Source organism: Marmota flaviventris, chromosome 13, assembly GCF_047511675.1.
Source record: "Marmota flaviventris isolate mMarFla1 chromosome 13, mMarFla1.hap1, whole genome shotgun sequence".
NCBI classification, from domain to species: Eukaryota; Metazoa; Chordata; class Mammalia; order Rodentia; family Sciuridae; genus Marmota; species Marmota flaviventris.
The window spans coordinates 80,973,643-81,235,386 of NC_092510.1; the positions used below are offsets into that span (position 1 = coordinate 80,973,643).

Consider the following 261,744-nt stretch of genomic DNA (forward strand, 5'->3'; position numbering starts at 1 on the left):
TTACCCTTCCAGTTCTGTGGACTCGGTCCAGATAAGGAAATGGAGGCCTGACAAGGAGGGGAAGTACTTTTCCAACACACTTCACAGGAGACACCCCTCATCAAGGACCTTGTGTCCACTATGGAGGAAAGAACTTGCACACTGCAGGTGACTGAGAAGGCGAGGAAAACGTTGAACAGGTCGCTGAGAAGCAAAGTAGAACTGGGGCCGCGAAAATGAATAGAACAGGACGCACAATATCAGACACAAAAGGAATTGTTTATAAGCACTATTCGGCAGGGTTCAAGTCGGCTTCAGAGACTTGTCAGGTGCTCCCCGAGTGAGGAATGTGGAGAAGACCAGGCAGAAAGGAGGTCAGGCCTCTTGGGAAGAATAACAGTACTACTGTTTATCGCCCCTTAATCTTGTGCCAGACACTGCTAAACCCTCTCCATTCATCGTTTTACTTAATCCTCATGACAGCCTGGTTCCATAGACATTCTTATCCCCATTGTACAGAGGAGGAAACTGAAGCTTAGAGAGCTTAAGAGACTAGCTGCAGATTCCATGGTTAATGCGGGTGCTTTTCCCAAGCTCCAGAGCTGTTGCCGGAGCACAGTTGGCATGATTGGCAAGCAAGTGAAGGTTATGAGAGGACTGGACTAGGCAGTGTTTCCAGCAAAAGGGACTGAGAAAGAGGGAGGGAGGGACTGAGGGAGGGACAGACGTTTATTGAAGATGATGCGCTGTCTTAAGTGATTTCATGGGTGATATTTTCATTAATCCTGACTCCAGTTCTTTCAGGTACTTCTATTTATCCCCTTTAACTTAGGTGGATTTTGAAGCTGAAAGAAGTAATATCTTTTCCTAAGGTCTCAGCTGCTGAGTGTCAGGTACTCTCGCTTGTTGCCTGGCATTCCCTTTAAGACACGATGGGGACTCCCTTGTGGCAGTGTATTCTTAGAGGACATATGTTATTGGTCCTCAGATACCCACTCTGTTCCCCTCCCCCTGCAACTAAATTTAATAGAATACCACCACCAAGTTCAGAAGTAGACTGGTTCTTCTCAGTGGTTTCTCAGAATAGCTCATTTCCTACTATATAGCCCAGGAGTGGTAAGGTAGACTAAATAATGGATGCCCAAAGATGTGCACATCCCAAGCCCTGGAACCTGTGAATGTGTCACTCTATGTGGCAAAAGGGAATTTGCTGATGTGATTTAGTTAAGGAGGTTGAGGTGGGGAGATTAATCTGGTATTGACCGAGTGTAGTCACAAGCAACCTTAGAAGAGGAAGGAAGAGGGGTCAGAGTCAGAAAAAGTGCCAGGACCAAGGCAGCAGAAATCAGAGTAACGGTTTCAGGAGCCAAGGGAATAGCCTCTCAAAAAGCTGTAAAAGAATGAAGAATGAAGCATCCCCTAGAGATTCTAAAAGGAATGCAGCCTGGATTTTAGCCCTTAAGATCTACCTAAGTCAGGCACAATGGTTCGTGCCTGTAACCCCAGCTACTCCAAAAAGCTGAGGCAGGAGGATCAAAAGTTGGAGGCCAGCCTCCGCAACTTAACAAGATCCTGTCTCAAAATAATTTCTAAAAAAAGTAAAAGGGCTGGGTGTATAGTGTACTGGTAGAGCGCCACTGGGTTCAAGCCCCAGTACCAACAAAAACAAACAAATCTATCCTTCTGAATTGTAAGATAATATAGTCATGTTGTTTTTAAGCCACTGGGTTTGTGGTAATGTATTCTAGCCACAACAGGAATCGAATCCAAGTGATATTAAATAGTATTAGTTTGGAGCATTACAAACTAATTCAAAGCCCTCCACCCTCCATGGAGGTGAGAGCTCTCATGGTGCCCCCCCCCCCCCCAGCAAGCATCATTCGGCTGGCTTTATAATTATACGTGGCCTTTCTCTCCTGCTGCATGGACTCTAAGCTGCATAGGGACTTTTTATTCTTCCCCACGTGTCCTCACCCAATACCTAGCCTGCTATTTGGCAAGTATTAGGGGGTCCATCCAATATTTGTTGAATGAATGCAGAATCTCACTTCATGCCAGGTACGGTAGTGCCTGCCTTGTAATCCCAGTGGCTCGGAAGGCGGAGGCAGGAGGCTTGTGAGTTCAAAGCCAGCCTCAGCAACTTAGCGAGGCCCTAAGTAATTTAACAAGACCCTATCTCTAAATAAGATTTTTTAAAAAGGTCTGAGAATGTGGCTCAGTGGTTAAGTGCCCCTGGGTTCCATCTCTGGTACCAAAAAATAATAAAAAAGAAAGAATCTCAGCTGGAGCTGGAGCTCAGTGGCAGAGCACTTGCCTAGCATGTGTGAGGCACTGGGTTCGATCCTTAGCACCACATAAAAATAAACAAATAAAACAAAGGCATTCTGTCCATCTACAACTACAAAAAAATTTTTTAAAATCTCATTTCATCTTCATAATGGCTCTGTGAAGTATGCCTTCTAGAAAGGCAATAGCAATACACTGAAGATCGGAGGGGAGCCCAGACTCCCGTACTCTTGGCTCCTGACTCCAGATTCTGTGTGCTCCTGACAAGACCATGTCTCGGTGAATCTCATCCCATACCCATCATAATAGTGATTTAACACTATTCTCCATTATTCAGAGCAGAAACAAGGCTTAGGTGTTCCTTTAATGAAAATTCACATCACTGAAATTCTTTAAAAAAAAAAAAAAAACATTTACAGTACTGGGGATGGAGCCCAGGGGCCCTCTGCCACTGAGTACATCCCCAAGGTCTCACATATGCCAAGCAAGTACTCCACCACTGAGCCACATCCCCAGCCCTTTTAAATTTGTATTTTGACATAGGATCTTGCTAAATTGCCCGGGCTGGCCCCAAACTGCAGTCCTTTTTCTTAACTTCCCAGGTAACTGGGATTATGGGTGTACACCACCACAACCGGCTTCACATCACCAGTTTCAACCTCACGTTTCAACATTTGATGAGCATGCTTACATCTAAATTGTGGTCAATTAGGGCTTTTTCTTAATCTTGGTCTTTCTTCAAAAGTCCCTAACCCTGTTACCTGAAGTCTAAAACCAGCCCTTTGAAGACTTTTTTTTTTTTTAATATTTATGTTTTAGTTGTAGTTGGACATAATGCCTTTATTTATTTTCATGTGGTGCTGAGGATCGAACCCAGGGCCTCGAATGTACTAGGGGAGCGCTCTATTGCTGAGCCACAACCCAGCCCCACCCTTCGAAGATTTTATTGTCTTTTCTTGCACCTCCTTTATGGCTAATGTGAATTGGCCAGAGCTGCACATGTATCCTATTTATTAATGCGGTGCTCCTTTGATGGGCCTTTTGTCCTTAAGCTATGACTCAGAGCCTGTAGCGCTTTGGTCTGAATGTTTGTCCCACCAAAATTCATAGGTTGAAATTCTAACCCCCAGGGATTAGGAGGTAGGGCTTTTGGAAAGAGGGTCTTTTGGAGGTGATTAGATTATATGGATGCTGCCCTCATGAATAAGATTAATGCCCATAAAGAGACCCCAGAGACTCCCTCACCCCTTCAGCCATGCAAGGACATAGTGAGAAGCCGCCATCTCTGAGCCAGTCAACAGGCCCTCGCCGAACACCTAATCTGTTGGTACCTTGATCCTGGTCTTCCCAGACTCCCGGACTAGACGGTTTATAAACTTCCCAGTTCATAGTATTTTTTATAGCAGTCTGAATGTACTAGGACACCAGGATTTCTCCTGCCTGTCTCTCTAGAACCATCTTTATATGTGTGTATGTGTCAATGGACCTTTATTTTATTTATTTATTTGCGGTGCTGAGAATCAAACCCAATGCCTCACACATGCTAAGCCAGCGCCCTACCACTGAGCCCCAGCCCCAGCCCCTAGAACCATCTTCACCGACGGTTTAGGAAACAGTCTCCACTAACTTCCATCCTTTCCTGGATCATAAACAGAAGCTTGGCCTCCTTCATTTCATAGGCATTACATCAAATTTGATCTTGAGAATCACCTTCTTGCCTTTCCCTCATTGAAGCTCAGCTGCCACTTCTGTGCCCACTTCTTCTGTTCCTGAGACCTTTCCAGCGACAGCCCATCAGGCATCTTGTACCAGTAAGAAAACTTAGAGAGCTTCCTATGCACTCCCTCCCTCCAGAGTAGTTTCGCAAGTTAATTAACAGGCTTAGTCCTGTCTCTGAGGAACTCCTTTTCGGAAATGTGCCGTTTATCTCCATCCTTTGTTTTTCCTGATTCATTTTTGAGACTCTGCAAAGTTGTGCCCTCATTTCACTGGACTCCTTTATTCCCCACAGACCACAATTATGCTGTAATGTATGTTCCAATTTACTCCCTCGTAATTTTATACTTTCCATAACATTTTTGTGAGATCTTACTATGTGCCACAAAGCTTTGTCCCTTTAATACATGTCAACTTAACCTTTCCACCATCAATTTGCCATAATAGCTATGGTTAACTTAAGACCACATAGTGGGCAGCGATGGTTTCCGCCAGGCTAGCCTCTGCTCTTCTTGTTTGGGTTACTTTGCGGAACAATTTTACCCCCAACTCAAAGACCCAGTGGTCTTAATGAAGCTGGTGGCAGGGAGACAGCAGAGTGGGCAGGCACTGCCTTCTGCCTCAAGTGTGGACACATGATCATTCATGACCAATCAGAGGGCTGTGTTTCCCAGAGACCTGTTACTGGCTCAGAAATGGGCAATAACCCATGCCAGACTAGTGAGGGTTAGCCTTGAAACTCAGACTACAATTATTTGGAAGAGGCTATTTCTTTCCATCAGAATTGATGAGCCATTACTGTGTAGCCCCCACTTTAACATCATATGAAAAAAGCCTGAGGCTGACACCCACACAAAGAGAAGCAGAGTCTAGGTAATGGACACAGATTTTTTTTATGACAATTTGATTTTAGCTACCTGGATCCAGCCATGCCTGAAGCAAGACTTATCTCCTGAAATACACAATTTGAAGAAAGAGAAGGTGATGGGTAGAATTAGATGTTTGCCAGTACAATTTAAAAGGAGACAAATTAAGGAGTATAATTTAAGGAGAGAATTAGGATTAGAATAAAAGTTTTCCAAGTTATAAATCTTTGGGGAAGCACATGTGTCTCTGATAAGGTAACCCCAATACCAAGATGCACAGAGAAAGTGAGAGAGGCACATTTATTAAAGTGCCTGCCTACTCTGCTGTCTCCCTGCCTCCATCTCCATGTTGGCCATGCTAAGCTCCTTTTTACTGGACATCCCTAATGAGCTGAACATCCCTAATGAGCTGATTTGTCCCTTACTCTCTGAACCAACTGCTTACCTTTTGTTCTTCTTAACAGTGGACTATAATTCAGTGCTGTCCAATAGAACCTTCTGCAACAAAGGAAGCATTTTATATCTGCTTTATTCAGGATGGTGGCCACTACCCACCTGTGATTACTGACCACTTAAAAGGTGGCTAGTAGGACCAAGGAACTAAATATTTAACTTGATTTCATTTAAATGTAAATGTAATGGTCCCACGTAAACGGTGGCCACCATATTGGACAATGCAGGACTCCACCTCACTCCAGTCCATTAACGACAGCTGGGCTCATCTCCCTTGAACCTGCTCCATTCCCTTTGGGAGAGTCTGGCACTAGCTGGTGAACCCTTTTGCTGTGTCCCAGATTGCTGACATTAACCTTCCCACGCTTGGCCAAGTCACAAGATGACAGATCCTCTTTTTTGCCATCAAATAAAAAAAAAATCCAGTTGCTGACAATCCCTGGTATGTTTCCTTTCCCACTTGGGCCCAGTAGAACAGCTCCTTCAAACAAGGGTGACAAAAAGAAGATGGCCATCCTGCCATCAGCAAGGTGGTGACCCCAGCCTACACCATTGACATTCACAAGCCCAACTATAAAGTGGGTTTCAAGAAGAGTTCCCCTCCGGTGCTCAAAGAGACCCATAAATTCACCATGAGGGGGATTGGGACTCCAGATGTGTTCAATGATACCAGGCTCAACAAAGCTGCCTGGACCAAAGGAATAAGGAATGTCCCCTATTATAGCCATGCACAATTGTCCAGAAAAATCAATGAAGATGAAGAGTGTCCAAACAAGCTCTATGGTTTGGTAACTTACCACCCTGTTACCCATAGTCGATGTCAATGAGAAATTACTGCTGGTTGTCAAAGTTATAAAACCACAAAAATAAATAAATAAAGCACCCAGCAGCCACCAAGTTGGTCAAAACCAAGGTAAATCACTCTTTCAGGGAAAGCCCTGGGCAAGTGGGCTGCTGGTGTGTTTGGGGAATCCTGTCACAACTCAGAGCTTACCAAGGAAGCAGCGCTCCTAAGTGGGATCCCATGACTCATCTGCACTAACATCACCCAACCAAGGAGCAGGGATCACAGACACAAAACACCCTCCCTTCTCCTCCAACAGTCAGCTTCAAGTCCTGGCTCAAGCCAAGGAAGGAGAGAATTTAAAGAAAGAGAAGGTGTTGGGTAGAATCAGACACATGTCAGCAAAGCATTAAAAGGATCGAGGTCTAGGAGGGGACCAGGGGGGCTGGAGCTAGTGACTCAGTGTTGCATTTGGCACTGTGGCAGAAGCCTTGAAAGGACCACATGGCTCAAGAGAAAATAGAGGCAACCAGGGAGACTGTAGATCCCGACCGCTCATTTTAAAATTTCAGCATCCCGGGGATGAGAAACATGAGACCTCTGCTGATCTCTAGTCCCAGGGTTCACTTCTCTCGTCTGTGAAATGGGCGAGTACCCCTCACCTCAAAGTTTTGTCAGGTCTTTCTGTATATGACAAAACAGATAACTGGTGCAAAAAAAAAAAAAAAATTAAGTCTTTATAAACTGCAAAATCCTATACAAATGTAAGGCTGGAAGGAGTGAATACAGCTCAAAGGGACTCCAGGACCAGGCAGAGTTTGGGGCATAATTTTATTTTCATGCTGAGCAGCCTCATCAGTATTAGGAGAGGGACAGCTGAAGGGACCAGCGAGTTTCCAAGGGTGCTTGGGGAAGGGGGCGGATGGTTTTCTGAGGCTGTAGCAAAGACAGGACCAGGCACTGCTTTTCATTCCCAAAGGAAGAAATAAAAAGGACACCTTTTTCTGTCACGCAGAGATTTCTCATTTATTAAGTGCTGTCACAGACAGTTCCACATTGAACTGCTCTTCCTGAGGGGCGGCTGTCCCCGTGTTTACTGAGGAAATGGGGGCTCAGAGCAGCAGTGGGCGTGGCCCAGGCCTCAAAGCTGGGAGCTGCGGCAGGGCTGGGATTGAAACCTGGGTCCCACAGCTATTTGGCTGGTCTCCTTCCCTCCCTTGTTCCCTCTCCAAACTGAAACCCGGCTCTCCCCGCGGCCACACCTGGCTCCCACCCGCACTGACTCACTGGGGGTGGGGGCTGCTCTGTGCTCCCCAGAGCCAGCCTCTGCCCTGGTAAGGTGCCACCCTCTCCTCCCACCCCCCTTGCTGTGAAACTCCCTCCCTTCATCTCCCTGTCCCCCAACCTTTTCCTCCCTTTCAATTAAGCTGTGAGAAATAAAGGCAGGCGATACTAAGAGGCACTGCAGAACAGCCCTGCCCTGCCCTGCCACTCCCCAGGCTGCTCTTGGGATTCCCAAGGGACACAGCCACAACAGGCACTAGCAACCAGATACAGGCTGGGTTATTTTGCAGGGCCTGCTTAGTGCACAGGACTCTGATAAGGCCACACTTGTAACCTGGGCTCTTGTCCCCTACCGGAGGCCTCATTTGCTAAGTGCTTCTGGGTGTGGGTGTGGGGAACAGAGGGCCACATTCTTGTGTGTCTTTTGTTGTTGTTGTTGTTAACACTCAGTGACCCCACTCACAAGTCAACTTGGCCTCGCCCTCGTGCTGGAATCTGACCAATCAGATCAGTGTATTTCCTCCTCTTAAGACTGAGGTGGGCAGGAGGAGAATTTCCTGGAGTGGGAGGAGGGCACAGCCTTTTTCTACCAACAGCTGAAGCTAGTCTTCCCCCACCCCCACCCTCTCTCTCATCCTGCAACATCCATTGCCTGTCCCCTACTTTTCACAGTCATTTCTTGAGCCCCTGGACTGCTGCATCCGCGCCCCCCGCCCAGGGCAGCCTCTCCCCTCTAATCCATCCCTTACCCAGCACCCAGAGCAACCCTTCTGAAGGAAAATGGTCAAGTCATTCTGTTTACAGTTGTGCAGCAGGGCTGGTGACAGAGTTGTAGGCACCTGGAAGGGGACCCTGGGCTGTTTCTGTTGCCTGTATGGACAAATGCCACATAAAGATATTTGGCCAGCCTCTGTTTGCTGGAGAGTGAACCTATTTTAAACCAGAGCTCACACTCACTCTTGCAGGATGACCTGTCTCTCAGAGGCCTTCTCAGCCTGGCCTTGCTGCTGTAGACGGGCTCTGTCCCTTCACCTCCATCCTCAATTCAAAATACTGTGCTTCTTCAGTCACCCTAAGATGTCTTCTTTACATGTGAGTCTGTCTCCCCTCAAACACATTTTCCCATCTTCCCACCTGCGAACTCTTATTCAACCTTTGGGACCCTCTGACGGGCCTCCTCTGGGAAGCGCCTTCTGGGCTTCTGTGCCCTTATAGCATCTTATGCACCTGCATGTCCTCCGCCATGTAGACAGGCCAGTCCCTCCGTGCTAAGAGGTATCAGAGCTTAGCCAACGTGGAGGATGGCACCAAGGCTTGTAATGGAGAAGAAATGGAGCAGAATTGCGGGGGGATGAGGAACTGCATCCCATGTGGTGTGGGATGCATAGGTTATGGGGAGCAAGGGGGCAGGTGTCAGGTGATGCCCGTCCCCCTCCCTCCCAGATCACCACCTCCTTGAAGGTGGAAGGAAGCACATGGTATTTACCTCTTTATCTTCTGCCTCATGCAGGCCTGGTACAGGGAATTCCTTCAGAACTGGGCAGGCCTGAACCTGCTAGGAGAGCAGTATCAGTGAGTCCAGCCAGGAGGGACTGGGAGGGCAAAGGCAGAATCAGGCTGGTCCTGGTGAGGAGGGTGTTGTGTTCAAGAACTTTCACTGCAAGTAGCCTCAGTTGTTGGGCACCTGTCCCTAGCCTGCTCCCTACCTCCCACCACCCTCCTCTAGAGGTGGTCAATGCCCAGGGGGTACTAGAAAGGCTGGGGCTGGAACTGCTTTGGGGACTTAATTCTGCCATGACCACCATCCCCTGACCTTAATTAAGTGACTTCTCCTTGGGCCCTCATGTCCTGGTAGAGCTCCCTTCCCCCCACCTCCTTACACACACAGGCATGCACATGTACACACTCACACACACACATGCAGGGGGGCTGGCCCACGGATCCGTCCATTCAGTGGCCACGGTCACTTAGTGAGAGTATCAGACAGTCTGATCCAGTAGCATCATTAGGAGATGGTGTTTGAATCCTGACAGTGCCACTCACTGGCTGTGTGACCTTGGGCACCGAATCTGAGTCCTCACGCCTTAGTTTCTCATGTGTTATCGGGGCATAATAATAGTGTTGACCTCACAGGTCTGATGTGGGGAGGAAACGATGCGAGGCATGTCAGCTATGTCTAGTAAGCGTCCAATAAATGTGGATTGTTATTGTAGGCATTACTGGTCAGGTTATTATCGATAATTTTATATCCATTTAAAAAAATAGAGACCTTCTAGGTCAGAGCCTGACTGACCTGGCAGGGGGCCCAGGGGAGGACAGGGGCCCCTGCTGAGGCAGGACAAGTGAGGTCAGCAGTTCAGAGTCTTATGTCTGGGGATTGGCGAGGACCTTGCAGGGCCTGGGAGAGGAGAGAAGAGGGTGGGGGAGGGAATTGGAGAAGAAATACAGCTGAGGGCGGTGGGGGGGGGGGGTAGTGGGGAGCTCACACAAGCAGAAGCTGTGGCCAGGGAGCCAGCTCCCAGGGAACAGAAAGCCTACAAACCGGTCGGGGCAGTCCTTGAGCCAGGCTGTGCTGGCTGGTTTGGGCCAGGTCCAGAGGGAGCAGCCTGGCTTTGAATGGCTGCCTCTGGATGCTGCCCCTGGGTACTGCCCAAGGCCTTTCCCTACCTGAGAGGTGCGGTCTGGGTCTCCTTGGGCCTGTCTATGGCAGCCCCTCTGAGTCTGGAAGAGAGAGAAAGAGTGCTTTAGGGAAAACTGGGGCGCACACGCTACCACAAAAATGCCCTACCACTTGAGTCCATCAGAGCCATTGGAAACCCTGCTCCAACAAGAGTGCCAAGATCATTCAATGTGTAAAGGACAGTCTTGTCTTTCCTTCTGCCCCCCCCCCCGTTATTTCCTCTCACCTTTTAAAAAAATACTATACTGCTATTTTTAATTTTTTATTGGTGCATTATAATTAATATATACTAGTGAGATTCATTGTGACATTGGTACATGCACATGACATAATTTGGTCAATTTCACTCAAGACAGTCTTTGCAATAAGTGGTACAGGGAAAACTGAATATCCACATACAAAAGAATGAAGCTGAACCCTTACCTCAAACCATATCCAAAAATTAAATTCAATATGAACTGGGCAAGGTGGGGCGTGCCTATAATCCCAGCAACTCAGGAGGCTGAGGCAGGATAGTGAGTTGGAGGTCAGACTGGGCAACACAACTGAGTGAGATCCCGTCTCAAAATAAGAAATAAAAAGGGCTGGAGATTTAGTTCAGTGCCACAGTGGGTTCAATTCCTTGTGCAAAAACAGAAAGGAAAAAAAAGAAGTCTAACTTTGTTTAATCCTCTTGCTTCATCTTTATGTGACCACTGAACACTTTGGCCATGTAACCAAAGTGTCATGGTTAACTGAGGAGCACCTGTGCCAGTAATCACTGTGAGCAAAACACCCCAGCAAACAGTACACCAGAGGTTCAACTAAATGGAAAAGGGTTGCTTTTCTGACTGGTGGGGTTTTAGGATGTTGCCCCTAGAGGTGTTGAGAGCTCTGCTGTGGTTTTGAAAATAAGGGGGATAATAGATTTAATATAGCAGAAAGGGGTGTCTGGAAGATATTACTTTTGGGAAATTCATGAAGAAGACATGCAGAGTAAACACACCAATGGGAAATAGTTCACTAGTAATCTTAACTAACAATCAAAGTGAATGCAAATTAAAGCAGTCTTGAGGTGCTGACATGTACTTAAAAGGAAAAAAGGAAAAAGAAAAATATACATAGAGAGAGATGGGATGGTACTCCCTTAAAAAAAAAAAAAAAAAAAAGTCACCCAGGGCCTCATGCATGCTAGACAAGTGCTCTACCACTGAGTCATATCCCTTTCCCAAATGGTATTCCCAAGGCTGGCAATACCATTGTGGGGAAGCTGACATTTTCAATTTGTCAATTACACTAAGTTTATAAAACTGATTGGAAAGTAATATATAACAAGAAGCACAAAGATTATTATCTCCTTGACCTAGGAACCCTACTACTAGCAATCTATCCTAAAGAAATATTATGTAGAAAGCTAACAATAAAGTACCACCCCAAATAGAAAAATGCTGGCTGTATCCTGTGTTAAAGCAGCACACGAAGTGAAGGAGAATGTCCTGTCCTGTTGGAGGTGACAAAGTGCATGTGGAGTTAAAACAAGGTAAGTATCAGGTGTTTGGCTTTATCACATTTGTGCAAAACCACTATCTTGCTCACAGCTCCCATCTAAGCGTTTTCTTTTTTTCTGTACTGGAAATCGAACCCAGGAATGCTCTACCACTGAGCTACATCCCCAGGCCTTTTTATTTTTTTGAGACAGGTCTCACTAAGTTGCTGAGGCTTGCCTTGAATTGGAATCCTCCTGCCTCAGCATCCCAAGTTGCTGGAATTACAGATGTGTGCCACTGCACTTGGCTCTAAATTGTTATCCTTGATTTTTCCCTCTTTATCGCTCAACTACTATTTCCAATGTCAGATTCTCTCTGCTTCTAATTTAGAATCCAGAGGAGAGGAATACAGCTGGGGAAGAAGGTTCTTTTGTGCCAGGTCATAGGTCACTGTCCACCCCATGAAATTGGCCACTCTGGTCCAACCAACTCCAGGTGGCTGAGCAAAGCAGTACAGAAGCAGTCCCCTATGCCTTCTTGACTCTCAAACTCAGAGGGTCCTATGCACAGGACAGGTTGCCCATTGCAAAGGCAACTACGAAAACATCCTATAGATCTCTTTGGGGAAAAGCAGATGATGTGATTCCAAATTTCCAATTGATAGGAAACCAGGCTGGATCTTTCGCTCGTTTATAATAGCAAACTCAGTGAACACAGTTGCCTTTACTGTGCCAAGTATTCTGACCGAAATAAATATCCCCTGGCCACTTAATAAACAACCACTGAGACAATCAGCAAACAAAACCCCCAGTGGCCTGGACTTTGGCCTCCACAATCATCAGAACGTTGCCTTCACCCCTGTCAGGAATTTAAGTAGCACTTTCCCAAATTATTTCAGCAAATTAGCAGTTTGGAATATCACACTCAGCTTTTGGTGATCCTTGCCAACCTCATCCTGCTCAGAGAAAGTCATATGTAGTCTTTCCAAAGCAGAGTGTGAAGTTTCTCCTCGCTGAGGTTGGCCAGTGCCATGGGGTTTAATCGGGGAGAGGCCCTGGCTGTGGACCTGCCAGACAGGAGGAGAAGCCCGAATGACCAGGGACTCAAGAAAAAGGTGCAACCAGCAACAGGTGAAGGTGTCTCCCCTTCCTCAGCATCCCAAACCCAGCAGACTTCTCCCTGTGCTAGTGCAACAGCCAGTAGCCACCTGCAGCTATTGTTTAATTATTTTTAAATATTTTTTTAGTTATACATGGACACAATATCTTTATTTTGTTTATTTATTTTTATGTGGTGCTGAGGATAGAACCCAGGTCTCTCACATGCAAGGTGAGCACTCTACCACTGAGCCACAACCCCAGCCCCCTATTGTTTAATTTAAATGAAACAAAATTTTAAAATTCAGTTCCTGGGTTCCACTAGCAGCATGCAAATGGCCGGTCGCCATAGGTGGTGAGTATGGTGGCACACGCTTATCATCCCAGTGACTTGGAGGTGGGAGGGTTGAAAGTTCAAGGCCAGCTTGGGCAATTTAGTGAGACCCTGTCTCAAAATTAAAATAAAATAAGACTGAAATGTAGCTCATTCAAGGCTGGGTTCAATCCCCGGTACTTAAAAAAAAAAAAAAAAAAAAAAAGAAGTCACCTGTGTCTGTCTGGTGCTATGGCATGAGACAAGGTGCTACGGTGGAGACCAGTTCCAACACTGCAGACAGTTTCACTGGCCAGAGCTCTGCAGTCAGCCATATTCTCTTCCTGCCCACCCACCCCCGATCTTACACACTGTGCCCCCTGTAGGCACAGATGTCATAAAGCCGATTTGCACGTCTCTGGATGGTTTAGCATCTGTGCTTGGAGATCTAAAGATACCCAAACTGTGTAATGAAGGTCCTCTGAGGACCTCTAAAACCCCCACTCGGAGGTTTCTTAGAGAGAGAACTCTCACTCTGCAGAGAGGGGCTTCGTCGGTCCCCCCTTTTCTAGCAGAGTAGCAGATCGTGTTCATTTGCATGAGGTGGCTGTGTCTGTGCCCCCCGTGAGGGAGAGAAGCTTTGGAAGGGGAAATAATTTCAGGATTCATATGCCCTTCAGGTTTGGGGAAAACATCAAAGGCTGCAGCTTAAAAATAAGCCAAACCAACCCTGCCCCTGCCCCCTCCACCAGGCCAACTGGCAGTACCAGGAGAGGGGTCACTCCCTGGGAGACTTTCGGGAAGGATCATAATAAACACGGCCATCAGCAAAAGCTTCAGGAGTAGGGCTTCACCCAGCAGAGCTGAGCCCTCAGCCTCGATTCTGTTGTGCAGAAGATGACAGGGACATGCCATGGGGTCCTGAGGTCCCACTTTCAGCTGTACTCCCTTTATTCTCACCTCAGTTCTGCAGGCACAGCTGTTCATCTGCAGAGGACAGTGGGCACTGGCCTGGTGGATGCTGGAAGCCCCCCGCACCCCCAGCACAACATCTCCAAACAGAGCTGCCCCCCCCCCACCTTCTGCATTCCCAGCCTGCTTCCCCAGCTTGCGTGAACCTCCGCATGTGCTAAGCAGTGCCCTAGGAATCGTCTGGAGCAATCTGGCCAGTCCCATTGCAAAACACACTGATGATATCCACCCAGGTTTCCCATCTTTTGAAAGGTTTGATTTTTTTCCAAGAGAAGCCTTAATAGATTAATTAGATCTTTGCCTCTTGGGGATTTGGCAAATAAACAATGTTGCATTTATAGTCACCTTCTATATAAAGGACCAGTGTTTCACCATCAAAATGAGCCACCCTGGGTTTAACATAAGGGACATGGTGGAGGTAAAATAAAGTCGTGTGTTGTGTGTGTGTGTGTGGGGGGGTGGTGAGGATGGGTGTGGAGGTGAATTTAGGGCATCACTAATCCCCAGGCCCTTTGGATAAAATTTGGCAGAGAACAAATTGAAACATGTTTATGCTTTTCTCAATGGGATCAGCTCCTGATGTTTAGGGAGAATGCTACCCTCCAGGATGAGATTCAGAACCCAGTGGATCTTGTTTCTGAGAGTTTATGGACCTCATTAGAATTTGAATAAGTTGAAAGTTTTGTAATATTTGTTTTTGAGATCTTGACGTTTCTAGAATATTTTATTTAATAGTAATTTTCTCAAGGATCTGTGTCTTAGGACAAAGTAGGATATCAAACTATCACAAGAACTTCTCTGTGGTTTTTAAAAATTGTTTAAACACAATACCTTTATTTTATTTATTTATGTGATGCTGAGGATCGAACCCAGTGACTCATGCATGTAAGGCAAGCACTCTACCACTGAGCCACAGCCCTTGCCCCTTCTCTGTGATTTGAAAATATATTTTCTTGGTTTTGAAATAAATTTATTTTTCTGGTGGTTTAAAAAGGATGGATAAGATAGATTTTAAAAAATTACCAGCAGCTTAAACAGTTCCAGCATACATATGAGTTAAATATTCCTTGACTCTGAATGGTAACTAAGTGATTACCAATTTTAAAATTTCCCAGAGATTTAAAAGGCTTTTCTAAAGAGGAGGAAGTCATAGCATCCAAAGAGCATTTTTCTCTCTGATCCTGAAGCAACGTGAGACTGCCTGAAGCCCACTTCCATTCGGCCCTCCACAGACCTTGGGGTTCATTCTTCACTGTCCTCTCAGGGTCCCCGGAATGGCTGCTGTGCCTACACTGTGGTCCTATCTAGAATTCTCTTTCCTTAGACCTTGAGAGAAGTCCTGGGTTCCTGCTCACCACTGTCCTTTACTCTGTTACTTCTTCCATGCCTGTGACTCTTTGTGGATTCTATTCCCTCTACCTGCTCTGCTTGTGCTTTACCCAGCTCCATTTTCTAATGTACACATACTCCTACTGACTGTTTAAAAATGCAGAAAGTAAATTAAAAGCACAGAGTTGATACGTGGCAGCAAATTTGAGATATTGCTTAGCAGAGTGAACCAGTTCTGCTGGTTCCAACTTATCAGAAAAGTCTGGCTTCTCTGAGCACCAGAGTGCTGAGCTGGGATCCATGAGCTCCCCCTTCCCCTTCCCTGATTCTTAAAAGAGCATAGTCAGCTTTCCAGGTAGGATTCCTGAGCTCAGACCATGGACCTCTGCAGACAACTCTCAGGGTCCCCGGAGTGGCTGCTGTGCCTACCCTGTGGTCCTATCTAGAATTCTCTTTCCCTAGGCCTTCAGAGAAGGCCTGGGTTCCTGCTCACCCTAAGGCTGCCTCTTGCTGGGAGAGGCACTTCAGAAGGGGTGTTGGCCTTCCTGGTTGGCATAAGAGCTATTTCTTTAGCTGCAGTTAACTGTGTGAAGGCCTGTGGCCATGTTGGCTCAGCCCAGTGAATCTGTACAGCATTGAAGCTGAATCCAGGGCCTTATGCATGCGAGGCAAGCACTCTACCAACTGAGCTATATCCCCAGCCCTCTGTAGCTGCATTTTTAAGGAGAGACATTGATTAGCCTGAAGGAGAGAAGAATCCTTACTAAGAACCTACACCATAGGCATCTGTGATTTTTTTTTGTGCAACTTAAATGATCTTACTCTTTCCTCCAGGCCTGCCTGTTACATCTGCAGGGTCAACGTGAGGTTCACATACATACACCCCAATTTTTTAAGGTAAAAAGCAAGCGAACAAGCTGTTAAATAAATTATGTGCTAGTCTCCTAACCTAAAAGTATCTTTATAATGACCTGGAAGGCCAAGTTTGAATTTGTAGAATTCTAAGACCCACCTGTGTTCCGTGCTAAACGGGGCGAGGCAGGGAGAGCTGTGACTTCTCTTCTCAGTCCTGAGTCTGTCTTGAACCAACACAAGGACTTGCCTGTGGGTAAGCAGGATGTCCTTGCTCTATCACCTCCATCCCCATCATCCCCTCCCCAGAAGCCTCTCCTGACCTCCTTCAGGGCCTAGGGTGGGCAGTGTAGTCCATCTTCAAGAGGACAGACCTGGAGACCAGCCCTTGCAGACCCCAGAAGTGGGCTCAGGCCCAACTAGGGGATTTCAGGGTCTTGGTCATTGTATGTGGCCTAGAAAGGGAAGTGATTGTTCTAAGAGGCAGATCTCTTTCACCACAGGCCCCTGACCCAGGAGGGGTGAGTATAGGCAGAGGAACAGCAGGACAAGAGGCCACCAAAGCAAGGTCCCCGCTTGTCTCAGAAAATTGCTGCTTTGATTTTATCTCCTGCACAAATGAGCTATTCAAATACAGTTGCCAGGAGAGGCCGATCTCCTGGGAAGATGAAGCTAGGCGGGAAAGGCAAAGTCCTTGTCTGAGGGGAACAGCTGGTGCCATCTTAATCCATGAGCAATGCATGGTAGGCACAGCAGCGCTCCAGGGCCTCGGGCTACTCGCTGAGTTCACAGACTGAAAACGAAAGGCTGAGAGGCCAAAAGTGTGGTAACCGGGCTGGAGTTGTGGCTCAGTGGTACAGTGTTTGCCTGGCATGCGTGAGACCCTGGGTTCGATCCTCAGTGCCGCATATAAATAAATACATAAAATAAAAGATCCATCGACAACTAAAAAAAATTAAAAAAAAAAAAGTGTGGTAACTATGCACAGCCAGAAAGTGACGCAGCTGGGCTGTGAAGTCACAGCTCTCCCACCCAAGGTCCCTGCTTTTCCTGTAGCCTGCACTGGTCCCTAAGAAACCATAGAGGAGGTGCCTGAGATTGAATGGAAAAGAGGGTGCAGAAAATCGAGGGCCGATAGTTGAAATTCTGAGATTTGATGAGTCTTAGCTTTCCTGCCTGCAATGCAAACCAAACCTGCCTCTAAATGTTAGCACCCAGGAAAGCCCCTGAGCCTCTGCTACCCTCTGGTCCCTGAAGGCTGTGCTCCTGTTCTTAAGATGCAGAATTCTCCACTTGCGTGCATAACTGACCAGCCCCCCCCCCCCCAGTCTTTTCACCTGTCTTTAAGTTTTTGCCTTGACCTTTCCTCTCATTTTTCCAGGACATTCCTCCTGTTCAGGGAAAAAGGGAGTCCTTAGGTTTGCCAGTCAATGAAATTTTCCTTGGGCCAGAATAACTCCCGGAGCACAAGTGGTACAAGGGGGAAAAAAAAAAAAGATTCTCATTAAATTTAAGTATTGAAATTATAACTTATTTATAGATCTCTAACTGGTTTTGCAAATGAGGGTCAGAAGGCTTTTTTATATGCAAGATTTAAGGAAATAAAACATCAAAGTACAGACTGGAAATATGGCCATTAAATTTATATGGCTCTCAATGCATCAAACCTTGGCCACCTTTCATTCTCCTTTAAAGGCTAGTGGTTCTCAACCTTGGCTACCTGGTGGAGCCCTGGAGGCTTGTAAGTGATTGATTAGGGCATGGTTTTCTTTTCTTTTCTTTCTTTTTTTTTTTTAACTCCCCAAATGATTTTATGCACAATTAAGACTGAGAGCCAGTTGGGCATGGTGGCACATGTCTGTGATCCCAGCAACCTAGGAGACTGAGGCAGGAGGATGGCAAATTTGAGGACAGCCAGGGTAATTTAGCAAGAGAGAGAGAGAGAGAGAGAATATTAAAAAGGCTGGAAATATAGATCAGTGGTAAAGGGCTCCTGTGTTCAATCCCCAGTACCAGAAAAAAAACAAAAACAAACAACAACAACAAAAAAAAAATTTTTTTTTTTAAGGAAAAGTTTTACCTTAACCCTACCTGGGATTTTTTTTTTTTTTAACGTATTTGAATGCATAGGTCTGCTGTAGTCTGGATCTTTATTTATTTATGTATTTTTGAGCTCACCTAGGCTAATCTCAAACTCCTGCATACAAGCCATCCTCCTGCCTCAGCCTCCTGGTAGCTGGGATGATAGGCCTGTGCCACTGTGCCCAGCTCTGTCATTTGGATCATAAATGTCCCCCCCAAGGTCCGGGTGTCAAAGGCTTAGTCCGCAGTGTGGCACTACTGGGAACTGATGGAAATTTTAAGAGGTGGGGACAGGTGCGAGACCTCCTGGTCACGGGGGAATGACCTTGAAGGGGACAGTGAGACCCCAGCTCCTTTGTCCTGCTCTCTTTCACGTCCCAGTGATGATGTGCTCTGGCCACAGTATGCCACCACAGGCCCAAAGCCATGGGGCCCAGCAAACCATTAGCCAAAATAAGCCTTTTCTCCTCATAAGTGGGCTACCTCAGGTATTTGTTACACTGATGGAGAAATGGACTAACACGGGGTCCTTGGGCCTATCAAAACCCAGTTTTTCTAGAGATTATCATTTTTGTAAACCATGAAAACCCCCTGCTTTCCTAGGCTTTCCCATACAGTCGACCCTCTTCCTACGCTTCTGGTTTTGAGGGGAACAGAGGATGCCATCTTCATCCTCGGGGTGTGGGGTGGACATGCTGTGCTCCACGTTCCAAGTCACTTTCTGAGGGCTCCCCCTCTTCTCAGCCTCCCTCAGCACTCCTAGCTGCAGTGAACCCGGGCTCTGGGAGGCTCTCCCTGTCAGAATCTTCTGTAGGAACCATCTTAAAACAAGTGGGAGGGGAGGCACAGAGGAGGGCTCCAGGCTCAGGAGCATAGGCCCTGCCTCACCCCTGTTCCTCAGTACTGAGCTGCTGCTGGTCATGTGCTTGCCACCCACTCCTTTGCTGGTGACCCTGGGCCTTGGTTGAGGACAATTCCCCACTTCAGTCTCTCAAGCAGCTACAGAGAACTTGCACAACGAGTTCCACGAGGTCTGGCCTGGGGCTCTGGGAACACACTGCACTGGGGATGGTGGTTCCCTGGGGCTGGGGTGGGACCTTTTTTCAGTGTCTTCTCGCATGGACTTTCTTCATCAGCTGAGCGTGGCCTTGGCGGTCACCCCACTGGTCGTCCACACATCTAAAGATTCATGACCGCACTTGTCATCAGCCAAAACAACAAACTGAGCTCTGCTCCCGACCCCAGATGGACCCAGGCCTGGGAAGAGAATGCCCACATTGTATTATTATGAGCTCAGGCAGAGCTTTCCCAGTGGCAAAAGGGAAACCCTCAAATGCCTTTAATATTTCTGCCGGTCCTGGCAGGTTCTTCTCATTCTTCACCAGGGCACAGAAAACTATTGTTTCAGAGAACTCTCTAGCTCCCTCTAGTGTGTGCAGTATTCTGGGCATCACTGGAGAGTCGTAAACTCTGAAGGACTTCTAGAAATCATCAAAAATCTAGACTAAGACTTAGGAATTATGATCACGGTAGCAAAAATATTTGACAGTCAAAAAGTTACCTAAATAGAGGAATGGAAAGATAATCATGTATATGATGGTATACAATTTTGAATCTCAATGTTTAGGATTTTTAATGACATGAGGAATTGTTCATGGTACAATTGTGTTAATAAAATTGTATGTGCATGGAGATGTGAGTGGTATAAACCAATGTATATCAGCTGTGAAGAATAATAAGGAACTTGTTAGCAGGAAATGCTCCCAAATGCTAGCTCTCTGTCGGTCCAGGTAGAGGTGATTTTAATTGTCTTCTTTAGTCTATAACTGAAAGATCCATACTAAGCACATAGAAAAATGTAATGAAGATGTAGAATTTATAATCTGGAAGAAGTTACTAGTCAAGTTCTCAACAGGAAACAGGTGGCACACTCAATTCAGAACATTTGAGGAAGGTTCGTGGGCAGATTGATTATAAAGTATGGGTGTGGGAGGAACCCCGGGGGTGGCTGTAGAGCCTTTGGTTTGGCACCAACAGAGCTGTCACCAAACTGAGATTATTAAAGAGGCAAGGAAGGAGTTAACTGAACCTAGAAGGAGCAAGAGTTGTGCTGAAGGGGTCACACTGAGAGGAGCGGTGACCTTCAGTTGGGGAAAGAGCCAACCAAATACAACCTGGCAGAATTACTGACCTGCCTCCTCTGATCTGCTGGGGATCCCCACTAGGCCAAGCCAGCGGCAAGCCAGGGGCAGGGAGACCACGATGCATTGCACACAGGTCTGCACGGAAAGGCTCAGAGCTGGGTGCAAAGGGGTGGATAGATGGGTGGGGGAGGGGTGGCAGAGGGAGAATCTTCAGAGTGATGTTTCTAAAGAATTTATTCAGCTTGCAGAATTTATGGAGTCAAAGTTGGCATGGGTCTTAGGGAATTTCTAGTGCAACTGTATCTCCCCTTTGAAATACATCTGTATCAAGCCCTGGAAGATGGCTGTTTGAGTTTTGCAGGGGTACCTTTAGGCAAGGAGAGCCCCCCTGCTCCTGGAAAACCCCGACTCTTTGAACAGACATGATTACCAGGGAGTTGCGTGTAAAGATGCAGAGTGGTATAATGGAACGGGCAGAGAGAGAACACCTGGGTTCACTCTCTGCCACGTGGACCATTTACTTATGTTGGTCTATTTTCTCACGTGTGAAGCGAGAATAATGAGACAGATCATCTGACAGATTTGTTGCGACAATTAGAAGACACGTTGTAGGGGAAGAAACTTGGCACAGAGTTGGCACTTGGGAAGCACTCTGGAAGTTGCTGCTGAACTCTGTCTCCTGGAAACTTCTATCGGCCGGTCCTATGGGACCCAGAACACGTCCTCCATCCTCCTCAAGATGGTCCTTCGTCTGTTTGAAGGTAACAGAGCTACTCCCCCCGGGTGATCTGTGCCTCAGACAAAGCATTTATATTTCCTTTGGTGATGTTTTTCAGACATTTTATCGACTCCAAAGCACCTGGGTTCGAATCCTGAGTCAACAATGAACCCGTGATGTGACCTTTAGCAAGTTCCTAACTCCTCTGAGCCCCTTTTCTTTATCTGTGAAATGGAAATGGCATCTGCTACCTTGACACTTCTTTATCAGGAGTAAGAAAGGATACAGTAGACAAAAATTCAGCCCTGTCCCTCTGACAACAGCGAAGCACAATTGATACCAATTACTCCTGGCTTTGTAGTTAATTCAGACATTCATGCGCTTGTCACAAAATTCCGTTTCCCCTCCTGCACTGGCTCTGACTTCTCAAGCCTCATTGTGGGATTTTGAGACTTCCCCGGCTCAATTTCCCCTTTGTGAATTTCTGAGAAATTGTTTAATAAGAATGTTGAAATTTTTGAAAAGACAGATGTTCCTCTGTCCCCAGGGAGGCTTCTGATTGTGTTGTTTCCAGAGTTTCATGACCAGAGCAACAGCAGCAGTCAACGTTTAAAGCAGTCTTTCTCCTCTGCTGTGCATAAATTCTTGGGCCCTTTCCCAGAAGTGACTTTCCAGAATAATTGTCCTAGAAAGCTACACACAGACTGCCTGTCTGCCGAACTGCCACCCGTAGGGGTTAATTCACAGTTGCTATCAATTACTCACAATGGTGATGTGCAAAACTCCCTCTGCTTAGACTTAGAAGATGCTGGGTTCAAGTCCCAGCTCTAGAAATGTCTATACTCCTTGGATTCCTAGCAAGTGTTTACAGGAGGTGTTGAAATATCAGGCAAAATGATTCATTGTCAAGTCATTCCTTCAACACACATTTAATGAGCACACTTCATGTTCCAGGCCCTGTAGGGGCTGGGGCTGGAATTACAAGATGAATACCTGCTACTAACCTCAAACACATCAGAACCTAATGAGAGAAAAAGTAACGTACCTATAATTTAATGGGTGTAATAGTTAGTGTCATTAAGGGTGGATGCTGCAATAAGCAACCCTCCCGCCAAGTCTCAGCAGCTTCTTATAAGAAAGGTTTATTTATTTTTTTCATGAAAAAATCCAGTTGAAGTTAGGAAGCCCTCTTCCTTCTTATAGCAACATGGCAGAGAACACACTGTTGTCTCTGTCGGGTAGAGTTGAAGGAGATACAGAGGCTCCTAACTGCTTGGCCCAAAGTAGCACCCATCACTTCCAATCATAACCCTTTGCCTAGAACTCGATCACAGAGTTGGCTGCAAGTTAACTGGCAGAGACTGGGAAGCAGAGGGAAGCTCATGGGTACTTGGCAAGCACCGTCTCTGCCTCTGTGGGTGAAGCTCTGATACCAGGGAGCAAAGACTGTGGTAATTATGACTCTTGACTGGAGCAACACAAGCCACTTGAGTTAGCATAAACAAAAACAGGAAATTTATTATAAAGAATTTAAAGGTTTTGGGATCTTTAGAGCTGCAGTGTAGCTCAGTGATGGAGCACTTGCTTTGCATGCACGAGGTCCTGGGTTCCATCACCAACACTGGGGAAAGAGTGTCCTTTCTGGCTAGAGCTTACGGTGATGTGGCAGGAACTGTAACCAGAAGTTGACTACCTAATAGTTTCCCTTGTTCTTGGCTAACAGATCCTTGACTTTCTTTGAGGCATCCGCTGTACCCTCTCTAAAGTGATCATCACAAGGTGACCTAGGACCATAATGACCACCCTGTCCCTTGTTCTCTTAGGCTTTCTTGAAGCTAGTGATGGTCGTGTGACTTTTTCTGGCCAATGAAAACTAAAGCAGAAAGCAGCTGGAGGGTGCTTCTGGGAAATCTTTTGCTGTCCTGATAAAAAGGAAGAGATGGTTGGGGTCCTTGCTTCCATAATGACACCCACGAAAAGGAGCAGCAGCCTACTTGCTGCATGAACTGCACCCAGAATATGCCCAAGGACAAGGCCTGTCAGAAGTTAGACCTTGGATACAAGGGAGAGGCCGTGGCCATCAGGGGCATTTCCTAACAGAGTGTCTTGTTGTTTTTTGACTATCTTAAGATCATGAAGATTTTTCTTCTGAATTCTTCTAAAAGATTTATAGTTTTAGCTATTGTGTTTAGGCCTATGAATATTTTTGAGAAAAATTTTTTGTGTATGTTTGATATGTGGCCCAAGGTTCATCTTTTTCCAGATAGATATTCAGTTGTTCCAGTACCATTTTTGAAAAGTCTCTTCTTCCTGTGTTAGCCAGTTTTCTGTGATTGTAATAAAATACTTGAGATAATTAACTTTAAAAGGGAAAAAGGTTAATTTTGGGTCACGGTTTTGGTGGTTCCGGCCCATGGTTGGCTGGCTCCATTGCTTGAGTCTGTGGAGAGGCAGTGAATTATGGTAGGAGCCTGTGGTGGAGGAAGCCATCACCTCAGGGCAGACAAGAGGCAGAGAGGGAGGGGAAGAGACTGAGTCCTACTATCCCCTTGGAGGGCATGTGCACAATGACCTACAACCTCCCACTAGGCTCCACCTCTTGGCACCAAGCTGGGGTCTAGCCTGTAACACAAGTGCCTTTGGGGATATCCTAGATTCAACCTCTAGCACTTTCCCACTTGAAATATCTGGGTATCATGTCAAAATCAACTGACCATGTAAGAATGGTTTCCTCATGAAATCTCTCCTTTGTTGTATTGATTTTGTTTTCTTCTGTAAATTTTTGAGTTCACCTTCATGTCAATCCCTCACTGATTCGATGACAGTAGCATTAAAATGTATTATAAATGGAACTGATTCTTAAATTTCATATTCCTATTGTTCATGTTGGCATGTTGACATGTAATTGATTTTTGTACATTAACCTTAATTACCTTAATTTTCTGGATTCATTTACTTATATACTCAAAAATATCTATTCCTTAGGACTTTCTGTGTATGCTGTCCTAATATCATTAGATGTATAAAAATAGAGCTCATTTTACTTCTTCCTTGCATTCTGATTGTTTTTTTTTTTTTGTTGTTGTTGTTGCTGTTTCTTGTCTTCTTGCATTGGCTACAATCTCTAGTACAATGCTGAAGTTAATGCAAGGGCAGAGAAACGTGCTGCCTTCTTAATCACAGGGGGAGCACTGAGCTTCTCCCCTTTGAGGATGATGGAAACTGCAGTTGCATTTTTTCAAATGATGAGGGGAAGCCAGGTGTGGTGGTGTTGCTGATGTGTATTTCTATTTCACTGATTCCTGCTCTTCAATTTATGTCTTCTTTCTACTTACTCTGGGTTTTATTTGTTCTTTTTCTAGGGCTCAAGGTGGAAACTTGGGTAATTGATTATAGATTTTAAAACATAATCCAAGTATTTAAGACCTACCATTTTTCTTCTGAATACTGCTTTACTTCTATACTACAAGGGTGGCATTTTCATTATCACTCTGCTCAAAATATTTTCTGACTCCCTGTGATTTCCTCATGGACCTGTGAATTATTGAGAAGAGTTATGTTTACTTTCCAAGTACCTGTAGGTTTCCCTGCTATTGTTATGAATTTATTGTTGAATTCCACAGTAGTTAGAGAACATATGCATCTGAGGTCGATCATTTGATGTTTATTGAGGCACATGGCCTGCCTTGATGAGCATCCCATTTGCACTTGAAAAGGATGGGTTTTCTGTTGTTGAGCGTCAAGTTCTACAAACATCAATATTCATTTAGGTCAAGTAGTTGCTAGTGTTCAGATCTGTCTATGCCAATTATTTATTCTGTGTTTATATCAGTTGCTGAGAGGAGCATATACATATTTATTATATCTTCCTCATGAATCAATCTTTCTTATCATTATTTTTATTTATTTTTTAGTTCTAGTTGAACACAATATATTTAATTAATCAATTTATTTATATGTGGTGCTGAGGATCAAACCCAGTGCCTCACACTTGCTAAGCCAGCGCTTTACCACTGAGCCACACCCCAGGCTTGCCTTATTTTTTTGATGGTTGCTCTAGAGATAAAAATACACATCTTTAACTTTTGACCATTCACTTCACCTATAGTTAATGAGTTACCGTAAAGATAGAAGACCCACATCCTTTACATTGTCATTATCTGTGTTATCTACATTATATGTGTCATATGTATGTGTTATGTAGAGAACACATAGATATATGTGCTATAAACCCCCAAATAATGTTATAATTTTAATTTAAATTATCATAATATTTTAAAGAAATGAAGAGAACAAGATGAAAGATCTCTCGTATTTCCCAAATGTTTATCATTTCCTGTATTCTTCACTCTTCCTGAGGATTTGAGTTTCATCCTTCATTTCAGTCTAAACTTCCCTTAGCATTTCCTACGATGCAGGTCTGCTAGGGAGGATATCTGTAGTTGTCTTTTAAAATATAGAAAAGTCTTATTTCACCCTTCTTCGTGACTGTTTTTTGCTGACTCTAGAATTCAGGACTGATGGATTGGGGTTTTGTTTTTCCTTCAGCACTTTAAAATTGCCCTTCCACTTGATCTGGCCTCCATAGTTTCTGGTGAGAAGTCTGCCATTCGTCAATGGCAATGCCCCCTGTGCCATCTTGGTTATCCTTCTACTTGTGCTAAGATGTACTCTTTTAGCCAGGCACAGTGTCTCATGCCTGTAATCTCAGCGGCTCAGGGGCTGAGGCAGGAGGATCGTAAGTTCAAAGTCAGCCTCAGCAACTTAGTGAGGACCAAAACAACTTATTGAGACCCTGTCTCAAAATAAAATGTAAAAAAGGCCTGGGGATGTGGCTCAGTGGTTGAGCACCCCAGGGTTCGATCCCTGGTACCAAAAAAAAAAAAAAATGTACTCCTTTACTTAAGCCTTTTGACTTTATAATGTGGTCTAGTATGGACTCTTTCTTGATGTTTATTCTGTTCAATTTTTGTTGAGAATCTTGAATTTGTAAGCTTTCAGGTTTTCTCTCTTTCCTTCCTTCCTTCCTTCCTCCTTCCTCCCTTCCTTCTCCCTTCCCTTCCCCTACCCTCCCCTCCCCTCCCCTTCCCTTCCCAGGGCTTCTCACATTCTGGACAAGTCCTACCTCTGAGCTACATTTTTAACAAACTTTAGCAAAATTCCAGCCACTCTTTACTCAAATTTCTTTTTTGGCTCCATTTTCTTTCCCTCCTCTCCTTCTGGGAATCTGATTTCAAATTTTTATTCAAATATGTTGATATTGTAATCACCTATATGTATAGACATCACTGGTTGATATCTGACTGCTTCTTTGGTTTCTGGTTTTTTTTTTTACTTTTCTCTCTCCAGCCCTCCCTCCCTCCCTTCCTTCCTTCCTTTCTTCCTTCCTTCCTCTTGCCCTTCTGGGGACCAAACCCAGGGCCTCATGCATACTAGGCAGGTGCTTTATCACTGAGCTACACCCCCAGCCCCGATGAGCCCAGCTTTCATGACCTCTGGCCACCCTGATACCATCTTAAAACTTCTTCTTAACTTTAACTCCCTCCCTCTCTGAGTATTTTTGTGTGAATCCTGTATAAGAGAGCATCTGATAGGCTCAGCAAGTCAAGCCACCTCCAAGGTCATCAGCAACCTTCAGACTGTCTTCCTTTAGGTCAGGAGTAGGGAGTGGGGAAGAGGTTCAAGGCCCCAGGGCTCCCCCATCAGCTGGGAGGGCAGTGGGGTGGAGGTGTTGTGAGGAGTCCGGCATATGTCAAAGGACAGCCTCCGAGTGGATGAAGCCAGGGGAGGGGAAAGGGAGAATCAGCAGACCACAGACCCTGTCAGGCCAAAAGCAGGGCGGGCTGCTGCCCCTGTGATCTCAGTGAGGGAGAAACCCAGTTTGAGTTGGAATTATGGGGCTCAAGGAGGCAGAGGGGTGAGTGGGGATGTGTGGAACAAAGGCACGTGGGGTGACCCTGCCTGGCTTCAAGGGGACTGGAACTCTAGATGTCAGAGGAGGACCAGGGGAAGGAAGAGCAGAGGGCGAGGGCAGACTTCAGGAGAGAAGGCGCCACCGGCAGCCAGGTGCCATCTGGAAGAAATGCCAGGTAACCACCCTCAGCCTGCGGTGGGGTGGGGCCACCCAGACCGCCAGCCAGGACTTTGTCACTGCAGCTCTTTAAATTTCATGACAAATAAAATATTCTGTCTCTCAGTCATACCACATTTCAAGTGCCCAGTGGCCACAGGTGGCTAGTGGCTGCCATCTTGGGATGGGTGGGGACCACCAAAGCTGGGTGGTTGGGTCTGGGGATTTCTTATCCCAGGCTTGCAGGGAGATGAAAACAAGTTGTTCACCTTTAAAAAAAAAAATTGGATCAGAAAAATTCACGTCTTTACTCTCGGCCACGTTCAGATGAGGTGTCTGAGTCCATAAAACCTGTGTGGTATGGGGATTCCAAGTGAGAAACAGAAGCTGATAAAACTTAGGGGACCTGAGAGTCCCTGGAACCACATGGCAGGGACACTTGCTCATAAAAATCCCAGGCAGATGCTTTTGCAATAAATTTACAAACCCCCATGAGGAAATAAACCCCACACAGTCAGCGGGGCAATGAATTGATTTTATATCCCAAGAACTAAGGATCAGAAAGCAATTTGAGAGTCTGAAATAAGCAGGCTTAGCACTTTTGAAGAGATAAAGGAAGGCACAGATACTTCAAGCTTTCAGGCAAGAGCAGAAACGTATGAGAAAAGAAAAGCAAGAAAATCATCGAGATGGAAATTATAGGAAAGACATCTTACCGTCATGGAAATAAAGGGAGTCCAAGAATCAGAGATGGGAGGAGACGCTGGGCACGGCCTTTAAAGGCCATGGGGATGATTCACAATGGCTCGCTTGTTCGGAGAACCAGGCACCATGTCAGGCATTTCAGCTATATTAACTCACGGAATCTCTCAGCAATTCTCGGAAGTGGGGGAGACCGTTCCATATTGAGGGACAGACCGATGGCCCTGTGGCGTGGCCGGCCTCGGGACAGTCAGGGAATAACAACATCGGCCAGTATTGTTACTATTCTTAGGCGTAACCACAGCACTTCCCGGGGGTCGTGGCCTGAGCTCCTGACACAAGCCCTCACTGGCAGGTGTCACCGCCTCCAGATTGCAGAGGAGAAGACCAGACTTACACCCCTTAGTTCTCCAGGGTTTACGCGGTCACCCAGCAGTTCAGACGGGTTCAAATTAAGAAAGTGAATTCACAGTTCAGGCTCTTAACAATGACGCTAAGAACCAGCGGCCGTTCGTTTTGGCTTTAATTTCAGGCATTCTGTGCTGCCGAGTAGGTAATTCAGCTACTGAGGCAAAGGTACCAAAGGGAGATGGCAAAAGTTCTCTCTCTCCCGCTCTGCCTCCCCAGGGGCAACCGGAGTTCCCAGGGTCACGTGGAACCTCCCAGAATCACGTGCACCTATGGAAGCAGCATGCACAGGTGTAGTCATGTCCCTCTGCTGACACAGATGGTCTTGTTTTTACCCCTTTTTTACACACTTGGAGGCTTTCTCTACATTTTGTTCTCTATCTGCTTTCTTTTTGTATCGGGGACTGAACTCAGGGGCACTTAACCACTGAGCCACATCCTCAGCCCTTTTTTTGTACTTTATTAGAGACAGGGTCTCACTGAGTTGCTGAGCATCTTGCTTTTGCTGAGGCTGGCCCTGAACTCAAGATCCTCCTGCCTCAGCCTCCCAAGCTGCTGTGATTGGAGGCCTGAGCCACCCTGCCTGGCCTGGCTGTTTTCATTTAACATTCTTGTCCTGGGAGGCATTCTATGGTAATAAATTACACTAACAACAATGACAACAATAATAATATGGGATATTTACCATTAGGACATAATAATAATAGTAAAAGGTTCCCACATTCCTTTGCCCTATTCCGCCACTCCTTTACCAACGCTGAGTTTTACAGGAAATTCGGCAAAAGGTGACGTCTACTGTGTTCTTTTTTTTTTTTTTAATTGAGAGGGGACTTGTTATATTGCCCAGGCCGGCCTCAAACTCTGGCTTAAGTAGTCCTCCTGCCTGAGCCTCCTGAGCAGCTCGGGTTACAAGTGGGACCCGCCATTGCAGCAGGCTCTACTTCTCTTCCTCTGATTATATATATATCACAGTTATTATAAGAAAATGGAAAACGGCAACATTTAAAAAAATAAAATAAAACCTCCCCTGTCATCACACAATCGTGGTCTAATGTTGACTTCCATTTGAAGCTTTTCCCCACTCAAATGTTTTCCATAAAATTGCCATTAAACGTGCTTCAGAACATGACTTTAAACTTTTGCCAAGTGGAAGCTAAAAGTGGCATCTCAACCTGTCATGTTTGTTGCAAATATTTTTCTCAGTTTCTTGATGACCTCTCTTACTGTGTTTGCGGTGTGGTGAGTTTTCACGTGATCAGATTTAGGAATCGTGTTCTCTCTCACCAGCGGCCCCTGCCATAAAGATAGGAATGTTTCTAAAAAATGTCAAAAAGGAAGATCATCTGTGTGAGGGAAGGAGCGCTGGCCAATCTTCATCAGGCATTTCCTGGCACCTTCTTGTGTGTGTGTGTGTGTGCGTGCGCAGGTGTCAGGGGCACAGAGAAGGAACATGCATGATCCTCTCTAGGAGGGAGCCAAGGTGAGCACAAGCCAGTGGAGGGGGCCCAGGAGGACACAGGACTCCAGCTGGGGAGGGGGCAGGCCAGGAAGGCTCCCTGGAGGAGAGGGCCTTTGGGCGGGATCTGGGCATCTGGGAAGCCGTGGGTATGTGGATAGGGGGCAGGAAGGCCGAGCTGAAGCATCCTGAGGATGAAGCGGTCACGCTCCTCGCAGGTGGGGGACAGGAGGATAATGTGGGTGTACTGGCCAAAAGGCTCATCCTCACCAGTGACGGGCAAGTGCAGGCTTCTCTGTGTCGCGAAAGCAGAGCGTGTTAGGAGATCCTCTTCCTCGGGAGAGGCGGGATCCCAAATGACGTTTCCGCTGAATCCACCCCATATTCACAGCATTTGGAGAACACTCTTCCACCAAGTGGAAACAGAGCAGAGGGTCTTCTATCCCATAAGACCCCTCCTTGAGGACATACAGTGTTAATTCAAATAACACGAAGCAGGACCCGGGCCGCTCTGGCAAGGCTGGAGGAGCCTCCGGACACTCCTCGGGGCCCCAGGCCCTGGGGCCGGTGTGTCCCGGGTTTTGGCCAGTGGGGGCTCGCGGTAGGGCTGGCTGAAACGTCGGGGCCCTCTGGGGCTCAGTCCACCCGGAAGAGCCTTCCTTTCTCTGGGGAGTGATCCTCGCTGCGTCTCCAGTCCCGCCACCAGGTTCCGACCCACCCCTGGGCCACCGCCATGGGCCCGAGGTGGGAGCATGGAACCTGAGCTGCAGCATGTGGCCGATCGAATGTCCCACGGAGCAGCGCTGAGTTGGAAGACAGGGAACGCTCTCCCTCCTGTCTGGCTTGGGAGTCTTGAGGAAGAGCCATCTATGAGGCCATTTGGGAGACACCAAAGACAGTGAGGTCTGGGAGAAGCCGTCGAGCTTCCTGAAGGCTGCTGTCCCTCAGGCATGGCCCTAGGCTCAGATGCCCAGGGCCCAGGAGTCCTTTTTGGCTCAAGCTAGCCTGAGTTGGGTTGTCACTTGCAGCCCAAAGAATCCTGTCTGCCGTCAGGAGGAGCTTTGACCCTCGGGGTCACTTCACTGCCGAGGCTGAGCCTTCACTGTGGCATGTGCATGTCTTAGTAGCAACGTTCCAGCCCTCTACGATTATTTATTAGCGATACAACTTCATTACGGGAACTTGGGCTACACCAGTGAACACAAAGGGCAGGAAATCCCCCCTTAACCCCATCCCTGCAGACAGTCATTACCACATTGGCGTTCTCCCGCCCTCCTCGTCTGTCATCTTCCCTTAATTCTATCTTCTCTCCATCTGAGCAATAATACATACTACCCTACTCGTTAAGCAAAATGGATGGTATGATTTTCCGTATAACTCAATCTTCATGACAACCGTATGAGGTAGATATTATTACTATCCTAGATGAGAAAACAGAAGTTCAGGAAAGCTCAGAAATGTTGGAGAAAAAACAGGCTCAGAAAAGTTAAGTAACGTACCTGAGGAGGCACAGCTGTTTTAGTGGTGAGAAGTTGAGATTTGTGTCTACACTATTTGGCTTCAGCATCTATATTCTTGGCTACTAAATTATACTAGTTGGAATCACATAGTAACACCATACTATAGGTTGAGTTTCTTTTTTTTTTTTTTTAGAGAGAATTTTTTTAATATTTATTTTTTAGTTTTCGGCGGACACAACATCTTTGTTTGTATGTGGTGCTGAGGATCGAACCCGGGCCGCATGCATGCCAGGCGAGCGCGCTACCGCTTGAGCCACATCCCCAGCCTGGTTGAGTTTCTTATCAAAATATTATGGATACTTTCTTTTATTTTGTTTGTTTGTTTTGGTGCCAGGGATTGAACCCAGAGGTGCTTAACCACTGAGCCACATCCCCAGACCTTTTTATATTTTATTTTTATTTTGAGACAGGGTCTCACTAAGTTGCTCAGGGCCTTGCTAAGGTGCTGAGGCTAGCCTTGAACTTGTGATCCTCCTGCCTCAGCCTCCTGAGTTGCTGGATTTACAGCGGTGCACCACCGCGCCTGGCCTAGTACAGATGTTTTCTGCATAAGGACATCAACAGTCCCCACATCAGCTTTCAGAGCCTCAAAGCATCCTGTAACAGAAATGTGCTGAACTTCGTTGAACTTGACCTGGACCAATGAGCATGGACTTGATCTCAAATTTTTCACTATTATAAAAATACCCTGCTACAAAAATCATATGAAAAACCCTCTTACTATCATAAAACGGAACCCTTAAGTTATTCCCTTAGGTCAGATTCCCCCAGGTGAAGTACTAGGTTCCCATTTCAGCTTTGACACCTGCAAATCCCCTGCCACTCAGCAACGTGAACTCCACCTGCTGTGGACCGAGGACGCTTTTATGGATTTTCCCCCAATTAAAAAAAAAATTAAGATTGAATTCACATAAAGTTCAGTGTCTCTAGGTGTGTTGGCCAGTGTTTCTTCCTGGACCCGCAGCCTTGTTCCACGTTACCACCACTATCCAGAACATTTTCAAAGAGACTCCAGAGCCACTGGCAGTCATGCCCATTCCCCCTCCAAGCCCCTGGCAACCACTGACCACTTCCTGCCTCTGTGGATTTGGACAACCCATATATGGCGTCACGTGGCCTTTTGTGACTGGCTTCTTTCATCCTGGTTTCAAGGTTCATCCGTGCCTTAGCACATGATCACACTTCTCTCTTTTTTCAGGGCCAAATAATGTTCCACTGTACAGATAGACACATTTGGCTTATGTGCTCAGCAGATAATGGACATGTGGGTCGTTTCTACTTTTGATCTCTTGTGAAAAAGCTTGCTGTGGAGATCTTTTTGAGTTCTTGATGATGGGAAAGGAAAGAAAAGGCAAGAGTTTTTCCAGAAGCAGATGAGGCAGGTTTGAAAAAAAGAGACCAACATTACTGGGGAAATCTTCCCTGAGGCCAGTGTGCTGCAGGAGGGAAAGAGAAATGCACGAGGCGGAGGCAGGTGTGTGTGCGGGGGGTGGGGTATGACCAGGTCTTGGTCCCTGTGCACTCCTGTGCTTCTGGACACACAACTCCACAAGGAAAAGCCGAATCCTGTAAGCTCTCTGAAACTGACAACAGTTTGTTGATCACGGCTACAAGGAGCGGCCCGCTGCAGGACCACGACCTCAGCATTTATTTTACGATGTTTTTCTCTGGGCTTTTCTTGCTGTTTCCCTTTCAGGTCACCAGGTTGTCCTAGAGGTTTATAAATACCATGCACTTCCTCTAGCAACTGACTGGCTGGCCCTGGTCATTACCCGGCTTCTTCTCCTTGACATCCCTCCCCAGTTCTCCGGTAGGTCTCTTGCTGCAATCCAGACGCTGCACCTGGTCCCAGTGAAATCCAGAGCCAAGGAGTCCCTCACTGGAGCCCCGGGGGCCGAGGTCAGTGTGATCTCACGCCAGGGACAGCAGCCAGCTGTGGGCAGAGCCCATCACCCGGGTAGCTGGGCTGTATTTTCTCCCACTGTGTTATGCGTGTTTAGCGTAGTTTATCTCATGTCCCTTCCCTCCTTCAGTGTTTTTGGGTACGCGGGTAGTTGTCACCTACAATTTAGTACATGGAGTACAAGAAAAAGAGACAGGGTCCTGGCCCCAAAGGAAAGGAACAGAGTGGGACTTGCCCTGCTGTCAATGACAAGTTCTGGTTGGCTCCTTTTGGGGGGAGATTTCCTGCCCCACCAGGCAGGAGCACCGGCAGGTATCAGAAGCGTGATATTACATAGCAAGGCCTGGGCTCTAGGGGACTTCTTTTTGGTCACCCAGCTTCTCCATTTGGAGACCCCTCTGCCGTGGGAGGCAGACAAGACCTCCTTCTTGCATCTCCCATGTGGCCGAAATGCCACCTGCCAGGCTTCTGGGTCCCTTGCAGCAGGTGTATGTGCCCTGCCCACAGTAAGCGTCTGCCCCCCACTCTGACCAGATCTCAGAGAGGCCAGGACACAGGGGCTGAGTCAGTTCATTTTAGTAGGGTGTCAGCTGCAGGGTCAGCTCCATTATGTCCCTGGCAGTGGACTCTGGTGGCATCAGCAGCTCACACGGCACTCAGTGCTTAGGGGTAGCGGCAGTGGGGTGTTGGGGACGGGTCTGTATTGGGTCTCTGACGTGCCTGACCCATCCTCGCAGAGGTGCTCCCATCTTGTGTGAGGGGGAGAGGGCAGAGGGGAGAGTGCCTCCCCGCCTGGCTTCCATGGAGGGGATGTGAGTTACAGCCTCCAAGGTCCCCGATTTCTTTTCTGCAAAAAGATGGTGGCCTTGCTTACGGGGCCGCCTTGGGTGCTCACAACCCAGATGCGTCTGCACCAATAGTTCATGCCCCGACAGAGCTGCCCCAGACTCCCGAGACAGGGCACACGTTCCCTGACATTAGACTTCAGGCCCCAGGAACAATGTCGCCATCTTCCCCACACCCGGTCTCCTGCTTCATGGCACCCACAGCCAACTGGGTGCCCAACCTAGGAACTGGCCCTTGCCCCACTCCTCCCTGTGTGCACTGTCAGCGACATCGTCACTTGTTAAAGGTGCCCAGGCCGCGCCCACTGACCTGCAGGCTCAGCGCAGTCCTCTCTCCCTGGAGCTTTGACACCGGTCGGTCCTGACAGGTCCTACCTGGCTCTGCCTCTGGTCTGGACAGTCCTGCTGGAAGCCTTTGGGTAGCCTCGGGGGAACCCTGGAGCCTTCCTGACCTCAAGAGAAACCCGGAGGCTCCAGATCCAATCAGACAAGGAGGCAAGAATACTCAGGGATGAAGACAGACCCGTGTGGGACTGGGCAGGAGGGAGCAGGGCTCTGGGCTTCCCATTCCACCGTCTTTTTTTTTTTTTTTTGTACGAGGGACTGAACCTGAGGTGGGGGCGGGTGCTTAACCACCAAGTCACATCCCCAGTCCTTTTTTAAAATTTTGAGACAGGGTCTTGCCAAGTTGCTCAGGGCCTTGCAAAGCTGCAAACTTGAGATCCTCCTGCCTCAGCCTCCCATCCTGGGGATTACAGGTGTGTGCCACTTGTGCCCAGCTGCCCTCATTCCATTCCTGTCTAAATGATCCGGGTACTAACAGGTGGGTGCCGACCTGTCAGTGGCTGTCAGTGCACACTCTTCAACGCAGAACCGAAGCGTTCTTGCTCCAGTGACAGAATGGCATGTTCCTGTGTGCTGGGTCTTGAGCACGGCAACCTTTCATGCCAGCCCTTCAGGACATCCAAGTCAGGGGACATGCAGGGGAGGTGCTAACTGCACCTTCATAACTTCCCCTACTTCAATACAACTCCTGAATTTTGGCTGTCTAGAGTGCCATCCAGAGTAAAGCCTACACCTCCTAACCTCTCTTACAATTAGCTGAGCCCATATAAGTTCTGCAGGTAAATCATGGTGGTAAATGAAACCTTGAGGAAATATCCTTAAAGGGAAGGGAAGGAATATTTTTTTTTTTCTTATCCTGGCCAGAATGTGAATGTGATGACTAGAGCCAAAGCAGCCATTTTGGACTACGAGGTGGATGTTATATATTGGGGCCAGTGCACCAACCCAGTTGCTGGCTTGGGTACCCAGCAATTGTGAGCCACTATACTACATCTGGACTGCTGGTGTTCACATGGCAGGTAAATAAACTACTTTGTTCCAGCCACCTTTATTTTTTGGATACAGAATCTGATACTTGGAAACAGGATACTATAAATAACATCTCAAATGTGGCAATGGCTCAGTGGAATTGGAAGGCCATCTTTTTTACATAATGGCTACAGGTTAGATGAAATTGTCACGTGTGTTATCTTAAAAGATGGATCACACACTGAGACCATAGCAATAGAAAAAGTAGGGGGCAAGTTCAAAAGTGTGACTGTTGCTCTTTGTTTTCTCAAGGTCCTATAAAGTTGAGTTGGAAGCTGGGTGCAGGGGTGCACACCTGTAATCCCCAGCAACTTGGGAGCCTGAGACAGGAGGATGGCAAGTTTGAGGCCAGCCTCTGAAACTTGGCAAGACCCTCCATAAATGGGACCCTGTCTCAAAATAAAATAAAAATAAAAAGGACTGGGGATGCAGCTTGATGGTAAAGCACCCTTGGTGAGGGGGGGGGGGGGTAAAAGCTAGCCAGATTATCAGCAGAGATGGAAGGGAATCCTGCTTTGCCCAGGAGACTGAATTTGTAGCCAGCACTGAAAAGTTGATTAAAGTCTTCAAGTGTTGAAAACACCAACTGCTCTTGTCTTCCAAACTACAGCTATTAGGAACAGTGCCTTTAGCCAGGGTTGATGGCACAGGTCTGTAATACCAGTGACTTGGGAGGTTGAGGTAGGAGGATCTCAAGTTCAAGGCCAGCCTCAGCTACAGCAACTGAGTGAGACTCTGTTTCAAACAGAAAGGGCTGGAGATGTAGCTCAGTGGTAGAGCACTTGTCTAGCGTGTGCGAGGCCCTGGGTTTGACCCCCAGTACCAGGGGTGGTGGCGGGGGTGGGGAGGGAAGGGTGGCCTTGACTTGGGAACGAGCCAGGCTGGGCAGCAGCAGACTTCTCGGCCAGGATGTGTGAAGCAGGCAGCTGCAACGGTCAGATGGCAGGTACCGCCCACACTCCTAAGCTGGCAGTACTTAGGGTGTCTTCGCTTCCTGTGCAGGGGGGGAGGGGGGTCCTCTAACCACACTTCTGTTGCACATGGCTTCCTGGAGTGAGAACCATTCCCCCGCAGGCGGGGCCCGGTGAGTAAGTTCTGATCAATGGGATGTACAGCAGGTGACGGCGGCTGGGTGGCCACCTTGGACCTTGAGCAGCACTCTGGAAGGAACCTGGGACCGTGCTGATCATGGAGCCACCCTGGCAGCCCTGTGCAATGTAGGGTACACTTGGACTTGGTGTAAGCTACTGTTGTCACAAGAGAGGAACCTAATTCTGATCTAGAATTTGTCACCCAAGGTAAGGGCAGAGACAGGCACTGTGTGTGGGAGGTCATTTTCCTAACCAGGGAGGACAAGACAGGCTGAGAGCACCCTCTGCCCAAAGAGTGACAATAGGGGGCAACAAACAAACAAGTTCTGCAGGTCAGTCATGGAAGCATTTGCAGAAATCAGACAAAGAATAAAGATGTCAACAGTCACGTTGCTGCATAGCTCGAACGCTTTTATATTGATCAAACAGCTTTCAGTAGAGTCGTCGCTGACAGTACAGGTCAGTATGAAAAACATTCCCAACTTACAGAAAAAAAAATATTGCTGATCCATTAAGATGCTTTTCAAAACAACATGGCTTAACATGATCCTTTGGTTGCTCTGAACAGCACGGGAGCCACCAAGATGGCAGGAGAGCCGGGCATCTGGCTCCCGGGTTTGGTTCCCCAGGCTGAGGCCACAGATGCTTTGCCAGTGAAGCTGAGGCTGCTCTCGGCCTAGGATGACAGGCGAGAACCAGAGGGCGGCAACCCCCATCTCTACATCCGACAGTGCCAGGGTCTGAGGGACAACCTCGTGGGGACAAGTCACAGAAGTGGGACACACGTGTCTCTGGTAGCTACACATTTTGGTTAAAGAACAATTTCACTCCTCTGGAAGATCAGACTCTCAGGACGGCAAATCTTGAGCCCACCGTCCCCTTCTAACTCAAAGGAAACCGAGGGCCACTGTGCTCTGCCTGCGTCCAGGTCTGGACGGAGCCTGCGTCTCCCGATCCTCCCCCATGGCTGCTGCCTCTTCGCCACGAAGAGACCTGTTGCTTTCCCCAGATGATCACTTCTGAGGAAGACAAAAAAAGCCCAACCAGCAACAGAGGAGCAATAGCTTCTGCGCTGACCTAGAAGCGCATTTCAGTACGAAGCTAGGGGCTGGCGCAAGTTGGTATGGAGCCATCCTGACGTCCTACCTGCAACCAAAGTGATGTGGGTCTTTTCCTCTGGAGAGTCAAACCACCAAGTGCAGGTTCTAGAGCGACACCGATGAAGTTAGTAAATCAGGCACATCAGTGGGTCTAATTAGGCTTTCCGGAAAGCTCCAGAACATAGGAAATAAATGTCTTCTCCATTCTCATCTAGTCAAATTTCCCAGGCCAAATATTTACCCTGATTCCCATGCTGCTTTTAGGAGGAAAATAAGGCCTCTTAAGAATAACTGCCGACGGGCGGAAGGGGGTAGGCTGGGAGCTCGAGCTGTGGATTTTACTTTGCCGTCTCTGCAGGCTGCACTTGCATGTGCTGCTTCTTTAGATCATTTTCTTGTCTTTAGATCATTTTCTTCAAAGTAGTTCATGAATTTTGTTCCTGGCAACGGTGCCGGTCTGAGCTGCGCGCCTGCACGGTGGCCGAGAAAGGCTGGCTGCAACCTCCGGCTAGATTTCTAGAAATGTAGGGACCCAGGGTGGCAGCGTTTCTGCACTCAGATTCAATGCTTGGTTTAAAAAAAAACAACGGAACACAAATCTCGGAAGGTGTTTAGGCTTCTCCAGGATGTTTGCGCACAGGGCGATGTTCCGTTTTATCCGGCGGCAACGGTGTGCTAAATATCCCGGTGGCATTGAAATGTACCCTGCGTGCCCTCCTTCTTTTTCCGTGTTTTTCTCAGAGAATTTTTCAGCGTCCAGATTGAATAGGTCGTTCCTTTGTAGTCTTGCTTTGTCCTTTTGGAAGAACTTTTTTTTTTTTTTTTCCTTATAGAAAGCCACTGGGTTCCACTTGCTGGAGGTGTTTTGGGCTCATCACAGAGAAGGACACTTTTCCAAGTAACTCTTCCATCTCGGTGTCCGTTTACATTGCAACCAATGAAAATCCACACGGATGGCAGGAGCTCATTCAAGGCTCACGTTCAATCTGCAGTCCTGGGTACTGTCTCTCATTTCACAGATGAGAAAAACAGGGGAGCTAGAAGCACAGCTCCTAAGTGCCTAGACTGAGAGCGGGTCAGAGAGGGCTGAGTGGCAACAGAGCCAGGCTCCCGCCCTCAGCTCCACTTGCCGGGAGCGTCTTGTTCCACAGCACAGGGTTAGGGTGCTGACGCCACCTCCTCCCACCCATGCCAGACAGCAGTAAAATATGCATGGGGAAGAGACAGGAAGCATGCAAGATAAAAGAATCTTTAGAAACCTGGTCCCCGATGGACAGGTCCCTATCCATCATGCAACCAGGTGAACAATTCCATTGGTCCAGGGTTTCCTGATATCAAAACGGCCTCATCTCTGTGGGCTACAACAGGAAAGCATCCTTTTTCTATAAACACCGTTAAGAAACTGGCTTAGCTTCCTCTTTTGGATACACAACAACTGCTATTTAAAAATACCACATTAAAATGTTTATGTAATTTATTTTCCTTAAATAGTAACTTGCTACAGTCCTGTCACAAATTAAAAAAAAAAAAAAATTGAACACAGTATTCACAGAGGCAGAATTCTTTAGGACAATCAAAATCATGGGGTACTTAGAATAAATTAACATCAAATTGGGTTTATATTCAGATAGTCTGATCCTCTCCTCTGAAATGAAACGGAGACCGCTGTAACTGAGGGTGAATGCACACGTTTGTTCTTCGGTACAGAGACTCATTCTTTATATAAACTCAACGGTAATTTGAATCGAGTCAGGAATCCTGAGCAACCTCCACGGGGCGCACGTGCAGGCACACACGCCAACAGGGGCTCCTGGCAAGCAGGGTTTCCCGTGGTCACTTACTAGCAGGTCTTTTCTTAGAAGGGCCAAAGAATATTTCGATGCTATGATCCTGTCCCCCTCGGGGGAACATGTCTCTTCAAGTGTAAGAGCTCGGAGTAGCAGCAGTCCATGTACGAGATTCAGTAGTCAGGGGTCCCGGTCCTGGTGTCCGTGAATCCAGGATGAGGCAAGCAGAGGTGACACACACCTGCTTCTAACGCTAAGATGCGGGATCACGCCGAGCGTGGAGTTCTCAGTCTCGGTTGGAAATTCTCCTGCACGTAGGTTACTAATCTGGTTCAGGCACTGGATATGAACCTGAAGGGGGATGATGGAGGGGCAGGGGAGGGGTGCTTTGCAGATCGCAGATCGCAAGGGGCATGGAGCTGAGACAAAGGCAGGGCGCTGCTTGTCCTTCAGCCTGAATGGCCACCACCCGGTGTGTGGGACGTTCACCAGGGCTTCCTTGGCACCGGGGTGGGACTGTGCATTGCTCTAGCCCTGCCTGGATGCACAGGAGCTCAGCCCTCGAGTCCTACCCAGATCAACACACAGAACACCATGCAGCCTTGAAGAACCATGCTGTCCAGCTTCTGGGGAGGTCAGGAGCACGGCTGCCAGCCCCTCTTGTATGCACAAGGGTGGCCAACAGTGGGGTGGTGATGTCTGGGGAGGAAGGTCCAAACTGGGATCCCTTGTTATTTCTCTCTGGGCCTAAAGGAAGCCACAGTTGCATGCATATCTACACCGGTTCCTGTGTACAGGATCCCTTTCCTATAAAATTTAAAGTGCCTGGGTTCAAATGTGCTCATTCCTTCCCCACAGCTGGCGGTTCCTCTCCCCGCCTCTGGAGGAAGGTGTGTCCTGCTCTCCTAGGGAAGATGCCCTCGGGAACGAGGGATGAACGATTCACAGTCGTCCTAACTGGGATCCAGCATCTGGACTAAGCCTTCTTCATATACGCGAAGAATCGCTTCACACACGAACTTGTACTGGCTCTGGAAAAGGAGAGAAGGGACGCTGTCAGGTCAGGAGCACCAGGAACCCCGTGTCACGCTGTGCAGGCAGGCTGACTCTCTGTGCTGTTCTTCACAGCTCCCTCGGCACCAACTCGGCAAAAGAGACACACCAGGGAGGTGTGCCACCTGATGAGGACAGCTGCCCCCAGAGGGGGAAGGGCAGAGGGTCCTCTGTGTGACAGAGGAGGCAGCAGTAGTCTGGGAAAGAACTAAGGTCCCTGCAGGGTGGCCACTCTGCAAAAGTACAACCCTCGATGAGGAGGGCCGTTCTGAGAAGTGTAGTCGGGGTCCCAGAGTCCTGTCCTAGAATCCCTGGGTGTGTGGAGGAGGGAGGTGCTCAGGTGAGCCAGGATCTGGTTGTGGGGCTCCCCGTGTGGGGCAAAGAGTCTGGATTTGTCTTGAGAAGGAAAGCTACTGAGGATGTTTTGCAGGATATGGTTATTACAGGTGCCCCTCGGTGTTCATGGGAGATGGGATACAGGAACCCCTGGCGTATTTGCATGAAATCTGCACACATCTTCCCATATACTTTGAATCATCTCTAGGTTCTTATAATGCTTAATGTAAAGCTACGTGAATAGCTGCTATACTGGACTGTTGAGGAGATAACGACAAGGAAAAAGGTCTGTGTGTGTCTGGCTGCAGGAGCAACTTTTCCTAATATTTCTGATCTGCAATCAGCTGAATCCTTGGCTGCAGAGCCCATGGAAACCAAGGGCCGACTGCGCTAGCAAAGACCTCGGGCGCATTTTAAAGAAGCAGAGAAGGAAAAAAACCAGAGCACTGAGATGGAGCATATCCAAGAAGGAAAGTCCCAAGAGGAAGGACTCTTTCTTCTTGACAGGCAATGAGGTCTTCTCCATCACAAAACAGGACAGAGAGTGGCCTTAAATACATGTCCACTTCTTTTCTCTTAGTCACATTTCCTGGGTACAAACTAATAAACCACAAGGGCTCACAATTGCGAGGGGACTCTCATAGCCGTCCAAGCTCCTGCCTTTGCCGACCCCCTCCTTCTCACTGCCTGGGGTTGTGCCTGAGGGGCCCTCCTCTAGGACTTTCCAAAGTCTGCTTTAGAAAGTCTGTTGATGACAGGGCACTGGAGAAACCAGCCAGAGGCTGTGGGTATGGAGGGCAGTACACCTGGGAGGACAGATGGCTGTGGGCTTTGGGACTGTGAACACCCCCACTCCCCAAGCTGTGGGTAAGGGCTCAGTTCCCTTGACCCTCCATCTCATGACCCATAAGGCCCTTCACCCAGGCCTGGCCCAGGGCAGCTGCTCAGGAAGTGCCGGCCACCATTAGGCTTTTTATTGCTGGTCTGTACTCACGGACGTCTGCACCATCATGGCGCGCTGCTCTCGCATTTTCCGGACAATATCCAGGGGGTAAACAGGCAAGTTTCTCTCAATTAAGCACATGGCTGTTTCCATAGTGACCAACACGCCAGTCCGACCTATTCCAGCACTGGGGAGGGAGAGGAGCAGAGACTCAAGATTTGCCCGAGGAACATTTCTGCACAGCCCAGCTACACCCTGATGCAGTGCCTGCGTTTACTCAGAAGGAGCCTGTTCGCTTGGGCACCAGGAACGCAAAGACACACTTAGGCGGGCTTCATGGCAGGGGCAAAGGCCATCTGAGGCTGGGCTCAGCTACTGGGGAGAAGCCCACTGCTGAGTGCAAAGTCCAATCCCTCTGCTATTTCCATCTGCTATGAAGGGCCCAGGGAGACACACTCAGGACAGACAGAGACGAGGGTAGGACTCTCCTCTTGGGCTCTGGGCTCCACGTACATGCTTATGATCTTTTTTTCCTGAAAATTCCAAATACTTTGAAACGGTGAAGAAAGAGAGCTTGGTGAGAACGCACAACGTGGTGGGCTTAGGGCGGTTTGGTGCCTGCCAATCTTCTCCAGGCCTTTCCCCAGGGGTATAATAAGGCAAAACAGCGGCAGTACCTGCAGTGAACTAAGATGGGCTCCCCGTCCACCCGCAGGGACCTCACGTAGGTCACAAACTCCAGAAAGTCCGAGGAGTCATCGGGCACACCATGGTCGGGCCATGCGACATACTGGAGATGTGTCACCGTGTGCTCTTCCCCAGTCTGTGGAACATGCGGTGGCCTCGGTGAATCAGTCCTGGTGGTGGGCCCCGTCCCCAACACCGTCCAGGGGCCCCTGGGCCCAGTGTTCCGACTCCTACTGTGCACAGCTCTGCTGTGGCCCCTGCCACGTTCCACATCCACCCACTCTCCCAAGACACCCATCCTCTTCTCAGCTGAGCCCCCTCCTGGAGGGTGGCCTTCCAACTCTTTAGCCTACAGTGATTTCTTCCATTAGCTCCAGCTGTGCTTGCAACAGGCCCACACAGCTGGAGACACACACACACACACACACACACACACACACACACACACACACACTTTATAGCCCTGGGGATCAAACCCAGGGCTCTGAGCATGCTAAACCCACCACTCTACCACTGAATGACACCCTCAGCCCCTTTATATGTATTTCTTTTACGGTGGCACAATGCATACGAAGTTTAGCATTTAACCCTTTTTAAATGTAAGGTCCAGGGGCAACAAGTTACACTTATTCACAATGTTGTGATACCATCACCACTATTTACATAAACTCTATACCCATTACACTATAACTCCCGATTGTTCTCTTTCCTTAAACTCCTGGCAACTATCATTTCCTTTCTATAAATCTGACTGTTCTAGGTATGTCACATAAATGGAATTTTCAGTTTCTGACCTTCTGTGACTGGTTTATTTCACTTAGCATAACATCCTTAAGGTTCATCTGAGTTGTATTATGTGTTGAAATCCCCCTCCTCTTAAAGGCTGAGTACTATTCCACTGTGCAGATAGACCCATTTTGTGTACTCATTCATTACTTGATGGACACAGGGCTGCTTCCCCTGCTCAGCTGTTGTAAAAGGTGCCACAGTGCACCCTGGTACTGGCTCTAGGACTGGGAGTCTTGCACTGACTAATAGCTCCATCAGGTGAAAACAGGGCAGACCTGAAGGTGTGGCCCCAGCAGGGACCACAGTGGCTGCTGGTTTGCCCCCTGCCCCTCCACCTGCCTGCAGACCGCTGCTTACCTCTGTGTTTGTGACCAGCATTTCTCGGGACACATAGGCGATGGTGCAGTCCTCTGTCTGACACTGGATATGAAAGATGCCATGGTCCATGACGTCAGGGGGATCGGGCCAGTACTGGTGACATTTGGTCTGTAAGAAACCGAGTGCAGGTTAGCTTCCTCTGTGGGGTGTGTGCGGGAACAGCCCACGGGAGACAGGCTGGCTGGGCAGGCGTCCCAGGGAGAGCTGGTGGGAGAAGAGGAGTCAGGCAAGGCCCATCTGCTGTGTGTGTTCTGGGATGGGGACACAGAGGAAGCTCCTTCCTCCTTTAGCAAGTGGGTGGGGGTCGGCAGGCCAGAGGCCAATCAGCCCAGGGACAGAGCCTGTAGGAAGAGGACAAGAGACTTCTCTTCTCCAAGGTTCATTTGTTGAAAATGATCAGACACGGACCTGGGCTTATGAGCAACCTCCACCCAACCGCCCACCCCTCTCAGGCCTACCAGGTCTTGCAGGCCCCTTCCCAGCTCCAAGAGCCCCTGTAACCTCAGCCCTCCACCCTTGACCTTGCCTGTTAGAGGGGAGCCCCAGGCACAGTGGTCAGAGCACAGAGAGAGCTCCTATGGTTTCACAAACCCTCTCATTTTCACATTTTCCACTTGAGGGCTGGAGACAGCATCAGCCTGAGGACCTGGAGGACGGTGACAGCTGGAGAGGGTGTGCAGGGAGCTCAAGGTGGGGTTGTCCCATGGCAGTCCCTGTTACTGCTGCTATGGGTCTGCATCAACCGAGTAAAGGGGGCTCAGAGATGCTCTAGAAATCCAGATTAAGGAATCTCCAAGCTGAAATGAAGACCCCTTTTCACGTGGGGAGCATCTCCTGGTCCTCAAATACTTCCGAGATAATTCTCTGTGGCACTGAGACTCCAGAGCAGACTTGGATCCTGGCTCAGGGCAGTGACTTGCCAAGGTCACAGAGTGTTGTGACCCTGTTCAGCACAATCCCCAGGACACCACAGTGTCTCTCAAAACACCCATGGCTTCCCCACAGACTGACCGATGCCCTAACCCCCCCCCCACAAACCCCGCAGTGTCTTCCATATGCCATTGATGCCGCCGCCTCTGGCTTCTAGGTCAGACGCTGGGCTAAGCTGCCCCTCCCAGTCCGGTTCCTGTCAGTCAAATTCTCACTCATTAAAAAAATATTTGCCTCCAAGCCTAGAGTCGCACTGACTTAAGTAAAAACTACATTTGTTTAGAGCAGAAAAGTGGTATGCTAATCCTGACGCAAGCAATTTGTCTGGAAACAGCTTTCCTGACCTTAGTTTCAAATATCACTGTGAATATCTGAAATTAAAATACACTGCTGTAAAGTTGCAGTTGAGAATTTACTTGGAAACAGTACATGTGGGTGTCTTGGTTAGGAACCGCTTTCCAACTTTCCTTAACCACAAAGGGCTGCTTGTGGGTAGAGAAGGGATTTAAGTCGCCCCCAAGGGCTCTGCATCTGCCTGCGTCCTCACCTGCACAGGAGGTGAGGCCCTGTGTTATAGTTCCCAAGGGTCCTGCCCGCAGGAAAACTGGGGGCAGATGCTCTTTGAAATAATCAACTTGTTCAAGGCAGAGCTACAAACACCTGAATTCCCAGAGGGTTTTTACAGTGCACCTGGCCAGGACTGGGTCTCTCTTTACTGCTGATCAAATTTAGATTTTGAGGTCCGTTTGGATGTATAATAAGCACTGGGGTGCAGTGGAAGATCAAGACGTTTGTGGAGATCCAGGGTTTCAATCCTGGTTAATACGCTATACTAAGCAACTGTGTCGTCCTGAGCAGGTTACTTAACTTCTTTGAGCCTTTCTATATGACTGTTGCTGGAGGGGATGCAGGGGATGCCCCAGGTTCCTATGAGGATGACCTGATATAAGCTCATTCATTCTCTGAGCCTCAGTTTACTCAGAGGTATTCACAGTTCTTTCTTTGGGGTTATTCTGAGGCCAAGATAAAATAATACTGTTAATAACATTAATAATCAATACTATCGTCTGAATGGTATGGGAGGGGGCTTTGCATGGATGTTATTTTATCTTGGCCTAGTGACAGCCGGAGGAAGGTACTATGAAGGCCTCTGTTTGCATGAGTAAACTGAAGCTCAGAGAGTCAATCAGTCAGGTCATCCACACAGGCACTGGGGCGAGGGAGTTTCACTCCAGGGCTATGAACTTGCTGTGGGATTAAACAGGTAACCCACACAAAGGGCTTGGAGGGACAATGGTCAGTGCAGCTGGTCGGCGGGCAATGGGGCTGCTGGAGACGAAGCCCCAGCTGGCTGCTGCCAGGATTCAGAGGCTCTTTCCTCTGGATTCAGAAGCTGAGCAGGGATCGCTTCTAGCCCCGAGTGAGGCTTTGAGAAGAGGGTTCAGGAAGGGAAAACTGGCCACTGAAATGATTTTGGAAAAGAAGTGCCTGTCTGGACCAGAGGGGACATGCTGAAGACTGTGTTCCTGGAGGGGGTGGAGCGTTATCTTAGGAAGATGGACGTGGGTTTGAGGGGAGAGGCATGGACCCAACTTTTATGATGAAGTTTGCTTTCTTGCTTAGTCAGTCAACACACATCCCTGCAGACGTGGTGATGAATGAGATGTGCTTGTCATTATCCTCAAGGTGCTCTCAAATCTGGCCATCAGAAGGTGTGAAGGAGAAAAGGCATAGAAAGAGGTAGGTCATGTGGGAGGTGATGTGGATGTCCTGGACAGGGGACAGGAGCTCAGTGCTGAAGGCCGAGGGTGTTCCCCAGTTGGGTGGGGCAGGCAGGGATCATCAGGGCAGAGGGCATGGGCTGCTCAAGGTAAAGAGGCCCCTGGTGTTGCCAGGGAACAGAAGACACCTGGATACGACCTCCCAGGAGGGACAAGCTGGTCTGGGGTGGGTGCTGGGGCGGCGGTGCTCTGAGCATCTGAGGGGCACCACGGGAAAACACAGGACCAGTGTGAACCAAGGCAAGGTCTGGCTGAAAGCTTGTCCCTGCCTGAGCTAGACTGCGGAAGACTTGGGACCAGCAGGAAGTCCCTGCTATTCCTGGGAGGGAGATGCAAAGGCTGACAGCAGGCAGGGGCCCTGGGGACACAGGACAGAGACTGGGGGTCATAAAGGTGGTCAGTGGTGGCAGCCCATGGTGAGTAGGTGTGGGAAGGGATGCACCAGATTCCTGCTTGGGTGACCAGTGCCAAGTGCCTGGGATGGGGGCCAGAGGGACGGGCCATGCGTGTGCCTGCACGTGTGCATTTGTAGGGTGGTGACTCTGGCACCATCTGTGACGACACTCAGGTAGGCATGTCTTGTCAGTGAGCAGAGGGGCTTGGGGTTCAGGGGGTGGCAGGAGTCAGTGCCCAGCTCCATTTGCTGAACCACCCGGCAGGCAGGACAAAACCTGACCGAGAGGTTCCCAGGCAGAATCCTCCTGTCCCTGTGCACATGTCACCAGGCACAGTGTGGTTAACGGATAACGAGCGCGTGGGAGCCCACAGAACTCTGTGCTGCTCCAAACCTCTTCCTGACACGTCACAGGATCCTCACGATAATCCCAGTCTCTACTGTTACTCGGATCAGCAGAACAACTTGCCTCTGGTGCAGGGAGATGAAGGCAATGAGATCCAGAGTCACTAGCCACGCAGAACACCCACGACAGGCTTCATGCAACTCATTCTGAACCCTCCAAACAACCCAGAAGACAGGCATTGCCACTCCTTTCTAGTGACAAGGAAACCGAGGCTTTGAGTCCTGTCCACGTGTACCCCATTAAATGATGGTTCCAGAAGCCAAATGCCTCCACTGAGCCCAAAGCCTGTGCCTTAAGTGACTGGCAAATGAGAAGAAAACTTATCCATATTATTCACACGTAGATGGAAAAACGGATCTCTCCCCCAAAGAAATGCCTTATGGAAGGAAAATGAGGAAAAGTGACTTCCAGATGAAAAGCAATACCTCAAGGGGGAAACCCGAGCCTCAAGGGACAGCACAACGAAAACCACTCTGCACGAAACGGAAGAAAGGAGAAATGAAAGCGAGCCACAGGTGAGAGTCGGCCTGACTCCCAGGAGTTGGAGGTCGTGGCTCTGCACCCCCAGAACGCAGAGGCAGCACGGGGGGCGTGGGGCCGCCAGCCAGCACACACCTGCCCGAGTCCTACTCTACTGAATGCACCGCAGGGGAGAAAAGAAGTAGGAGCTGATGGAAATCTCACCTTTTGGAAAAAAAGGGGCAAAGCTGCTCACCTGGAAGGACCAACTCCTGATGCAGAAGAACTGGGGGGTGTGACGAGGAGTCAGGGACAGTAGGACAAAGGGCTCGGGTCACCCAAGGGTTTTAACAGGAGAGGGGAAACACACCCTGGAGTTTGGAAAAACAGGTTTCTAACAACTGATCACCAAGAGAGTAAGTTCCCAGGCCAGAGGTGCTGAGGGAACGCCAGGCCTCACGGGAGACCGGGAAAGAGCCGGGAGCGGAATGGGTTCAGATGGCAGAAAGGGCTCAGAAACAAAGAAACGTGCAGGTCACAGAGACCTCAGATGAGCTCGGGTTCAGAGAGGCCACCCACAACAGAGAGCAGAGGAGGGCAGGAACAAGGAGCAGGAGGGGCAGGACCTGGCAGAGTGGACAGAGGAGGGTGAGGCTTCTCGGAGGGCACAAAGGGACTGGCAGAGAAGGGAAGGAAGGGGCTGCCATCCAGGGCAGATCACCTGTCACTGCCCGTTCCGCCTTTTCTCCAAGGAGAAGAATGGCTATCCAACTGGGAAGGGCACGGTGGACTTTCAAGGGGAAAGAGAATCCTGACTGGCAAGAGGCCGGGGACAGCACCAAGCTGCCCAACTGGATTCTGATGCAGACTCTACAGAGCTGCATTATGAACTAAAGACCTCACAAGACAGCAGAGGGGCACCAGGCCCTGAGAAAATTGGGAGGATCAGGCACCCAGCAGACAGGACAGGGGACCAAAGGCAGGCAGATACAGCACAAAATGACAAGGCAAAAGACTTGATGTCCACTAGCTGTGAAATATCAGAATGGCCCAGATTAGAGCCTGCCAAGCGCAGGACGCCTCCCACCTTATGAGACTGGGTGTGCGTCAGTCACACACAGCTACATGCGGAGACGTGCTTTCTCACACGGTATTTCTGATTCTGCCATAAAGACAGATACTCAATCCTTGTTGAAAACCACTTTAACATCACCTAATACTTTAATTCTATTTTTATAATAACCGAGAGAGCGCCTCAGATTCAGAGCTGAGGAAGGCAAGATTATTTAGAATTGGTGGTCTTCATATTTTTACACATACCTTTTATTTATGGCAAGTGATATAGACCAGCAGACTTCCCTTTAAGAAATATCTTTCAAAGGAAATTTATCAAAGTAGAAGAAAGTCAATTCGAAGAAAATGATAAATAATATCACAATATGGTCCTCATAATAGTCATTAATGTGGCACCAAAATTACTACTACTGCCAGCTAAGATTTATATAATATTTTCTGTGTGCCAAGCACTCTTACAAGAAGCTACTCATGTTAGCTTTCAATTCCTCCACAATCCTACAAGATTGTGGTTACTCCCATTTTACACAGTTATAAGCCACACAGGAAGTGCAGAGCGAGAATTTAAATTCAAAAAGTATGGTTTTAGGGCTTCCTTACCCACTACACGACAGAACCAGCAAGCTGTAGGCACTTTAGAGAAACCGAGGGGATGGTACTGTGAGCTGGCTGGAGTTACCCGTTTTCAAAAAGGGTCCAAGTAATTTCTTATTAAGAACAAAAACAGGAGAGGTGTTGAGCTTTTCCTTGGTGAGCCCTTATTTTTTCAGGGCCCCGGCTTGGGGTGCCCTTCTAACCCATGGCCAGACATCTGGCTTCGGACTTTGCCTTCTCACCCCCTCCGGGCGGTGGAGGTGATGGGCTGGGAGGGCCAGAGCCAGGCTGGATTGATCCTCGGACCTGGCTAAGCTTCCCAGGCCCTCCCGGTGGTCCAGGAATCGGGCCAGGGGTTGGGCTAGGTTCGGAGGTGTGGGGGATTCCCTCGTGCCCTCCGCCCTATGAGTGCTGTGGAAGGATGGCATACTGTGGACCTCAGGTTGGAAAGGGCCTGATCCCCCAACGGTGGCCTGGAGACCTCTCAACCTGAGATCGAGGTGGGAGCTGGGATGGAAGGCAACTCTGAGGAGGCCTCCCCCGAGCCTTGCATTGCTCACCCTGCTGTTGTGAAGGTGGAGAAGGAGAAGGTGGATCAAAACCATGAGGAGTCCCAAGATATCCAAGCTTTGCAGAAAGAACTCGAGGAATTTGCCAAGCTGCCGAAGCAGAAGAGGATCAACCTGGGATATACTCAGGCCGATGGGGCTCTCCCTGGGGGTTCTCTTTGGGAAGGTGTTCAGCCAAACGACCATCTGCCGCTTTGAGGCTCTGCAGCTCAGTTTCAAGAACATGTGCAAGCTGCGGCCCCTGCTGCAGAAGTGGGTGGAGGAAGCAGACAACAATGAGAACCTTCAGGAGATATGCAAAGCGGAGACCCTCCTGCAAGCCCGGAAGAGAAAGCGAACAAGTATGGAGAACCGATTGAGAGGCAACCTGGAGAACATGTTCCTGCAGTGCCCAAAACCCACACTGCAGCAGATCAGCCACATTGCTGAACAGCTAGGGCTTGAGAAGGACGTGGTCCGAGTGTGGTTCTGTAACCAGTGCTAGAAGGGCAAACGATCAAGCATTGATTATTCCCAACAAGAGGATTTTGAGGCTGCAGCTTCTCCTTTCTCAGGGGGACCTGTATCCTTTCCTCTGGCCCCAGGGCCCCTCAGGTTACGGAAGCCCTCACTTCACCACACTCTACTACCCGGTTCCTTTTCCTGAGGGGGGAAGCCTTTCCCTCTGTCTCTGTCACCATTCTGGGCTCTCCCATGCATTCAAACTGAGGTACCTGCCTCTCCCAGGTACTTTCCCCTTCCAGAGGAGCGAGAGAGAGAACCTGGAGTCCGGACCAGGGCTTTTGGGATTAAGTTCTTCATTCACTAAGGAATTGGAAGCTCAAAGGGTGGGGTGAGGAGTTGGGGAACTGGTTGGAGGGAAGGTGAAGTTCAATCATGCTCTTGATTTTAATCCCCACATCACTCATACTTTGTTCTTAAATAAAGAAGCCTGGGACACAGCAGATAGATAAAGACAACAACAACAAAAAGAACAAAAACACAACCAGTGTGACTCGACGTCATGTACACCCAGAAGAATGAGAAGTTATACCCCATTTATGTATGATGTGTCAACGTGCATTCTACTGCCATGTATAACTAATTAGAATAAATCTTAAAAAATTACAACTGAAACAAAAATAGATAAAAATGAAATTTCCAGACAAAAAGACGAAGTGACGCCACAGAGCTGGCACATAAATCAGTCAAGCCTCAGAGAGTCTCTCATGGTTACTGGGTAGAGGAGAAGCAAAAATGGGAGGGAACAAGAGCAGGGCTGTCAGGATTAACAACTGCTCCCCAAAGTGCGTTCTCAGTGCCTCTGAAGAACAGTATTCTAGAGGAAGTTTCCACTGTTTCTTGACTGTATGATTTTTCATCATTGACTTAGGGATGAGAGATTCTTACTAACTCTGTGATCAACAAGAGCTAAGAATCATAACTGATGCAAAGAAATAAGGATGCCCCCAAAAACCAGATCTGAGGGCTAAATACCCGACATTTGCTGGACACTTGAAACCTGCAGTTCTCTAAGCTAATAATATTGCATTGTCTTAGTTGTCACTAACCCTCCAAGGTGGGCATGATTATTATCTCCATCGTACATTTAGCAGAAGCCGAGGGTCTGAGAGGTTAAGTAACTTGCTCAAAAGGAACCTTGTTTTCATCCCAGTCTGGCTCTAGTGTGCTGGATAAAGGTTCCAAGAGCTAAGGGCCTAAGCGCTAAAGAGGAAAAAGAGGCTCAATGGCAATCGCAAGATAAAGTCCACATAATCTCTGCTGACCGTGGTTTAATGGAAGCCCAGGGTTATTTTCAGATATTGAAAAAGTTGATACAGAAAAGAAGAGGAACTTATTTTGTGTCTTCCATGTAGCAGAACCAAATGGGATGAAGGTTAAAAGAGATATCTTCATTGTGAGGGGGAATTTTTAAAAAGCAGAGCTGAACATCAACAGGATGGATCCTGGAAGTGTGCTAGTCGAGGTAGGGAGCAGTTTATCTAGGATCATATATGTAAAAGCCCTCTGCAATCCATGGGGCTCCGTGGAATTAGTAGAAATTCTTATTTTGTTTCAGGCGAGAAAGTAGACTTATCTCCTCAAGAATAGTAGCCTTATCAATTCCTAGGTATTCTCAATTTCAATGTGGATTATTTTGGCTTTCTGAACTACATTGGGGAGGGAATCAATGGGAGGAAGTGGCACAGAGATCACTCAAAGCAGGGGGTTCAAAAGTAATTTCTAGGGCTGGGGTTGTGGCTCAGCGGTAGAGAGCTCGCCTAGCATGTGCGAGGCCCTGGGTTTGATCCTCAGCACTACATACAAATAAAAAAGATATTATAAAAAAAAGTAATTTCTATTTGATTTTGGAATGTGTTTCTGAATATTTCATAAAGAAGACATCCAGATGTATCTACAAGTTAAGGAAGCATGATAGGAGTATCACTTATATACTGACTTCTGTTACAGGATCATGGAACTGTTTCTATGGAAAATGGTACAATAATATAATTTCTCCTATTCACAGCCACCATTTACCTGGTACACATTGCCCTTTCAAAATGAGCACTTGTCCCAGCCAACACAGGGGCTCTGAGAATATAGGGTAAGGCAAGAGGAACTGTCTTCTGGTTTGACATATTGAATCCATGCTGGGAGTGGGCAGGAGTGGGGCTGAGCTTCCCATTCTTGGGGGTGCCATTTGGTGGAACCAGAGAGATCTATGGGGCATGAAGGGGCTAGACCAGGAGGCCACTTCCAGCCCAAGATTTATGCTCCATACAACATGATGCGACACTGCACACATCTGAATTGGAAGCTGATCTACTTACCCGCCCTCGCTCTGTGAGAGTTGTCAACATGACAATTAGAGATAACTTCTGATCCCAGACGACTTGCCAAAATTGTGCACAGGTATGTGGCAGGGGTCCCTGAGTGGCAATGTACTTGTTCACAAGGTTAGCAGCAGGAATTTCCATCTAGCAAGAGATTGGTAAGGGATTACAATCTGTGACTTCCACAAGGTGGACAGGGTTCTGCATTTTAAACTCTTCTACTTGCGGATATCACATCAAACCATTATATCAATCCACAGTGAATAAGAAAAATCAAAGAAAGTTATTGCTAAAAATCCTTGAAAAAGATTTGATGATAACGCCACCATTAATATTTTTAAGATTAAAGTGGATGACACTCTGTTGGCAAAACCCAGAAATGTCCCTTCAACATGGAGTTTAAGTGACTTTCATTGCTTTCTACTAAATATAACTACTACCCATTATCTTCATTTTCAGCAGGACACACGGATCCTCACCAAGTTTTCCCATGAAGGAATTTCTATCAGAATTATTTCATTTAATTGTTTTTCAAATAGCTTTAATTAGGCTACCCTTTATGTGCCATGAAATTAAGAGCAGGAAATATTTATTTTTATTCAAAGCAGACAAGAGTTGGTGGCATGGATAATACAGGTTCATACCGCCAACTCATCACACTTTGCTTTCTGCATGACTTCCAACGATAATGTTATTAAGTCGGTCCATCTTTTTTTTTTTTTTAATTATTTTTTTAGTTGTAGATGGACACAATACCTTTATTTTATTTACTTATTTTTACGTGTTGCTGAGGATCGAACCCAGGGCTTCACACGTGCTAGGTGAACGTTCTACCACCGAGCCCCAGCCCCAGCCCAAGTTGGTCCATCTTGACCAACATTTTCCCATGCTGCTCCTCTTTCATTTTGTCCTCTGCGCTGAGTCTTCTCTATGCAATAACACTCAGAGCCCTCTGTGCTTTGGACTGGCAACTTCATTCATTCACTCTTAGGTTGGGAAGGTAAATGAAGGATCCCAATTCATGATTGGGTTAGTGCTTGGGCTCATGGCTTCCTTGACACTTGATAAAACAAAGAGACTGGATTCTGTGGGGTGGCCACCCATTTCTGATTCTCAGCTCTTAAGACATCAAGAATGTTGAAGTGAGGGCTTATGAATCCCATAGATGCTTTGGAATAAATAGGATCAATGATCAGACCAAATTTTATTAGGACAGTTCTATTTTTTTTAAATATTTATGTTTTAGTTGTAGGTGGACACAATATGTTTATTTCATTTTTTTTTTTAAATGTGGTTCTGAGGATCGAACCCAGTTCCTCACGTGTACTAGGCAAGCACTCTACCTCTGAGCCACAACCCCAGCTCCAGGACAGTTCTTGATCACTTCTATAACCTGAGACTTAGTCTGAAAAGTCATGTTTGTTTAGGTCAGGGTTTGGCAGATGATGGCTTGAGGGTCAAATCTGCTGGCCATAAGCTAAGAGTAGTTTTCAGCATTTTTAGATGGTAGCATCTTAAATGCAAAGACCAAATTCTGACTCTGTATAGAAAAAGTGTGCTGACAATGGATTTAGATGGAGAAACTGAAGTTCAGAGAGACCAAGTAAATTGCCCAAAATGCACTTTCGGAGTAAAAATGAATGCTTTCCTCAAAACATATGTACCTTTTCCTTTTCCTCTTTTGGGTCTTAGGTACAGAAGAGGTATTGTTTTTCTTATATTTAGGCAGGATGACACTAATAATGTGGGGAAAACCACATCAAGTAACAAACATACCACCAGCAAAACCAAATACCTAAGCAAGCAGCAAATACAGAGGTGTGTGGACAATGGAATTAGAAACACTGAAGGCCTCCTGCCCTTATCTCATTTTGCGGCTTTCCAAATTATTCAGTCTCTCTGAACCTTAGTTTTCTCCTCTGTAAAACTGAGACCCCTCTGCCTTCCCTCACATGGCTGCTGAGCTGAAATGAGGCCGTGAACAGGAGAGCACTGTCAACTGCCAAGCACCCCGCAGGCCACCCCCATCCTTGTTAGAGTGATGAACGCGCTGTATCTTACCACCCGGCTTCCTAACTTACATTCACATAACTTGCATTAATATAATCTTCATTTCCTTGCAATAATACCCGGGTGGTGTCATCTGTGGGAGAGAAAAATTTACCGATTATTCTGAGTGTTATTTTTATCATCCCAAGTAAATAAGAGTTCAGTTCCCAGCCCCATCTGCAGCTCTTGCCTCATTAGCATAAACACTATTCCCCAACTGTTCAGAGTCTGAAATGGCTGCAATAAAGACGGTGGTGTTTACAGACACACTGAAAATCGCTCCAGAATACCAGACAATCTGTTTTAAAAAGGGAAACATTATCTCAGTGTAGGGGGGGAAGGAGGCATTCATGCCGGATACTCACAAGGCAGCACATCTTTATATCGGTTTTTGTCCAAATTTTGAGGCAGCTTTGCAAATGTGATGGCCAAACCTGGCTTCTTTCGGTAGAGTTGCTAAATGACAAAGAGAGGCCAAAAAAGAAAAAAAAAAGAAAAAGAAAAAAAATCACTGTGAAAAGACAGCTAAGGAAAGTAGGATGTGAAAATATACTTTAACCATACATGGCTCCAAAATCTTAACATTTTAAAGTGATTATATGTTGTTAACATATTAAGGGAAAAAATCTTCCCAAAAAGAAATTCTACAGTTCTAGGAGAAACTGACTAAATCCTTTACTAATGTTTTACATTTGAGGATCTTTGGTGGGGGGAAGTCACAGGTGGGGATCTGAGTCACAGATAATGGGTCCTGATAACTTTTTTTTTTCCCCTTGGCAATTTGACACATGCTAAAAGCAAATAGTGGTGGTGGTGGGATGTATGTGTGTGGGGGAATTTTGACTCAAAATTAATAAAGATCACCTGAATTAGTTTTGAGCCCCATTTCCCTCCAACTCAATGAACCACATCTTTTGCTTAAGAGCCAGAGCGTGTCATTCATCATTTTAGAAGTTTATTTCCAAAGTAAAAACATTTGTCTGACATACAGTAACTCTGTTTAAAGCACTATTTCCTTATACATGCAATCACTACCAAAAATTTAAAATAAATTGTGTATCTACAAGCACATATCAAATAGGTTGATATAGTGCATGACATGATTTCCCCACAGCCCTCTGGGAGTTACTACAATTATTCTTATTTTGCAAGTGACAGTCAGAGGATAGATGCTTTGCCCAAGATAACAAATAAGAGGATGAACACATCTGTTGCCAATACTTATGTTTTCTTTTCTATACAGCAGTTTCCCCCACTTGAACAACTAAAGTTAAGCCCTTTGTTCTATGGAAACAATTTTTTCAATGTTGGAAGTGTTAATTTTTCTGTTTTTTTTTTTTTTAATTAAATTTGGGATATTCAGGCTGATTTAAAGAAAAAAAATCTTATCAGTAATTTCACAACTCTGAGATGACCTTTTCATTTATCTTCTCCAGATTATTGTTTTCTCCTCATATATGTACATGAACATATGAACATACCTAAGTATGCAATGTAAACATATACAATACATATATATATATATATATATATATATATATATATATATATTATATACTACATTTTTAAAGACAAAAAATATCGATATTTTTTCATACTATATTCAATGGAAACCAAGCATCTTAAACGAAGGCAGTAGGTATTTCTCAAAAAAGTTGCAAAGTCAAAGATTTACCTGATGTTCTATGAATCTCCAACAAGACAGGTCTTCCCAGAGTTTAATTTTGATCAGCTAAGTATTTCTCAGGCTAATTTAGACATGAAGGACCCAGCATCCTACTGGATGGGAGGGGGGAGTTCTGGAAACACTGCCCTAATTTTAAAGCCTGTCCCCTTATTTACTAGATAGTATCCATTTCTCCATGTCATTAGATATTCTCTATAAAGATGAAACTTAATAATCTAGTTTACTATGTTTATTTTTGCAAGCTGTATTGTTTAGCAAACTGGCTTCTCTCTTACTCTGCTTTGCTCTTATTAAACTACACAGAATTTATTAGAAGAGAATTAACATGGAGACCTGGGGTCATAAGAATAGCTATATTTTATATATTTACTGACTATTTTGAATTTCTGAATTCTACAAGAGCTTGGCTACTGATCTGATCACCTGTATGGTTTCAGTTCATAACAATCAAGTAGCTGCTGAACTACTCCTTAAACATCTGCAGGCTTTAAAGGACTCTGTGAGTTCATTCTAGAAATAAAGTCATGATTTATTGGAGGTTTTAGTTTGACTCTGGCAGAAGGAGGACATCTGAGTGGGTCAAATTTATCTAAGTGGCATTTTGGTTCTAACTGATTAAATGTATGAAGGGAAATCCAATTATGTGAATGCAACCAGTAAATCTAACCTGGAGGTAAAAAGATATATACCTTCTATGTAACAAAGATATACATGCAGTCACCTTGAGAAAGTCTGGCAGACAAACAGATCTAGTAAAATGCTTTAATTATATGATTTAAATGTATCTCAGTAGTAGGACTATAGAACACTAAAAATTTTAAAGATGTACTATGGCAGAGAAACATTTTAAAATGTGTATGCTCTGGGATTTATCCAACAAGAATTCATAAAGATTCATGTCAGAGAAGTTTACCTGCAGCAGAATATTTATTCATGGAAAACCAGAAAACGGTAACAACCCGAACATTCCCCAAGAAGGGGAAGTTCTGACTTAAATTATAGCACAGTCAGACCTTAAAATTCTGTACAAAAAATAAAAAGCTAAAAGTCCAGATTTGGAAGAACATCCCTTCATCTACTTTTAAATGAAAATTGTGTATTAAAAAAAAAAAACAACATACACGATGGTGATTCTAAACAGCAGCACATACAGAGTGTATACGGGGTGTATAACACACAATCCTGTGTGTGTGCACTTGTGTATGTGTGTGTACCATATATGAGCACGAACACAGGAACAGGTATGGATGGATGCACACCAAATTGTTATCTATAACTTACAACAAAGAAAAAACTGAATGGGATGGGAGTTGGGAGACTTTTTTACTTGGGCTATTTCTGAATGATGATAATGATTATTTTTTAAATTCATGACTGGAGTGAGGGCGAAAAAAAGAGAACAAATCTATTTATAAAATACAAAATTTTCCGGGAAAGCTGGGTGAGCAAATCAAAAGCCAAGACTTCTTTGGCTTTAGGAAGTCCAAAAAAGCCATCGTGTTTACATCTGCTCTGCAAAGGTTGGCGCTGAACAGGACTGACGCCATTCAGGGGAACAGGATTCAAGCGCATAGTCTCAGGAGTGTGAAAAGGTGGCTTTCAAGGTCCTTCTCTGCCCGTGGGCTGCTGGGTCAGCTGGGTGTACGAACTTGCTCTGAGACGGGGCTGATAAGAGTGGAGTGGGACGTGCTGGGAACACAGGCATGCCAGGGACGGAGCAGTGACTAAGGCGTTAGGACACTGGCCAGAATTTGAGACAAGACCCATAAAGTAACTATTCCCTGGAAAAAAACAGCATTTGTTTCCATTATTCCCAGGCTGCAGGTGTGTAAGGCAGACAAGATCTCCCAGTTGTAGATCCCCTAAATTCTGTCGTCTTAAAATGGGAGCAGCCAGGGGTTGGGAGGCAGGGTCATGGGGACAAGCACTTAAGAAATCACTTGGTTTTATGAATAATTTTTTTTTTGGTACCAAGGATTGAATCCAGGGGTGCTTTACACACTGAGTCACATCACCAGTCTTTTTATATTTTTGAGACAAGATCTCACTAAATTGCTTAGGCCCTGGCTAAATTGCTGAGGCTGGCCTCGAACTAGCGATCCTTTTGCCTCAGACTCCTGAGTCGCTGGGATTACAGGTGTGCACCACCATGCCCTGCTGAAAATATGAATTTTTATGACCTAAAATGCATGTTCTCACCTATCAGAGTGAAGTTCTAAGAAGCTCTGAAACTAAGGGTAAATTATGAAAATCTCGGGCCGAGAGGGGTTGCTAAGAAACAGCAGTATTTAAACTGTAATATCAGCATCTCCAGCTCTGGCCTCTGAAGACAAACAGCTGAGCAGAGGACCTGGTGCTGTCTGGCGCTACACCGCCAGACACTGGCGGGGTGGACCGGAAGGCCTGCTTTGGAGTTTAGACATCTCTGCTTTGCGTGCGGTTTCCCGGCAAGCAAAGGACACCTCCACCAACCCCAGAACAAAGCGGGCTTCTCGTTGGATTCTGGAAGGCTGAGAACTGGAGAAGGGGGAGGCAGGAGAACAAAGGGAGGGGGCCGAGGGGACCTCGGGCAAGGGGAGCGCAAGCAGCAAGAACAGTCCCTTCCATGCCCCACAAGAGCCAGAGCCAGCTTCAGCCATGACTGGGACTCCCAGTGACTGTCCCCTGAATCAACTACACCATTATCTCTGTGGGAAGCCTGCTTGTTCTGTTCACCGCCATGAGCCCCGAGGTCAGCACTGTGCCTGGCACACAGGAGATGCTGGGCAGTGGGAAGGGAGCATGGGATCTGTGGCTTTAAAGGGGGTGCAAACCACGTGAACGAAGCTGACAAGAGATGGCAGTTGTGGCTTTCTTGGACGTGGTGCTGTGGAACAGAGCTCAGGGCACTCACCTTTCACAAAGGCCCCAAGAGGTGTCTTCCTGGTGCCACTGGATGGACAAGCTAACAACTCACTACTCCCAGGGAGCCTGTCCACACTGGGGACATCCCCTTTCTTCATATCGACTCAGCCAGAGGTCTCATGGTCTCGAGGGCACCTGCAGCCTCTACCTACTGTCCAGGTGTGCTGCGCTGACATGGTTGTAGTTATTTGGGGATTTCATTATAGTTTGGGTATTAAATGTCCCCTGAAGGCTCCTATGCTAAAAGCTCCGTCGTTTTCTAGCACCAAAACCGCAAGTCAAACTAAACTATAAACCTTCCCTCCTTTTAGGTGGATTTTGTCATAGCAAAAATGGACACTTAACAGAGACCTTTGATAGTAGTGGTCTTTCAACGTCCAGTCCCAGATGTACGTTCTACTGTTGGCGTACTCCCGAGTACACTGGTGGCGTCTCCTTCACATACACACACAAACGGGGCAAGTCCTAGCACGTGACATGGATGCACAGGATGCACACAGGGTCGTTCAAGGGCCCCTGTGTGTATCTATCTATTCCAGACACACTAAATTGATACTTTTTTTAAAAAATGAGAAAAAAATGGCAAACCATTTTTTTTCTTTTTCTTTTCCTTTGTGTGTGTGTGTGTGTGGTGCTGGGGATTGAACCCAGGACCTTGTGCAGGCAAGGCAAACACTCTACCAACGGAGCTATGTCCCCAGGCCAGGAAAACCATTTAAAAAATATATTTGGTGGGGGGTACTGGATACTGAACCCAGCGTGTTTACCACTTCCTCAGCCCTTTTTATTTTGATAGAGACTCTCTCTAAGCTGCCCATGTAGGCCTCAAATTTGCCATCTTCCTGCCTTAGCCTCCTGAGTAGCTTACAAGTGTGCACCACCACACCTGGCTTTACGTGCACTCTGATGGGTGGGCTCTACTCTGGAAGGTACCATTGCCCTCATTAATTTTGACGTGTGTTGATTTAAACCTCTCACAGTTTTCAGCTATCTTTGCTCGTGAGTCACTTGTTTTGACACTAACGGGTAGTTCCTACAGTGGCAAGGTAGGTGCCAATTAAGGAAGCACGGGTCGGGAAAGAGAGGAATGGGTTTTGGTAAGGATGGACGATGCTGAAGTGGAGGGGTGAGGGTACACGAGTGGACAGGACACTGGGTGTCCTGTGGCCACTGCTCTAATCCGTCAATCTGGGGAGGAGGCATTCCCTTGCAGTACTCTTCATTTTCTATCAGAAGGAGTCTTCAAAGAGGTCTTAACTAAGAGTGGGCAAGGAGGCAGTTGCCCGTCACGTGGTCCCTGGATGGCATGAACACAGGGCTCTTTTGTTTGCTGGAAAGCTGGTTCTCAAACAATGGACAGCTGAGCATCAGCACTGAGTTTTTATCCATGAAGCCATAAACCAAACGCATAGCCTTGCCCTGGCTTCAACAGAACTCCGACTCGGGGCAGTGTGGGTGAAGCCACAAGCTACTCTTGGGAGGGAGGGAGGAAGGAAGCTGTGGCGAACGGGTACAGTCCTCAAGGAGGACAGCGTCCTGGATGTGCTGCCGACAAGGACCTGGCAAGAACCATCCTACAGAGAAGAAAACCCGATCTTGGCTGAACAAAATACAGCATTTGAGGCCAGTCACAAATGCTGCCCAACTGCCCAGTGTCACGATAGGGGACGGACAGCTCTGGAGGTTGGGTGGAGCTGGGACACGCCTGTCAGTGGTGAACTGCTGCCACCAGGGGACTAGAGCTGTTTGTTTGTAGGTAGGTAAGTGTTTGAGCCAGCGTCTCACTCTGCTGCCCAGGCTGGTCTCGAACTCTGGGATCCTCCTGCCACAACCTCTTCAGTGGCCGGGACAACAGGTATGCACCCCCATACCCAGGTGGATTTTTTTAACATAAATCATAATTCTGGCTCTATCTCTGACTAGGTATGTGACACCAGACAACCTCTTTGCCTCTCCCTCTCCTGATTCTGATCCTGGGCTTGTGGCTGAGTGGTAGAGTACGTACCAGCTCTCGCACCAAAAATAAAATAAATAAAAAATCCTAATAACTCTGGCTGTCACCTGTTTCACAGAACTGCTGTGAGTACTGGAACAACATATGTGAAATACATGTGGTAGATCCCAGAGTACTCCAGAATGTTGATTATTATTAAGTGTGATTTTGTTACAGCTGGGACCAAATGCTTTCTGGAACACATATGTAATTGTTTACTGAAAGCCATGGGAGGGACGAGGGAATTCCCTCAATTAAAAAAAAAAAAAAGAAGAAGAAGAAAGAAAGCTTCAGAGCAAGCTTCCAGGAAGCCAGTGCTCCAGGAGGGACTCTGTCTGCTGCCCCAGGCAGGTGCTTTGTATCACAGAGTGGGTGAGGAGAACACCTGCCCATGGACCCTGCCAGCGATCAGCCCCACTTCCTGCTTCTGGGCACAGAGCACATCAGTCAAGCTGCCTGTCTGCACATGGCACTGGAGGAAGAGTAATGGGGACATGGCCATGTTGTCTGGGCACAACAGGCAGGACTTGCAGGGTTCCAAGCTCAGAGCCCTATGACCACTTCTTGTGCAGACTGGGCATGCTCTTGGAGCCTCTCTTTGTTTACAAATAATAATAGCTGCTGTTACTTAAAAAAAATTTTAATTACAAAATATTTTTAGTTATAGTTGGACATAATACATTTATTTTATTTATTTATTTTTATGTGGTGTTGAGGACCGAACCCAGCGCCTGGCATGGGCTAGGCAAGCACTCTACCGCTGAGCCACATCCCCAGCCCCTGTGGTTACTTTTTATGGTGTCCTGATCATGCACCAAGCAATGAATTAAGTGTTTATCTCATCTACTTCTTCCAATTCAACTCACGAGACGACCTACCCATAGATGAGGACATAGAGGCCTCAGAGGTCAAGCGAAGGGAGTGAAGGGAGAAACCAGGATTCAAAGTGACTCTGGCTCTCTGTGACCTTCGCTAGCTCTGATGGTACCCTAGAAACAGCCTTCAACAGGCCAAAGCATCTTGTAATTTCCAACAGCTACAGAACAAGTTCTGGAGTTAAGTCAGAGCCTGGGCTTAAGTCAGGCTCTGCCTCTTACAGGCTGTCCTGTAAGGGGAGGTCACTTCCTTTATCTGAGACTCTGTCTCTTCTCTATATGATGGGGATAATGGCTGGATCCATACAGAGCTGTTCAGAGAATTATGTAAGCCGACACCTTCACAGCCTGTGGCACTGGGTAAGTACCCACTAAAGTGCTCACTTTTGTACTAGTTTCCTGTTTGATCTAGTGTCCCTTGAACCAAACTGCTCTAGCAGCTGCAGAGAACATCTGCATGTGATGCTCCAGTGACCCTAGGGCTCCTTGGGAGGCCAGGAGGGACGATGGCAGAGGCAGAGCTCCCACCACAGAGCAGATCTGCTTTTATCTGCTTGTATTTTGGAATTCTGCAAAAGAGGCTATGTAAAAAGAAGGATTTCCTACTTAATTTCTAGAAAATTTATAGAGGAAATGAAAAAACATGTGTCCACACTAAAATTTAACTCTCTTACGGATGTATACGTTTTCTGCTACTTTCTTCTCTCCATGAGTAGACTAGGATGGGCGGCAGGGGGCAAGGTCCTGATAGGTTTCCACCCTCTCCTCTCCACATCAGCTCGTGCATCAGAACCTCAGCTGACCTTGTTAAAGTACCAGTATCTGGTAGCTGTGGACAGAGCCCTAGTTTAACAAGCTCCCCAGGTGGCTCCCATACAGGTGGTCAGAGGTCACCCTTTGAGAAACACTTTTACAAAAAGATAGGGGGTGGCAAGGCCTTTTAAAACTTCTTTAAAAAGTTGATGAACACTCTTCAGGGTCCATCGAATGGACACGCCCATATGGGAAATACATCAAAGCAGAGGCTGGGCGTGGAGGAGGCCTTAGGAAGCCGGGACAGGGCCAGCCTCAGAGCTTTCCCCAGGCCCAGCCACGGCACCGCATCAGCCAGAACAGCTCTCCCTGGGTCCAGGGCCCTCCCTCGTCTGGGGCCAGCCAAGATTCCTGGTACCTCCTCATGCCACCCGACACTCTGTGGCCTTCAGCTGAGCAGGACCTCCTGAATTCCCTCCCCTTCTCACTTAGTCCCATCCATCCCTTATTAATCCCACATCTTACCCCAGGGACCACCTGGAACCTTCTCTTGCAGCTGCCCTGGTATGAACTATTTGTGTAATAAAATCTTACCCTACCTTGGTCTTCAGCTGTTTCTGACTCATGATACATATCGACCCCAAACACACCAAAATTAGATGGTGAGTTCGTTGCAGCCAGAAACCCCCTTCTTCCCTCGTTATGACCCAGATCTAGCGTTAGGCCCATGGGAAGTACCTGCCACTGGCTGAATGGGTGATCGACTCCATGGTGCCTCTTCCCTCCCCTCCTTCCCCAGTATTAAAACAAGAAGGATAAAACTGAGATCACCAGCAACTGGGTTGCGAGTTCTTCCTTCTTTTATCTACTTTGGAGAGTGTTTATGTTACTGTTCTCTTATCCAGATTTCATTTCCACAAGATAGGAACTCATTTTTTGTTTTATGTTACCTGTCAAGGTAGCTAATTAAAAGTTTAAAATTCCCTATTGAATTTTTAGGGATCAGTTTATCTTTGCCTTCTGGGCTATGGGTTTTGCTCTCTGCTGCTGCTCAACCTGTTTTGCTGTGGTGTATTTTTATGTTCTGTGCCTTGCACCACCGGGAGACAGACCTTCCTCTCAGAGCTGTGGCTTTGCGTCTTTGTTTGATATTCATGTTCCTCCTGCTTTCTTGAACCACTCTGCAGTCACATGCACGGGCCAAACCTCCTACTTTTGCTTCTGTGACTTTTTAATAAACGCCATCTGTGTGCCTGAATCCATCTGAGATGCTCGTCCTTAATTTATGAACCCAGACTCCGAGTGCTGTTGACCAGGCTCTGGTTTCTCGCTGGCCTATTTTGCGTTCCTTTGTGTTCCTTCTACTCTCTCAGTGCGTGAGCTAATCTGCTTTCTTTTACCTTTAAATAAATTTGGAAGATGGACGCACCCTAATTTCGATCCCTTAAGCAATGGACATCTTTGGTTTGGTAAAAGGCCTCGGTGGGTGCCTTTGTCGGCAGCCTCACTCCTGGCACCACGGATTGTGCCTCCTGGGGAAGATGGGGTCTGGCTTTGGTTTCTGTGGTTGAGATAGTGGGGTGAGGGAGAGGCTGTGTCCTCATGGGAAGACGCTAAGTGCTCGGATGCCCAGGGCGGCTGGGCCGGGGGTGAGAGAGCTGGCCCCACTGCCCCCTGCTTCCTTCCACTGTGGAGTCTGAGCTTTTGTGCTGGTAGTTAATCAGCTCAGAGTCCTTCCTCCCCAGTTGCTGACACGTCCCTCCAGGTCTACCGAATGCTATTAGAAGAGGGCGAGACTGAATTCAGCCATGGCTGAGGTCCTCATGGGCCTGCTGGACCTCATTGCTGTGCTGCTCCACCCCTAGGAGATGGCCCATGGCTGTGGCCTGTGGCAACTCTGCCGTTTGAGGTTTGTGAACCACAGTCATCTCGACCGCAGAACCGAGGGCTTGTGTCTTGCCTCGCCCGGAGCGGCTGAGTGGCAGCAGGGTGGCCTCGCAGGTGCGTGGCATGGCCTGGGCAGCGAGGGTCCGCCCTGGTGCCTCTTACCTCAAACTGGATCAGCACTGTCCCGCTTTCAAGGCCTTTTTTTAACAGTTCCATGGATCCTTCCAAAGTGTCCCCACCCTCCGGACACATGGGGAAAATGGTTTCTGGGAAAAGCTGGTTCAGTTCATCTTCAGATTTGATCTCGGTGAATGAGTGGACAGCTGGAAGAACAAAGACAGAAGGCGTCCGGCACTTTGCTACTGGTTTCCCCGCCAAGGAGGACCCTGCAGCAGCTGGGCACAGGTGTTCAAATGTCTTACCGAGTGGATCAGCACGTGGTGGTGACCACCTCCACCGAGACCCTGTTTCCAGGTGAATGACCCAGTATGTGTCACTCACATAAACAACATCTGATCTCTGGTTAGTTTTACACGACTGCGTTTAGTACTCGCGGGCTTTTTCCCCAAAGGTAAGGAAAGGAGGAAGAATGTTCTTAGGGCAGATTTTCTCATTTGTTCTCTGACCTTGTTATTTTCCCACCATCCCAGTACCTCTCCCTTCTTGGGTCCTTTTTCATTTATTTCCCTTAAATGTAATTTTCCCAGGCGCTGGGGTTGGGGGAGGGTCCCAAGTTCGTGCTCGACAGCCCAGTCTCTACGTGGGAAGCTCCCAAGGAACATCCTCTGTGCTTCAGTCCAGCTTCAAGATCCACATTCTCCTTTCACATCAAACTCAGCAGGGGAAGAAATACTTCTACTTTACCTGCCTGTATCTACTTTCTCTCCTTCTCCCAACCTGGAGACTTTGGGATCATTTCTGAATTTTCCCTTTTCACTCAGAAAGGTAAGTCACTCCCTCAAAAGCCTTCAGTGGCTCCCTACTGCCTTCAAGATCACAGGAAGGGGGAGGAAAACTAAACACTCGAGTTTCCCCACAAAGTGGAACTGAATCCTCACAATTCTGAATGTGCTGTTGTTCGTCCCGTTTCACAGACAAGGAAATGGGGCTCCTGGGACGGGGAGAATCATTAGGGTAGGGCACGGGAAATCGGTCCGTGTCTGTCTGACTCTATCGTGGACCACAGCTTGGCTCTTCTTGTACTATGTGATTTTGACCCTATCTACAGCTTCCTGTGCCAAAGTTGACTTATCACTTTTTCTTTAATATAAATACTGGGGATTGAACCCAGAGGCACTTTACCACTGTGCTATATCCCTAGCTCCTTTTACTGATTTTTGCGTCAGGGTCCTGCTACATCGCCCAGGCTGGCACGGAACTTGTGATCCTCTGGCCTCAGCCAGAGGAGCCGAGATTCTAGGGGAACATTATGTGCCTGGCTCAGTCCATATTTTTTTACTTAAATGCTTATGTTAGAAATAAGCTTAACATTACAATCACTGGAAATCCGGCAGCCCTTGCTCTTTGGCTCTGACGGTCTCTATTCACTGGTTTTCCTCACCTCAAGAGGCACCAGCCAGGGGCCAGTGGAAGAGGCCTCCTGTGCCCACGGGGGACGCCCAGGTCTGTGTGATGGAGGCTCCCCACTGATTCCTCAGACTCCCGTCATCATGTGGCCTTACCAGTCACGTGGCAGAGGGAAACTTCTTCACCTGGGATGTGGTTTCCCTGTTTTCTATTTGGGGTAACAACACCCATGTCACAGGGGAGTCGTGAGAGTGGAGGAGGAGGATACAATGGGAAGCCACTGACCCAGGGCGAGGTCCTCGTCTGGCATGACCCAGACACCAGCTACTGTCCTGTGGACCCCCACTGTGTGCCTGGCAGGCTGCAGGGGCATAGAAGGGATCAGAGGTCCCCTACGGCCTCCCAGGGAGGTGGGTTCATGCTGGCTCTGGGTTGGGAGTTCTGCTGGGAGCAAAGAGTGGCAGGTTGGAGCTGCCCAGCAGGCGTGAGCCAGGGTAGAGCCGCGTGGCTGGGGCTCTGAAGTCACACCTTCATCTACCACCAGTGTTGAAGGCTGTCGGGGGACTCACGAGTCTTGGCTTGTTATTCAGAACAACAATGGTAACTCCTTGGAGGCCCTCAAGAGATGACACTTGCCAGGCAGTGGGCAAGACCCTGTCTCTAAATACAATACAAAATAGGGCTTGGGGTGTGGCAGAGGGCCCCGAGTTCAATCCCTGGTACCACCCCAAAAAAGAGATGACACTCAATAGAGGACTTCCTTCAAACACCTTCCACAGCCCAGACAGCACCCAGTGTAAGTATCCTTAATCTTCACAAGCACCCTTGAGGAGGGCACTGTCAAGTCCTCAAGTCCCTCTAGGGGAACAGAAGTGCAGGCTGGGGCTGTAACTTGCTCAAGGTCCCTAAACCTCAACCAGGAGGTGGAGTCAGGAATCTCCGGGGACATTTGGCTCCACCCCTCTAGCCTCAGGGCCTGCCCAGCAGACCTGAGCAGGTACCAGTGAAATCCAAGGGATCCTTGGGGAAGGGGCTGAACACGTGACCCTCCACAGGACCAGGAAGATAAGAGACTGATGGGGGCTAAGCTGTGCCTGAGCTGGAGGAATCCAGGGCTCCAGCCTGGAGTAAAGTAGGTGTTGGGGCTGCCTCTCTTCAGAGCACCAGCCTGGAGGGGTCAGGCTCTGGGGAGGAAGATCTTCACCTTTTCCCAGTGAGAAACGAGACACTCTCATTGCTATGGGAAAATTCTCGATTTTCAGATGCTGGCTACACACCCCATGTTTTCCAACCACAGAATGGGCTGGACAGTGTCCCCGTGGCTCCCCCCCCCCAGCAGGCACTGTTACCTTTCCTCCTGATCACCAGGGCCAGCTCCCTCGAGTGGGACTCCCGGCTGGCTTTGATGAACATCACCACCTGGTCGTGGGTGTGCTCGGAGATGTCCCGGCCATTGATCAACACGATCTGATCCCCTTCGTTCAGCTTCGGAATGCAGGTGTCCGCCTGCATGGAGGAGAGCGAGCGTCCGTTACCATGACACCTCCCTCCAGGGGCCGCAGGCTCCCTGGTCCTGGACACCTGAGACTGCCACCACGTCATTGTTTTACCCACTGGTACGGGCACAGGGAGGTGGCTGTGGGATTTTAAAGAAGTGCTGCTCAGAGTGTGAGCTAGGAAGCAGTTCAGGATAAGGCCCGAGACGGCTTCACTCTGGAGGTGCTGTTAGAAAAGGAGCCGGCAGCTGGAAGTGAGGGCACAGCCGTGGCTTGTGAAGGGAAGGCCCTTGTCAGCACCACACCAGGGGCAGGAGCCGCTGCGGGGCGATGTGATGAGTTTAAGAGCACAGGAACCCCCAGAAACCATGAAGAGCAACACCAGGACAGCGACAGGCTTGGGGACAGACTGCTCAAGAGTTAGAACCCCCAGTGGGCCCCTTCTTAGAAGAGACTCTGATGTTCTACCACTTCAAAAAAGCAAACGATCAACAGGCAGCTTCAGAGCGTGACGGACCCCTGAGTCTACTTGTGGGCATCCGTCCAGTGTGCCTGTGTCTGAGCATCGTGTTGTGCTGCGTGCCCTCCGCATACACAAGCACAGCAACTAGAAAGAAAAAACGCCAGAGATGTGGAGGGCTGGGGTGGTGCTGGTGGGGAGACGGTGGGAAGGGGCTCAAGGTCTGTGATCCTGCTCAAAGCGAGCACAACGGCAGACTCTGCCTCAGTGTCCCCCCCTCCACAGTACTTCTCAAAATTGAATATGCACACAAATCACCCAAACGCGGACTCTGGTTCTTCAGGCCTGGGCTGGGGCCAGAGGCTCTGCTGTCTAACGAGGCCCCAGGTGACACGGGTGCCGAGCCTCCAGGGCCCACAGAGCAGCAGGGTTTTAGCAAACCCAAGTCCCGCTCCCTCCGTCTGCCTGGGGGGACTTACACCCCACTGCCGCAAAAAGAAATGGGACAGGCAGAGACCCGACAGGTGTTGGGGAAGCAAATGTGGAGCCCACACGGGGACACGTCTACTTACAGGTGACTCGGGGTTGATCCTTGAGACCACAAGAGGCATCTTCTGATCCACTCCGCCCTGTCAATGTGTCAACGTGAAACGACACTGAGTAGTTCACAGCGACAAACAGGTAGACACCAATAAAGCCAGTCTTCTGGCCCGTGGGGGCCTCAGACCTGGACCTGTGCTGCTCACAGCCTGTGGCACCCCTCTCAGAACTAGGGAACGCCCTGTTGGCTTCTCTGCGGAGGGGACATCAGAACTGTTCAGAGGAGTCCCAACACCCCCACTGGTGATGAGCTGAAGAGGGTACGAGCGCCCTGTCAGCAGCGCTGCGACCCCAGGAGGGCCCCGCAAGCGGCCAGAAACAGGAGCTCTCAGGGCGGGCAGGTGAGGCCTCAGGAAGGGTCATACGTTGTGTGGGCAGGGCCACTGGGTGCTGAGAAAGATGTGCACGAGGGCAGCTGGGGACGGCTGGCAAAGACCAGCTGCCCTCACCCTAGGGCAGGGGGTGGCGGCTGGTAGGTTGGTGGTTGGAGGGCCTGGGAGCCAACATTTCAGACTTCATGGGAAAGAGGCTCTGGAGCAACTGCTGAACTCTGTGCCACATCCCCAATCTGCAAAGGGACGGGCCAGGCTGTTCCCACCGTACTACAGGAACAGATGGGATCCAGCCTACGGGCCACCATGTGCAGACTGCTCCGAGGCGCCCAGAGGATGGGACAGGCCCTGCACCTTGGAGAGCTGTTTTCTCTTATCAGCTTTAGCAATGCTGTGGGATTCTCTTAATAAGCCCTTTGAGGGGGTAGATCTGCTTGCCAACCAAGTGCCTTCATCTCTCTGAGCTTTACTATCCATCTGTGAGGTAGATTTAAAAATACTGTCTTCACCGCTTATTTTAAGAGCTCAATAAGGTGATATAAATCTAGTGTGCAGCAAGTGTTGGGCACAGAGGAGGTAGCAACAGCCTCGGTCACATTAAAAACTCCCCATCTGGAGGGCTGAGCCAGTTTCCCTATGCAGCTTAGCTATGCAGCACATTTCTAATGGAAATTAAAATTCACCTCAAGTGGTTTCCTAGCATAAACCTACCAAATAAATACACATGACATACCTTAAGATTAAATCCAAATTTTCCATCTTCATCCGGTGTGATACGGACCAAGACTAAGTAGCTGTCACCATTATCATTCTAGAAAACATTGGAAAGTGATCATTTACATTATTGCCCTTCCAGTGGCCCGTTCACAAGGGTGGGTCACTTAGGCGTGGCGGGACCTGGGCTGGCTCACCTTGTCACAGTAGTATTGGCTGGCATCCTCAGTGGACCCTCCCTTGGTCACCCTGTTGTAGTCCTCTAAAAACTGCTGGTCGACCCCATCAGGTGAGCAGGAGCCTGGAGCATTTGAAGACGGAGACACAGAACTGGATGACTTCTGGGTCAGGCAGCTTTGTGCTGGATTGTTCTCGGATAGACTCCTTCATCGTGGGGAAGGAGGAGATATTTTAATAACTGGATTAATGTTATTAATGCAAACATCACCAACTTGTTTGGGGACCAATGTCATGGATCTCTGGAACCTTTGAGCTACAAAGGTCCACTGCAGGGGTCTGGCCCATGCAGAGTCCTCCGGCCACGCCTGCCCTGGTCTGGCCTACATACAGCACATTAAGTTTGGGGGCAGAGGGACAGGAGGGCAAGTTGGATGCATGAGCTACTAAACACTTGGTTTCCCTTCCATTTAGAAGGCTGCTGGGCAAAATGTGTCCAGCTACTTCGGTGATTTAACTTTTTTTTTTTTTTTGAGATGGGGTCTTGCTATGGTGTCCAGGCTGGCCTTGAACTCCTGGACTTGAGCAGTCCTCCTGCCTCGGCCTTCCAGGTGCTGGGATTACAAGTGTGCAGCACTGTGCCTGGCTCTAGGGTTAAGTATTGACCCAGACTCTGCCAGGCAAGGCCGTGCAAACGCACATGTCCCTGTATCCTCTGAAGGACACTCTCCTTCCATCTCATTCTTGCTCCATTGGATCCCGGGCCGCCCAAAGGAAGCGGGGTGGCGGCTGCATGTTGAGGACAACTAGCATTCCTAGTTTATATCTGACTTCCATGGGCTGCCCTCATGAGCTCCTGTCTTGTCTTTCTGTATTTAACGTGGGTTCTCCTGGACCTACAGCTCATTGTCCTATATGGCAGCCTCTGTCACACATGGTACTTATATTTAAATAACTTAAGATAAAAAGTCAGTTCCTCAGTTGTGCTGGCTACATTTCAAATACTCAATGGTGCCTTCCAAGCTGGAGGGCAGCCACAGAACTTTTCTCACATCACAGAGGTTCTGTTAGACAGTGCAGTCTTGGACAATGACAGATGGTTAGAACTGACCAGGCCTCTGTGGTCATCTGCTCCAACTCCACCTCACAGATGAAGACGCCAAGGTCCAGAGAGGCTGAGTAACTTACTTAGGGTCACACAGCTTTCCCCTCACACTCATTCTGATGGTCCTGAGTGTTCCCTTCTGCTTTGCACAATGCCAAGTCTGCTCTTTAGACTCCTGTTTCTAACCTCACAGGACCACAGATCAACCACCCCTGCCATCAGGCGATAGGACAGGACGCTCAGTGTCTGTATTGCCCACACCGGTCTGTGGACCTCACACAGGTGTCTCACAAGGCACGGGAGTATGGCTTCTCCCCCCATCCTACAGACTCTGCTGCACCCCAGTCTCACCCGGGGAGAGGTGAACGGAGAAGGCTGAAACACCAACGGCGAAGACGGCGGCCCCACCTTCACTAACCGTTTACTTCGAGGCCTTGTCCGGGGCTTTTCATTAATACCATCTTCTCTCTTTCCTCAAGTTCTGATTAGCATTTTCTTGTTTGTTTGCCGTGCTGGAGATGAAACCCAGCGCCTTGGGCCTGCCAGGCAAGTGCGTGCTTGCTCTAGCACTGAGCCATACCCCTGGCCCAAATCAGCTTACATTAAATAGAAAATCTGTACCTATTCACACAGAATAATTTGCAATCTCCATTTATTGAAGAAAATATTCAGCGACAGACCAATGCAGAAACAGCTCTATGGAGGGGAAAGATCTGGCTTGTGGTTTTCCTGCTGCTGGCAGGAAAAGGGTGTTGGGGCGGGAAGGCATTTCAGGAGAGGGTGTTGGGAGCTGAAGTTGTATGCTGGGTGTGTTTCCACACTGACAGTGAGACTCTGATTCACTTAAAAATAAGATTTCAAAATTTGCCCCCAACTAGGGCAACGTGGCTGTTTTCCTGGGTTTTTTGTTGATTTATGTTTTTGCAGTGCTGGGGGCTGAACCCAGGGTATCACCCAGCTGGGCAAGGCTCCACCCCAGCCACACCCCCCGCCTCTTTTACTGCTTACAAGAGCACCACCCGATGGCAGCAAGGGCAACTGCGGAAGCCAAAGGCGTAGGAGATGCTATTTCCAGTTCTAGCGATGCCCTTGAACCTTCAGTGGGAAGAAGCTGCTGATATCGTGCGCATACTTCAAATGTCTGCAGGAGTCCAGGGGGTGGGTGAGCCGCGGGAAGAGTGAAAGGCAGGCACACGAACAGAAAAACAGGGCCGAGGGGCTGGGATTGTGGCTCAGAGGTAGAGCGCTCGCCTAGTATGCGTGAGGCGCTGGCTTGAATCCTAAGCACCACATAAAAATAAAGATATTTTATCTGTCTATCTATAACTAAAAAAGTAAACATTAAAAATAGAAAAGAAGGGCCGATGAACAAGCAAACAGACTAATTTCAATTAAGTGGTATTAGTGAATATTATGGTTAATTGAAATTTTTTCTAAATTTGTGGGTTTTATTATATGAGATTTCAAAATATTTTTCTCTTGCCAATACAAAACTCAGTAGTCTAAAAGAGCTCACGGTGCTAAATAACACTAGTACCGCTACTACGACTAGTACTAGTGGACTTTCCAAATCCATCCCGTGCCCCAGCGCATTTTCCAATAGGGTTGGAGGTGACTTTAGATGGTAACTTATGTACACAGATGGCTTATTTTTGCCCTGACCAGCTGCATACAGAGGTTCCTGCAGGGTCCAATGACATTCTGCTTGGTATGCAAGACGGATGGACAGACAGAAAGTAATCAGACAGTGGCAGCTAGATAGAGCACTTGGGGCAAACACGCTTCCTCCCTCTCTGGGCAGGACGTGGGTGCCACTGAAAGGGACAGGGAGGGGAGATGCCCCGTGAAGCCGGATTCCAAGGAAGTTACTGTGACAGGAGCAGAGAAGGAGTAGGATGCGGGAGGCAAGAAGATGTGGGTGGGTGAAGCTCGTGACGGGGAGGAGGAGCAGAAGCCAAAGCCCTGAGGGAGGGGGACACCGAGGAGACTATCCCTCTCCTCCAGGAACCACAGTGGCCAGTATGGTCTGGACCATGCCCGTGACCCGGGGGGAAAGAGGGGCAGAGCCGGATTGCCAGATGTCTAAGAACTGTAAATACAACAGGCATCACAAACAAAGCCTTGGGAGAGGTCATTTCTCTGAAGATCAGAAATGAGAAATAGGAAGGCTTCCCACGAAAGGAAGACGGGGCACGATGCCCTCCTGCACCCGGTTCGAGGTTTGCGTTGGAGGTGGAAGAAACGAGACGAGAGACTGGATGAGGATGGTGAAAGAAAGACAGGGGCAGAGGAAGACCGACGTTTCTGGCAGGTACACAGGGGGCTTAGAGGCAAAGCCTCCCTCAGCCGGGCGCAGGGGAAGACGGAGAGCCCAGGTAAGGCGTGCGGTTCACGTATAAGTGGGCAAAACCCAGCAAAGGACAGGCAAGGTTCAGGGACGCGAACGCACTTCCCTGGCTGGTGCCCCAAGAAGACAGACGGACACAGGTCCTCTCATGCTCCTAGTTCTCAGGGGCTGACGTACACTCGGAGAGGGCAGGGGCCACAGGAACTGGGATTGCTTAACTTGGAGAACAGGAGCCAGAGCCCTCAGGTGGATCTGGAAAGATGCCACACCTGTGGCTCCAGGGGACTGAGGCAGGAACCTGTACACCAGGTCAACATCAAGGTGACATCCAGCAGTCCTGAAGGATAGTTGCCCTCGGTGTCCATGGGGGATTGGCTGTAACACCCACCAACGCAAACACCAAGTCTACAGCACTCCCGTCCCTTACATCAAATGGCACGGAATTTGCACATAACCGATGCACATCTTCTCATAGACCCTAAATCATCTCTAGTTAACCTGTAATACCAAATGCAACGCAGACGGCACGTAAACAGCTGTGACACTGTATTGTTGGTGGAATAACAAGAAGGAAAACAGTCGGGACATGTTTGGGTAGAGACGCAGCAACCCTCACAGGCCTAACTGCAGCAGTTGGACATGCAGGTAGTCAGCTGGGTCCATGGAGGCAGAACCTGTGGACAGAGTGGGCCTGCTGCCCCGGCTGCCCTGACACCCAAGTCCAGACAGAGGGTGCGGCCACACTGCAGGGGAGCTCCCCATCAACGGTGGGGGTCCTCAGGCCCTGGGGGCCTGGATGACAAGGCCAAGAGAATTACCCACTGTCAGTGCCACTGAAGGAGGAGATTCCCAAGGTCCCTCTCAATGCAGGGAGGCTCTGAAATAAAAAGTGACACCTGCCCCAGACCTGGCGGAAGAAGTCAGGCTCGGGGGAATAAGCAGAGACTTCTTTGTCTTTAAGCAGCAGTGCTCTCGGGAGGGGTATCTGTGTTGGTGACATGATGAAGTAAGAGCAAGAGGTCTTCTGAACACAGCCTCAACTTGCTCTGGGCCGAGTTTCCGGGGGCTTGGGCTCGGCAAGGCAGGTTTTCTGTTGGGTCTGGGTGGGGGGTGGGAGGTGGGGTCCCTTTCGCTATTATCGCCAGGAGGAAAGCTGACTTCTCTGTAGAATCTGTTCTTCCCCTGGAAGCGAGGAAAGGATCAAAAATGGCTGGTAGAGCCGTGGGGACAGCAGCCACGAATGGCCTGCTTGGGCCCAAAGCAAACTGCCAAGGCCTCAGAGCCCCAGAGTAAACTCTGTGCCACTGTAAATGCAGAACAGGTGGAGTGAGTCATGTGCGGGGACCATGCTCCACAGCCTGGGTGGAGAGCCAGAGCCCAACCACTCTTTTTCTCTCTTGCTTCTTTGTCTTTAAGCAAGTACAGAACATTACACTTCATGCTTCCTTTTCAAAGAAACCCTCCTCGCCGCCTGTGGTATTATTCATCTGATTTCTCTGACAGAATGCTTCTTTTTGCCTCTTAACACAAATGTGCTGTAGAAAACATGTCAAACCCTTCTTAAACATTTTGCAAATACTCAGTGAAGTAACCAACACAGCTCTTCTCACCAAGTACAGACCAGCCTGCCCTCCTTGCCTGGGGCAGCGGAGGGTCCCCTGGCTCTCAGGAAAGCTAGCGGCCTCTGGAGCCCCAGCAGAGAGGCTTCCGACAGCAGGAAGAAGTCCCCTGCCTAGCGGAGGTGAGGGCGCTGGTTTCCCCAGTTTCCGGGCCTCCTGCAACACGTCCACTCACACCCAGGGTCCTCGCCCCTGGCAAAACCCCGGCAGGAAGGCTGTCATTAAATCACCCTACTTTTAATATTTAGATGCAAAATAAAAAGTGTTCTTGGAAGAGACCTCGTACAGGGTCTCAGAGAGGCGTTTCAGAGAATCAGGGTGTACTGCGCAGGGGCGGGCAGGGCCAGAACTCACTGAAGTCAACAGGCCTGAGGAAGTGAGCTTTCATTTCATAAACTTAAATGTCAACAGCCCTTGTGGCTGGTGGCACCCCTGCTGGGCCGTGACGGAATGCAGACCAGTGGGAAAATCTGACGTAGGACATGCAGCTGTCTGGGCTTCCTGAACCCTGCGACAGTTCTCCAAAGCAGCAGAGCCCCATAGTGTGACCATGGAGGCTGATAAGGAGCCATAGCCCAGCTGGTGCCTGAAGGCAAAGCTCTGTCTGATGTGATTCCACATTTCCCCCTCCATGGTCAGCAGAGGATGCGTAGTGTGCTGCGGGACCCAGGATCTTGGAGCAGCCACAAGCCACTCTTGTGAAGAAGAGTGGCATCTCTCCTGCACAGGCCCACCCCACACAGTGAAGTGACAGAGGGAGCTGGGCCATAAGGCCCAGAGACGCCACCCCGGTTCCATAGCCAAGCAGCCAGGTGAGAGGTAGGAAGAGCTCCAATGGCAAGCCAGCAGCTAGTCCCCAACTTAAAGGTCACTTGTGTTTGAGAAGTGTCTTTTCCACTTGGAGACATTCTGGGAGTTCACTCCACATTCAATGAATAATAGAAAAAAGTTTCAGTCTAGAGTATGATCAATGGCACTTCCTGTGACAATTGGAGTGGGCTACATATGTGCCGTCCCACATGAGAGCCACTACCTACACGAGGCTTGACAGAGCATTTAAAACATGGCCTCTGTGACAGAGGCACTGAATGCTGACATTTTATCTTGAATGTCCATAGCTGGTGGCTACCCCAGTGGGCAGTGAAGGTCAGGGTGCTCTATGATCCCCCATTGGGGCTGCAAACCACAGCAGGAAGCTCTGACGCGGGGAGGGCACATGGGTTCCCGTGAGCCCTCAGGCAGTTCCCTACACCCGCTTCTCCTTCAGCCAAGCAGCAGAGGAGTCAAACTGGCTCTGGTCACGCACACCTGTCCTCCTGCCTGTACTTCTAGGTTTGCTTGTGGTTTGCAAAGCCACAAGGGTCACCAAAGGAACTCATACCCATTCTCTGCGGCTTCCACAATCATTTTAAGAAAGCATCATCAAGCTCAGGTCACAAGGAAATAATGACCATAAGGATTATTTATCCAGAGGCGTTAAGAATGAAGATAAGTGGAAGACCAGACCATGTTTGCTGTGGGTGGGGTAGAGGAGAGGCAGCATCCCCGCACGGGAGTGGGGAGGAGATCTGCAGTTCACCTGCGAGTGCCCAGGCGCCATCAGGATGTGCCTAGTGCCCTAAGCCTCCAGCTTCAGCGACAAGCATGGACAGATTAACACGGAGCCCGCTTGCTAACCCTCTGCTGTGAGGGGCAGGCACCGCCTTTCTGTATTTTGGTCATAGGCTGGGGCTTAAGAGAATGGACACCTAAAGACTAAAGTTCATTTCCTACCCAGTGCATTCTTTCCTGTCATACTTTAACCTAAAAAGTCATTTAATTTATGACCTCTGTCTTGTCTACTTCAAAAATGACTTAAGAGGGCTGAGGTGGTTGCTCAGTGGTAGAGCACTTGTCTAGTATGCGTGAGGCCCTGGGTTTGATCATCAACACCACATAAAAACAAAGTTATTGTACCCACCTACAACAAAAAATATTAACAAACAAACAGAAAATGACTTAAGAGAGCTTACCCTAAAAATGTACAGATAGATAGAATTGTATAAGAAAGGTAAGGAAGGAAGAGAAGGGGCTCCATCAAAAACCTGGGCTAAGGGAAGTGAATGCAAGTGAGCATAACACATAGCTCTGAGCTTCCTGGTAAGCAAGGCAAAAAGGGAACTAAGGGTTAGCCACATGTTACTGAATAACAAAGAATTCAAGCCAGTCTTGTAGAAGAGACATACGTTTCCTGGCCTTATCAATGAAGGGAATTTGTCACATTAAAAAAGAGTGGGAAATAGAGGGATTTAGAACAAACTGTCCTTGACAAAATTTGACAATCAGGGATGTTCTATCTAGCATGTTTTTTCCTTCTTACTATTAAACATGAAAAGAAAACAAAATCCCTCAGGGCGTACTCTTGTTCTAAGAAGGCTTTCAGCACTTTCCCAGTGATTCGCAATCACAGCGAAGCTCAAATAGTCTAAAGAAGCTGTAGTTCATACAGCCCTGGAGTCTTCCCCCGCAACATGAACAATTTAAAATGAGCTTTGCTCATGAACTAGAGGGGACTGCGAGAGACTGACGGGTACATGGAGAGTAGGTCTCGGTCACAGACGAAAAGCAGTGTGAGCACCGCACCCGGGCCCAGAGGTTGCCTCCCTGTGTAGACCGGCCGCTCTGATTTGTGTTCTCATCCTGGCAGAGAGCAGCCTCGGGAGCTGGCTGTGGGCACCAGCTCTAAAGGCCACTTGGACCTGAGCAAATTCCTCAATAGACAGCCAAGAAGCAGATACAGAAAGAGGAAAGGCCACAGGTTCTTACTCTCGGTGTGGGCTGCGGTTCTGAGAAACTTCGGAATCGCTGTCTTTGGGGGACAGGGAGCCCTTGTAGGTGTAAAACACGTCTTCAGTTTCCGTAATGTACGTCATCTCATTCGCCAAGTTATCAGCAGAGGAGTGGCGGGGCTTCCTGATTTCGTGCCGGAGCCGAGGACTTCGCCTGGGTGGGGAGAGGTTAAGTTCAAAGCGCTGAAAACAAATTCGACACAGAGAATTTGACCAGGCATCATGATGGGGATCGTGTGCTGGCCTTGCTAAGGAGGCCTGGGCTGATGCTGCTACCAAGTCAGAGCCAGGTAGCTTATTCCTGTTGACCTAGCGTCAAGACGTCATACTAGGTGCCAATCAAAATTTTTCGCACCAATTTGAACAACGTAAACAAAAATTTTAGGAGCCAAAGTGAATTTCTTGGCAAAACGCAAACCTTATTTCCTTTACATACATCCTTTTGTGTGAATTTCACTTGATCCCAGAAGGGAATGTTTGCTTTTCAAACTACATTCCTTATTAGCCACATGTGGGGAGATGGACGTCCAAGTGTTGCCTTGCTCTTGCAGCAGTAACCAAGTGACCTTGGGCAAGTCCCCTGTACCTGAGGGCCTTCCCTGCACTTACGGCTCCTAAGAATGAGCCAACTGAAGACACTTTCTCAGAATGCTGGGTCAGCACCTGGGCACCTGCAGCAGGTCATCCTGGGCATGCTCTCTTCCCTCACAGTGTTTCCATCTTCCCTCTCTCTGTTAGCTATTTCTCCTTGGGACTGTCTGGACCCCCATGACTTGCAATCTCCCCAAGTCCAGATAATCAATAGTGCTGTGTCCTGTGACTCTCTTAGGAGAGGGCCTATAATTAGCATCAAGAGCTCTAGGGCACGAGGGTGGCAATATCCAGCCCGGCTGTTCTGGATCCCACCCAGGGCTCTCTGGTTCCTGGCGCTGCTGCCAGAGAGAGTTCCAGATAAAGGAAGCTGCTACTTTATAGAGCATAAATGTATCCCTTTAGGATCCTGGAAGATCAAAACATTTTAAATCTTGGAAACCAAGAAGCAAGTCTATCCATCAGATCATGATTTCTGATACTGAAAATTATCTTCACTCTGCTCAGGGCATCTGGCGCCCGGCAGAGGGTCCTTTCCAGCAGGCCCTGCAGACAGCCTATCTCCCTGGCTCTGTCCCAGTTTCCCTTTGTCCTCGGAGATCCTGGCTCAGGGACTCACAGGCTCTCCTGTCTTAAAGCCACACTGTTAATTCCAAGTGGAGCTGGGGCAAGACTTCCCTGCCTGCTTCCCGTCTTGCTGATGCCTGGCCTCTCTGCAGACAGGCACAAAAATGGGCTGGTATCTTTGGGGTCATTATAATAATATAACAGTAACAGAAAAATTCTACCTGGCTCTTTTAAAATAAAGTCATATACAGCAAACTTAAGAAAATTGCTTATATGAATATAAAATGACTATTTGTGGTAATTTTCATGACCCTTACATAGAAGGAAAACTGAGGTCAGAGAGGTAAAAAAATGAACTTAATTAGCAGAAGAGCTAAGCTCTGCATTTGGGTCTTCCAGCTGCAAACCCAAATGGCCACGTCCTTCCTTTTTACCCCTTCGCTCCAGAGCTAGGGATGGAACCCAGAGCCCTGTGCACGTTGGCAAGGGCCCTTCCACCAGCCACACCCCCACCCGCTCACATCTCCCTCCTTTTTAGCTGCTGCACCCTTAAAAGTTAGCAGCCCCCCACCAAGGGTGTTTGCTGCTGTTGCTGAGGGTCACACAGCCTCACTTCACTTACATCACATATTTTTATCGACTATTTCCAAAGTTTATTTTGTGTGATATTAACAGGAAATGTAAGGCTAAATAAAGTTACTTGTGCTTCTTCACCACAGGACTTCTCAGAGCATTTAATATGCTAACGCACACCACAACTCTAAGAAGGCGTTTCCGCAGGTGACAGCTTCCAAATTTATTAAGACTGAATGTGTTTTTTAAAAAAACACAGTTGAATAGGAGGAGTAACTCCTAATGTTCTAGTATGGTAGGGTAACTGTGGTTGACAGCAACTGTATACTGCAAGGTGAGTAGGAGAGAGGATTTTGAATGTTCCCAACTCAAAGAAGTGATAAGTATTTGAGGTGATGGATATATCAATTACCCTGATCTGGTCATTACACACTGTACACCTGGGCCAGAACATCACACTGTACCCCATAAGATGTGCAGTTAATGTTAATTTAAACATTTAAAAAAATTTTAAAGAACATTTCAACATTATATACTATGGAAATGTTTAGCTAGGCTTGTAGACTTCAGGAAAACAGTTATCTCTACAACAGCCCAAAATGCACACAGAGACTCTGACTGCAGGCCATCTGTGTTTAGGAATTTATAGGCAGAGAGAGAGCGCGTGTCTGTTGGTGGGTGGCACAAAGGAGGACATACCAGTTGGGGGTGATAGGAGGGGACCGGGAAGGCAGGCTCTTGGTTTCTAGATGCTCCACTGATAAGGACCTCCGCATGGCAGGGTTCCACACCATTCCTCCAATCACCTTTTTGCAATATTGGCTATTTACAGACCTGAAAAATCAGACACAGGTTCACTTTCCCCACTGACACTGCCAGCAAGAAAAGAAAGCACAGCACTCGTGATGAGAATCAGAGTCTCCCCACACTCCTGCCCAGACGGACAGCTGCTCAACCCTAGGTGACACCAACCAGGTTCTCGGGAGCAGAGCTGGAGAAACTGTCCTTAGGAGGGTCCTTTCCACCCTGGCTTTTCCTTATGGTATTTCTTTTGGTAAAAATGTGTTCATGTTTCCACTACTTTAAGCTACCTGGTTGCTTCCAGGATATAACCAAACCTTACCAGATTAGAAGGAATGCCAGGATAGCTCGCAGAAACACAGTTCAAGTAACTTCGAGGGATTCTCACTTTACTCACATTGGCATGAGTGAAAATATTAACCATCCCTCCGGATGCTCTTTGTCACCCTGGCTGGCAGAAGCTGTCCCTGTAAATCACTGATAACTGACAGAGAACCTAAGGATATACTTAGAAAGTACAATTTCACCCGTGTTTTTTGAAGGTTACATCTGAATCTTAGTTATACTTAGAGAATTTAAATCTTGGAGAAAGAATTATTTGAGAGAATAGCCTGAAGTTCATTAAAGGCTAACGCTTTTGGTTCTGGTATTGTAAACGTTCAACTAAGTTCTAATGTCTTAGGAAAACATTCCACATATTTCCTTGTGGCCTAAAACCAACCCATCAATAAAAACAAAGACAGACAAAACCAAACTCCCCTTAGAATGTCACATATTAATTTACAATAATAAAGGCCAGTTGCCCTGATGGAAATGCTCACGGGGGCATCACGAGGAGGACCTTCCCTCTGAGGTTGATCTACATCAGAAACCACGTGACCATTAAAACAAGGGGAGCTAGCTGCTCAAGTCCCAGGATTAACGTATCAAATCCCCAAAGCCCGTGTCACAGGTTAACGGGTTGACGAGTGTTCCGTTGTCCCGTAAGCTTGGAAAATTCCAGGATGCAAATGTGCAGATTTATGTCTAGGCGTGGGCAACCACGTCACCTTTCTAAGCCTCGGTTTCCCCATCTGTGAAGTAGATGGAGGTGACGAGAGCTGAAGGCACAGCACGCTGAAGCTGGTCCTGGGGTGAAGGAGTGCTGACTCGCGCCCCAGCTCACCAACCCCCAGGCCCCGAGGGACCCCTTGGTGACTAAAGATGGCTGGTAGTTCTTTGACTCTTTGCCCTGTGCTGCCCGGGACAGCTTTAATTGACAAAGGCACTTGCCAGATCCAGGCCTCAGCCTTGGGAGGACTGGCTGGTTCTGCCTTTGGCTCCTGAGGCTTTGAGCCTCCAAAGAAGAAATTCAACTGCCCAACTGTAGAGTCTACCTGAAGAGGCTGAGGGGACTGGGTGGGTCATTCCACCACACACCAGGCACGGGTTGAGCAAGTAGTTCAAAAGACACCAAGCCTTGGAGAGAAACTGTCTTGGACCCTCCAGACAAGTCCAGCCACCAGCTATGACATTCTTGTCTATACCACATGGAGCAGAACAGTCCTCTGTCTAAGATCCTTGAATTCCTACCCCACAACATCTTAAAATACAATAGAATGGTTGCTTAAAGCCACCGAAATAGACACAGTTTATTACATAACAGTACATCACTAGAACCCAGCCCCCTGGCTGAGGAGTACGTTTTGTAGAGGAAGAAACTGAAGCACCAAACTAAAATCCAAGTGGTCCAGGGAGGATTTAAACCTGGCTGCTCAGCCCTGGGACTCATGCTGTCTAGGCCCTCACAATGACACCTCGCATCTGGCCTGGACGGCCAGGTCCCACCTAAGTCAATACTATGTACCAGTACATTCTGACTGAATAAAATTGCTTTATTCTAATTAACTCATAAATAATGTCACAACAGTTTTCAGAGGTCACACATTCACACAGTCGCAAACTAAAACCATCTCAGTGACCTTCCTACAGAGCAAGATCACCTGCACGGCTGCTATTCCAAAGAAGGGTCACTGGTGGTCACACCACATGCTTTCACTCTCCAGTATCTTCTTATACTAAGTAACTTGGTCACGAGAGCTGATTTTCCACTTCTTGATCAGATGCCTTCATTTGCAGATCTGTACTGTCACAGCACCTCACTGAAACCTTCTCGGAGCTTAATGTCGCTGGGCTTCTGGGCACACTCAAGAAACTATTTTGTCTTACAGAATCAAGGGCCACCAAGTGCTGCTGCTGTGCCAGCTGGGTTCCTGGGAGCTGCTCCTAAATGATATTGGGCCCTGGGGCTCAGAGTTACTTCCTCGGTGGAAGCCCTAGCGATGACGGCAGGACCCAGTGAGTGCCCAGTGCGGGGCCCACAGTCATGCAGCTGCAGGGGTTTCCAGACCTGGCTGCCAGACAGCAGCAGCAGGTGAGCACCCTGCGGACAGTGGGGTTGCCTCTGATGCCCAGCTTCTGTGCTGGCCTGGGTGCAGCTCTCACCCAAGGGACCCTGCTGGCCAGAGGAGCCATGCAGGAAGTTAGGCTTGGGCTTCCATGTGGCATGCTAAGTGTGCACTGGCTTGACACCTAGAAGCACCACCAATAAATTATTCTCAAGACTTATTCAGGGATAGCTACTGAGTGAGTAAATTACTAGACAGTACTGTAGGAGCTAAGAACTTTATATGTGCTCTTGGATCATGGGAAGCCGAGAGAGAGCATTGGGTAATGAGTGGCATCCCTGATACTAAATCTGCCACTTTCTGAGTCTGTTCCCAATGACTTCAGACAAGGGGAAAGTCCTAAAACACCTGATGCAGTTCCACACCACGTAACGAATCTGACGTGAGCCTCATTTAGGAACAACCACATAACAAATCACAGAAACTCAGAGAACCAACGAATGATTTAGAAATTCTAAGAATAACTTAGTAAACAATTTCTGCTGCCTCTTATACTTGGAACAAAGAAATAAAACAAAAAACTGCATGGTTATTTTTAGAGACTAAATACGTTTTAATCTAAATTTAAAATTTTAAATATACAGATGAATCATACATAGATCTCCCTTACTTTACTACTCATTAAATATTCTCAATATGATTCCCATGGGTAATAATACCTATCTCATAGGACAGCTGTCAGAATAAAATATAATTAAATGTGTGCCTGGCATAAAGTAAACGCTAGGTAACTGTCAACTGTAATTACTAATATTTTGTAATAGTTATGAAATATATTCCAAGGTCACCTGACTCTGGAAACCTTTTCTTCTGTTCATTCATCTTCATGAAGCACCTGAAGGGATTAATGTTCTGTGGAGAGGCTGCTGAGTGGCCTCAGTGGGAATGTCCAACATGCTGCACCAGGACGACCCTCGGAGCCCTTTTACTAGACAGGGTGCAGGGGCAGCTGCACCCCGGGTTGCTTGGGAGCTCTGAGGACAGCAGAGCTGATGAGGGACCAGAAACAAACGCTGAGAATATGACACACCTGGGCGTGTGCACGGACACTGCCACCCCCAGGAACTCTTCAGCCAGGGTTCAGGATCAGTGCCTAGGCTCAAGGTCACAGCATTCCCTCCTCGGCCCAAGGACATCGACTACCCAGTGGTGACTAGCCTTCTAGTGTGGACACTGCCCCTAAAAAAAAAACATACTCACTTTTTGGGGTTCCTGGAGCCCAGAGTCCAGTACTGAGGCAGAACATTCTTTTCCTGAGGTAGTAACTTCTTTGCCTGAAAGAACGTATGGTGCTCGACACAGGATTTCCACAAGTTTTTGCAAGACCGGTAATTTAGCATGTTGAAGGCCACGATATGTTCCCTGGATTCAGTCTGGGAGGAAAAACAAGAGATTTCATCTGCATAGATGAAGGCCTTGGGTGTGCTTTAGCCACTATGGGGGCAACCAGGAAAGATGCAAGGGACAGTGTCACGGAATGTTCCAGAGCAGGACTGTTCACCCTCGTTGTGAATGCAGTGGTAAAGGCCACAACCCATTCCTCGTCGGAAGGCCTTCAGCAACACTTGTTTCAAGTCTCCTTACATTTCGAGGTTGGATCTATTTGGGGCCACCATCCAACATGCTCCTTTTAAAATTTAGCGCTGTGAACATCTCTGTTCTGAAGAAATACCCTTTGCCCTACCAGACAACAGCAACTTCATAACCTGGCGATTTCTCCACTGCTTCCCACAGAGCACAGAGAGAAGCCCAGTATGGTGACATGATAAGCATTTTAATCCCTGGCTCTGCCTTCATTCTGCGTGGGTTCAGGTTTTCTAGTTTCTTGTGCGTTTTAGAGTCGTGCTGGGGGGTCAGCTGGCCCAGATTCTTGCCCTCATTTGCTCTGAGCCCAAATGCTCCCTCCTTTCTAAGGGTTCTTTGCTATGTGGGGCCATTTTAAGGACATATTATCTTTGAAAAATTGGGAAATGGACATAATGACAGCAGGTGGCATGTATGAATCACAACAAGACTGTATGGTGTGGGAAGTGCAGGCATCCCAGACTCCTAACGATCTGTTCCAATTCCAGCACCCCCAACCCTGGCAGTGGGAGCCTCAGCTTCCTCACCTCTAAACCTGCTTCTCCCTGTGGCAAAGCAAACAGTTATCTAGGGTTTTATCAGCCTCCTCCGGAAGACGCGGGACACAAGCCACCAAGCTCTAAACACACCAAGGGAAGGAAGTGGCCCTGCAGACGTTTCCTGCAACTCTGCATGGGCTCTGGTGGCTGCGCTGACCATGCCCTTTCATTTCATCCTCCCCGTCCCTGAGAAGAGGACTTTATTTATTTATTTCAGGCTGGGGAGGTTACAGCCCTGCCCAGCTGGTGAGGGAAAGAGGTGCAACCTGAACCCACCACCTCTGACTTCAGAGCAAGTACATTCTCCAACCAGAGAAGCAGACGCCGACGGAGAGCACTGCTGGACCCTCCAGACCCAGTGCCACCGTGCTCTTTTGTCCCTGTTACATAGGTGGCCATCTGCCTCCTACCCCTGAAGAACTAAGGGCTGAGGTAACTTCAAAACACAGGAAAACAAAGCAGTGCAGACACAACTCACCTGTTTTTGTCGCTGATGTATAAAGAACTTTTTCCTTTTGAAAGAAATTTTGAGAATGTTCACCCTGCAGAAAGTCAAACAGAACACAAAAACCAAAAACTAAACAAAATGCAAAATAACACACACATCGGGAATCAGCCAGTGGTAGCCGACCCCCTTCAGTATGTGTCCTCTAGTCCATGGTCCTGACGCGGGGGGCTCCCGGCTTCCTGGAGAGCACTTCACCATGAGCAGCGGCCGCCCATCACCTCCACCAGACACCAGGAGCCGACTGAGCTGGGTCTCGCACGGAGCCGCTGGACTGTGATGTAGCTTTCAAATAACAAGCACGGATGGGCCATGCGCTCTCAGTGCTGTGAGCTTCTTTTGTGACACTACAGCCCTGCAGAGCTGGTGGACACGTGGGGAAGACAGCTGAGGGCAGTGCAGAGCAGCAGCAGACAGGCCTGGGTCAGCATCCCAGCTCCATTACTTAACGGCCACGTGTCAAGCAGCCTCTCTATCACACACACATACAGAATTAAAGACGTCATTAGCAGGATATATTTTTATATACCAGGCCAGTGTGAAGAACTTTACAAATATCCCCTCCATTTAGTCTTGCAACAAATCTGAAAAGTGCATACTGTTATACTGTACCCAGTTTTCAGATGAGGAAACTGAGGCTTGGAGACATTGCAGAGGTGCTCAAGATCACTTGGTCAGGAATGCTGGCAGCCAGGATCTGTACCTAGCACCTTCCTGAATCCAAAGCCCGTGCTCTTGGGCCCTACAATGTGAAGGCTCCTACACGGTAGCAGTAACACTATCTCACAAAGTGGTCTTGTAAGGGTTCAAGTGATTAGGCATGTCAAGTCCTGAGTATGATGCTTGACATATAGTAGGCCTTCAGTGCTTGTTCCTTTCATTAAAACTGGTTAAAGAATTCATTTTTTAAATCAATTTCATTCACACTACTGTAATCCACACAAGGAACGCCCATTTCCCCACTAAAGACTACTTTAGTAATACTTCAGGGAATAAAGATTCTATCAATCTCTAGGATCATATGAAGACCTAGGTAGAGCATTCTAGAACAGAGAGACTGGTGGGGTAAACTGAAAATCCATACATGTGACATTTATCCAGATGCATCAGCAGTATGTGGTCTGCCTACAGTACATATAAAGTATTAAATAATGCATGATCTGTGGTGCAGATGAACTTGTTTGACAAGTGAATTTCTGGGGTGCTTGCAGGCTAACTAGCAAGGACCAGAGCTGTTAGGTTCAACGCTTGTGAGGTACTTGTCCTTGCATGAGAATACCCTGCCTGCCATCTCCCTGGTCTCCTTGCTGCTCTCCTGTGCTAAAGGGCAGACACAGGCACTCCTGTTTTAAAGGAGTCAGGATACCCAACTGTGAGCTTCTGAATTCTTACCTTGCTTTGCCCATGGGAATCTGTGGGCCTCTAGCTCCCCCCTGTCTTCACATACAGGGACCCCTGCTCACCCCAATTTCTGTACTTGACAGCATTCTCTGCCAGAGCAAATCTGATGAAGTGCAGACACAATCCGTATTATTCCAGGATAAAGTCCCTACAGTGGTTTCCTACTGTCCTCCATTCATTCATAAGGGAAGAAAAAAATGTACAAAGGGTCTAGATGTCTGAAGTCCAATGTCAAGCCCTGGGCACACAGGGAACAAATAAAACACTGATGCAGATAACTGTGAACTGCAAATGTGTACTATCAGTCATGGTCAAGGCAACACTACGAGTGAGAAAGTCCAGCACCTCATCACCAAGAATGGAGTACACACTCCTGTGGCCAGAGGCCCTCCCCCGCCAGGCCTCTCTCCCACCACTCCCCCCATCCACACTGTGCTCCAGACTGGACCACCCACCTCCCCTTGACTTACCGCATGTTCTTACATTTCTGAAACCAAATGCATACTGCACCTTTCCTCGGAAATTTATTCCACCCGGCCAAAGCCCATTCGGTTTAGTGTTTACCTATGTGGGCTCAGGGGGATTCCCGAAGTCCGCCTACAGTACTTATTTACTGCCCTGGGGCCACCATTTGGGGTTAGCCTCCTGTCTTTGAGGTTTGCATCATGGGCAGGGACAGACCTCAACATGACCCACCTGGAGGTTGAGAGGTTAGGCAGTTAGAGGCAGGTCTGCAGGTGAGCCCAGGAGCGGGCGGGGTGTCAAGTCCTTTGTCCCATGAAGCCCTTGCCTGTAGGGCTTTAAGAGGTTCAGCTGCAGAAGAGCTGGACCCAGTGGCTTCTGCCCTGTGGCTTTTGGGGAAGCCTCCAGCGCCTGGAGGGAGAGTGAGCCATGTGCCTACCACACACAGTTCTGGTCCTGGGCAGGCTGGAGAGCTGCCCAGGCCACGTCCCAGCTAGGAAGCCCAGACTCAGTCTCCTGCTTCCCAAGGGGGGTTTATAACAAGTCAAAGGGAAAGGAAGACAGGGGAAAAGATCCTGTAAGCTGTTATACTGATTTTGTTGTGAAAACTGGATAGGACTGACATGTTTTCCTTTTGAAAAACAGATACCCTGTAACACTGGAAGCCGGTGTCTGTAAACACATATCCTATTGAAGCACTTTCCCACAAATGCAATTTTTAGGGGTGGCACAAGCATTCAGCGTGGAGTGTGATCTGGGTGTAAATTTCAACTGTACCAGGCAGCAGCAGTTGATCCCAAACAAGTTCTCCCTTCTTTGTGCCTCAGTTTCCTCTTCTGTGAAACGGGGGATAACAACAGTGCTTACTCCAGGTTTAAAAGAGATAACAGATAAAGTACACGGCAACACGAGTTGAACACAGCAGCACGACTTGAACACAGCTGATACCAATAATGATGACTGTCATTATTATTATCCCTCTAATTTTACAAACTTATAGGATAGTTTTTTTCTGTTGTAGATAATGCTATGATGAACATCTTTAGGTCCCAATTAGTGAGGCTCTGCTGCGGGGAGACAGGCAGATTTAGACCCCAGGGTCAAGTTCAGCGTGGTTCAGACCTGGCACTCAATCTTGTCCCTGATTTCCTTCCTCGCAGCCCCTCTTCTTTACCTGCTTGTATTTCTGCTTCTGCGCCTCCTGCGGACTACAGACATCACTCCCTCAGCTCCCCTGGCAAATCTGCCCCCCCTCACTGCACACCACCACTGCACTGTCATCTATAAAGATGATATTATTTTGCTGTGTTTCCCTAAGCATCCTGTCAGCTGGTACCTCAGGCTCCAGCTTCTCTCCAAAATTCAGTTCAACCCTGATGCAGCCCCTCCTCTCTGGGCTGTTGCTTCCCATGATTTCAGTGACCCATGGACAACTGTGGTCTGAAAATGTCAACATTTGTGTTGACTTTTTAAAGAAAAAGACCACATTTCACACAAGTTTTATTACAGTATTTTGGATTTTTGTTTACTTTACAGTACTAAGGACTGAACCTCTGATCTGCATCTCTCCAGCTCTTTTTATTTTTAAGATAGAATCTTGCTGAGTTGCCCAGGCTGTCCTTGAAGTTTTGATCCTCCTACCTCAACCTCCCGAGAAGCTGGAATTACACCTGGGAGTGCACCACCACACCTGGCTTCTACAGCATATTAATGCAATTGTTCTATGTTACTATTATTAATTGCAGTTAATCTCTTACTGTGCCTGACTTATAAATTAAACTTTATCACACATATGTATGTACAAGGAAAAGCTCATAGTGTATACAGGGTTCAGCACTACCTGCAATTCCAGGCAACCCTGGGAGTCTTGGATTGTACTGCAGATGCAGAGGGATGGGAAGGCTTTCTTAACTCTGACCCACTTCATACCATTTATCCACCATGTTTCCGCAGAGTACCCCAGACTACAGAATGACTGGGGGGAGAGGATGCTAATGAAAACCAAACTCTACATTTCCCAGGTTTACTAAATTTGGATCAAATTCTGAGGTCTGAGGTTAAAGTTTGGGAGAAAATCTCTACTCCTCTTTTAGGGAAAAAAAAAAGTGTAAAATTACTTTTGTTCAGCGTACTTTTAAAGCGTGATTCAGACAATAATTAGAACTGTTTTCACTTACCAAGGATAGAAACTTGTGCAAATGTATTTTCGGTACACAGCAATGCCCGCTGAAGCAATTCCAATCATTAGATCTAAATTATGCAGATCCTGTGAAAAGGAAGATCTCAGATTTGCAGTGTTACAGTCTTGCCTAATGCCCACCAGTAACTTGAAAGCACCCAGAGTTTTATAAATAGCAATATGTATAAGCTGCAAAGGGGAAAATGCTACTGAAAACAGGCAAAAATCCCCACTTAATAGCTACTTGAGATCCAAGTACTTGGCACCAAATTCTTCCAAAGTGCGCGCGTGTGCACACACACACACACACACACACACACACAGCTCTTGGTCACCTAGTTTAGAAAGTCACCAGAATCACTTAAATAGACATTCAGTTCTAAATTTTCAAATCAGCATTTGACAGCCACATTAAAATCCGAGAGGCCTCTCTCTGCATGGTTTGTACAATCTCAGCTCCCATTAGGAAAAAGGCTTTCGCTGTTCTGATATGATGAGGGAAAATTACAAGTGTAAAACTGACTCTAAATCCAATTAAGAAATAACTGTTGCTTACGAGTCCAATACAACCGACATTTACTAAGAACATTTACAGAGCGCCAGTCATGCTGTAGTCCTTGGAGACCCCGGAGAAGGGAAGCACAAACACTCCAAGCTGTTTTAAATCCATCTGAATATAAGCAAATAAAACCAAAAAAATACAGATGGCCCCTTCCCTTGAGTCATGTACTTCCTGTTCCCCATCAGATACCTGAGGCTGTAAAGAAGGAGTTTGAGTCGGCGGTTTCAGCTGGGCATGTACCTTTGGTCTGCCACTTGCCAGACATGTTGTTCGGGACTCAGAAGAGCTTTGATTGTTTTTTTCTTTTTGAACACTAGATTACTGAGCCCACCCCAAAGGATTTTGATAGGCTAAAACCAGAGAATATGAGAAGGAATGTAGAACAGGGTTCGGTGTGTGGCATCTAGAATGGGGTTTGGCATATAGTTGGCATGATAAATGCTGATCCCCTTTGGTTGAGGGACATATCGTCTACGAGCAGCAATATGAACAAAGGAAGTTAGAGAAACTGGACAGGGAGAAGGGTTCTACCGTGGCGGAAAGGCCAGAGAGTATTCCTCCTGATAGCAGCCCGACTGAAATCATGTGCTTAGAGCGAGCCAGATTAGCATGATGAAGAACAGGGTCTCATTTAAACAGGACAGCTGTGATTGCCATTTGGAGAAAACAACAAATTAGCAAATGAAATAAAAATTGAGTGAATAAGGAGATGAATGGTTTGAGTAGGCCAAGGACTGGTCTGAAATCTCCCAGTTCTACAGCCTCTCCCTGTGTCCCTCACCCCCGCACCATGGATGGCTGCTGTCCATTAGGTTCCCGCAGCCAACACCACATTCCCCAGCTCCCCTGGCAGGAGGCAGGGCCACGGGACCAGTGCTGGCAATGTGCTCTGAGCAGACATGCCCTGTGCCTCTGCTGCAGCCCTGAAGAGCTGCTGTGGGACCCTCAGGCTCCTGATGACGAGGAAGCCACATGGGAGGAAGACGGAGTCTCCAGTAGCCTAGCCTGCCCTGGAGAGATGGCTGGACCCCACGCAGCAGTGACCTCCTCCTGAAAAGCCAACTCTGTGGTCTCAAGCTATTGACATCTGGGGGGTTTAGTTCACCCAGCACAGCCTGGTGGGACACAACCCCCTCTAATACCTTGTGGGCCTTGGCTAGGCAGCTAAGCATCTGCCTCAGAAACCTTGAGGGTCACTGCACTGACAGTTTGGAGATGGGGAAGACACAGATCAACTCAGAAAGACATAAAATACTGTTTTGCTACTGAATAAATGTCTCCAAAACATTCTGTCAAGGATGAACTATTTGCAAATAAGAGTAATCATTAAGGGTTAAATCCCAGAGTTGGTATTTTGTAAGATCTGCTATCTTTTTCCTGCTTTGTTGGCAAAGTTATGCCTTCCCTACCTCACAGGCTTCTACAGGACCCAAGGGAAACACAGAAATGGAAGTGTTTCTATAAACTGCAGACGCATTACATAGTTACTCAACATCCATGAACCTGTTTTCCCATCTGTAAAATGGGCAAGATTAGAATGCCAATTTGACAAGGTTACTATAATTCTTAAAATGAGACCGGATGGTGTAAAAGTCTGTGGAGCAAAAACTGGCACATAATTGGAGTTCAACTAACATTTACTCCTCGTGGGTGTGATATGGGCAGGTGACAGGTAGAAAACACTAGTATGTCACTGTGAAGGTGGGAGGAAATTAGACAGTGCTGGGGTCATGTACTGAGCTACTTTTTATATCCTCTGTGTAGTCCCCAAGTAGCAGTTTCTCCATCTGTAAAATGGGGACAGTAATACCTAGTTTGTGGCATTATTGGGAGAAAAATTAAATAGTCCACTGGCACCATAGACACCGTCTCACAAATCGCAATAATCTTAAATATTTACTGATTTTCACAATCAAACCACCATCATTTTTTTTTGGGGGGGGGTAGAGTTTCTGATCAAACCCAGGGTCTCATGCTACATTCCCAACCCTTTTTATTGTGAGACAAGGGCTCACCAAGTTTCTGAGGCTGGCCTTGAAATTGAGATCCCCCGCCTTAGCCCCCTGAGTGGCTGGGATTACAGGTGTGCACTACCATGCCCAGCTCCTCCACAATTTTTTTAAAAAAACTGTTTGTAACTAGCTCTAATTTGAGCAGTGGCTGAGTGAAGTGGCAGAAACCTTGACTCATTAAACCTTGAAAAATGGACTTATACACATTTTTTTGCCTGTTTAACCATAATACAGTCTTAGAAAATTATAAGTTTCTATCCCCTGACCTCTCTCAAAAGGGAAAAGTCTTCATGTATAATGGCAACCATGAACAAAGCAAGATAAATGGCCAGCAAAGCTCAGCACGACTTAATAACCCTCTGAGTATCTTTAAAAAGGACTTCTGTTATAATGGGAAAGGAACAGCTTCATAAAAGAATTTTCCAAACTTTTACAATTTAAAAATTAAAAAAGTATATATTTTAAACCGAAACACACTGAGGCTACGTACTCTGCCGCCATGCAGCTCCACCCCATAGAAGTCGAGGGTCCGGGCTATGTTGATGTAGCAGGACTCGGCTTCCGACTGCTTCAGCCCACTGCAGAAGAAAGGTGCAAGTTCACCAGACAAACAGGGAACGTCAACTCCAACTTTTAAAGGTTCAGAAAATCTAGAGGATATGGTAACATTGCTCTGAGGTTAGGAAATGCCTTACATGGCCACTCTCAGACCACCTAACCCTAAACTCTAAGGAACCAGGTTTCCTTCGGTCGGTTGAGTTTGACTTCATCTAGACGTTGTTCACGCAGTGGTGGTGCCCCGCTCAGGGGGCTCTGGGTCTCCAGCCACAGGGGCCCATCCCCTCTCATGGTTCCTGTCCTGATCTTCCTGGGTTACTCAATTCCCAGGTAATCTTGACATCTTTCTGCCTTTGTCTATTCTTTTAGCAGTGGCCTCAAACTTCAAATGACGCTGGCCCTGTGCTATTTTCGGATGCTGACTTCTGCCAGGGGAGCAATTTTGGGAGAGCGACTGGCAGTGCCTTCTTAGAAGGGACACTGGTTGCTTGCCCTTTGTTTTTATGGCCTTCCTAAGAAGTGAGCAGTCGGTCCCCTGAGAGCTAGCCTCCTGGGCCAGCATGGCTCTTGCCTGACAGGAACTGTACTGCTGCCACACAGCTCTGAGCCCAGTGGGGAAAGGGAGGAGGAGGCTGGAGCTGGGCATATCTGCTGTGGGGAGGCTGGCCCTAGACAGTCACAGGAGACTGGAAGCAGTTTTCACGAGCTGAACCCATGAATGTCCAGCCTGTCAGCCCCTTCTGGCCACCTGTCTGTCTACTCAACGATCCCTGAAGGAAAGGCCTGATTTATTCAACGTGGTACAGCCGAAAGGATTGCCTGGTGGGGGCAATCTGTGGGGCGTTCAGATTTCAAAGCAGGTGTTTCCTTTAGGAATTAAGTGGATTTCAACGACATCCTGAAAAGGAGCACAGCAGCCGTGTCCTACTCTGCTGGCTGGATTTTATACTGCAAAGAAATGCTGGTCATGCTCACTGTATCTGCTACCATCACAGCTCAGAGGTTCAAAAAGCCCTAACATCTTCAAAGAGAATCATGAGCAAAAGGAAGGAGAGTATGCATTAAACAGAAGGTGATGCGATGTCTGAAAATACCCGACCCGAGCTCCCAAAGTAGGCCACCGAGCCCCTCACCTGTGCTGCTCGTGCAGAGACTCCACCTTGGTTAAAAAGTCATCGTTTTGATCTGGAATAAACTGGCTGTCAGCAAGGTAACCTGGATGATGTACGGAAGAATTAAAGTCTCCGAAATGAGCTATTAAAAGACAGAATGAGGGGGAAACTGGAATTAGTTCTGCCTTTTTGATACGGTCTGCATTTATGAGCAGCTACAGAGTCGTGAGAAAACATTAATTGGAAACATCTTCTGATGAGTTCCCCCCACCACCTGCAGCCTCTCAGACTCCACGCTGCTTATCTGAACCCTTGCTGGGGGCCAACACCGGCACACAAGACCGACCCAATTCTCATTCCCCCTGAGGACACACGGAGAACGCTGGAAGAAGGTGCTGGAATCTAGATCCTATCCTGACCCCGCGCCTCCTGCGCCCTGTTCAAGCACTAAGGTTGCCTCACACCCCTGGGGAAGGAAAGAGAAGGGATGCCACCAGGGGAGATGCCGTCCTCATGTCAGCCTCTGGGCACTGTCGCAGCCCAATGTTGGATCAGCTGGCTCTAAGAAATGGGTTTGTGCAGAAGAGAGGTCATGACTCACCCCCTGTGACCTGTGTAAACCCCCAGGATATGCTCAGAGGCCATGGGGGTAAGGGCTAGGTACAGGTGGGGCTAAAAGTCAGGGCCCAGGCAAGGCTGGTGGCAGGATTCCAGGGGAGGAGGACACATTCTAAGAGTGGAGGTGGGGAGATACACAGGGAAGAGGAAGAGGGGCTTTATGAAAGGATTTCCAGACTAACCCCTGTCCCAGATGACGCTTCTCCTTGAAGCCCTGTCCTACTGTCTGCAGACATGAAGTGCTGTCTATAAGGCCAGGTACTCTTGAGGGTTGTTCTGGGCCCAACTGGTACAAATACACATGGCTGCCCCAAGGACTCAGTCCACTAGGTGGACTCCGGCTGAAGAGATCAGGGAAAAGGACCAGGGGCAGGACCTGAGGACACCCAGTTCCCTCCTCCAAGACAGTTTTCTATTTCCATAAAAGCAGGAGAATGGTAGGGCACTTGCCTAGCACGTGGGGAGGCCCAGCACCGCAAGAACACCACCACCAACAACAACAACAACAATAACAAACAGAAGCCAACCTCGAGCTCTGAAGAATAACTGACCTCATGCTTTATTTTCTTGAGTGTGACTAGTATGTTTACAGGAACCACTGAGATGCCTGGACACAGGGTACCAGGGAGAAAAGCATTAGCATCTCCTCATCCAAACCCTTCATGTTAAGGGGAAGAAATTGAAGTTCAGAGAGGAGAATGGATCTACTCCTATCATAGGGCCACTTGTCTGCAGGGTCAAGGCCAGAACCTGGGACTGGAGGCCCTCTCTTAGTGCCCTAACATTTTACCTGCCTTCCTGTCAGGTCAGCAGGCTGCTGCTGGCCATTTGATGATATCCCCCAAAGACCAACTAAATGCTACAAATGTCTTTCCTGGGCTTGAAAGCAGAATCCTATTTAGTTTTCCTCTGTTGGTTTCATGAGTTCATGGAGATCCTCCTGAATGACCTGGTTATCCATCACATTAGCTAACAGTCCCAACCAATCCCAGTGCCACTGTTCTGAACCTCCCTGTTTTCCCTTCAACTCTTAAGCAGCTACTTTGTACAAAGCTCTGTGTTAACCACTAGGGGGAGACAAAGTTAAACAGCCACATAAACATTTGAGAACACTGGGTGGTTTCCACCAGACTTCAATGACGTCATCCCACTTGATTCCTGAGAACCCAGAACTGGGCAATGCTTTTATCCCCATTAAACAGGTAAAGAAACTGAGACTGAAAAAAGGGACCTGCTACTGCCACTACTCCTTGACCATTATTAATTGGGAGCCTAGACCTGACTAGAGTTCCTCCTCTTATCTGCCTACTTCCACTACATGCCCCAAACTCCAGAGTAAAGTTTTCCTATTTGTAGGAAAGCAACACATGCAAAAGTTAATTATAGCAGAACAAAAAGGAAATAAATGCTTCTGTGCAAAATACCTTGACTTTCAAGTTTCATGTTTTTTTGTTTTGGCTGACCAAAAATATGCAGGCATACTTTACTTTATGTAGCAAAGACAGGGTCCAGCCCAGGTTCCCAAGGTGCCATGTTTCCAGCTATCAAGCGGTTCTGCTGGGCAAGTCCTTTATACCTGCTATTATTTCAACTCCCACTTGCTCCCAGAGGCTCTTTATGGGCTCATTCCTGGGATGCTTTTCTGGACTCCCTCCCTCTCTCCCAAGCAGGATGGGGAGTATCACCTGAGCTCATTCTACAGCAAACATCACCGGGTCCTCACCTGCCTCACTAACGGGGTAGAAAGCCCTTGGGGAAAGCAGCGAGCTTTCTCCTTCCTGAAGCTGGCACAGAGTTTGCATGTGGCAGGAGGTCTGAGAATATTATGGAATAAATAAGAATTTCTAAAAGCTTCATTCTTTGTGCCTCATAAACCCTTGACAGGTTACTAGCTATCTTCTATCATCATGTCTTTTTGGATACTTAACCTACAGATCATTTTACTTAAAAAAAAAAAAAAAGTGCTTTTGGTTATCTAATCACTGGTAGGACTTATAAGTCATCCATCTTGGGATAAGTCAGCAAACCTATCTGATAAAATGTAGACATAACTTTTTGATCTGGTAATTTCATATCTAAGAATTAATCTTCTAGACAGGTATGCACAGAAGTATGCAAATATATGTATTTATTTACTGAAGGTAGAGGAATATAAAATGCTTGCCTGACAACTCATGATTTTATTAGCATGGCAGTATTAATATTTCCACTGAAACCTGTATGCATTTTTTTTTTAGGTCTAATCACTTTCTTTAGCCCTCATTTTATCAATCTTTTGTGGGGAGTGGGGGGCGCTGACTATGGAAGGTTGGAACAGGATGCTTTAAATGTAGTTCTTAAATTTTACTCTACATTTAATGCTTGTAACAGGCAATTTTTCACAATAGCTTTCTTCTGGGCAGACAGGAAAATACAGTAAGAGCTGACACTAGGCCAGGTTGTGGGCACTGATCTAAGAGCTTTACGTACATACGTGCTCGTTTTATCTTCACGCCCTGTGAAGTAGATGTTCCCATGTCCCCATTTGACAGGTGAAGAAGCTGTGGCCTGGCAATCTCAAGGTCACACAGGGTAAGTGGAAGAGCCAAGACACAGGTAATCTGGCTTCAGTCCATGTTCTGACTCAGTCAGTGATGATCAAACCATAAAGAATATTTAGCTAGACCACCTTTGCATGTGTTACTAAATTTGAACCAAATAATATTGCAGCCATACTGCGAATTACCGTCACCTCCATTTAACGGACGAGAGACCCAAGGTTCAGAGAGGTAATACCATGTAAGCAGCAAATGGAGCATGCAGGATTTAAGTGGGGTGACTGTCTCCCTTCTAATATCCGTGTCTCTCAAGCCTGGAGCTCCAGCTATGAACACCCAGCTCACTCTGATGTGGGCAAGGTTGGTTTCCTCAGCTGATCCACCCAGCAGAGGTGGGTCTGCAAAACCCAGAGACCCACAGGAGTGCACCCTGACTGATGGCTGAGCCACCTGCTATATGGCTACCACACGCCAGGTCTGTTCCAGTTGTACTGCAGGGAGAGGGAAACTTTCAAATCCACCCAGGACTCCCTGGGCAAGCTCTGAGTGTCCCACTTAGGCAGGAGGAGACGTGGTGAGATGGAGACCAGTGCTGGGTCTTGTCTTACTAGCAAGCAGGCTTGCTGTTTGCTTAAAGGCATGAAGTTGCCCCTGATGTCGTGTTCCCCCACTTCCTAGTTCCATGTATGTGGGCAGGTGAGCTGCAGGCCCAGCTACCTTGCTCTTCACCTTCATCTCTCTTATTTCAGTACTTTGCTGCTAGCGAGGAAGCAGAACTGGGGCTTCCTGGTAACCCTCTTTTGCTATTTTGCTTCTTCTGAGCCTATAGAGTGAATAATTTGGCCAGTGCTTACTCTTGAGACCTGACCATCTTGCTCCCTTAATTGCCCAACATGCAGTCAATTGAGGGGGTAAGAGGCCAAGATGGTTTGGGACTTATGGCAAAGGTAGAGGAGATTTCTTAAGACTTGAGCTATCTACCCTATAACTCTACACAGCAATATGCCTGTGTACTGTACTGGAATCACACAGCTAACTATAAAGTGACATTTTGTCATCCATCTGACTATGTACTCTTTTCACTGTGCAAACCCAGCCTCTATCACAGGACCTGACATGGAGTACCTGCTTGATAAAGTTGTGCTAATTGAACAAGTGGGTTTCTACTCCAGCTTAAACCAGCCCTGATAGAAAATTCCATTTGGACTTTCTATCCAGTATGGCAGCCACTAGCCACGTGTGGCTAGTCCAATCAGAGATGAAAGCATAAGTTCCAGACTGGTTTTCAAAGACAGTATGAAAAAAAATGTAAAATACCTCATTAATAATTTTTATATTGATTACATATTAAAATAATAGCTTGAATACGCTGGGTTAACTAAAACATTAAAAAGTAATCTGTCGGGCTGGGGATGTAGCTCAAGCAGTAGCACGCTCGCCTAGCATGTGTGCGGCCCGGGTTCGATCCTCAGCACCACATACAAACAAAGATGTTGTGTCCACTGAAAACTAAAAAATAAACATTAAAAATTCTCTCAAAAAAAAAAAAAAGTAATCTGTCCTGTTTCATTTTACTGGAAAACTTAGAACTACATGTACGGCTTTTAAATTGTACTTCTAATGGACAGCACTTCTATAGACCAGTTCATAACCTATTAGTTATGAACCTATTTCATTAGTTATAATGAAACTCTAAAAATAAATTCATAAGCTCTCAGCAGTGTTTCAGACAGGCACCAAGCATGCTGCAGGAGTGACTTCCAGCAAATTCCTTGACCTAGCTGGGTCTCAGTTTCCATGTTTATAAGAGATGACCGGTATAAATATTGCTCCACTGGGGTTTGTATGGATATCAAATCCAAATACCTGGGCAAAGCCTCTGGAAAATGCCATGTGTGGTAGCTGTCTGCTGCTTTATGACTCCCTTTGGAGAAGACATCCTGCCAGAGCTCATCCACGCCCTCCCCTGGTGCCATTTCCCTTCATCCAACATCCCCAAGCTGGGGGAGCATCAAAGTCAGGGTACGAGTGGGACTATCTGGACAGCCAGAGATATACTGTCCCTGGGGAAGAGGGACTTGGTCACAGAGGAGGAGCTGGTGGCTTTCTCCATATACTGCTCAGAACAACCTGGCCCTCCATGCCACACTCCCTTGGTGACTTACATTGTACTGCATAGGATGCAAGAACCACAGCGGAGTTCAGAGGGCAGGTCAACCTGTCAGAAGAAAAACGTCTTAGCAAGATCACACAGTCCGGGAGGGCCCAAAACGCTCATAGGTCTTTCTTGTATTAACCACAGAGGACAGCATGACTCATAACAGAGACAACTTTATGATACATTTAATCACTCTTTGAGATTGATTGTAACACACTAAGGATTTTTTTTTTTTTAATAAAAAGAACTTTTTGTGTTTAAAATAACAAATACCACAGATACCAGGAAGCTAGACAGAGTTCTGACACTGGCCAGCAGGTTGGTTGGTCAGATTCATGTCTGAGAGGAATGGTGAGGAATGTAAACTCTTACATCAGTGGGCAGCCTTCAAATCTTTCTAGTAAAGATGCAACACTTTTGGTAGGGCTCTCCGACTGGATTCTTGGGTTCTAGAGACTATGATTTTTGACTATCCCCTTTCTCACATCCTCTTAGAAGGGAAAAGTGAAAAAGCATTTTGCATTTTAACACTTGTAATTCACTAATTAATTGGCTATAATGACTTAAGGTTCCTGTATATATTTGCCCTCCTGAAGATCTATAAGGTTCCATGATTCGTCTGCCTGTCTTCTACCATCTCCAAGAAATCCAGACTTGGGGTGGAATTGTTCTCATTTTCTTCAGAACTCACTTGTCCTCCCAAATGCCCTACTTTCACCAGTGACTCCACCTGTCAGTCACATTTGGAGTCCTGACTGCTCCTTTCCTCCATTCACCTTTGGCTCCATGATCTGTCTCCCTGGGAGCTCTGCCAGGAGACGTGGGGCACAGCTGGATGGGAGCACGGGCTGGGAAAGTGTGAGGTAGAAGGGATCTGATAAAGGGAGGCATCCCCAACAGCAACACCAAGAGGCACTGAGATTTTAAAAGCATTTTCCCAGCAGCGCAGTGGGAAGCGGAGAAAACATGAAGTTTCCATGGCAGCTTATTAAGTTCCCAAGATGTGAAACATCCCGCCCTCTGACTGATCTGCTGGACCCTCCAGGGGTCCCCCTTCCATCCACTGCACCGTGTGCTGATCCCAAGACTGCTTACAAAGGCAGCATTCCCTAGCAGAGAGGCCTCCACCTCCCCTCAAGTAACTCTGGCTTCCTGCTGGCACTTGTGAGAGTCTCTCCAAGTCCATGTCCACGTGCACGTCCCAGGGACGCTCACTGTCCAGTCAATCACCTGGAGATGCAAAAGGCGGAGGGAGAGCAGGCAGTACGTGACAAGCATCAGCCATTCGCTCTCCTCCCAAGAAGGGCCTCGCTGCCATCCAGCCAGCGTCCTTGCTAGAGGAAGAGCAGGTGAATGGGACCTGGGGGACACCTGAGGAGGAAGCTAAGGAGATTCAGTCTGGGTGGAAGCAACAATTTTACAAAGTCACAAGGAAAAACGTTCCCAAAAAGTGGTGTCCGAAACATACACTAAAGAACACCAAGAGCACTGCTCTCAGCCTCTGCTTGTTCCTAGGTATATTTATTTCTGTCAGGTCCAGGGGAGTGGGTGAAGAGCGTGGACTGATCACCCCTCTAGGCAGGAAGGAGCTGAAGCCTGCAGTACTGCCAGCTCACAGTTCAGACCCCATCAGGGGATCTGAGGTCCCAAGAAACGCCAACTGCCCCTCCAAGCCTATCAAACATCCTGGCCCAATAGCCTGATTCACACCTGAGAAGCAGGTGTGACAGCAGAGAAGCTCTCCTTGGAGAGGGGTGAGGGCCTCCTGATGAGGACAGCCAGGGATCTAAGCCAGATGTGCTCCTCAACAGACGCCTACTGATTCACACAGGAAGACAAAGGGATGTTTTGCTGGGAGAAGGCAAGAGGAGGACAAGCACTGCCCAGCACCTGTGAGTGAGTGACAGCCGCAGAGGAGGCAGCCCTGGTCTTATCTAACTGCCTAGTTCAGGACCTGTCTCCTAACAGGTACCAGCAAAGTATCTGGGAAAACAAAATGTGCAGAAGAGAGGGCAGAACAGGTCTGTGTGGCCGTAGAGGAAGCCTGGGCCCCAGGAGAGGAGTTATCTTAAAATGTTCTGCCTCTCAGAAGGGTGAGATCCCCACCACTGGAGTGACCAAGCAGGTGCCCCAAGGCCACAGTTTGTGCTGGCAAGGGGATGTGCTCCTACCTCGAGGAAAAAACCGGCCATGTCACCAGGGTTCTGCATTCTGTGACCGATACACAGTCCACAGGTCTGGCTGTCCTCTCCCCAAGGAGGCTCTTGTTTCTACCTGTCCTCCTGGCCCTCCAATCTCCCCGCCACCCCCCAGACCTCTGGCTGGCAGGTCTGTAATGCTTCCCCCGGGAATGTCCACTCTCCTCCATCTAGACTGAACCCTGGCTTCCTCCAGTCTTCTCTTGTGTGCACTGACATGATTGTTGTAGGTGTGGTTCTCGCCACATTCCTCCTGCTTTTAGAAACCTTCGACTGTTCTCCTCTGCCTGGTGGATGCGAGATGCATGCCCATGTTTGACATGAAGAGTCCTCTCTGTTCTCTCGCATGCTGCTGATGGGTGGTTTCTAGCTCGGACTATGTGTGTATGTGTGAGTGTGTGTGTGTGTGTGTGTGTGGGGGGGGGTGATGGCTTCTTGCTGCCCAGCGAAATTTGACTCCTCACTTCTCTACTCTCCCAACTCTGGCTCACCCCAGCAATCCACAAAGACTTTTCCAGCCGGCACCAGTAGAAGGAGCTCCTCAACGCCATGACAACTGTGGTCTCCACTGCCAACGCTGGTCCTAATTGCTTCATGGGCTCCTGTCTTGTTCCCCCAACCAGACTGCCAGCTGTCTTGTGGTACAGCGTCCTGGTGGCCTCTGATGACCCTTCTCTGCAGGAATAAGCTAACAGGTGGAGTGGGGGGGTGTTTCTACTAATTTACCTGCTGCAGTTTCTTTTATGAGTCAAGAAAATACTAAGGATTTGGAAGCAGCGGCTCCGGGACCACTTGCTTGGAATTCCATCCCCCTTTTCTGGGCTTGTCTCGGAGAGCTTCCAGTCATTTAGATGGTCTGGATACACAAGAAGTGCTGAATCACAGGCAGATGCTCATGTCTTTTAAGCAAAAGCCTTCCCAGTGAGAAAATGAATCATCCAAGATACCAGGGGCTGGAAGAGGACCTAAATTGGGCCTGATCTGCCTTCCTGAATGAAGCCCATTTTATATTCTGGGTCTCTCCCTCCCATTAAGATTTCTCAGGTCTTTACCAGAAAGATAACTGCACCTTTGAAATAAAGCGGAAATGGCATAAAATGAAGCTTATCGATCTTTAGCCTCTCTAAGCCAAGACTGAGTTGAAAACAGATGTCCAGAGCCTGATGTCACACAGGATGCTGTTTTCAAAGTCCAGTCATTGTCAAGATTTAATATTGTTGTCAGAAATACACACTCATTAGATTAAAACCATGAATTTGGCTAGTCCGACAGGAAAAGGAAAATGCAAAATGCTCGTTACCTTCCTTCACAAACATCCATCTTCAGTTGTAAGAAATACAGATGCCTACAAAACAAGGATTTCCATTAATTCATACTCAAACTAAAAGGAGCAAAAAAAAATTTTTTTTGATGCATCAAGAACAAGACCTAGACATCTGAAAAACAAAATACATAAAAATACATTTTGACGTATTTGAACTGGTAGCAGGTCTAGGACATCAGGGGCTACTCTGCATATCGTAAAGCTGCCCCAGTGGTAAGGACTGCTCATGTTGGTGCCTATGTATGGATGGTGGGGGCCACCCCAGGGAAGGTTGAGCAGGGATGTATAAGCAACCCACCAGTGACTGGCTGTTACCACTGGTACTGCTGCAGGAAGTGCCCCCTCCCTCAGCCTGGTACTTCCCAACCAGGCCCTGGGACCCACAGCGTTCTCCACAAGCAGCCCCCGCACGCTGACGGGGCCACTGTTCCCAACACGGAGCCAGCATTCGCACACCCACGTTCCCTCTGCATGAAGCTGCTAAGAGGAGGAGGGTCTATGAAGACACCGCCTTGGCTCGGGTGCAAACGCCCAGCTGGGCCTTTTCCTGTGTCCCGGGAACTGTGGGTGCTGGAGCAGAAGCATAAACATGGGTAAAGGAGAAGGTGCCAGCACCTCCACGCTGTGCCCTGCGCTCCTCTGTGAGCCACCAGTAGACTCAACCTCAAAAGCCTGAACCTGTTTTTGCTGACAAGTTGTCACAAGCCCCTCAGCCCATGAGTCTGTGCCACTGTCACAGATGGAAGCAGGGAGGTCCAGAGCAGCACGGGGCAGGCCAGGCAGTACCCTGGAGACACTTATATTTAGGGATGCGCCACACATGTGACTCTTGGCTGCCAGCTCCCACTCTTTTTTAAAACCCAGATTCAAATGGGATAGACATTCCAGGGTCTGGCCAAGACGACAAAAGGGAAACCTTGAAATCTAATATAGACAGGGCAGAAGGGCTGAGGGGCAGGACAAAGAGCATTCTGGCAAAGTTAACCACTCACTCTCATATTCCTTGGGTTTGATAAAAGGTCAAGGGACTGGCTTTTTGAGATGTGAATGCTTCAAACGGTATCACAGCCTCATAGCCGCACAGTTCTGAGCTGTGTGCCTGGGACTCTAACCTTTCCCCTCGTTTCAGCCTCCTCATGGTGCCGTCTGTAGGTACCATCACCTCTACCATTACTACAGATAGGGAAACTGAAGCTCAGATAGGGTACGTCAGGTCGGCTATGACTTATTTTTATCTAGAAACTCATGGGAAAAATCTCAGTACGCAACAAATCTGTTATGTGTTTAAAGACAGACAGGCTTAGGGTCTATGTCATAACTGATGTTACTACTTTGATTATAATTATCATCACTACCCATAATGGGTGGAGCACCTGGCATTCAGAGACGGCACTGGGTACATGCCCATCATGCCTCTGCAATACTGGACTCCCTATCTTTCCCACCTAGGAGAACAGGATCAGTCCTTTCTCGTCTGTTTCTATGTTTATCCAAGCTGACATTCAACCAGAATTAAGTGTTCTCTCCTCCTACAGGGCTCCTGAGAGAAAAAAAGGGAGCGGAGAGAGTTATAGACAGTCCACGGGTCAAGTTGGGCTTGTGCTGAAGAGCCCAGCGGGTCACTGTGCTTTCCTAGAGATATAAATAAGAACACGACCATGAGATCGCCATACACCAGATGCCACTTCATCATAGGCTGAGTGAAGTTTGTGAGTCAACCCTATAACATCACACGTGAAGAAACTAAAATCAGGAGCTGCAACCCAAACTTAGGTGATTCCACAGGGATCGTGAAAAGGAGTTTAAATTTTAGAGATTGACCGTAAGTGAAGTTGTTTAGAACGATCTAAATTTATCAGAAACAGCAGTTGTGGAGGCTCATAATAAAAAAGGCATTGGTTTAGCAATAAGAATAAAGGAAAGTTATTTACAAGATAAACTCAGCATGCCTAAATCTGGAAATGTAATGACCCCTATTGAAGCAAATCCCATCCATGACCTCAACTTCTGAAAAAAAGCACTGAATTTCTCCTTAAAAAGAAACAAAATCAACAAATACTATCTCTATACTCCTCTGACTCTTGGGAACCAAATTTTCTTAAAAGGGCCCTCAATTTTGGATAAGCTTCAAAGCTCAAGCCCGATAAGATACTATATACCCGGAAACAGGTCGAACCTTTCATGTCAATTTTTAAAAAGCATGTGAATTACTGGTGGAATCCTGACCCAGCATAAGACAACTCTTCAGTCTCAGCTGCCCACCAGCTCTAGAGGAGCCACAGGGATGGCGGCTGCCATGTCTTCTGCCACACTGAGAAACCTGGTGCCCATGCCCCAGGCAGTAGTAGCTAGGTTCTGCTGCACACAGCAGGGAACACTCACCTCTCGGTGGGGAGTGGGCCTTCAGACGTGAACTGGAGAACTTTAAGAGACAGGGACAAACTAATTCTTACCTGGGACTTGGGGAAGGACAAGTGTTAACCTATTGCTCGTCTGACGCTGAGGTCTGCCTCTCTGGAGCCCCCACTCTCACCGCACCGGGCCATAACTCCTGACCAGCACATCCAACTTCCCTCTTCCTACAACTCCTCCCGGGGGAGCTGACAGCAGCTTCACTTCTCCCTGAGCCTTCTCTCCACCCAAACACCTGCCCCTCCAAAGATGGGAGTGCTCAGCAGGTAGCCTCTCAGACCCAGGAGAGCAGCAAGCTTCTTTCCCACAGGGTCACAGGTGAACAGCCAATGACCACGAGGGTCCTGGAGAGGTACTCCTGGGTCAGCCAGCCCTGGAGATCCTGCCCTCTGCTTCTGTCACTGGAGAATTCTACCATGCCAGCAGGTGCCACAAATCTGGGGCCTCAGCGCCACAGGGAGAAGACAAGGAGATAGTGAGAGTCACCAGTTTGGGCAGAACTGCCCACACCTGGGACCAGAGCCCATCAGCTCATGGTAAACCCAATTTAGTGGGTCAAATGTATTTTGAATTAGTGTGGTGTGTGTGCGTGTGTGGTGCTGGGGATTAAACCCAGGGCCTTGTGCATGGGAGGCAAACACTCTACCAACTGAGCTATATCCCCAGCCCTTTGAATTGGTTTTATAGAAACTTTACTTCAGCAATTCGTATGTGTGGGTACTGCATTACAACACTCGACACAGGAAATGTACATAATGGGATTATGCATACCTACGTGTAGACATAAACGTAATCACACACCTATGACACACAGTGTAAATGACATATAGCCCCCCACACACATATGTACACACACATGATTATTCATGTCTTTTTTTTTTTTTTTAAGCTGGGACCTCACTATATTGCCCCAGGGGGTCTGTAATTCCTAAACCCAAGTGATCCTCCTGCTTCAGCCTCCCATTGGCTGGAACTATAAGTACATGTCCTTAGACCCAACTCTTCATCTCATTGTGAAGTATCCCTCAAACAAAATCTGTTGTTTAGTATTGGTCTGGGGAGGCCCTGGTAGGGTCATGTGGAACACTTCTCATAGACAGTGTCACCAGTGTTGTGTTCATCAGCTTATGAGCTGAGTGGCTCTGCCTCAGCAGGTTGGCCAGGGTGAGAGCTGTGGAAGGAGGACCCCAAGCAGGGTACACTTCCTCGCCATGACCCAGGGAGTCACGCTGAACCCCGCCCTGTACACAGGCTTAAAATTTAACAGAACAGCAAAGAACCGAATTCCTAGTGTCTGCTACTGTGGGGGGAAGGGGTACACAAAGAGGCAAGAGAGTAGTAGACTGACACTTATCCAGTAAACACATTAAAAGCTAAAATGTGATTGTGTGATCGCCATTAAAAAGAAAATGGGGCTGGGGTGGTGGCTCAGCGGTAGAGCGCCCGCCTAGCATGTGTGAGGCACGGGGTTCGATCCTCAGCACCACATAAAAAATAATAAATAAATAAAATAAAGGTATTGTGTCCATCTACAACTAAAAAATAAAATGTTAAAAGGAAATGAAGAAAGGGAAAATGAGACTGCCCTCAGCCAGTGCCACCTCGGTGGGATGGTCTCACGGCCACCATGAGCCTTTTCCTCCTGAAGCAGTTTTTCTCCCTAAGAACAGTAAATGGATGGGTAATAAAGGGGCTGATGCTGCCACGGAGCAGGGTGGGGTGGAGTGTTGGCACAGCCCACGCTCTGACAGCAGCAGCTTTCCTGTGCTGCCCACCCCCATTCTAAATGCCCTGTTCCCCACCCAGAAATCCCACCTGCCAGCACAACCAGAGCCAGCACAGACTGGAGCCCTGGGGGGTAAACAGCTCCCACCAAGGCCTCCTTCCTTATCTGGTTCCCAAGCTTCCTGCACCTGCTGGTTCAGTGACAGACAGGCTGAATCCAGCCTGTTCCCCTCCCAGCCCCCGCAAACTGGGACCTGATCAAAACATCCGATTACAGCAGTGTCTTGTCATCCTCCAGGGCCTGGATTCCTGTTCTTCAGAGATATTGTGCTATGTGACCTGCAGACAATTGTTCTACACATTTGTCTCCTAAACCCAGCATGCATCAGTGGACAGGCTTTCCATTGTCCACTGATGAGAGGCCAGAGACAGGGAGGGGGAGGGAGGAGGGAGAGGGAGGAGGGAGAGGGAGGAGGGGAAGCAGTGTGCTGGAAATGGCACCAAAGCAGGTGAGAGCAAGAGGCCCACAGTGTAAAACTAATTCACCAATCAAAATTTCAATATATGTACCCCAAACTCTAATTGCAATCATAATTGATGGTGCAGTTATACCCAAATGAAGTCATCTGACCATTACCATAAAATGAAGAATACATTTTATACACTAAGTAGAAAACTTTAAGAAAATGTTATTACCTGGTTTGTTCTTGCTGCAGTGTGTTGGGATCAGGTATAAAAAATCTTACTCGAAAATGCAGGGTACAGGGGAAACCTCCTACAACATTTTTCAAAAACACATTAAATTCCTCCTTTACAAAAAGTCAATGCATACAAGTTACTACTCTTCCCATAAACTCAACCACAGTTTTAAGCTCAACCACAGTTTTTCCATTATAAGAGGAGTAATTTCCAATAAGGAGTGCATAAATTACTGTTCCAGAAAACTCCCAAGTCTACAAAACATGAAGCATTCGTACAACACAGAGGCTGAACATTGACGCAGCAGAGGCTGTGGCAGTGCTAACTTAGGCTGTGTTCACACAATGCACTCCATTATCTCTACCAGGAATTCTTAAGATCTTTAAATCAATTCACAAAGTACTAGCTTACATTAATATAGCGATGAAACATTTTCATGTACATTCCAGAATGTAAACACCGTTATGACTGTGAGTACGCTAAGCTGCTACTGATAGATGACCCCATTTTACAGATAAGCCAACTGGCTTAGAAATGTGACTTGCCTTAGGTCACACAACTAGTGAGAAACCCAGAATTGGAGCACCGAGTTTTGTGACTGCTATTCCACATTTCAAAGTCATTTTTATACTGGAAAACATTTCATGCTTTCAATGCAACGTGGATTAAAATGATTAATATGTAGTGAGTATGACACAAAGCACATACTCAAATATGACTGTGCATCAACACCAGTCAGTTCACTTGTGTGGATAAAATTAGTCCATTTCTTCTGATCGACATGGCAACAGAAGATAAGACGGTGTTGCTAAGATCCCAACATCGTCTTGTCAACTTCGCCCTCCCTCTGCACTTGGTGAACATGCTCTGCTCTGGTCCCGTCTCTGTGCTCAGCACTGTTTGCTCTGAAGTCAAGTCCTTCCCGAGCCTGCTCCCCTCGCTGGTCCGTGGCTCGCCTCCTTCTACCTTGGTTCATCCTAGGCTCCACCCTCCCCTCTCTTTAGGACCGTCTGTCTTCACTGTTTGCTGGTGTCCAATCTCTGATGGTAGATGTGCCCCTGAGTGCACCTCTGCGCGTGTGCCTGGGAGCCAGTGGGTGGTGCTGCAGCTGTGCGCAGGCTGACCATGAGCGGTCAGGGGACAGCAAAGTCCTCCCCTGCCCTGGGATGCTCTTCCACCCCTCCTGGCCCCCATTCTGCAGCTGGGCACTTTTGTTGTCTGGGGCCTGGTCGCTTTGACTTTCTCGTCCTCCTCTGTACACCCAAGGCCTCCTAGCTTAGTACATCACAGAACTCTTTCTCCTCTTGTCTCTTTCCACACGTGGCTGTGAGATACTTGGGGGTGGGGTCCAAATCTGATTTGGGCTGGATTTCCACCACTTAGCCCAGTGTCTGCTTGCTCAAGAATGAGTTAGTGAGAAAACCAATGACAGCCTGTGTCCTGCCTCGGGTGTGCTCATTCCCATGAATTCAAACAGTGGCCTGGCTCCCTTGGGTGCTCCTGAACACTAAGGTCACGATCACAGGAGGGAAGAACTCTGAGGTGGCTCCAGGAGAGGGCAGCATTAGGGTCAGAGCCACGACTACTTCTGTCTGCTCTTCCCACCTGGGGTCTGGGGCAGGCGGAGAGGGCGTTATGTGTATGTACACTTGTGCACACAAGTTAACCTGCCTGATACCCCGCAGCCACTCACTGGTCACCTCCTGTCTGTCAGGCACCAGGAGCAATGCGGGGAGGAATGCAGCAAGGATCCAACCCTCAAGGAACCATGGTTCTGAGAGGAAGCCAAGGGCACAAGACCATGAGACGAGGGCGAGAGTGTGCAGCCGTGAAGCAGGCAGTGCAATGGGAAGGGAAGACAGAGGGGTCCCGGCTTCTGGTAGGAGGAGATGGGGTCTGGAAGCCTTGACGCAGAGCAGGAGTTAGACACAGGACAAGGGCATCCATTCCCGGGGGAGGGAACAGATTGAGGGAAGGCACTGCACACTGGCCAGGTCTGTCTGGGGTCTGAGGGGCCCTGATGGGAAAATGACAGTATGGTGGAAAACCAGGCTAAGAGCAGATCAAGGCAGAGTATGGTTGAGGCGTGGCTGGGAGCTACCTGGGAGCTGACCTACAGCACGGGGAGCCACTCGTGGTGGGAACACCATATTGTGAAAGGATTGATCTTTTACGTCTGAGACATTATCTACCCAGGGCTCAGCTTCCAGGAACTGTAACTGTGATGGTGGAAGGTAAAAGGGTTGGTCTGTGTCTGTCTTTCCCACCCGGCTCTCACCCTGGGCTGGGAAAGGCCTTCCTTCTTCCCCTGAGATACCTACTCTGGTCTGTCCCCTCCTCGCCCACAGCTGGCTGAGCACCCTGAGGCTGATCTGCGAGCACGTCTGCTAACTCAGAAGTCGGATGGGGAGCAGGCAGCTCACCCCTGTCTCCCGAGTCCCCTGGCATCTGGGTAGCAGGTGTGACAGGCATCCCGCTGACTGGAAGAAACAAGTCCCCACACACCAAATGTTGGACTGAAAAGAAAAGATCACACCAACCTTTCAACTGCTTCCTGATGGGTTTGCTTGACTCAAGCCATCTCTGTTGGTAAGAAAACACAAGCTATAAAACCAACCTGGGCAGGAGCTCAGCACATGTTACAGGCTGGCACTTACGGGGGAGTCCACCGAGTCGCCGCCATGCTGCAAACCAAAATACTCCTTTTCAGTCACGCCCAGGTGGGTGTATGCCATGTCCAGCAGCGACTGGCCAGTGTCTTGTTTCTAGGGGGAAAATAAATAAATGAATAAATAAATAAAGGGAAAAATCTGAAAGCAAGTTAAGAACTGGTGGTGACAGCCTCTCCACTGCCCACTGAAGGGAGAGGATACAGCCAGAGACTTGATACACATGTGCTTCCCACAGTAACAAAAGCGACCTCAAATTCCAAGTGACAAGGCTGCACAGCGCATTCGGGAGGAGGGCTGAGACCACACTAGGTAAATTCCACGTGAGACGGTATGAGCTGGCTTTCTGAGCTCTCCTTCCCCCCAGCTGAGGCTTCCGGGGGGTCCGAACCAGAAAACCCACACATTATGACCACAGCAACCTCACCGTGACCTGACCAAGCATCACCCGCCACGAACACCAATCCAGGGTCAGCTTCTGCTGGCTCCTGGGGACGCCAGTGGCTCCCGCCCCTGCAGGGACCCAGGAGTGTGCGCCCAGGGGAGGAAAACTCTTGACCAGCTGCTAAAAATACTTGAATGCCATTGGAAATACCCTCAGAGTGAGCTGGCCTGTGTCGCCCTGTGGGATTATCTGCCTCGCTGAGGAGCCGGCAGGATGTTCAGCCACGCTTCACTCCACAGTGGGACAGCACCGCTTCACCCCACGGTGTTTACAGAAAGGCGCGTGTCAGCACGGGACAGAGCCAGGGTCAGCGTCCCTCTCCTGCTGGCCGTGGAAGCAGTGGCTGTAACATGGATTATTAAGTACCGCTGAGTACGCTGAACCCAAGGGGACGGTACAAACGGTCAACTCCCCTGGGGACAAGCAGAAGCAACCCCTGATATCTGGGTTTGCAAGGATGACAGGGCCAAGGACGACACACACTTCTAGGTGTGCAGGCACTTGAGGCCGATGGCTGGGTGGCCCGGCACAGCGAAGGCACGAAGGCATGGTAGAAGGGTGGGTGGGATGGGGCGTGGCTGCAAAAACAGCCGGGCATGTTCAGGAAATCACAAATTCTATTTTAACAGGCAGGTTTCTCAGGAATCCTTTGAACCAAAACATTTAATATGGGGACAACGTGAGTCAGAAATGGACAGGGCACAGACGCGGCAGGAGCAGCTCTTCTTTTGAGTGCCTGACAACAGATAATGGACTTGGAAATAGGTCACGGTGACCGGGACCAGGAGAATTCCAAGACAGTCAGGCCCTTCCCGCGGCCTCACAGGATCTGTTCAGCAAGGGGAACTCAAGATACAACATCTCCCAACACACCTCTGGCCTGTCCTGCCCCCTCGTCCAACCAGGGCTTCGCCCACCCCAAGAGAATCTGGGTGGGTGCGGGAAGAAGGATCAGGCCCCACATCCCAAGTCCTGAGACACTCGCCCTCCAAGCTGTGGGGAGCTCTCCTAACCCTAACCCAACCCCCGAGTTTACAACTGTGAGGATAGTTCCACAAAACTGACACAGGCTCATTAAAGTAGGTTGAAAATCATTATCGAGGGCTTCGATGCCCTTACATATGTACATGAAATATATACAAAGAGGTAGAGACGTTTTTTCAAACACTGTTGTCATTCACCTATTACTTTTCTCAGAGGAACAGAACTCTAAAAGCAGTATCAGCTGGGCACAATGGCACACACCAGTTACAGTAATCCCAGTTACTCGGGAGGCTGAGGCAGGGGGATCACAAGGTCAAGGTCAGCCTGGGCAACTAAGTAAGACCCTGCCACAACATAAAATATAAAACAGTGCTAGGGATGCCGCTCAGTGGTGGGTCACTTGCCTAGCACATGTAAAACCCTGGGTTTTATGCCTTGTAGAAAAGGAAAAAATTGAAAAAATAAGTAAAAACATGGTATTTATTTCAAAAGTCACCCTAAGTGGTATACTTGTTATTCGGTTTAAGTTTTAATAGGCATCCCACATTTGGGACAATGAGACTTAAAAGGTCAGTGCATCAAAGAGCTATCTGCTCCCCTTGTTATTCATCACTTAAATATGACTTCATATTACATGAAGTGACTTACTGGAAGTCTACAAGCAGCAGATATAATACCACGTGCACTTTTCACATCTGACCTCCAATATTTGTGGTAATTTTGCAAAACAGCCATCACCAGCCCCGTCACCAGGGAGCAGAAGAGGCTGCTCCATGCCCTGCACCATCACCCCGACTCGGGTCTCACTGACACCAGGGCTCAAGTGCTCCCCGCACCACACCTCCAGTGCATGATTCCAGCACACGGGGATCAATTATGTATGATTCACCCAACTCTAGAAAGAAATCGAAATAGAATTAAAGACACATTTCTAATAAGGACTGGCCTGTCCCCACCACACAAGAGGTCATCTCTTCTGCCCTGGCTCACTGCCAGCGGCCCCCGGGCTCCTGGCTGGGGTGGGAATGGCTCACATCCGGCCAGCTTCCCCGAGGATGCTCCTAGCACAGAGGGTCCAGGCTAGGGTCGGGGGAGACTGCGTGGCCATCCCATGGGCAGGAACACACCTGCCCACCCAGGGACGCCACCTGTCGAGTTCCACGCGACTAAACACTCAGGGTCACTCCAGGGGAACTGGGCTGCATGAAATAACCGCACAAGAGACAGAAATACCTTTTTCTTTGGGGGTTCTGTGATGGCTCCTCTGACCTTAAGGGTCCGCAGAAAGAGACAGAGCCCATGTGCTGATTCCTTTTATTGAGGAGAAGCCATTCAAATGAGGCAGGGGGTCAGGTTTCAGGGGGCTGAGTCTAGCTTCATGATGTCCACTGTTAGCAGGTTGAATGACATCTAGGAAGGCCACACCCAAGGGCAGAGCAAGAGAAGGGGACACACAAAGGGCATTTCCATGGAACATTCTATCCTAAACAGGGCAAGGGGTAATATCACAAAGGAACAGGAGAGCATAGCTCCACCCACGGGGCTGCGGGAAGGCACGCCCATGCACGAAGACACATTTGCGTTTTCTCTATCCTCAAGATCAGGGCTACCGTTTGCGGTTACTTAAAGCAACCAGATCATGGGGTGACCGACAGGGCCACACAGATCAGGAGAGGAAGCAAACCTGGTCACATGCTATGTCGGCCTCCCACACAACGCGAGGGACATTCTGATCCGCAGCCAGGCCCTCGGGCTCCGCCAGGTCAGCTCTGGACCAGGCCACGGCAAGCTCCAGGTGGCGGCAGCAGGAGAACAATGATGTGAGCACCGAGAGCTTCTGGGCCTCTTCTGAGACCCACAGCCAGCGCCCCAGGCAGGCCCTGGCCTTGCCCGCTCGTCACAGGGCTGGTCTCCTTCCGACAATGCATTTATACCCGAGTTCCTCAGACACTGCTGCGTGGTCTCTCCTGCCTCCCCTGATGGTCCCCCTCAGCCTCCCGATCGCTGCCACCTCTACCCCCTTTAAACCTCAGGCCTCAGCCCTGTCTTCTATGGGAAGGCACTCACTTCTCAGGTGGTCTCACCCAGCTTCATGGCTTGACCCACTGCCTCCACCTTGGTGAAATCCGCATTTATAACCCCAGCCTGACGGGTGCATCGATCCTCATCTCCACGTTTCTATGGAGACGAATAATTGGCCCCTCAAACTTCACATGTCCACAAGAGAACTGGTCATTTCCATCCCCAAACCTGCCCTTCCCGCAGCCTTCCCATCGCTATAAACTCCAACTCTGTGTTGCCAGGCTGCTCAGGCCAAAACCCTTGGCGTCACCTTGAGGCCTCTCTCAGTCTTTCACACCCCAGATCCCAGCTCTCAGCAAATCCTATTGGCTCCATCTTCAAAGTGTTTCCAGACGTGGATTCCGCTCAGCCACCTCCACAAGCTCACTCTGCCCCCTCATCAGCATCTCTCCCGAGACTGTCCACAGTCCCTCAGCCCTTTCCTTCCCTGGCTACTGCCCACATGGCCTCACAAGTGACAGCTGAGCCAGATCATGTCAAGTGTCTGTCCAAAGCTACACAGTGTGAAAGCTGGTGCTCCCAGAAGGATTGAGAGGCTCTCCATGATCCCCACTGCATTCTCACCCCTGTTCTCCCTCTTATCTCCTGCTACTCTCTGCTTATTCCACTCTAGACACACTGGCGTCTATACTGTTCCACAATCTCACTACATGGGCCTCAGGAGCCTCAGGGCCTTTGCACTGCTATTCCTTCTTCCTGGAATGTGCTTCCTCCAGACAATCACATTCATCTTACCAGTGAGGCTTCCCAATCATGTCTAAAAACTGACAGTCCCACCCATCTCCTCCCACTGGGCTGTAAACTTCAAGAGGCAGTGACTGTGCTCTATTTTGCTCACTATGATTTTCTCGGTAACCAGAACAAAGGCTGGCCCATAGTTAGTGCTCAGTAAACACTTGCTGAATGGATAAATGAGTAACCTACTAGCGAACATTCACCGTCTGATCAGGAAGAAGCCATATGGTAGAGGAATACCCCCAACACAAACAGATTTTAACAAGGAAGTCAGACACATATTACACGGTCACCTTGCAGCATCCAGACCAACACCTGTGACCTTCTCAGGGCTTCATATTATTAAAAAGGAAACTCTACGTAAGAACCAAAGTAGCTGCTTTCTGGAGAAAACGTGCCAGACCCTGCCAAAAGGGTCTAAAGCATCATCATATGAGGAGACTGCGTGAGGAGCATCACAAACCCCTCCCCAGGGGGCGGCAGAGGCTTGCCCAGCCCACATGAGGCCCTGGGTTGAATCCCCAGCACCAAAACAAAACAACAACAACCAGGTCGCAGGTGTTTATGTGAACCCCCAATCAGACTTTGGAGACAACTAACTAGACAACTGAAGTCCCCTGCTAGATTTTTCCTTTCTTGCTACAAAAATATTTCCCACCCTCAAAAGAATGGTTCCTGGACCCTAGGGAGGAGCTGGAGGTCTGGGAGCTGAGGAAGCAGCTAGAGCCCGGAGGACATCAGTCTCCACTGACCACCTCTATTCTGCGGTCAAGCGACCAAATGCCCATAACCTGAGTCTCGTCCTCTCCTGGGCAGATGCCCAGGGCCCAGCTCCTGGTGGTGGTCTTTTCCCAGTCTGGGAGAAGACAGAGCACCCATGATGCTGTTAGGCTCCTCTCCTCTTCCCTGCACCAAGGTCCCGGCCCCTGGGGTCACCAGGAGGCAAGCTTGTGGGTGGGTGGGAGCTGCAGGGGCTCTGGGTCCCCAGACTGTTCTCCTGTGTGTCTCTGTTTCACACCTTTCCTCACATACTAGGCCTTCTGGTAGGTTCAAGGTTGGGGTTGACCCCTTTAGGACTGGCCAGAAGATGGGAGAGAGGCAAAGGTCACCGCAGGCAGTGACCAGAGTGGATGGCCAGCAGGGGCTGCTACGGTCCCCACATTTGACAGCTGCTGGCCTGGAGGCCTGTTCCCAACCCTGGCTCGGCCAAGGGCTAAGTGGGAAAAGCCAGGATCTCCAGGACTCCTGCCCCGAGGCTGCCCATCTTGGGACCCACCCATTCACACATTTAACGATCACCTGCTGTGTACCCAGCCCGGTGCCAGCCAGGACACCCTCCCTGTCCTCCAGGAGCCCACAGTTTAGTAGGTGACACGTAATCTAATAATTATAACCATGTCTTAAAACTGCAGCGTGACGTGGGATCCAAGGAGGCACCCGCAGGGCACCACTGTTCAGAACCAGCTCTGCTTCAGGAGGTCAGCGGGGACTTCACAGGAGCAGCAGCAGCCAAGACCCCTACGGTTCACGTCACAAAGGAGAGGGCAACAGCGAGGCATGGGATACGGCTCCAGGAGTATTTCCAGTCCAGTCTCAAGAGACAAGACCTGACATCTCAACTTTCATCTTAAAAATCATCTTTTTCTTCATTTTGTAAGCTGAGAGATGAGAACCGTTTCCTTGGAGCACTAATGCATTGAAAGCAAAGATGGAGAACTTACGTTAACCTTAAAGGTCTGGACCAAGCCATCTAAAAAGCGTATGCTGCAGACGACTTCCGATCGGGCTTTCTCTTTGGGTAACTCCGAGGTGCGTATGTTATTAATTCTTCCACCCAACGCGCGTAACCGGGAGGTCATAACTATCGTTGAGTAACCTGTAAGGTGAAACACACCGTCAGTGAGTTCATGTGCAAATTACCAGCTACCTGTGAACACCTTAGCCTACCCAGGCCCTTCACAACTGTTGGCTTTTTTTTTTTTTTTTTTCCTTCTTCTTTTTGCCAACTTGAAGAATTTTATTGTTCATCTCTCTCGAGAGTCTTTCTGGGAGGAAGACAAATGTGATTTTCTGAAGCTCGCCTCAGATGTGTACACTTTGGTCTACGCTGACATGGGTGATTCTCTTACCGTTCACATTGTTGAGGTATCATTTCACAGGTGATCTTTCTATTCTCTTTGGTGGTTTTCAAACTTCTTCTTTTTTTTTTTTTTTTTTGATACAATCTTGTCTGAGAAACTCACAGGTAAAGAAAAGTGTACACAAACCAGGTTTCCACTTGCATTGATCAAGCAAAATGCACTGCTCAATTATAACATGCTTGTAGAATTACATGGCTTATTTGTCTGTCTTATTATCTCACAGGTCTATTTCTTCTTCTAACTTCCCAGGCTTTAGATTTCTTATTTAGGTTTTGCTGTCTTACGTTTTTGTGTAGTCTACCCTCAGGTTTTATAGAAGTAAGTGTGCCCTAAATATGATTTAAAACATGAACAGGTTTACTGATAAATTGGATCGTATTAAAATGAAAGACTTGTACTTATTAAAAGGGCACACTTAGAAGAGCAAAAAGACAACCCAGAGGAGAATATAATTGCAACATTCAGATTTATAAAGACTGCATTAAGTGTTCTACAACTCAGTAAGGAAAAAAAAATACTAGAAAATGGGAAGAAAACATAATCAGGTTTTCAACCACATGATTTGTGAAAAAAATGCAAAATGAAACCACAAAGCCATAGTTCCACACACCTGCCCAGAGCCTGAAGGTCACATGACCTCCTAGGAGGCTGTGGAGGGGTGGGGGATGTCGCTCACGCACTGCTGACAGGAGCATAAATCAGAGCAACTGCTTCAAGAAACTGCTGGGCAATATCTACCACGCCAAACATATCCACATTCTGTGACAAGACAATCCCAGACCTGGTCCGTTCCCAACAGAAAAATGTACATTTATTCACAAAAAGATACATGCGAGAATCTCCATAGCAGTCCCACACTGAAAAAGTGCCTCTCTCCCACTGAAAAAGACCTAAATGGACATCCACCATAGAACCCACCAACTGCGGTCTGGTGGTCATACCGGGCACTACCACAAAGTGAGTGACAGACATGAACTACTGCTGCCATCGACGACGAGAAAAGAATTTCTCTAATGTTACCTTGGATAATAGAAGATGGTTACAACAGGTCACGTGTCGCTACACTTACATAAAGTTAAACAGGCAAAACCAACCAAGGCGGATCAAAGGCAGAGTGGCAGTCCCTCTGCTCAGAGTGCCAAAGTGCTCCCAAGGAGCCTTCTGGTGCTTTCCACAGCCTGTCTGGGTGCGCATGCTAACATGCTCCTGTTCTCACTCTGAAAATCCATCACATTCGTGATTCGGACGTTTTTCTGCATGTAAGTTTGCTATGCTTTGAATACAGTGTGTGTCCCCAGGGGCTCCACTGCGATTGAGGGGTTGGCCCCCAGGTGGCGCTGCTGGGAGTCGGTAGAACTTTGGAATGTGGGGTCTGGCCGAAGGTCCCTAGATCACTGGGAGTGTGAAGTCTTTCTTATGAGACCCCTTTGGTAGCTTTCTCCAGAACAGGCCTGACACTATCGGTCCCCTCCTTCTTCTTCTGGTTTGAGATGCAACCCTTGCGGTCCCGCCACTGCCATCCCCCAGGCTGTGATGCAGCAAAGAACTGAGTCAGTGCTACCGCCATGCCCCTGAACCTCCAAAACTGAGTTAAATAAACCTTTTCTTTTCATTTGTAGCCTGTGTTGGGTATTTTAATACAGTGAGGAAAAACTAGTACAACGTTATATTTAATAATAAATTTTTAAAAACAACAGCAGCGCAGTGCAGAGGGGCATGCCCTCAATCCCAGGAACAGAGAAGATGTAGATCTGACAGGATTAGGGGGAAGAGCAAACACAGATGAGGGTCTTAAGGGCAAGTAAATCCTTTCTTAATCCCCTATAAACCTCCTCTACTGAGCTGGGCCTTTGCATGTGCTGCCCCTTGTTTGAGATGCAAGTCCTGTCTGCACGACTTGCTTTCTCTTCAGTTCTCATCCTGATTTCACACTCACAATTCAGTGAGTATTTAACAGTTGCTTCTCCCATTAGACACTGAGCTCCACAAAGGCAGGAATCAGGTCTGGTTTTGCTGACTGTATCTTTAACACTTAGCTCTGGGAGGCAGTCAGTCAGTATCTGAATGGATAGAAAATGAAATGAAGAATCAAACAGAAAACAAAGCCACGATTTCCAGTCTGGAACAAGAGCGGTACAACCAAGAGACAAACGTGGATGGGAGGGAGCAGGAGACAGGATGGGATGAGAGAGGGTGGAGGGGAGACGCCCCACGGACCAGTGTGTCCCAGTGCAACACAGAGGTCCTTGGGAACTGATGAGAATGCAGACTCGGGGGTGCCAGCAGTCCCTCAGTCTCCCAGGTGATGCCCAAGATACGCAACCAGCGTTTGCCCTAAAAGGAGCAAGTCCAAGATAAATGGAAAATCAGCACTAAATGTCAGGGCAGAGACTGAGGTTTGGGAAACTAGCAAAGGTTGTTAAACTAACTCGGCTCTGGAAGGGATGAGGACAAAGCAGAGTGCGGACCTGAGAATGAGGCTTCGGAGACCTACAGATACATCCTGGTGCAGAAGGAGAAAATTCAAAGAATGTGACAACTGTGTAGAAGGTACATGCAGGAAGACAAGGTCTCTTATCAACGTATTTGAGAAGCTCCAGGTAAACCAACATTCTTCTGTAGACAGTGACAGGAAATCTCGAATATTAATAAAAAAAATAATTCCTGGGACCGGCAGTGCAGAGAAACATATTCAATCACTTATAAAATTCCACCCACCCCAACACCTCCACCTTGCCCTTTTCATTGAAAATGTCATCAGAAGCAGGGATGCATGTTCTGAGTAATACAAAAAGTTACCAAAAGACAACAAATGTGTTCCATAATGCTTTAACCCACATTGAATTTAAAATGTCAGTTTTGTTGCTTAGCTCTTGTCTAAGAATCTCAGGTGGGTTACAATAATAAAAAAATAAAATAAAATAAAAGATACAATAGAATCATTCCAAGTGTGGTTTTGGTGGGAGGTGCACATCAGCATCACGGGGGGCGGGGGGGGCTTTCAAAAATGACTCCTGTCCTGGCCCCGCCCCAGGGTGATTCAGCACGTTGGGGTGTGGCACACAATGGCATTCCCCTTTGGGAGGCCCTCCAACAAAGGGCCAGGCAGTGGAGAGACAGTGTCTGGACGGCTGGGCTGGGAACAGAGGCTGGGTGGAATCTAGGCCACTCACCGTGGGGCCTGTGAAGAAGCTGGGGGGCAGTTCTGCAGAGCAGCACCTTAAGCAGAGCTGATCACACAGTGGCCGGGACAAGAAACCTACAGTGACTTCAAACAGGAGCTTGCAATGAAAGTCACGTGGGCATGGACTTGCAAACTGCTCCTCACAGTGATGCCAGCATGGGGTCCTGACCCCGACCTGTGGCACCTGTGAATTTAACCACGGCTAAGGATGGCTCCCAGCATGGCCACTCAGCCAGTGGACCAAATAAACCAGAGGAGACAGGGTTTTCCCTCCCTGTATCCACTTCTGACTGTCACACAAAGGGCTTGGAACCATAGAAAGGTACTTTATGAAAGTTGCAAAAATGTTCTTCCTACAATTGTTCCTAAAGGGAACCTTGACAAGAGTGTGCCTGATGTTGAACGACCACATAATCGAGCCACGTGATGTTTTCAGATTGTCTTGAAAGTGTATCTTAAACACTCTAATGGGGACAATAAATGCTGACTAATTGTCCTGTTTCCTGTACCACGGCAATTGGGGAACTCAGGGTTTCTATGGCTTCCTTTATGAGCCTCTTAATTCTCAACAAAGCCACAACTCAAACAGGAACACACTGACCTCTGTGACCACAAATGATCACAGCCACAGCTGAAGCCACTTAGAACATGGACGCCAAGCCTATTCTTTGCATAATTAAAAAAAAAAAAAAAATCAAACAGTTAAGTTTTAGAATGCTTCACATACTAGCCAGTAAAGGTTGTTCTGTGAACACAGTTTTCAGTGAAAACACAATAGGAAGAGGCAACATCTCACTGTGCACACAGCAGGGGCTCACTAAATACCTGAAGTCAGATATAGCTTATGTAAAGCACCTGCCCAATGTGGAACACATACTGTGTACTCAATAAAAGACATTTTATTTATATTAAGCTTCTGATGCTACCAGGTGCTGACTACAGATCCCAGATTTTGTAGGACTATCTTGATGTCGAATACCTTATAGAAGTATAAATGTTTCATTCCTTAAAATTTTATTCCTTTAAATAAAGTGCTTACTAGAGCTAAAGGCAATATTTTTAGATGTGTGATATACCCTTGAGCTGCTCTACAAACTCAAAGGAACCAGATGCAAGGGCACCTTGGCACAAAATCGCCACACCCTGGGCATGAGGGACACCAGGGCCCTGGTGGGAGGGTTGGATAACCTGGCTCCCACTACTGTCCCTCTCCGGCTGCCCTCAGCCTTGGAGGAGAGGTTATGGCGCTGCTTTGTTTCTTAAGGGTCTGTCTCCATGCTGATCTGCAGAACTCCGTTCTTTCAAAAGTCAATGAACCACAGACTGAAAGAAGGACGAGCAGCTCACACCAGTGAGACAGCCAATCCAACTCTATTTGAATCATTTTAAAAGGAAATGCAAATTATCCCCCACCCTTGTTTTTAAAAATATGCTCAGATCTCTAACTCAAGAATGTAAGTTTTGGTTTAAAAAATAAAGAAGAAAGTGGTCTTGACTCATAAACACCTAATTTGTGAGAATCTTGGGGTGGCTTGCTCCAGGAACCAACCTGAGCAAGTCTTCAAGCTGACCTAGGCCAATGCTACCACCTAGTGGCCACCAGAGGAAGACACTTCGCCTCCAGCCCAGGACTTCTTCAAGCCAATGGCTCTGCTCTTTTATCGCTGGCATTTCAACTTATTCCAGGAATCCTCTCCAGGTCAGTATCCAAGGCCTTCTCTGTGGCCCAGTTCCCTCTCTAACTCAACCTCCCTTGTGAACTCAGGAAAGCTCTTTCTTACTCCTTCGTTTATGTTTTTGCTATTTATGAACCTCAACAGATGACTGATCTGCTGGAGAGGGACATTTCTAGCATGGAAAAGAACATGTGCCATCAGCCATGTGAGACAATGACTCATCAAGCCAAGTGCAATTCTCACCAAATACCAGCATTTGATGACTGTAGATAAGTTTTTTTACTGAATGCAAAGATAGTGCCAGGACTGCTTTCTCACTGTAAACACAGAGGCTGGGCTGCATTTTGCTTTATCCAAGTCTCCAGGGGCCAACAAGGGTCCTGACCATCACTCGCCACTTTCATGACTTTCTGGTGCTTAAACAGGAAAACATAAAGCACACTCTCCAATCAGTCTCCACCTGCTGCAGGGCACCTTCAAGGTCCAGGCCAGGCCAGGTCTCAGTATCCCTTAAGCTCCTCGGAAAGAAGTGGGTATTCCCTTGTAAGGATAAAACTTACAAACTTTTGAGCAGAAATTTATCATTTATTAGCACAATTAAGAGGAGATCAAGCTGGGCATGGTGGTGCACACCTGTAATCTCAGAGGCTCAGGAGGCTGAGGCAGAAGGGTCTTGAGTTCAAAGCCAGCCTCAGCAAAAGCCAGATGCTCAGCAACTCAGTGAGACCCTGTCTCTAAATAAAATACAAAACAGGGTTGGAGATATGGCTCAGTGGTTGAGTGCCCCCCGAGTTCAATCCCTGGTACCAAAAAAAAAAAAAAAAAAAAAGAGAGAGAGAGAGAGAGATCAAACTGTAAAAATATATACTTATTGTTTTAAAAAATGGAGCTGGTTAAAAGATAGATTCTTGGGCACAGCTCACAGGGATTTTGGTTCAGTAAGGGCCCAGGAAGCTGCACTTTCAAAATAGAAACTTTTGAACTTACAGAAGAATTGCAAGAAAACACCTCATATGCCTCTCTTAACCTGAATCCACCTGTTACCGTTTTACCTTTGCATTACCCATATGAGCACACATGGCCCACACTTTTCTCAGAACCACTTGCTATGGATGTAATAACCCTTTACCTCTAAATATTTTAGCATATATCTCCCAAGAACAAAGACATTTCATAACCATGGTACAATTATCACACTGAAGATATAAAATATTGATTCAATACTTTAATATGAAGTCCACATTAAAATTCTGCAAATTGTTTAGGGTGATGCCCTTTTATTCTTCTGATCCAGGATGCAAACTGGAATCGTGCTCTATTTTACCTGTCATATGGAAGATGCATTTTTTTTTTAAGAGAGAGAGAGAGAATTTCAATATTTATTTTTCAGTTTTTGGCGGACACAACATCTTTGTTTGTATGTGGTGCTGAGGATCAAACCCGGGCTGCACGCATGCCAGGCGAGCGCACTACCGCTTGAGCCACATCTCCAGCCCCGGAAGATGCATTTTTAATAAGCAGAGCCCCTCTCACCCCTCACCGAAAGACAACCGTGAAGCACCTGAGCACCACAGGCTGTAAAACCCTCAACCAGACCATCTCCAGGCTTCCTTTGGTTTTGGTCGTCTGTGCACATAGCCAGGGTGGTGGATGGGTTGGTGCCCTAATGTCAGTTTTCCTGTTTATATTTTAGAAACTACAAAATTTCCATAGCTTAGCAGCTGTCTATCACTCAGTGTGGGAGAAGTGCTCCCTAAATAGTTATTGATGAAGTAACAGATTTCCCAGTCTATATGTCAGTGCTAGGATTAGCACTGCTGTCAAAATAGAGAAGAAAGCTAGTTCAACAAGGGCTCTGTCACTTGCTCTTACATAACCAGATGTCTCGTCTTGTTCACTCAAGAATAGTTGGCATTACTCACAGACACCAATTCTGGACATTTCATCATACCCAATATGACAAAATGACCACAGTACCGCATAAAGCACCTCCTTTTTCAGAAATAGGTGAAAGACCCAACTAGCATTGTCTTAAAAAAATAGCTAAGAAAGAAAGAGATGAAAGCATTTGGTGATTAATTAGGCTTTGCACATGTTCTTAATAAAATTCAGCCCAACTAATTAAAAATCAAGTGATTTTAGTTTGAATTTGTGAAATGTCCATACAACTTAGAAAATACTTCCAAGTACATTCACTTTACTAATTTTAAATTATATGCAGCTGATAACAAAATCACCCTACAACTGCTACATGGTATTTAATATCTTCCCTTGTGAGTCAAATTTTCTAAATTGATAACATTACCTTCTGTTTCTTTCTTCCATTTTCGTGGCTTTTAAAATTTCCTAAGTAGTACAACACTGTATAACCATACATATATATATATATATTTTAAAAATTAGTTTTTAATATAAACAATCTCTACTAAATACATAGTAAATAAAAAAAATCTTTTCATTAAGCAAGGCATTTTCAATATTTTTATTTTTTACTTATTTTTACAGTACTGGAAATTGTACCCAGAGCACTGAACAACTGGGCTACATCCCAGTCCTTTTTATTTATTTATTTTTTGCGGGGCACAGGATAATACTATTACTAAGACTGGACTTGAACTTGTGGTCCTACTGCCACAGCATCCTAAGTTGCTGAGGATTACACGTGTACACCACTGTGCCCAGTTCATACTGCATAATGTTAAAGCCAGTATACTAATTTATCATGAACCTATAAACCCAAACATTTATTTTAAAATGACATTTTGAAGGGCTGGTTATGTAACTCATTGGAAGAGCACTTGCCTGGCATGCGCAAGGTCTTCAGTTCAATCGCCAGTACTGCAAAAAGTAAAAGAAAATGAAGTAAAATAAAAAATATATATTTTTTTAAAACTTAAAACCTGCTGATGAATATGATAGTAACTACTCCCAATTCAACTACTGGTGTGCAAAACTTCTTAAAAACTTGGGCATGCTTTTGTAAAAGTACTTAAAATCATGTTAAGTGAAAGTGCATTTATGAACGTAATGCTCAAGACTTCATATTATTCTCTACCACAATGGTATAAAACACAAGTCACTTTAACAACACAGGTCAATACTCCAACTATCCTGCAGTGATTAATCCTTGCACTCAGAAGCACCCTCCTGGGAGCACGTCACCTGCTCTGTGGGTCCTATACTTGGTTCAGGGAATGGATCTCTGAGGGACGCCCCTGGGAAGCAGTGGTAGAGTAATTTGTAGGATCAGTTGTATTCTAACCGAGACCCATAATTAGCACCCTTGTTCTCATACAACTTCAAAATGTCAAATAGTTTTCTTATTATGGAGTGCGGATTTATTTATAGGCTTTATTTATAGGTTAGACAGCACTGACACTTGCTAAACTAACAAAATAAAAAATTATACCTGATACTGGGAGGATAACAAGAGTAGCTTTAAGCTCTCTGAAGGGCAGTTTTGGGAAGAGGCCAAAACTGCTATAAAGAGAAATCAAGCTCCTTGCTGCGGAGCCCAGGGCTCAGCTCTGGGATGGGCGCTACCTCAGCGAGGTTTGCTCTCGGCGAGGTTTGCTCCCGGCCAGGAGCACACGCTCACGCTGAGAACTCTACATGCAGTCACTGGATTCTTTTTTAAAATATATATATTTTTTCTTGAAGTTTCCCGTAGAGGAAAAGCACAAATCCTCAGTGTACTGCTCTCGGGACACCTGGCAGAAGCCCCCTCGGGTCCTATTCCAGATCTTCCTTCCCTCTGGAGGTGACCCCTCCTGACTTAGACAGCATTTTCATGAGGTTTCTTTAAGTGAGAGTTTCAGAAGTTACTTTTTCAGTGTTCATGGAAGAGTTAGGGTGCCGCTGAGGTGCACACCCTGTCATCCCACAGGACTCAACTCTCCCAGGGTCGCTTCTAGGATCACACAGGGTGCTTTGGTGGCCTGCGTGGTGTGGCTTTGGAGAAAGGAGAAGGGCAGAGAGGGGTCTCGTCCATGCAGTCACTGAACGGGGACTGCAAATTTTCCCCACCAGTGCCCCTCCAGGAACCCAGAAGCCTGAGGGCCAGCAAACCTGCCTCCTGGGGAAAATGGCTTGTGGCGTGTTTCAGTGGTGCTGGGCTGCAGAGAATGACTTCCAGGACTTTACCATTGCACAAGAGCCCCCCCCCCCACACACACACACACAGCCTCTGTGCAACCAGCTAAACTAGGGACTCAGATGCAATCTCACAGACCAGCAGATCTTGTTTATAATTACTTTTAGCCTCCTTTGTTATTACTTTGGCAAAGGAGTTCCGGGCCATTTACTCACTCAATTCACTCCTGGCTGCCGGCCAGGCCAGGAAGTGAGGTGGGGGTAGGGAAGGCAGAGGTGCCCAAGTGTCAACTTGGGGGGAGAAGGCAGCCTAGGGGACTGGGAACACCTAGGGCTCTGGCCTTGCTTTGGGGGGAGGGTCAGGACCATTCACTCAGGTTCACAGGAATCTTGTCAGATAAAAGGAAACTGGCTGGGAAGACTCCAGGTACTGCAAACTGCATGTGCAAAGGTTGGAGGGGAAACGCAGGCACGTTTAGGAAGTCTATGGAAAGAGACTCAGCACAAGTGTCAGAAGTAACTGAAATCCCAGCGAAATCTCAGGGAGGATAAGATCAGTTTCTTCAGAAACCTAAGGGAGAAATCAGGGTTCAGGGTAGGCTCTGGAAGGCTACTAGATTCAGAATCAGAAGTTGTGGGTTGGGTCGGAACCCCAGCTTGACTACTTATTGAGAGATGAACTTGAGAGATCGCTTCCCATCTCTGAGACTCAGTTTCCTTCTCTATGAAAGAAGGGAGAGGGAGATTCCCCTGCTTTCCAAAGTTGCTTTAAGCACTGGAGCGAAAATACATGCAGACTAGCTACCATCATAAGACTGATTTTTTTTTTTCAACCTCAAGGGTTCAAAAAACAGATTTATCAACAGAAGAACAATGCTTTTGAACAAAGCACATATATGAAAGGCAGGGAGCTTGAGGTCCCTAGCGGCCATCAAGCAGAGGAACTGGATGAGACCTGCACTGAGAAGGCTGTGGAGGGATGACTGACACAGGAGAGGGCGAGACTGATGAACTTCAGGCTTCCAGGTCTGGGATTCTACAGCGACTTCTGTTTCCAAAGTGCCAAGGGGCTATTTCTGTACATGTAAACCACATTCAAGCACACCACTGTTCAAACTCAGATTTCCTTCCAGGGATGGACTTCTCATGGGAAATTCTAAATGAATACCTTGTTTTTGGAAAAACTAAAATGGTTTATCAAACCATGAAACAGGGAGATAAAAAGAATGGGAGGAGACATAAAGTCATCTGTAAAGCTCAAAAACTGACTATGAAATATGTTCAATATTTAGCAGCTTCTACCTAAAATTAAGCTACCAACCTCTTTTCATTTTCCCTCTGAATAGTTCCACCAGGCTCCCAACAGACTGGAAAACAGGATGGAATAAATTTACTCTACAGGGACATGAATCAAGTTGCATAAACTTTACAAAAATACTGTGCTAATATTTGCCCTCAGGCACAGACACACCCAATTGGGTGTCAGTCTAGGGTATTTCTATCTTAGGCTCCAGCCCCCACCCCTTAACAGCCAAAAGCAGCAGAAGACTTCAGAAAAGAAAACAGCTAAAGTCACTTTGAAAGGTTTGAGATGTGCTAATCGCAGCACATCCCAGCCAAGAGGCTGGAATCCTACAAAGGGACCATCCCGCCAGACTGTTCCTGCCAAGGAATCCAAAGCCAGTGGCAGCCTGGCCAGAGAAACCCGATCCTCACCACCAGTAGCCCTCACCATAATTTTATCTCAAGGAAAAAAGAGAAAAATACTTCTGCCCTTACTGCTCCCCTGGCCCCCAAAGCACCCTCCTGTTTGTCACTTATCGGCCTGGGAAGTCACTACTCTGCTTTTCCTGGGCTGGGCTTCACAGCTGAAGCCTGTAAGGCTCCTTCCAGCAAGAGTCCTCTGCCTGGAAGGCTTCGATCCCAGGGCCATCGCAGGTAATACTGGGCACACTAACCCTGCTAGTTGCCAATGCCTCTAGAAACCAAGATAAAATGTCTTTTTATGCAGCTTTTTCACATTTCCAAGGCTTGGTGCCTTGATAAAATGAGTTCAGAAAACAGGTGAAAAGCAACTCCATAGAAGACATAAAATCATATGACGGTGCTAATCAGAACAACAATACTTAGGAATAATTGAATGAAACAGATGTGTATTATCAAAACATCATTTTGAATATCTTAGAACATACAATATGAAATACAGGAATGTATAGATGTCACTTAAAAAAAAAAAAAAAAGAGGAGCTGGGGAGACAGCTCAGTGGTAAAGCACTTGCCTAGCATGCATGAAGCCCTGGGTTCAATCCCATCACCACATAAAAAAATAAAATAGCCGGTCCTGATGGCACATGCCTGTAATCCCAGTGGCTTGGGAAGCTGAGGCAGGAGGACTGCGTTCAAAGTCAGCCTCAGCAAAAGCGAGGCACTAAGCAACTCAGTGAGATCCTCTTTCTAAATAAAATTCAAATTAGGGTTGGGGATGTGGCTCAGTGGTTGAGTGCCCCTCAACCATTGAGGGTACCATAAATAAATAAATAACAACAAAATTACTTTTTAAAAATAAAAATGATGTGTTTAAGCTCTTTAAAAATATGCATATCTCCTTGCTTCTGTGGTTACATCTATTTGGACTGAGGCCTTCCCAATGTGGAATGTGGAAGCCACTGAGACAAACACAACCCCTTCCTTGATTTCAAAGAGCACTGGGCAACTTGGATCAAGAGCATCTTTGCCTAGAGGCTCTGGCTGGCCAGGGTTCTCAGCAGGCCAGGGCCAACTCAAGGGTTGGAAGACAAAAAGCCAGAGCTGGGTTCCAGTCTCATAAGCTGACATAGCCCTGGACAAACTGACCTTCTACACCTCGGTTTCCCCATCTACAAACAATCCACACCCCATGCAGTGCAGGGCCTGGTCCACCAGACACATTCCACCCATTCTGCTCCCAAGTCCCTGGCCCATTTACCCCCAGCCTGGGGCCTCTGTCCTGAGCAACATTCTCTGGTCCTCCAGGACTTCAGTTTTCCAAATGTTTTCACACCCATCACCCCTGACACCACCGATTGGGACTGGCCTGGCGGGCAGCACTGCTGTTCCCATCTCACAGATCCAGATACAGATCAAAAGCCCCAACTTGGTTCCCGGCATTACACACCTCTCAAACTCGAGTTTACTGACCTACACAACCAGGAAGAAGGTGAATTACAGGTGATTCACTGGGAGTAAAAAGGGCCCCATACTTAATCACTACCGTCCCTGTAATTTACTGACTACAGGTATATTCTTACCCTTTTGAGATAATCTTTATAAACACTCCCTGAGGCTCATATGTAGGTAAATTTCCTCTTATGAAGGAAATGGTCCAGAAAACCTTGTTTCCCCCTAATTAATTCTGCAACATTAGAAACTTGAGTAATGATTTGGTGTTTATTACCATATTCCCTCTACTGAAAGGTGACACAACTGATTTAACAGGTGTTTCAGAAAAAATACTTTAAAGAAACAGGACACCCCAAATTCCCTTTGATTGTGAAGGTCATAGCGATTTCAGAAATGTTAAAATGTGGACAAGGGCTTTTCAGAATGGAGAAAATGTAGTAAATGACTTCCTCTCACTTTTGGAAAGGCGGGGCTGGAGCACATCACGTGACATCTAAAGGCCTCCAGCCTGACAGGCAGCCATCCCTGGGTTAATTATTAGTAGCCAGAGCAGAGTGGGCCATCCCATTTCCTGAGGCGAGGTCCAGGTCTGACCTTGGGCCCCTCCTCCCCTGTGACCAGTGGCTGTCTTCTAGGAGGTCCTGAGTGCAGGGCGGGCACCGCCAGCCAGCCCAGCCAGCCCAGCCAGTACCCCCTCTGTGGGCACCTGCCTGCAGGGATCTCAGAACTGCCAGGCCCCTTTTCATCCCCACCCTCTGAACTTGAGCTCCATCACACCCTGCTTGTCACTTCAGGGGCACACCTGCAGGCTCTAAGTCAAGGATCTAGTAAAGGTAGTCCTGGGGCAAGGGTAATAAACTAGAGGGTTCACCCTGGGTGGGACAGGAGGACCCAAGACAGCATCGCAGTGTCTACACCAACCTTGGGAGATGCTCAGGCCAAGGGAAATTGACCTTGATGGCTGTGCAAACTCAAGGTGGTTCCGAGCACCTGAACAATACAAGCTTCCAGCACCACAAGCCACGGTCTTATTTGCTTGGGGTGTATTTTTTAGAAAGCAGTGATCTACGTCTCTACAGTTGTATATTCTCCTCTTTCACATTATCACAATCTAACATTTGTCCAGGTTTTTCAAACATATCACTGACCTTTTCTGTTATGGTTTTACAATACTCCACCAAGTGGGTGCACGTAACCATGGCCGGGTGTTCAGATGACTCCTAATCAGTAGAGCTCGGATTTCAAAAGAATCCACAATGAACCCAGAGGAGGAAGAGGTAGCATGTGACCAAAGACAGGCACAAACAGGGCTGTGGGGCCCAGAGAAGCCCTGCTTTAGAGCAAAAACACCAAAGATGAGTGGGCAGGCACTGACAGGAAGGGGCTAGACCAACACCCAGGCAAAAATGGCACATCAGACGAACAGGAAACTGAGGATGACTTGGGCAAAATCATCACAGTTACTGTTTTCTGTCTACCAGACCAGCAGTCTTTTACACTGGGAAGGATGGACTTGGGGGACCACGAGGGCATCCTCGGAGCATCTCGAGGACCCACTGCAAGCACCCCACACCTGCCACCCCACTCGAGTCTCACATCAGAAGGAACCCCCAGGCTTGGCACCCAAGGTTCCCCAGCAGCAGAGCGGAGTCCAGACCCAGGGGCTCCTGACCTGTGGGGCTCCTCCCAGACACACCTACTGTGATCTTTGAAAAACGATGGTATTTTAAAATACACAGGACTTAAACATGCAGGACTTAAAGTTGGCCGTCTTAACCCTTTTACAGAGTACAATTCAGCGGCACTAATTACATTCACACAATGTTTACGCAACTGTCACCACTATTTCCCGAAAATTTTCATTACTCCAAACAGAAACTCTGTACCATTAAGCAATACATCCCCGATTCCGCCTCCATAGCTATCCCCACAGAGGTGGAGTCACAAATATCTGCCTTTTGTGTTTTAATTTTACTCAGCGAAATATGTTCAAGATGCTTCCCTATTTTAGCACATAGCAAGAATTCCTTCCTTTTCATGACTACATGACATTGTTTTTTAAACATCAATACATCTGGGGTTGGGGTTGTGGCTCAGTTGTAGAGCGCTTGCCTAGTGCTCTATGTGAGGCACTGGGTTCGAGTCTCAGCACCACATACAAATAATTAAAACAAAGGTCCATCAACAACTAAAAATATATACATATTAAAAAATCAATACATCTGTCAATAATCATTTGTTTTCATCTTTTGGCTGTTGTGGCTACAGTTGCAATGAACAGAGGCATACAAGAATCTGAGTCCCTGTGTTCAATTCTGTAGAGTATATACCTAGGAGTGGAACTGCTAGGCCATATGGTAATTCTATATTTAGCTTTTTTTTTTTTTTAATTTTGAGACAGGGTCTCGCTAAGTTGCTCAGGGCCTCAAGCTTGTGGTCCTCCTGCTTCAGCCTCCTGAGTTGCTGGGATTAGAGGTATTTGCCACCATGCCCAGCTCTATGTTTAGCTTTCTGAGGACCCTAACTTTCCTCCAGAGGCTGCACCACTTGATGTTTCCACCAGCAATGTAGGAGGTTTCTTATTTCCCCACATCCTTGCTAAGACTTGCTATTTTTCTTTATTTGATTATGGCAGGTGTGCAGTGGTGTCTCTTCATGGCTTGGATTTTCACTTCCGTAACAACTAGGGATGCTGAGCATCTTTACATGGGTTTAGTGGCCATCTGTGTATCTTTAGAGAAATGTCTATTCAAGCTCTCTGCCCATTTTTTAATTGGGTTTGTCAAGCATTAGGGATTCTTTAAATTTAGAATATTACCAGATCTACAATTTGAAATATTTTCTCTTATGCTGTAGGTTGTCCTTTCACCCTTTGGTGCAAATGAGTTTTAATTTTGAAGAAGTCCAATTTACCTATTTTTTGCTGTTGTTGCTTATGCTTTTGGCGTCATATTCAAGAATCCACTGTTGAATCCAAGGTCATGAAGATATATTTACTCCTGTTTTGTCTAAGAGTTTTAAGACTTTAGCACTTATATTAGGTCACTGGTCCATTTTGAGTTACTTTTTGTATGTAGTAATGAAGGCTGGTCTGCACCTGTAGAAGATCAGCACCCTACCCCCAGCACACCCAGCAGGTGATCAGCAATTCACTGACAGATAAGCCCCGTCCCTCCACCTGCTTCTCCTGACTGCTGCAAGACCACCCCAGCTGGCTGGGAGATGCTCCACAACAAGAAGCAAACCAGACAGGCCGGACATATGTACCAGCAATGTCCCTTACACACTCCTGTTAGTTAACTTAAAATGACCCACGATTGAACGAGCATCTCTAACTAACAGGAGGAAGGGTCCCAGCCCGGGAAGGCTCGCCCACCCTTACCAGTCCCCTCACCGGCTGCTCCTCACTGTGCAGATGAGGAAGCTGAAGGGCAAGTGAGGGAAGGGCTTCCACTGCCAGGACCTTCCCCGGAAAACTCGCAGGAATCACCCACGTAGAGAAGCTGCAAAAATACATGAGCTTAGTCTGAAGTGCTTTGAATAGTGGGGTGGCTCTTGGTTCCCAAACCTCCAAACAGGGAACTGGGGGTGAGAGGCGTGAACCCCAGGTCCTAGATCTCACTCCACTACACAAGGACCTTGCATGGCCTGGCTCTGGCCACCTCTCTGTCCTCAGCACACACCCACACTCACCCTACTCAGCCACACAGCTCCCCAGGCCATTCCCAGGTTGGGCCAGACTCTCCCATCTCAGGTGTTTGCACATGCTGTTCCCCCTGCTTGGAACGATGTTCCCTCAGATCCACCCCTGGCCCTCTCCCTCACTTCCTTCCTGTGTCTGCTTAGATTCTGCCTATCAGGGTGGCCTTCCCGAGATCACTGTCCTTTGCCCACCTTTATTAACTATTTGTTGCCCTGATTCCCACATCCTTATGCCCCCACCTCCACTAGAACGTAAGCTCCACAGCGGCTGGACTTCATCAGTGACCTGCTAACTCCCTAGACCCAGAGCAGTCCCTAGCTTGATCAGTCTCTGCAGGACACAGGGATGATGGAAAAGACACACTCAGCCTTAACGCCGAGCATCAGAGGGAAGGCAGGTGGCTCCATAAGCACAGGTGACTGCTGCCAGGCCCCATGGCATGGAGGCAACAAGTTACTTCTGAACCCACAGGCTGATGGGACTCCTGGGCTGTGACAAGGGCAGGGAGAGCAGGGACATCATGTGTAGTCAAACACTCCCACACGTAGCTGTCAAGCCCAAGATGCAAGCAGCGGCCACTCTGTTGACCAGGCCAGAGAAAAGGAAGTCTCTACCCACAGGTGCTTAATAAATGCACACACGAATGAACGATCAACTAATGCGTGCAGCACTTACACTTGCAATTTGAGAAGGCCTGTGTCAGCGCTTCACTCCATCCCAACTGCACTGGGAGGTGGTGTGACTAATTCCATTCCCAGGAACCTACCGTCAGGATTATCAGACACACACACACACAAAAGTGTTATTTGCAAAGATCTCCCCAGCTACACTTATCCCCTTAGAGATCACAAACAAAAAAGCTAACTGCCAACTTCAGGCAGCCACTTAAGTGAGCCGTAAAAATAACCATAGGAAAACCTCAAAATGACATGGAAAGTGATTAGAATATTAAGAAAGGCTGGTTATAAAGTCACATCCTCAGCAGGCCAGAACTAATTAAAAGAACAAAGGAATTTGAGAGAATACAAAGGAGTGTGACATTTCTACAAAGAGCAATAAATGAGTTTAAAGGAAATCAAACTGATAGAACTTTAAAGAAAAAGTGGTCACCAGATGCTTTTACGGGTGCACAGGGCATTCAAGGACTTAGCCCTCCCAACTTCACTCTACATACCACAGGCAGCACCCTGCCTACACCTGACCCGCTCCCTCCTTCTGGGGCTGGCCCCCAAGCACCTGGCCCCATAGCCCTCCCAACTCTGCACCTGCTCCTCCAAGTCCCAGCTCCTGGGCGGCAGAGGCAAGGCCCCCACTACCCGCCCATCCCCACTCGGCAACTGTGCGCAAGTGACTGAACCTCCCTGAGACTCTGCCTATTCCTCAGGGACAAGAGGCTGAAAGTGCCCCCTGAGCACTGAGGTCTGTGAACTGGCCCTAGACTCTGCTAATGGTAGTGCCCTGAAGCACAGGGAGAGAATTTTTGTTCTTCAGTGACCTACATCTGAGCACCATCCTCTCCTCAAGACAGCAGAAGAGAAGCAGCTTTGCCCTGGCTTCTCGGATCAACGTACAGGCTTTTGGTTGAAATCCCCATTCTGCCTCCCACCCTGGTCCCTGGCAGAACCCTCCATTCCTTTGGAGATGCACAGCCCAGCTCTGGCTCCACATCCCTGATATCCCACCTGAGGCCCTACTGGCGGGTCTCCCTGGCTCAGGGCTGGGGCTCCCCTGCTCCCTTTTGGTCAGAGCATGCACACATTCTTCCCTTTTAAAATTCTGTATTCGCCCTAGTCCCTTTCTATGACACCTTAGGGATTTATGAGCCCCTACTGTAGCCAGGCTCTGAGGCGGGCTCCCAGGGGGTATGTAAGAGGCTGGCTGAGGCCTCAGCACTCTGGGAACTCAAGGGCTAGTGGGACGGAAAAATCACCTTTCAGTGTGGTGAGTGCTGCAAGGACAGAGGAGCCACTGGCTGCTGGGCTATGTTAGTCCAGGGTACAACCCAGCTCAGCCTGGGGCGGAAAGCAACACCTTCTAAGGAGAATCTAACTGTGAAGCTAGACCCAGAAGGAGGGAGTACCAGTCAACAAAATCAGATGGCCCCATACTGGATCCAAAGTTCCTGGGAACGTCCATTATCACCTACAACTTAACTCCAACTGTACCTGCAGGCTCCAGACCTGGGTGCACCAAGCTGTCTCCAAGGAGCCAAGCAGAAGACTGGGTTTACTGTACCCCCTCCCCTAGGCCAGCTCCTTGGTTTTCTACAGCTTCAGTTACCTGTGGTTAATTGGGTCTGAAAATATTAAATGGAAAATTCCAGAAATAATTCAAAGTTTGGAGGGTGCGTGTGTGTTTCTGGGGATCGAATGAACTCAGGATTTACAAATTAAACTTGATCATAGGTATGGATGTTCAGGAAAGGACAGTCTATGCAGGATCTGTATTCCACCTTCTCTCCATTAGCCTCCCCACCATAAATCATGTTCCAGTCAAAGGATGGTCTCCAGACCAGCAGCTCCAGCAGCACCAAGTGCGTGTCAAGCCTGAAGACCCACCGGTCCCACTCTAAGCCCCCAGAACAGACTCATCTGGTATGCACGCTGGGAGGAGAGGCTCTGCTCCCAATTCCAACTTCCCAGGCTTTGGCTTCTGTTACCAGTTGCCATCTTTTGGCGCCTTCAACACCCACACAGGGAACTAATGCCAACCTTCAGAGTGTCCACCCACAGCCCTGCCCTGCCCTGCCCAGGCACAAACCACAGCTCTCTCCATCCCCAAGACCGCTGGCTCAAATGTGGGACAGATGTCACATGGCAGGCACTGGCTGACAACCAGCACTGCCTGAGTAATCAGCACGTGCCACTGTGTCATCCTGCAATCGTCATGCAACCTGGTGAGGTGGAGGTGCCTCGATTGTTCCTGCATGGGATGTGGAGACTGAGACCCTACGGGACTCAACACAGGCCACTGAGTGAGTGGGGCAGTGGGGGCTGGCGATGGTCCGGGCTTCTAATCTGTACACAGATAACACTGAGCACCACACCTGGCAGAGCCGACTGCTGGGCAAAGCCTTCACCCTGAGGCAGGGAGTCTACAGTTTAAGTGGGGGACAGTCCACTGGCTGGTACCTGGATAGAAGGGGAGTGGTGCAGCACCAGAGTCCAGGTGTGGAAGCCCCGCAGGGGCAGACCTAAGAGGGTCAGGAAAGTGATGAAGTCTTTGAACAGTGGTCCAAATCGCCATCTCTTTCCATCCCGATCCCTCACCCTGCAGACCTGATTCATCACCACTTGGCACTTGCTCCTATCCCTCCAGATGTTGCAAACACAATCAGCTCCATCCATCAGCTGCCTGCTCGACCTTGCCCAGTCTGCACCTCCATGACCCCTCCCTATTGGACCAGGACAAAGCCCACCTCCTGGGAAACCTCCAGAATGTCTGGCTTTCCCTCAGCTGGTTCCTCAACTGCACAGTCTTATTAAGAGTCCCCAGCCAGGCCTGCTGTGCCCTCCATGAGGTGTACCCTGACCCTCTCAATCACTACCCCAGAAGGACTCCCCACCGAGCCCTGTCTTCCCCGAGCCCTGTCTTCCCCGTCTCAAATCCTGTTTCCAAACTCATGTCCTCCAGCCCCACTCCCCCAACAACGCACTGGGCCCTGCGGGACAGGGCTAAGCATGAGAGCACTCTGCCCTGAAGCCCCTCACAAGACAGAGCCCCTGTCCAGGGAAAACCATCTCACAAGCCACCCTCCCACCCCAGTGCAGTCGCAAAGGATTTTCTTAGTCTTTGAAAATTCTTTCAACTCTTTAAAAACAACAACAACAAAATTTCTTTCAAGAGCAAATAATCATGCCAGGAGGGATCTGCCTTTATGACTGAAAACATTTAGAATCAACTTTACATGAAACAAAAAATTTAGAACACAAAACTTAAAAATTCTTATACTATCAACAGGCGGCAAACAGGGCTGTGGCGCTTTGTGAAACACAGCTGTGTCCTGGAGTCCAACTGCTCCTCTATGGTGGTCTGTGGACCACATCTTGGCATGCGCACAGAGCACTGGCGCACCCCACCCCTGCTTAATGTGCACCTGCAGTTTAACACACAAGCTGGGGAAGCCCTGGCTTAGAGGGATGGCGTGCAGGGCTGGGGAAAGACGGGGAAGAAAGGTCAGACAGAGAGGCAGTTCAGGGCCTGCGGAACATCTGGTGATCCACATGCTTTTTGGGGGGAACAGTTTCTGGTGGCAATGTGAAAGAGGGGCATGAGAGGCCTATTGTGACCATAAGCAAAGGCAGGGGCAATGGGAGAAGCATGTGGAAAAAAAAGCCAGTTTGGGGAGCGATGGAAAAAGGGGGTAGGCTGGAGGAGGGGTGCTGAGGCTGACCAGCAAGATCTTTCCAGAGCAGGTGTCGGGGACCAGAGTAGGGTGACCTTGGGCTTTCTAGGCTGGAAGACCATCGCTAACAGAGAGGTCACTTTTAAGAAAGAAGGTAACAAATCTGTTGTAGACATGCAGAGACACTCCTGGGGACACTCATGGGGAAATATTCAGAAGTGATGTCCTGAGAACCAGAAATTCCTAGAGATACCAGGCTGAAGGCACAGACATGGGAGCTCCTGGCGACAGAAACGGGAGCACTGAGCTAAGATGGCCTGCAGGACAGTAAGAACGAGGACGGAGGAAGTAAAAGCACAGGAGGAGTCAGGGTAGGCTGCCGGGTAGGAGAAGAACAGCATCACAGAAGCCCTGGCACGAGGAGACCAAATAGGCTGACACATGAGAACTCGGCTCTGGTCTTAACAAGTAAGCAGTCCCTGGCCATGTCCGCAAAGGGAGTGTCAGTCAAGTGGCAGGAAGGGGAAATCTGGTGCCTGTGGGCTGCGGAGGAGGCTAAGGCTGCTACACAAATACCTCAACATTCCACCTGAGGTTTTAAGTGTATCAAAATGATCTCTTTCTGCACACCCACGCTTGTGGCAGCGTTATGCACAATAGGCAAAAGGCAGAAGCAACCAAGTGTCCATCAATGGGTAAATGGACCAACAAAACATACAACTGCATAAAGGGAATATTATTCAGCCTTTAGAAGGAAGAAAATCCTGACTCAGCTACAACATGGATGAGCCTTTAAACCACGCTCAGCGAAAAATCAGCCAGACAAGAAAGGGCAGGGTACCATGGCACTCACAGGAGGCATTTATTGAGGCAGAAAGTAGAAAGGTGGTCGCCAGGTGCTGGGGGAGGGAGGGAGTGATGTGACCACTTAATGGGCATAGCATGCATTCTGGGAGACGCAGGGAGCTCTGTGGACCAATGGTGACCATCACACAACAGTGTGACTGCACTGAATGCCACTGAACTGTACCCTTAAAACCACAGTGAAATGATGAATCTGTGTGCACTTCACCAAAAATTTAAAATTATATCTTTCCTTCATTATTGGGATAAAATTGACTCCTGGAATGGAATGGCAGGAGCGAGTCCTTCACAGTTGCTGTGGACCATCCCTCCAGGAGGTGAGGCAGTGACCCCAGGGCGAGGCTGTCCCCCAGAGGGAAGGTTTTTCCCTCCAGGCAGCAGGAGGTCAGTGGAGGAGGATAAGCTGGAGCCAGAGGCATTTATTTTTTTCAGAAAAGGAAGGAGAGAAGAAGAGCCAGAAAATGAAAAGGAACAAGCGGAGGGGGGGCCCTCAGAAGCCTCCAGCATCACAGGCAACTGGAGGGGGTGGTGAGGTCACCCGGAGGGAGGACAACAAGGAGACCTGGGGAGAGCAGGAAGGTCAGGTCAGCTGGTGTGAGAGCCAGGTGAGAGGACCGGATGGTGGCTGAGGCTGCCAGGCACTGAACACGTTATCTGCAACCAGCACTGGGGGGTGCGGGGGAGCTTCCTCAAAGGAGGGTCCCTGCACCAGCCACTTCCTGAGCGCTGAGAGAAATGCAAATTTTCCAGTCCCCCCTGAGGTTCCGATACAGACCAACAGAATAAGCAGCTCTGGGAGTGGACACAGGGGCCCAGCCCCTGTGTCTTAACAAGTCCTCCTGGGGACTCTGATGTGCAAGTTTGAGAAGCACTCTTAAAGAATACAGAGCTTCAATGGCAACTCTATAATCTTTTTAATAGGAAAAAAAATTAAACAACCTAGGAACTTCTACATAAAACAAGAAATGCATAACTGCTTCAAGACCAACACGCTGTATTTTTATGGCAAGAGAAATGGCAAAGGGTATGAACAAAATAAGAAAAATGGATATCCTGTCTGATACTCTCGCTTGGGTGAGATCTAAAAACACACCCAAGATCTGGGGGCTGGAAACTGTAAGCCCTGGGCACCACCCCCGATCTGCCACAGGCCAACTGCCCATCCTTGGGTATGCCACATTCTTTTCGGGGCCTTAGGTTCCCCAGCTATAAAAAGAAGAAAAGGCTTTTCTAAGGTCCCTTTCAGTTCTGACACTGTGTGACTCTGTTCTATTAAAAAAATGCCCCCGAACTAAATGCTTTTACCTGTGCCTGGGAGGGCAAGTACATTTTTAAGTAGTAAAATCTAACAGCACATTAACTGGAAAGACTTTGCAACGTTTCCAAGGCACTGCACTCTAAGAACTGAACGTTCTGCATTAACTGGCTCCTCCAACAAAGCCGCTGGGGCCTAGAGTTATAAACACTCTAGTGCCCCGACAATGTCCTTGAGGTCCACATGACTGGGATGCTTCCCAGAAAGTAGCTCCATATCGTCACATCTTCATCCACTTCTTAACCCAGGAAGTCAGGGTTAGCATTTTCTTCTGAGAACCTGACTGCATGGATCCTGGAGCCCAGCATCTGCACACTTGATAGTATGATCCTAGACTTCCCAAAAAATGGCCCCAGACTGACCCTGTCACCAGGATCTTTCAAGGCTGGTTTCCTGCTTGGTTTCTCTGCATCCAAGTCCCTTTCTGCACCTACCAGTTACCGAATGCCCATCCTCTTGCACACAGCGAGGCTCCCTGACCAAGTAGCAGGAAGGAGCACACTGAGGGGAGGGCTGCAAAGAGGCTGCAATGACAGGAGCAAGCTGGGGAGGGGACACCCAGGGTGTAGGTGCCACAGAAGTGTGGGACCAAAGCCATGAACACTGGGCCCCTGTGCAATGCCAGGGAGATGGGGAGACTGGTCACTGTGGTCCTCATCCAGGAGGAGGTTTCTAGTGCCAGAGGGATTTCCACAGTCCTGCAGCACTGATCCTAAATCTCAAAGCCACACTTGAGTTGACTAGGGCAGTCCCGGCTGAGGCCTGTCCAGCATGTGCAATTATTAACAGCACCTCCTTTCGTTCTCCAAAGGTCCTGTTTGGATGATGAAGTCGAGATGCCTTATTCCTGGGCAGCTAAGCCTTTGAAGTTAGAGGTCCAGTGAGAAAGCGCGGCTCAGGCCGGGAGGGGACTCCAGTCTGAGTCTAGGCCCTCCTCAAATGTCCCCTTGTTCTCTCTCAATCTCTCTCGGCAAGCCATCCTCCAGCATCTGCTTCTACACCTGCAAGGACAGCAGGCTCTCTCTCTGCTGAGGAAACCTCTCTTTGTTATAAACAATTTACATTTGACTGCAACAAATAACAACATCCCTCAGCAAGGAAAAAGGCAGAGATGGGGGAGGCCAGAAACCACGCAGCCTCTCCTTCCCCTCACCCAACACTACTCACCCAAGTGCACTGGACGGTCCAGGCACTGTGCTTGGTGCTGGGGACACAACGGGTGAGTTAGAACATAGGGCCAAATTGAGGGGCATGAAACCAAATGACCAACCTATGCTCTCCCAAATCGTCCAGGTCATGAAGAACGAAGCAAGGTTGAAGAACTGTTTAAAGGAGACCAAAGAGACGTGGCAAATGTATACAATGCATGATGGGAGGTCTCTGTTACCAAAAGGACATTTGTGAGATGACTGGCAGAACTTGAGGACGGTCTATAGGTTAGGTCCCAGCACTTACTGTAATGATGTTAATTTTGTGATTCTAAAATGCATTCTGTAGTTTTGTAAGCAGTGCCATTGCTTTTTAGGAAATAGATTGAAGGGGAAAGGAAGAGCCTCTCGGTGATCCTCCAATGGTTGGAACAAAAACATCTACATGGAAAGAAAAAATAAATGGGGTAAAATGGTCATGGGGGGAATCCGGCTGAAGAGGTCATGCGAGTTCTTTGTTCTGTTCTTTTAACTTTCCTGTAAGTCTGAATTAGGTCAAAATAGAAAGTTAAAAGGAAAAAATACAGCTTAGAGAAAGTTTAAAAAGAGAGAGATCCTGCCTTTTCAGAGCTCACAGTGTAGCTGAGGAGACAGGTACTAATACAAATAATTACACTAATTAACTGCAAAACTGCCACCAAGAAAAGCGCCATCAGGAGAGTGCTCTGGTGGCATGACCATTTATAGCAGACAATTTAACCCACCTCAGGAAGGTGAGGGAGGCATCTGCAGTCATGGGGAGGAGGGGACGCTAACTGGCCTCGGGGTCTACAGTGCCCTGACAGGAGCACAGCGAGGCGGGGCTGGGAAGACTGGGCCAGAGTACCCATGGGCCACAGGGAGACGCCAGGGAGAGGCACTCTGTCTTTATTCTAAGAGCAACAGGAAGTGTTCTGAGAGACCCTGGGCTGCAGAGCAGAGAACAGACTGGAAGGGGAGAGGGCACGTAGGACTCCACAGCAGTCAAGAGTGACCGCTTCCCCCAGGAGCACTGAATGTCTCTGCTGCTCCCCGACACTTCAGCTTTCTATGATCACCACGTACACGTTTGCCAACCTAGCAGAGGAGGGGCCAGAGGAACACAGAGGGGGCAGTGGGCTCAGGCTGCCCCTTCCTCTCTCCAGGTTATCAACAGGGAGTGGTCAGGGATGCAGGAGGGAGCTGGCTCTGTCTCTCTCACCCAGAGCCTCTGAGACAGTCCTTGTGGCTGACTTGGCTGAGGGAGGCAGGGTACAGAAGACGGGTCTCCACACCCCACTCCCTAGTCAAGTGCCTCTCACCAACACAGCTCCCAGCCAGCCACAATTCTTTTGTGGTCCTGCCTCTTGGATCCCCCGGAATAGGTCCTGCAGCGATGCTCAGCACTGAGCCAGACCCAAGCACTTGTCTGGGATCTTCTGTCAATTTTTCGTGGGTTATTAGCTCATTTAAAACAGCCAGTTTAGAGCTGGGGTTGCAGCTTAGCGGGAGATCACTTGCTTTGCATATGTGAGGCCCCCCGGGTTGAGTCCCAGCACTGGGAAAAGAAAACCAGCCAGCTCAAAGAAAATAGGTTCTATTATGATACTCACTTTACAGATAAATGATTTGAGTGGGGACAGACATGGGTTCAAATCTAGACTGCTCTGCTCATAAGCCCTGTGTCCTTTGGGGGTCCTGGTTCCCAGGCCACTATGTGTACCTCTCATTGGCTGGTTTTCTTACTCCATCTATCAAACGAGGTTGGTAGGAATGAGCAAAATTTGGAGGCTAGAAGGCACCATTTGTTCCCTTTTGGGGCACCAGAGGATAAGTGCAGAAAATTCACTCCAAACTACACACTGCATAAACATTTGCTAAAAGCTGTGTATCCTGACGAATCATAAGACCTGAATTTTCCAGTGCTATCCCAATTGCAAATCCTCTGTCCTAACTTTCCACATAAACCATCAAAATGTTTCAAAAATTCCACTCTCTCAGTATCCAAACACCTCCCAGGCCTCCTCTCGTACAAAGCAGCAGCACATTCTTTTTTGGGCTACCCATCCCAGTCTTTGGTTCAGAAAATGCAGTCAGCAGAGCGCTGTTGGCCCCCTGAAGGAAACAGGTCAGAGAGAAATCTCTGTGGCCGTCAGCGGTGCCTCACGTTCTCAGACTCGGCTGTTCCCCGACACATCAAAGTCAGTTATAGCCAGAGGTGACTACAGTGACCAAAACACCACTTGCACAGATACACATATTACGTAGGTGAGCTCTGCCCCCACCTACCTACGGGGCTAAAGGAGTCAATCAGTGTTTGGAAAGCACTGGGAACAGTGGCTAGCCGCCTGGGAGTACCATATTAGGGTTGAATAGGTAAAACCAGAGCATCCCAGGCAGAGTGGGTCCTGCTTCAAAGACAACCAGAGGTGTCACTCCCATGCTGGGGAGACAAAAATAACTGGCACTAACCCCTGTGCTGGGTAGGTCCAGCCCTGCACAGAGATGGGGGAGCACCCCGTCCATAAGAGTGGGGTCTTGCAGCAGTGCAAGTCAAGAGGCTGAGCCTGAGCCAGTACACTGGCCCACACGTCTAGTCCCATCTACTCAGGAGGCTGAGGCAGGAGGATCACTTGAGCCCAGAAATTCAAGGGCAGCCTGGGTAACACAGCAAGACCCTGCCTCAAAAATTAAAAAAGAATGGGTTTGGAAAGAGTCAGTAGGCCTAAAATATGAAAACTCTCACATGCTAGGGACAGAGCTCAGTGACAGAGCACCTGTCTTGCCTTTGCGAGGCCATGAGTTCAACCCTAAACTAAAACATAAGAGGTCTTTTATGCCTCTGCATCTCTGTTTCTGCTATTCTGTTCACCCTGAATGCCATTTTTTTTTTTTTAACTTTCAAGGCTTAATGCAAATGTCAGCAACTCCCTATGGTATTTCCTGGTGCCCCTCAAAATGAATGGCCGATGGATGGAGACACACACATGCACAAGTGTCACAAATCCTTCCAAGGCAAGGATCAGCTTTCATCTCTGTAGCCCTCTGGCCTGCCAAATAGTATAGACTCAAAAAAATGTCTGAATTTGTGGTTGACTCTGCTCACAGCTGGTCTTAGAATAACCAGTTAATTTGGAGGCTTCAGGTAGGTACAAGCAGAAGCTCGAGTCTCAGAAGCCATAGCCAGATCAGATTTCAGCCAGGAACCTACCAAGAGCTTCACTTAGTCTCCTTTGCAGCCCAAGGAAAGAAGATACCTGGATGATGGGAGGTTGAGGTCATGAGGTCGCCAGGGCCCAGACAAGAGCAGTGTGCAAGGGACCTGGATCAGTCCCGTCTGAATCAGAGTTGGAAGGGAGAGCTGACCCTTGGGGAGCAGCCCTGCCCCTGCCAGCCCAGGTATGGCCTCAGGCCTCTGGCATTCCAGCCCCTGCTGCAGACCCTGGGAAAAGTGGAAAGATCAGTCCTGCTTTCTAGGAACTCACTGTCTGGTGGCAGGACAGTGAACCCTAGGATTAGGTCCAGAGGAGTTCTCAGGGGTCAGGAGAGAGGAACCACAAACCGCTGATCCCTCTCAATCTGCGCCAGTCCCTGAGAATTCGGGAGGGAGGTGCTATGTTTCCCTGCTCCCTCTACTACACAATGCTGGTCCCCTCTGGTTATTCCCATTATAGAAAACAGCACCCCTTTCGTGCGGAAGGTGACAATTAGTCCTCTCACTCCTGGTCCCATTCCATCTTTTCTAACTCAGTTTCCTCACCTGCAAGGGAATGGAAGTCAGGAGGCATGGGCAGCAACCCTTCCAGTTCACAGTAAAAGGTCTTGTTGATCTCAAACCTGAGACCATCTGCCATCTTAGAACCCCAACTTCTTTCTGAGATAAGGTTTGTCTATGAACCTTGCCTCCCTTACCGGGTCCCTAAAACTTGAAGAATGTTAAAAGCTACCAAAATACCTCTGGTGTAACAGACAAAGCGAACGCTCAGAGATAGGAGGAGTGAGCAGTGTGGGATCCTGAATTTGCCTCCACGGTAACTGGGGCTCCTACTCCTGCGCTAAGCTATCCAGAAGGGCATACCAAGGGTCTGGCCTGGCCTGAACTGAGGGGAAGTTCACCCCGGCACCCTGTGTTTGTTGGGGACTGGTCCAACTCAGCATCCCCACCCAGCTCTGCACCTGCCATACAGAAGCAGCTCAATCAGTGGAGCTATTCTGAAATGCCTTTAGTAACCTGACCTTTTACAAGCCCCGGCTAATGTCTAATTTGCATATATGAGTCCTTTTTAGGAGAAGGCAAATCACCAGAGACAACCAGGATCAATATAGAGTATTAGGCACGTTTTATTCTACTCTAATTCTCTGCAAATTGGTATTCCATTAAGTGTACGTGGGATTTATGAGAGCTCGCTATAAACTAGAATATTTAACTAGAACAGCCTACTCTCTCCCAGATAATGGCCTACTCTTGTTAATTTTCAACTAGTCAGAAAGGTTTCCAGCTTCCAATATATTCTACATCCTGATTCAATCATGAGGAAAGTCATCCAAGTGAAGGCTTCCATGTGACAAAGGGCAGTTGGATGCACAAGAGAAAGATTTGCCCTGGGACCCCAGAAGACTTGGGTTACAACCCAGTTGTACCACATACTATGTAATTGACTGCTCAGAGCCTCAGTTTCCTCATCTGTGAAATGGGAGTAACACTAGCCCCATGGGGGAGTTGTAAAAAATCAAATGAGATGATACTGGTAACTCCATACAGCTCCAGAAGGTGATGCAAAGATTATTATCATAAATGCACAGATGGGGGCTGGTAGAGTGCTTGCCTCACATGCACAAGGCCCTGGGTTCAATCCCTAGCACCACTAAAAAAAAGAAAAAAAAAATGCACAAGATGAAATTCTCAAATAACTCAGGCTAATGTCAGAAAACAGGGATTATTTAAATTGGCAGTTTAAAAGGAGAAGGGGGGGGCACTAAGCCCCCAAGAGACATTTAACAATGTCTGGAGGCACAACTGAGACAGGGATTGCTACTGCAGTATACTGAGTAGAGACCAGGGATGCTGCTAAACGTCTACAATGCATATGATAGCGCCCTCAAAGAGGAATTACCTAACCCCAACTGTCAATTGTGTGAGGTTGAGAAATCCTGATCCAAATAATCGCTTAAAGTTGGGCCTGGGAGTTTTGTAGAACAAAAATCCTCCTAAACAGGCTTTACTTTCTCAAATCATCTGCTTAAACATTTGCAAGATGATCCATCTTGCAAAACAGCTCTTTTGTAAGTGAAGCCAAACTGCCAACTTCTGGAGTTTCTGAATGCATAAAACTGCTTTTAAGGAAGATGCTCTCTGATTACACTTCGGGAAATTGTTTTTCCAAAGCCTCTGCGTTCAGCAGAAGTTCTCCTGGGCACAGACAGGCCCAGAAGATGCTTTGCTAATTCTAATTTCCTGGTGAAATGGGAGCCACGAGGGTCTCTAAATGAATTAAATTCACATCACGCCAACTGCTCGCTTGCTTTGTGCCGGGCACAGAGCCAAACACCTCCACATAATTTATCCCACTTAATCCACCAACAACCCAATGAGGTGGGCATTATTACCGGCTGTTTGCAGAGGAGGAAATGGTGGATCAGAGAGGTTAAACGACTTGCCCAAGGACACCAGCTGTCCAAGGGGGAGCCCAACCTGAACACAGGTCTCCAGTTTCCGAGCCACAAGATCCTTCCACCACCTCGGGAAACCCAGGTGTCAAGTTGTCCCAACTTCCCATAAATTTTTAAGGCAACTGCAACTTCTCAGTAAGTTTAGGTGGCAGAACACGGGCATTTCCGGGAGCTGAGCGCTCTCACCTACACTCCCCCACTGCAGCTGTCTCACCGCAGTTACCTGATAAATCATTCCCAATCGCCCGCGGAACGGGAGGGTTTATTGGCGCTGGAGTTCGTGCCAGGCCCAGGAAATGCCATCTTTGAAAGCCTAGAGGCGGCTTCGTCCCGGAGACCGAGCTCTGGCGGCCCCCGCCGGCTCGCTCCCCGCGCGCGGTGCGCCCCTGGGCGCCCGGAGCCGGGGTCGCTGCGGCGCGGGGCCCTCCCGCGCGCAGGCACCGGGCTCGGCGGGTTGCGCCCGCCCCGCTCGGCCGGAGCGCACGCCCACGCCCGCCGCGCCCGGCGTCCCGGACGCCCGCCCCGGCCCCACCGCGCCCGCCTCGGCCCCCGCCCTCTGCCCCGGCCCCGCCAGGTGAGCGCGGCGCGGCGCCCCCTCCCCGCCCCGACGTGGCTCCAGGACCCCGCGTCCGCCGCGCCGCCAGCCCGCCCGCGCGTCCGCCGCGCGCCTGGGGACAGTGGGGGCGGGGCGGCACCGAGTGCGCCCCTAGCCCCGGCCGTCCGCACCCTGCCCCCGGTCCTCTGGGGTCGCGCCGGCCCGTACCTGCAGCATCCGGGGGCGCGGGGCGCCCAGGTAGGTCGCGCGTGCGGGCGGCGCGGAAGCTCGCTCGCGGCGCGACCTGGCCGCCGTCTGAGCATGCCCAGTGCCGCCCGCGGGCGGCTCCCGCCGGCCGGGCTGGCCGCGACGGGCCCGCGCGCCGGGCGGGGGGCGGGTGCCCGGGCCGGCCTGTGGGGCGCTCCCGCCCCCGCCCCGGGCCGCGCGCTCCTGCGCGGCTTCCAGGACCACCTGGCACCACCGCGGAGCTCAGGACCGGCCCCGGTTCCCTGGCTCCCGCACGCAGGCGTTCGTTTCTTACGCATTTATTGAACACCTACTATGTGCTGGGCCCTCACCATGATTTCATGCCGAGAAATGGCAAACAGTTGGCGCCCAAGAACTCTTTAAAACGAGGGGGAGAGGGGTCTTACACGGCGGGTCAGCTGCTGAAATGGGGTCCTGTTGGCTCTCAGTGCCATGCTAGTCCGGCTTCTGTAGAAAGCTTCCCGGGTGAAACCTTTCCATCCATGGTTTGTGGGGCCCCCTACCTGATCCGTGTTGCTACTTGACTCTTAAGCCTCCTCTCACCCTGCCTTCCTCCAGCTCCAGGAGCACCTTTCTGTTCATCAGACACTCAGGGCTTGAGCAGCCTCAGGACATTGCACGTCTGTCCCTCTGTAGGACGCCTTTGCCCAGCTTTTCACGTGTCTGGCGCCTCCTCCTTGTACATATATCCCCTCATTGGAGAGGCCTTCCCTGACCACCTTTCTAAATTGGCCCTCGACTTCTTAATTTTCTTCAAAGCATTTGTCACTATCCACTCAACCAATACTGCTGAGTTCCTGCTCCCGTTTTTTCACGTGCAGTTAACAAACAGACAAAACCCTACCCCATGGGTAGGGGTTGCAGGAAGAGAGACCCGACAACAGATCAACAGCAAATTAGCAAACGAAGTAGCACAGGAAAGGTGAGAAGTTCTTTAATGGGAAAAGTGCCAGGTGAGAAGGCTTGCGGGTGGAGTTGGTGCAATTTTCATTGAAGCGGTCAGTTCAGGCCCTTGAGCTGATGGAGTAGTCTGATCGGGTGGCGGATCGGGTGACACTGAGAGGTGACATTTCAGCCCCGCAGACGAACGGGAAGAGCATTCCTGGGAGAGGAACCAACCGGTGCAAAAAAGCGCAAGACTGCGGAAGGAACAGCGAGAGAGCCAACTTTGGCTTTTCCCGATTTGCTCACTTCTTCAGGGGTGGCCCCTCCGGAACGTCAGTTCTGGGGCTGTAGCTCTGCCTGTCCGCTGCAGTGACCCTGGCCCTTCAGCTGCGCTTGGCACAGAGTATGAACACGTGTTGGATGAGTGCGTGAACTGAAGGATGGAGAGAAGCCTGGGACCCTCCGGTCCCGATCCGATTACCCGAGGTCCAGGGAGCCATCTGTCCCAGAGCCGTGCGGAGACCCCGGCAATGCCAGATACCTCACTTTAGTCCTTGTCACCGTGGCACACGTCCCGCGGTAGCGCCACTGATGCGGGCGCCGCCCGGGCGTCGCGTCGGGGGAATTCCGATGGAGCGGGAGTCCCTAGGGCAGCGCTGCAGGCGCCCCGCCCCGGTCGGGCCGGGTCGCCGGCAAAACCTGGAGCCGCAGCGCCTGCCCAATACTGCTCGGACCGGCGGGGAGCGCACTGGGCATGCTCGGAGCCGGGCGGGGCTGAGCTCCGGGAAGGAGGAGCCCTCTGGAGGGCCAGCGACGCCCCACAGAGCTCCACCTGGCCTTTGGTGGCTCGCCCTTCCGCCTTCTCCCGGGAGCGGCTGGGGAAGTTCCCCCCGCCCCCCAAAGTGCAGTGGGAAAACAATTCCGAGTTAGCAGAAGGCATTGTACTCTCTCCATCTCTAGCTGCTGTGGATCTGAGGCGAGCACCTTTCCCTCTCTGTGTTCAAGTAATACGGATTCCCACGCTTTCATATGGGTGGAGTGTGAGGAATTGAATTAACACGAATTTGGTCCACTTTAAAAGTTTTTGTTTTCTTTTCGTGCTGGGGATTGAACCTAGGGCCTTGCACATGGTTTAGCACTCAGCTGTGAACTTTGCTACAGACCCCCGCTCCCCAAATCTCATTCTCAGTTATTCTTCATCCTCAGACCAATTTGACAGCGGTCGAGATGCGAAAACTCTGTGAAGGGACATGCGAGTTCCTGGAGTTATCCCAATTTGCAATCCACTAGACTGAAACCATCTTTATTTTCTTTTAACATTGCTTACCATAAGCAGTGTTCTCAAATTCGAGCTAGAAATATCCGTATACCTAAATGAAAAGACTTATTTTTTTCTTAATCACGCATTTCAAATCACCATAACAGGAACCAAATGAAAGGATATTTCCCAAACTGGAAATAAGTGCTCAACAATAGAGGCATGACTATCAGATTAGGGTATATTGGTTGAAATAATAACTTTTACACTGAGTTAGAACATGCCGTGCCAGGAAGACTTCGGGAATGTGATAAGTGAAGAAGCTGAGAGGCAAGTGGGTAAAGATGACGTAGCCCCATCACCAAGTCCAGAAGGAAATAGAGAAAAGTGTCAAGTCTGATTTTTTTTTTTTGTAGTAGGGTTATTTTTTTCAAGTTTATCTAAGCAAAGAGCTTAGATAACAGAGTTGATTCATGCTGTAATGTTGTTTTTGCAAAAACATAAGACCAAATTACAATTTTTTTTGTTTTGTTTTGTTAAGTCTAATAGTAACCATGACTCTGATCAAGTTCAAGTGTGGCCAGTATTCTCTCTTCAAGTTTTCCCATCCTCACAGTGGACATTTTTTTCAGCTCAGTTTTAATGAAGGGCAATCTCAGCCCTGTTTATAGCTGGGAACAGACAGGGTCAGGATTTGAATGCAAGTTAGTTTGATTTCAAAACCAGGGTGTCAGGTTTCAGGGCCCTCTGCCTCTATGTGTGGCAGCTTACTGTGTTTTGATAAGAGGAGCCACAGAGCATTTTATTTTGGATTTTTTTTTTTTTTGCCTTATTTTCTTTATCCTTTGATGTGTTCATAGATTACATATTACCTTTAAATGTTCTGGTCTCCTGTTACTCTCTTATTCTTAGGGCCAAAATGTTAAAGTTCATCCTTTTTACTCTGCTGTACCTGGAGAGACATAATGTTATTATCAGCAGAGACAGTTGATCTTGTATCAGAAGTTCTCAAACCTTATTCAAATGGGGTTTTTGGAGGGACCCCTAGTCTGTAGTTGAACATAGCCAAATCTAGAGCAAATTAGGCCCAGTTGGGAACAAAGCTGAACAGAATCTAGATAACCAGGCTAGTTCAGACAGAACCCACATAGATGACTGTTCTTGGGCAATAATTTTGGGGGCAGGGTCAAAACTCAGTGTAACCATGGTCCATGAACTTCTCAGGAACTCGCTGATAAGATGTAGAGCTGACCGCCTTGATACTATTTGCTGAGGCAAAGTCAGAGGTCACAGGGGGAGCACTGCTCCTGTTGTTAAACCCCCCAAAACTAATCGGCTTTCCCTTTTAAACATACTGGTAGACTAGCCCAGAAATCCAGAAACCAAGAGACAGCAACAACAAATCAAAGAGGGTCATTTCACTGGGGAGGAAGATAAGCCACAAGCTGAGTACACGTCACTAGTAATGGACCAGATTCATGCAGGAGGGACAGGGAGATGAGAAACGAAACAGTCATTAGCGACATTCCCAGAAACTGCCGTTTGGACAGAAGATCTGGTGGCAGGCACTGCACACCAGCAGTTGGTTGGAGAAATTTATAGGAAGAGATTCCTAGAAGAATTGGTGAGGACTGTCATTTATATGAAGACTCAGCAAGTCTGGGCTCCACTTGAACTGCTTCAGTGATTGACAGGGTGGGGCTCCCAGCCGACATGCTAATGTTCATGAATTATTTGTGCAGCTAATGCAAGTCCAGGAAGGGCCCAGAATCCGGAAATACTTGGGCAAATGTTGCTGTTGTAATAGCATGGAAAAACAGTGTAAAATTATATGCACAGTATGGACTCAACTGTGTGAATTACCAGGTTGAAACATAGAATATTGCCAATGTGTGGGTCAAAAATGGTTGAACATGGGCAGTTTCCTATATTTCAACTCAATAGGTACACATAGGAAAAAGACAAGAAAGAACTGCACCAAGGATCTTGGGTTGTGGCTCAGTGGTAGAGTGCTAGCCTGTCATGCATGAGTAACTGGGTTTGATCCCTGACACTGCAAGACCAAATAAACTACACCAAAATATTAAAATGGCTGTGTCCCACTATTACATTTATAGTCAGAGAAATAAGCTACAGAAGGTCCTCAAGTTGTGGGGCTTCTATTTCTTCATATATCTTTAGAATTCACAAAAATCTTATTTTACAAAAACATGTTTTTGTTTGTTTTTTTGTTTTTTGTTGTTGTTGTTGGTTTTTTTTTTTTTTTTTTTTTTGGTACCAGGGATTGTTGAACTCAGGAGCACTGAACCGCTGAGCCACATCCCCAGCCCTATTTTTGTATTTTTTAAGAGACAGGGTCTCAATGAGTTGCTTAACACCTCAATTTTTGCTGAGGCTGGCTTTGAACTTGAGATCCTCCTGCTTTAGCCTCCCAAGCCACTGGGATTATAGGTATGCACCACCAAGCCTGGCCAGTGTGTTTCTTTTATTATGAGGGAAAATGGAATGAATTTAAATGTTGTCAAACAGACAGAAATGAGGTCAAGAGGGGGAAAAATGGTTACTCCAAAATTATCCAAAGAAAGTGAGAGCCCGGCATGGGTGTAATTCCAGCGGCTTGGGAGCCTGAGACAGGAGGACCAAGGGTTCAAAACCAGCCTCAGCAAAAGCGAGGTTCTAAGCAACTCAGTGAAACTCTGTCTCTAAATAAATTACAAAATAGGGCGGGGGATGTGGCTCAGTGGTCGAGTGTCCCTGAGTTCAATCCCCAGTACCAAAAAAAAAAAAAAAAAATGAGGAGACTCTTCTTGGAGGGAGAAGTGGTTATGTCTACCACACCAGAAATGACCAATAATGGCAGATGGTGACAGGATGCCTTTTCCTGGCTTGAAAATGAGAGAGAGGAACAAGTGGCCAGTGCTCAGTCAGGAACATGCTAGAGAGTGTCAAACCCAGGACCCTTATCCATTCAGCCCATGCTCCTGGAATCCACATTTGAGAAACACACATATTTATTTTTATTTTTTTGTGTGTGATGGTGGGGATTAACCAGGGGCCCCTGCATGCTGGCCAAAGCTCTCTATCACTGAGCTACACTCCCCCATCCATTCCAAAAATACAAACATTTGAGTCCCATGTTAAAACTTTGCAAAATGTCTTTCATGGCAAATTATCACTGAAAAGAGGAGTTTTGTTTTTATAAAACTAATTAACGGATTTATCACTGAATACAAGAGCAGTCACGAGGTGGTGATTGTTAGTAATTAGGCATTAGAGAATTCATTCATTCATCAAGAGTTTATTAGGCATCTACAGTGTGTCAAGCATTGCTTTGGGTGCTTGGGAGACATCGATGAACAGAACAAAGATCCCACTCTCATGGGACACATTCTAATGCAGGGAGCTACATGGAACAATAAGGAACAGACATGATAAAGAAATGAACTGTAAAGAGGGTAAGAGTGCTAGAGAGCATGAAGGGGGCAGGAGTCCATTTTAAATAGGATTGAGAAACTTAATGGCTTAAGCAAATCCCCAAAGGAGAACAGGGAGTTATTAATAGAGATATTTGGGAGACGAATCTGGGCAGAGGGAACAGCCAGTCCCAAAGCCTTTAAGGGAGCAGATCTGGAGAAGAAGACTGGTAGGACAAGGAAAAGGTCAGAGAGGTATCAGGGTGGGAACATGAGGCCCTCTCTCCATTGGCTCCAGGAGGAACTCAGCCTTCCAATCTGAGGTAGATGGGAGGTCAAGCCAATTTACTGTCAGATGCACTTGTCAACCCATCAAAAGGTAAATGTGGTCCCTTTAGATTGTCACTTGTTGCCAACTTGACCGTAAATACAGATTGAAGTAATGGAACCAAAATCATGAGGCAGCCCTCCTTTATAAGAAGCTCAGCCAGACAGTCCAAATTGTGCATATATTTTTAATATTAAAATAGAAGTGGAGCCAGGCACAGTGGCGCACACCTGTCATACCAGTGGTTCGGGAGGCTGAGGCAGAAGGATCTCCAGCCTCAGTAACTTAGCAAGGCCCTTAGAAACTCAGTGAGACCCTGTCTCTAAATAAAATACAAAATAGGACTGGGGATGTGGCTCAGTGGTTGAGTGCCCCTGTGTTCATTCCCCATTACCAAAAAAAAAAAAAAAAAGAAAGAAAGAAAGAAAGAAAAAAGAAAAGAGAGAGAGAGAGAAATGGAAATGGAAATATAACATCAAACAACTCTATCACAGGATTCTTGAACGGTGGCTGGCCATATCTAACCAATGGCTTTCCCTGAAAAGGGTGGTGTCATCTTACCAAACACAGAAGGAGAGAGGGAAAATGCCCAAGTGATGAAGAATAGCCATCTAGGGCTGGGGATGTGGCTCAAGCGGTAGCGCGCTCGCCTGGTATGCGTGCGGCCCGGGTTTGATCCTCAGCACCACATACACACAAAGATGTTGTGTCTGCCGAAAATTAAACAATAAAAATAAATAAAAATTAAAAAAAAAAAAGAATAGCCATCCAGTGGGCATGAGTTTGAAAAATCAGTAATAATGAGAGAACCTGTGGTGACCTCTAATAGAAGAGCCAGGAAAGTCAGGAATAATGTTGGAAATGGGGTTTCTCAAAGTGAGATCCTGGAGCCACCCCCATACATCAAGATCATCTTGGGATGGGCTTGGGGATATAGCAAGTGTAGCACTGGATTTAATCCCAGGTAGCCAAAAGAGAAAAAAGAAAAGGAAGAAAGAATAGAAAAAGAAAAAGAAGATCATCTTGGGAAGGGAGCGCTTGTAGAAAAGCAGACTCAAAGCCTCAGCACAGGGCGTCTCTGGGCATGGGACCAGGAATCTGCATTTAAAATTTTCCATAAGAATCTCTGGCACACTGAAGTTCTTTATTTTTGTTTTGGGGTGTTTTGGATGCTGGGGATTGAACCCAGGGCCCCACGCACGCTAAGCTCCTAAAGGAGGTGTACATATAAAGGGGTAAAGGGCAGCAGGCAAATAGGAACTCCCCAGTGTCGGTTTTCTGCCCTTGACCTTGTGTGCCTGATAGCATCCATCTTGCCCTCCTGGGGCCAAGAGCAAGGTCATCATGTGACAGGCAAGGAGGCAGTAGTGAGGGTAATAGTCATGGGGGAATGTTTGCAAGAGGAGTGGACCTTAAAGTAAACACATGGAAGTATTTAGGATATACACAAAACTGAAACTGGCAAGGTCATTACCTCCCAAAGAGAAACAGGGCGAGATCGGGGAGGGGAGGAATGAAAGTTTAGTTTTTACCTTAAACATTTTCAAATCTTCTGAATTTTCCTACCATGTAATGTGCAACCTATTTAAAAATAAAGTTCTCACTGGAGGAAAAAAAAATAATGGAGGTACACGTGATTTTTTTTTTCAAAATATTTTTGTTCCCCACATCAGCTCCCTCTAAATCTTGCTGCCCAGGTGTAAATAAAGCCCAGGTCACTTGACAAGAGAAGTCCCTAACTGTGACCCAGGCCCAGCAATGTATACTTTGCTCAAAGGAAACAGCCGTAATTCAAGAATTCTTACTCCCCCGGGGAAATCACATGACTATGGGCTGGAACAGAAAAAAAAGAAAAAGAAAAAAAAAAAAAAAAGCTTTTGGATGAAGATGAAAGGAAAAATGGTTTTGGTGACCCTGAGATCGGGAATGATGCTTCCCTGACACCACTGATGCCAAAATGACCCGCAAAGCCAGATGGGGAACTCCAACTACCCAGGTCCCCACGGGAAGTCACGTCTTTGGGAAGATGATCATGCAAGGTCCTGTTCTTGCTTGGCTCACGGGTTCATCCTTGAGGAACTGGAAACTTGATCTGGGCCCAGTAGAAAACTGTGCTCCCGAGTCCTGGTGACATTTCAAGAACCGGGGCTCTTGTCTGGCCCGCCCAGTGCTCTGGTGACCTTCTAGCATTGCCCCCATGACACATCACAGGATTTCCTCAACTGCGCCCTGGCGTCCAGTTAGGATGTCTTTCTCATTTTTTCCATGGTTCACATAGTCATTGCGTCACAGTCCAAACAGTCTGTACGGTGATGTCTCTATAAACATGAGTCACATGTGAAGCTAAAGGGATCCGTGTTCAGCCAGGGACAGCAGGGTTCCTGAGGCACATCGTCTTCACAGAGGAGTGCAGGTTGATGAGGGTCCTAGGGTTTCCTGCCAAGATGCGTGAGCAGCACTCCATGCAGAGGTCACTGAGGCCTACATAGAGGCTGCTCTTCATCGCTAACTTCCCCTCCGGGATGTAGTTCTCCAGCCATCCTATCAGAATACACTACTCTTGCTCCATTTCTTCATCTTTGTCTTAGTCTAGCTTCTATTGCTATAACACAACACCCAAGACTAGGTAATTTATAAAGAAAAGAGGCTTCTGGGCTCACAGCTCAAGAGGCTGGGAAATTCAAGATTGGCAGTCACATCTGGTCACCTGGTAAAGGTTTCGTGCTGCTTCTTGATGAGCAGAAGTGGGAAAGGGAGGTGGGCACATGCAGAAGAGGCAAGCACTCTACCAACACAAGGGGATGCCTCACTGTGTAACAATTTGCTTTTGAAATAACTAATCTGGTTCTGTGGACATTAACCCAGTCCTGGAAGAAAGGCACTAATCCCTCTTAAACATCTAATCACCTCTTGAAGGGCCCATAACTTCTTAACAGTATTTACATGGGGAATCAAATTTCAACATGCGTTTAGGAGGGGATAAACCATATTCATGCTGGGTACGGTGGCACACACCTGTAATCCCAGTGGCTCAGGAGGGAGGCTGAGGCAGGAGGATTGCAAGTTCAAAGCCAGCCTTAGCAACTTATCCAAAGTGTGGCGGTGTGTGGCTCAGTGGTTAAGCACACCTGGGTTCCATCCCTGGTACCAGAAAAGAAAGAAAGCAAAGAAAAACCATCTTCAAACTGTGGCAACCTTCTTGGGCTTCTCTCAGTTTGGTCCTTGATGCCACCACCTTGTCCAGTCTTGGTCATCCAGCCTGAGCATAGGCACAACCCTCTTTCTAGTTTCCCCTTGAAGAATGAAGGCCACCTGTATAAACCTCCGGAAACAGCTCAGTCCACCATTTCTGCTGCTGAAATCCCATGCCTCCTTTTAGATCCATCCCAGAAGTTACTTCCTAGATTTTCTCAACTGGTTATGAGCTCTCTGTCCCCTGTGCTGCAGGGTATTTGATTCATTCTTTATGCCTTATCACATTTTTTTGTGTGTGTGTGTGGTGCTAGGGATTGAACCCAGGGCCTTGCGCATACGAGGCGAGTTCTCTACCAACTGAGCTGTATCCCGAGCCCTATCCTTATCACTTTTGCACTTAGTTATTAATGACCGTGTCCCTTTTGGAAAGCTCTTGGGAAATCCCCTGAAATACCTTCCCATAGCCACATGGGCTGTGACTCTGGATTTATAAGCAAAGTACGTAAAGGACTCTGAGCCATTTCTGAAAAATCACTTGCCTTCCTACAGTGAACAGGAAAAGTTATGTTGTATTTGAAGGTCCCTTACCAAAAATCATTCCAGAATTTTGCTTGCTGGCTTGATAATCAACCATTAGATAGATAGGAAAGAGATATAGATAGGTACACATACAGGTAGATGTAGGAATGTGTCCTGCAGTGTCCCAAATAAGGTGTGTTTAATCTATGACAGGCTGTCACTATGCACTTTCAATTTCTTGCCTGTGCGAACTGATTAATGGAGTTAGGACATCCTCTCTGCTTCACCACACCCAAGCACCACCTGATTGTGCTGTCGAAAAGTCTATAGGTGAAGTGCACACTTCTTTGTGGTCTGCCTGCATTGATGAGTGACTTAATTCCAAGCCAAGTCTGGGACTCACGACCTCCATCTTGAAGCAGAAAGATTGGGAATAATGGAAGGAGTGAAATCCCTCATCGAAATGACAGGGAACAAAGAAAGGCCAAAACCCTTTTGATGTCTCATGGTTTCAGTTCACTGCAGTCTAGAATCCTATACAGTCTCAACCCTGGTAAGCTGTCCCAACTTTGTCAGTTGCTGTGACAGTATTTTATTCTCACACTCTAGGGTAAATGCATTGAGGACTGTCTCCATATCTCTCCCAACCTTGCCTTGCACAATCTGCAGTGATCAATCAGCTTCCACTGCACAGGCAGGTGAAGGGGCCCCGCCTTCCACATTTAGATTCCACTAGATTCACACTTTAGCAAATTATGTACAACTGAGCAAGTCTGTCACCCCAACTGTGAACTCTCACATCTTTCTTCTTCTGCTGGGAGCCTAGATAGATTCTGTTACTTAATAAGAGTATGATGAATAAGTCAATTGATGGAAATAGGATTGCTTTATATTTATTTGTGTTTGTGGGGTATTGGGGATTGAACATACAGGACCCTGGGCACGCTAAGCACATGCTCTAAGCACATGAATTCCACCCCCGACCCCGCCCCTGGATTCCTTTACTGATGTGCTCCAGTCAACAAAGTCCCGTGACTTACCAAAGCCACTATAGTATTTTCCATTATATTTGGTTCAGTGATATAAAAAAATGTACATAATACTAGCACATATTTCAAATGCCGATTCATATGAGAGAACAATTTCCCAACAGTGTTATCTAGATTTTTCTCAAGTTCACTCAGTTGAGGTCAGTCTTTGAAGTTGATGTTGGGTTCCTGACCCAAACACAGCCTGTGCCAGTTATGAAAAAACAAAAAGCCAGTTTTCCATGGTTTGGATCAAGAGGCAACCGTGGGAACATGTTCAGCTCTTTCTCTAGTTCTGGTAAAGTCACTGAAAAGCCAACTTAGCCTGGCTCTTCTGTGTACCCGCACGGAAATGGGGACCAATCCGGACTGTCCAACAAGAGGAAATGGAGCAAGAGGAAATGGATTCATTGTACAGGGCCCAGGGCTGGAAGGCCAGTTTGGGCATATGGAGTCGAGGAAAGTATTGATCCCATCCAGAAGGGAAAATATCTTTTTAGCTATTTATTAGGCAACACTGAAACAATCTCAAAAAGTCCCCTATATAAGGGGAAACATGGACCTAATCTAGTCAAAGAAAAAAAAATGCAAATTGGACTTATGCACAGGTATGAGTCATTATAGCACAATTGATAATTGCTAAAAATATGAAACAAGTGACTGAATGAATATAAAATAAAAATGTCACATTGATTTTATTTTTGGCAGTTTTGGGGGTGGAACCCAGGGCCTCAGCTATGCCAGGCAAGCGCTCCACTACTGAGCTACACCCCCAGTCCTCTCATTGATTATGATGTAACTAAGAATTATTTTACAAAGCGGTTGTAGCAACGTGGAAAAATGTCAGCAACAGAGTTTAGATGAAAATTGTGAGACATAAAGCTGTATCCACAATATGATTTTGCTTTTTGAGACTGGGAATAAAACCCAGGGCCTCACACATGCTAGACAAGTAGTCTACCATGAGCTATATCCAAGCACTTTTTATTTTTAATTTTGAGATGGAGTCTCACTAAATGGCCCAGGCTGGTTTCAAACTTGTGAGCCTTCTGCCTTGGCCTCCTGAGTCTGTGGGATTACAGGCGTGTGCTACCACATACAACCCACAGCATAACCTTTGTTTTGTAAAGAACAAAACATACTTCTGCACACTGAAAGGTCTAAAAGAAAATGTGCTAATAGTTACTCAAGAGCACTTATTTGTAGATAATGATATAACCAGTGATTTTAATTGTTTATTCTGTATTTTTCAAAAATTTTCAAACATGCATTCAGCACTTCAAAAATCAGGAGCATTAAAAAAAATCTTTGTAATCAATAGCAAACACTAAACTTCAGGAGTAGATACATAAAATATACAGGAGTAAACCTTTGTCTCAAGGTGACTGCAGCACTAACCTTTGGAATTTCATGACTCTCCCATAAGAGGTTTAACCATAGTGCCTAAGATGTCCTTGATGTCCTCATCATGACCTGTACACCAGCTTCTCTCCCAATGAGGAGTCTTACAATAGGGATGCCCATAAGCCACTGGAAGTGAATGACAAGAGCAACTGGATTCCTTCATGCAAAAATTTAACCTGGATTACCAAGGGGATAAAAGAGAAGAAACACAAAAAGATCCCCAGATCAAGAGACAGCCAGAGTAACTGTGGTGGAATGCAGTGGCCTCCAAAGATGTGAGCCTCTGTAGTCCACACCCCTGTGAATTCCCTCCCACGCTGAGGCTGAGCACTGCCATGAGACTTGACTTTGCAGGTGGAATATCAGTGAACAAGACAAGTGGGCATTTGCACACTGGTGCTGGCCCTTCTGGAATCCTGAGACCACCATCCCATTAAGAATTCTGGGATGGTGCTGGGGGTGTAGCTTGGTAGTGGAGCACATGCTGAGCATGTGTGAGGTCCAATCCCCACTCCAAGAAAGCCCAGGATTAGCAACTACATAGAGAGAGGCCAAGCCATGTGAGGTCTGTTTGAGCTGAACCCAGAGCAGTTTAATAGGGCTACCCAGACAACACAATGAATCATGAGAATTTAAAACAAAACAAAACAACAAAAAAAAATTGTAATTTTCAGCCACTACATTTTAGGAGTGGCTTGTTACCAGCAACAGATAACGAAGGCAGTCACAAGAGGGACTCCTATTGCCGAACCTATCCTTTGAATCCTTCTATTGCAGACTGACTTATTACTGGCTCACATAAGCCCAGCTGAATATCTGTTCTGGGATATTACCCCCTGTAGTCTTACAATACCCCCATACTGGTTCTCAAATCCATGTATTCAAACAGCTGAACCAAAATTCAAATATCTTCAGGGGAGGGAAGCTGATGATATCTATGTGATAGATCGCATCCATGGGATGGGATCTATCACATAGACATTAAGAAATATTTGTAAACAAATGAACCAACAAATTTTGGGTGTTTGTTTAAAATACAGAGGCTTACCTCTGGGGATTCTGATTTGGTAGGTCTAAGTGGGCCCAGAAAACTGCATCATCATTAAACCATCTGCGTGATGCTCAGTCAGGAGGCCAAGGACCACAGCTAACTGATTTTCCAGCTGACCGCGCATCAGAATTAACTGGAAAACCTCTTAACAGTGTTAGTTCCTGATCCTCACCCCTGACCCACTGAATCTGAAAATCCCTGGAGGTGGAGACTCCGGTTTATATTATAAAAAAGATCCTGGATAAACGTGGTGCAACCGGACCATCAGTGAGAGCATTTGGAAACCACTGGCCCAACTGACGCAGGTCTCTGGAAGTTACATGGCAGCCAACACGATGTTCTCCCTCCTGAGGATGGAGAGCCCGTACCTGCTTAGTTAAACATTAGCACACTAATCTTTCAGGCGTTTCGAAGACAAGGTTTTCACCATGATAAGTGTTTGTTAGGGATTCCTTCTAGGCCTAAATGCCTCATCTGCCAAACAGATGTTGGGAACACCTGCCTCCCGAAAGCTATGTGGGCTGTTGGGAGTGAGGTGGATGATGGTACTCTGGAACTGAAAGCACTCTGCACGGAATTCTTAGGCCTTTAATCATAAGTATGTCATGCAGGAGATTAAAATAGTTGGTTTATTTTTAGGAACTTAATTAGGATTCATTATGAAGTGTCTAGTTCCTCCTAAGGAAGGGAGAACCAGGCCTTGTAGAACTCTACATGAAATTTTAGGGAGGGGAATCCCGGGACACATCTTTGATTCCTTCCTGTGCTGATCAAAGCCTTTATCACCTGCACCCTGCATCCCTAGTCTCTCCTCCCCAGCCCCTCTTCTTCCTCCTCCTCCTCCTACCTGTAAGGGACAGCCCTTGCAAAGAAAAAATGTGGTATGCTTGTTCACCTCTTTTATTGGTCCCAGCTCAAACTGGGCAGGAGGTCTGGAAAGGTCCCCTCCCCCTCGTGGTACTGGGGATTGAATCCAGGGGTGCCTTACCACTGAGCTACATCCCTGCTCCTTTTGATTTTTTATTTTGAGACAGGGTTTCATTAAATTGCTGAGACAGTCCTAGAACTTGCAATCCTCCTGCTTCAGCCTCTAGAGTAGCTGGGATTTTAGTTGAGCACCATCACGCCCAGCTGGAGTGTTAATTCTTTTCATCTCCACCCACCTGGGCTTTTTCTCCACCTTTGGTGTCTATTACTGTCTCCCACGCCCTGATCACATGGAATTGGCAAGCTCTTGTTTCCAGCTCCCACTGGACAATTATCCAGGATCCTGCAGTCCTTCATTCCACTGGCCTAAGGATTTAAAGCTCCATCCTTTGCTCACTGAGTCTAAGATCCTTGAAGGCAGGAACTTTTCCATGTTTGTTCCCACATCTGTACCCCTGAGTGCAGTGCCTGGCCCACAGAAGAGATTCATACACATTTTCTGAATGGCTGTCTTTGATAGGCGTGGACTCCTAGAGACAGACAGACACTCACGCTAAGAAGTGGTCTTGTATTTCTCTCTGATTCTGGATTACTGCTATTGGTCTTTATCCTTTTCTCCTCCTTGCAAAGATATTGGAAAACCAAACAACTCATAAGCTGCTTGCTGGATCTTTAGCTGGTGGGGTGGGAGTATCTAGCAGGTTTAGAAGAGTTTGCCTATGTTTGGTATCATACGTAATTTTAATATTTGATGTAAATGGCTAGATTAAGATATTAATGAGAAATCTCTTCTGAGGGCCAGTTCTACACCCCTCCAGGTGGATGTCTTGCAAGCCCTTCAAACTCAGCAAATCCCAAACTGACAAATCAACTCCATCCCACAAACCTACTTCTTATCCACCACTCATCTGCCAAGTTGCCTGGACTCCAAGTCCCATGTCCTAGGACCTCTTTTTCTTTTGCCATCTAAGAAAATGACCTGCTCTCTTCATTCGATATGCACAATATTTCTCACACCCTTCCTCAGCCCCACTTTCTATTTCTGGACCTCCTTATGCCTCAGCAGTCCTCTCACACACAGTCCCCCAGTTGGTGTGCCAGTCTCTCCTCTCTCTCATCCTCTCTCTGTCCAAATACTGGTAGCATGTCAATGTTGCTGAAGCACAGGTTTGGACAAGTTGTGCCTCTGCCTGAAACTTGCAGAGCCTCCCATGGCCTCCATGCTGAATGAAGCCCAAAATCCTTAGTCTGCATCAGACCGACCTGATCAGATACCATCTTTGGAAAATAAGAACACGAGGAAAAGTCAGCAGGAGGCATTCATTCAACAAATATTGATTGACACTAACCATATGACATGCACTGTTCTGGCTTCAGGAGCATATAGCAATGACCTTGATTTTATGGAGTTTTACATGTGACAAGAAGAAAACTGGAGTCAGTGGTAGCCACTTTTAAGATAATCAGAGCTCTATACGGAGAGACGAGGAGTGCGGTAGGTTGTACAGTCTAACTTGGCTCCAATTCTTTCCTCCTCTTATCCATGCTCTTTGCCCTGTGACTTTGCAGGTTCTTCCACAAGAAGTAGGTGAACTTCCCTCTGCTTGACTTTGAGCTTGGCCATCTGGACTGCTTTGGGATGTTAGCAGATGTGACACAATTAGGAACTTGAAATATGCTTATGTGCTTTGAGCTCATTCCTCTGGTACATCCATTTCTGCTAAAAAAAAAAAAAGACTGGCCCAGGTAGACCACTGACCCCAGGAAGAAAAGCATGAAATAGCACTAAGCTGAGAATGAGCAGTTGATCCACAACACTAAATTTTGGGGGTGGTTTGTTATACAGCATTGATGGGGTAACAGCTGACTGATTCAAGGAGCTTGTAGTTCCGTCCTCTGTGAGATCCACATAACATCCCTGCATTGGAGGTGCTATTCCAGACGGGTTCGACTGCTTCTAGGAGGTGTCCTTATACTTCTTACTTCCATACAAGAAATCCTTCCTGATAAGAAATATCTGAACTTGGCCCTTTTATATCAACACATAAGAAACCTGAGGATGTCTTTCCCTACATCCTGAAAGAGCCTAATAAGACAATGTCTCCCTGCCTATCTGGTGTCTCTGAGCGGTGACATTGTTCTCTATTGCCATACTGGTGCACAGCCTAGTGGAATGTCTGGTACACTAGCTGTGAAATCAAAAGTAACTCCTGTCAAAATTAGCAAGTCTAAAGAAGCCATCTGCCCCATGTCCCCCAACTGGAGGATTGGTTTCCATGCAAGAGACTATTATTAATTAAGTTTACCTGCCCACCTACCCACCCACTCACTTGTGGTGACTGGAAGTCACTCTGTTGGTCAGTGGGATACAAATGCAAATCAGACATGAAATATCTCTCCTTGTAGTATCCAGTGGAAGGGACAAATAGATCATTATAAGGTGACGAGAGAAAAATCTATCAAAGAAGTCACAGCGAGAAACTGAGGGAACAGTAATTGAGTCTGATGACCAGGGACTTCACGGCTCAGATGATGCTTGTGATAGGTATGACCAGGTATAGGAGCAGGAGCACATGACTTTAAGGTCATGACCTGAGTGTCAGGGTGTGGGGGAGGAGCAGGAAGTGCAGGGAAGTGAGGTAGAAGCTCAGGTGGGAAAACTTGAGGGCCCTGGGGAGCGACAGAGGATTGTAAGCAGGGGAGTGACATGTATGAGTTTTGTCTATTTAAAGGAACCCTCTAGCAACAATAGCTTAGGGGAAGACAAGGAAGCTGTTTTTCATTGCAGTAATACAGGGGAACAATGAAGAAAGACTGATAAATGGATGGGAAACTAGAAAAGTGAAGGGTTGGGAGAGTTAGGAGGCTGAATGAATAGACCTGGTCCCTGCACCTTGGGAGACAGGTGTCAAAAGCCAATTCAGCCAGGTGCGGTGGTGCATGCCTGTAACCCCAGCAGCTCGGGAGGCTGAAGGAGGAGTGTTGCAAGTTCCAGGCCAGCCTCAGCAATTTAGCTAGACCCTGTCTTTAAATAAACAAATATACAATAAAAAGGGCCAGGGATGCAGCTCAGTGGTTAAGTGGCCCTGGGTTCAATCCCCGGTACCAAAAAAAAAAAAAAAAAAAAAAAAAGGCAATGTAATGGGGACCACATTTTGGGGAAAACCACCTGTTTTCCCCAAATGGATTTTCCTCATTCGCTCAGGCAGATGTGCCCTCTGTTTTCATTCACTCTGCTCTGAGCCCAGGGAGGCTGCCTTCTGTGGCCTGCACCACTCCAGGGGCTTCCTGGTCCCTCTGCCTTCCCACAGACTAGGCGTGGACTCCCCTGGTCCCTCCCCGCCAGTGACGCATCCAGGGCTCCTGTGGGCTCCCTCCTGGTGGCAGCTCTTCTTCCCCAGCTGCCCTCCTTTGCCCTGTTAGCATCCCACAGCTGCGGTCCTAGGGCTGCTCGTCTCTGGGTGCTTCGTGGTCTTTATTTCCTTTAACCCTGCTCAGGCCTCTACACGATCCCTTCATGACATACTCTCCAATTACTTTTTGGAGTGTGCCCTCTGCTTCCTGCCAGGATAGGAAAACAAAAACATTGACTGGAAAGGTCAACAATTCTGGGCTCAGTGTGGTTCAGTTGGATTCCATTCAGCAAACATTTACTGAGCGAGGTCCTCTCCGCCAGACTCTGTGCCAGAAAAAACTTAGGCCCAGGATCCCACCTGCCGGGAGTTCCCAGCTTCCTGGGAGGCTGGATGTCGGAGTGCAGTAAGAGGATGGGGATGCTCAGGGGACCACTGATTGGGCCAGGGGTGGCAGGCAACACAGGCTTCCCTAGGGAAGGTGACATAGGAAGGGCAGAGACAGGTTTAGCACTGGAGGTTGAGGTGCCACCACGTCTCAGCCATGGGATGCTCCCCAGGGGGCCCGCTTCTTAGGTGATCAGTGTGGGCTGGGTGCCTCAGACTCTTTTGCAATTGCTACGATTTAGGCTTTTTCCTTCTAAAGAAGTCCTAAATTCACCACGCTATCAAGGCTCCCCTGCCTCTCTGTAGGGGTGTCTGGTAGAAAAGAGGAGGGCTTGGAGTCATGGGTCTGGGGGCGCTGAGGTTAAGGTGAAATAGAAGCTCTGGCTGGGATGTGCCACAGAGCTCCCATCTGGGGTTCCTGATTGTGTAAACTGTCTCCTCCATTGACTTCAAAGGAAGACGAGTCTGGTCAACTCCTTGTTATGGTTTGGATGTGAGGTGTCCCTCAAAAGCTCAGGTGTGAGACAATGCAAGAAGGTTTAGTGGAGAAATGATTGGGTTATGAGAGTCTGAACCCAATCAATGAATTAATTCCCTGATGGGATTAACTGAGTGGTAACTGAAGGCAGGCAGGGTGTGGCTGGAGGAGGTGGGTCATTGGAGGTGTGCCTTTGGGGTCTGTATTTCATATGTGGGGCATATGCTTCCTGATGATCATGTGAGCTGCTCCCCTCTGTCACAGTTTGAGCCCAGAAGAATGGAGCTGGCTATGTATGTACAGAGACCTCTGAAACTGTGAGCCCCCAGATATAAACTTTTCCTTCTCTATAATGTTCTGGTTGGGTCTTTCAGTCACAGCAGCAAAAAAGCTGACTCAAACACTTCCTTCAAAGGAAGTCCTTCAAAATTCATCCTTCAAAAGACCATCGATATTTTACTTCCTCCAGTCAGACATCCTGGAACCCCCTTCCTGGAATACAAGACTTCTCTTGGATTCATCACAGCCTCTGGTAATTTGTATGGTCACCAGTCTATGTAGCCCACCTGGCTACTAGATTTTCAGGTCTGTGACTCTGACATTTATGTCTCTCCAGGACCTACCATAGCAGGGTAGCAAAAAATATTTGTTGAAAGGAATTAAAAGGAAGCATTGCAGCAAGAGAAGTAACAGGAATAATGGTAATATTATCACCCCTGTTTGAGAAATGAGGAAACTGTGGCCCAGGGCAGAGAAGGGACTTGTGTCATGTCTTGCACAACCCAAAAATGACAAGGCAGAACTGGGACCTGAAAGGAAACACACCTGCCGATGGCAAGGGCTGGAGAAAGCTGGCTGGACTCCTCATTTACATGGGCACAGCGCGAGGTAGCTGGCTAACCAATACCGTAAAGCCAGAAGACTGAGGGCAAGAGCAATTGCTCCTCCGGAGAACCAATCGGAACACATTTTCATCAAGTCACTTAGCCCTGCTGAAGTTTTTCGAGGTATGGGTGCCCACCACTCCATCTTACAGATTGGGATCCAGAGACTTGAAGAACTGATCACACCAAGAAGAGGCAGAACTTGACATTCAAACCCAGATGTATTCCAGAGCCCTTGTTTTGAACCTCTGCACCTCCTCCGGGGAAATCAACACCAACTTCAGACTTAGGAATAGCTCGACAAATAGCTGTCAAAATGTAAGACTTTTATATAGAAAAATGTCTCTGCATCATGTCTTCTTTTTCCATGCCCACCCCACCCCCATAAAGAAAAAAGAAAAGGAATAATGTTTCTAGAAGCATTCAAAATTATATGAATGTTTTGGAAAATTGAAGGCATTTACTGAGTGGATTGCATGGGTCTGGTGGAACAGGTTCGCTTTGCTACTGAGGAGCAGTGTGATCTGGGCATATTCCTTACCCCCACGATGCTCTCTGTGTTTCCTCATCTTTTAGAGAATCTTCCTCAAAGTGTTTCCTTTTGGGACAGTTTGTATCCAGCACAAGCTGTTTAGCGCCCTCTATCGTTCGATTACAGCACTGTCCGTGGTCTGATAGGTTAGGTCGAAGGCAAAGGTATGGGGAGCCAGCTCCTGCCTGAAAGAAGGGGTGAAGGGAGGCACCAGGCGCATCTGCAGATGTACACCATGTCACAAAGAAAAAGCCAGTCCTGTTCCGACCTGTCAAAGACTTGGAAGTCCTGTGGATCCTACCGACTCAATTTCAACAACTCTCCTAAGTGTTGTTCCCAAATGCACAGGTGTGCACACCTCCACACCCACACGCGGCACCACCTCTGTGATTACAGCTATCACATTGTATGCTAATTGTATGCTAATTGCTTGTTAGTACACCTGCCTTTTTAAGCACGAGGGCTGTGTTACTCACCTTTATAATTTTCTCCCTGCCTCCTGGTAGAGCATATGACACACGGGTCCTCCACTCAAATTTATGGAATGACGATGGAGAGAAGAAATGAAGGAAGGAAGGAAAGAAGACAGCAACCTGGAGAAGGGCTGGGAGTGAAGAGGAGCTGGGAGTGGGCAAGTTCTGAGTTTGGATCTGGGGAACTTCGGATTCAGCAAGGATCCCAGCTGATCTCACAGTGTCCTGGAATCTTTTCAAAGCAGGGGCAAAAGAGGGGGTCTGCGCCTGGAAGGGGGCAAATGCAGGGCTTCAGGGTTCTGCTCAGGGTGCCCAATGCATTGGGCCACACACATGTACGAGCCTCACCAAACACATGCAATTAGGGTTTGTGCAGCTTTATGTACGTCACACTTGGATGTTTCCTGGAATGGAGTTTGAGAGGGGTGGTAGATCCTCAAGACTTGTTCCAGGAGCCGAGGCAGGTGGTTGAGTTTCTTTGGAAGCCTTATCTTCATTTGCTTTCTTGGAATCCACCTTTTCTTTTCTTTCAGTTCTTCCAGAATTGAACCCAGGGGCACTTAACCACCGAGCCACATCCCCAGCCCTTTTTATATTCTATTTAGAGACAGGGTCTCACCAAGTTGCTGAAGCTGGCCTGGAACTGGCAATCCTCTTGCCTCATCCTCCCGAGTTGCTGGGATTACAGGCATGCTCCACCGAGCCTAGCCAAGCCCAAGTTTGGTCATTCCCAAACTAACAAAACTGATCTCCTGTGGTCAGACCTACTGGATGTTGTTTCCATGTTTCTCGATCGCTGTCTTGAAATACTCCTGTCCCATGGTTTCAAGGGACAATGTCCTCAAATCTTTTTTTTCAGGTCTTTCCCAAGAATCTTTCCTGAGTGCTCTGTGCTGGGCCTGCCCTGTTAAAAACAGATTCTCCCTGAATGATCTCATCCCCTCTCCTGATTGACCCCGTGCTGATGATGCAACAGTGACTACATATAGACCATTCCTCTCTGCATGCTGTGGGCCATTATCCAGTGCCTCTTTGACACCTCTACTTTGACATCTCAGTGGCAACTCCAACTCAATGTGCTCCAGGATGGATCTTTGCTTTCCTTACCCTTACCCCAAAATTTCTTCATCTTGTTTCTTTATTTCAGTGAGTGGCCCCACCATGTCCCAGGGAGGTGGGTTTAGTTCCCTCTATTATTGTCACATAAATACTCTCTCTCCCTTGCCACTATGTCTTGGAACAGCATATATTTCTGCACCCTGTAAACTCTGGGCTTTTCCATAGGTCTTACTTTGAATGAAGGAATGCTCATGTGGCAGTTGCTACTCGGGGCTCTGGTGGCCCTGTGCTGGGGGGCATCTGCATTGCCTCACCCCCTTGTGCTCCTGCCATCCATCATGAGAAGCTTGCTGCAGATGCTGCAGGTGGTTATTGTACCTGAAGCCTGGATCCCTAAATGGGAGACACATGGGGTAGATCTGAACTTGACCATAATGCAGAGCTGAGTCCAGCTGAACTAGACTGAGCCCATCTGACTCACGGACCCGTGGACAGGAAATCAATGTTTGCTATTGTCAGCCACTAAGACTTAGGTAGCTTTCCACTCCACTCCCATCGTCTCCCTGAGCCCTGTCCTCTAAGTGAGCTGACTTGGTGAAGGAAAGGGCCTTTCCTTCCTGTGTCTGTCTTGGTTCATCCTTTTCTCTCATTCTCTGCTGCTGCCCTAGTCCAGATGTTTCTCATCTCTTGCTTGGACTCTGGAACATCATCTTCCTAATTTCCTCACATTTGATCTTGTGCCTTCTAGTCTAATCGCCTCACAACAACTAAAGTGATCTTCCCCAAATCCAGGTCAGTTCCCCTCCTTTACACTCTATAGGAGCTCGTCGTCACTCTTGGACAAATGTCCACAGATGTGGCACATGAGGCCCTTGACCCTCCAAACCCTTCCACCTCTCTGCTCCTTGCTCAGCACTTTGCTCCATATTCCACGATCGGGAACCTCCCCCAGTTTTTAGTAAGCCTCACACTCTCTCCTGCTCAGGGCCTTTGGTGCCTCCTTTTCCTCTGCTGGAACATGGTCACACCTCTCATCCTTAGGTGTCAGTTTAGGTATAAACACCTGTGAGACATCTCCTGGGATTCCTACTAGTCTGGGTGAGATCCATTTTTTATTTGCTTCCCTAACATCCTGAGTGTTTTCCCATCAAAACACTTATCAAACTATTTTGCTATTTTCCAACTCTAATTTGCTTGCCTTTCCCCCCAGACCAGAGTTTCCACAAAAGTAGGGTCTACATCTAGCTCATTTATCTTTATAGTCCCAGGGCTTAAATAGGAGCTTTTGCCTGTGCTTTGAGCTTAAAAAGTGTTTGCAGAAAAGAAAACCACAGAAAGGACTCAATGTCTAATCTTATTCCCCCATGGTACAGATGGAGAAACTGAGGCTCAGAAAGGGATTGTGGAGACCAAGGCCCTGAAGCCTGTCCATGGCTGAGTTGGAGCTAGGGAGATCTTTTTGGGGGCGGGGGCAGTACCGGGGATTGAACACAGGGTCACTGGACCACTGAGCCACATCCCCAGCCCTATTTTGTATTTTATTTAGAGACAGGGTCTCACTGAGTTGCTTAGCATCTCGCTGTTGTTGAGGCTGGCTTTGCAAAAACTTGAGATCCTCCTGCCTTCACCTCCTGAGCTGCAGGGATTACAGGTGTGTGCCATCATACCTGGTGGAACCAGGGAGTTCTGAGAGGCATCTTCTGATTATCTTCTGAGCTTTGTTTGCTATCTTGTCTAAGGAATAAAAGAGTCTTAGTTTCTTGATACTCCAAAGTATGGTCTGCAGACCCACACCATCAGCAGCACCAGGGACTTTGTTAGATTTTTAGGCCCTGCTCTTGACCTGTTCAATCTGTGGAATCAGAATCTTCAGTTTAACAAGATCTACAGATGTTTTGGAGACACAATAAAGACTGAGAAGCACTGATCTTGGTGATCAAGAAGACAGCTAGTTTGGTTTAAAAGTCCTTTCAATTTCATGGAATCACCAAAGAAAACCTAGCCAATATCTTGGGGGGCATGCAGGGCATGCTACAGAGGAAAGGTCACCAGTGTGGGCCCCTCACCTCCATAGTTCTAGAAGGCTTAGAAATCCAGAGCCTGGCCTGATGGAGGGTAGAGGCTCCACTCTAAGTGAGCTGACTTGGTGAAGGAAAGGGCCTTGAATAAAGGGAAACTTCCAGAAGCCTAGCCATCTAGCCAGTCTGATGTTGTAAATTTCCAAACTTTTACCTGTTAAATTAAAAATCTATTTTTAGAAATTTCTATTTAGACAAATAAATTCAACTCAGCTGCTGGAGGTGGTGGTGAGAGGGGTGTGCTCATACCCTGCAAGCGGAACTGGTATAGTCTGTTTGGCAAAAGCTACAATAATATGTAGTGGCAATCCCCTCAGACCAATTTATGCCACTCATGGGAAATAATCCTAAAGAGATAATTTAGTAGAAGGGAAAAGTTAGGTGCATGAAGATGTTTATTACAGCTCAGATTGGAAAATACTAGAGGGAACAGTTAAGCCAATTATGGTAATGGTATTGTTATGGTTTGGATGTGAGGTGTCCCCCAAAAGCTCATTTATGAGATAATGCATGAGAATTTAGAGGTGAATAAGATTATGAAAGCCTTAAGCCAATCAGTGAATTAATACGCTGATATAGATTAACTGAGCGGTAACTGGAGGCAGTTAGGGTGTGGCTGGAGGAGGTGGGTCCCTGGGGGCGTACCCTGGGGTATGTATTTTGTTTTTGTTGAGCAGAGTTCACTCTCTCTGCTTCCTGATCATCATGTGAGCTGCTTCCCTCCGCCACATTCTTCTGCCATGATATCCATCGCAGGCCCCAGGGAATGGAGCTGGCTGTCTATGGTCTGAGACCTCTGAAAACGTGAGCGCACAAATAAATTTTTCTCCTCTAAAATTGTTCTTGTCCAGTCTTTTGAGTCGCAACAGTGAAAAAGAGAAGTGAAACAGTCTTCAGGAAGACTGTTTAAAATTAATCCTGATACGCACCACTTCACCTGCCCAAGTAGTGGTTGGTGAAGAACATGGTCTCTGGGGTTTGGACCTGACTCCACCATTGATTGTGTGACCTTGTTTATGCCACTGCTCTGTGCCTCAGTTTCCTCATCAATACAACGGGGACAATAACAATACCTACTTCATAGGATTGTTAGGAGGATTCGATGACTTACTTAAGTACATTGAAGTGCCTGGAATGGTGTCTCTTTATCGGTGGTATCATCATATTTGTGAACATTCAGATTAAATCGCAAGATACAGTCATTCCATCTGACGCAACTACACTTTCCTTCTTCCCTCCTCAGGACCTGGGATCCTGTGATAAATCCCAAACCTTCTCCCAGTCCTCCTTGGAGTCATCCTGATTTTCCAGACTCAAGGAGAGAAAACAAGCAAACGTGCCCCTTTGGCCTGGGCCTTCCATTATTTATGGCTCTTGGGGTTGTTACTGTGTCTTTAAAACAGGAGATCCAGGGACCCTCTTGAATTCGCCCTCCTCCAGAATGACGCTCAGCTGTGGCAGCTCCACCGCACAAGGTTCTGAGCTTCGTGTACATACTAATGCGCATGCGTGATTTTATGCACACACCTTACAGCTGCCTTCTGCAGCCACTCCTTCAGGGCGCCCTGAGTCCTTGATGATGAATGATCTCGCTTCCTTCCTCCCCCGTCCTTGTTCTGTACTTTCCTGCCCTACCCTGCCACTCCTTTCATGGACAACCCTACTTGTTCCAGTGATAATAACAGCTACCATTAACGGGAAAGCCAGATGAATGCCGAGTTTGCCTTACAACTGTGATCCTCAGAGTGAACCTCTGACACAGGTGCTTTTATTTCTGTTTTACAGCAAAAGCCCCTGAAGTTCAGATACATTAAGTAGTTTACTCGAGACCCTCTGCTCCTATGTGAAAAATCTGAGACTTTAACCCAGGTTTGTCCAACTCCAAGCCCACACTTGGAATCACAAACCCTAAACTGCCTCTCTGTGTAAGGACGTAAGGAAGACGTTTATAACAAGTGGTAGCTAAAAAAGTAAAAGCAAATTTGCATCATGATAATGAGTGTACTTGTGTAACATTATGTCTACATGTGGGCAAAACCTTGAGACTATTTGCCGTGCAGGAGTGATGGAATTATGTATTTTCTTCTTTGAAATAACTTCCTTCATTGACAGCAGGTATATAATTTTTACAATTTTAAAAAGCTAATCTAATCTCTACCTGCAACAATAACTTCCTTTAATCCCAGTAATTCTCAGTCTTAGTTTCAGATGAGACTCCCACGAAGGGACTTTTAAAAGACACCTAGTGCCTGAGCTCCATCAGGGTTGAAGTAAATCAGAATCTCTGGTAATTGGGTCCAGCAGCAGCATTTTAGGGGAGTCCTCCCATTGATTTTAGTGCAGCTAGCACTGAGAATCGGCTCATGGAAAGCTTTCCCTCTCACACTCCTTCTTCCAGGGGAGAACTGCTGACCTTACTCTGTATCCCCATGATATTACCTTGAGCTCTTCTCTTTGTATCCAGGGAGGGGCTACTGTACGACTTGTTCCCCAACCTTTTTGCAAAGGGTCACTGAGTGCAATTTTGGAAGATGGCAACATTCTATGGCTTAATGTTGGTGGAGGTTATGTGACTGTATGCATTTGCCAGAACTCATCAAACTATACTTAAAGCAGATGAATTTTGTTATAAGCAAGTTATACTTCATGAAGCTAGTTTTTGAAAAGCTTTGAATATTGAAAAAGAAGAAAGAAAACAGTATTATTCACAAGATATATATATATATATATATATATATATATATATATATATATATATATTTCTTTATACATATTACATCAAGAAAATCTAGTATAAAGAATTAAATAAGTATATTTAAATAAGTTAATTTAGAAAAGGAGCTGAATATCAGGTCAATGTACAAAATTCATTTGTACTTCCACATACTAGCAACAAACAACTAAAACCTAAAAAATTGAAAATACCATCTACAGCAATAACAAAAACCACAAGGTATTTAGGAATAAATCTAACAAAGAATTTCCAAAATCAGTACATTGACAACCATAAAGCATCACTGAGAGGAAGTAAAGAATAAAGTAAACTAAGAAATAAATCAAGATCCAATGTTTATGAAATATTAATGCATTTAAGTTGATATAGGGATTTAATGAAAACTTAATAAAAATCTTAGGAAGTCTTTTTTTTTTTTAAGTGGATATTGGCAAGTTTATTCTAAAACTTATATGAAAGCAAAGGCCCTAGACAGTGAAGGCAATTTTGAAGGAGAGCTAAGGGACTTCTACTACTATATATAAACTTAGAAAGCCACAGTAGTTAAGGCAGATAAACCACTGAAATAGAATAGAGGGTCAAGAAATAGTCCCAACTAAGAACACTTGATTTTAGAAAATGTTCTACAGCAAGTCAGTGGAGAAATTTATCAGTAATTTTTCAGTAAAAGATGTTGGGCCAATCGGATATCTATTAAAAGAAGAAAGAAAGAAAAAGAAAATAGACCTTTCATATTTAAAAGTTCGTGATGGATCATAGATATAAAAGTGAAACAAGATTATAATAAAGATTCTAAAAGGAAGCAGCAGATATCTCATGTTCTTGGGTGAGCCAAAAACTTTAAAAATAGGATACAGAAAAGTACAAGCTAAGAGAAAAGCTTGATAAACCAGAGTTCATCAAAATGAATAATTTCTATTTATGAAAAGGCATCCTCCTGAGAGTGAAAAGACAAGCCACAGACTGCTAGAGACTGTTAACAATACAATAATTTCTGACACAATCTGAACTTACTCTATCTGAAGAACTCTTATAGAAATCAATAAGAAAAAGACCAATTCAAAGTTAAAAAAAATAGGCTAGAAACTATAAAAATTACTTCACAAATAAAGACATCCGAATAGTCAGCCAGAAGATGGAAAGGTACTCAGTAGCATTATTAATTGGGTTAATGCAAATTACAATCACTTAATACCTTTCTTCCATCATTTGCTATAAGTATAAACTATGATATCAAGTGTTGGCGTCCTTAACAGCACCATTTATAAGAACCAAACTGGAACCAACCCAAATGTCCATTAATAGTGAGTGAGGGAGAGAAAATGAAAAAAAAAAAAGAAACACTGTGACATTCACCCATGGAATACTGTCAGTGGAAAAGGACAGACTACTGCTTACACACAGTAAGGAGGGTGAATTGCACAGAATTGGCAAAAGAAGCTGGACACAGAAGAGCAACATGATCTCCAATTTCATTTATATGAGGTTCAAAACCAGGCAAATAGATTTCTGGTGATGAAGGGCAGAATGGCTTTTATTTATCTTTGGGGTTATTGACTAGAAAAGGAGCCTCTGGATCTCTCTCTCTCTCTCTTGGTCCCAGGGATTGAACCCAGGAGCATTTAACCACTGAGCCACATCCCCAGCCCTTTTATTTTTCATTTTGAGACAGGGTCTCAATAAGTTGCTTAGCGTTTCTCTAAGTTGCTGAGGCTGGCCTTGAATTTGCAATCCTTCTACCTCAGGCTCCCAAGTTGCTGGGATGACAGGCGTGTACCACCATGCCCACTGGATGCATTCATTATTTTGGTCTGGGGTGTCAAGTGTATATAGGATGCAAACATTCACCGAGCCTTGCTCTCATGGCTGGCGCACTTCATACATGTGATCTGCGTCTATTCATGACAATCTCTTCCCTTTTCTCCTCCTCTTCTCCCTCCTTCCTCCTGCTTATTACTCCTTCTCCTTGTTCTTCCTGTGTGTGTTTCTGTCTGAGAGTGTTATGCACGTTTTAACATCTTTTGTTTGATTAATTCTACTTCCTTGTGGACTTAGTCTTTCGTGACATTGATGCTTGTCTCTGGTGTTGGCTTTCCTCAAGTACTTGGCAATCCTTGCTGCTACTGTCCTTTAACTTTAGGAATCTCTGCTGGGCTTGTGATGACCGTGGATCTGGTCCAAGTAGCTCCTTCCCATCAATGTCTGGGAGGACAGGCTGTGTGTTGGGAGTTGCCCTCCAGTAGGGAGATTCCTGGTCCTCCACGCCTTGAGTTTTCTAGAAACCTGGGGCCTCAGTGTCTGTTCCTGGTGCTCCCACCTGGTACAGACGCTGCTCTTCTCACTCTCATGTCAGGTGAAGAGGGCGAAGGGTCCAGCAGCACCAGCATCACTGGGGAGTTTATTAGAACTGCAGATTCTCAGACTCCACCCAGCTCAACTGAATCAGCGGCTCTAGGAGGGGCCCCGCGATCTGCCCTCGCCCTCCAGGTGCTACTGCTAAAGCCTTTTCCAGAGTGAGCACCATTTCCTATAGAGCACCCCAGTTAGTTCCCCCTCCCCGCAGTCACTCTTCCTCTTCCTTGGTGGCTTTTCACAATAGAGCCTCTGGAGGGTATTTCCAGCTGGGGTTTCCTCATCCGCATTTCTCCTTCAGTCCAATCCCGTCTGTTGTCAGAACTGCCTGGCAGTTTCTGATGGGTTGGTAGCACCCATTTTTGCTTTCTGGTGTTCAGTGGATACATTATTATTATTATTATTATTTTAGAAAAAAAAATTTGTAAAATATACAACATAAAATTTGCTATCTTAACCATTTTTTTAAAAAAACCTTATTTTTAGCTGTAAATGGACACAATATCTTTATTTACTTTTTTAATGTGGTGCTGAGGATGGAACCCAGTGCCTCACACATGCTAGGCAAACACTCCACCACTGAGCCACAACCCCAGCCCCTGCTATCTTAATCATTTTAAAGTGTCCGTGTCAGTGGTGTCAAGTATATTTACATTGTTCTGCAATTAATCTCCACAACTCTTCATTTTGCAAAAGTAAAATTTATGCCCACTAAACAATTTCCATCTAGTGCATTTTTTAAGAGCATACTTTTTTGGTCATTAGTGAAATTTGGGGGGGAATTTGAGGTCCACAGATGCACGTGCTCTGTATGTTATCTTTGTTATTATTTTTATGTTTACTGGGTGCTAGGGATCAAACCCAGGACCTCATGCATACCAGGCAAGTACTCCTCCACTGAGACACATGCCCAGCCCTCTTTTGCTGTTTTATTGTGATAAAACACAGATGACATAAAATGTACCCTTTAACCATTTGTAGGTTATAGTGTTGTAGAACCGTCTCTACCAGCCACCATCTATCTCCAGAATGTTTTCATCATTCCAACTGAACTTCTGAAATTCTGTACCCATAAACCACACCCCAGCCCTGGAAGGCACCATTCTACTCTCTGTTCCTGTGAATCTCACGACTCTGAGCTCCTCATGGGAGGGAACCATACACTATTTGCCCTCTTGTGTCTGGGTGATTTCACTTGGGCACGTTTTCAAGGTTCATCTATGTTGTAGCGTGTGTCAGAATTTTCTTCCTCTTAAATTCTGGATGTTATCCCCTGTATACAGGCAGCATATTTTGCTCATCCATTTGTTGGTTGAAGGATTCTGGGGTTACTTTCACATTGGGGCTGTGGTAAGCAATGCTGTTATGAACATGGGGATACGCACACGTCTTCACGTCCCTACTTTTGATTCTTTGGGGTGGATAGACAGAAGTGTCACTGCTGGATCACATGCGGATTCCATTCTCACTTGTTTGGGGAAACGCTGCGCTGTGTTTTGTTGGCTGCACCAATTTATCTTCCCACTCGCAGTGCGCAAGGTGGCCAATTTTCCATATCCTCGCCCACAGTTGTTATTTTCTGTTTTCTTTTTTTACAACAGCCAGACAGATAAGCAAGAAGTGGCATCTCATTGTGGTTTGGATTGGCTTTTCCCTAAAGATTAATGATGTTTCATGTGCTTATTGACCATTCATGTATCGTCTTTGGAGAATGTCAGTTTTAGCACTTGGCTCATTTTTGAATCAGGTCGTTTGTTTTTTGTTGCTGAGTTTTAGGAATTCTCTCCATGTTCTGGACATTACTGCCTTAGATATGTATTTGCAAATATTTCCTTTCATTCTGAGGGTACCCTCTTTACTCTGTCGTAGTATCCTCTGATAGTTATGGGAAAGTTTTTCATTTTGATAAAGTCTAATTTTTTTTTTTTTTTTTCTTTTGTTGCTTTTGCCTTTGGTGTTTTATGAAACCACTGCCTACTCCAATGTCGCGAAGCTTCTCCTGATGCTTCCTTCTCTGTATGCCATCTTGATTTAACTTCTTTCTGTTTTCTTTCTTTTTGGGTTCTGGGGATTGAACTCAGGAGCACTCAACCACTGAGCCACATCCCCAACCCTATTTTGTATTTTATTTAGAGACAGGGTCTCACTGAGTTGCTTAGCACCTTGCTATTGTTGAGGCTGGCTTTGAACCTGCGATCCTCTTGTCTCAGCCTCCTGAGCCTGGGATTACAGGCGTGTGCCACTGTGCTTGGCTTTATCTAACTTTTAATAGTAATTTTCATTTGACCTGTAGTTGAACATAAATGTCTAACCTCTCCCCTCCCCCACACTCTGCCGTCAGTACCAAGAACGTTTAAAACCTGGCAATTTTGCTATCAATTCGGAGCATAGATACAGCTGCTCTGATGAAACACTAAGACAAACTGGAGTAAGATCAGGAATATGAATGACAGAGATCTTAACCCTGATCATACTGAATGGGACCTGGGGATAGCAAAACAGGCATAGGTTTTGGAATCAAAGGCCCTTGCTTAAAGTCTTGGTTTAGATTTTGCCTGTCACTACTAGCTGAGTGGCCTTGAGGACATTCTACAACCTCTTTAAGCTTCAGATTTTTTTTTCCTTATCTTTAAAATGGGGATAATACTACCCACCTTGAGGTTTTGTTTTGAGAGTGAGAGATAATATATGTAAATGCTTGGCTCTTAGAAGCTGAAACCTCTAATTATGAATTTCATTGTCTCAGCCTGGGTTGTCGCCCAGTACATCTCTGCTTGGCCGGGAGCCCGTGAGCATCTCCTGAGGTCAGCTTGGCCTGCCTTCATCTTTGGATCCCAACCCTTAATCCTGAGCCTGGCACATGGCAGAACCTCAGTAGCCATTTGCTTAGTGAATGATTTGGAACTTTAAAAAACATCCCCCTGCGTCTGCCTGAGAACCACATTCTGTTATGGCACATTTGGTGCTGAGATTCTGGAACTCATTTGTAATGAATTTGCTCTTTGAATGTAGAATCCTCCCTCAGTATTCATGGCTTGATTCCATGACCCTGCATGAATACCAAAATCTGTGAATGTTTTATTCTGTCATGTAAAATGGTGTAGAATGTGCATAGAACCTCTGCGGTCCTGCTGCGTACTTTAAATCATTTATAGATTACTTAAATACCTAATACAATGTAAATGCTACACAAATATTGATACTCTGTATCAATTATTATTTATTGATATTAAATAATATCAATTATTATTGTTTAGGAATAATGACAAAAAAGTCTGCATGTGTTCAATTCAGGTACAATTTTTTTAAAAATATTTTTTTAGTTGTTGGACCTTTATTTTATTCATTTATTTATATGCAGTGCTGAGAATCAAACCCAGTGCCTCACACACATGTGAGGCAAGCACTCTACTGCTGAGCCACGACCCCAGACCCAATTATTTTTTAAAATTTGTTTTAATTAGTTACACATGACAGTAGAATGCATTTATGCACTTTGATGTATCATACATAGATAGGATATAACTTCTCACTTTTCTGAGAGCACATGTTGTAGAATCATATTGGTCATGCAGTCACATATATACATAAAGTAATAATGCATATTTCATTCTATTATCTTTCCTATCCCCACATCCCCGCCTCCTTCACTTCCTTCTACCTAATCTAAAGTAATGCTATTCTTCTCTAGTACCCGCCCCCACCCTGGTTTATTGTGAATTAGCAACCGCATATGAGAGAAAACTTTTGGCCGTCGGTTTTTTGGGATGGGCTTATGTCGCTTAGTGTGATATTCTCTAACTCCACCCATTTACTGGCAAATGCCATAATTTCATTCTTCTTTAAAGCCGAGTAATAGTCCATTGAATATAAATACCACATTTTCTTTATCCATTCATCTATTAAAGGACACCTAGGTTGGTTCCATAGTTTAGGTATTGTGCATTGAGCTGCTATAAACATTGATGTAGCTGCATTACTATAGTATGCTGATTTTAAGTCCTTTAGGTATAAATCGTGGAGTAGGATAACTGGGTCAAATAGTGGTTTCATTACAAGTTTTCTGAGGAATCTCCATACTACTTTCCATAGTGGTTGTACCAATTTGCAGTCCCACCAGCAATGTATGAGTGTACCTTTTCCCCCACGTCCTTGCCAACATTTATTGTTGCCTGTATTCTTGATGACTGCCATTCTGACATGAGTGAGATGAAATCTTAGTGTAGTTTTGATTTGTATTTCTCTAATTGCTAGAGATGTTGAACACTTTTTCATATATTTGTTGATCGACTGTATTTTTTCTTCTGTGAAATGTCTGTTCAATTTCTTAGCCCATTTATTGTTTTTCTTGGTGTTAAGTTTTTTTAGTTCTTTATGTATCTTAGAGACGAATGCTTTATCAGAGGTGCATTTGGTAAAGATTTTCTCCCAATCTGTAGGCTCTCTCCTCACATTATTGATTGTTTCCTTTGCTGATAAGAAGCTTTTTAATTTGAATCCATCCCATTTATTGATTCTTGTTTTTACTTCTTGCGCTTTAGAAGTCTTGTTAAAGAAGTCAGATTCTAGGTCAACATGGTGAAGATATGGGCCTACTTTATCTTCTGTAGGCACAGGGTCTCTATTCTAGTGCTTAAGTCTTTGATCCATTTTGAGTTGATTTTTGTGCAGGGTGAGAGATAGAGGTTTGTTTTCATTTTGCTACGTATGGATTTCCAGTTTTGCCAGCACTATTTGTTGAATAGGCTATTTTTTCTCCAGTGAATGTTTTTGCACCTTTGTTTAGTATGACATAACAGTATTTATGTGGGTTTGTCTCTGTGTCCTCTATTCTGTACCATTGGTCTACAAGTCTATTTTGGTGCCAATACCATGTTTTTTTTTTTTTTTTTTGTTACTATAGCTCTGTAGTATAGTTTAAGGTGTGGTTCAATATAGATACAATTTAAAAAATATTTTCCAACTATAGTTGGTTGAATTTGCAGATGCACAACCCATGGATACAGAATTCAAGGAACCAGTAGATGAGGGGCTGCTGACTATTTCTTTCCACCCAAATGTTTTGGTTTTAGCACTGAAAGTCCAGGAAACCCCTCAGTCATGGCATTTCCTTTAAAATGGCTGGGGAATCTGAAACAAGGTGAAGCTAATTGGCAGAACCACTACATGAAAGAGGTCTTTTGAATTCCTCTGAAGTTTGGTTTGATAGGTTCTGTATGATCCTGATAGGTTACATTGCATTTAGTACTTAAATAAATATGGAATAGATCAGATTTTCATTCTGGTTTCATTCAAATTTTCTCTGTATAAAGCCATGTGGGTACTTTAACAAAGTCACAGTGTAAAATATTCTTGACATGCTAATGTGCCCAAAGTCGAGACTGAGATAATATAATGTATTAATTTTGGATCCTAGTTTCTTTTCTAAACCTATTTTTGGGTTGCAATTTGCTCTCATCAAAAGTGGGTTTGCTTCCTTGGTGAAGTATTTGTTCAAGGACAAGTCGGTATGAGTAATCCTCACAGGAAGAGGAAGTAGGTTAATTTTACCTTAAAAATTCAGCTAGATGCCAAAGCTGGTAGGATATGCAAGAAGATGGACTTATGCTGTTTTAAGGTTGATTTTTAAATGAGTTGCATCTATTATTTTTCATCCCAGTTAATATTTGAGTTTGACTTTAGTGGAAGGTATTTCTGGTGACTTGCGAAGTGTTCTTTATCTGGTACATTCCTTATGATCTCACACTGAGCCCACAGTTTCCACATGTTCCTGTGAGTGCAGACCCTCCCTACTGTGGCTAGCCCTCCACTCAAAGTGCCCAGTCTACCACACAGACCTGACCAAGTCATCCTTCTGCTTGAAGATCGTTATTGGCTACCCCACAGAATAAAGTCCAGAGACATTCCAGGCTTACAAGAGCTGATCCTCAGCTGAGCCTACCAGCTTGCTTTCTGGCTTCCACATAACCTCTTTAGAGAGCTCCACTTCCTCTCTCTCTTATTGATTTATTTATTTTGATACTGGAGATTAAACCCAGGGGTGCTTACCCACTGAGCCACATCCCCAGTCCTTTTTATTTTATTATTTTTATTTTGAGTCACAGTCTAAGTTGCATAGGGTCTGGCTAATTTGCTAAGGCTGCCCTCAAACTTGTGATCCTCCTGCCTCAGCCTCCCAAGCTGCTTGGATTACAGGTGTGCACCACCATGCCAGGCTCTCTTTTTAAAATCAAGGAACCTCACATAACATAAAATTAGCCATTTTAATTGAAACAACTCAGTAGCATTTTGTACATTTATAATACTGTGTAACTTTTGCTGTTATCTAGTTTCTGAATATTTCCATCACCTCAAAAGGTAACCCTGTTCCATGAAACAATTATTTTCCATTTTCCTTGTCCCATCCCCTGGCAGCCACCAATCTGCATTCTGTCTCTGTGGATTTTTTCTGTTTTGGATACTGCCTGTAAATGGAATCATACAATTTGTAACCTTTTGTGTGTGGTTTCTTTGACTTAGTATAATGTTTTTGAAGTCCATCCATATGGTAGCATGTGGTATCAAAATTTCATTCCTTTTCATGACTGAGTACTGTTCCACTGTATGGATATATCACAATTTGTTTATCCATTCACTCACTGGTGGATGTTTGGATTGTTTCTATCTTTTGGTCATTGGGAAAATTGTGCATGCATATTCACATACTAGTTTGAGTACCTATCTTCTATTCTTTTTGGTAGAATGTATATCTAGGCTGGGATTGGGTGCTTATCTGATAATTCTATGTTCAGTGTTTTGAGGAACCACCAAATGGTTTCCCTCCCTTCCCTTTTGTGTCCAATAATATAGTACATTCAAGAAAATTTCTACCATAGAACAATTATGAGATGCCTTTAATGACAATAAGTTGTACACATTTTGTGTATTTGTTTTTATATTGGTCCTTCTTAGATATACATGACAGTAGTGTTCATTTCGATACATGCATGGGATACCTCTTATTCTATTTAGGGCCCCAGTCTTGTGGATATACATGATGGTGGGATTCATTGTTGTGTATTCATATATGTACATAGAAAATTTAGGTCAGATTCTTTCCACTGTCTTTCCTATTCCTATTCCCCCTCTATTCCCTTCATTCCTCTTTATCAAATGCTCTGAACTTCTGTTCTCTGCCCCCTTCCTCCATATTGTGGGTTAGCTATTACATATCAGAGAAAACATTTGTCCTTTGGTTTTTTGGGACTGCTTATTTCACTTAGCATGATAATCTCGATCCATCCATTTATAGGCAAGTGAAAGTCCTCTGCAATGAAAACCACAGAACACTAAAGAAAAAAAATTGAAGAAGATGTTAGAAGATGGAAATATCTCCTATGATCTTGGATAGGCAGAATTAATATTGTCAAAATGGCCATACTTGGGGCTGGGGTTGTGGCTCAGTGGTAGAGCACTTGCCTAGAATACGTGAGGCACTGGGTTCGATTCTCAACATCAAATATAAGTAAATAAATGAAATAAAGGCCTACAAAGCAACTTAAAAAAATGGCCATACTTCCAAAAGCACTCTACAGCCAGCCACAGTGGCACGAGCCTGTGATCCCAATGGCTCAGGAGCCTGAGGCAGGAGGATTGCGAGTTCAAAGGCAGCCTAAGCAAAAGTGAGGCACTAAGCAACTCAGTGGGACTCTATCTCCAAATTCAATATATACATACACCTATATGCACACACAATAGGGTTGGGATGTGGCTCAATGGCTGAGTGCCTCTGAGTTCAATCTCCGGTACCAAAAAAAAAAAAAAAAAATGTGCTATACAGATTTAATGCAATCCCTATTAAATTCCAATGACATTATTCATAGAAATAAAAAAGCAGTCATAACATTCATTAGAAAAATAAGAGGCCCAGAATAGCAAACAATCCTTAGTGAGAAAAGTGAAGCAAGAGGCATCATAACAGAGCTATAGTAACAAAACTACTACTACTACTACAGAGCTATAGTAACAAAACCAGCATGGTATTGGAAACAGAAATGAAGACCAATGGAATAGACTAGAAGACCCAGAGACAAACCCACAGAATACAGTTATCTCATACTAGACCAAGGTGCCAAAAACATCCATTGGAGAAAAGAGAGCCTCTTCAACCAACAGTGCTGGGAAGACTGGAAATCCATATGTAATAAAATGAAATTTAACCCCTGTCACCCTGCACAAAACTCAACTCAGAGTGGATCAAAGACCTAGGCATTAGACCAGAGACCCTGCACCTGCTAGAAGAAAATGTAGGCCCAACGCTCCATCATGTTGGCTTAGGAACTGATTTCCTCAACAAGACTCGTAAATGCAAGAAGTAACATTAACAAAATCAATCAATGGGATGGCATCAAACTAAAAAGCTTCTTCACAGCAAAGGCAAAGGAAACAACCAAGAAAGTGAAGAGAGAGCCTACAAGATGGGAGATAATCTTTGCCACCCACACCCAGATTTAGGGCGTTCGTTTCCAGGATATACAAAGAACTCAAAAGTTGTCTGCATTTTGAGGGCAGGGATTGCGGCTTAAATTCATAAGTGAATCTCTAGTACCTGGCCCAGGGCTGCACAAAGAAGGTGCTCAATAAATGCTTGTGGATTGGATTGACTCGAGGGTTTTACACATCCCTAGGGATGATATAGTGTATATGGTGATGGAATTTGAGGGATGACCTATGTAGGGACAGGGAGTGGATGAGGCCTAGAAGACCTGGCCAGCTCCTTTAGGCAAAGGGAGAGGAAGACCAGTGTGGTGGAACTAGTTATCCACATACCTGGTTTTGGTTTTTTTTTTTTTTTTTTTTTTGTGGTGCTGGGGATTGTGCATGTGAGGAACTTGTGTGTGTGAGGCAAGCCCTCTACCAACTGAGCTGTATCCCTGGCTGTTACACCTGGCTTTTTAATGTTGGTCTGCCTTTGGCTAACTCATTATAATTCTCTGGGAGGTTAAATTCTTTTTGTCAGGTGAGAAGGTTGGATATTTTAGTAATATTTGCATGGAGGGGAGAGAGTTGGGAAGGAGGACAGGACACAGAACTGGCCTGCCACCCTCCCTTTCTAACTCCAAGGACCTTGGCAATACTCCAAGGCCCACACATCATCTTCTCTTCTTCTTTTTTTTTTTTTTTTTTTTTGGTGGCTCTGGGGATTGAACCCAGGGCCTCACGCATGCCAGGCGAGTGTTCTACCACTGTGCTCTATCCCTAACCTGGCCCTCAGATATTCAGAACCCCTCTCGATGGCTCTGAAAGGCCCCCTTCTATATAGACGAAGACAGCAATTACAGACACAAAAGTCCATTCCACAAAAAGTATTCTTTTTCCCCAAAGCAGTGGAGAGAAAACTTAAGGATTGAAATAGCAACCTAAGGGCTGGGGATAACTCAGTGGTAGAGAGTTTGCCTCGTGCACCCAAAGGCCCTGGGTTCCATCTCCAGTACCATAAAATAAATAGATGGCAACTTAAGAATCAAGAAGTCTTTTTGAAAAATTATAGTGAGTAGTATACGCGGTTAAAAGGAAGGTGTCCAACCCCCCTTCCTCTCCTTGTGTAATTAAAGTGAAAAGATATGGCGGGCAGATTTCAGGATCAGAATTGCCAAACATTTGTACTCTCCTAACTGATGGATTCCTGCCCTGTGAGAGCATTTCCTCTGCAAATGTCCTGCTCTGCATGGGAGCTGAACATGTGAGTAGCAGGCCTTGTCTTGCCCTTACGCTCCGGGGTTCCTGTTCTCTCTCTCTCTGTCTCTCTCTCTCTCTCTCTCTCTCTCTCTGTCAATTCTGGTGAAATCTCTTGAAAGCATGACATTTACTGTCTACCTTTGTGTGGCTTTTCCCCTCGTTCTTTGTTTCTGAATTAGTCTGCAAAATCAGGGCTCAGCTGGTCCCCCAGACCATTTCCTGGCCCCCTGATTGCCTCTGCCAGTCTCGCTCCTCCCTCAACCAGGATCATTGCTGACGCCTGACTGCCCCTGGTCGTTAGTTCCTGTTTGCTTCTTTATTTCTGTTGAAACTCGCTGGTAGGCGACACTTCTGGAAATATCCTGCCTGAACTTCAAACTCTCTTCTATTTATTCAGGTTGGGAGAAGTTATTTCAGGCAATGAGATGGAAAGATGGCTCGCACAGATGTCTGGATTAGTCAAGAAACCACGTTCCTATCGTTAACCTCCCCACTGGCTGGCACACAAGTGTAGTTTAAGCCGTGGCAACTACCAACGCGATCCCTACCCCTCTCTAACCCCCTTTCTTCACTTTTTTTGGTGAATCTTTTCTTAAGATTCTAGAACTTCTTTTAAAAGAAAGTTCTTTGGCCATGGCTGCACCTTTTCCTAGTACAGCCCAATTGTAAAAATAAAGAGGAATTTCAGTTTCAATCTTCCCCTGATTTTACTTCCTTGACACTCGCTTTGGCTTCAAAATGCGTCACTAGCAACACTACGATATTTCCACCATTTCTTTAAATGCCTTTTTTGAGGGGACTTACAGTTTTCCAGAGGATGCCTGCATGATGGCAATCCCAGTTCCACCATGATGCTGTCAGAATCGCGATGAGCTGAATGCTGTAATCCTTTAAGTGGCCCTTCAGAAATGATTTAGAAAAGCCGAGCGAGGTCTGTCTTGTAAACCTTAGAACTTGTCTCTGAAATCTTGCCTCGGTCGGCTTCCAAGGCCTAATGTAACGTGAGTATTTTCCTCTGGAGAAACCTGTGAAACAGGTCTTTGAGCCCCATTGAATGTGTCAGAGTTTTAATTGATTCTTGACCATGTCTATCCACCCCATAATAGCAGTGGTAAGCACAGGACGTGTTTTACAGGAATAGTCACCCGGAGCTTAATTTGTTGTCGCATAGCAGACAGACTCTTTCGCAATGAACATAAATTTATTCTGTGCCCTGAGAATCTCTTCAAGATGAAGCGAGCACTGCTGATATTGAGAGAGCAGCCCTGGATGTCCTCCAGTTACCCCCAGTGTGGCTCCAGGGACAATTTAGTCACCGCTTCAAAGAAGAACAGTTTGGTGGAGAAGAGAGGTATCTAGGACTCTGATCCTCGAGTTCACAGACTACCAGATGAGGGCCATCCCCACGCCCTTATAGTCCCACAAAAAGTACCCTCACATACTTTATCTCCTTGAATCCTCCAGATAACATTGTAAGGAGGGCAGGGCAGGGTGTCATTAAACCCATTTTACAGATAAGAAAACTGAGGTGCAAAGAGGCTTGAACCCTACTCAGAGAACCACAGATAATAGTGGCCAAGCAGGGACTAGAAAGCAGAAGCTCTTTTTAGTAATTACTGTCTTCCCTGGAGAGTAGCCAAGACTGTTCCACCAAGAGCTTGCTCAGCAGAAGCTTCCCCTGAAGTTCATTCATTAAAGCTGTGAACCTCTGCAGTGAATGTGAACTTGGGGACTCAAAATTTAGATCTGCAAGACAAGGGCAGCTTAATGTTTCTATAACTTCAATTAAATTCTTTCCTGGGCCCACGGTCTGCCTGGGGTCAGAAACTTGGTCAATTTTAATCAGATCAGAGACTCGCCTCTTCTCTGTTTTGCTCAGGATTGAAGATAAGTTCAAGCTATGGGTGGGTAGGGAGTTGGAGAATGAATGAGAATCTGTTAATGCCTCATAATACATGGATCTTTCTTGAAGACCCAAGTAAAAACAGTACAATTCTACAGTTTTCCCTGCTCCCGAGCTCTTTGGTGTATTCACAACGTTGGGGAACTGAACTGAACTCACACCCAAGTGGAAAGCTGAAGGACACAATAATAAAACTATTATGCTGGGTGTGGTGGCTCACACCTGTAATCCCAAATACTTGGGAGGCTGAGGCAGGAGGATCTCAAGTTCAAGGTCAGTCTGAGCAATTCAACATGACCCTGTTTCGAAATAAAATTTAAAAAGCAGGTTGGAGAGTAGCATTTGCCTTCCCTCCCCTGCCTGCAGCAGGACCCCAGGCCAAAGAAAATCTACAAATTATAATTTTGCACCTAGGATCTTATTAGATCTTCTCCACCTCAGTGAGAGCTGGAAGGCTACCCCTGTGTGGCCTGTATAAAGCCAGGGTTACTCAGTGGCCTTTTCTGGGCATCATTACATGCTGGAAAACATCAATCCGTCACCACAGAATAACTTGAACTTTTCTTTCTTTCTTTTTCTTTTTTTTTTTTTTTTTTTGAGAGAGAGAGAGAGAGAGAGAGAGAGAGAGAGAGAGAATTTTTTAATATTTATTTATTTATTTTTTAGTTCTTGGCGGACACAACATCTTTGTATGTGGTGCTGAGGATCGAACCCGGGACGCACGCATGCCAGGTGAGCGCGCTACCGCTTGAGCCACATCCCCAGCCCTTTGAATTTTTATTTCTGACTCTCAAAAATGTACTGAAAGAGAATATGACCACGACAGAGTGACACCCTTCCTTTTCTTTCATCTTCTCTTTTCTCTCCTCTCCATCCCTTCTCATTTGTTCTGCCTATCATCCACTATTACCCAGACACTCATCTGCCTTATACCCAACTTCGCTTTCCTAAGTCCAGACTCATACTCCAAAGCTCTCAAATTGAGCAGGTATAGCTTTTTTTTTTTTTTAATAAACATTCTCAACCCCTCCCCATTTCAAGTTTCTTCTTCCTCCTCCTCCTCCTCCTCCTCCTCCTCCTCCTCCTCCTCCTCCTCCTCCTCCTCCAACCAGTATTAAGGTCATATTTCTATTTATTTTTCTTTTCATTTTCAGTGTAAATAGAAAAACGACCTTGATATGCATAACAGATCTGGAGGAAAAATCTAGTAAAGACAAAACCATCCTTAGCCTACTGGGTGTATTAGGATGGGTTGACGAGGAGGGAAGAAGAGAATCCAAGTACACAGAGGGAATTTCCTTCGTGGCTGTGGAAGGTGAAGAAATATTGCTGTTTGCAAGTATATTTTTTGGGTCCCTGTCAAACCATGATCCAGATGGGGAAGTAGAGTCTTGGAGAATAAAATCATGCAGCCAGTGACAGAGCCATGATTTGAATCTGGATCATTGGACTGAAGCCCTGTGTTCATCCTACTAACAAGTGGAATAAATTTCTGATTTCTATATAATTAAAATAAGAGGAAATTTAAAAAAAACACAAATTCTCCAAGCATCAAACAATAATGGAGAAGTCAGTGAAATGAAAAAAAGACACAGATCTAACAGTGGAACCATGGTTTAATGGTTCTTGATATGGAAAACAGGTAATGGCCATTTATTGCCGAAAGTGAGTTATGACCCAAGAGGTGGGGGGGGGGGGGTGGAGTGAGTGGAGGGCAGTGGGTGTTAATGTACTGGAATTCTGTGGGTTCCAATGGTCTAGTGAATTAAGGGTCAGTCAAGGGAAATCTGAGAGTTCTGGGCGAAAGCTGAGGGAAAACATGCCTATACCTGTCAAACAGCAAGAATAGAAAATTTCCAGTACTATCTTCTCATGACAAAGTAGACCTTACAAAAAATGAAAATGCAGAAGCATATAGTGAACAACCCCCGTGACACCCCCACCCCACACGCTCATGAAAGCCTTAAGGAAACTCCCATCCTTTTTCTATACCAATACAAGATACTGTACAAGATAGTTAAATGTCATTCACAGTTTGTTTGATTTTAATTCTTTTTTATTTTTTGGTACTGGGGATTGAACTCAGGGGCACTCGACCACTGAGCCACATCCCCAGCCCTATTTTGTATTTTAGTTAGAGACAGGGTCTCGCTGAGTTGCTTAGTACCTCGCCTTTGCAGAGGCTGGTTTTGAACTTGAGATCCTCCTGTGATCCTCCTGAGCTGCTAGGATTACAGGCATGTGCCATGGGGCCTGGCTGATTTTAATTCTTTTAAGTTTGTTAGCTGATATTCTGGGTTACAGAATATATTCTTGGTGCATGTTCCTGGTGAAAGGAAAAGGAATGTATATTCTGCTATTGTTAGTTATTGTGCTCAATGACTGTCAATCAGATTAATTTGAGAGTATGGTTCTGATTTACTGTGTCTTTACCAATTTTGTGTGTACTTGTTCTTTTAATTACTGAGAAAAATATTGAACTCTCCAATTATGATTGTGCATTCAGTTATGGTTTCATGTATTTTAAAGATCTGTTTTAAATGCAGATTGTGATGTTTTCTTGGTGAAACAGCCAAATGTCCCTTTTATTTTCATGTAAGATTCCTCTATATTCCTGGTAATAAATATTCCTTGTCAAGATGATAGGTATTATGATAACATCATCATGATAACTTTCTTTGGTACAGGCTTTTTTTGTCCCATATATTTCCCCATTCTTTTACTTTTAACCTATTTCTATATATTCAAGGAGTATTTCTTTCTATAAGAGTATTTTTTGGTCTTTTTATAAAATTCAATATGACAACTTCTGTATTTTGAGCCATTTATATTTAATGTAATTATTGATATGTTTAGATTAAGTCCACCATTTTATTATTCATTTTCTGTTTTTCCTACAATTATTTGTTCCCTCTTTCTTATCTTCTTTTATTTTATATAAATATACTTAGTATTCCATTTTAATCAATTTCCTCTTTGGCCATATTTCTTTGTGATATTTACATATATGTATGTATTTTTTAGGGTTTGTGCTAAGGACTACAAAATACATACCTAAACTTTTATAGTCTACTTAGCACTAATTTATTATTACTTCAGGGAAAATATGCAAAGTTCTTTTTCTTTTCAGAACTTTAAAGTCGTTGTTCATCTGAACTCCATGATTTATGATGAGAAATCTAAATAGTCATTTGCCTCATTGATCCCCTAGAAGTAATGTGTGTTGTTGTTGTTGCTTTTCTAGACTCTTTCAAGATTTTCCAGTATTTTTTTCTTTGATATTTACCAGTTTTAATTATGATATGTCTTGGCATGGTTTTGTTTGGGTTTATCTTGTTTGGAATTTACTGAGTTTCTTAAATCTTTAAATTGATCTTTCTACCAAATTTGGGAAAAATTCAGCCATTATTTCTTCTTCTTCTTCTTCATTTTTTCCTATTCTGTTTGTGGTACTAGGGATTGAACCCAGGATTTTGTGCATTGGTAGGCAAGGGCTCTACCACTGAGCTATATCCCCAGGCCTTTTTAACTTTATTTTGAGAAAGCTGCCCAGACCAGCCTTGAACTTGTGATCTTCCTACTTTGGCCTCCAGAGTAGTCAGGATTACAGGTGTGTGCCAACCCATTATTTCTTTACATTTTTTTTTTTTCCCTGTACTGATCTCTTTTCTTCTTCTGGGCTTCCAATGACATGAATGTTTGACCTTTTGATTTTGCCTTACAAAAATTTGAGAGTGTGGCTTGTCTTTTCTCTAGGCTCTCTTCATTGATTTCGTCCTTTATTCCCTCTCTTGTCCAGATTGGATGATATCTACTTATCTATCTACACATTAACTGACTCTACCTCTGTCATCTTCATTCTGCTTTTGAATTCATCCAGTGAATCTTTTATTTCAGATATTGTAATTTTTACGTTCAAATTTTCCATTTGTTTCTTTGTGTAGGTCTATTTTTCTGCTGAAAACTTTCATCTTACCATTCATTTCAAAAGAGTTCTCTTGGATCATGTTTATGATAGTTGCTTTAACATCTTCGTTTGATAATTCCAACGGCTGGATGGAATAATCGAAAGATCGCTATCTTTTGATTGTCTTTTCTTTCAAAAAACTGCACATTTTTCTTCTTTATGTTCTGAGTAATTTTTGATTCTATTCTGGACATTAAGATATTATTTCAGGACACTCTGGTTCTTAATTCAAAAAAATCTCCAGAAAATCTTGATTCTGTTTCAGCAGGCCCTATTAGATTCAGATTGAGTTCTGTATCACTCCTTCCCCCCATGATTAGGGTTCCAATGCAAGTTTAGTTTTCAAGCCTTTGCTTGGCTGTTCTGGGTTTGTCCCCCATTTGTGCTGCTTTGGGGTTAATCTGACTTGGGTAGTGGTTTAAGTCATAATTCTGTTCTCAATTTTATGATGAGAAAAAAACAATTCTGTTTTTCTTCTTTTTCTTTGCAGTACGGGGGATGGAACCCAGGGGACCTTGACCTGAGCTAGATCCCCAGCCCTTTTCATTTTTTATTTTGAAACAGGGTCTCCCTGGGTTGCTGAGGCTATCCTTGAGCTTGTGATCCTCCTGCCTCAGCCTCCCAAGTTGCTGAGATAAGGGGCATGAGCCACTGTGCCCAGCTGATTGAGCCTCCCTCCCTGGTTTATTGTTGCTTTGGGCTTTTTCTTTTTGCATGCAAAGCTGAGGATTAAGCCTGGGAGTTGAGCAGATTCATACACTGAATTAGAGAACTCCTTTCTCACAGGGCGTGCTTTTCCTAGGCTCTGGCAATCCAGATAGGGTTTTACTTAGTTCTGTCTGTTGTAATCTTGCTGCTGTAACAGCTTCATGACTGGGACCCACCTTCAGGGCAAAAAAGAAAGAAAACAAGGATCCCTCCCACACTCTGGGGCTTTCCCCCCAGTGACCCTGACCAGACTCACAGTTTTTAGCTGCCCCTATGGCCTCCCCCACAGTCCCAGGACTGGGGTGCAAGAGAAAAGGGAGGGAACCTGGGGAAGTTATCCTTCTTGATCTGCGACTCCAATTTGACCCCCATTCCCCATCTTCCTGCTTTTGTTTACTTTACAGATAAGTGCTTTTTTATATTTTGTTCACTTTTAGTTGTAACTAGAGATTAGGGAGTGGGAGGTTGTAATGGATCTTCTCTTGTCTTGTTCGGTGCCAGAGGTCCTAATACTTTTCAGGTTTCATCTTTTTGTTTTAGATCTTTGACCTTTTCAGTTATTCATTTTGATGTGAGGAGGAATGTAATGCTGTTATTATTGTACCTATTATTGTTATAGGAAATCTTTGGCAGGAGACGAAACCAGGAGCCTCGGTGGGTTAGGTCAGTCTGGCTACAAGTGGCTTCACCATTTACCAATTCATGACCTGGAGCGCAACCTTCCCTAATCTCAGTTTCCTCGCCGGGATAGTGGGGATCATGATGGAATCTGCCTGATGGAGCTGCTGGGAGTGCTCAGAGAGACAATGCTAGTAAAATATTTTGCACAGTGTTTGGCACTAAGTAGGGGCTTGATAAATGGCAGTTACTGTGGACATGACGATGGTGATAATTGTTGTTATGATATATAATGAGACTAAGTCATTGTCCTTGTGAGTCAGGTGCACTGAAGGCTGTTGGCAAGCTGTTTCTGAGCCACGGTACATACTTGACATGGACAGCATCTCTCTATCCCAGGATGTCTGTGAAGTCTGAACCAGGGAGATAGATTTGGGTTTGTAGGATCAGGAAATATAAATGGGAAAAGCAGAATGTTGTAGGTAGCACCCTTCCCACTTCCCTCAATTAATGTTAATAAGGAAAATGAAGAAGTCTACATTTCAAAGTAGGTAAGAATCATCTGACATGCTGGTGAAGATACATATTCTTGGGATCCTCTGCTGACCTAAAAAATCAGAACTGTAAAGCCAGGCGTGGTGGCACACACCTGTAATCCCAGTGGCTCCGGAGGCTGAGGCAGGAGGATCACGAGTTCCAATCGGCCTCAGCAAAAGCAAGGCACTAAGCCCCTCAGTGAGACCTGTCTCAGAATAAAATACAAAATAGGCCTGGGGATGTGGCTCTGTGGTTAAGTGCCCTGAGATCAATCCCTGGTACCAAAAAAAAAAAAAAAAAAAAAAAAAAAAAATCAGAACTGTGAATCCATATTTCCCAGGTTTCCCAGGTAATATGTGTGTGTGTTACTAGGGATTGAACACAGGGACACTATAGCACAAAGCTACATCCCCAATGCCTTTCTTTTCTTTTCTTTTCTTTTTTGAGACAGTATGTCCCAAAATTGCTGAGGCTGGCCTCAAAATTTTGTGATCCTCCTGCCTCAGCCTCCTGAGTCTCTGGGATTCCATGGGCACTACTGTGCCCATCCCAGGTAATTTTTTTTTTCTGATACCAGGGGATGAACCCAGGTATGCTCAACCCTTGAGCCACATCCCCCCACCACTTTTTTAAAAAAAAATTGAGACAAGGTCTTGCAAAGTTGCTTAGGGCCTCAATTAGTTATTGAGGCTGGCCTTGAACTTGCTATCCTCCTGACTCAGCCTCTGGAGCTGGGATTACAGGCATGGACTACCACACCCAGCCCAGGTAATTCTTTCATGCACCACAATTTATGAAACACTTTTATAAGGAGGGAAATAAAAGGAAGATGATGGATGTAGGGGTGAGAGGAAGAAAAGGAGAAAAGAGGGCTATCAGTGTGAACTGGAGTACCACTGGCCCAGTGTAATCCACACAATAACATATAACCTGGGCATCAGCGCTCCTGATTCAGACATGGCTCAAAAACGCATTTAGTCAGCCAAAAGGTTTGGAGTCTGACTGTGAACCAGAAGACTGGAGAGAGAGGAAGCGACATACCATCCAGAGCTGGGGAAAGACCGTGCACTCACAGCCCACACCCACCAGACTCTGGGATAGAGCCACTGGGATAGAGCGATGCATGGCTGTCACTGGAAAGGACACTCCGTTTAGGTGGGGGAGATGGAGAACTGGTTTCAGGAGGAGAGGCGCCTGGGCTGAGTCTTGTGGAAAGTCGGTTAAGAATAAACAGCAAAAGGGGAGTGTGGGAGGTGCTCAGAGGGGACCCAGCAAGGTGTGGGGGGCGTGCTGGCTCCTGTTGCTGAAGGGGGCAGCGCAAGGCAGGGGAGGCTGTTGGGTGGGGAGAGCGTTCAGCCCCCCATATTCTCCAAGCAAGAGCCGCTCCGCGGAAGACATTGTGGACTATGTAGAGGAACTCGATGGAAGAACAACTAGAGACTTGAAGCCGATGGTTAGTCACTTGGATTTTTTTAGTGTTCTGTTTTTCAAAATGGAAATAGCCTTATTTGATTTTTTTTCTTATTATAAAGATGAATACGTGTCAATTTTGAAAATAAAAAAAAAATAATGCAGAGCCAGGCACAGTGGCACATGCCTATAATCCCAGAGACCTGGGAGACTGAGGCAGGAGGATTGTAAGTTTGAGGCCAGCCTGGACAAGTTAGCGAGACCCTGCCTGTCTCAAAATTAAAAAAAAGTAAAAAAGGGCTGGGGAATGTTGCTTAGTGGTAGAGCACCCCTGAATTCAATCCCTAGCACTTAAAAGGGGGGGGTGGAATTTTCAAAAAGAAAATAAAAAAATTAAAGTCACCCAGAATTCCAATATCCAGAGAAAATTTGCATTGAGCCTATTTGTGTTTATCTGTGCAGACCTCTCTGTGTGTACGTCCACCTGTACACACACACACACACACACACACACACACACGGCCTGTTTTAAAGTGAAGGCATTTCACACCTGTTGTGAGACACTGCCTCTTAGTACTTTTCCAGCTGACAATAGTTGGTGGACACCTTTTCTGTCATCCCTACAGATTAACACTCCGAGCACAGTTGCTAGGAGCTGTGTGGCTCACTCTGACTTCCTTCCCGCTGTGTCTCCAGGCTGTGATCTTCTCATTGCCCTGTTCCCCTGTGTCTTCTTGACCCACCTCCTCCTCTGCCCAAGTCCCTTGCCTGCCCCCACAGTCACAGCACATCCCGCCCTATGGCTCCTCGGCCGGTTCTGACTGGCCAGGGCCTTCAGGATGCAGTGATAGCTTTCCTAGGCTGGACCAGGGAGCTCTCTTGTCAACCACTCCGCCCTCCTTTCCTGTCACTTGCAGCCAGCCCTCCCTGGCCCCAGTGTCTAGCTTATAGCACACGACGCAGGGCCTTCTGTTTCCTGTATCATGCTTCCCTACCGTTGCTCTTGCTGTTCCTGTTGCCTGGAACGTGCCTACACTTCTGGATGTTTCTGGTGTACCTGGCTGAGTCTTTAGGATTCCACTCAGTCATCACTTCCCCTGGAAGTGCCTCTGACACAACTCAGCCTGGATTACCTACCTGCCTTTCCTGTGCACCCCAAGAATACTCCGTGTCTCCCTCTGTTGTTCCTGTGGTCAATTATAATAGAATTATCTAATTTGTGCTTCTTCCTCACTGACTCCTGAACTTCTTCAACTTTGTATTCCTAGAGCCCCAGATGTAATTGGTATTCAGTATATGTTTGTTGAATGAGTAAACCTGAGTGTGGAGGGAGGTCCTCATTACAAATTCTTCTCAGATCATCCACCCTGACAGCTCAGATCTCTGTCTTGTGGTTCCTAATTGGACCTAGTTGGACCTCTGCTGACTCCTACCTGGGCACCCGAGCCTTGTACTTAGTTTGACCTGTGGCTTGTGAAACTCAATTCCTGCCTCTTCCTTTTCTCTTGTACTGATCTTCTAGTTTGGACTCATAGGTCTGACTCCTCTCAAGTATGAGTTACATTTTTTTCCCCAGCACCTCTGACGCTTTGTAGTATTGTTTTATCTGTGAGCCTCCTTTTGAAGACCCTTGAAGTTAAAAATTAGGTCCAAGTCATACTGTGCTTGTAGACATAGTGCTCAACACAACCCTAGCACAGAGTGAAAGATGGTAAATGTTTACTGAATGCATGGACAATTGTTGAGTAGTTGGATGGATAGATGAATGGGTGTATAAATGGATGGATGGGTGGGTGGGTAGATGAATGAATGGGTAGATAGATGGATAGGTGGGTGAATGGATGAATGCAATAGTGAACTACAAGTTATTTCTTTGACCAGTTAAAGTAAGTTATTTTTCCTTTTCTCCAATAACAAAATGAATTTCTTCAGTAGAATATAGGAAGTGAGGTGAATGTCTTTCCCCTTTAGAACAGCATATTCACTGAACCGTAGAGGAAACAGTCACCTGTTCCAGCCCTCTGGTTTCCAGCTGCCAGTGGGCCAATCATTTTATTCCTAGGTTATATTAATAACATCTCAATCATTGGAAAGAGCTAATACTGGGCCCAAGTCTGCAGCCCTGACACTTGGGTCCAGTTTAGGCTTTTTAAACCAATGCTAATGATTGATCTTCTTTTCACAAAGTGGATTTTAAAATATGGGGCCATGGCTTTCATTATTCATGACTGTTGCAAATGGCAGAAAACCAATTCAAACCAGGTAAATTAAAAGGACATTTATTGCCTCCTGGGAGCCAGCCACAGAATACAATGAGGATGGAGCTCTCCCTACAGCAGACTGAACCTATATACTCTCTCTCCATCCCTTGGGTCACCTTGTGTTTGTTTGTTCCATTATTTCAAGCTGTTCCAAATGGCTGGGGAGGTGAGTCTTATGGCTGTAAACATATCCTCTAACTCACAGTACAAGGGGAAAAAGACAAAATCCTAGGGAAGGGCTTTGATTGGTCTGGTTCAGGTCACGTGTCGGTTCCTATGGCTGGCGGTCAGAGTATTGCAATTGAGAGCCCCACTAGAAACCCAAGGAATGGGAAGGATCAGATCTTCTAAAAAGCAGGGGAGTCAATTATTGGAATAAGGAGGTGAAGGATTCTGATTAGCACAAAGTAGGACTTCTTCCATGGTATGAATTCTGCTTATATTTATGCCTTAAATTTTTAAAAATATGGGATTAGGGGAGCACAGACAGTTTTTTATCCTTAATTCCCACTGAATAGGCTCAAGTTTTCAATATCCCACTTCCAGTGAGATCACAGCAGATGTACTGTTTTTCTTGTTCTCAACATGTCTGTCACAGTGCCAGCCCATAGTAGGTGCTCAATACATTGTGAGTAAAGAAAAGGAAAAAAACGTAATTCTCAAGCTATGCCTGCCTAACATTTCTCTCAAAGGCAAGTAAGGTGGCCCTTGTGACATCAGTAAGGTACAAGAGAGAAAACAAAGAAACTGGCCGGACTGAGAACGTGGGAATGCTGTAGGAGGCTCTGGCTGGTACCTCTCTCCAGATGTTCCTGATATGACTGCTTCCAGAAAGGGCTCTGGAAGAATACAATGAGGATAGAGCTCTCCCTACAGCAGAGAAGAAACTTCCTCCTCTGAAGTTTGGGTTTGTTGGAGTGTACTGCTTCCCTCCCCCAAGGGCAGCAGCACTGGAAGTGAAGAGGTTTGCAAAACAAAACAAAACAAAACAGCACATATCCTTTCTTTGCCTAGGACTTTGGCTGCAAGTGACAGGACACTCAAAATGACAGTGACATAAGTAGGATAGACTATTTACCATTTAAGCAAAGACCAGAGGTTAGAAGTCCAGGCTCCTATGGCAGCCCCACCGTCACTGGGGACCCAGGATTAGTCTTTCTTGTTTCTCCCATCTTGTTGATCCCAGGTGACTATTCAAGTCCAACCGTGGTGCCAGTATCCTCTTTAACAGAGAACCCAGTTCAGACCAGGAAAATTAAAAAAAAGGATAAAAGAAGGTGAAGGCATGTTCAAGCAGTCTTTTAAGATTGGAAATCTTAAAAGAGACCAGCACTCAGGAGGCTGAGGCAGAAGGTTTGCAAGTTCAAAGTCAGCCTCAGCAATTTAGCCACGCCCTAAGCAACTTAGTGAGCCCCTGTTTCAAAATAAGATATAAAAAGGGCTAGGGATGTGGCTCAGTAGTTAAGTGCCCTGGGCAATCACTGATACCGAGAAAAAAATTCCAGAGAGCTCCATTTACATCTCATGGCTGGAATTTAGCTCTAAGTATGAGGGAGATATGGAGGTACATGTGTATTACAAGATTTGTACTCTGAGAAGGCTGGGAGCCCTGTGAACATGTAAGAGACAGGAAGTGGATATTGGACTAGGCAAGCAGGATCTTATCAACACTGCCAGGAAGAAAACGGAGATTAGTCTAAAGTACAATGGCAGAGGCAGGAAATAAGGACCAGTCCTCTTGTGGTCTATGTTATAATCCTGAGAGGGTTTTGTGAACGAAGACTTCAGTTCAATAATGATGATGCTCCCCAGGGCATCTTCTATAAATTAACCTGATCAGATCCAGGATCTGATTCTGGTTTCCAATAAGCTGAACTCCCCCGTAGGGTATGCGAGACATTCTGCACCTGGCCCAATTTTACCTCCCCACCTTTAGCAACCTCCCTTCTCTCCTACGCTGTGGCCACACCCAGCTCCTCCTTCTCATTTCTAAACACCTTCAATCCTGTTTCAGTTTCCCTCCCTCTGTACGGGTAGGGCCCGGTGCCTGGAATGCACTTTCCTTTCCTCTTTGCTCAAAACCTCCCCGACATTGCTCCTTCAAGTTGAAGTTCATCTCTGCCTCCTTCTCCCTGGGTCCATAGTCCATTATTGTGTCTATCTTTTGTGACATCAGTCAACAACATGTCTCAACATGCTGTTCTCAACATGTCTATCACAGTGCCAGGCCCATAGTAGGTGCCCAATATATTGTGAGGTGGGGCTGCCATTGGAGCCCCAGATTTCCTGTACTGTCTTCTTCATCTGCTCCCCCGTTTTCCCCATGATTGATACACTATTTCAAATAACACCCCCATTTCTTTTTTTTTAATATTTATTTTTTAGCTTTAGGTGGACACAATATCTTTATTTTATTTTTATGTGGTGCTGAGGATCGAATCCAGCGCCCCGCGCCTGCCAGCCGAGCGCACTACTACTTGAGCCATATCCCCAGCCCCTAACACCCCCATTTCTTTCTGGCCCCTTATTCTTTTCTTCCCAGCACTTAATAGCACCTGACATTTTCCTATGCATTCATTTTTTTTTTCCTATATGTTATTGTCTGTCTCCTTCCACAAGAAAGTTGTTTTCCAAATTCCTGATATTTATCTTTGGAATTTAGGAACAAGAAACAGGAATTCCTTTGAATTTTGGGGTATTCTCCAAATCATAACTTATTCTTTATAAAAGCTTAAAAACCATTTTTTACATAACTTAATTTGCTTGTTTTAAAATAATAATAATAACTCTCGCCAGTGACCTGCGCTGATGAGATGAGCTAGATTCAAAAGAGCTGGCTGCAACATTAAGCTAAGAACACATCGAGAAAGCATGCAACACAGAAGTAGTTTTCATGTCTCGGGTAGGATGGTTCTGTGACCTTCAGGGTCAGCTTCCATGCTGCAAGGCACTGGAAAGAGGACCTGCACCGGAACCTCTTTATTTTTATAGGGGGGACATACAAAGGAGATTCGATGGAATGTTCTTCAGTAAATAAGGCAGGGGATGAGGTTTCAAAGGTGGAGTCTTGCTTTGTGATGTCTTGTGGTCAGCAGATTGATTAACATCTTGACAAGTCACACCCATCTCAGGTGCTGTGTGGGCTCACAGGCAGAGGGAGAGGAGAGGCGCCCTTGCATCACACAGCCCAGTCTGCATGCAATGCCAGACCAGTCCCCTCATATAGCTCCAGTGCGCATAACTCACACACACAGCCCATGGATGGCTCACAATGAATAACCATAATAATAAGGGAATCATTTTTCTGGGATAGTGTTATGCCAAATGTTTCAGACATTTGTTATTTAAAAAAAAAACATAGTTAAAAAAATGCAAGTTTTGTTGTTATGAACCAATGTGTTGTAATAACGTTACCAAACTCAGGTTTTGAGGCTCCTCCCATGAAAAACTGACTCCAAAACAGGAGTCAGTTTTGGGGAGAGAGAAAGGCTTTATTCAGTGACCAAAGAATGGAGAAGACAGCTTCTCAACTCCAGGAGGATGAGGGGTTACAAATGCAGGATAGGAATAATGAGGCAGAGGGAGAGGTTAACAAAGGGAGGAATAGTCATGTCTTTCCTGGGAATAGGTGGAGATCTTCCAGGACCTTGGGTGTCACTCCTTTGATGGTCTAGTGTTTTGATCATGGTGGCCATTAGGGTAGCCTTCCAGTGTGTGAGTGTGGCAGAAGGTGGGAGAGACCAGGCAAGTCTACTGCAAGTTAGCCCTGTATTATTCTAGTTTTGGACGATACATCTCAAATGTTCAACAGGCCTAATGCAGAGCTGAGTAGAATCTGACTCAAAAGTTAAGGCAACAAAGGAGACAGACCCACGATGAGGACAGAGATGCCATGCTTTTTGTCACATTTTAGTCACCCATGGTCATCATTTCCTTAAAAATGAACATACTTTGTTGGGCTACTTCATTCGGCTCAGGTAATGCCTCCTCAGAGAAACCTGCTTTGAACTGCATGATTTAAAATAGTAGAGCCCCATTCCTGTTTCCCCCTCTCTTCCTCTTCCCCCAGAAAATAGAACATAAACTCTAATAGGGGCAACAATTCATAAGCATTAACTAGGCCCTCAAAATTCTTTTAACCAAGAAGGTGAGAGATCCGCACATGGAAATCTATAAATTTGATAAAATGAGGAGGACATAAATAAATGGAAAGATATCCATGTCTGCTAAGAGCCAAGTATATGATGCATGGCATTTTTGGTTGAAAGGTGACGGCAGCTAGCCATTGAGATGATATGATTATGTTAAGATTTGCATTCATATGGATATTGGACTCCTGCTGTTCACCTCGGCCTGCTACGGGACTCCTGGAGAGTTCCCATTGGTTGGGGAAGTACAGTAGGAGGGAGTTCCGGGGGAGGAACTCTCTCTGGGGTTCCGGGAGGAGGCCGCGTGTGTGGATCGGAAATCTTCCTGGGCGCGTACCGGACATTGGCGGCAGTTTCAAAAAATAAAGTTTGTTCCTGCTTGAGTGGCTCGTGATTTTGTGCCCAGCCAGACTGCGGCACATGTCCATGGGTATGAGTAGAATGAATATTGTCAGAATGACCATACTAACAATAGTCTGTAGAATCAATAAGATCCTTAAAAAAATTCATGGTGTTTTTCACAGAAATAAAAAAAAAACAATATTTGAATTATATGGAAACACATAAGACCCTGAATAGCTGAAGCAATCTTACATCAGAAGAATAAATATGGAAACATCACACTTCCTGATTTCAAATTAAAAACTACTGTAATCAAAACAGTATGATGCTGGTTTAGAAACATAGAGACCAGTGGAACAGAACAGAAAGCCCAGAAATGAATCCATACATGTATGGTCCAACAATTGTTCAACAAGGCCCCAAAGGATATTCAAAAAGGCTAGGTTTTTTTTTGTTGTTGTTGTTTTTTGTCTTTTGATAAATGTCTCTGGGAAGACTGGATATTGACCTGCAAAAAGTTAGATCCTTATCTCAGGTCATATACAAAACATAACTCAGAATGAATTAAACTTAAATGTAGACCTGAAACCATAAAACTGCTTGAACAAAACAGGGGAAAAGTTCCACGACATTGACCTTGGCAATGATATTTTGGGTATGAACCAAGATAATAGACAACAAAAGCCAAAAATAAGTGAAACTACATCAAACTAAAAAGTGTCCACATGACAATGAACAATTAACAAAATGAAATGGCAACCTATGGAATGAGAGCCAATATTTGCAAACCGCCTGTCAGCTTTTTGTGAGTGTGACCAAAATACCCAACAAGAACAACTTGGAGGAGAAAAGCTTTATTTTGGCTTGTGGGTTGAGAGATTTAGTCTGTGGTTAGCCAACTCCATTGCTCTTGGCTCCAAGTGAGGTAGGACATTATGGCCGAAGGGCATGATAAAGGATCAGGGCTCCAATCGTGGAAGCCGGAAAGCGGGGGGTCAGGGGAAGGAGCTGCAGAAGATGTCCTTCCAGGGCAGCCCCCCAGGGACCCACCTCCTCCAGCCATGTCCCACCTGCCTACAGTTACCACCCAGTCAGTCCGTTCAGGTGGACTGATCAGACGTCATAATCTGATCACTTCACCTCCAAACTTTCCTGCATCCATACAGGAGCTTCTGGGGGACAGCTCATAACCAAACCATAACATCAAATATACAGTAGGAGTTAATGTCCAAAATAGAAGGGACTCATACAACAGCAAAGTGACCTCCAAATAGCCCACTTAAACATGGGAGAAGGATCTGATTAGGATTTTTCAAAAGAAGTATATAAATGGCCAATAGATATATGAAAAGGTGTTTGATATGATCACTAATCTGAGAAATGCAAATCAAAAAACTATAATATCACCTTAGATTTGATAGGATGGTGCTATTGTTTTAGATGTTTTAAGTCCTCCAAGTCGTCTTGGGTTGAAATTTAATCCCCATTGTGAGGTATTAATATGGTATTTAGAGATGGGAACTTGGGGGAAGTGATTATGATTAGATAAATAATTCATTAGGGTGGATCCCCCATAATTGACTAATGGCTTTATGAGAGAGAGAGAGAGAAAGACACTAGACAAAAAAACATACATACTTCCTATCTCTTGCCATATGATTCCCAGGACACCTAGCGACTCTTAGCAAGAAGACCATCACTAGAAGCAGGCTATAGGCCTTGAATCTCCAGAATCATGACCTGAAATAAACCCTTTTTCTTGATAAAGTAGCCTGCCTTGGATATTTTGTCATAGTGATAAAAATCTCAAAAACAAAGGGCTATTATAAAAAAAAAAAAAAAAGAAAAGGTAAGTGTAGTCAAGGATATAGAGAAAAGGGAACTCTTATACATTAAAAGTAGAACTCCTATATTATCTTTTGATTCCACTTCTGGGTGTATATATATATATCCAAAGGAAAATAAATCACTGTCTCAAAGGGTTATCTGCAGTTCCTTGTTCCATTCAGCATTGATACACGGATGGATAAGTACAATGTGACAAATAAATTGTAACAGAATAATATTCAGCCTTAAAAATAGAGGAAAATCCTGCCATTTACATCCATACAGATAAACATGAAGGACATTATGCTAAGTGAAATAAGCTAGGCACAGAAAGATAAGTACTGTATGATTTAACTTTTGTGTCCTAAAAAAACTTGAACTCACAGAAACAGTAGGAGGATGGTTATCACAGATCAAAGTGTGACAGAGATGGGAAAATGTTGGTTAAAGGTTACAAACTTTGAGTTGTAAGTTCTGGAGACCTAATGTATAGTATCGTGACAGTGACTACAGCTAGTAATAATGCATGCTTGACATTTGCCAAGGGAGGAAATCTTAAGTATTCCCACATACACACATGCAACTACATAAGGTGACAGATGTTAATTAGCTTGATTGTGGTCATCTCATAATGTATACATATCAAAACATCACATTGTATACCTTAAGTATGGACAATTTTTTTAATTAAAGCATTACAGTTATTTTTAGCATTTGGGTTCATTTTGACAGAATCATACATGCAAGAAATTTGATTGCAATCTCCATTCCCTCCATATGGACAATTTTTGTCAATTATACCTAAGTTGGGAGGAAGTTCATTGTGCGTCCATACAGGATAAGGCTGACCCTTTAGTTAGTAGCAATAGTAACAGCAATGATAGTGTTAACAACAAGTACTAAAACAACAATTAGAGCTCTATATATTTTAGCTCTTATTATGTACCAGGTGCTGGTTAAGTATTTAAAATTTATTATTTTCCTGCGGTAGACAGTATTATCCCGTTTTATTGTTAATGTCAGGGAGAGGTTCAATAACTTGCTCAAGGTCATGCAGCTAGTAAACAGGAAAGCCTATTTCTTGCTGCCTTCAGAAGAAGTTTTGTTAAGTGTGAAGTGGTAAATGTTGTGCTTTCCAGGAGAGATGTGGGGATTAACTACTCTGCAGTTAAACCCCAAAGAAAGTGCTGTGTGTGGCTTCAGGCTCTACAAATCCAAAATAAATGAAGTGAGGGGCCAAGAGCCCTATGATGCTCCCATGGGGAATGGAAAGCATGTAGTAGCCCCCCTACTTTACCTTGTCCCTACCCAGGCTTGCCCTTATCACCCAGTTTAAAACAGCAGGTCCATCTGGTCCCTCTCCTGTTTAATTTTTCATCATAGCACTTATTACTACCTGAAAATTTCTGATTCACTTATGTTTGGCCCTAATTTATCATTTATCTCCGCCACAAATGAGTAAACTCCCTGAGATCAGGGATTTCGCCTTGTACAATATCCTCAGGGTTGAGTACAGTGCCTGGCACAGAGTAGACACCCAATATATTTGCTGAGTGAACAAATGAGTCCCCAACTAAAATATTTCTATCTGTTACTATCACATCCTAACCCTTGTCCACGAGCAGCCTCTATCTGTACATACCCATGTAATACCACGGAAGTTTGTGTTCAATATTTTCCATTGATATTGAGCTTTGCATATTTTTCTTTTTTTTGCTGCATTTAAACCCTCCCTTCCTTATTCCTTCCTCATTTTCACTCTTCCAAGAACAACTAATATTGTCTATCTCCCATGTCTTTCTCCATGCTTTGTGATCGTGAAAACCATGTTTTACTTTTATACACTATGAGGGTTAGAGCTATAACCATTTTTAAATTTCTCTGCTCCGTGACATATGTACATGTGAGTTTTTTCATTATTTTACAAAATGGAATAGATATAATCCCCACCATGTACTGTACATATGTATATTAAATATATGTATAAACATCTTGCATTCTGTCTTTCCCACTTAAGCATATAGTGGAAATCTTCAAGGTCAAGCTATAGATTGATCATTTAAAAAAATCTAGCATAATACTTCATGGTCTATCTATTTCAGCAATTTATACTACATTTCTTACTGATAGCTAGGCATTTCAGTTTTTGTTTCATTTCTATCAACCTTGCCCTTTGAATTCTTAAGAGTATATTTTCTTGATCTCCTGTTTCATTTTTATTCATTACATTCCATAAGATGTATTCTCTGGAGGCAAAGCAGGTGTGCTCAGAATTGGTCTGGCTAGATTTCTCCTGGCAATGAGCCACAGCAATGCACATTCCTAACCACAAAGCCCCAGGTGCCCTTTCCTCTCTGCAGCCCTGTGGGGAAGGCCACCTCTGCAGGCTTTCTCGGGGCTCTTCCAGAGCGCCCTAGCTTCCTGAAGCAGAAATGTATAAGGCAGAAAAGACCAAGAATGTTTGCTTTCACTTCCCCTAACCAATTGAGGTCTAGGCTAGAACCATTTTTAATTCCTCTGGCCCACAGGGTAATAAAACTTCTCACTTAGCCTGGACTAGGACCCCACGTCCATCTCCCCAAATGCCAGGGACACTGCAGTGCTTCATCCCTAGGCAATTGCACTTGAAGGGATGAAGGCCAGTCCCTGGAGACTTCTCTTGGTTGTAAAAGCCTGAGACAATTGGGGCTTTGCTGGCCCTAGGAGAGATGTTTTTACATTCCAAAAGGTTAGGGGGAGAATCCAGGGTCCTTCTCATCCCTTCTCCAAGGAGCAAAGGTTTGTCTCCTTCCTTTTCAGAGGCAGGGGACAGCTGCCTCTCTCTTGTATACAAATGGGAGAAGTAAATTTTTTCTGCATCCCAGCTGCGGAGTGAACCTGTCACATTCAAGAGAACTGGCCACGGGTCTAGATGTGAGCAGCCAGATCTGAAGTGTTCCTGTGGCTACTGATCTGTTTGTATCTTTAATAAAAAACTCTTTCCCCCCAAACAGGTGCCTCCTGTTTCTGCAATATCCACAGATATAAAGTACCAAATTGTGCAAGTGGGGTGACATTTCCAGACCCTTCAATTCTTGACAAAACACTCTTGGGGCACTGGAAATGATCACCTTTTTTAATGGTTGCAATCTACCAGTGTGAATTGGCTCTTCACAGTCACTCAAATTGTGTTTTCTTGGTCATTTTAGAAATTGAACATGTCTATTTTAGACATTTCAATTTTCTTGTGTGTGCCTCTGTGTGAGAATTGCCTTTTAAAAATTTTATTAAATTCTGCCTGTTTTCCAGGAAATTTTCCTTATCTGTATGGATACTTTTTTTTTTTTTTTTTTTTTTACACTAATAGGATAGCTATGAATACAGAGTAACCATAAGTCTCCGGCAAACTTTTTGCAAAAACTTTTTCTCCCCATTTTACCTCTCTTTCACCATATTTCTTCATTCTGCTCTTCTTCCCACAAACTGTTGGTCTGTTTTCTATGTGTTACAAACAGCAAGAGGGTCCTTAGTGCCTACTGTTTGCAGTGGCTGATGGTAAAGCAGGTACCAGCGTCCCAGTTGATGGGCAAAGGACTAGAGCCACATGGAATGGGACCCTCTTGAGGGGCTTTTTGGAGGGAGGATGTGTCCATTGGAAACGTCCTGTCTGACACCAAGTCTGGCATGGAGGAGGCCAACCTAGAGGAAAGGACCCCATTTCTCTTCTAGAGACTCTGCTTAAAGGAAAGAGAAGACAATGGTTAGGATCCCTAGGTGGCACAGTCAATAGGAAGAGTGGTGACATCTTGACTTTCACTTCATCGTGGGTCAGCTGTCAACAAAAGTGTCCAGGAAGCGGAAAGACTATCCGCTCCTGTGCCCCTGGGTAGGAGTCTCAGATGAAGCTGAGCAGGATCCACAGCCAGCAGAAAAAGACATAGTACCCGGAAGCTGTGTTTGGACCACAGATGAACCTGACCATATGGGGCTGGGGCTGTTGTGGCAGAGACAGGCAGCAGCAGGTAGCCCAGGAAGCTGAGGGCTGGAGATTCACAGTCTTGGGAAGTGCGGCCCTGAGGCCCAGCTGGCCCAGCTTAAATGCCTACGACGTGGAGGACCACAAGGCCCTGTGCTGGGCAAATTTCTTCAGCAAAGTTTATCTGCAAAAAGGAGCCTCACGGAAACTGATAAGAGGCTTCTTTTCCAGACGTAAGCTCTGAGTGTAGAGAAGACAAGAGGAATGCAGGGCCTTTGGGACGCTTGACCTTCCTTGGTCTCTGAAACCCCAGAAGCTACTAGAAGCCTTGTTTCCAGTGACCAGTGACCATAACACAGGTTGGGACCCAGGAGGGCACTCTGGTTCCTGTGAACCATCAGTGACGTCCAGGCGGAGGTCGAGGAAGCCTGAAGGTCCACTTGGGGGAGGCCATGGTCTGGGGCCTCCCTCATGACAGTTCCTCTAGACAGCCAGCGTGTGCACAGGGCAGCCCAAGTCCATCACAGTCGCAATCTTAGCACTCAGGTCTCATTCTTGATCTGGGTCTTGGTGGCCAGGGTGCTGGGCACTTCCAGAGACTGAAAAGAGCTGGGGGTAAGAAATTAAAGACAAGTCAGGGTCACACTGCTCTATAGAAGTACATGGGGCTATTTTAGAGATCGGGTTGAAAAGCCAGTAGTTGGTGAGGCGAGGCAGTGGCTCAGCTCCTTGCCCAAGTGTCTGAATAAGAAGATTCAGACTTCAAGGCTGTCCAAGAGAATTTGCCTTGAGAGTGGAAATATTAAGTTACTCGAACTCTCTGTTATGATGGCCACTAGCTACTGTGGCTATTGAGTTCTTAGAAGGTGACTATTACAACTTAGGAAGTAGATTTTAAATTTTACTTAATTTTAATTCATCTAAACTTAAACGTAAAGGGCTACCATGGTGGCTATTGGCTGCCATATTGAATAGCACAGTGCCAGAGCCCTGGGTCCAAGAGTTTGGGCTCTAGAGTAAGACAGAAGGTATTGAGCTCAGATAAGCTCAGTGTCCTTTTATCTAAACTGGGTGAATGGCACCAACCCCTTGGCCTTCTTCCCACAGGTAGAAGTGCCCAATAGAAGGTGGGCTTCTATTCTCAGAAGCCTACTCAGGTTCCTAAACATGAAACATTGCTTGCACAATTCTGTCACGATCCTGAGAATCTACATATGTAGGTCAAGGTAGAGGTGCCAGGAACTTTCCAGATTACTAAGGAAGCCCTTGGAGCTGCAGGTGTGGGGGGCAGGTCGTTTCTAAGAAACCAGACTCCTGTTTGGAAAGAGTTGAGTTCATGGGCTCCTGTGTAACTGATGATGGGAAGGGTGTCTCCTGGGGTTTCCAGGGGACAGAAATCTTAGGGTGCTCAGTTCTGGGCCATGAAAACCTGACTGTAGCACAGGTATATGCCTCTATGCGGCACAGTGGATTTCTTGTAACCACAGAAGTGAAGAGAGCCAAGAAGACTGCTTCTAGCAGATTCTATCTGACCCAAGGGTGGTGACTGAAGACACACGGCCTGAGGGTCCTTTCTGATCGACCGAGTTTTGAGTTGCTTCTTTTTGCTGGTGGCCTCATGGTGAGCAAAACCAAATCCAGATGAAGTGAATAGTGATCAAGAGTTTGAGCCCCGTGTGGCTCAAGAGTCCCGCCCCTGGAGAGGAAGGGGTTGCAGGAGTTGGAGGTCGAAGGACTAGTTTCTAAGATCATGTGGGGAAGAATGGGGGTCCTGGATGAAGGGAGGCCTTGGGCCTGGAATTCAAAGCTTTTGCAATATTCCCGTCTGAACTTCCTCCTCCAGGCATGGCTGAGGCCTGTGAAGATGAACCTCACCCTCTTGCCCCTCCTGCATACCCAGGCCATAGGTCTGTTCAGGAAGAACACTCCAGGTTGGGACATGGTGGCCGTCACTGCTCTAGTGGCTTCTCTGAGGGGACTTAGAGGCCGTGGCAGTCTGCTGCCCTGTTATGTTCCCTGTCCTCTGCCACCTCTAAAGAGGGTGGGATGGGAAGTCAACAGTATTGAAGAAGTCAACTTTTTGTCACTGTGACCAAAATACCCAAGGTGAGGCAGCACGTCGTGGAGGAAAGCTGCTCTGTTGATGGCCGCCGGGAGGCAGAGAAGCGGGGTGGAGATGAACTCTTCCAGGGCACACCCCCAGTGACCCACTAACTCTAGCCAAGTCCCACTGCCTGCAATTACCACCCAGCCAGTCCATTCAAACTAGATGGACTGATTAGACTGTGAGCTCTGTCACCTAATCATTTCGCCTCTGAACATGCCTGTATTAACACGGGAACTTTGGGGGGACACCTCATATGCAAATTAAAAGAAGCATTCTACTGTGGCCATTGTTATTAATCCCACCACCCCACCATCAGTTATAAAGCTAGAAAAGGGTATTGGCTGGGCCAGAAAACTACCATCAGCTGCTCAATTTCATCTGGCTAAGTCAAAGAGGAGAAAAGCAGAAATGGCCCTCATGAGCAGCGGAGACCAGAATGAGCAGCAAAGTTCATTCACTCCAATGCAAAGACCAAAGAAGGCAATGAGATGTGTTCATGCCAGGAACCTGCCCGACGACGGGACACAGCCCCCGACCCCTCAAGGCCATTCTCCTCGTGCCACTGTGCGGTAGAACCGTCTTAGGAAATCCTTGGCTCAGCCCCATGTCCTAGGGGTCACTGGACCTATTTTACAGATGAGGCAATGAAGGTTCAAAGAACTTAAGGGATTTGTCCACTTTGGTCCAGTTAGTAAAGGGGAGAGTGGAATTTGAACTCTGGTCTGTTTGAATCTAAAGTTCTCTCTTTCATAATTGACATTTCACCTCCTGAACTCCACTTTCCTTCTCAGTAAAGCCGGGGGAGGCAGTGACCTCTAAGGCCATCTTTCTAGACCGAAAAGGCCATAGGTGACCATTAAGTATTGGAAAATGGGCACATATAGGAAAAAGCCAGCGTGCTGAATAGAGCAATCTGGGCAAGAGATATGGTGGCCCTGGGCATTTATGAGAGGGCTGCTCTTAGAAGGTAGTGATGGGGACACTTAGGGTGTGTCTGCCTCAGACCATTTGGGTCCCCTAGGACATCATAAACACAAGCCTCCCCGACCCCCAGCCCTTTTCCCCACCATGAGCCCTGGGTTCTCTCCTAATTTTGCCCCAGGAGAGACTCGGGCCTGTCTGGCCAGCTTTGGGCCTCCAGACCAGACTCACTGCTCTTCTCCCTAATGTCTTCTTACCCGGGTTCTCTCCTGTCACTCCGTGAAGATAAACCTCTTCAGCCCTGGGGGTTCCTTGAAAAGTGGCTGGAGACCTGGTTCCCTTGACCATGTCACCAGGAAGTTCTGCTTCTCTGGGGACTGATGAGAAACACCCAAGTATAAAAAGGTAAATAAGCTCTCAAAAGCCCTAAAGCCAACTCACCCACGTTCTCTGAACTGGCCACGTCAGAGGTGCTGCTCTGGGGCCCAGGGCTCCGGTATGACTGTTGAAGATTCAAACTGTCACGAGAGCCCAGCAGGCAGGCTTCTCTGATCTCATCAGTGATGTCAGAACATTCCGTGGTTCAGCACAAGCTCATACCACAACTGTAAGACCCTCCAAGGGCAATTCCCTCTTTCCAGTGAAACCTCTATGAACACACTTTTGTTTAAAAAAAAGAAAAAGAAAAAGAAAATTAATTTTGAGGTGTGATTTATATATTTAAATGTACCTGTTTACGTGTACATTTGATGATTTTTGACTTATTTATACATCTTAAATCATCATGCAATGTCATTGTGATATAATCAGTATAGAGAACATTTGCAGCATCCTAAAAGTTTCCCTGTGTCCTTAGTTATCTTCCCGTCTCCCTCTAGTCCTGGGTATTCATTCATGGGATTTCTGTCACAGTAGATTTTCTTCCTTCTGTGCTGGGGATTGAACCCATGATTTTATACTTTCATATAAAGGAAGTCACATACTATGTAGTCTTATATATGTGGTTCCTTTACACTCTGCATAAAAATATTGAGATTCATCTGTGTTGTGGCATGTACCATAGGCCACATAGTTGTAGTATATCCAGTTTTATGGATTACTACAACTGTTATCCATTCCCCTGCTAATGAACATTTTGATGGTCCCCAGTTCTTGTTTAGTCTGAACAAAGCATAGTGAACTTTGTATACAAGTCTTTGTGCTGACGTGTTTTCACTTCTCTTGTGTAATACTTAGGAGTGGAATAAATAAGTCATGTAGTGCATATGCTTAATGTTGTGGCATGTCTGTTTAATATCATAAGATACTGGTGTTAACTCAAATGATTTTTCTGCATCTATTGGGCAGAAGACCTGTATGGTTTCTTGGCTTCTCTATTAATAGGATGAAAAACAGTAGCTAATGTCAAATATTAAATGTTCAACACTTGATCTATGATATGTTACCCTTTTTATTTATGCTGGATTTGATTTGTTAAAATTTTGTTTTCAGATTTTTACATTTATATCATGAAGGACTTTGTGATAAAACTTTCTGGTAATGTGTTTGTCTGACATAGGTATTGGGGACATTGGTCTCATAAAATGAGTTGGGAAGTGTTTTCTCCTTTATACGCCATAAACATTTGTGTTGTGTTTATTTTTTCCTTGAATTTTTTTTTTTTATAGAATTTGTCAGCAAAGCTATCAAGGTGTGGAGATTTTCTTTGTCAGGTTTTAACTACAAATTTATCTTCTTTCACAGACACTGGAATTTTCTGGTTTGCTATTTCTTCCTGATTTAGTTTTGGTAATTTGTTTCTTTTCAATCACTTGTCTATTTCATTCAAGTTATTGAATTTATAAGCAACAATAGATAATAAAAATATTTTCTTATTTTTTAAAATTGTAGATGGACAAAATACTGTTATTTATTTTTTTTTATGTGGTACTGAGGATTGAATCCAGTGCCTTACACATTTTGGGCAAGCACTCTACCACTGAGCTACAGCCCCACCCCCTTCTTTTTTTTTTTTTTTAAATATTTTTAGGTGTAGTTGGACAAATACCTTTATTTTATTTATTTATATGTGGTGCTGAGGATTGAACCCAGTGCCTCACTCATGCTAGGCAAGTGCTCCACCACTGAGCTGTAATCCCAGCCCCTTCTTATTATTTTTAATGGCTGTTAAATTGGTAGTATAGCCCTCTTTCATTTCTGATATTGATAATTTATTTGCGCTCTTGTTCCTAATATTGACAATTTTGTTTCTCTCATCTTAACCAATATGGCTAGCAGAATACCATTTTTATTATCACCCCCCCCCCCCCGCCAAGGAATTAGCTTTTAGTTTAATTGATTTTTTTTACCATATTCTATTTCATTGGGTTGAGTGTTCAATAAATTTCAACCAAGTAAAATTGGTAGATAGTGTTATCAGTCTTCTATGTTGTAACTGATTCTGTGTCTACAATTACCGCAAGAGAAGTTTTGAAGCCTCCAGTTATATTTGTCTATTCATCCTTTCTTTTTTGAAATAGGCGGTTGAAAGCTTCATCATTCTGTGCACAGGCCATTAGGATTGTTGCTTTATTGGTATAAAATGTCTCTGACTCTCACCCTGAGGGTCAATCAGCTTTCTTGGGCTCAGTTTTAGCAAATTACTTCCCCTTACTTTAATTTTAACTTATCTGAATCTAAAAGGGACTTTCTTATAGACAGTATGTTGTTAGACCCTTCATTTTGATCCTGCTTGACAGTCTCAGTTTTTTTAATTGGAGGGTTTAGTTTACAGTTAATGTAATTATCTCTCTGGTTGGATTTAAATATGTCATCTCGCTGTTGTTTCCTTGGCTCTTTGTTCCTTTCTCCTCTCTCTCTGCTTCCTCTGGTACTCATTAAGGGTGGGGGGTGTAGCTCAGTGGTGGAGCGGGTGAGTGAGGCCTGGGTTCAACCAACTCCTGACACCAAAAAAAAAAAAAAAAATCAATTTTATCTGCAATATTAGCTTACTAGATATAACTGCTTTCATTTTCTGAGTTTTTTACTCTGGGATTTACAATATGCATTTTAAAATTATCAAAGTCTACCTTAAAAGAATATTTGTGTTTCATTTCATTTCATAAGCTCTCAGCAATGATTTTTCTTTCCTTCTTCATTCTTTTTACTAGTGACGTGGTACATTTTGCCTTTACGTATGTTCTAAGTTGCACAATGTATTTGTTTAAAAAGTTTTTAAAATTACAAAATAAGAAAAAAACATCTCACTGTTTCTCGTGCCCTTTATTTGAGTGTGGCGATTTAAATTTTCATCTGGTGTTATTTTCCTTTTCCTGGAAGATATTCCTTCACGTTTCTTTTGTAGAGCAATTTTGCTGGTGATGAGTTCTTTCAGGTTCAGTTTTTCCTAAGGGAGTTTTAACTTGGTCTCATTTTTGAAGGCTATTTTAAATTTAAATATATAATTCTAGACTGACAGGTGTCTTTCAGCATTTCAAAGATGCCATTCCATCATCTCTTGGCTTCTGTTATTTCTGGTCATACCTTTGGTCTCAAGGAGATGAGTTTTTTAAAATTTTGATACTGAGGATTGAATCCAGGAGTGCTTTACCATTGAGCTATATCCTCAGCCCATTTTAAAATCTATTTCTTTATCTTTTTAAATTTTGGGACGGCTTCTTGCTTAAGTTGCTCAGGGCCTTGCTTAGTTGATGAGGCTGGCTTCAGACTTGGGATCCTCTTGCTTCAATCTCCTGAGTTGCTGGGATTACAGGCATGTACCACCACACCAGCTTCTCTGGCTGTTTTAAAGTTCATTTAAAAAAATTTTTTTTTCTCTCTTTATTCATGGTTTTCAACAATTAGTTATCTGTGTCTGGGTGGGATTTTCTTTACCTTTCTCCTGTTTAGTGTTTGTTGAGTTTCTCAGGTCTGTGTGTTTATAGTTTTCATCAAACTTGGAAGGTATATACCCATTGTTTTTTTTTCCCTTTTTAAATTTTTTTTTATACTTTTATCTTGTTTATTTATTTTATGTGGTGCTGAGGATTGAACCCAGGGCATCACACGCAGGTGCGAAGCAAGCGCTCTACCGCTGAGCCACGACCCCAGCCCCAATGTACCCATTGTTTTTTAAAATATCTTTTCGTGTTGTCCTCACCTCCCACTTGGATAAGCCCTTTCCCCACCTTTGTCATTAAAACTGGCTAATGCTACTCTTAATTTTTTCCTTTTCATTGACAGGGGAGGTTGGCACCAAAAATCTCTAGGTTTAGGACCTACAGAGGGTGATAGTAAAACTATTTAACAACCTTAGAGAATGGGCAATGGACAGCAAGACTGGTCACTAGGCTAAAGCATCAGACAAGGTCACACAGATGGTCCCTGCTGAACAGCAGCCCTGGACCAGGTTCTGGGAGGAAAGAGGGGTGTGACTGCATCACCTGTGAGCTCCCCCATTCCAACCCCTGCCCATGAGTCTTCACTTCCATCCACAGGAGTGGGGGTCTGTACAGTAGGGCCTCAGGATCCTCTGGTGAAGAGGACCTGGCTGTCATTGTGGACTGACTGGTGACCTGGAACTTTTTCTATGGCATGAGATTACTGAAGAATGATTCATGTGATGGGACAGTTGTGTCTCAAAACTAGTCCACTAGGAAATTCCAACACATGTCTATGGTAGTGGACGCCAGGATTGTGCACGGAGGCCCCATCTCAGTCACCTAGCAATGCCTACCTACAGACATTCTCTGCATTCCCCACTCAGACGCCCCTCTATCTTATCCTCATTCTTCCAATTTTATCAATATTTATCCAATAATTTGGGGGGATGTGATAGCACACAGACAAAAAGAAAAATCTTATTTCTATTTACTCATATTAACCCTTTAGTATTTATTTGCAGTGCTAGGGATTGAGCCCCAGGGCCTGGAATATGCTAGCCAACTGCTCTACCACTCAGCTACATCCCCAGTCCTTTTGGTTTTATTTTGAGACAGGGTCTTGATAATCTGTCCAGGCTGACCTTGAACTTTCACTCCTCTTGCCTCAGTCTCCCCAGTAGCAAGATCACAAGCATGTATGATCATGCCTCTCTTAAAATGGTTAAAAAACAAAAACAAAACAAAACAAAACAAACAAACAAACAAAAAACAACTGTGATGGCACATGCCTGTAATCCCAGAAATTTGGGAGGCTGAGACCAGAGGATAGCAAGTAGCAAGTTCAATCTTAGCCTCAGCATTTTAGCAAGCTCCTACCTTAAAACAAACAAACAAATGTAAATGTAACTCCTGTTGTTTGCAGTTAGTGTAATTTGTGAATATTCTACCCTCTCAAAACAACTCTGTTGAAATTTTGTTATGTCTTTTCTTTCTTTTTCAAAACACAAATGACCTAAGTAACTCCTGAATGATGTAAGAGAAAACATTAAGCTTTATAAATTATTTAACTTAAAACTGCAATTTCTTAAAATAACCAGAGAGCTCTTTCTTACTGTTTAGTGTGTAATCTTCAATGTTAACCTTTTTCTTTCTCTCTCTTTCTTTTATTCATTTTTTAACAAGAAATAATATATAGTCAGTGTAGCGACATTTATTTGTAGTTTGCAAAGTGAAGGTCTTCCAGACTTTCCAGAGCTTCTAATATATTCTTTAGAAAATATTTTTTAAATTAACATTACTTTTTAACAAATAAAACATCACTAATATCCTTTCAGACTTATAGAAATGTATAACTTAGATGGCAAGAATTTCCCATAATCCTATTTCCTCAAAGCAGATGCCTTTTTAACAATGCTCTGCCCACCAAAGTTGCACCAAAGGACTTGACCTCTGAACACACCCCATGGGTCTGAACCTGTGTGCTCCCTGCTCATAGCATTCCTTCAGCCTGGAATACCCTGACCCATATTTCCCTAGGGGAAAATCATAAATCCCTACTTTCAAGTCCACCTCAAATGCCAGCTTCTCTTTAAGCCTCCTTGAATTCTTCTAATCAGCTAGTTGTTCCCTTCTCTGTGTGTCTTGAGCTTTGTACGTGACCAAACAGCCTATAGTGTTCCCTGAGTTGAAATGGTAGAATTTGTATGTGATCCATCTATTTCCAAAATCCACATGCTTTTGTGGTTGTGCTGCTTCCCTGGAGTTTTTCTGTTGGGATTAAGAGCAGTGGGCATACTTTCTTTTTCTTTTCTTTTTTTTTTTAAATTGAAATTTAATTCCTTTATCATAAAGATTGCCTTATAAATTACACAATTAATTATTATGGGGTTTTAATTCCAAATTTATGAAAAGAATGATAATCTGTTAATAATTCCAGTTCATAATATAGTGCTTAGTAATGGTGAGGCATTCAAGATACGTTCCCTAAATAGATGATGAAGCATTTAAAGTATTATCATATGCTCTAAGCTGGCACTTCTCAAACCAATATGCATACAAATCACTCAGAAGCTAAATAAAAAAATGCATATTCTCATAAGGGGATGAAACTTGAAATCTAAATTTCTTACAAGCTTTTGTGTGATGCGCATGCCGGTGATCTCAGGATCACACAGAATTACAGTGCTCAAAGCTACCCGCTCCTGAGAATAGAGGTAGTTCCCCTGAGCTGCCACAAGGTGGTGCAATGGGCAAACATATCTACAGAAGCTGAGACCAATGTCTGGAATGAATTCACATGTGATGTTTTTCAGCAGCTGTTTTGCTAATTATTTTTTTCTTGGAGGAGGCACAGTAGATACCCCCGCAGTCCAAAAATAGATTTCCCTTTAAGCCATATCTTCTGAAGAATTCTCCAAGTGTATGCTCACAGAAACTGGAAACATTCAGTATCTCTGTAATTAGAAGTGTCAAATAATATTACTAACAATTACTAGACATGGAACGTCTGAGAAAATAATCATAGTAATAATAAGAGTAATAATGATAATAGCAGGCATTTACTGATACCTAGTCAATGTGTGGCATAGTCCTAGCACAATGGTCTCCACGGGTGGCATCATTCAGTCCTCAAAATAATCCCAATGAGTAGGTGATTCCCTCCTTTTACAGGTAAATTAATGCTTAGAGACGTTAAATAAGATGCTCAAGCTCTGGAAGTTGTAAGTGGAAAGGTCGAATTTGAATAGGCTTCATCTTTTTCCAAAGTGCGCGCTCTTTGTGGGTCACGCTGCTTGCTTTCTAAGAATTTCTATTGTGATTTAAAGGAGTGATCTATGCTTCTTGCTTTGCCATACTCTTTTTTTTTTTCTAATTGCTGATGGACCTTTATTTTATTTATTTTTATGTGGTGCTGAGGTTCAAACCCAGTGCCTCACACATGCTAGGTGAGCGCTCTACCACTGAGCCACAACCCCAGCTCTGACATACTCTTTTTTAAAATTAAAATATGATCCACCTGGTGTGAAATTCACTGTTCAAAAGGCACTGTTTAGTGGTGTTTATCATGAGGTTGTGCAACCATTGCCACCATCGAATTTCAGGATATTTTCGCCATCCCCCAAGGAGGCCCATATGCTTTAGCAGTCACGCCCCATTTTCCCCTCCCCCATCCTCTAAAAACCACTAATCTACTTTTTTTTTTTTTTAAATAGATTTCCCCATTCCAGGCATTGCATATAAATGGAATCATACAATATGTGGCTTTGTATTTGATTTCTTTCACTGAGAATAATATTTTCAAAGTTTATCCATGTTGCAGCACGAATTAGTATCCATCCTTTTTTGTGTCCAAACTCCCTTTCATAAACATTTTGCTTACGACAAAGAGTCTATTGGAGGGCCAGAAAACAGAATATGAGGTTCAGAGAGAGGCCGGGTCTAGAGATGGAGACGTGGACCTTGTTGGTACACATGTGTGAAGAGACCACTTGGAGAGAAAGAAGAATGGAGAAGGGAGGAGGGCTGAAGACCAAGCCCTGGGAATGTCCCCTCGGGACTCTGCTGTGAAGTCCACCAAGGACAAGCGGTGCCTCGGAGCTGGGAAAACCAGGAGAAATGAGGGGCAGAAGAGTCTCAAGAAACCATAAGTTGTCAACTGCATCAAAGCTGCAGAGAGTGGAGATGAGGTGCTACAGGAGTAGGCTCTGTGCACATCCTGGCTTCTTTGGAAAGAGGGGCTGTGTGGCAGGTGGAGATGGGAGCAGATTGCAGACAGTTTGGTTTGAACAGCAGCTAGCGAGAAATGAAGAGTTGAGTTGTATTTATAAAATTTCTCAAAATAATGTAGCTGGGAGCTATAGTGACACCTGTAATCTCAGTGGCTCAGGAGAGTGAGGCAGGAGGATCATGGGTTCAAATCTAGCCTCAGTAACTTAGCAAGACCCTGTTTCAAAATAAAATATGGAAAGGGCTGCAGATATGGCTCAGTGGTTAAGCACCCCTGGGTTCAATCCCTGGATACCCCCCTTCCCCCCAAAAAATAAACCAGATTCAAGTCAAATCCATAATTCTGGTAATTAAAATAATCCATTAGAAAGTTGTGACATAATTCTTGTGACTGACTGCAAGTATCCATAGCTGTTATTTATTGTGCCAGGTGCTCTGCACATATTGTTTTAACGGGACACTCACAGGGACTGGATCAGGAACACGCCTCTTGACAAATGCAGAAGCACATATTCAAAGACTCTAAGTTCAATATCACCCCACTACTGAGTATAGAATGGCAAGCCACCTTTATTTTAGACCTGCCCCAAGGTCTACGTTCATTTCTCTGAACCTCAGCTCCAACCTAAAAATGTCTTCCTATTTTTGAGTGTCTGAAAAGGAAATTTAAAAACATCCACTGCATTGTGACCATTTTTTCAAATAAAATTGCCACAGCCCCCACTTCATCTCAGAAATGTTTAAGGTATTGAAAAAAAAATAGGTCATTGTGCTTTCTTGGGCTGAAACAGTGGGCAAAGCCTTTCTCTTTCACCTGAGCTCTGCTTCAGGGGACAAGGAAACTCTGTGTATCTTTCAGTTCCAGAAAAGGGGGCCTTGTCCCTGAGTGAAAAGAGCGAGTTTCATCTCAATCCTCAAGAATGACATCTTTTCAAGTTTTCACGGGGTACCTTAACCCCTGCCAAAATATGTGAGTGGGAACCAGACCCAAACAAGACCCGGGGCACTCTGCACCAGCTCCTGCCCAAAGAGGAGGCTCCTTAAGGGGTGTTGGTACCCATGGTCCCCAGGCTCCTTGCCCACGTCATTCTTCACCTCACTCACATGTTACAGATAGCCTCTTTCCTGCAGGTTTGGAATGTTTTATGACACATTTCAAAATGCACTGTTTAAAATAAATGCAAAGAAAAAAGTGAAGCCAAGTAACTTCACAGCGTTGACACAGGCATTGATGGTGGGAAACCAGTGCAGTGGGAGATTGTTGGAACTCACAACCCAGGGGAGGCAGTGGCCCGAGACCGCACGGCTCACCCGTGTATCCTGCACCGCCACACGTGGGAAGGGTGAAACAATAAACTTGCTAGCTTCACTCAAGAATGACCTGAGAAGTGGTTAAAAAGAAGAAAACCTGTTCGTTTATGAAACCTGGCTCATGGGAACCCATTTTAAAGATATTTTGGGTGATGAAATATGCACAAAGTACTTGCTGCACCCCAAGGAACAACAACTGTCTTAAGGAAAAACAGTTGGGGTTGAGAGGTTTCATCATGGAACATGTTTTTGTTTTTTTTTTTTAATACGGGGGATGAATCCAGGGGTACTTAAACACGGAGCCATATCCCCAGCCCTTTTTTTGTATTTTATTTAGAATCTAAAAAAATAGAGTCTCCCTGTGTTGCTTAGGGCCTCACTAAGTTGCTGAGGCTGGCTTAGAATTTGAAATCCTCTGGCCTCAGCCTCCTGAGCCACTGGGATTACAGTGTGTGCCATGGAACCCATTTTTATTTGGAAGAGTGGCTGACAGGTGCACTATGGTACTCAGACTCTGGGATTTGGCAGATATCTTTCTGAAAAATGAACAAACCAAGCCTCTTACTCATTTTTAAGAAAAATGACTGACAATATTTGTTACCAATAATAAAATACATGTTCTCAAGGTAAAAAAAAAAGAATCTTGGAAAATTTGCTTCTGTAACCGGGAGCTTGGCGACTTCTTGATAAAGATTTTTCTCATGAGACCAGTAGTAAGATTAACAAATGGGATTTTTTTAATATGATGTAATTAAATAAAATAATCAGAAGATCTGCAGAGTCAGAGGACCAATATTTTTCAAATGATCTAGGTACCTTGTTACAAAATCATGTAGTCTGCTTTTCTGCATTTTAGACTCTTAAAAAAAAAAAGAATATTTGCTGCAAGGTTGCTGTTATGAACTGAATTGTATCTCTCTCCTCCCCCAGCAAATTTTCGTGCTAAAGCCCAGAATGTGGTTTGGAGGGCATTTAAAGAAGCCACTAAGTTAAAATGAGGCCATTAGGATGGACTCTAATCAGACATGGCATCTTTATAACAACAGGAAGAGCCACCAGGGCCATGTGCATATAAGAAACACACGAGGGCATAAAAGTTGGCTAGCTGCCAGCCACGAAAAGAGGCCTCAAAAGAAACCAACCCTTCCCACACCTTGCTCTCTGGAGACTTCCAGCCTCTAGAACAGAGAGGAAGGAAAAAAAAAAATTTCTGCTGCGACAGCCACCTGGTCTATGGTAGTTTGTTACACCTGCAACTGCTTATCTTGCAATGATACTAGATTCCTGGGGTGAAAGTTATTTAGGGGTGGGGCAATAAGACCCAGCATTTATAGCTCCTAGGGGTTAATATGGACACCCTTTAAAATAAGGAAGAAAAGTTGGATGTTTTTCTCTCATATGCAGAATTGGAGAGAAATAAGAAATTCAAAAAAAGGAACCTCATAAAAATAGAAGGGAGAACAACACAGTGGAGACATCAAATTAATAGGCAGAACACACATCTTTCTTGTAGCCTGATTGTGTGCCTTTGGAAGGATAATTGATCTTTCTGGTTGCAAGCCTTCTAGCATTTTTTTTTGGGGGGGGTGTACTGGGGATTGAACTCAAAGGCATTTGACCACTGAGCCACATCCCAGCCCTATTTTGTATTTTATTTAGAGACAGGGTCTCACTGAGTTGCTTAGTGCCTCACTTTTACGCCTTGCTTTGAACTTGTAATGCCTCCCGAGCTGCTGGGATTATAGACATGTGCCACTGAGCCTGGAGCCTTCTAGAATTTTTTGGAAACACACTAGTCATAGTGTAAGAAGGTGGAGTAAGTGTGAACTACAATGGAAGAACCCAGATTTTCCCCTCTTCCTCCTAACTCAAAACTAAGATGACTCTGTCTCCTGCCCATGGGAAGTCAGCAGAGCTGTGAGTTTGAGTTGCTCACCCTGACCTAATACAGGTGTTGTGTGGTCCAAGCAAGACATTCCTCCTCCCAGGTACAGAATCATGTCTGTCCTGGCACCCAGTGTGAGCTTCCCTTGTGGAATAAAAAAATAGTAACCACATCTACTGAGCACTCACGGCCACCTGGAATGCTTATTATCTTATTTAATCCAACAAGAATCCTTGTTGTCCTGTGGAAGGGACTGTCTGGCTTCTCACAAACCTGGTTCCCATTCTGGGCACAGAGCAAAGTTCTATTTCCCAGACTCCTTTGCAGTTAAATACGGCAACAGGATTGTGTTTTAGGTACAACTGTGTAAAGGAAACTCTTGAATTACCTCCAGGCCTAAACAATCCTCCTCTAGCTGACCTTGCATGTTCCTTTCTCCCGATGTCACTTAGGTATGGGGATATCTGAAGCTTCGAACTTGGAGACAGCCGCTGTTTAGAATTTTGGACTCCTTGGGTACAACTTGTTATGTTTAAGGTCTGAGATTTTTTTCTTTTATTTGGGTACTGGGGATTGAAATCAGGGGCACTCGACCACTGAGCCCCATCCTCAGCCCTATTTTGTATTTTATTTAGAGACAGGGTCTCACCAAGTTGCTTAGGGCCTCACTAAATTGCTGAGGCTGGCTTTGAACTCACGATCCTCCTGCTTCAGTCTCCAGAGTTGCTGGGATTACAGGTTGTGATTTTTGAATCTACCTTTTTGAGTAACTTGTGGTACATGTACTATTATCTGTTCCCATTTTACAGGTGAAGAAGCTGAGGCTGGGATCATTTCATTTGCCCAAAGTCCCCCAATCAATAAGCAGCTCTAGGTAAGCTTGAGCTGTTTACTTACCTGGGAATGAAGAGGCAAGAATCTCAGCCACAAGTGGTGGGAAGTGGTGTGGAGTGTGTGTGTGTGTGTGTGTGTGTGTGTGTGTATGTGGTGTGTGTGTAGTACCATTCCACCAATGTCCCTGAGGTCCTCCCTGTCTTAAGTGGGGGATGACCAATGCCGGTTTGGCTACCACACTGTACCCTAGTCAAGGAATGGAGGTAAAGCTTCTGCTTCTGAGTGTTCCTTGAAAAAGAAGCAGTGACCAGCAAAGCGACGAAGCTGCCTCCCCAGTGTGGCGCTGCCCTGTGGCTGACCAACAGGATCTCTTATCTGAGAGAGGAGGGCCATGGCCCCGGATGACGCCTATCTGCGAGAGAATGTCACCCAGTAAGATGTTGGCCTTTCCCAGGGATATCGGTGTCAGGAGCCTGGCAGCAGCGGGAGGGGAGCAATCTCAGGTTGTCCCCTGGCTCAGGGCGGCTCCCCTCACTCCTTGTCATGTCAGCTCTTAGCTGAGTCCCAAGGCTGGCTCGCTTTCTCTCAGAGATGCATCAGAGAGGAGTCGCACTTTTGGGAAGCTCTGGCAGGGATACTGCTGCTTTCTGTCCCCGGAGCACATGCCCATTCCCTCTACTGTTCATGGATTCAGAAACAAATGGTGGTTAGAATATTGGGGCGCCCAAGGAACACGGTGACTGGTTTGGGCTAAAACTCTCATCTCAGGGAGCAGAAAACTGAAGCTAGGGAGAAGTGAGTCGATGACAGTCTCACGACTCGTTAGTGGCATAGTGGAACCTTTATTACATGCCCAGATTGTCTTATGTTGCAGGATTGTGTTCCCCATGGGAAGAGACCCGGAGATTAGACTCCAAGGCTTGTGTTCAAGAATTTTATTGAATAGTGCCCCAGGGAAGGCGCCCGTGAAGGAGCAAGAGGCAGGACAGTCAGGAGGAGATGAGATGCCACGTGGTCGCCGTAGCCTCTGCTGACCCCACCAGGATCTCTGAAGCTGGAGTGGGCCATCAGAGATGTCCCGAATGGAGGCAGTGGGCTGTGGGCTGCTCCCAGAGAGAAGTTGTGACCCCGGGGTGAGGGGGCAGTTTCCAGGAGGAGGGCTGTGCTGGAAGTGGGGGTGGGGTAGGAGATGGGCGGTGTGGGCAAGAAGTGGTGAGTGCCCCTGGTCTGCAGGGGTGTGCACACATGTACACTCACAGTCACGCGAGATTTAGGATGATGGAAACTGGAGCTTAGATCACATAGACACCAAGTGGTGGAGCTGAGAGAAAAATTCAGGTCTCTGGTTGGTTTTTTAGTTTGAAGGTGCAAAGTAGGTGGGGGGTGGAGGGTGTGCATAACAGAGGACAGAAAAAGATTGAGGTCAATGGACTTCCAGGTAGAGAAGTGGCCCGAGGAGGATGGCTGGCCAGGACTGAGCTGATGGCTGCAGTGTGTCTGGAGAGGAGAGGAGAGGGGGTGGGGGCTGGGCCTTGGGGAGAGGAAGAGTCTTGGCAGCCGGGCACAGAGTGGGAGGGGAAAGTTTGGTGCTGAATTCCAGTGGGTGGGGATTCCACTGAGGAATCCTATTTCCCTTGGAATAGCATGGGCAAAGCAGGAAGTGGGGCCATCTTTTTTCAACTTTTTTTTTTTTTTTTGGGTACTAGAGATTGAATCCACAGGCACTCAACCACTGATCCACATCCCCAGCCCTATTTTGTATTTTATTTAGAGACAGGGTCTCACTGGGTTGCTTAGCACCTTGCTTTTGCTGAGGCTGGCTTTGAACTTGAGATCCTCCTGCCTCAGTCTCCTGAGCTGCTGGGATTACAGGCATCTGCCACTGTACCCAGCTTTTTAAAAAAATTTTATTTGTTCTTTTTAGGTACACATGACAGTAGAGTGTACTTTGATATATTATGCACACATGGAGTATAATTTATTCCAGTTAGGGTCCCATTCTTGTGATTGTACCTGACGTGGAGTTACACTGGTCGTGTAAGTTCTGTCTGATTCATTCTACTGTCTTTCCTATTCCCATCCCTCACCCTTCCCTTCATTCCCATTGTCTAATCCAATGAACTTCTATTCTTCCCTCCTCCACTTATTGTGGGGGGCCATCTTAACAGTCCTAAAACTTGAGGGCAGCCTCTGTCTGTCCAGAGGATCTCCACCATCATGAACACAAACGCCTTAAGTCAACGATGGCATCTGAGCTGGTGGTCCCAGCAACTGGGTGGTATATATTCTTTCAGGAAAAATTGTGAAGACTGATATTGGGGGGAGCCTGCTGGGGGTCTTGTCTAGAGCACCCTTCCTGGCCTTTCATGGCCTCTGAGTGTCTTTTGTAGCTCTGAAATTTGTAAAAAACTGATAGTAATGCAAATGATTCTGGCCCCAGACATGCAAATGAATTTTGTCCAGTGGAGATGTGGTGGGTTATTGCACTATAAGTACTGACCAGATTTGTCTCTATTTGTAAATCGTTTCAGCATCCAGATTACCTTGACATGGATGTTCATTGACTGTCCCTCTGATCTAGTTGAAGCATTTCAATGGTTCTCTTTCACTTAAAGAGTTAAATGAATCTTTGACATGTGTTTATTAAAAAAAAAAGGAAGAATATATTCAGATTCTCTTCTGGTTTAACTGCTCCAGAACCAGAGAAAATTGACCATTGTTTTGCAGAGGCTTCTGGGGGACTGCAGGAAGCAGGTGGGGTATCAAGAGGACTGACAGGGAGAGGCTTAGTATCCAATCTGCAGCCCCATGTCCATTAAAAGTTTTATTCAGAAAAACTCTATTCTAGTTTACTTTTGTCTTTTTTTCAACAGGGAGCATCCACATAAGATTTAATTAGAGCTGGGTGTGGTGGTGCATTCTTATACTCCCATTGGCTAGGAGGCTGAGGCAGGAGGATCATAAGTTCAAAGCCAGCTCAGCATCTTAGTGAGACCCTGTCTCTAAATAAGATACAAAATAGGGCTGGGGAAGTGGCTCAGTGCTTAAATGCCCTTGGGTTCAACCCCTGGTATCCCTCCCCCCAAGATTTAATTAGAACCAAGATATTATGGGTTGAATTTTGTGGCCCCAAAGTTGTTGAAGTCCTGCCCCCAGTACTTTGTTTGGAAATATGTTCTTCTCAGATGGTCAAATTAAGATTAGGTCATTATGGGGGGCCTTAATCTAATAGGGTTGTGTTGTTATTAAACGTGTGTCTTTGGACATAGAGACAGACATGCACATGGGAGAATATCACGTAAAGATGAAGGCAGACATTGGGGTGATGCTCAAGGCTCACCAGCCACAAACCATCAGCAGCTGGGGGATGCGGCCTGGAATGGATTCTCCCTCACAGATCTCAGAAGGAACTGACCTTGCTAAGACCTTGATCTTGGATTTCTAGCTTCCAGAACTGCTCTCGAATAAATTTCTGCTTTTTTAATTCACACAGTTTGTGGTATGACAGCCCTGGGCAGTGAATACACAGGCTTCCATAGCCACATGCGGTAGAAACCACCAGATTTTGGCTGGCTACCCTCTCTTTCCCACGAGAAGTGGAATTAGGACAACAGAGTGTTACAGTGCCTCAAGTACCTTAAATACAGCCACCATTCAAGTGGGGAGGCACTTCATCTTGTTGGTTGTAAAAACTCTCCAGGAAAATATAAAATCCAAAATAGCACGCCCAGCTGCAGTTTGACATGGCATAATTACAGCTCTCCTGTTTGTTGTAGGCAAAAGAAGAGACCCTCACTGCATCTTAACGAAAGGCACAGACCGTTGCCTGGATGGCACCCAGTTACTGTGTCCTCAATTTCCTAATCAAAGCTGTCAGAAACTACACTTAATTAAGCCCTCTTCCCAGCCTCGTGGCATCCGGCAGGTTCCCATAGTAATTACCAAGGTTTCCAAGCCGGGTTGGCTTTCCCATGCTTCTGCGCACTCATGGAGGCCAAGGGTGGTCTGGGCTGAAGAGGTCTCACTGTTCCTACAGCATACACCGCAATGAGCAGGGATTGATCTACACGTTATTTTTGTAAAACTTTGGTCGATCTAGTTTTTCAGCAAGAATATGAATACCAAAGAAGGCACAGCAGGGCTCGGAGGGCCAGTGACCCACAGGCACTCTTTTTCTGCCTTGCAAAGGGGACTCTGGCTGTCCTCCAAGATGTTGGGGGCCCCACAGGAAGGGTGCACATAGGGACCCTGGAGAACCAGCCTCATGGCTCGCTCAGGCTGAAGAGCTGTCTGTTGGTCAGTTCTCTCTGCCGATCTGATGCCTATCTGGACTCTGAGGGAGAGATCTGATCAGTTGTTTTCTTTGAGGAATTCAAGTGAATACCCAAAGATGAGTGATGGGCAGGGCACAGAAAGGCAGGAAGAGAGAATTAAGATTCTGTCCGAATCTTCCTTGCTCACTATAGAGCACGAGGTATAAAGGGTCTCTTCCCCTGACCTTCCTCTCTCTGAGCTTAGGCCCCATGCATGTTTGGGATGCCCCTCGCCATAGATGTGAAAGAAAACAAAGCTCAGTTCCATCTTGAGTCCTGCAAGATGACACCTTGGCCTTCAGCTCAGGTTCCTGGAGCCACCTCTGGATATACCAGGGCATGTCTCCTGTGTTTATCCAACTATCAGTGCTTTCTCCCACCCTCATCTGCCACCCACCTCTCCTGGTTTCTTGACCTCTTTGCCCCTGGGACCTCCTAGGGTCGTGCCCATACCATTCTGCTGTGAGAACTCACAGTGGGATGCCGAGGTCCCCAAGAAAGGCACTGTGTCACTGCCTGTCAGGGTTCTGGCCAGGACGGGGAGGAGGTTTTCTCTCCTCTCTACTCTGTCTCTAATTTTTAGTTCAGGTGTAACTATGTGCAGGGCTGGCTCAGCCAGCAGCCAACACCAAAGTCCCAAGCCAATGCCAGCACAGTCCAAAAGGCCAGTGGCAGGTTCACGTTGGGACCTGGCAGCCCCGTTATGGAGTCCTGTGTCGGCAGGGGCAAGAGAGGTTAAGATGACAGAGAGCGATGTCTCCCTTGTGGATCCGTCTCTGCCAGGGTGTCTGCTCTTCTCATCACAAAAGAGAAGATATACAAGGTATTTGCTTTTCCTGGCGGGAAGCAGAAGCTATTACTCGTGCCCTCTGACACACCGACTGAATGGTGCCAGTCGCTTTGCGGCTGCTTGGTAAATATTTATCCCCCAAACTGCAAGAACAAATCTGTCTAGTCAGTGGTGTTCTCAGAGCAGAAACCTCCACTCTGTTTCTGTTAACGCGGGAGAAGATTCCAGAACAAGCACGGCTATTTCTAAGTGAATCCAACAGGAGAAGCGGCAGCTTTGACTGGGCAAGCTGAAATCACAGTAATCACAATAAAGGAGTCCACCCAACAGCAAAGTATGTATTTTTGCAGAGAGCGATTCTGAATGAGATTTTCTTCTATGTTCAGAAACATGTCTGACCCGTGGCTTAATGACTTAACTGATTATTGTTTCAATTACCAAAAAAATAATAACAACAACAAAAGGTTATCCAAGAATGTGGAGATTGCCCAGTTCTGCAGATTTCTCATCTCTGAGGAAGTTCAGCCTGTATGAAACATGAGGCTTGGTGTTGGTTTGCCTTGCCTGGCCCTCTGAACTATCAATGGGATGTTCCCTTAGGGGAGGTTTCAAACTTATCATTATAGTGACATTGCCAATACCCGTCAATCAAAGTTCAGTTTGGGGACAGGAACCACACCTGTTATTTTAACAGAAGGAATCATTGCACCACCAATTCATATTTGCAGAGAACTCACGGTTTAGAAAGTACTTTCCATTTAAAATGAGCCCTTTGTCTCATTTAAAATCACCACGAAATTGAGATGAGGTAGAAAGAACATTTTTTTTCTAATTATCTTATTATTATTTTAGAGAGAGAATTTTTTAATATTTATTTTTTTAGTGGCAGACACAACATCTTTGTTTGTATGTGGTGCTGAGGATCAAACCCGGGCTGCACACATGCCAGGCGAGCGCCCTACCGCTTGAGCCACATCCCCAGCCCCCAAATTATCTAATTATTTTAAAGTATTTTTATACGTATGTGAAAAGCTATATACACACGGGAAAATATCAAATGGTACAAAAGCATAAATGATAAAAACAAAAAACAACTTCCTCTTAGCTCTGATCCCTAGTTCTTTTTTTTCCCAAGATTTTATGTATTTATCCAGCAATTTTCTGTGCAAGTATAGAAATGTACACATGCATGCATCCACACACATATGTAATATATACATAATTGTACATATCCACTAAACTTACAAAGTCATATTTCTTTTTTTTTTTTTTTTGTATCAGGGATTGAACCTAAGTGTACTTAACCACTGAGCCACATCTCCACTGATTTTATTTTTTATTTTGATACAAGGTCTCACGAGGTTGCCTATGCCCTCTCTAAGTTATTGAGACTGGCTTTGAACTCAAAATCCTCTTGCCTCAGCCTCCTGAGCCACTGGAACTACAGGTGTGCACCATCACACCTTGGCTCAAGTTTCTTACAATGCATATACAGATATACTTTTTGTATAAATGCATTAAAGATTGCATTTTGCTAGATTTTTTTTCCTTTTTCTTATGTGGCCCCCCTCCCAATTCCTCATTTATTCATTTACTTGGCATATATTGATTGAGAAGCTACCCACATTCTAGGCATTGTGCAGAATACAATGACGTGCCAGAGAGCGAAAGAGACCAACATCATGGTGCAGACGGCTTCTTTCCTTTCTTCAGGTCAGTGTGTGGCATTTTCTGACCTCCACCTAGTGCCCCCAGAAACCCCTCCCAGGTCACAGCCTGGTGTGTGGGATTCCATTCTATCTTCCCTAGTTTTCAAGAATGTGAGGCTTTGCCACTTGTCCCCGAGCCTCCCGACTCCTGGGATCGAGGTTCAGTATCATTCTTCTTGAGCCATTGGTTTTAGATTTTCTCTTCTTCCCTCACTCAACCGTGTGTCCTTTTTCATAGTTGGTACTTTGAATTTGCTTTCTTGTTTCCTAATTTGTCTATATATTTAAAATTCCTTATTTTACAGGCTTGTAGGGGAGGCTCTTCCATGACAGGTCAGGATATCATGGTGACTCAAAGTGCCCAGGAGAGTTTTGACAGATACTGGGTGATACTGAGAGTGACAGAAGTACGCAAAAGCAACGCAAAAGTGTTTTGCTGGACACAAAAACATGGTCTTCTACCCCTGCAGGGTACTGTTTGAATTGTTTTTAATTACTTTTGCTTATCAAACTATACTTGATTTAATCTAACTCCATGCACAAAATGGAGACACATAGAGCTCCAGTTGTATTTGAAATAAGGCTCTAGGTTTCTGGTGATGGAGATGATGAATTATTCATGTACTTTCCATATGGTAGGTCCTCAAAACACTTGTGGAACAAATGCATGCATGCATGAATGAATGAATGAATGATTTGTTAGGACAAAAATTTTACAATTGTGGTCTTCCATCCTTAATATCTTGACAATTCTGATAAATTGAAGAGGGGTAATGTTGACCACCAGCCCCGGATGAAGTTGGAGGTAAACATGGTGTTCCTGACAGGGAGGGCCATGTGAGAGCGTGCAAGACCACAGAGAGCGAGCCTGAGGAGAACACGTTTCTCCAGGGAAGTGATCAATCAAAGGCGACTTTAGAAAGAAAGAAGAGGCACTGAGGGCCCTATGGTTTCTGTGAAGAAAAGTCAAAGAGGATTTTGAGAGTGAAGAGAGGAATCGTGGTTTTTCTCAGCCCTCACTGCTTTCCAGGGGTCCTGACAGATTTGCCTCAGGGGATGTTTTCAGAGTGACAGGCGAAGGTGGCTTCACCCCCTGGAGGAAGTCAGAGAAGTGGCGGGCCAGCTGGGGAGAGACCTGGTGAATGTAATGGCAGGTGTTTCAGAACAGGAAACTGACTCAGAAAAACAAACAAACAAAACCCCTAAACTTTGGTGATGTGGGAAAAGAAAAAAAGAGGGTTTGGGTTCAAAAAAGGAGGGAGGGCTTAATGATCACATGATATTGATGGGGACAAATGGCAGTGAGCTGCTGTGTGATTAGAAGCTAAGTCAATGGCAGTTGTCAGTGAAGTGGGATGGGGGGGGCTCAGGGGAGAGGGACAAAGAATACTGGACTTCGCTTGGCAGAGGCTGGGCAGAGGAGCTTGGAGGAAGGGACCCCAGAGGCATGAGAGAGAAGAGAGTGGAATGTCTCCATCTTGGCCAAGGCCAATCCCTTCTTCCCTCCTCTCTTGGGGATGTGGTCTCCAAGCTAAAAAGGGTGGGGCAAAGACTACGCCAAAGAGGAGCTGCAACCAAGTGAGTTAAGGAAACAGCAAGAACCAGGCCCAGGGGCGTTGTTACCTGAGGTTAATGGGGGCAGAACTCTACGAAGCTGTTGACCACATTCCATGAGACACTGCTGAAACCTGATGCTGTCCAGCAGATGGGAGGTGGCTCAGCACCCACCCCTGCCCACATGGCGCCTTTGTGTGAAGGACGATGAGGCAGCCCTTCCTCCGCACACTCTGTTTTCTTCTCTTAGAAAATTGTCATTCTATATCGCTTTTAAAGAATAGGACACTTAGCTGGGCGCAGCGGCGCACATCTGTAATCCCAGTGGCTCGGGAGGCTGAAGCAGGAGGATCGTGAGTTCAAAGCCAGCCTCAGCAAAAGCGAGGTGATAAGCAACTCAGTGAGACCCTGTCTCTAAATAAAATACAAAATAGGGCTGGAGATGTGGCTCAGTGTTTGAGTGCCCCTGAGTTCAATCCCCAGTACCCCATCCCCTCACCCACCCCCAAAAAAGAATGAGACACTTCACGGTCATCTGCCAGAACAATTTTATATCTGACATTCAAATACACAGCATCTGCTATTTACATGGTCCCTCTTGATACGGGGGACACTCTTAAGTAGCACCTGCGTGGTGCCTCCTGACTTTCAGGGCAGGAAATGGATGGATTGTAGCAGAATAGAAACATGATGTCAGTCCTTGGAAAAATTGAATACTTGATTACCCTATTTGGGGACATTTAGAAAATAATATGATGATATGAGAACTCATCAAGAATGTTGATGGATGGACAAAAGTTTGCTCTGGGAGAGATCTCTAGAGCACACTGGAGTGCTCTGTGCTATGTTCTGCTCTATTTAGCAATTTCTATATGGCACGTGCCCCAAATTTTCAGATGTGGTATTAGGAGAGGGTAGGAATTTAGTGACTCTGGGTAATAGAACTGGGGTGTTCATATTAAAAATTATATTCAACAGAGAGGATTTGTTGATCTCAACCCTTGATTCTAAAACCAATGTCCCCAAAGTAGGACAGGGGAAAGGTATAATTTAGTAAAAGCATGTGTGAAAGAGAGAATTTCATTGCCAGGAGTCTCAATATAAATAACTGGTGAAACATGATCCTCATAAAAGTTTTTGTTTTCTTGGGCCATGTCAATGGAAATAAAATTACAGGCTAGGCCCTATATTCTACTTATTTTCAGTTCAGATCATGTGTTTGCATTTGGTTCTGGGTTCCTCACTTCCAGACAGATATGCCCAAAGTAGAATAGGTTCAAATGTTTGGGGAAGTGAGAGCCATTGATATGATGTTTGTGTGCCACAGTCTGAGGGAACTGGAGACATTGCTGCATGTGACAAAGGAAATGCTAAAACATCACTCATAACTCTCCATTGAATTTTCATAGTTGAATATTCTTGTCTGCTGAAAGCAAAGCCATCCACGGAATGCTGGTCTTTGGCATTCTGGAAAATTTGGGGAGGAGACTGGAGACCAAAGAGTGGGCAGCCCAAGAGAAAGATATGGAGGAGGAGGGATGTGTTGGAGGGGGACTTGGGGAGTGAACTCTTCCCCCCACCATCTTTCATAAAGTGTATCTTGCTTACTCTTGCTTGGTGGCAGACACCTGTTGTTGCAGGCGGTGGTAAAGATTTGAGGTATTCCTAAATGTTGATTCATCTCAGAAAGGAGAATTTTCATATAGAGAGCAATAGCTACACTAGTCTGAAAATTGGAAAGATTGCTAAACCATCTTTGCCAGTGAGTGGTATAGAACTTAGGACTAATGGACAGAAGGCCACAGGGATCATGGCTGTTCTGTGGAGTAAAGGATCCTTTTGAAAGGTAATGAGCTCCCCATGGCTAAGGGTGCAAACAGGCTAGATGATTTTTTTTTTTTTGTATTGGGCATTGAACTCAGGGATACTCAACCACTGAGCCACATCCCCTGCCCTATTTTGTATTTTATTTAGAGACAGGGTCTTACTGAGTTGCTTAATGCCTCGCTTTTGTTGAGGCTGGCTTTGAACTCATGATTCTCCTGTCTCAGCCTCCCAGGCTGCTGGGATTACAGGTGTGCACCTGCGCCTGGCTAGATGAATTTTTTAGGACAAAGAGAAGTACAAAGCTTCATGAAGGAATAAATACTAATTTAAACCCTCTTAATTTCCTTCCCAACTTAAAAAATTGGAGTTGGTGGTTTGAATTCGTGGCCAATGTAAAGTGTGGTTCTAATCTGGTAGGCCTCATAGTATTTCTTGTTTACCTTCTTCCATCGAGGCATGCTGAGCAAGCACTAAACATTGCATTTGATAGCTATATTTCTTTTTCTTCTTTTTGTACCAGGGATTGAACTCAGAGGTACTTACTTAGTCAATGAGCCATATTCCCTGTCCTTTTTAATATTTTATTTAGAGGCAGGATCTTGCTATATTGTGCAGGGCCTTGCTAAGTTGCTGAGGCTGGCTTTGAACTTCTCATCCTCCTGCCTCAACCTCCTGAGCTTCTATGCCCCACTGTGCCCAGTTTGATGGCTGTATTTCTTAAGTCTCTTGTTTTTATTGAAGTGAAATTCGCTAATATAAAGTCAATTTTAATGTGAACAATTCAGTGGTATTTAGTACCTTGATGTTGTGCAACCTCTGCTTTATCTAGTTCCAGAACATTCTTATCACCCCAGAATGAAACCCCACATTCATTAAGCAGTTGTTCTCTTAAGTCTCTAAGTCTGTAACAGTTTCCCCTCAACCCCCTTCATCATGCCATTCAGTTGTGAAATAAATAAAGTCATTGCTCCTGCAGAATCCTGCATTCTGGATTGGGCTGATTGTTTCTGTTGGTGTTTTATTTATTTTTTTTGTTTCTTTATCTCCTTGTTTTCTGTATATGGGTGGCTTTGCCTGAAGACTTGATTAGGTTCACGCTCAGTTACTTTGGTGAGAATAATTCATGGATCTTTGCTACCTGGCTCCTCTGCCTCACGTGAATGCACAGTGTCCTGTTTTTTCTGATTTTTGTGTAGTGCTGAGGTGAGCAATGGTCTCAAGGGCTGGCAGCCTCATCCATTCATTGTAGGTTTTCCCACCAACCTTTTATTCAATGATTTCAGCACACTCAGTGATTGCCTAGATTCATACTTCATTAGAAATTTCAACATGGCATTTCTATCATGGCTTCTACATGCATTCATTATCTGGAATTTTTCTGGTAGAAGAATTTATTCTTCACTGGGGTTGTGGCTCAGCAGTAGAGTTCTCGCTTAGCACGTGCGGGGCACTGGGTTTGATTCTTAGCACTACATAAAAATAAATAAGTAAAATAAAGGTATTGTGTCCAACCACAACTAAAACAAAATATTAAAAAAAGAAGAACTTATGCATCAACTGTTTGGTTATTGTGAAATACAGTCCACAAAAGAAAAGGAGGATAGATGCTTGATTCTTGCCTGTCATCAACTTTCAGAATAATGAGTTGATGTCCTAAAAAGACTTAGGAGGGCTGGAGCTGTGGCTCAGAGGTAGAGCACTTGCTTAGCAAGTGGGAGGCCCTAGATTCGATCCTCAGCACCACATAAAAATAAATAAATAAATAAAGGTATTATGTCCATCTACAACTAAAAAAAAGGACTTAGGAAATGATCTATGCATATTATCATTATTAATTTTCAAAAAACTACAGCATAAACTGGGTAGCACTCTCAGATGGTTATATTATTTCTCTAGTTCTTGAAAGACATTTCCTGTGGTGGTTGAATCTTTATTTATTCTCTATTTCTCTGCTGTTTGTTCCTTCATAAAGCGATTCTGAGCAGGACAGTGGATGGTGGAAGTCTGTTGCAGGCGGGTAAGTGGCCTGGCCTTGTTCTCTGGTATATTTATGCCCCGATCCTGGCCCCACCACCTAGCAGATGGGTGACCTTGACTACATCGTCAAACTAATCTGAACTTCACTTTCTCCCCTGTTAAAATAAATAAATAAATAAATAAATAATAATAAAAGATGATTATATTTACTTTGATTATAAAATGAAATAATGTGTGTTAAGGTACTTAACACAGAGCCCTGCATGTAGTAAGGGTTAGAAAAATGAGAACTGTGATTATGAAAACTGTCTTGAAACAGACTTTTACCCCATTGATCCATCCAGACACACAAGAATCCCTGCTAAATGTCAATACTTCCTCCTTTCCAGCCACACGGGGACTTGGCTTGCTCAGTCCTGGATTTGAATTCAGCTGTCGCATCATTCATCAGAAGATCAGGCAGCTGAGTTCTCTAAACCTGCATGAGGGAGTTCACTTTTACCCTTTACTGTGCTCACTGACAATTTCCTAATGCTGAGGTTATTTATGATATCCTTATCTTTCCCTTTTTTCCTCCTTATTTTTGTTTAGACACATAAGTTTGGATGGATTTTTGTGCATGAAGATGACTACTACTGACAGTTGTGGTGCACTTGCCCCTCCTGACCTACTCTCCACCCCTTGCCCTGCTCCATCCAGACCACATCAATGGGCCTCTTCACCCTGGGGCTTTGGGCTGGTTTTGGCCAATGGGAGGCACAGGCAGGGGACCTGGAGTAGGGTGATGGCTTTATTCCTGCAGCTCCCTCCCTGCCAGGCCACTGAGGGTTGGCTGCACACCATAGTACAGGCTGAGCTCCTGTCTGGCAGCCCTCTTCCTGGACTCTCTCTAGGTCCAGACACTCAGGTTTGGGGGAGGCAAACAGTTCCCCTGAATTTCAAGCATACTATCTGAGGTTGCTTTTCCTAACCGCCCCGCAACCTTGACTTTGTAAATAGCACTTGGATTAAATTCTGCATAAAATTCCCAATTTAAGCATGTCATCTGCAGGTTCCTGAGTTTTTGCCTACAAAGTTGTTTATGTTAGAAAAATATCAGAAACAAATTAAAAGGATCATACATTATTAGGTTTGAGGTTGTCAAATTACAGAGAAGCTAGAAGATACAATAATACCTAGCTCTCTGAATTCGAGATTTTGAAAAAATATTTAGTGACAAATGTTTAAGACAAATATTCATAATGTAATACTACGAGGACTTGCCAATTGTATTAGGATCATTCAATTTGGTAAAATAAAGTGTGTGTCTATGGATGTCAACATACAGAAACATGCTAGAAGTTGATGTTATTTCTTTATAGAATTGTATCCAAATTTAACTTAATTCATATTTTACATTTCCCAAATTGAAAACCAAAGAGGCTGAGTTTCATAAAAATAAAATCATTACATTTCATTGTTTCTACATTATTTGAGTCAGTTTTCTACTTAATGCCAATGAATGTCAACTATAGCAAGATCAAAATAGTTACTTTAGGCAGATGTTCTTTTCTATTTGTATATTGTTGTTTGCATATTGTTATGATGTCTGTAACTTACTCTAAACTCTCGAGCATAAGTGTATATGTGTGTGTGCGTGCACGTGTGTGTGTGTGTGTGTGTGTGTGTGTTGGTCGGAGCTATTTTGTAGGAGCTGCAAGTTGCCCTAATCAACAATTTACATTCCAGGGGTGATCAGCTAGCATTCAATCAGAAAGGCCATACTCCAAAGACAATTGCAGCCTTCACGTTCTATATCTCAGTCATCATCAGAAACTTTATTAATATAATCACTGTCAGAAATGGGTTTTCATGGATAAAATTTATGTCTTGTTCATCTGTGGAACAGAGTTAGGTCTAGGCCCATCTGATTGAAATGGCAGGTTTCCCAGATAGGTGGATTGGCTGTAATATTTTAGGGACAGTCAACATCCCAGTAAGTCCTGTAGTTGAAACTTGGTCCTTAAGTGGTTCTGAGTTGAGCCACAGAGGGGACAATTCTAGTTGTTTCCTATGGACAGTTAAGGATGACAGACTCCTCTCTCTAGAAGTCTGTGGCATCTGCCTCTGCCTAATCTCCTGTGCAAGGTGGGCTCAGAGCACCTAAGAAACAAACAAACAAAAAAAAGAGGTTGTGATGTTTTTTTCTGTCTATTTACTAATAAAAGTTTAATTGATATCTGTTTGTGGCAGAATTTGGTATGAGACTTGCTATCACAAAAACCTGAGAGCAAGATTGTGGGGAAATAGCTCACTGCCATCCCCCAAACTTTTTGGTTTGGCCACGGCAGTGAACCTGGGAGACTTAGATGATCAAAGTAGTTTAATTCTATTTGAAATGCAGAGTATTTGGCACATGTTTTCTAGCCAGGTGTGGGAAGACTGAATGGCAAAGGAGCTGAGGATCAAATCAGGACGGAAAGCACCTTTTAGCCAGTTAAAACCCAAATTGCTAAAGGGTATGCAGCAGAAACAAGATCTTTAAAAAGACAGAGCTAACCTGCTGTCCACTGGGTCCTGTGACTTTGTTGAGTTACTGATGCTCAGCTGCTCCTGAGACCTGCATGTTGCAGGTGAGGAACATAAAGATCAGAGAGGTAAGCTGGGCAGCAGCTTCCCAGAAGGTAGCACGAGGACAAGGATGGCAGACCACTCTGGGTCAGAGGAGGAGAGTGCTTATGAAAATAATTTCAGGGGTTGGGGATATAGCTCAGTTGGTAGAGTGCTTGCCTCATATGCACAAGGTTCTGGGTTCAATCCCCAGCACCACATACACAAAAGAATTTCAGGGCCCAGGAGAAAAAAGTAGAGGATTCTTCTTTGGAGGATGCTTGAGTAGTTCCAGGAGATAGCACTTAGACATAAGTTCTCCAGGACATTATTACCCTATGTGCGGGTATGAATGCACAAATGGTGTGACTCTGTATCATGTACAACCAGAGAAATGAAAAGCTGTGCTCCATTTATGTAAAAAATAAAATTAAATTAAAAGTGAGAAAGAGAGAAGTTCTCCAAGGTCTCAAGGCCTCCTGAGATTAAAGAATAAAGCCTGGGCATTGGTGGCCATGTTGAATACATTTGCAGACTGATCTTGCTGAAGTTTTCTGACTGTTGTCTCAATCCTTTTAGTAAACATGGAATCTAAAGTCATATGTAACTAATACTTTTATTTACTCAAATCCTGCTCTTATTCTGAAACTATTGAGGCTACTGAATACTATTGCCTATATTTGATGATACATTTTATGGGCCAGCTTTTCCTGGAAAATCTTTTAGATGATCAGCTTATTCAACAATTGACTTTACTTGTTCTCACTATTGCCCCTTTAAACTTCTCTGTTTACTGGCACTTTCCTGCCTCCCCGTGGAACTCTGGGCAGCTCCCACAGCTTTTCCATCACTCTCGGGTATTAACACGTGCTTTAGTTTTCCAGGCATGAAGTCCACTTTGGTTGAGTAACAAACCCGAGTTTTTCATCCCACTTAAAGCCTCTCCGCTCTACAGCATGGACCTGTGCCAGGCAGGAAAGCAGCACGGGAAAGGAGGTGGGATTGAATTCTTGAGTGTTTTCCTGCTCTTGGACTCTTTCTCCTCCTCTCTGGTGCTCTGGTTTTTCCAGGGTTAGGCTAGAGAGCAAGAAGAGGCAGAAAACGCCACTCTGGTGCTCTGGTTGTAATTACACTGGTAACCTCTGGGTGGCGCCAGTACATGCATGCTAATGCCAGCTCTTAGGGACTTGCTCTTGGGCTCCTCACAGATCTCTTTTGCTGGGTCCTTCTACTACAGTTCCCTGATGCAGCATGACTCTAGGGAGTCTCTAGCCTCGGTAACTCCTATGTGTCCCCTCTGGTGGGATCACTTTGTCCCTCCAGGTGACCCGAGTCCTCCCTTTGGAGGGATCCATATCTAACCTGGGAAGCACATGTGCCTCTTTCCCTCGCTACAGTGTCCCAGTCCAGGTCATTCTCAAGGCGGATCCCTTCCCTCTGATCCAGGACCCCTCTGCCCAGCCGCCCTCATCTCACATTCAGACAATTTCAGGTATGGGGCAGCTCTAGATCCAGCCTTTCCATCTCTAGAATTAGCTACCTATCAAGTTCTCTGAGACCTGAAACCCAGCCTTGGGTGGCTTAAAAATGAGAGCTACTTCCCACTTCTTTCCCATTCCCCAAGGGCAAGGGAAGGACAAATGTCACAGCACATCAGGAGTTTTCTAAAGCACTCCCACCTCCCAATCTCTGGGACAAATCCTCATGCAAGCCCAGGTGACAAACAGGGCTGCGGAGTTGCTTTCCATTTGGTGCACACCCTACCTAGGTGGTCTCACCCCCACCCCGCTGTTTACTCAGATGAAACTCTGATGAAAAGGAACGGCATATTTAACATCCTGTAACCCTAACCACACACACTCGTTTGGAAACAGTTCTGTTCAGCATGAAACATTCCAGAGGAGTCAGGATGATTAAGAATCTACTACAAAGGAAGTGGGTGGGAATGCCTGTCAAAATCTACCAGGCCAACATCATCACATTCACTGCGTTTCTCTGGGAAGAATTTGGAAACTTAAACACGTTAAATACTCGGGGTTACTGAGCTTTGGGAACTCATAAAGACCTCCCTTTTGCATTGATTGCCAGATAGCTTGTCGATATCCTAAACAAAATAGAGTTATACCAACCATCTCTCTGAGACCATTCACTGAATGGTCTTTGTAAGACTGTGATCCAACTCCGGGGCTTTCATGGAGAGTCAGTATAATGAGGAACCATATACAATTTCCTTTTAGCTTTATTTGAAATATCAGAAAAAAGAAATCTAATGGAGAAATAACCAATTATCTTTAATCTTCCTATAGATATCAAAATTGTGAGATAAAGCTGACAATTTCAAAGACCTAAAGTAGAATCCAGAAACACCAATATTGCCTTACAACTCCCACGAAACAAGAAAACCTATTGTAAGGAGACACAAGACTGAAAATTGGCACACTGCAGGTGAGTGTTCTGCCTTATTGGGACAAGTTCAATTACAAGTAGACAGCAAAGCAATTTTTCTGGAACTTTGGGTAATTGTCTGGGTCACAATGGAGGAAGAAACAATTGGGAATATTTATTTTAAATACCAAGAACAAGAATAAGCAGTTTGGGTATAGCTCAGTTGGCAGAATGCTTACTCAGCATGCACAAGGCCCTGGGTTCAGTCCTCAGCACCACCAAAAAAAAAAAAAAAAAAAAAAAAAGAAGAAGAAGAAGAAGAAGAAGAAGAAGAAGAAGAAGAGAAAAAAAAACAGTTTTAATAGCAATAGAAAAGTAGCCTTTGACTAAAACATCCTCCTTGCCCTCCAGCCTCCCTCAACATCTTCACAACCAAGAGTACTATTTCTTTTTTTTAACTTTTAGTTGGACACAATACCTTTTATTTTATTTATTTTTATGTGGTGCTAAGGATCAAACCCAGGGCCTCGCACGTGCTAGGTGAGCGCTCTACCACTGAGCCACACTCCCAGCCCCAAGAGTACTATTTCTTAACCTATTATTTATTATAGCTCAATAAAGAGCTTATTGAGACCTTTTCTTGATCTCCCCCATGAAATTTTAATATAACCATATGTATTTATGTATCTATATCTACATATATACAAACATATAAATATCGGTTTATGTGCTAGATGTATTTCTGTGTTTAAAAGGGGAAGACTTTTTCATCCCCTAGTGAGACTTCCTAGTTAATTCCTAGGGCTGCCTTAACAGTATGGTGAGTTGGGTGGCCTCTGTGTTTCTAATGTGTGCCCCAAAGTTCATGAGTTGGAAATGTAATTCCCAGACCCGATAGTGTTTGGGGGAGGGGCCTTTGGGAGGTAATTAAGATTAGATGAGGTTATGAGGTTGGCATCCCCACACTGGGATTAGTGGCTTGATAAGAAAGGAGACGTGAGCTGGCATGGCTGCTCTGCCTTGCCATGCCTTGTGCCATGGTATGATCCACTGAGAAGGCGCTCGCCAGATGTAGCCTCTCTGTCTTGGACTTCCCAGCCTCCAGAACTGTAAGAAATAAATCACTGTTCTTTGTAAATTATAGATTCAGGTATTTCACTAAGAGGTCTAAGTGGCTTTAAAAATACACACATTTATTCTCTTATGGATCTGAATGCTGGAAATGTACGGTCAAGGCATCAGCAGGGCCATGCTGCGTTCCGTGACTCTAAGGGAGAATCCTTGCCTTGTCCAGCTCTGGCGGCTCCAGGTATTCCTTGGCTTGTGGCTGTATCACTTCAGTCTCTGCCTCCATCTTCACCTGGCTCTCCCCTGTGTGCCCTTTTCTGTCTCTTACAAGGACACTGTCATTGGATTGACAGCCCACCCTTAATCAGTATGACCTCATCTTGATTCTTATTTTCATTGTATCTGCAAAGACCCTATTTCCAAATAAAGGTTACTTTCTGAAGTTCCAGATGGGCATGATTTTTTGGGGACACTCTTTAACCCATTGCAGATACCAAAGATGAATTTTTGCCCCCGGTTGTGGGCAATATCATCCCCATTGAGAATGCACACCCTATCATCTCGGTCCAGTTTACTTGGAGAGATGAATGTCGTCCGCACTCTGGAGAGTTCCCCCGTAAATCTCTGTAGCTCCCCACCAACAGACCTTGTTTTGCCTTGACAGCAGCGTTCAGTGGAAAGTTTTATTATTTTCTTCATTGATCAAGAAGCTGAACTCTAAGAATCCTAGCCAAGATAACTCAGTTGCTAAATGGGGAGGTAGGAGATTCTTCCTATATGCCTGGTTTCCAACCTTAGGATGTCACTTCCGTTACCTGACATTCTCCACCACCTGCTCCCTCCCCTGCTCCCCCAGCTGTGCATGAACCCTATCCATCTGAGTGGGTTCCACTTTGTTCTGGGAACCTTTTTTACCCAGAATGTGAATAACATTCCACATAGTATCATTTCTGTTTTTAGTCTCTGTGATTTAAAAGCCAACAGCCATATGCCAAATATGTTTCTGCTTTCATGCTTCAACGTTTTGCTCTATGAGATAGAGTCTTTCATACAGGGACCCCGTGAATACTGGCTGGGAAGCAGGTGGTTCAGCGTGCCAGTCATTCAACACTCCGTCAGATGCATGCAGTACAGCATTTTGGAGACCTCTCAGTTCTCTTCATGTGGGTGCATGTCGTGAGCTAACTTAGGAAGGGCATACCGCATGTTCTGGAGCAGAGCTTGCATTTGTTACAGCATGCCCCAGTAGCAACTTACTAAGGTGCGTCTTCATCCCAGACCAGTAAACTTGGAAAGCATTACTATTATCATCATTTGATGTTTGCGTAGTATGCGAACTTCTTCACCATGTCCTTGTTTAACATGGAGAAATAAACATTTCTAGGCTATTAATCACTTGAAGGTATATTGAGTAACCACTTTTTTCTGGGTCTCATTTTGTCTTCCTCAAATTTCTCAAAATAGGGCTTATGGATAGCATGGTTCTCTAGCATCCAGAAAAATGCAACTTCCCCCTGTTTCAATGGTGTTTTGGTCATTTCAGTGGGATCTTTGAGTGGAAGCCCTTGAACACAGCGTGTCCTTCATGGTTAGCCAGAGTTGTGATATGGCAACCGTCCGCCTCAAGAAAGGTTTACTTTCTGCCTGTGTCCAAAGTGGGTCAGCTGGGGTACTCAGTCCTTATCACAATTACTCTGGGATCCAGGCTGATGGAGCAGCCACCACCTTAGAGGTACCAGTTGGTGTGGCAGAGGGAAAAAGAATGTCACAACTTAAACACCAGCCCTTAAAACATCAGTTCATCAAAGCAAGTTCCATGGCCACACCTAACTTCAAGAGGCAGTGCAACTATACTGTATGCCCACACAGATAACTCAGGAAAATTTCATGCAGTGACTTAGGTCCTGTGCTACCCTTAGATCATATTTGGAAACGTTACCATTTGAATTTTTGGTTAAAACCATGTAAAATGCTACCAAGACATTGGAATCTGGAGACTAAGTCTTCTATTTACTGTCCTGTACCTTTGGGTAGGTCACTTAACCTCTCTTAGTCTCATTTCCTTTCTCAGTGTTTCCATAATCGCCCCCTAGTCTGCCTACCTTGTTTGCTATTGGTGAGTATCAGTGAGATATTATATATGAAAATATTTTGAAAAGTAAAAAGGGCTATATAAATAAAGATTTCCCATATTGCCATATGTCTCTCTTGGATAGAATAATCGTCCTAACCCTATATTAGATCAAAGATGAAATATACCCATTTGAAGATGGGCACCTTTCTCTGCAAATGATTATGTTCAAAATGAATGCACAATATCCCGGAGGAAAGGGCTGTGACCCACATAGCACCTGGCACAACTTTCAAACCATCACGGTCACAGGGTTCTGGAGCCATGGCTCATTTGTCTTTAGACACTTATAGGAATTCTGATCAGGAAGGATGGTCTCCACTCTTGTGTGTTGACTCTTTGTGGGAGTTGACAGGTGAAAGATTGATCAATAGGAAAGAGCACACACTACACACTTCTTTAATACCATACTGTGACTGTATGATAAGGTTTCTGGGATGGTTTGTGGGACTCCTTTAACATGGACTTCCTAAGTGATCTTCCTCCCTTGGGGCTTCCTGAAGAGGAGTGCTGACCAGTGCTCTTCTCGGGCTCTGCCCAACAGGTTCCCTAACTCCTGAATTTCACAGAACACCAGGGAATGTGTGATTTTTAGCCCCCACCCCTTGCTCCAAATCCCATGCACTGAACACACATCTCCAGATTTGCCTCAAAGAAGTTGGCCCTTTGTTCCTCTTTTATTCATTAAACACTTATAAGGTGTGGAGTGCTGGACTGGCAACTGAGCTAGTATGGATACAAAATTAATAAGATCCTGTCTGCCCTTGAACAGCTCACAGTGAGTTGGAGGAGAAGAGGCAGCTGTCATGCGCAGCATGTCAGAGTGGGTATCTGGGAAGTGTGTCGGGGAGCCTAACAGTCTGTAGACGTCAGGGACAGCTTCAGTAGGTGGTGAAGTGTAAATTGAGTCTTGAGATTGACTGTCAATACAGAGGGGGAGAATCGGGGGCAGAGGAGCAGCCTATATAAAACACAGAGGCTGGAAACTTTTTATAATATGAAATTTGTAAAATGGTCATGGTGCTCTGCAGAGCATGCGAGATTTTCCCTATGCCAGGGAGGCCCAAGTTTCACCCAAAATCAGTTACTGCCATCCCGGAAGGTTAACAAAAGGTATAATAAACATACTTTGTCGTATGTCTCTTAGAGAGACTAACAATGCTGACCCTGTGTCCCTTACATTAAAGGTGACATATTTGTGTCTGAAGATGGAGCTCAGAGAGCCCTTTCCCAGTTTCGCTCCCTTTGTCTTTTTCTGTCCCCACCCCTAACCCAGGTTCTGGCTCCATGGAACTGCTTCCCCTCAAGGACAAGCCATTCTGCCCCTTTGTTATGAGTGCTGAATCTTGGGAAGGTAAGAGCAGACCTTGCATTCATCAGGATAGGGCTCCCACTGGATGAGTTCGCCTGTCTCTCATTTTTAAATTTATTTTAAATTTTTTACTTGTAGTTGGACACAATATCTTTATTTTATTTTTATATGGTGCTGAGGATTGAACCCAGGGCCTCACACGCACTAGGCAAGCGCTCTACCGCTGAGCCACGATCCCAGCCCATTCTGTCTCTTGCTAATGCCTACCACCTCCTAAGCTTAATGCTGACACATTTCTTCTCATGAAGAAGAGGAGTAGATGGGACAAAGTTGTGTGTTCACTTTACTTTCTGGGAAGAGATGAAAAATCTCAGAGCGTAGCTAGCTACATCTTCGAGTTGGCTTTGTTCACTGCCACCTCCGCCAGTCTCCCTGTGTCCAGGGCAGACCAATGAGCCCTTCCTTTGGGACAGGTGATGCAAGTCAAGAGCTTCCCTAGCCAGCTCATTAAGACAGTGTAAGGAGTTTTGTTAGATTCTTCCTAGATACATAAGCTGATGGCCTTGAACTCTGACTTGGGGTCGGCAGAAAAAACCAAAGACAAAGTCAGAACGTTTTGGCGAGGCATTTGGTCTTTGAAAGTTTGCTGTTGTTCTTTATCATGTTGGAAAAGGTCCCAGGACTAGTCTTCACTGGGCATGGGTTTTGTTCTGGTTAGTGCAGTCCTAACAGCCCTCACAGACTGGAATGATCCTGAATGATTCTCTATATTTGCAGCTAGGTCCCACTGTTTGTCCATTATGGCCACTGTCTGTCCATTGTGGCTGCTGAAAATGAAGATAAATTGCAAGTGACCCATAATACAGAGTCACTGTGTTCCGAGAGATGTGTTGAGCTGATTTTAACATCCCCAAAGCTGGCCTGCATTTCAAAATGGCACATGGCTTGACATGAAGTTTAAATTCATCTTGGGCAGACTCTTCCCCTGCCACTCTGGGTTTCTTGGTGATATTTCCTTGAAGCAAACCTGTCCCCTCTCCCTCCACAGTCTACTGAGTTTTCAACTTTACAACTGTAATCAGATGATGTGGTGCTCAACCAAATAATGTCTGTTTTCAAAATTCAGCATTTAGGGCCGGAGCTGTGACTCTTCTGCTTACCAGTAGCTTCAGTAGATTCCTGCTGAAAGATGTTCAGTGGCTTCCCACAGACTTAGACTCCCTTCTGGCTTATGTACTTAGCTAAGAATCATCCTGTGTAGTTTGGGGCTCAGGGATTCAAAGGATAGCTTTGAGTCTATGCCCCATGGCTTTCTCTATTATCCCTAAGTACTTACAGGATGTAATAAGATTAGGAAGTTTACCCCAGCTCATGTTCTCTCACTTGAATTATTATAAGTATACGTACATGTATATATACATATATGAAGAGTATAATATATTCCCATTTACATATATAACAATATTATTCAGCCTTAACAAGAAGGAAATCTAGCAGTTTGTAATGACACGTATAAACCAGGAGGACATTATGTTAAGTGAAATAAGCCAGGCACAGGAAGAAGATATACTGCATCATCTCATTTATATGTGGATTCTTAAAAAAATCCGAATACATAGGAACAGAGGGTAGAAGAGTGGTTTCCAGAGGCAGGAGTGGGTGAGGAAATTGGAAATGCGGGTAGAGGCTTCCACACTTGCAGGTATGTAGGATTTGGTGAGTTAGAGGTGGAGTCCATAGCATGCAGACTGCAGTTAATAATGTCAAACTGTACACTGAGAACTTGCTAGAAGAGTACAGCTCTGTCAACACATGTGCATACAGATAACTATGGAAGACAATAGGTGTGTTAAGTTGCTTGACGGTGAGGTAACATTTAAGCTGATATCTGAATACCAAGAAGGAGAAGATTTGGAAAGGTCAAGGGCAGGGGTTCAGTGAAGAGAAAACAGGTAGGCCCTAGGATGGGATGAACTTGGAGTGTTAAAGGAAGAGAAGGAAGGTCAGAGTGGCCGTAGCGAAGTGGGCACAGGGAGGGCAATATGACCTGAACTGAGGTCAGTGGTCCTTTAGGGCTCTATAAGCCAATAAAAAGGAATTTGATTTTTCTCCAAAGTCTGTCTTGGTGGGCTGAGAAGGCTGGGCTCAGGCAGAGGAAGAGTGATTTGAGTTCTGTGTTATGTTGAGACAGGCCTACAAGGTGACATGAGTGGAACAAGGTGTTGGGCTGAAGTGGTGTGGGTGAGAGACCATGGTGGCTTGGACAAGGTTGGCAGTGGCTTTCTCACCCAGGTATTCTATGGTGCTCCTTCTTGGGGACAATGGAGCACAGGGGAGATCTAAGATGAGGGGGTCTTACAGAAAGTTCTGTCCAGTGGAACAGGGAGTCCGTGTGGGCTATGATACGGTGTCGTATGCAGGAGAGGATTAACCTTGCCCTTGGCTCTTGGGTGGAAGGTAACCTTTAAAACCTTGGCACATCCTACCTGGCTGTTACCTGGGGGCATTGGGCCATTCTAGGTAGTGTGTGCTAAGCATGCGATTTAAGGCAGGGGGCCTATCAGCCCCAACTTTGGAAAGGCTGGAGACCAAGGTCAGTCGAGTGGACAGTCAGCCTTGTCTGTGTGACTGAGCCCCAATATGAGGTTTTGGGCACCAAGACACAGATGGAACTGCCTGGCTGGTGCCACTCTGTGTGTGGGTTGCTGCACACTGTGACTGAGGGAAGTAAACACTGCCTGATGACCTCACTGGGTGGGGACACCTGCAGCTGCCTGCTTGGAACTCCCCTGGGCTTGGCCCTGTATGCCTCTTCCCTGGGCTGCTTTTTATCTGTCTTTTGCTGTAATAAACAATGAGGGATTTCAGTGGGTTTGATAAGTCCTTGCAGTGAATTATCAAACCTGTGGGGGGGGTCTTATGGATTCCTGATCTTGAAGTAGGTATCATAGGTAAGGGTGATTTGGGGGATCCCCAAACTGTAATGAGGGTGTATAAACTCAACCCAAAGAAGACCTGGGTGACCCAGTTCTCATGCTTCATTGGTCAGCTGAGTCTTGGGAGACCCAAGGAGGAAAAAAGAGACTAAAAAGAAAAAATCCTGTTGTCTCTTGGCAAGTATCTCAGGGCATTTCTCTTCTCCTTTACACCAATGTCACATTGAGAATCATCTGAAGCCTTCAGACCAGAGAGCTGCCTTGGGGTGTCGCCTGCAGAGACCTAGAGAAAGGCAAAGACTTCTGTCATTGCACATTATGAGACCTGGGGGAAGAAAGAACATTTGCGATATGCCAGACACAAATATGGTTTCCATCACATGGAATCCATTCATCATTACGTGAAAAAGGAAGCCGACAGGATTGAAAAGTGAGTTGGAGAGTTTGATTAATCCACCTCCCACAAAGAAGGGCTGGTGTGTGTGTGTGTGTGTGTGTGTGTGTGTGTGTGTACATGGATCTCATCCTCCAGAAAAAAATGAACCCTGGCTTCAGGCAAATTTCCTATAGCGGCCTCTCTGCATACAGCTGATGGTTGCAGCATGTGGAATTATTTAAAACTGAAGACTTTGATTGAAAATGAGGACGTGGCACTCCATTTATCATCCTCTTCTCTGCGGTTTAAAGGCCTCTTCAGAACATAAGCCAAGATCTGTTGCTATTTTTACAAAGTAGTAAGTATCCTTCCGTGGGCGTAAGGAGGGCTTCTCCCTTGGGTCCTTCTCAGAGCCTCCTGTGGAGGTTGTCAGAGACCTGCTGGGTATAGTCATCTTGGAAGAGTGTGTCTTGTTTCAGAGACTCCAAGGACAAGGGCAGCAGGAGCGATGGTTCAGAACTTTGGAAACTGAACGTTCCCTCCTGGATATCTCAGCATGGATCAGGAGGGCATCGGACATTGATTGCTTCATAAGTCACCACTAACTTAGTGGCCTAAGATAGCACATGTCATCTCACAGTTTCTGTGGGTAAGAATCTGGGCCCAGTTAGCTGAGTCCTTGGTTTTTAGAGGTCCCTATGAGTCTGTGGTCAGGTTGCTCCTCTGAAAGTTCAACTGTGGAATGATGTGATTCTGAATCCCTTCGAGTTGTTGGCAGAATTCTGTTCCTGGAGAATTGTCTGATGGAGGGTCTCAGATCCTCTCTGGCTGCTGGCTGGAAGTCACCTTCAGTTCTCTGCCATGTGGGTCTTTCCAACATAGCCACTTACCATATCCAATAAGGCAAAGGGAGGAAACAATTGAGAGTCTGCTAGCAAGACAGAGGACAAAATCAAACCACATCCGGCCACCTCTGCTGCATTCCATTGGTTAGTTCCTGCCCCAGGGGAGGGGATTACATAAGAGTGTCAATGACAGAGGCTGAGATGGTTGGAGCCATCTTAGAGTCAGCCTGCCACAGGGTGTTCCCAGTCGAGGGAGACATAGTAATGTCCTCTTTTAAGAAATACACCATATATTCCTGAGTTTCAGAAATATCCATGGATACTTACAGCAGGAGATTGCATTTTGGAAGCTGCTCTGATGTCCTGGTAGCAAATTTGTTTAAGTATTTCAGTGCATTTCCTCATCTTTCCTACGAAATGTGATCTTCCAGAAAATTTATTTCCCTTTGTTCCTATTTTTAACACTAATCTAATGGGGGAAATATTTGGTCTAATTGGAGCCTGGGAAGAGCTCAGATTCCTTGAGGTTAGGCCAAGGAGATTAGAACTTAGCTGGAGGGCAGCACTGCATGTGCTCAGGGCAATTTTCTGAACTTGGCTCTTCTCAGTTTTACCACTTCTCTTGAAAGCTGGTTACACTCACAGAGAACCAGACACCCACACCGCCCCAGAGCAGTTCCCTGGAGCTGTCTCCTGACAAAATGTTTCTGGGGAATTCCATGTCCTAACCTCTGGAATTCTAAAACCTATTGAACCTATTTCCACTAATTTCTTTGTGGACATAACTAAAGGTTGCAGATGACATTATGACAAATACACCTCTATGTCTTTCATAAATGTGCAGACATCTCGGGGATTAAAAGGCTGCTTGCTGGTGTTGGCCACCTAAGGATGGAGAGTTAGGCAAGTTCATTCAATTGCCTACTCACACATTCACCTTTGTTGGCTCATTCAGGAGCACTGGTTGGCTGCTCCCTCTGACAAGCTGTCCCTCTTCCGTTCTTCATGACATTTCTTCTTAGTGTGCACAAATGTGTCTCCGTGCTGCTCCAGCCTCTGCTAGAGACAGCAAGCTTCTTATCTCTAGCACCTGCTTTGAAATTAGCATTTGCCTATGCCTAAACATAGGGTGTCAGGGGTGATTCTTTGGCCCAATCAAATCAGCAGCCCTTTCTGAAGGTCTCCTGGGGACCCAGGTGCTATCACATTGGGTTGGACCCAAGAGTATACAAGATACTTCTTTTCCTGGCATGGTTGGGGTAGTGGATGGATAAGAGGAAGAGATGGGAATGACGTTGGCAACATGAGGGTTGGAGTAGGTGATTAGTCTTTAAAAGAAAATGCAACATGGTGGAGCCCTGTGCCTGCAGGAGGCCTAGGGGTGCTTCTAAACCAGATCAATGCACATAGAATCCCCCAGGGGAAGGTTTTTAAAATGGAAATCACACAGGGCTGCAGTGCTGCAAGCCTGTAATCCCAGCCGTTCTGGAGGCTGAGGCAGTTCAAAGCCAGCCTCAGTACCTTAGCAAAGTTCTAAGCAACTCAGCAAGACCCTGGGGATGTGGCTCAGGGGTTAAGCACCTCTGGGTTCAATCCCCACTACCTAAATAAACTAATTAAATAAATAAAATGGAAATCACATCTCCTTTCCAGATATCTTGCCTTGGTTTAGATTCCTAAACACAGCCTAGGAATCTCCATTTGGAGTTCTTCACAATTCAGATGAACCATTTACAGAGAACCATTTAGAAACAAGGGGACCTTAGCAAAATACATAGATCACATGAGAACCAAAAGAAAAAATAATCTAGGGATGAATTTCCTATTTGTTTTCCCCTTCATTTATTTCAGATACATAATCACCAACACAATACAAGCGACTCATTATTTTTGACCAGAGGCAGAAATGACGGCAATGCTTATTGGGCGAGAGGAACCTAAAGGATGAAATTCCACCAACTGGCTACAAGCTTCTTCAGTCATTCCTCCCTCTCAGGGGGCATTTATTCACTTGCTCTCTTTTCTCTCATTGAAGATTGTAGTCACCTATACTTTGTGAATGAGAGTAGGCAGCCTTTCGCCGCTAGACCCATAATGCTGCCTTTGGCCAACCAGACAATGTCCCCTTTATATCTGTGCCTCCAAATCACACTCTAAACTCACTGCCATTGTTCTTTCTCGGGTAAAACAAACTGCAATCTGGAATTGCAAGGACCCAGAGCGGGAAAGCTATGATCTACTGAAGAAAAAAAAATAGACCAAAGCCCAAGGAGAATATAATATAATGTAATATGATATGCAAGAGTGTAATCAAATATCCACCCACACGTGTCTACATGTTTAATGTTTTTATGGTGTAAAATTTCTGTGATTTTTGTGAAATGGTATATTTATGGAAAAAAAGAGGCAAAAGATGGACTTCATATTATTTTTCCTCCTTTTGGGGACTTGGGGTTGAAACTAACTGTGGGAAACTATTACTTTTTATATCTTTGTAATGCTTTGCTTGTTAACAGTGATACTATGTATTTTTATATTAAACTTTTTAAAAATATATTTATTTTTAGTTGTAAAGTGTATGAAATATCTTTATTTTATTTTTAATGTTCTGCTGAGGATCCAACCCAGTGCCTCACGCATGCTCGGTGAGCACTCTACCACTGAGCCACAACCCCAGCGCCTGGTATTAAATTTTTTAATGGAACATTTCAGTGTATAATTACTGCAAGGAAGTTCTGGCTTTCATAAAATAGGTCCCAAGTATGTTAAAGGTAAAGGAGGAGCCCAGGGGAAGGTCACTGGCCTCTGTCAAATGCTTTTGCTCAGTTGCTCAATGTCTTTTGAGTTGCCAATGATGTGAGCCGACCTGCCACTTGCTGACCTCTTTCCTAACGTGTGCTTGCTACAAGGGGAGTCATTGTCCCCAAGAGGCCCTTCAGGCATCAACTAGGAACACAAGACACCCCTAAGATGGGCAACATGGCAAGATTTCTAATACGACAACAATTGTACCCTGATTTCAGAATCAAAAATTTTGTTGTCCTGAAAGTGACCAGCGGCTTGTTCCATAAAAATGACCAGCAAAAGTCAGGGGCCTGAGCAAGTGTTGAGGCAGGGGCAGAAAACTGTACCCTTACTGAATAAATCTTTAAAGGTGGCTAGAAAGAAAGAACAGTTGCTTTTTTTTTTTTTTTTTGGTACCGGGGATTGAACCCAAGTACACTCTACTGCTGAGTTACATCTTTAGCCTTTTTATTTTTTTAATTTTGACACAGGGTCTTGCTAAGCCACCCAGACTGGCCTCAAACTTGACATCCTCCTGCCTCAGCCTTCCCCTGTTACTAGGATTACAGGTATGTGCCACTGTGCCGGCAAAACATTACAGTGTCATGCTAAGTGAAATAAGCCAGATCCAGAAAGTCAAGGGTGCAATGTTCTCTCTCATATGTGGAAGCTACGGAGGAGTGGGGAGAACATAAGAAATATTTTTTTTAAAAAAAGGGTGGGTTTCAAAAAAACAGATGGAAGACCAATAGAGTACAGGAAGGAGATTGAGAGGGAGGGAGAAATGGAGGGCCTGGGCAAGTCCTGGGGAATGAAATCTACCAAATTGTGCTAAGTCTATGTATGAATATGCCACAATGAATCATATATGTATATATGTATACATGTGTAATATATATGTAATATTATGTAATATTAAAAGAACTAATAATAGAAGGGAAGATCAGTAGAATAAGAGGAAATGGAAGAGGAGAGGGGAAGGGAAGGGAGTGAGGCATGAGATTGATCAAATGATGTCATGTGCATGTACGAATACGGCATAATGAATCCCACTATTGTGTGTAGTTATAATGCACCAATTTAAAAAGTTGCATATTGATATTGATTTTATTCTGCTTGTGGTGCTTAGTTAACAGGCAATTTATCTTAGCTATTATGCCTGTAAAACAGACAAATTCGATTTTTAAGAAATTGCTGAAAACACAAAAGGACAAATACCACATGGTTCCGTTTATATGACAACCTAGAGCAGTCAGATCCATAGAGACAGAAATCAGGACGGTAGTTCCAGGGGGCTGGGAATAGGGAATTGGGGAGCTGGCATTTAAGGGTGCAGCGTTTCAATTTGGGAAAATGAAAATGTTCTGGAGATGGTGGTGGTGATGGTTGCTCAAAAATGTGAATATTCTTAACGGTAAGACGGTTAAAACAGTACATTTCAAGTTACATATACTTTACCACAGTCATTTTTTTTTTTTTGGTGGAGGGTACGAGGGGTACTCAACCACTGAGCCATATCCCCAGCCCTATTTTGTATCTTATTAAGGGACAGGGTCTCACTGAATCGCTTTGCCCCTCACTTTTGCTGAGGCTGGCTTTGAACTCGTGATCCTCCTGCCTCAGCCTCCCCAGCTGCTGGGATTACAGGTGTGTGCGATGTGCTCTGCTACCACAGTCATTTTTAAGAAAGAAATTACTGAAAGAACTTAGTAGAAAATACAAAATGTTTCCAGAAACCTCTTCAAATGGGACATTCTTAGATGTTTTCCCCCCTCTCATTGTGGACTTCTTATAACCCCAGGGGGAAACCGCCAGGGTGACCCATCCTCCCACTGTGCCTAGGACCCCAGGTGTTTTCTAGCAGTGTGATTTTCAGAGCTAACACTGGAAACTCAAGGAAAACCAGGAAGAACTGACTGCCTTAGCAGTCCGCAGCATGGTCCCCCAGTGAAGAAGAGACACTGGGCAGCAGGATTGTTGGCAGAGGAGAGCCAGGTGAGCCAGCGGGTGCAAGGCAGACCTGGGGTGGGAAAGCAGGACTGGCCAGGACCTCCCGCTACCCACCACAGTGGAGATGTGCCCCTTTACACATTCACCTGAAATCCAGCTGCCCTGACTTCTCTTAATTTAAGTTTTTTTTTATTACTATCAATGAACAATTCAAATAAGCAAATTGTGCAGACCAGATCTAAGCTGAGGTAGGAGCGTTGACAAGGACACACTGAGGGACATAATGCAGAGATGGACTGTTTTGAACATGTCAGAGTTAACCCCCAAGGCTTCTGGAGAATACATAAACAACCCAAATTGCTTCATCTGGTGACTCTCGTCTGGCTGCCAAGGGCAGAATCCCCAGACAAGCCCTTTTGCTGGCTGCCAGCTAATCAGCACTTTACCCAAACAATGAAAATCAAAGCTTGTGTTCCAAAGAGATTTGTGTTTTCAGACTCCTCTCCTTTTCTTTTTGACATGTCAATCCTGTTTGTTCATTTAAAAATTTTGGCTTTTGTAAAATCAACCTATTATTGTTTACCATTGTATGTAAATAAAGGGCATGCTGATAATTTTCCTGTATATCTTTGAGTTCTTCTTTGTTACTCTTGGAGGTGCCACTGGGATGTGGTCAGAGCAGAAATGTGTATATAACATGCACCTGGTCTGTAAATCGTCTGTACCGGAGCCCCTGGTCCTTGGCTCCCCTTCTCCTGGCTCATGTGATAAGCCTTAGGTGGCAGTAGAACCCTCTGGCCAAATCTGTTTCTTGGTCACATCTGCTTCTGCTCCTTGCTGCAGTTGAACAGGACTGATTGACTCTACCCCAGTGGGAACAATGGAGGAATCTGGGGTTTAATTTTCTGGCCAGGCCATTGACGGATCCCTGTCTATTGGTAGCTGATAGGGGATCTGGAACCTGGTTCCCATGAATAGATTTTGTTAGTGCTTGCCTGAAGATTCTAATCCTTCCTGGACCTTGAGAATGCAAAAACTTTTTGGTGTTTCTCTTACCAATGGCAGAATTCTCTGCTTGTGTATTTTTATTTGAGTAGTTTATGTTCCTCCATCAGACTCTACAGATCAGAGCCTTTTTCCTTCTTTGAAAACTGGTCATTTTTCATGTGCATTTATCCTGAACCCTAGTGTCAATATCTGTAAAGTTAAAATTCTTGCACACAAATTAAGATATCTGAATCTCTTGTGTTAAATGATCAACTTTCATTTCTCCAAACTATCGCATAATTCCAAATTAATCTTTTCTAGATTTATAAGGCTACAGAAAGGAGCTTATTACCATTGTAAAAAAAATATGGACCTAGATAAAAGGAGAAAAGACTGTTTTGGTAAATTTAAAAGAAAATCACAACAGCACATAGATTCATAACATTGGTCCTTCCCCAAAGCATAAAGTTAAGATTAATTACATATCATAAAGTATTCGGTATTTTTTAAACATTAAATTGAATGCTTTATTTATTTATGGTTATGTGGTGCTGAGGATTGAACTCACTGCCTCACACATGCAAGGCAAGTATTAGGTATTAAGGAGAGCCTTTAGTTGATCAATATTCTTAATACTTGTATCTATATTTCTATCTTAAATTATTCTTATCACAGTTAGCACCTCTAGTTTGCATAAGACTTGATAAAATTCTGTTTACAAATGTGAAAAAGATTTTGAGCAAATAAACAGATATAATTTGTCTATCCCTGGAGTCAATAAATTAAATTATAAGGTCTAATAAAGTCTATTGGATCAAGCACATATTCCAGTTAGATTTTATAAATAATACCAATTGTTTATGAAAATGTAAAATAAGAGAAATAAAAACTTCTATATGACTTAGGTTAATTGACCATATAAAAAAATTTTTCTTACTAAAGTGTACCTTGGGGCCAGAGTCGGGGAGATTTAACTGTAAATTTTGTTAATGGACTTAGTTACTAAGTTAAAAAACAAAATGAAAAAGTTTGCTTTTAAATATGTTGAATATTTTAAGATATGATAATATAAAGGTATAGAAACAGTTCTATTATTATTCATAACTAATATGACTCTAAAAATCATACTAATTCAATGAATTAGTTTAAAAATGACTATCTCTTCCCTTTCTGCCAATCTTGGATATATTCTTTCACAAAAAGTCAAATTTGTTTGAATTTCCTAAATTCTATATATTGATTTAGTTGGTTAGAAAAAGCTAATTTCTTTGTAAAAGGAGGTAAATAATGTTACTGTGAGGAAAAACAGCTATATAATTTCAGTTTTCTGCTTTCTGTTTTTTTTTGGGGGGGGGTCTAGAGAAAAAAGTTGGTTGCCTTAGTTAAAGATAATAATTAATAAAAAATGCTGAGATTATAATGGTATCATATTTTCCAAAATAACTGTTTATATAAGATCGTAGATATATTTTGTCTGTTTACCAAGAGAACTGTTACACTTTATTATTTTTTTATTAAAGCTTTTTTTTAAAAGAGAGAGAAAGAGAGAATTTTAATATTTATTTTTTAATTATCAGCGGACACAACATCTTTGTTTGTACGTGGTGCTGAGGATCGAACCCGGGCCGCACGCATGCCAGGTGAGAGCGCTACCGCTTGAGCCACATCCCCAGGCCCATGTGTTTGTTACACTTTATTAAAACAAATAGAAGGAAGACCAGTAGAGTAAAGGCTGGGGAACGGGGGGAGGGAGGAGGGAAGGGAAAGGGGAAATACTGGGGACTAAAGTGAGCAAATTATATTCCATGCATGTATGATTATGCCAAAATGAACCCCAATATTATATATAATGATAATGCACTAATAAAAACATTAAAAAATAAAAAAATGTTAAAAAAAACCCAGCAACTGACTTATCTATATACATATGTATACATACAAGCATATGTAACATATTCACATATTTATTATACCTATGAATATAACATACATGCATGGAACATATATGCATATGTACATTATATATATGTGTAATTTGTCAGATAAATTATAATACTTTCCTTTATAAACAAGCCAGACATATCCATGATCTTGTATGCATATGGATATTTTGTAGTGTTATACAAGAATTTAATATATATAATATGTGCATATATATATGCATACATAAGAATGCATGCATACATAAGAATATGCTTATGGAGATGGAGAAATCACAAGCATATAACAACTTGGACGTCCTTCAAAGACCTTTCATTTCCTCAGCCATTTAAGAGTAATTCACCAACCTGATGCCCTATCCTTCTGACTAGTGTGTATAATATCTCCTACAGTCATTCTTCCATGAAACCATGATATGACCATCAGAATTGGGAAATAACCTTGATGCATCATTACCATATGATCCTTGAACTGCATCCAAGTTTCTTGACATCCTTTGTAGGAAAAAGAGTCCAGTTCAGAATCATGAGCTGCACTTGGTTGTCATGTCTCTCTTCTTCAATCTGGGAGGGTTCTTCACTCTGCTTGACCTTGTTGATTATGGGGTCAGCTATTTCGTAGAAGGTCCCTCAGTTTCCTTGTGATTTCTTTGGGTTCTGATTTTTTGGCAAGAATACCACAGAGCTAAGGCTGTGTTCTCTTTGCAGCATCCTATCAGGGGGTCCGTGGTGTCCATTTGTCCCATCAAATTGTGATGTTCGCTTTGATCACTTGGTGAAGGTGGTATCTGCATGCGTCTTTGCCAGAAAGTTACTCTTCTCCACAGCCAATTAACGCCCCTGTTTTTCTTTCCCTCCTTCCTTTCCATCCCCTTGATTCACACGCTCCTATTTTATTAATGGGTTATGATCTATTTCCTTCATCGTTTCTATTGCTCCTGACTTGGCTCTTGAGATCAAGTCAGTTCCAGTTGGTTCCCTTGTTCTTTGATATGTAACATCATTCTTTGGGTGCTTCTTAACTTTCTGGTACAAGCTGTTTCAGGCATAAATTGTTTGTCCAGGGATCTTTGGTCCCCTTTAGTGCAAAATAATATCTGGAATCTAAGATTTTAGAGTTAGGCGATCTAATTGTTGTTGGAGTATTAAAGGTCCTAGGCCATCTATCCATGCACAGAGCTGGAGAGAGTGTGTGTATGTGTATGTGTGTGTGTGTGTGTGTGTGTGTGTGTGTGTTACACATTGTACACATATACATACACACATGCAAAAATGTGTATGTATATTTATTTCTCTTTCTAAATTAAAAACCTCAAGTTAACACCAACATCTATGATTTTGATGCAACAGGTTTCATTTTAGTTTTCTCACTTTCTATGTGTCTTACTCCCTTCTCTGACACTGAGAAAGCTGGCTGCCATTTATCCATAATGCATTGACTTATCTGCTTGATCTTTCTGTAGGTAACCATATTTTTTGCAGGCAACAGTCCCATCTGTGTTACCATCTTCATTTTGACTTGACTGATGTTCAAATCCCAGGATTATTATAAAAAGAACAGTTTGGATGGAGGATTTCTGTGACTTGCACATGGTTATATCTGATCTGACCAATCCTCTGCTTTAGACTGACACTTAAATGTTCATTTTTAAATTTTTCTTCTTGGTATCAGTGATTGAGCCCAGGGGAGCTTAACCACTGATCTACATCCCCAGCCCTTTTAAAATTTTTATTTAGATACAGGGTTTTGCTGGGTTACTAAGGGCCTTGCTAAGTTGCTGAGGCTGACTTTGAACTCACGATCCTCCTGCCTCAGCCTCCTGAGCCACTGGAATAATGTTCATTTTTAAAGTGATATTATTTGAAGGATTTCCCATTACCAAAATATTTTCCCCAAGGCCAGTCACAGTGCCTGACATCTGCACATCAGGGAATCATTTGATGAGAAAGGGGAATTTAGAATATTTTTGGTCCTTAAGTGCCCCCCACCCCCCTGCCATGGAAATATGAATCTCCACAGGAGGACGGGAGGCTCAGAGCGGTTCTGGGCTCCTTGAGCTAAATTTTCCTCCCTTGAGCCAGCCTGTTCCCTGTTCATTCTTTTTGTTTTAACCACTCAGCTACTTCCTAATGTTTTGGTTTAGGATTGCTGTGGAAATGATGCTTGCAAATATGGAAAATTAAAAGAGAAGCAGTTATTTGTATAGTGGGGACAAATACATTTAGCTTGAGTCCATCTGGATAGGTTGCTTAAGATGCTGGCAGAGAAGGGTTAGAGAGTGGCCAGGGATGATCTGTGATGTTAAATGGAACTACATGTTAAGGCAGAGGACCCAGAGAATGGGAGGAGGCAGATTCCCAGGGACCTTGGGAACAGCTCCTGAGGCAGAGTTGCCACCCTAAGCAGAGGTTCTGACAATTGGGACAAACAACACCTCAGTCAGCAGGGTGGCTTGGAGCCACTTTGTGCCTGATGGAGAAGTTTTAGGGACAGCTGTCACCTCTGAGTTCTCACAAGTACCCTTATTTCCCTTCGGTCTACTCCTCAGCTTCTAGCCCAGAAGATGGCTTGTCCTAACCCACCCTGAAACTTATAACTCTGCCTCCTCCTAACAACTGACCTTTTAAAGAAGACTGGAGCCCCTCTTCCCTTACCAAACTCCATCACCACATGGCCACAGTGAACTGCGGGACTGCGGGGTGGCTGTGAAGCCTCAGTGTCGTTGGTGAAATTCAAATCTGTCACAGCTCACCCCTTAAACCAGAGGTCGTAAACCAAATACGGCCCTCTGGTCCACAAGATTATATATTTTTTTAAATTTAGTTACTCATCATTTTCTTGGGGGAGATTTTACCCCCAAATAAAGATTTTTCTCCATTTCTCAGGGAAAAATCCAGAAGATCTGGATGCATTAGTTCTATCTATACACTTTCACATGGTGGCAGTTGGCTGGGGCTGAGTGAAGGTTATCTCCTCTAAATAGTGCTTAGGCTCCTGGGTGGTTACAGTCCACCATTCCCTGGTCCACTTTACTCATTTAAAATACATGCCCAGCTCCTCTCTGCTGAGCTTGTGAGACTCACCTAAAACTATCCTGGACTTGTACCTAAGTCAGGTGGGAGTAAGATCAGAGGAGGTGGCACAGAGGATAGAAAAGGGGTAGGGAGAGCTCTAAAAATGGAATGATCCTATTTCAAAAGGTTGAACAGCGACAGTGACTCCCTGCAGGCCACAGAACCTCAGCCCACCTCTGGTTCTGACTTCCTCACCCCTGCGGCTCCCTGTGCAGTTCTGCATTTGTGTCGGTCTCCCTTGGGCCAACGCTGTGCTGTGGGATATTCCCAATTTCCCAATGGTCCAAGGACTCCAGGATCAACAGTATTGACCCTGGGAAACAAGGAGAGTGACCACCTTTGCCCTTTCCCTTCACTTACCTTCTGCTCCCCCAACTTATGCCTCAGGGTCTGCTCACACATCAAGCATGGCTGTGAGGGGGAAAGCAAGAGGACTGTGGAGATGGCACTGCACTGTCTGTGTCCCTGACTTGGATCACAGCCCAGGAGTTCACCAGCCACTTTCATACTGTAACGTTTGTAGAAATGGAAGGGAAGGAGTGGATATGGAAGAACCTGTATTGTAGAAATCCAAGACCATTGGTAAAACAAAACCATTGCTTATTCTTTCCTTAAAAATAGGTCATGTTCTCATCTGGCATGTGACCATGGACTCCAGTGGGAGTAGCTGCCTAGAGTGGAATAAGGCTGAAGAGGTCAAGAAACTTCTAAGGAAGGATTTACACGAAGCGTTCGTGTGGGTATCGAGGGCAGAGATATGATGTCATTACGGGCGTAAAGAGGAATTTGGGAAGTGTTTGTGAATGTGGGCAATTGGCAAAGGCGACGAGAAGGAAAAGTTGATAGAGTTCACTTTGTTCAAAGAACAACACTTAAAAAATTCAGAGAAGGGAGCTGTAATGGAAAGAAGTGGCGATTGGTAGCTGGGAGAATTCTCTGCCAAATTTACTGGTGATGGAAATGTTGCTGCCTGAAAACCAAATGATTTCCTATTGGGAGTGACATGCCTAGTTCTCTAGATGAACACAGAACCCAAAGGGCAGCTTTTGAACCATCCTGCGCGTGACTTAGTTTCCCATAAGCCTTCTGATACTCCCCCAGCGCTCTAGGTGAGTGCATTGTAGAAATCAAGTTCAGCTTCTTTCCCAGTATTAATTCTCATCTCCTGACCTCTGCACGGCTCTTACAGTAAGAAGCTTAATACACTTCTGAGGTCACACACGGAGCACAAGGTGCTCCCGGTCCGAGGGAAATGATGATACGCGGTTCGTTTGTTGAGCTCAGAATCTTCTAGTGGCACCTGTTGGCTCCTCTTGAACGCTCTGGCTGGGTTGGTGCTATCACCTTACACTGAGTTATTCAAGCCGTGAGAAACGGGCTCCATGCCTTTCTTTCACCCACACATTCTGAGTTCTGGAGGTTTCTTGATTCTTCCATGCCAGCTGCCACTGCCCAAACGGAGGAACTCACCATTGTTTGTGGCAATCTTCGAATTAGCTTTTCTGCCTTCCGTCATCTACACTGGGTGCCAGTCCCTTGCCCACGTGACACAAGAGCCATGGCAGAAACTGAGAGGGAGATATGTTGTTCAACCTCCAGATGACACCTTCCCTCACACCACAAGATACTGTCCAGACTCCCCAGAGGAGAGAAAATCGACACGATTTGAAATATAATAGAACATAAATTATGATTACAGATAAAATCAGCTAGGTCCACCATGAAACATGATTCTGTTTGTTCCATCTGCCTCAACATTTTCAAATAGAAATTACAAACTGAAGAGAGACCATGAGCGTCTCCAATCATGGTGGCCTGCTATAATTTGGGGGCGCAGGGGGATTTGCTTTACCCTGTGTGACAACTTCACCTGCCCCTCACTTAAGCTTCTGTCTCCTCTTGCCTCTTTTCTAGCCTCATTTCCAGGATTATCTTTAACTATTTCCTTCAGGAACAGTTACTGCCCGGCCCCAGGGGACACCATCAGACTATGTCATACATAAATGGTGCCACTGGAATTGAGCAATACCGTAGTTCTTCTCCTTGTTCCACCCTCAAGCAAATGCCAGAAACGTGTGTGACATGGCTCCATTGCTTTTTGTTTCTGTGTCTTGGATTTTACTTGTTTCTCTTCCTGGAAAATATTCTCGCTACTGTTTTTTTTTTTTTTCCAAATTCTTGGATATAGAAGTGCACAGACACACACACTGCTGGCTGCGGGGTCTCATCCTTGCACACGTAATCTAGGCATCAATCCTCCAGGGAGCTTTTCCAATTCCCCACTCACCCTTGCTTTTGCATCCATTACAATATTGTATTTTAACATAGACTATTTGCATGTTCATACCGTGGTGCCCAGTGCCACCTTTCCTGTCATGCAGAGCTCACGTTAATGCCTTTCTGCAGATCACACTTTCCATCCTCAAATTGACCTTTCTCGATGATGGCTCAGTGGGATTATCTGCTCCCTTCCCTGGAAGCCCTATCCTGTCTACAAGGATGTCATTTTATGCTATGGATTCTTGGAAAACATCAAGCAGTACTTCATCCTAAACACACGTCTACCTAATACCATAGGTAGAAAGAACATTGACCATCTCAATCAAGTTGTATTGCCTCAAGCATAGGCTATTTCCTTTTTATCATTTCTCCAGTATCAAAAGGAGAGAAGATAGATGTGTACACTTTGTTACCTATTGTGTGTGTGTGTGTGTGTGTATATGTTTCTGATCCTTTAGAGGGCAACATACACATATAAACAATACCATGTAGGCATAGGGCAGCTGATGCATAAAAATAAATGTTTTTGGCAACCAACAACTAGTCAATCAGACTGATCTGATTGAAGATGAATCCAACAAAGTCCAACTTCTTGGAGTCTTGCTCAAGATAATTTTTATTCATCATTTTATTTAACATGTTTATTGAGAGCATACTATGTGCTAGGTACTGTTGTGGAGGACATATGTTATGAATAAAAAATAGGAAAATAAATCCTCTACTCCCTGGATCCTCGGGTGCCTGATTGCATTTGATAAAAAGTTCTATTCACATTTTTGCCAGGTCAAAGAAACATTCTGCCTTAGGAATAAACCCAAGTTTCCAACTCTCAGAAGGGAGAAATGCCTTTTAACTTTCTATATGATCCTCCTCAAAATAGGTTCCAAAAAATCTTGAGGTCCCTCCTACCTAGGATTGCTTTTAATATTGACATTTGATATTGTATTAGGAGAGGAAAGTATTTAATGGTACACATAAGCCTCTTTTTAAAGATAACACCAAGTAACCCAATAGCTTCTCCATTTTCCCTTAGCATAGCAGAGCTGATAGGACTATACTAAATTAAGTATTAATAGCCTTTTATCAATTATATATCACCAAATCTTCCGACTCTCGGCTTGGCCAATAGGCCACATATCTGGGTGACACTGGGCAGGCTTCTCTCTCATGTGTGGTAAAGGAGCAGCTATCATCCTTGGCAGTGTCCCCCGGAGGAGTCCATGGTGTCACCGGGTGATCTCTGAGAGGTCATTGTTCATCTTCCATCATAGGTCAGACTTGGCAGTGGTGAAATAAATGTTCTCGCTACATCTGTGCACACATAATCATGGGCTGTTCTGAACACATACGTCATTTTGTAGTGGGTGGGAGGATTCTAAAAACAAAAAACAAATAGGTCTTTTCAGCTAGAGGAAAACAACGGATGCACTTCCACCAGGAAGATCCAGGTCACTTGTAGAAATCTGTTGGCTGTTGGTAGGTAACCCCAGGGTCTCTGCCAGTGCCAGGGGACTGATCCCAGGCGTCATGCAGGACTCAGAACTCAATGCCATTAGTGTCTCATCCGAGCACACACACGAATATACAGAGAAAAAATCAATAGGA

At 45.8% G+C, this 261,744-nt stretch overlaps 1 protein-coding gene and 1 pseudogene across 1 annotated transcript; one reads left to right on the forward strand and one right to left on the reverse strand.

The window, feature by feature from the left end:
- Window positions 1-36,780: 36,780 nt before the first annotated feature.
- Ptpn3 (protein tyrosine phosphatase non-receptor type 3) lies at window positions 36,781-146,455 on the reverse strand. Its single transcript, XM_071600826.1, has 26 exons — window positions 146,397-146,455; window positions 116,040-116,194; window positions 110,061-110,168; window positions 109,944-109,986; window positions 107,401-107,479; window positions 102,544-102,588; window positions 99,053-99,105; window positions 93,754-93,874; window positions 92,553-92,640; window positions 89,487-89,575; window positions 85,420-85,483; window positions 84,019-84,191; window positions 80,270-80,404; window positions 77,817-77,993; window positions 69,961-70,147; window positions 69,783-69,860; window positions 68,690-68,746; window positions 67,511-67,667; window positions 64,797-64,957; window positions 54,901-54,991; window positions 54,568-54,629; window positions 52,484-52,630; window positions 43,443-43,571; window positions 42,287-42,432; window positions 41,661-41,796; window positions 36,781-40,308 (listed from the first exon to the last, which is right to left on the reverse strand). The coding sequence occupies exons 2-26, from the start codon at window positions 116,175-116,177 to the stop codon at window positions 40,231-40,233; spliced, it is 2,742 nt and encodes a 913-aa protein (XP_071456927.1). The 5' UTR covers window positions 116,178-116,194; window positions 146,397-146,455; the 3' UTR covers window positions 36,781-40,230.
- Window positions 49,307-50,378, forward strand: LOC114098790 (POU domain, class 5, transcription factor 1-like; annotated as a pseudogene).
- Window positions 146,456-261,744: the final 115,289 nt, after the last annotated feature.

Excerpts from the sequence above, each read along its gene's own strand:
- Ptpn3 (XM_071600826.1), bottom strand. The coding sequence starts at position 116,177 with ATGACCTCCCGGTTACGCGCGTTGGGTGGAAGAATTAATAACATACGC. Across the intron at positions 84,192-85,419 it reads TACATCAGCGACAAAAACAG|ACTGAATCCAGGGAACATAT; the intron begins GTGAGTTGTGTC and ends TTTTCCTCCCAG. Across the intron at positions 40,309-41,660 it reads CCATGATGGTGCAGACGTCC|AGCCAGTACAAGTTCGTGTG; the intron begins GTGAGTACAGAC and ends CTCCTTTTCCAG.